This window comes from Elephas maximus, chromosome 2, assembly GCF_024166365.1.
Source record: "Elephas maximus indicus isolate mEleMax1 chromosome 2, mEleMax1 primary haplotype, whole genome shotgun sequence".
Lineage (NCBI taxonomy): Eukaryota > Metazoa > Chordata > Mammalia > Proboscidea > Elephantidae > Elephas > Elephas maximus.
In genome coordinates this window covers 197421937-197698353 of record NC_064820.1, presented here as the reverse complement: position 1 = coordinate 197698353, position 276417 = coordinate 197421937, and the positions used below count along the sequence as shown (strand labels likewise).

The 276417-nt window shown below is 40.5% G+C and overlaps 4 protein-coding genes across 10 annotated transcripts; 2 read left to right on the top strand and 2 right to left on the bottom strand.

Annotated features, from left to right (window-relative positions):
• Positions 1 to 49872: 49872 nt before the first annotated feature.
• Positions 49873 to 54755, top strand: MXD3 (MAX dimerization protein 3). Of its 2 annotated transcripts, XM_049874401.1 has the most exons (7): positions 49873 to 49924; positions 50083 to 50188; positions 50427 to 50532; positions 51148 to 51177; positions 51302 to 51416; positions 53773 to 53956; positions 54032 to 54755. In XM_049874401.1, the coding sequence occupies exons 2-7, from the start codon at positions 50119 to 50121 to the stop codon at positions 54157 to 54159; spliced, it is 633 nt and encodes a 210-aa protein (XP_049730358.1). In that variant the 5' UTR covers positions 49873 to 49924; positions 50083 to 50118; the 3' UTR covers positions 54160 to 54755. The 2 variants fall into 2 exon arrangements, with proteins under 2 accessions (XP_049730358.1, XP_049730357.1); XM_049874400.1 differs by lacking the exon at positions 49873 to 49924 and having other exon boundaries at positions 50050 to 50188.
• A 17-nt stretch (positions 54756 to 54772) lies between these two features.
• PRELID1 (PRELI domain containing 1) lies at positions 54773 to 58465 on the bottom strand. Its single transcript, XM_049874399.1, has 5 exons — positions 58218 to 58465; positions 57403 to 57628; positions 55755 to 55868; positions 55573 to 55651; positions 54773 to 55338 (listed from the first exon to the last, which is right to left on the bottom strand). The coding sequence occupies exons 1-5, from the start codon at positions 58307 to 58309 to the stop codon at positions 55190 to 55192; spliced, it is 660 nt and encodes a 219-aa protein (XP_049730356.1). The 5' UTR covers positions 58310 to 58465; the 3' UTR covers positions 54773 to 55189.
• Positions 58466 to 58476: 11 nt separating this feature from the next.
• Positions 58477 to 60797, top strand: RAB24 (RAB24, member RAS oncogene family). The gene is made up of 8 exons (XM_049874402.1): positions 58477 to 59080; positions 59164 to 59232; positions 59450 to 59528; positions 59636 to 59703; positions 59789 to 59888; positions 60072 to 60122; positions 60262 to 60324; positions 60423 to 60797. The coding sequence occupies exons 1-8, from the start codon at positions 58964 to 58966 to the stop codon at positions 60485 to 60487; spliced, it is 612 nt and encodes a 203-aa protein (XP_049730359.1). The 5' UTR covers positions 58477 to 58963; the 3' UTR covers positions 60488 to 60797.
• A 3795-nt stretch (positions 60798 to 64592) lies between these two features.
• Positions 64593 to 273442, bottom strand: NSD1 (nuclear receptor binding SET domain protein 1). 6 transcript variants are annotated; one of them, XM_049874394.1, is made up of 23 exons: positions 273137 to 273442; positions 270258 to 271201; positions 184076 to 184211; positions 162378 to 162550; positions 157852 to 160423; positions 140242 to 140366; positions 136878 to 137148; positions 135067 to 135176; positions 130167 to 130242; positions 127958 to 128076; positions 126878 to 127021; positions 123890 to 124013; positions 118114 to 118314; positions 116303 to 116482; positions 92104 to 92260; positions 85804 to 86009; positions 82694 to 82806; positions 79046 to 79315; positions 77137 to 77253; positions 76303 to 76444; positions 72454 to 72560; positions 69980 to 70184; positions 64593 to 68443 (listed from the first exon to the last, which is right to left on the bottom strand). In XM_049874394.1, exons 2-23 carry the CDS (start codon positions 271182 to 271184, stop codon positions 66810 to 66812), a joined length of 8109 nt encoding a protein of 2702 aa, XP_049730351.1. In that variant the 5' UTR covers positions 271185 to 271201; positions 273137 to 273442; the 3' UTR covers positions 64593 to 66809. The 6 variants fall into 6 exon arrangements, with proteins under 6 accessions (XP_049730351.1, XP_049730350.1, XP_049730354.1 ...); XM_049874393.1 differs by lacking the exon at positions 273137 to 273442 and adding an exon at positions 272340 to 272561; XM_049874397.1 differs by lacking the exon at positions 273137 to 273442 and adding an exon at positions 272251 to 272267.
• Positions 273443 to 276417: the final 2975 nt, after the last annotated feature.

Below are 276417 nucleotides of genomic sequence, written 5' to 3'. Positions count from 1 at the left end.
GCCAGCCTGCCTACTTTTTCTTGGCAGATTTTTGAAGCCCCAAATTTGTGGGTTGAAGCTCATTATTAAAGTCAGCCATATATATATTCTATATATATATTCTTCCCCTTTGCAGCGTCAAACTAGGTTTCTCTTTATACCTGCACATCATTTAAGAACAGATTTAATATCACCCAGAGTCAGCACGGGGGTCCTGGTGGAGCAGTGGTTAAGCGTTTGGTTGCTAACCAAAAGGCCTGCAGTTCAAACCCACCAGCCACTCCTTGGAAACCCTATGGGGCAGCTCTACTCCATTCTATAGGGCCGCTATGAGTCAGAATTGACAGCAACGGGTTTGGTTTGGTTTAGAGTCTGCACAGCAATCAGAGTTACCTTAAATAAACCAGCTCACTATTTAAGGGAGAGGGTACTATCCCTGTATTATGCCCTGGAAATGTTTATGACTGAAAAAGGATGAGATTCTGTGTCAAAGTAGAAACTTATCATCACATTGGGAGCTTAAGTTTTTATCAAGGAAAGAAAAAACTTTGCCCCAAACAAATAATTGTATAGGTTAATTGAAGTAATTTACAGCTAGCATTGGTAAGGGTCCCTGGGTGGTGCACACAGTTTGTGCTCAACTACTATAGCCTAAAGGTTGACAGTTTGAACCCATCCAGCTGTTCCATGGAAGAAAGACCTAGCGATCTGCTTCTGTAAAGATTACAGTCAAGAAAACTTATAGAAGCAGTCATACTCTAACACATGGGGTCACCATGAGTCATCATCAACTTGATGGCAATGAGTTTGTTTTTTTCTCTTATTGGTAGAGGGTCAGTGAAAATGAAGGAAACCCTCAATGAGATGGAATGACACAGCACCCTCAACAGTGGGCTCAAACATATCCAAGATCATGGAGATGGCTCAGGACCTGGTGTGATGGTTAATGTGTGTCAACCTGGCTGGGCCATGATTCTCAGTGGTTTGGCAGCTATGTAATGATGTAATCACTTCCATAATGAGATCTGATATAATGTAATCGCCTCCATGATGAGATCTGTTATGAGTAGCCAATCAGCTGAAAGGGAGTTTCCTTGGGGGTATGGCCTGCATTCAATATATGTGGACTTTCTGGTAAAGCTCCCTGGCTTTTGCTTGCTTGGATCCTGCACCTGGCTCCTGTTCACCTGACCTCCGGTTCTTGGGACTTGAGCTAGCAGCTTACCTGCCATCTTACCTGCCTATCTTGGGATTTGTCAGCCTCTGTAGCCCATGAACCAGAGGCCTGCTGTCTGACCTGCCAATCTTGGGTTCACTAGTCCTTCCAGCTATGTGAGTCAGGAGAAACTTGCAGCCTGACCCATGACTTGAGACTTCCCAGCCTCTATAACCATGTGAACTATTTCCTTGATAGAAATCTCTCTCTGCATACACTTACACACTTCCCTGGTTTTGCTTCTCTAGAGAACTCAGACTAAAACACACGGCAACTTTTTGTTCTGTTATACTTGGGATCACCATGAGTTGGAGCCCACTTGATGGCAGTTAACAAGTATCAGTTCTGTTTTTGTTTTAAAATATATCAAATAATATATGCAATAACTTTTAAATCAAATATACCAAAGGGCCCATAGCAACAACAGCCACAACTACCCTGATCCCCCTTTCTACCCTCGAGGAACAATGATTTTTAACTCTTTTAAGCTATTTCTTCTCGTATTGACTTTTATATTTCTAAAGTACATGCCTGTTGCCTCTCTCTTAATTTATCAGTTTTCAATATTATACATTTACTTTCTTTTATGATACTTTAGGTTTTTGCTCTTTTACACCACACCTTCTTGATCTCCAACCTCCCAGTATAATTATATCTCTATTTTTAACGAAATAATCATTATCATTATGCAAAGATGTTCCATCTGGAGCCAAGTAGAGCACCATATGTGCCCTAACTGTGCAGCTTTTGACTTTTCTTTGGATTAACACTTGCCTCATTTTAAACTTGGATTAGTTCCTATAAACATACCCTTAAATCTTTCTTTCATGATAGCAACAAGCAAGGCTCCACTGACAGACAGAAAGGTGGCTGTGCGCAAGGTATATTGGCCAGAAACTGAACCTGAGTCTCCCACATGGGAGGCAAGAATTCTACCACTGAGTCTCCACCAGCGTAAGCCCAGAAGAGCTAGATGGTGCCTGGCTACCACCACCAACTGCTCTGACAGGGATCACAATAGAAGGTCCTGGGCAGAGTGGGAGAAAAATGTAGAACAAAACTCAAATTCACACAAAAAAGACCAGACTTACTGATCTGATGGTAACTGGAGGAGCCCCTGAGATTATGGCCCTCAGATGCCCTGCTAACTCAGAATTGAAGCCACTCCCAAAGTCCACCTTTCAACCAAAGATTAGACAGGCCTATAAAACAATAACGCATGTGAGGAATGTGCTTCTTAGTTCAATCGAGCATACGAGACGAAATGGGCAACACCTGCCCAAAAGCAAAGTTGAGAAGGCAGAAAGGGACAGGAAAACTGGATGAATGGACACTGAGAACTCAGGGTGGAAAGGGAAAGGGGGAGAGTGCTGACACATTGCTGGGACTACAGCTAATGTCAGAGAACAATTTGTGTATAAATTTTTTGAATGAAAAACTAATTTACACTGTAAACTTTCACCAAAAACACAATTAAAGAAAAACAAGCAGACAGAAAAAAAAAAAAAATTCTACCACTGAACCACCAATGCCCCCATCATGTTGTTAGTTGCTTTGAGTTGGCAGACTCATGGCAACCTTATGTATAACAGAACAAAACGTTGCCTCATCCTTTGCCATCTTCATGATCATAGGTATGTTTGAGTCCATTGTGGCTATTGTGTCAATCCATCTCATTGTTCCCTCATTTTCACTGACCTACCAAACACGATGTCCTTTTCCAGAGATTGGTCTTTCCTGATGATGTGTCCAAATTAAGTGATCCAAAGTCTTTCTATCCTTGCTTCGAAGGAGCATTCTGGTTGTATTCTTTTAAGTCTGGTTTGTTCATTTTTCTGGCAGTCCACCATTGTCATGGATTGAATTGTGTCCCCTCAAAATATCTGTCAACTTGGCTAGGTCGTGATTCCCAGTATTGGTTGATTGTCTACCATTTCATCATCTGATGCTACTTCCCTATGTGTTGTAAATCCTATCACTATGATGGCTTAGCAGCAGTTGTATTGATGAGATCTACAAGACAAGATAGTGTCTTAAGCCAATCTCTTGTGAGATATAAAAGAAGGGAGCAGAGAGACATGGGGTCCTCCTACCACCAAGAATGAAGAGCAGGAATGCACATCCTTTGGACCCGGGGTACCTGCACTAAGAAGCTCCTGGACCAGGAAAAGGCTGATGACAAGGACCTTCCTCCAGAGCGAAGAAGAGAAAGCCTTCCCCTGAAGCCGATGCCCTGAATTTGGACTTGTAACCTAGTAGACTATGAGAGAATATGTTTCTCTTTGTTGAAGCCGTCCACTTGTGGTATTTCTGTTATAGATAACAAAGACAGAATTTGGTACGAGGAGTGGGGTGCCTCTGGGTGCTTATCAGTGGAGCTAGTCTTGCCGACCCATGGAGCAAGACAGCTGAGTGCCTTCTGGCTGAAGTTTACTGGCAGAGTGGGGTGCCTCTAGGCACTTATTGGTGGAGCAACAGACAGAAAGACTTCCTCCGGAGCTGACACCCTGAATTTGGACTTCTAGACTACTAGACTGTGAGAGAATAAGTTTCTCTTTGTTAAAGCCATCCGCTTGTGGTATTTCTGTTATAGCACCACTAGATGACTAAAACAACCATATATGCACATTCTTTGCCAATGCCACAATTCAAACACATCAGTTCTTTTTCACTGTCCATCTTCTGCATGTATATGAGGCGATTTAAAAGATCATGGCTTGGATCAGGTGCACGTTAGTCATCAAAGTGACATCTTTGCTTTTTAAACTTTAAAGAGGTCTCTTGCAGCAGAATTCTTTTTGCGGCAAGTTTCTCGACTGCTTTTTCTGCGGATGTAGATTGTTGATCCAAGAAGAATGAAATAGTGTTTAACTTCAGTTATTTCACCTTTTATCGTGATGTTGTTTATTGGTCGAGTTGTGGGGATTTTCTTCACATTCAGGCATAAACCATGCTGAAGACCGTCATCTCTGACCTTCATCTGTAAGTGCTTCAAGTTGTCTTTGTTTTTGGCAAGCAAGGTTGTGTCATCTGCATATCAGAGGTTATTAATGAGTCTTCCTACAAATCTGATGCCATGTTCTTCTTCATATAGTCCAGCTTCTCAGATTATTTGCTCAGGATACAGATTAAATAAGTAAGGTGAATGAATACAGTCCTGCTGCACGCCTTTTCCAATTCTGAACCACACAGCATCCCCGTGTTCTACTCAAACAACTGCCTCTTGATCCACATACAGGACAACCAACTGAAGAGGAACAGTGTTGCATTCATTGTTAAAAAGAACATTTGATATCTATCCTGAAATACAATGTGGTCACTGATAAGTTAATATCCATATGCCTACAAGGAAGACCAGTTAATTTGACTATTATTAAAATTTATGCACCAACCACTAATGTCAAAGATTAATTGAAAATTTTTACAACCTGCTGCAGTCTGAAATTGATCAAATGTGCAATCAAGGTGCATTTATAGTTACTGGTGATTGGAATGAGAAAGATGGAAACAAAGATGATGGATTAGTAGTTGGAAAATATGGCCTTAGTGATAGAAGCAATACTGGAGATCACATGATAGAATTTTGCAAGACCAGTGACTTATTCATTGGAGGTACTGTTTTTCAACAACACAATTGATGGCTATATGTACGTTAACCTCCCCAGATGAATTTCACAGGAATCAAATCGACTAAATCTGTAGAAAGAGATGATGGGGAAGTTCAATATCATCAGTCAAGACAAAGCAAGGGGACCACTGTGGAACAGACCATCAATTGCTTATGTGCAAGTTCAAGTTCAAGCTGAAGAAAATCAATGCAAGTCCATGAGAGCAAAAGTATACCTGCCCCTGGTAACCACTAATAAACTTTGGTCTCTATACATTTGCCTAATCTAGATATTTATTTGTCCTTTTGTGTCAAACTTGGAGGAATGCTTTTGATTTTTGGAAATTGATCTTGTATCTGGCAACTCTCTTTTTAATTCTATGACTGTATTTTATGTTTTCTGTATTGTTGATCATATCATTTGCAAATAATGACAGTTTTGTCTTTCCTCTTCCCCTCTTTTTATGTGTTCCTTTCTCTTGTCTTATTATGTTGGCCAGAACTTCTATTACCATGATGAACTGTATTGGTATAGCTGACACCCTTGTCTTATCGTAAGCCTTACAAAGAATGAGTCATGCTTCTTTAAGCATGATGTTTGCTGTAAATTTTTATTACATGGCCTTCATAACGTTAAGGATGTTCCCCTCCATTCCTTCTTCTTCTTTGTTTTAAACCTTTTTTTGTAACCCAAGAAGAAAAAGTTAGTTTTTCCCTTTAGTTTACTAGCGTAGTGAGTCACATTGATACATTTCTGTTCAGGAGGTATTCTTATTTTTAATATACTAAATGATTTGTATAATGTGTCAGAGACTAGTAGCCGGGCTCTCTGTATCTATTTTCTCTTGCTTCTGTAGGAATAAAACCAAAAAACCAAACATATTGCTGTCAATATGTTGGGTCAATTCCAACTCATAGCGACCCTATCGGACAGAGTAGAAATACCCCATCTGGTTTCCAAGGAGCAGCTGGTGGGTTCCGACTGCCAACCTTTTGCTTAGCAGCTGACCGCTTGATCCATGTACAGGTTCCACATATAGCCTACTATGCTGGGAACAATCGCTGTGTCACCAGGGCTCCTCTATAGGAATATGACCCCCAAATTTTTGCTGGATACATGGATGCCCAGAAGGAAAGCTACATTTCCCACTCTTCCTTACAACTAGATATGGTCATGTGATTAAACTGTGGCCAATGGGGTGTGAGTGGAGATGATGTGTGCAATCTATCAATCCAGCCTTTCAAGGGAAACTGTAACTTCCCTTTGCTCCCTTACTCTTTTCTGCTGACTGGAATGTGGATATAGTGGGCAAGGGGACACACTAGAGATCCCAGAGCAAAAATATGGGAAGAACCTGGATGGTAATTCTGAGGAATCACCGTACCAGCCCTGGGCTGTTATGCAAGAGAGAAATAAATTCCCGTTTTGTTTAGAGCATTGGGAGGAAGGGAAAGGGAATGTTTCAGCAGCTAAACCTGTCTTCTAAATAAAACAGAGCCAAAACAGTTACCTAATATCTTGCTTGGGATTTTCCATCCGTACTCACGCGTCAAATGGACTTAGACTTTTTGTCTGTTCCTTATCTGGTTTGGAGGAGTCCCTGGGTGGTGCACATGGTTATGTACTTGGCTACTAACTGAAAGATTGGCAGTTCGAATCCACTCAGAGGTGCCTCGGAAGAAAGGCCCAGTGAGAACCTTCTGGAGTGCGGTTTTACTCTGAAACACATGGAGTTGCTGTGAGCCAGAATTGATTTAGTGGCAACCAGTTGATTATCTGGTTTATCTTCAGGTTCTATTAGCCTCCTAAAACGGATTGAGAAGCAGTCCCTTTTTGGAAGTTGCTGTTGAAGCTACTCAACATCTATTTCACCTCCCTTTCCGGGGAGGTGTGCTGTCAACATAGAAGCCTAAAGGCTCTCTTGCAGCTAGAGTTCTGTCTGTGATGTAGGTTTGCCAGTGAGATATACGAGGGGTCGAGGCCCTACTTCTGCTATTCATGCTGCTCTTACTGGTAAATATTCCAGTACCCAATAACTAGTTTTATGGATATTGAGAGCAGGCATGGGACATCAAGTTTTTGCAGGTGCCTATCTAGAAGCCACATGACTCTGGCATCAATGAATTGCAGCAAAATGCTCGATTATTTGCTTCTTTCTGGATTACTTGGGTTTACTCTGTTGTCCTTTTTCTAGTTTTTTAATTTGATTTGGTTTGAACCTGTTCCTTTCTCCATCTTTTGTTTTCTTGTAATTTTATTCAAGACAAAAATTTCCCCTAAGTTCTTCTTTAGTCGTGTCTCACAACTTTTCTTTTTTTAGCATAGTGTTTCTTTAGCCCAAATATTATTTAGTAGTGTATTTTTTAGTTTCTAGATAAAAAGGATTTTTAAAGCTTTTTGTTGTTTATTTCTATTTCTATTTGCCATATTTCTTAATTTATCTTCATAAATGTTCATCTCTTTTTCTCCTCCTGATATCTTCTGGAATGGTTCTTTGACCTGATCTTTCAATTTACTAACTTCTAGTATTCATTTTATTGCAATTCAACCTATCTACTGAGTTCTTTGTCAACTATTACATTTCATACCGCATATCTGCAACTGATACTTCTTTCTAACTGCTTTTTTTTTTTTTTTTTTTCATGTTTCCAATATCCTCCTTTATCCCTCAGAAAATTCTTACTCTGTCAGACCTATCATTTGGGCTTCAACTGGTTTAAGTTGTTCAGCTTTTCCTCTTCTATAGTTCTTGTATACTTCAGAAGTCTCATCATTTTTCCTCGTGGACGCATCATGCCCAGGGGTACCAGATGCTTTGGCCAGTTCTACATACCTGGTAAAAGGGGCAACAAAACCTAGCTTCAGCTTTGCCCTGACAGTGCACCTGGGACTATGGGAAACATACTTCAGGACAGAGGGTCTGTCAGGGTACATTTGGACCCTTCCACTCTCCATTTTCCGACACTTCCGTCCACTTCTCAGGCAGAAGCCTTTTTTTTTTTTTTTTCTAGAGACCCAATATGTCTGTTCACTCCTACTTTCCTCTCCAGTTCTCCTTTCTGCATCTTCTTTGGAGAAACCTTATTTAGACTTCAGTGTGGGGAAGCTTTGTTTTGATCTATCATTTGTTCTGTAGGACCTGAGATCACTCAAGGTCAAGACGTTTGAAATTCAAATGCATAACAACAACAACAAAAAAGCATTCTTCTGTTTTTGTGTTGGAATTTCTTACTTTTCTATCTTGACAAAAAGTCAAGCCTACTGAAAAATTGAAAGAATAACACCCATTTACTCTTCACACAGATTCAACGATTATTAAAATTTTCTATACTTGATCTATTTATCTTTTTTCTCTCTGTCTTACACAAAAGAAAGTTTAGTATATACTTGCTTTTGTACCTTTCTTTATTTGAATGAACATATCTTGGAAACCACCCCATATCTTATAGAGATCTTCCTTAGTCTTTTATATATACATATAAATCATTTATTTTTTGTTTAATGAGTTCAATCCACTTACATTTATTGATGTAACTGATGTGCTTGGCCTCAGCTCTTGTATTAGTAGTGTTTGTTCTGTATTATTTTATTTTTACAGTGTTTCATTTTCTATGTGATCGGTTTCATTTTTGTGATTCTTTTGGAATTGATGGTTTGTATTTCTGTTTTGATTTGATTTGATTTTTTACTTCTAACATTTCCATTTGACTCATTCTTAAAGATTCTATTTTTCTTCTGAAATTCTCCCATCTGTCCAGGCACATGTATACCTTTCCCACTATATTTTTAACACATTAATTATTATATTAATTACAGCTGTTTTTAAACCCTGTCCTCTCTAGTCTAGATCTGCTTATCACTTTATCTCTTGACAACAGGTTGTTTTTTCTTGATTTTTTTTTCTTTTTTACTGAATACCAAGACATCAAGTATAGAACAGAATAGACTGTGGTAAGTAGTCCAAGTAAGCCTGGAGATGAGCATACCTCTTCTGTTCGACTGTTAATATAGTGGTTTAAGTCCAAGTAGGCAGAAGCTGAGCTGGGATTGAGCTTTGTAGCTGCTATTGTTACCTTAAGTGTACCACATTTCTTATGCTTAGGGTAATGGCTGAAGTGCTGAAGAGTTTTTCTTAGTATTCCTGGTTCCTTCTGAGATTTCAGGAGTCCTTGCACACTGGTGCAACATAGAAAGTTTCTCTGCATCCTCTTGCCTCCTCCCAAGTGATAGACCACTGTTTCTCTTACTTGATTCCATGACCGGGTGAAGGAGGGGGGAGGTTCTCTGTTCTCCTGGTCTACCTTCACACTTAGCCAGAACTTATCTACCTGGGTATTGGGAATGGAGCTTCTAATGTTTCCTGGCCCTTCTGCCTGTGGTGCCCAAAAGTCTGCCTACTATCTGTGGTTCTTTTTGGTGGGATTTCCTTCCCCCTCCCCCAGGGATAGCAGACCTCTGCTTGCTTTAGGTGTAGGATCCTGATTCCACCTGTTTCAGTCAGGATCTAGTCAGGAGGCAGAAACCACACAGGGAAATTTGAACAGAGAAAGCTTAATAAAGGGAATTATTAACTATTCACAAGGGATTAAGTACTAATAAAGGAGCCCTTGTGGCACAGTGATAAAAGCTCTTGGCTCCTAACTGAAAGGTCAGCAGTTCGAACCCACCATGGGAGAAAGATGTGGCAGTCTGCACCTGTAAAGATTACAGCCTTAGAGACCCTATGGGGCAGTTCTACTCTGTCCTACAGGGTCACCATGAGTCGGAATCAACTCGACAGGAATGGGTTTGGCTTTTTGCTTTAGGTACTAATAAGGTCCCTGGGTGGTGCAAATGATTTGTAGTAGACTACTAATTGAAAGGTTGGTGGTTGAAACTCACCCAGCAGCATTGTGGAAGAAAGGCCTGGTGATCTGTTTCCACAAAGATTACACCCAAGAAAACCTTATGGAGTTCAGTTCTACTTTGTAACACATGGGGTTGCCATGAGTTACTATCAACTAATGGTTTTAGCTACTAATAGCAGATGAAAGATAATTCTAAAGAATACCCTAGGACTGAGGGAGAATACCCAAGGAAAGAACAAACTTAGAAGGAGATCCCCTCTCCAAGGCCATTCAGACCTCATTGGAGAGGGTGTGGCTGCAACCCACTGGATGGTGGAGAATTCCACTAGGGTTGTCTTAGGCCAGAGCTGGTCTACAGTTGCTGGACCAAGGGTGACAGACAGGTAACCACTGGCCAAGAGTCACAAGCTGGAGCCCATGCTGGGATACTGGTGGACCACAAATGACGGACAGAGAACTGTGAGCTGGAACTGGCCACAGAATTTATTGAAGGCTGACCACTGCTGGAAGTCTTGTGTAGACACTGCTGGAAGCTGCTTTGTAGGAGCAAGAAGAAAAAAGACACTTCATCGCAAGGAAGAGAGGCTCCTTCCTCCTGTAGTATCTGTCCAGCGCCCTCTACTGACAAGACTTACTATCATGCCAGCTAGCAAAGGAAAAATATTTATAGGGTTCAGATAGAAAATCTCAAGCAGGACAATGAAGGTTGGATTTGGAGATGAAAGACAATGAATTGCCAGTTGACACAGCCCACCTTTTGACTACTAGCTTTCATATGCAGAGTACTACACAGATTGAACTTCCATATGACAACAAATAAACTCTATATTCCACCAGAAAAAATACAGCTCTTCTTTCTACAAGGGAAGAAGTTATTATCCTTTTTTCCTCAAAATGAGGTGAAGCACAGTCCCAACATTCATTATATCTATTACTGGCTATAATAATCACTCCTCAAATTCAGTCACAGCGTCATGGAATATTATGTTAAGGTTGTGTGTCAACTTGGCTGAGCCATAATTCTCTGTGGTTTGGCAGTTGTGATGTGTTTTGGCAGTCGTATGATGATGTGATCATTTATATGATGAGATTTGTTATAATGTGATCACCTCCTGCTGTGAGTAGCCAATCAGTTGAAAGGGAGTTTCCTTGGAGGTGTGGCCTGCACCAAATATGAGCAGACTTCTGTGTAAGGCTCATGGGCTTTTTGCTTGCTCTGGCTCCTGCAGCTGGCTCCTGCTCATCTGACCTCCGGTTCTTGGGACTTGAGCTAGCAGCTTACCTGCCGTCTTGCCTGCAGATCTTTGGATTCATTGATCTTTGCAGCCTGGGAGCAAGAGCCCTGGTGTTTGACCTCCTGATCTTGGGATCACCAGCCCCTACAGCTACATGAATCAGGAGAAACCTCTAACTTGACCTTCAGACTTGGTACTAATTCCAGGAGACTCAAAACATCACTGTGGTCCACCAGTCAGAGTAGGGGCATATGGAGGTCAAGTTATTAATGCAGTCTTAGCTCATATCCTTCTCACAGTAGGTCCAGTGTGTCCCTGAACCCATCTTGTAGTGATTTCCCCAGTTCCAGAATGCATAATTGGAGTAGATATATTCAGCAACTGGCAAAGCCCCCACATTGAATTCCTGACAAATGAAATAAGGTCCAGTTTGGTAGGAAATGCCAAGTGGAAACCATTAGAACTGCCCCTACCTAAGAAAATAGTAAACCAAAAGCAATACTGCACTTCTGGAGAGACTGCAGAGATCAAGACCATCAAGGACTTGAAGGATGCAGGGGTGGTTACTCCCACTACATCCTCACTCAACTTGCCTATTTGGCTTGTGCAAAAACCAGATGGTTCTTGGAGAATGACAGTGGGTTATCAAAAACTTAACGAGGTGGTAACTCCAATTGCAGCTGCTATTCCTGATCTGGTTTCATTGCTTGAGTAAATTAATACATCTCCTGGTACCTGGTATGCAGCTATTGATCTGGTTAATGCCTTCTTCTCCATACCTGTTTCAAAGGACCACCAGAAGCAGTTTGCCTTCAGCTGGCAAGGCCAGCAATACACTTTCAGTTTCCTACCTCAGAGCTACATGAACTCTCCAGATCTATGTCATAATATAGTCCACAAAGACCTTGATCACCTTTCCCCTCCATGAGATGTCACACTGGGTCCATTACATTGATGACATTATGCTGATTGAACCTAGTACGGTAGAAGTGTCAGTAACTCTGGACTTACTGGTAAAATATTTGCATGCTAGAGGGTGGGAAATTAATCCCACAAAAATTCAGTTGCCTTGCACCTCAGCAAAATGTCTAGGGGTCCAGTGGTGTGGGCCATGTTGAGATATTCCTTCTAAAGTGAAGAATAAGTTATTATATTTGGCCCCTCCCACAACTAAAAAAGAGGCACAATGCCTAGTAGGCCTCTTTGGATTTTGGAAGCAAAATTTGGGTGTTCTACTCCAGCCTATTTATCAAGTGACTCAAAAAGATGCTAGTTTTGAGTGGGGCCCAGAACAAGAGAAGGCTCTGCAACAGGTTCAGTCTGCTGTGCAAGCCACTTTGTCACTTGGGCCATATGATCTGACTGATCCAATGGTGCTTGAAGTGTCAGTGGCAGGTAGAGATGCTGTTTGGAGTCTTTGGCAGGGCCCTATTGGTGAATCACAGTGCAGACTCTTAGGATTTTGGAGCAAAGCCCTGCCATTCTCTGCAGATAACTACTCTCCTTTTGAGAAACAGCTTTTGGCTTGTTACTGGGCCTTAGTAGAGACTGAATTCTTAACCATGGGCCACCACATCACCATGAGGCCTGAGCTGCCCATCATGAACTGACCCACAGAGCTATAAAGTTGGACATGCACAGCAGCACTTCATCATTAAATGGAAGTGGTATATACGAGATTGGGCCTGAGCAGGGCCTGAAAGGCAAAAGTGAGTTGCATGAGGAAGTGATCCAAATGCCCATGATTTCAACTCCTGTCACATTACCTTCCATCTCCCAGTCTGCACCTATGGCCTTATGGGGAGTTCCTTATGAGCAGTTGACTGAAGAAGAGAAGACTCGTGCCTGGTTTCCAGATGGTTCTGCATGATATTGAGGCACCACTCAAAAGTGGAGAATGGCAGCACTGCAGCCCCTTTCTGAGGCCTCCCTGAAGGGCAGTGGTGAAGGGAAATTCTCCCAATGGGCAGAATTTCTAGCAGTGTGCCTGTTTTTTCACTTTGCTTGGAAGGAGAAATGGCCAGATGTGTGATTGTATAGTGATTCATGGGCTGTGATCCATGGTTTGGGTGGATGGTCAGGGACTTGGAAGGAACATGATTGGAGAATTGGAGACAAGGAGGTATGGCGAAGAGGTATGTGCATAGACCTCTCTGAATGGACCAAAGAAGTGAAGATATTTGTGTCCCATGTGAATACTCACCAAAGGGTGACCTCAGCAGAGGAGGATTTTAACAATCAAGTGGATAGGATGGCACATTCTGTGGAAACTAGTCATCCTCTTCCCAACCTACTCCTGTCATTGCTCAATGGGCTCATGAACAAAGTGGCCATGGTGGCAGGGATGGAGGTTATGCATGGGCTCAGCAACATGGACTTCCTCTCACCAAGGCCAACTTGGCTTACAGCCACTGCTGAGTGCCCAATTTGCCAGCAGCAGAGACAACACTGAATCCCCGCTATGGCACCATCCCTTGAGGTGATCAGCCAGCAACTTGGTGGGAAGTTGATTACATTGGACCACTTCCATTATGGAAAGGGCAGCATTTTGTTCTTACTGGAATAGACACTTACTCTAGATATGAGTTTTTCTTCCCTGCATGCAATGCTTCTGCCAAAACTACCATCTGTGGACTTATAGAATGCCTTATTCATTGTCATGGTATACTGCACAGCATCACCTAAGATCAAGGGACTCACTCCATAGCAAATGAAGTGCAGCAATGGGCCCATGCTCGTGGAATTCACTGGTCTTACCATATTCCCCAACATTCTGAAGCAGTTGGCTTGATAGAATGATGGAATGGCCTTCTAAAGACAATTAAAGCACCACCTAGGTGGCAATACCTTGCAGGGTTGGGACAGTGTTCTCCAGGAGGCTGTTTATGCTGTAAACCAGCATCTAATATACGGTGCTGCTTCTCCCCATAGCCAGAATTTGTGGGTCCAGGAATCAAGAGGTGGAAATGGGAGTGGCATCACTCACTGTTATCCCTAGTGACCCTCTTGAAAAAATTTTGCTTCTCGTCTGTGTGACCTTATGCTATGTGGGTCAAGAGGTCTTAGTTCCAAAGGGAGAAAACCTCCTGCCTAGAAACACATCACTGATTACATTGAAGTGGAAGCTAAGACTGCCACCTGCCCGCTTTGGGCTCCTTATGCCTCTGGATAAACAGGCAAAGAAGGGAGTTACCATATTGGCTGGTGTGATTGATCCTGATTACCAAGAGGAAATTGGATTGCTATTACATAAGGGAGGTAAAGAAGAGTACGTCTGGAATACAGGAGACCCTTAGGGCGCCTCTTAGTATTACCATGCCCTGTGATTAAAGTCAATGGAAAACTACAGCAACCTAATTCTGACATGACTACTAATGGCCTAGACCCTTCAGGAATGAGGTTTTGGGGCACCCCACCAGGGAAACAACCACGACCAGCTGAGGTGCTTGCTGAGGACAAAGGGAATATGGAACAGGTGGTGGAAGAAAGTAGTTCTAAATACCAGTTACGACCATGTGACCGACTGCAGAAACAAGGACTGTAATCATTATGAGGATTTCTGCCTTGTGTGTGTGTTTATTGTATCATGTTAGGTGCAAGTTCAACTTTATATTTGTCTTTATTCAAAGATTATGTATGGTTTAAGGAGATGGATACAGGTGCCAGGTTGACAAACGGTGGACTGTGATGGTTATGGTTGTGTGTCAAATTGGCTAGGCCATAATTCTGAGTGGTTTGGCAGTTATGATGTAGTTTGGCAGTCGTATGATGATGTGATCACTTCCATGATGAGATCTGCTCTGAGTAGCCAAGCAGTTGAAAAGGAGTTTCCTTGGAAGTGTGGCCTGCACCGAATATGAGTGGACTTCTGGTAAGTCTTGTGGGCCTTTTTCTTGCTCTGGATCCTACAGCTGGCTTCTGCTCATCTGACCTCTAGTTCTTGGGACTTGAGCTAGCAGCTTACCTGCCGTCTTGCCTGCAGATCTTTGGATTCATTGATTTTCACAGCCTGTGAGCAAAAGCCCTGCTGATCTTGGGTTTACCAGCCCCTGTGTCCACAGTGAATCAAGAGAAGCTTCTGTCCTGACCCACGGACTTGGGACGTTCCAGCCCCTACAATCGCATGAGCCATTTCCTTAATATAAATCTCTCTCTAATATGGTCATAAGCTTTACAGGTTTTGCTTCCCTAGAGAGCCCTACCTAAGACAGTTACCAAAAGAGTAAATTGTATTGTACATGTAGAAATTGTTGAAGGTTTTGTAGTATATATTTTCAATGCGATAAAAGAGTAAATGATAAAATTAACTTCCAACCATTTGAATGTAAAATAATAATTGAAAGTGAAATAAGAAAATCATTAGCATATACAAAAATAATACATATAAAAATTGAAAAGAAGATATGCAAACCCTCATTACTGGGTATAATAGTGCAATGAGCCACTCCTCTTTCCCACCTTAATTTTCAAACTCATGGGTATGGAAGGAACATATAATGCTTTCTTATTTAAAACATCTACTGCGTTCTGTAAGAAAGAACCCATCCTTTCATAGTGTTGTGTCCAGCTGGTGCCATAATTGACTCTTCAGAAAGCCATTGCACATTTTGATCAGGCCAGGAACTTCTGGGTGATGGGGTATAAGATAAGACCTGTTGATGCCATGGGAACTGGCCCATTGCTGTTCCTTTGCTGGGAAAGGAAGCAATGGAACCAAGTTGCTTGGTAAGAAGGAATGCTATGTGGAATGCTGTGTCAGTGGGTAAAACATTCTGTAAGTCCATGAATGTTGGAGCTGCTGGATGCATATGGGCAAGGAAGATAAATCCAGATTCATATCCAGATCCAAATTTTTTATCTGTTCCGGTGAGAGTGAATCTCTGTCCCCTGCATTATAATCAACTTAAAACCAGGCAGATGGTTAGTCCTCCCAAGGACTGGTGCCTTATCAGGGGCTCAGTGTTCTCTGCTGTTGTCATATTAGTCAGCAGTAGTGTTAGCCAGGTCAGACTTGGTAAGGGGAAGTCAATGTTATTGAGCCTATGCACAGCCTCCATCCTTGCCACTGTGGCCACTTTGATCATGAGTCCATTAAGCCTGTTGTGGCTGGAAAAAAAGGTTGAGTGACATCCATAGAGTGTGTCATTTTATCCACCTGATTATGAAGAGCCCCCTCTGCATGGATGTCCTTTGGTGGACATGCACACAGAACAAAAAAATCTTCACAGTCTGTGCCCATTCTAAGAAGTCCATACATATACTTCTTCTCCAGACTTCCCCATGAATTTTCCAATCCTGTTCCTTTCAAGGCTCTGACCATCCAACCAAACGATTACCCATTGCCCATAAATGGGTAGAAATTCACCATTCTGGCTATTTCTCACTCCAAACAAAGTACACAACCAAATGTACTGCTCAAAGGATTTCTCTTCACCATTGTGCTTCAGGGTCATACCTGAGCAGGGCTGTAGTGCCACAGCTGCCCTCTTTTTGTTGCCAACAGCATATTATGCAGACCCATCTGTAAACCAGACACAAGTTTTTTTATTCCTCAGTCAACTGGTCATAAAGAACTCCCGATGAGGTCATAGACATAAATTGAAGGAGAGGAGGCAATGCAACAGGATTTGCTATCAAAGGAATCTGAGCTACCTGCTCATGCAACTTACTAGTACCTTCTGGACCTACCCACGCTTGGCCACTAATATACCATTTCCATTTGATAACAGATTGTTGCTGTTTGTAACCAACTTTATGGATAAGGAAAACAATGCCCATTTCATCATAGAAAACTCAGGTTGTGTGGTCACTGGATGTCCCATGTTATGCCTTCTGACTCTACCAAGGCCCAGTATCAAGACAGAAGATGTTTCTCAAAAGGAAAATGGTTATATGAAAAAGAGGGCAAAATTCCAGAGGCCTGTGCTGCAATTCCCTTATTGCTGCTTTCCAGAGACTCCATAGAACATCCCTATTTGCAACATGCATTTAAAGTACCACTGGATCTGCTAGATCCTAAGGCTCAAGTGGTAGAGCAGCTAACACTGCAATTGGACTTGCTACAGAGCCTTCTCTTGCTCTGGTCCTACTCAAAACTAATAGCTTGACTCTTAGGTGGTTAAAGTATCACACTCAAACATGGTACGTGTTACCTCCCCCCACAAAAAAAAAAAAAAAAGCATTGTGTCTCCTTTTAGTGGTACGTTGTGTGAGATACAACTATTTGTCTTTTAACTGGGAGGAGATATATCAACATGATCTATACCATAAAACCCCTAAAATCTTCACTTAAGTAACGGGGCCTGAAATTCTGTTGGGTTTATTGCCCACCATCTGGTATTATTGTATGTGTTATTAACATAAATGTATTTTTTTTTTTAAATCAGATTTTCACCAGGCTTTTATTAAGCAATACTGGGCATAGTAAACATTGCAATAAGGTTCTCAAAATTCTGAGGGAAAATTATTTAAATACAGAATTCAATACCCAGCCAAAATAACATTTAAGAGTGTAGATTAAGGATATTTTTGCACATGCCAAAACTTTCAAAGTTTTCCACTCACTGACTTCATTAGAAAGAATTATTGAGGTTGTATTCTAGTAAAAATAAAAAAAGTAAAAGAGGAAGGCAAGGGATGCAAGTAACACTTAACAGCAAAGACATCAGTAAGACTAATAGATAGGTCAAAGTAATGGTGCATATGTAAAAAGATAATAATTGGAATTTAAGAACACAGAGGATTCTAATGTGGATGTTGGCAGAGAGTGGACCAGTGTGGGTAGAGTAGAAGTGAAATAAACTAAATTTTTTTGTCTTGCTGGGGGTGGAAAAATATCTGAATGTGGTTTTAATTTGTATTTTCTTGATGAAAATTAAAAAAATAAACTAAAATGTTAAATCGATGATATCCGGTGTGCTTATATTCTGAAAGAGATTCTCCTAACTGTTGGAAGCTGTGTGTATTTAGTTATTTTTTTTTTAATTTTTATTGTGCTTTAAGTCAAAGTTTACAAATCAAGTCAGCATCTCATACAAAAATTTATATACACCTTGCTATATACTCTTAATTGCTCTCCCCCTAATAAGACAGCACACTCCTTCCCTCTACTCTCTATTTTCGTGTCCCTCTGGGCAGCTTCTGACCTCCTCTGCCGTCTCATCTCCCCTCCAGACAGGAGATGTCAACATAGTCTCAAGTGTCTACTTGATCCAAGAAGCTCACTCTTCACCACCGTCATTTTCTATCCCATAGTCCAGTCCAATCCCTGTCTAAAGAGTTGGCTTTGGGAATGGTTCCTGTCTTGGGCTAACAGAACATCTGGGGACCATGACCTCTGGGTTCCTTCTAGTCTCAGTCAGACCATTAAGTCTGGTCTTTTTATGAGAATTTGAGGTCTGCATCCCATTGCTCTCCTGCTCCCTCAGGGGTTCTCTCTTGTGTGTGCTGTCAAGACAGACATCTGTTGTAGCCAGGCACCATCTAGTTCTTCTTGGTCTCAGGCTGATGTAGTCTCTGGTTTATGTGGTCCTTTCTGTCTCTTGGGCTCACAATTACCTTGTGTCTTTTATTCTTCATTCTCCTTTGCTCCAGGTGGGATGCAGAATGTTTTCTTAGTAGATTTTATTATGCCAGTTGACTTAGATGTCCCCTGAAACCATGGTCCCCAAACCCCCACCCCTGCTACGCCAGCCTTCAAAGCATTCATTTTATTCAGGAAACTTCTTTGCTTTTAGTTTAGTCCAGTTGTGCTAACCTTGCCTGCACTGTGTTGTCTTTCCCTTCACCTAAAATAATTCTTATCTACTATCTAATTGTGAAAACTCCTCTCCATCCCTCCCTCCCTCCCCGCTTTCATAACCATTAAAGAATATTTTTTCTCTGTTTAAATTATTTTTCCAGTTATTATAATAGTGGTCTCATACAGTATTTGTTCATTTGCAACTGACTAATTTCACTCAGCATAATGCCTTCCTCCATGTTATGAAAGGTTTCACGGATTGATCATTGTTCTTGATCGATGTGTAGTATTCCATTGTGTGAATATACCATAATTTATTTATCCATTCATCCCTTGACGGGCACCTTGGTTGCTTCCATCTTTTTGCTATTGTAGACACTGCTGCAATGAACATGGTTGTGCATATATCTGTTCATGTAAAGGCTCTTATTTCTCTAGGACATATTCCGAGGAGTGGGATGCCTGGATCATGTAGTAGTTCTATTTCTAGCTTTTTAAGGAAGCGCCAATCGATTTCCAAAGTGGTTGTACCATTTGACATTCCCACCAGCAGTGTATAAATGTTCCAATCGCTCCACAGCCTCTCCAACATTTATTATTTTGTGTTTTTTGGATTAATGCCAGCCTTGTTGGAGTGAGATGGAATTTCATTGTAGTTTTGATCTGCATTTCTCTAATGGCTAATGATCGTGAGCATTTCCTCATGTATTTGTCAGCTACCCAAATGTCTTCTTCAGTGAAGTGTCTGTTCATATCCTTAGCCCATTTTTTAATTGGGTTATTTGTCTTTTTGTAGTTCAGTTTTTGCAGTATCATGTAGATTTTAGAGATCAGACGCTGATCGGAAATGTCATAGCGAAAAACTTTCCCAGTCTGTAGGTAATCTTTTTACTCTTTTGGTGAAGTCTGTGGATGAGCATATGTGTTTGATTTTTAGGAGCTCCCAGTTATTTACTCTTCTGGCATTTGTGCATTGTTAGTAATGTTTTGTATAGTGTTTATGCCATGTATTAGGGCTTCTAGCGTTGTCCCTATTTTTTCTTCCATGATCTTTATTGTTTTAGATTTTATATTTAGAGTTTTTGTGCATGGTGTGAGGTATGGGTCCTGTTTCATTTTTTTGCAGGTGGATATCCAGTTATGCCAGCACCATTTGTTAAAGAGACTGTCTTTTCCCCATTTAACTGACTTTGGGCCTTTCTCAAATATCAGCTGCTCATATGTGGATGGATTTATGTCTGGATTCTCAATTCTGTTCTGTTGCTCTCTGTGTCTGTTGTTGTACCAGTGCCAGGCTGTTTTGACTACTGTGCCGGTATAATAAGTTCTAAAATTAGGTAGAGTGAGGCCTCCCACTTTGTTCTTTTTCAGTAATGCTTTACTTATCCGGGGTCACTTTCCCTTCCATATGAAGTTGGTGATTTGTTTCTCCATCTCATTAAAAAATGTCATTGGAATTTGGATTGGCATTGCATTGTATCTATAGATTGCTTTTGGTAGAATAGACATTTTTACAGTGTTAAGTCTTCCTACCCATGAGTAAGGTATGTTTTTCCACTTACGTAGGTCTGTTTTGATTTCTTGCAGTACTGTCTTGTAATTTTCTTCGTATAGGTCTTTTTTGTCTCTGGTAAGATTTATTCCGAAGTATTTTATCTTCTTGGGGGCTATCGTAAATGGTATTGATTTGATTATTTCCTCTTCGATGTTCTTTTTGTTGTTGTAGAGAAATTCAACTGATTTTTGTATGTTTATCTTGTATCCCAATACTCTGCTGAACTCTTCTGTTTCAGTAGTTTTCTTGAGGATTCTTTAGGGTTTTCTGTGTATAAGATCATTGTCATCTGCAAATAGAGATACTTTTCCTTCTTCCTTATCAATCTGTATGTCCTTTATTTCTTTATCTAGCCTAATTGCTATGGCTAGGACCTCCAGCACAATGTTGAATAAGAGTGGTGATAAAGGACATTCTTGTTGGTTCCCAATCTCAAGGGGAATGTTTTCAGGTTCTCCATTAGGATGATGTTGGCTGTTGACTTTGTATAAATGGTCTTTATTATGTTGAGGAATTTTCCTTCTATTCCTATCTTGCTGAGAGGTTTTTTTTTTTTCTATCATGAATGGGTGTTGAATTTTGTCTAATGCGTTTTCTGCATCAATTGATAAAATCATGTGGTTCTTGTCTTTTGTTTTATTTATATGATGGATTACATTAATTGTATTTCTAATGTTGAACCATCCCTGCATAACTGGTATGAATCCCACTTGGTCATGGTGAATTTTTTTTTTTTTTTTGATATGTTGTTGAATTCTGTTGGGTAGAATTTTGTTGAGGGTTTTTGCATCTAAATTCATGAGGGATATAGATTTGTAATTTTTTTTTTTTTTTTTTGTGGTGTCGTTACCTGGTTTTTGTATCAGGGATATGCTGGCTTCATAGAATGAGTTTGGGAGTATTCCATCATTTTCTATGCTCTGAAATACCTTTAGTAGTAGTGGTGTTAACCATTCTCTGAAAGTTTGGTAGAACTCTGCAGTGATGCCCTCCTGGCCAGGGCTTTCTTTTGTTGGGAATTTTTCGATTACCTTTTCAATCTCTTCTTGTTATGGGTCTATTTAGTTGTTTTACCTCTGTTTGTGGTAGTTTAGGTAGGTAGTGTGTTTCTAGGAATTCATCCATTTCTTCTAGGTTTTCAAATTTGTTAGAGTATAATTTTTCATAGTAATCTGATATGATTCTTTTAATTTCAGTTGGGTCTGTTGTAATATCACCCATCTCATTTCTTATTCAGATTGTTTGCTTCCTCACCTGTTTTTCTTTTCTGGTTTGGCCAGTGGTTTATCAATTTTGTTAATTTTTTCAAAGAACCAGCTTTTGGTCTTGTTAACTCAATTGTTTTTCTGTTTTCTATTTCATTTAATTCTGCTCTAATTTTTATTTTTTGCTTTCTTCTGGTGCCTGAGGGTTTCTTTTGTTGCTGTCTATTTGTTCAAGTTGCAGTGATAATTCTTTGATTTTGGCCCTTTCTTCTTTTTGGATGTGTGCATTTATTGATATTAATTGACCTCTGAGCACTGCTTTCGCTGTGTCCCAAAGGTTCTGATAGGAAGTGTTTTCATTCTCATTGGCTTCTCTGAATTTCTTTATTCCATCCTTAATGTCTTCTATGACCTGGTCGTTTTTGAGCTAGTTATTGTTCAGTTTCCAAGTGTTTGATTTCTCTTCCCTGCTTTTTCCGTTATTGATTTCTACTTTTATGGCGTTATGGTCAGAGAAGATGCTTTGTAATGTTTCAGTGTTTTGGATTCTATTAACGCTTGCTTTATGAACTAATATGTGGTCTATTCTAGAGAATGTTCCATGTGCACCAGAAAAGAAAGTATACTTGGTTGCTGTTGGGTGGAGTGTTCTGTATACGTCTGTGTGGTCCAGTTGGTTGATTGCGACATTTAGATCTTCCGTGTCTTTATTGAGTTTCTTTTTGGGTGTTCTGTCCTTCACCAAAAGTGGTGTGTTGAAGTCTCCTACTATAATTGTGGAGCTGTCTATCTCACTTTTCAATGCTTTTAGAGTTTCTTTTATGTATCTTGCAATCTTGTCATTGGGTGCATAAATAATATGGTTGTGTCCTCCTGGCATATTTTCCCTTTAATCACTATATAGTGTCCTTCCTTGTCCGTTGTTGTGGCTTTATCTTTAAAGTCTACTTTGTTGGAAATTAATACCACCACTCCTGCTCTTTTTTGATTGTTGTTTGCTTGATATATTTTTTTCCATCCTTTGAGTTTTAGTTCATTTTTGTCTCTAAGATGTGTCTCTTGTAGGCAGCATATAGATGGATCGTATTTTTTTAATCCATTCTGCCACTCTTTGTCTCTTTATGGATGCATTTAGTCCATTTACATTCAGCGTAATTATAGATAAGTATATATATTTTTTATGAGTTTAGTGCTGTCATTTTGATGTCTTTTTTTGTGTGTCGTTGACGGTTTCTTTTTCCCACTTAATTTTTTGTGCTGAGTAGTTTATCTTTATATATTGTCTTTTTCTCTTATTCATTGTTGTTGATTTTGTTTCTGCTAAGTCTCTATTTTTTTCTTCTATTTTATTTTGATGAGTAGGATAGTCTCCTTTGTGGTTACCTTAATATTTACTCCTATTTTTTAAGTTTAAACATAACTTTTATTTCTTTATATCGCCTTGTCTTCCTCTCCATATGAAAGATCTATGACTACATTTTTTAGTCACTCTTATTTTAATGTTGTCTTCTTTTACGTAATGACATAGCTGTTTCCCCGTTTTAAGTGTTTTTTTTAAATCTTGATTTATTTTTGTGATTTCCCTGTCTGGGCTGACATCTGATTCCTCTGTCCAGTGCTCTAGTCTTGGGTTGATACCTGATATTATTGATCTTCTAACCAAAGAACTCCCTTTAGTATTTCTTGTAGTTTTGATTTGGTTTCTACGAATTCCCTAAACTTCTGTTTATCTGGAAATGTCCTAATTTCACCTTCATATTTGAGAGACAGTTTTGCTGGACATATGATTCTTGGCTGGCAATTTTTTTTCCTTCAATGCTTTATATAAATCATCCCACTGCCTTCTTGCCTGCATGGTTTCTGCCGAGTAGTCCGAGCTTATTCTTATTGACTCTCCTTTGCAGGTGACTTTTCATTTATCCCTAACTGCTCTTGAAATTCTCTCTTGATCTTTGGTTTTGGCAAGTTTGATTATAATATGTCTTGGTGACTTTCTTTTAGAATCTACCTTATGTGGAGTTCGATGAGCATCTTGGATAGATGTCTTCTTATCTTTCACAACACCAGGGAAGTTTTCTGCCAACAAATCTTCAACAATTCTCTCTGTATTTTCTGTTGTCCCTCCCTGTTCTGTTATTCCAATCACTCATAGGTTATTTCTCTTGAGAGAGTCCCACATGATTCTTAAGGTTTCTTCATTTTTAAAAAATTCTTTTATCTGATTTTTCTTCAGATATATTGGTGCCAAGTGCTTTATCTTCAAGGTTACCAATTTTGACTTCCACTCACTCAATTCTCCTCCTCTAACTTTCAATTGAGTTGTCTAGTTCTGTAATTTTATTGTAAATCTTCTGAATTTCTGATTGCTGTCTCTTTATGCATTTTTGCAGCTTATTAAATTTTTCATTATGTTCTTGAATAACTTTTTTAATTCTTCAACTACTTTATCTGTGTGTTCCTAGGCTTGTTCTGTGTATTGCTTGATCTGTTTCCTAATTTCATTCCTGATATTTGAAGAGTTCTGCATATTAATCTTTTGAATTCTGCATCTGGTAATTCCAGGAATGCACCTTCATTCAGAAGATCCATTGATTCTTTGTTTTGAGAGCTTGTTGAGGCAATCATGGTCTGTTTCTTTATGTGAGTGATATTGACTGTTATCTCCAAGCCATCTATTAGTTATTGTATTAGTTTATTATATGTGTGCTTACTGTATCCTAGCTTCTTGCTTTTTTTTGTTTTGATATGCCCAAATGGGTTGCTTGAGTGAGCTAGCTTATTTTCACCTTTGAAACTCTGATGCCCTGCCACCAGATGGCTAGAGCTGTTATCAGGTATATCAGTCTAGGAGTCCATTCACTTTTTTTTTTTTCACTTCATTTTTTGATTTTATTTTATTAACTTTTATTAAGCTTCAAGTGAACGTTTACAAATCCAGTCAGTCTGTTACATATAAGTTTACATACATCTCACTCCCTACTCCCACTTGCTCTCCCCCTCTTGAGTCAGCCCTTTCAGTCTCTCCTTTCTTGACAATTTTGCCAGCTTCCCTCTCTCTCTATCCTCCCATCCCCCCTCCAGACAAGAGTTGCCAACACAATCTCAAGTGTCCACCTGATATAATTAGCTCAGTCTTCATCAGCGTCTCTCTCCCACCCGCTGACCAGTCCCTTTCATGTCTGATGAGTTGTCTTCGGGGATGGTTCCTGTCCTGTGCCAACAGAAGGTCTGGGGAGCATGGCCGCCGGGATTCCTCTAGTCTCAGCCAGACCATTAAGTTTGGTCTTTTTATGAGAATTTGGGGTCTGTATCCCACTGATCTCCTGCTCCCTCAGGGGTCCTCTGCTGTGCTCCCTGTCAGGGAAGTCATCGATTGTGGCCGGGCACCAACTAGTTCTTCTGGTCTCAGGATGATGTAGGTCTCTGGTTCATGTGGCCCTTTCTGTCTCTTGGGCTCTTAGTTGTCGTGTGGCCTTGGTGTTCTTCATTTTCCTTTGCTCCAGGTGGGTTGAGACCAATTGCTGCATCTTAGATGGCCGCTTGTTAGCATTTAAGACCCCAGACGCCACATTTCAAAGTGGGATGCAGAATGATTTCATAATAGAATTATATTGCCAATTGACTTAGAAGTCCCCGCAAACCATGTTCCCCAGACCCCCGCCCTTGCTCCGCTGACCTTTGAAGCATTCATTTTATCCCGGAAACTTCTTTGCTTTTGGTCCAGTCCAATTGAGCTGACCTTCCATGTATTGAGTATTGTCTTTCCCTTCACCTAAAGCAGTTCTTATCTACTGATTAATCAATAAAAAACCCTCTCCCACCCTCCCTCCCTCCCCCCCTCGTAACCACAAAAGTATGTGTTTTTCTCAGGTTTACTATTTCTCAAGATCTTATAATAGTGGTCTTATACAATATTTGTCCTTTTGCCTCTGACTAATTTCGCTCAGCATAATGCCTTCCAGGTTCCTCCATGTTATGAAATGTTTCACAGATTCGTCACTGTTCTTTATCGATGCGTAGTATTCCATTGTGTAAATATACCACAATTTATTTACCCATTCATCCGTTGATGGACACCTTGGTTGCTTCCAACTTTTTGCTATTGTAAACAGAGCTGCAATAAACATGGGTGTGCATGTATCTGTTTGTATGAAGGCTCTTGTATCTCTAGGGTATATTCCGAGGAGTGGGATTTCTGGGTTGTATGGTAGTTCTATTTCTAACTTTTTAAGATAACGCCAGATAGATTTCCAAAGTGGTTGTACCATTTGACATTCCCACCAGCAGTGTATAAGAGTTCCAATCTCTCCGCAGCCTCTCCAGCATTTATTATTTTGTGTTTTTTGGATTAATGCCAACCTTGCTGGTGTGAGATGGAATCTCATCGTAGTTTTAATTTGCATTTCTCTAATGGCTAATGATCGAGAGCATTTTCTCATGTATCTGTTGGCTGCCTGAATATCTTCTTTAGTGAAATGTGTGTTCATATCCTTTGCCCACTTTTTGATTAGGTTGTTTGTCTTTTTGTGGTTGAGTTTTAACAGAATCATATAGATTTTAGAGATCAGGCGCTGGTCGGAGATGTCATAGCTGAAAATTCTTTCCCAGTCTGTAGGTGGTCTTTTTACTCTTTTGGTGAAGTCTTTAGACGAGCATAGGTGTTTGATTTTTAGGAGCCCCCAGTTATCGGGTTTCTCTTCATCATTTTTGGTAATGTTTTGTATTCTGTTTATGCCTTGTATTAGGGCTCCTAGGGTTGTCCTTTTTTTTTCTTCTATGATCTTTATCGTTTTAGACTTTATGTTTAGGTCTTTGATCCACTTGGGGTTAGTTTTTGTGCATGGTGTAAGGTATGGGTCCTGTTTCATTTTTTTGCAAATGAATATCCAGTTATGCCAGCACCATTTGTTAAAAAGGCTATCTTTTCCCCAATTAATTGACACTGGTCCTTTGTCAAATATCAGCTGCTCATACGTGGATGGATCTATGTCTGGGTTCTCAATTCTGTTCCATCCATTCACTTTTATTGTATGAATTCAGCTCAGGTGTCCAGGTAGCTGATCATCAAGTGTGTGGTACAGGCTCTGTCCTACAGTCTTAGAGGGGCAGGGGTGATTGGTGTAGGTACAGGCATCTGGTTGCAGCAGGGGGTCACAGTCTGAACAAGGCAGGGGGCTGACAACTGTCCCCCGAATATCTGTGAGGAAAGCACGTCTGTGTTCTGTAAAGCATACAGGTGGGTGGGTTCTTTATATGGACCATGGGCAGGCACCCAGTGCTTTTGTTTGTAAGGAGTGGGATATACCAGTTATCCTTGGACCACTGTCATGGGTGGCTGGGTGACCTGAGTGAGCCACCAGTCCTAATGTCTCTGATGTGGGTAGGTAAAGACCCTATTTAATATGCAAAGCGGTGTCAAATATCACCACACAGCTGAAACAGTTGCAATCTGCCAACAGTGGCCTTTTCTCCTGAAATAGGTCCACAAAGGTCCATGCAGGGGGGAAAGGTATTCAAAGTCCATGGACCGTTCATGTCTGGGCAGGAGCTGCTTCTGTCCTGAGCTCCCCCTGTTAGTGGAGCTGGCAAATTATCTCTTCCCCTAATTGTGAATTTATTCCTCCTCCGAGGCTGAGAGGATGGCTCAGGGCAGGTCAACACGGCCTACTTTAGGCCCCAGGAAATCAACAGCCACTGAAGCCAGCTTGGGGGCTAGGGAGTGTGGTAAAATATACACAAGTACTTAGCTTTTGCCGAGATCGCCGTTCTTCTCTGTTTCTGGAGGTGTGAGTAGGCTCTGAGGCTGGCTGCTTCTCTCTTAGGAAACTGCGGCCAAACGCTACCACCAGCCCACCACAGCTGCTCCTGGGAATGATGCCTGAGGGATCCAGGCAATTCAGGTCCGGTAACTCCTCTCTGCTTCTGAACCGTCTCTCCCTCTCCCTGCTGCTCAGTTTGTTTTCTAACTTTGCCTTTGATGTTCAGGGCTCCTAGCTTGCCATAAATATAATCATTTTCTTTTTTTTTCCAGTCTTTGTTGCAAGAGGGATCGTGGGAAGCATCTGGCTATTCTGCCATCTTGGCCCCGCTTCCTACTTCTATATACGTATTATTAAGGTCTTTAAAGTATTCCTTCCTGCTCATCAGATCTAATCAGTATAATGTCAATGTAGAAGATCAGTGTGATGTTTTATTGGACATCAAGGTGGCAAAGATCTCTACAGATCTTATTATGGTGGAGAGCAAGAGAGTTGACACAGACCTGAGGTAAGAATGTGAAGGTATGCTGTTGGCACTGCGAAGCGAAAATCTGCTTCTGTTGGTCCTTGCAAACGAGTATGGAGAAAAAGGTATTAGAGAGATTAATAGCTGCATACCAAGTGCATACCAGGGGATTGTAAAGATACTGTGCAAAGATACTACATCTAGAACAGAAACTGCAATTTGAGTGACCACTTGAATATGCTTATGATAGGGCAGAGTCATTCTCCAAGTTACAACTGATTTCTGCACAGTCCAAAGAGGTGAGTTAAATACATATATGATGGATTTTACTACCCCACCTTTTTAAAGTCTTGGATGGTGGCATTAATCTCTGAAATCTCCACTGGGATGTGGTATTTTTCCTTATTTTCTGTCTTGATACAGAGAAATTCCTAGAACTTATACTTAGTTCTATCTACCACAATGGATTTCACGCATAAGTCAGAGAATCTATGTGAGCATTTGTCCAGTTGCCAAGTATATCTATTCTAATTATATATTCAAGCACTGAAGAAATATCAATTGATTTTCCACAAGGGTACCAAGACAGATGGGGCCGAGATGGGGCCGAGATGGGGCCAAGATGGCGGAGAAGTCAGACACTTCTAGTGATCTCTCTTAACAACAAAGACCTGAAAAAACAAATGAAATGATTATATACGTGACAAGCTAGGAGCTCTGAACATCAAAGTTAGAAAATGGACTGAATGGCAGGGGGAGGGACAGATGGCTTAGAAGCAGTGAGGCGTTGGCAGAATTGAATCGCCAGGAACCCTCAGGCACAAACCCCTGGAGCAACTGTGGCATGGCTGGCAGCAGCATTCCAGACGTGGTTTCCTCAGGGAGAGGTAGCAAGCCGCACAGCCTGCTTACATGTCTGGAACCAGAGATAAACAGTACTCTTGGCAAACACTAAGTACTTGCATTTATTTTACCATGCCCCCAGCCCCCAAGCTGGCTTCAGTGGCTATTGATTTCCATGGCCCTGACATAGATCCTGCTGCATGCCGTGAGCCTTTCTCCCGGCCTTGGAGAAGGAATCAATCCACAACTGAGGGAAAAGATAATCTGCCACCTCCACTAAGCTGGGGACTCAGGAGAGAAATGGCTCCTGTCCAGGCACAAACAGTCTATGAACATTGAATACCTTTCACCCCTGCATGGACCTGCATGGGCCCATTTCAGGAGAATACGGCCTGTTCGCAGACTGCAACTATTTCAGCTGTGTGGTGGAGAGGTGGGTGTTTGATGTTTAACACTGCTTTGCCTACTAAACAGGGTCCTCACCTACCCACATCAGGCACCTAAGGACTGGTGGCTCCACCCATGTCACCTAGTCACCCACAACAGGGTTCCAAAGTTACGTGTTACTTCTCAGTCCTTACAACCAAAAGCATCAGGTGCCCCTGGTCCAGCTGCAGAACCCACCCACCTGTGCACTGTAAGGACCAGGGACATGCTTTCCCTACAGACACTTGGGGGACAGTGTCAGCCCCCTGCCTTGTTCAGACCGTGACCCCCTGCTGCAACCAGATACCTGTACCTACACCAATCACCCTTGCCCCTCTAAGACTGTAGGACACAGCCTGTACCACACGCTTGATGATCAGCTACCTGGACACATGAGCTGAGTCCATACAAAAAAAGTGAATGGACTCCTAGGCTCATATACCTGGTAACAGCTCTAGCCACCTGATGAGAGGACGTTAGAGCTTCAAAGGTGAAAATAATCAAGCTAGCTCACTCAAGCAGCCTATTTGGGCATATCAAAACAAAACAAAGCTAGGATACAGTAAGCAAACATAAAATAAATTAATACAATAACTTATAGATAGCTCAGAGACAACAGTCAACATCAAATCACATAAAGAAGCAGACCACGATTGCTTTGACAAGCTCTCAAAACAAAGAATCAAGGAATCTTCTGCATAAGGGTGTCTGCCTGGAATTACAAGCCGTAGCATACAAAAGATTAATATATAGAACTCTTCAAATATCAGGAACGAGATCAGGCAAAATGCAGTAGAAGCCAAGGAACACACAGATAAAGTAGTTGAAGAAATTAAAAAGGTTATTCAAGAACATAATGAAAAATTTAATAAGCTGCAAAATCCATAGAGAGACAGCAATCAGAAATTCAGAAGATTAACAATAAAATTACAGAACTAGACAACTCAATAGAAAGTTAGAGGAGGAGAATTGAGTGAGTGGAAGTCAGAATTGGTGAGCTTGAAGATAAAGCATTTGGCACCAATATGTCTGAAGAAAAATCAGATAAAAGAATTTTTTAAAAATGAAGAAACCTTAAGAATCATGTGGGACTCTCTCAAGAGAAATAACCTATGAGTGATTGGAATAACAGAACAGGGAGGGACAACAGAAAATACAGAGAGAATTGTTGAAGATTTGTTGGCAGAAAACTTCCCTGGTGTTGTGAAAGATAAGAAGACATCTATCCAAGATGCTCATCGAACTCCACATAAGGTAGATTCTAAAAGAAAGTCACCAAGACATATTATAATCAAACTTGCCAAAACCAAAGATCAAGAGAGAATTTCAAGAGCAGTTAGGGATAAACGAAAAGTCACCTACAAAGGAGAGTCAATAAGAATAAGCTCGGACTACTCGGCAGAAACCATGCAGGCAAGAAGGCAGTGGGATGATTTATATAAAGCATTGAAGGAAAAAAAATTGCCAGCCAAGAATCATATGTCCAGCAAAACTGTCTCTCAAATATGAAGGTGAAATTAGGATATTCCCAGATAAACAGAAGTTTAGGGAATTGGTAAAAACCAAACCAAAACTACAAGAAATATTAAAGGGAGTTCACTAGGTGGAAAATCAATAATATCAGATATCAACCAAAGACTAGAACAGAGGATACTCCAACCAGATGTCAACCCAGACAGGGAAATCAGAAAAATAAATCAACATAAAAAAACACTTAAAACAGTGAAAAAGCTATGTCATTATGTAAAAGAAGACAACATTAAAACAATAAAGAGGGTCTAAAAAATGTAATCATAGACCTTTCATATAGAGAGGGAGTCAAGGCAATATAAAGAAATAAAAAGTATCTTTAAAGTTAGAAAAATAGGGAGAAATATTAAGGTAACCACAAAAAAGAGTAACAATCCTACTCATCAAAATAAAATAGAAGAAAAAAGCAGTCAGTGAAAAGAAAATCAACAACAACAAATAAGAGGAAAAGACAATATATAAAGATAAACTACTCAGCACAAAAAATTAAGTGGGAAAAAGAAGCTGTCAACAATACACACACAAAAAAAGGCATCAAAATGACAGCACTAAACTCATACCTTTCCATAATTACACTGCATGTAAATGGACTAAATGCACCAATAAAGAGACAGTGGCAGAATGGATAATAAAAATACGATCCACCTATCTGCTGCCTACAAGAGACACATCTTAGACTTAGAGACACAAAAAAAACTAAAACTCAAAGGATGGAAAAAATATATCAAGCAAACAACAATCAAAAAAGAGCAGGAGTGGTAATATTAGTTCCTGACAAAATAGACTGTAAAGTTAAATCCACCACGAAGGATATGGAAGAACACTTGATAATGATTAAAGGGACAGCATACCAGGAGGATATAACAATATCAAATATTTATGCACCCAATTACAGAGGTTCAAGATACATAAAAGAAACTGTAACAGCACTGAAAATGATATAAACAGCTTTACAATAATAGGAGAGTTCAACACACCACTTTTGGTGAAGGACAGGACATCCAGAGAGAAGCTCAATAAAGACACGGAAGGTCTAAATGCCACAGTCAACCAACTGGAGCTCATAGACATATATAGAACACTCCAACCAATAGCAGCCAAGTATACTTTCTTTTCCAGTGCACATGGAACATTTTCTAGAATAGACCACATAGTAGGTCATAAAGCAAGCCTTAACGGAATTCAAAACATCAAAATATTACAAAGGATCTTCTCTGACCATAGGTCATAAAAGTAGGAATCAATAACAGAAAAAGCAGGGAAAAGAAATCAAACACTTGGAAACTGAACAATACCCTGCTCCAAAATGACTGGGTTACATTAAGAATGGAATAAAGAAATTCATAGACTCCAATGAGAACGAAAACATTTCCTATCAGAACCTTTGGGACACAGCTAAAGCAGTGCTCAGAGGTCAATTTATATCAATAAATGCACATTAAAAAAGAAGAAAGAGCCAAAATCAAAATTATCTCTATAACTTGAACAAATAGAAAGAGAGCAACAAAGAGAACCTCATGCACCAGAAGAAAGCAAATAATAAAAATTAGAGCAGAATTAAATGAAATGGAGAACAGAAAAACAGTTGCAAGAGTTAACAAGATGGAATACTATGTATTGATGAAGAACAGTGACCAATCTGTGAAACATTTCATAACATGGAGGAACCTGAAAGGCATTATGCTGAGTGAAATTAGAGGCAAAAGGACAAATATTGTATAAGGCCACTATTATAAGATCTTGAGAAATAGTATAAACTGAGAAGAACACATACTTTTGTGGTTACGAGGGGGGAGGGAAGGAGGGTGGGAGAGGGTTATTTACTGATTAGTTAGTAGATAAGAACTACTTTAGGTGAAGGGAAGGACAATATTCAATACACGGAAGGTCAGCTGAACTGGACTGGACCAAAGCAAAGAAGTTTCTGGGATAAACTGAATGCTTCAAAGGTCAGTGGAGCAAGGGCGGGGGCTTGGGGACTATGGCTTAAGGGGACTTCTAAGTCAATTGGCAAAATAATTCTATTATGAAAACATTCTGCATCCCACTTTGAAGTGTGGCGTCTGGGGTCTTAAATGCTAACAAGCAGCCATCTAAGATGCATCAATTGGCCTCAACCCACCTGGATCCAAGGAGAATGAAGAACACCAAAGTCACACGATAACTATGAGCCCAAGAGACAGAAAGGGCCACATGAAACAGAGACTTACATCATCCTGAGACCAGAAGAACTAGATGGTGCCCAGCCACAACCGATGACTGCCCTGACAGGGAGCGCAACAGAGAACCCCCGAGGGAGTAGGAGAACAGTGGGATGCAGACCCTAAATTCCCATAAAAAGACCAGACTTTTTTTTAATGGTCTGATTGAGACTAGAAGAATCCTGGCGGTCATGGTCCCCAAACCTTCTGTTGGCCCACGACAGGAACCACTCCTGAAGACAACTCATCAGACATGGAAGGGACTGGACAATGGGTTGGAAAGAGATGCTGAGGAAGAGTGAGCTACTTGTATCAGGTGGACACTTGAGACTGTGTTGGCATCTCCTGTCTGGAGGGGAGATGGGAGGGTAGAGAGGGTTAGAAACTGGCAAAACCATCATGAAAGGGGAGACTGGAAGGAGGGAGCAGGCTGACTCATTAGGGGGAGAGTAAGTGGGAGTATGGAGTAAGGTATATATAAGCTTATATGTGACAGTCTGACGTGACTTGTAAACTTTCACTTAAAGCACAATAAAAATTATTAAAAAAAAAAAAAAAAAAGAGTTAACAAGACCAAAAGCTGGTTCTTTGAAAAAAGTAACAAAATTGATAAACCATTGGCCAAAATGACAAAAGAAAGACTGGAGAGGAAGCAAATAACCTGAATAAGAAATGAGGTGGGCGATACTACAACGGACCCAACTGAAATTAAAAGAATCATATCAGATTACTACTAAAAATTGTACTCTAACAAATTTGAAAACCTAGAAGAAATGGATGAATTCCTAGAAATACACTACCTACCTAAACTAATACGAACAGAGGTAGAACTAAATAAACCCAGAACAAAAGAAGAGATTGAAAAGATAATTAAAAAACTCCCAACCAAAAAAGCCCTGGCCCGGATGGCTGAGCCAAGATGGCATAATAGACAGATGTTTCCGGCAAGCCGTCTTTACAACAAAGACCTGAAAAAACAAGTGAAACTAGTATATTTGTGACAAGCTGGGAGCCCTGAGTTTCAAAGGCAATCTTAGAAAATGAACTGAGGGGCAGGAGGAGGAAGAGACCGTTCAGAAGCGGAGAGGAGTTACTGGACGTGAATCACGTGGAGCCCTCAGGCACCATTCCTGGAGTGACGGCAACAGCGGCATCAGTGCGCTGGTACTAGCGTTTGGCTGCAGTTTTCCTCAGGGAGAAGGAGCCAGCCACACAGCCCACTCACACCTCCGGAACCTGAGTAGAACGGCGGTCTCAGCAAAAGCTAAGTAGTTGCGTATATTTTAACGTGCCCCCCAACCCGCAAACTGGCTTCAGCGGCTGAATTTCCTGGGCCTGAGATAGGCCCTGTTGAGCACCTAGAGCCATCCTCCCGGCCTTGTGGAAGGAAAAAATTTGCATTTGGGGAAAACATAATTTGCTAGCTTCACTAACCGGGGGACCTCAGGACAGAAGCAGCTCCTGTCCAGGCATAAACCGTCTGTGGACTTTGAGCACCTTTCCCTTCTGCATGGACCTGTGTGCACCTATTTTGGGAGAATAGGCCCTTGTTGGCGAACTCCAACCATTTCCGTTGTGTGGTGGTGAGGGGGGTGTTCGATGTTTGACATTGCTTTGCCTATTAAACAAGGTCCCCACCTACCCACATCAGGGACCTAAGGACTGGTAGCTTCACTCAGGTCCCCCAGACACCTGCGACAGGGGTCCAAAGATAACTGGTACCTCCCAGTCCTTACAACCAAAAACTTTGGGTGCCCATGGTCCGTCTGCAGAACCCACCCACCTGCATGCTCTAGGGAACAGGGACGTACTTTCCTCAGAGACACTCGGGGGTTGGTTCTCAGCCCCCTGCCTTGTTCACAGCATGACCCCCTGCTGCAATCAGATACCGGTATATACGCCAATCACCCCTGCCCCTCTAAGACTGTAGGACAGAGCCTGTACCACACACCTGATGATCAGCTACCTGGAAACATGAGCTGAATTCATACAAGAAAACTGAATGGATTCCTAGACTGATATACTTGAGAACAGCTCTAGCCATCTGGGGACAGGATGTCACAGCTCCAAAGGTGAAAATAATCAAGCTAGCTCACTCAGGCAACCCATAGGGGTATACCAAAACAAAATAAAGTGAGAAGCTGCGACAGAGTAAGCAAGCATAAACTAATACAATAACTTCTAGATGGCTCGGAGACAACAGTCAATATCAAGTCACATAAAGAAACAGACTATGATCACCTCAACAGCCTCTCAAAACAAAGAATCCAGGGATCTCCTAGATGAAAGTGCATTCCTGGAATTACCAGACGCAGAATACGAAAGTTTAATATACAGAAGCCTTCAAGACATCAGGAAGGAAATGAGACAATATGCAGAACAAGCCAAGGAACACACAGATAAAGCAATTGAAGAAATTAGAAAGATTATTCAGGAACATAATGATAAGTTTAATAAGCTGGAAAAATCCATAAACAGGCAGCAATCAGAAATTCAGAAGATTAACAATAAAATTACAGAACTAGACAACTCAATAGAAAGTGAGAAGAGCAGAATTGAGCAAGTAGAAGCTAGAATTTCGGAACTCGAAGATAAATCACTTGCCACTAATATATTTGAAGAAAATCAGATAAAAGAATTAAAAAAAAAATGAAGAAACCTTAAGAAGCATGTGGGGCTCTAGCAAGAGAAATAACCTACAAGTGATTGGAGTACCAGAACAGGGAGGGATAACAGAAAAGACAGAGAGAATTGTTGAAGATTTGTTGGCGGAAAACTTCCCTGATATTGTGAAAGATGAGAAGATATCTATCCAAGATGCTCCTCGAACTCCACATAAGGTAGATCTTAAAAGAAAGTCACCAAGACATATTATAAGCAAACTTGCCAAAAAAAGAGATAGAGAATTACAAGAGCAGCGAGGGATAAATGAAAAGTCACCTACAAAGGAGAGCCAATAAGAATAAGCTCAGACTACTCGGCAGAAACCATGCAGGCAAGAAGGCAATTGGAATGACATATTTAAAAAATTGAAGGAAAAAAATTGCAAGTCTAGAATCATATATCCAGCAAAACTGTCTCTTAAATATGAAGGTGAAATTAAGACATTTCCAGATAAACACAAGTTTAGGGAATTTATAAAAACCAAACCAAAACTACAAGAAATACTGAAGGGAGTTCTTTGGTTAGAAAATCAATATCAGGTATCAACCCAAGACTAGAACACTGGGCAGAGCAACCAGAAGTCAGCCCAGCACAGGGAAATAAAAAAAAAACAAAGCAAGATTATTAAAAAAAAAAAAAAAGCTCAAAACAGAGTAACAGCGATGTTATTACATAAAAGAAGACAACATTAGAATAATAAAGAGGGACTAAGAGATGTAATCATACACCTTCCATATGGGGAGGAAGATACGGTGATACAAAGAAATAAAAGTTAGGTTTAAATTTAGAAAAATAGGGGTAAGTAATAAGGTAACCACAAAGGAGACAAACTATCCTACTTATCAAAATAAAATACAAGAAAAAAATACAGACTCAGTAGAAACAAAATCAACAACAAATATGAGGAAAGGAGAATATGTAACCTACTCAGCACATAAAATTAAGTGGGAAAAAGAAACTGTCAACAACACACAAAAAAAGACATCAAAATGATAGCACTAAATTTATACCTACCCATAATTACGCTGAATGTAAGTGGACTAAATGCACCAATAAAGAGACAGAGAGTAGCAGAATGGATTAAAAACCAAGATCTGTCTATGTGCTGCCTACAAGAGACACACCTTAGACTTAGAGACACAAACAAACTAAAACTCAAAGGATGGAAAAAAATGTATCAAGCAAAAAAGCCCTGGCCCAGACAGCTTCACTGGAGAGTTCTACCAAACTTTCAGAGCATAGAAAATGATGGAATACTCCCAAACTCATTCTATGAAGCCAGCATATCCCTGATACTAAAACCAGGTAAAGACACCACAGGAAAAAAAAAAAAAAATTACAGACCTATACTCCTCATGAATTTATATGCAAAAATCCTCAACAAAATTCTAGCCAATAGAATTCAACAACATATCAAAAAAACAATTCACCATGACCAAGTAGGGTTCATACCAGGTATGCAGGGATGGTTCAACACTAGAAAAACAATTAATGTAATCCATCATATAAATAAAAGACAAGAAACATATGATTTTATCAATTGATGCAGAAAAGGCATTGGACAAAGTTCAACACACATTCATGATAAAAACACTTAACAAAATAGGAATAGAAGGAAAATCCCTCGCATTACAAAGGGCATTTATAGAAAGCCAACAGGCAACATAATCCTAAATGGAGAGTCTGAAAGCATTCACCTTGAGATCGAGAACCAGACTAGGATGCCCTTTATCACTGCTCTTATTCAACATTGTGCTGGAGGTCCTAGCCAGAGCAAATAGGCTAGATAAAGAAATAAAGGGCTTCCAGATTGGTAAGGAATAAGTAAAAATATCTCTATTTGCAGAGGACATGATCTTATACACAGAAAACCCTAAAGAATCCTCAGGAAAACACTGAAACTAAGAGTTCAGCAGAGAATCAGGATACACGATAAACATACAAAAATCAGTTGGATTCCTCTACACCAGCAAAAAGGTCATTGAAGAGGAAATCACCAAATCCATATCATTTACAGCTGCACCCAAGAAGATAAAATACTTAGGAGTAAATCTTACCAGAGATGTAAAAGACCTTTACAAAGAAAATTATAAGACACTACTGCAAGAAACCAAAAGAGACCTACATAAGGGGGAAAACGTACCTTGCTCATGGATAGGAAGACTCAACATTGCAAAAATGTCTCTTCTACCAAAAGCGATCTATAGATACAATGCAATTCCGATCCAAATTCCAATGGGTTTTTTTTTTTTTTTAACGATATGGAGAAACAAATCATCAACTTCATATGGAAGGGAAAGAGGCCCTGGAAAAGTAAAAAAAAAGTAAAGCATTACTGAAAAAGAAGAACAAAGTGGGAGGCCTCACATACCTGATTTTAGAACTTGTTATACCACCACAGTAGTCAAAACAGCCTGGTACTGGTACAACAACAGACACAGAGAGCAACAGAACAGAATTGAGAATCCAGACATAAATCCATCCACATATGAGCAGCTGATATTTGACAAAGGCCCAAAGTCAGTTAAACGGGGAAAAGACAGTCTTTTTAACAAATGGTGCTGGCATAACTGGATATCCATCAGCAAAAAAATGAAACAAGACCCATACCTCACACCATGCACAAAAACTAACTCAAAATGGATCAAGATCTAAATATAAAATCTAAAATGATAAAAATCATGGAAGAAAAAATAGGGACAATACTAAGAGCCCTAGTCCATGGCATAAATAGTATACAAAAGATTACTAACAATGCACAAATGTCAGAAGAGAAACTAGATAACTGGGAGCTCCCAAAAATCAAACACGTATGCTCATCCAAAGACTTCATCAAAAGAGTAAAAAGATTACCTACAGACTGGGAAAAAGTTTTTAGCTATGACATTTCCGATCAGTGTCTGATCTCTAAAATCTACATGATACTGCAAAAACTTAACTACAAAAAGACAAATAACCCAATTAAAAAATGGGCTAAGGATATGTATGAACAGGCACTTCACTGAATGGTAGGTAACAGCTACATGAGGAAATGATCACTGTCATTAGCCGTTAGAGAGACGCAAATCAAAACTACAATGAGTTTCCATCTCACTCAAACAAGGTTGGCATTAATCCAAAAAACACAAAATAATAAATGTTGGAGAGGTTGTGGAGAGACTGGAACACTTATACACTGCTGGTGGGAATGTAAAATGTTACAACCACTTTGGAAATCGATTTGGCGCTTCCTTAAAAAACTAGAAATAGAATTACCATAAAAAAAAAAAACTATCTAGCAATTCTACTCCTTGGAATATATTCTAGAGAAGTAAGAGCCTTTATACGAACAGATATATGCACACCCACTTTCATTACATCACTGTCTACAATAGCAAAAAGATGGAAGCAACCAAGGTGCCTGTCAAGGGATGAATGGATAAATAAATTATGGTATATTCACACAATGGAATACTAGGCATCGATAAAGAACAGTGATGAATCCGTGAAACATTGCATAATACGGAGGAATCTGGAAGGAATTATGCTGAGTGAAATTAGTCAGTTGCAAAAGAACAAATATTGTATGAGACCACTGTTATAAGAAGCCAAGAAATAGTTTAAACAGAGAAGAAAATATTCTTTGATGGTTACGAGAGTGAGGAGGGAGGGAGGGAGGGGCATTCACTGATTAGATGGTAGACAAGAACTATTCTGGATGAAGAGAAAGACAACACACAATACAGGAGAGGTCAGCACAACTGGACTAAACCAAAAGCAGTTTCCTGAATAAACCAAATACTTTCAAGGCCAGCATGGCAGGGGCAGGGGTTTGGGGACCATGGTTTCAGGGGACATCTAGGTCAATTGGCATAATAAATCTATTAAGAAAACATTCTGCATCCCACTTTGGAGAGTCACGGTGTCTGGGGTCTTAAATGCTAGCAAGCGGCCATCTAAAATGCATCAATGTATCTCAACCTACCTGGAGCAAAGGAGAGTGAAGAACACCAAAGACACAAGGTAATTATGAGCTCAAGAGACAGAAAGGGCCACATAAACCAGAGACTTCATCAGCTTGAGACCAGAAGAACTAGATGATGCCTGGGTAGAACTGATGACTGCCCTGACAAGGAACAGAGCAGAGAACCCCTGAGGGAGCAGGAGAGCAGTGGGATGCAGACCTCAAATTCTTGTGCAAAGACCAGACTTAATGGTCTGACTGAGACTAGAGGGACCCCGGAGGTCATGGTCCCCAGACCTTCTGTTAGCCCAAGACAGGAACCATTGCCAAAACCAACTCTGCAGACAGGGATTGGACTGGAGTATAAGATAGAATATGATACTGGTGTTGAGTGAGTTTCTTGGATCAAGTAGACAAATGCGACTATGTGGGTAGATCCTGTCTGGAGGGGAGATGAGAAGGCAGAGGGGGACAGAAGCTGGCTGGATGGACATGGAAATGCAGGGTAGAGAGAAGTAGTGTGCTGTCTCATTAAGAGGAGAACTAGGAGTGTATATAAATTTTTGTATGAGAGACTGACTTGATTTGCAAGCTTTCACTTAAAGCACAATAAAAATTAAAAAAAAAAAAAAGAGCACCAAGAAAATCCAGTGGGGGAAAGAACAATCTTTTCAAAAAATGGTGATGGGACAACTGATAGCCACATGCAAAAGAATGAAGTTAGACCCCTTCCTCACACCATATAGAGACGTTAACTCAAAATGGATCACAGACCTAAATGAATGAGCTAAAACTGTGATACTATTAGAAGAAAACATAGGAGTAAACCTTCATGACTTTGTGTTAGGCAAAGGCTTCCTGAATAAGACACCAAAAGCACAAATTGCAAAATAAAAAATTGATGAATTGGACTTCATCAAAATTGAAATCTTTGATCACACTTAACATCCAGATCTTGAAGATCAAAACACCCAAGTAAGACAGACACAAAGAAAATCACATCCAGGTACAACATAGTCAACAACTAAAAAAGAAATGTAAGGAAAAGTATTAAAAGTGGAGAAAAAAGACACATAATATACAGGGGGAAAATGATAAGCATGTCAGCTCTCTTAGAAAATAAAAGCAAGTCAGAGGTCAAAGGAGTGACATCATTATAGAGCTGAAAGACCATCAACCTAGAATCTTATCTCTAGTATAAATATGCCTCAAAAATAAAGGTGAAATGGAACAACCATAACACAAAGAGAATGTTGACACATCGTGAAAAATGTAACTAATGTCACTGAATGATTTGTATAGAAATTGTTAAATGGGAACCTAATTCACTGTGTAAACTTCCACCAAAAACACAATATTATTATTATTTTTAAAAAGGCAAAATAAATACATTTTCAGATAAAAGCTGGGAGAATTTGTTGGTTGAAGACCCACACTACAAGAAATGCCACAGGCAGTTCCACAGGCTGAAGGGGGATGTTACCAGATTAAAAGTCAGATCTACAAGAGGGAACAAAGAATGCTGAAAATGTTAAATATGTGGTGAAATATGTGGTGAAATATAAAAGAGTATCCTCTCCTCTTAATTTTTAAAATGTCATTTGGCTCTTTAAAGCAAAAACATAACAATGTGTATTAGGATTTATAATATGTGTAGGAGTGAAATATACGACAACAGTAGCAAAAACGACGGTAGAGAGTCAATGCAAATATAATGGTTTATGTTTCTTACATTATATATAAATGGTATAATAGTAATTTGAGTTAGACTGTGATAATTTAAATATATATATTATAATTTTAAAGTAATACTGAATACATCAAACAAAGAGGTGATAAGAAGTCAGTTGTGAATATAAAATGGAATGCTAATGAAGAAATAACCCTAAAGAAGGCAAAAGGAGGAAAAAGGGAAAAGGACAGATAGGACAAATACAAACAAAAATCAAGATGATAGACTTAAACCTAATCATATTAATAATTTCATTAAATGGAATTGAAAGGCAGAGATTATCAGACCACCTTAAAAAAATAAAAACTATATGTTATTTGCAAAAAAACATGATAAACTTTAAGACACAGATAGGTTAAAGTGAAAAGATGGGGAAAAACACCACACAAACACTAATCCAAACTAAGCTGTTGTCATTAAAATAATATCAAAGTAGTCTTCAAGAACAGATTACCAAAGACGAAGAGGAATATTTCATAATGATAAAAGGATAAAGTCCTCAAAAAGATACAACAATCATGAATGTATATGCACCTAATAATAGAGCTTCAAATATATGAAGTAAAATGTGACAGAACTAAAGACAAAAATAGACAAAGCCTCAATTATAGTGGGAGATTATAAAACTATTTTCTCAGTAATTGATAGACGTAAACATAAAAAAAGCAATAATGATATAATTTTTTTGCAACACAATCAGCTAATGTAATCTCACTGGACATTTTTTAGAACATTACACAATAGCTGCGAACATCCATTAATAATTGGAATGTAGAATGTACGAAGTACGAATGAAGGAAAATTGGAACTTGTCAAAAATGAAATGGAACACTTGAAGATCAATATTGTAGGCATTAATGAGCTGAAATGGACTGGTATTGGCCATTTTGAGTAGGACAATCCTACAGCTACTATGCTGGGAATGACAACTTGAAGAGGAACGGCTTCCCATTCATCCTCAAAAATAACATTTCACGATCTATCCTGAAATACAATGCTACCAGTGATGGGATAATATTCATACGCCTATTAAAAAAAAAAATTTTTTTTTTTATAAGGAAGGCTAGTTAATAAGACTATTATTCAAAAGTACACACCCACCACTAATGCCAAAGATGAAGACATTGAAGATTTTTACCAACTTCTGCAGTCTGAAATTGATAAAACATGTGATCAAAATGCACTGATAATTACCAGTGATTGGAATGTGAAAGTTGGAAACAAAGAAGGATCAGTAGTTGGGAAATACGGCCTTGGTGATGGAAATGACATGGAAGATCACATGATCGAATTTTGCAAGGACAACAACTTAGTCATTCACAACTGTTTCAACAACATAAATGGGACTATACACAGGAACCTTCCTGGATGGAATAACAGGAATTAAATCAACTATATCTGCGGGAAGAGATGATGGAAAACTCAATATCATCAATATCATCAGTTAGAACAAGGCCAGGGGCTGACTGTGGAACAGACCATCAATTGCTCTTATGTGAGTTCAAGTTGAAACTGAAGAAAATTAGAACAAGTCCATTAGAAATGATGAAGTAAAAAAGCTGAATAGAAGATTTCAAAGGGTGGCTCAAGAATACAAAGTAAAGTATTATAATAAAATGTGCAAAGAGCTGGAGTTAGAAAACCAAAAGGGAAAAACATGCTCAGCATTTCTCAAGCTGAAAGAACCGAAGAAAAAATTCAAGAAAAATATTCCTGCAATATGGAAGAATTCTATGGGCAAAACATTGAATGACACAGGAAGCATCAAAAGAAGATGGAAGGAATACACAGAGTCACTGTACCAAAAAGAATTGGTTGATATTCACCCTTTTTAGGAAATAGCATATGATCAAGAATCGATGGTACTGAAGGAAGAAGTCCAAGCTGCACTGAAGGCATTGAAGGAAAAACAAGGCCCTGGGAATTCACGGAATACCAGTTAAAATGTTTTGACAAGTGGGTGCAATGCTGGAAGCGCTCCCTTATCTTGCCAAGAAATTTGGAAGACAGCCACCCGGCCAACTGACTGGAGGTGATCCATATTTGTGCCCATTCCAAAGAAAAGTGATTCAACAAGAATGTGGAAATCATCGAACAATATCATTAATACCACAAGCAAGTAAAATTATGCTGAAGATAATTCAAAAACAGTTGCAGCAGTAGTCGACAGGGAACTGCCAGAAACTCAAGCCGGCTTCAGAAGATGATGTGGAACGAGGGATATCATTGCTGATGTGAGATATGTGAGATGGATCTTGGCTGAAAGCAGAGAATACCGGAAAGATGTTTACCTGTGTTTTATTGACTATGTAAAGGCATTCGACTGTGTGGATCATACATAACAAATGATGGTTAACATTGCAAAGAATGGGAATTCCAGAACACTTAATTGTGCTCATGTAGAATCTGTACAAGGAAAACCCTGGTGGTGTAGTGGCTAAGTGCTACAGCTGCTAAACAAAGGGTTGGCAGTTTGAATCCAGCAGGTGCTCGATGGAAACTCTATGGGGCAGTTCTACCCTTTTCTTTAGGGTCACTATGAGTCAGAACAGACTTGACAGCACCTAACAAGAACAACACCACCCAACAATTGGAGGATGCATGCAATTTTCATGTACATATGGAACAGATATATATGCTGGAGTAAATTTTAAATGATCAAAATCATAAGAGTATGTTTTCTGACCACAGTGAAATTAAAAACCAGTAAGAAAAAGATATCTAGAAATTTCCCAGTATTTGGAAATTGAAAAATACACTTCGAATTATCCATGGGTCATAACTCAAAGAAATTCCAAAGGGAATTAGGAAAATATCTGAATGAAAAAGGAAGAAAAACAAAACAAAACCCCACATCACATCAAAATTTGTGGATGCAGTTAAAGCAGTGCTTAGATGGAAACTTATAGCTTTAAATGCTTTTATCTGAAAAGAAGGAAAGAATAAATGAATTATCTACTTTTTACCTTAAGAAGCTAGGAACAAAGCAAATTAACACCAAAGTTGGTTTTTGAAAATATTGGTAAAGTCTTAACAATAAACTTTTAGCAAGACTTCTCAAGAAAAAAAGAGAGGAAGCAAACTACATATATCTGGAATAAATAAAGTGAACCTACTATAGATCCTACAGGGGCCTCACATTAGTGGCCCCACTTAGGACAACTGGAACTCTCAGCCACTTCTGAGACTTGGTCTAGCCAGGCTAGGGTCACAGCCTATTGCCCTGCAATTTCTAGTGATGGACCAGTCCCCCCTCCCCCACCACCGCCCCAGTGCCCCTTAGTCATGATTCTGCCCTGCCCCTGACAGTCTGGGAGTGGTATCCCAGTGGTGGCCTGTAAGTTGAGGTCTGCTGACCGCTGTACCATCAGCCTCCAGTGGGCATGAACACTCAGGCCTAAGGCCACCCTGCTCCTCTGACCCCACAGCTCAAGTAGTTAATCCACCAAGCACCTTTCTTAGGGTCTTCTCTACCACTGAGGTCACAGTCTATGGAAGAGGCAGACCTTTGAAGGACACAGGACCATAGCTGCTTTGGAAGGATGCACTGGAGGAGGGAAGTCTGGGGACTTCCTGGAGGAAGTGATATGTGAGCCGAGGTGGCAGAGGCAGGGAGATGGGCAAGGGCATGGCATGTGGCCTGACACGGCAGGAGGAGGCACCGCCCAGCTTCAACTTTGTCCTGAGGGCCATGGGGAGCCCTGGTTAGCGTCCTAAGAAATACTACTTTCTGGAAAGAGCAGAGGATTGGTGGAGAAGGGTAGACTGGGTAAGGGGGGGAGGTGGGGCCCCAGCGTCTGAGTCAGGCCTCCTACCCTTAGTTCAGTCTTCCCCTAGCTCCCCCCACCTCTACCCTCTGGCTGCTCTCACCTGTAGGGATGAAGGTGAAAGGGTTCTAGGTGGCCAGCAGGACCCATCTACCCTGCACCCTGTCTGTACCATGGTCTGGGGTCCTGCAGGCTGCCCTGGAGGGGGGCTCTTCAGGGTTCCTGCTTAGTGCATGGAAGCAGGATGGGGTCCCTTTATCCCCTCCTACCCAGGGCACAGGTTTGTGCTCTGTCCCTTAGAGTCCCCAGCAGGACCTGCACTGTCTTGGCTGGAGCCCTCCCTGAAGCGTAGGCAGCCCACCAAAACTACTATGGGCAGTCCAGGCCAAGGGGAAGGGAGGCCAGCAGGGAACCCAGGCTTGTTATGGGCTGAATTGTGTCCTCCAAAAAGATATTTGAAGTCCTAACCTCCAGTACCTGTGAAGGTAACCTCCAGTACCTGTGAATGTGACCTTATTCAGAAATAACATCTTTGCAGATGTAATTAGTTAACATGAGGTCATAGTGGAATAGGGTGGCTTCTAATCCAATATGACTGGTGTCTTTATAAGAAGAGACAAGGAGAGACAGACAGATGCATAGTGAAGACAGCTACATGAAGACAGAGGCAGAAATTGGAGTGATGCTGCCACAAGCCAAGGAATGCCTGGGACCACCAGAAACTGGAAGAGGCAAGGAACAGTCCTCTCCTAGAGATTCTGGTGGAAGTGTGGCCCTGCTGATACCATGAATTTGGGCTTCTGGCCCCCAGAACTATGAGAGAATAAATTTCTGTGAGACACTAAATCAAAGCCACCCAGTTTGTGCTATTTTGCTACAGGAGCCACAGGAAACTAACTCAGGCCTGGACCATGGCATCCCCATCAGCAGTGTAGGTCCCAGGACGAGGGGGCCCCAGGACAGAGGTTCTAAGGCAGGTCACTGCTGAAGGGGCAGGAGCACCAGTCCTGGACCCTGCTGGCACTAAGATCTGCTCCAGCAGCCTGGAGCAAGGGTACAGGGCCAGGTTGGCTGTCCTTCTCTGAAGCCCTCTCCTTGAATCCCCTCCTTCATACATGGTCTCTGTCCCCTTCCTAACTCCTGTGGGGCCACCAATCCTGACCTCAGATCCAGTCTCTGTTGACAGGCCCTCTTATATATCCTTTTCCTGTCTATGGCCACTCAGACTTCTCTCAAGCCAAGGAGGATGAATTCTGTTGTCCCAAATCCACTTCTGGGTTCACTTCTTGGTCCCTGTTTTACATACAGACTGGAGCAGGCCTGGCTTCAGATCCCAGCTCCAACGCCCTTGCCAGGGTCATACATTGGCTTCGTTGGCTTCAGTTTGCTCATCTGTAGAATGGAGATGGGGGCAGTGGTGGTTCAGTGGTAGAACTGCGGGAGACCATGAAGGCTTGTGTGTTGCTATCATGCTGAACAGGTTTCAGTGGAGCTTCCAGGCTAAGACAGACTAGGAAGAAAGGTCTGGTCTACTTCCCGAAAATCAGCCAATGAAAACCCTATGGATCACAAAGTTTCGATGTGCAACTGATCCTGGCGATGGCGCAGGCCCAGGCAATGTTTTGTTCCGTCTTGCACGGGGTTGCCATGAGTTGGGGGCCAACTCAACAGCAGCTAGCAACAAAATGGAGATCACGACCATGCCCGCCCCGGTGGTGGTGAGCGTAAAGTGCTGAGTGGCTGAGGCTGGCCTGCTCCGTGGGTGCTCAGGAAAGACCTCTCCTCTTTCCCCTCTCACTCCAGGTTTTCTGTGCACGTTGGCACTTGTTCTGGATACCACTGCCCCAGTGTGGACTAGTGAAACAGGCCTGTATGCTCTAGAATATCCATTTCTGGCTAAAATGGTCCCTCAGAGGTATTTGGGGTGGGGGTATATCTGTTCTGGGGAAGCTTTCTGGTCTGCAGGTGCCTGAGGACAGGGTGTCTGAGAGAAGGAACCCTGGGACAAACTCCAGAGCATGGTCTGGCGCCTGGAGAGACCTGGGGTGGTGTCAGATCTTATAAAGGGAGCCTAGACCCTGAGCCTTTAGGCCTCCCTGCCATTCTTGCCTGGGCCCAGAGCAGCACCCAGGGATTGGTGCAGAAGCCCTGCTGGCCTAGAGCTCTGGGTGAAAGTCCTGTCCTTCCCATCTGCCCTGCTCCCCAGGAAGTACTGCCTCCTATGGCCCCTTTGCCCACAGCCACGGCCCACATGCACAGAGGGAGGCCTGAGGCCAGGCTGATTTTTGCCTCCATCTTGTTCCCTAGCTGGAATCCTCTCCATGGCTCCTAGGATGCAGTCCAAACTCCTTGATGTGGTCATCAGGAAACACCTCAGCCACCTCTCTAGCTCCCCTTACAGCCCCTGCCTCACCTCCATACTCCCTGTCTGCAAACCTGCCTCGCTCCCTCTCACCTGGGGTCCACCACTCTTGCAGTCCCTTTGCCTGAAACTCTCCTTCAGGTCTCAACTGAAAGCTTACCTCCTCTAGTAATGTCCCTCCCTAACCCACTTTACTCCAAGATTGGGCTCCCTGGGTCCCCAGCGTCTGACTAGAAGGTTTGTGCCTGCACTATGTAGCTGCTGACTTTAGTGAAATAAGATTGGAAATTCTTCCACAAGCCTTGTGACTCCTTTCTGCCTGTTTTGGGCCCTGCTAGCCCCTCCAGCATCAGCTTGCACCACATACTCTGCTCTCCCTGTGCTAGATACACTGGCTGCCTTTCAGTCTACATAGTGCCACATTCCTTTTAGCCTCAGGGCCTTGGCACATGCTGCTCCTTTTGTCTGGATTTCTTTTACATCCCCTTGTACACAAAATTGATGCCTGTTCATCCATGTGATAGGATGTGAATGCATTTTGGATGAATTTGCGGGGGCTGAAGGGTGGAATGTTACAGATTGAATTTTGTCTTCCCAAAATGTGTGCTGGAATCCTAGCCCTTATTTCTGTGGATGTAATCCTGCTGGGAAATAGGGTTTTTTTTTTTTTTAATGTTAATGGCGCCATACCAATGTAGGGTGGGTCCTAAACCTAACCACTTCTGAGTTATAAAAAGAGCAGATTAGACACAGATGCAGGCAGAAGACAGTTGCTATCTGACAGAGGCAGATAAATCCACAAGCCCAAGAACTCCAAGGATTGCCAGCAGCTAGAAGTTGAAGTAGGCAAAGAAGGACCTTCCCCTACAGCCATACCCTGAATTTGGACTTCTAGCCTCTTGAACTGTGAGAAAATAAATGTCTGTTCTTTAAAGCCACCCACTTGTGGTATTTCTGTTACAGAAGCACTAGATAAACTACGACAATTCACTTCCCCAGAAAAATCTTCTCTGACCTCCTGGTCAGGTCAGACGTTCCTTAGGATGTCCCCTCAGAATTGTCTTTTCCTGTGAGGGACCTGTCAAAACTGTATGTCTAAGTTTGTGTGATTACGATATTGGTCTCTCTCCCCCTGGAGCCTGTGAATTCTGCTAAAGCAGCGACTCTGTTTTTGCCCATCATTGCATTCCCCACTTTTGGGGACTATACTGGACACAGAGCCTGGTGTCCCCTCAGTGCTCAGAAAATGTTTAGTGAGTGGATGGATGGATGGATGGGTAGATGGTCCCAGCAGCAGTTAGTGGCTGAACATGTCAATGACTCCTCTGGGAGTGCCCTTAGAAAAACTCCAAGGTTTCTGCCTAGCAACTGACAACTGACTGCCTCATGCCCTGTGTTTACAGGCACAGTGGTTAAGAGCTACAGCTCCTAATCAAAAGGTCAGCAGTTCGAATCTACCAGGCGGTCCTTGGAAACCCTATGGGGCAGTTCTACTCTGTCACGTAGGGTTGCTATGAGTGGGAATGGACTGGAAGGCAATGGGTTTGGTTTGGTCTCTATAAATAATCTAGTCCCCTCCCCCTCCCTCCCCACACCTTCTCCATTTTCTGGTTAACTCCAGTCAGGCCTCAGCCCAGCCTTGGCAGTAAATGCTCCACCCTGTTACAGCTGCTTTCATCTTCCTGCCTCCACCCTTAAATTAACTGTCACTGCGCATGCAGGTGTGGTCACACTTGATGGTCCTGCCTCTCTAACGCAGGTTAGGGAAAGTCACGTTAAAGAAGGGCTCTGAGTAAGGCAACCAGGGGCTCCCTGGAAGAGGAAAGCCTGCCTCATGCGGCACTGCCTTCTTGGAAATCGGCAGCAGCTAGTACCTACTCGGGCGTGACAAGGACCCTCCGACGACCCCAGAATACAAAGCGCCCTGGAAAGCCAGTTCGAGTGCATCCTGGGAAGTTGCTATCCCACTAACATTCTGGTAGCAACAACAGCTTCCCTGAAGATGACAGGAGGAGCCCAAGCAGGGCCGCCAACCGGTTAGTTCTGGTTCGATCCCCTGCTGAGAATTTGCATTTCCACCCCAGATATACTGAATCAAAATCTACATTTTAACAAGATCCCCAGGTGAGTCTTATGTATAATAAATTTTGAGAACCTCTGGTTTACCGGTGGTTCTCAGACGTGATCCCTAACCAACACCATTAGCATCGCCTGGAAACTTGTTAGAAATGCAAATTTCCAGCAGGGGGTAGAACCAGAACCAACCGATTGGAAGTCCTGGTCCCAAACACAGGGGTTACTCTCACTGGACACAACGGAAAGCTGAACCCCAGCAGAGGCCTACTCAAAAAGGGGTAAATGGCAGGCCGGAGCGGGGACACACCCACAAGCACAGGCGCCGGATCCGCACCCCGCCCCCGCGCCTGCGCACTGCGGCTCACTCCCTGCTCCGCCCCGCCCACGTTGCCCTGGTTTTCAAATTTGAAACCTGCTTCTTTTCCCGCCCGAACTTGCTGACCAGCAGCGGGAGAGGGCGGGGCCGCACACCAGCCAATCGTGCCGCAGAACGAGCCACAGGCCAATGGGCGCACGGCGCGAGGTCTGCCCCGCCCCCACAGCGCCCACGTGCACGGCCGAGCCGCGGCTCCGGTGAGGAGCCGGCCTTTAAGTCCGGCTCCCAGCGCGGGGCCTACGGACACCAGCCCAGGGACCCCGAGTCAGTGGCGCGGGGTGGCTTAGTGAAGGGGGCCTGACGCAGCTCTTCCGGCCCGGGGTTCGCCCAAAGGCAGGCTCGGGGCCGGCGGCTGGACCAGCCCGGGCTAGAGCCCGGTGCCGCTGGGGGTTGGTGAGTGGGCGGGCTAGCGAAGGGTGGGCGGTGGGGCGGGCGCGCCACGGGGGCGGGGCCGGGCCGGGGCGGGGCTTCCCGGGGGCGGGGCCGGGCCCTGTGTTTGTTGCTCCGTGTCAGTTACATTGTAACAAAAGTGCTGCCCCGCTGCCCCGCAGGCACCCTAGGCCCGCCCGCCGCCAGCTGTCGCCGACATGGAACCGGTGGCCAGCAACATCCAGGTCCTCCTGCAGGCGGCCGAGTACCTGGAGCGCCGCGAGAGAGGTGAGGAAGAGCCCCTGACCGGACTCCGGGCCGGCGGCCTCGCAGACACGGGCCTGGACCCGACTTGGCTTCCAACTCAAAGGATGCCTGGCCCGAGCGCAGTCGCCCCAAGGCGCCCCCGCCCTCAGCTCGCATCCCGAGAGAGGTCCGTGGGCAGTCGGGCAGGGAAGGATTGGGGAAACGGCCCTGGCGCCAAAAGCCCTTCCCGGACCTGACGCGGGCGGGCTCTCTCTGGCAGAGGCCGAGCACGGCTACGCGTCCCTGTGCCCGCACCGCAGCCCAGGCCCTGTCCACAGGAGGAAGAAGCGGGCCCTCCAAGCTTCTGGCGCGCTGGACAGTGGGCGGTGAGGAGGGCCGGGGGCGGCGGGGCGGGGATGGGCGCTGTGCTGATTGGTACCCCTCCTCGACCCTCTCTTCCTTCCTTCCTCTGGCTTGCACATTCTGGGCCAGGTACTTTGCTCGGGACACATTCAGACCCTTACTCGCTGACTCCCCCTTTCCATCACCCTCTAGAATTCAGACCCCTCGCTTGCTGACTCCCCTCTTTCCATTACCTTCTAAACACACACCCATCAGTTCATTCAAGGACTATTTCTTGAGCACCTCTGATGTGCCAGGAACTGTGAACAAGATCTTTCTGGGCCTGTGTCCACTCACACTTCTCCACTCCACACAGCAAACTACAGAGACCCTTGCACATGCTATTCCCCCCTGTTTGAATGTCTCCCTCTCCCCTCCCCCTTTGGGAAATTTATTTCTGGGCTCAGCAGCACAAATGTCCCCTCTCCGAGGAAGCCCTTGCTGACTGGTTGGACTCCCACAGCTGCCCTGGGCAGACCTCTCAGCGTCTGACTCCCTGTGTGTGTTACTAACTCCCTTGCCCTTGCCTGGGGGCTCTGGGCCCCAGGCCATTACCAGGTGGCTGACGTCCCCTCTCCCCTCCTCCCTGGCCTTGGCAGGTCTGTGCACAATGAGCTGGAGAAGCGCAGGTGAGTCTCAGGCCTGCCCTGATGCATGAGGCCCTGGAACCGCTTGCTCTGGCCTCCCCGCCCCTGCCATCTCTGGGGCCAGCAACAAGGGCTGGCACTGCCCTCCAGACTCCTTCCCCTGCAGGAGGGCCCAGCTGAAGCGGTGCCTGGAGCAGCTGAAGCAGCAGATGCCCCTGGGGGCTGACTGTGCCCGATATACCACCCTGAGCCTCCTGCGCAGAGCCAGGGTACACATCCAGGTAAGGGCCATCCCTGTGCCCGGGGCCAGCTTGCCAGGATGCCTGGAAGGGTGCAGTATGGAGGGGTTGGACAGAACTGAGGAAAGAGGCCTGAGGTCATAACCCAACTGTGTGATTGCGGACAGGTCTCTGGGCTTTTGGTTTCCATACTTGTTAAGTGGGAAGAAAAGCAGAAAGTAACTCTGCGGGTTGAAGTTTAAACATGTTCAAGCAGTAAATGTTGTTGTTACTACGGTGATTGATACTTAAGATCCCAGCTGTGAGACCTTGGGCCTGTCAGCCTTTCCGGACTTCCTGCTCCTCTGTGTGGCCTGCTACTGAAAAGCTTCTGCAATAGGCTGTATGTAAGGGTCCCTTGGACTGTGGAGGGTTGGTCCTTGTCTTACCCCACCCTATCCTTCGAAGGCCTTCTGCTCTGGGCATTCTTTCCTGATGCCACTCAGGGAGGCTGCTCCAGAGACCAGGAGGGGAAAGGACAGAGAAGGTGACAGCCACCTGTCCTCCCAGGGCCCTACTGCTGCTTGGGCTGGGCTCAGCGCCCCCTGGGAGACAGGAGCAGGTGTGCTGACTCAGGGTCCAAGTCAGCCCTAGACATGTCAGGAGCAGGGGTCCTGACATGAAGGCCCTGCTGCTGGTCGCACAGCCAATGAAAGGAAGATTTAGTGCCCAGATGCAGGTCCTCTGACTTTGTATTCTTCAACAAGTATCTCCTTAGCATCTCCTGTACCAGGCACTGTTCTAGGCACAGGGATCCATGACAGAGGGATTGATGTAGCATCAAACAAATAAATCACCAATGTGTGAGCCATTTGCACTGTGCCATGGGTGCCTGCTGTCACCCTCATTGTGGCTGAGTCACACCCTGGTAGGACCTGGGGAGGGGCTAAAGGGCTGATGATCTACTTTTGTCCCAAGCACTAGTTGCCCCTCCTGTGTGTTCCAGACCTTATCTCAACATGTCTGTGACACACCATTGAGCTTAAGAACTGCTGAGAGCTCCTTGTTGTAGTGGTCATCACCTCTTGGTGCTCAGTGTCTCCATCATACAACCCCAGCTTGCCCCTAGTGGCCCCCATAGTTGACTGTCAGCCCCGTACACCCCTCCTGGAGTGCCCTGTTCTGCGTTCCATCTACCAACTCCCCCAATCCTGACTGCTCCAGGGCCAGGGGCGCCTTTCCCCTTTGTAGGCAGCGAGACCCACCTGCCTGGCCTGGTTCTCTGCTGGGCTGCCCCTGGGAGGGTCTGGGGATCTGTCCTTCCTTAAAGCTCATCACCCCCCTCCCAGACTCATTTACACCTGCCTCCTCTCCAGGCTCCCTGCTTCCTGTCTTGCCTCCACCAGCCTGTCCTACACCTACCCTAGAATGATCTTTGCAGCACACAGACCTGCCCAGACTGTCTCCTACCGAGAACCCTCCAATGGCTCCTGACAGGACCAACTGTCAGTTGGTTCCTTACTTCCTGTGAAATTCAAGGCCCTTCACAATCCAGGCCTTGCCATAAACAGCTGAATTCTCCATGATCTTTCAAGTCACCCTGTGCCTGGATTGTTCTTCCTTCCCCATCTTTGCCTAGCGAACTCTTATCATTCCTCCATACCCAGTCCAAGTGCCCCCTTGACCCAATTCGCCAGTGTTGTTGAATGACTGAAGGCAGGCTTCTGCCCACTGAGGGCTCTGCATAAGCTTGGCACCTGGGCTTCTGCTGGTGGAGTAGGCAAACCCCTCTGGCCTTCCAGGCCCTGGGACTTCAGGGCTGGCAGAGCTCGGGTACTGGTGTGGGCAGGGGAGATGTGAATGCTGAAAGCTCAGCGCTCTTGGATTTATCAAGGATCTCGCCAGGAGTTACAAACCGATAGTCTTTGTTTGGCATGTGGTTTATCTAAAAATTTGCAATGAGTTGGCAGCACTTAAGATTTGACATGAAAGAAATCTGGCTTTCTAGCTTCTTAAATTGGGAGACTTGGCAGCACTGGCCTGTTTCCATGTTACAATTGGCTAGAACCTGCAAGTAGCTGCCTCCTTGAGCCACAGCATGTACTTGCCAGTCTCCCCCAGTCCTTATTGCTTTATACCAGAGTACTCCTCACCTTTACATCACTTGACTAGCCCTTTAAAGCCTTTGAGATTGTGGTATACTCTATCCCATCGAGACAAAACTCACAGGCCATCTAAGTTGTGAATGGGGCCTGGAGGGGCCGGCTCCCTGGAGGATGTGGGGCCTGGATTTAGCCACCTTGTCTATCTGGAGTAGGTGGAGGGCATCCCATGGTCATGGCCTGCTGCTGAGGGGTGCTGGAGTGAGGCCAAGCCCCTGGCTGGTGGCTCCAGCCCCTTGCTCCTTTGGGTTCTGCAGAAGCTGGAGGAGCAAGAGCGACGGGCCCGGCGGCTAAAGGAGAAGCTTCGCAACAGGCAGCAGAGCCTGCAGCAGCAGCTGGAGCAGCTCCAGGCGCCGGCCGGGCCAGGTGAGCGGGAGCGGCTACGGGCAGACAGCTTGGACTCCTCAGGCCTTTCTTCTGAGCGCTGGGACTCAGACCAAGGTGAGTACCCTGAAGTTGTGGGTAAAGGGGCCTGGCAGGGTGGCCAGATCTTATGACAGGACCCTCCCCGTGCAGAGGAGCTGGAGGTGGACGTGGAGAGCCTGGTGTTTGGGGGCAAGGCAGAGCTGCTGCGGGGCTTCAGCGCCGGCCAGGAGCACAGCTACTCACACAACTTCTCACGTGGCAACGGTGCCTGGCTATGACCCTTGTAGCACCAGAGTGGCCTCTGCCCTCTGTTCACAGCAGGCTGACCTAGCCAGGCAGTCCTCCCCAGGCTTCAAGGGCCATCTGGAGTCACCTGTTAGAATGAACTAAAAGGACCTATGTGCACAGGCACGCCCTACTACCCCTGGGCTGGCAGCCAGGCAGTCCCTGAGGCGGGGCTGTACTCGGACCACCCCTGAGCCCTGCAGGGCAGGCAGCTTGGGCCTGGGTTGCCCTTCCAGGTGTTTTCTGTAGCACTTGGCTCTCCTGCCCCCAAGGGGGCAGGAAGCCTCTTGGACCCTTGTTTTCTACCAGGACAAGGCCTCCTGGCCTCTGCCCCACAGATACTGTATTTTCATTAAAAACCTCTTTTTTAAACTTCCTCTGTCCATGGTCTTGCCTGATGAAAAAGGGGAACTCCCAGTCACAGACCAAACTGGAAAAGAGGAAATAAGAGCAGCCACCACCAGGAACACTTAATCCTTCCAGCTCTGAGGCAGTTCTGCCCACCCACTGGCAGAGGCTGAGGGGTGTGACTTGCCTGAGGTCCAAAGCCAGAATACAGTGGAATCAGGACTCGAACCAGTGCTTGGACTCCAGAGCTGGGACTAATTGAATTCAACAAATATTTATTGAATGCCTGTTATGTGCTAGATATTGTTCCAGGTACTTGGGACACATCAGAGAGCAGACAAAGATCCCTGCCCTTGCAGAGCTTACAGTCTAGTGTCTATGACCACTTCACCTGCACGCTGTGACCCTGGGCAAGTCTGCACGTCTCTGTGCCTCAGTGTCCTCAGCTGCCCAATGAGGGAATAAGCAGGCACTGCACAGACATGGGTAATGTGCTTGGTGTCCTGTAGATGCCAAACAACCCCTGCCCCCACCCGCCCTACCCCCAGACAGTGGATAGGACTGGAAGGTGATTTTTAATAAGAAAAGCACACTGGGCATAGGGCAGAGGGATTGGAGCTAGATCATCTGGTGTGTGGTGGTGGGAAGGGCCTGGCTGTGCAGGGCCTGGCCTGGCTACACAAACTGTTGCTGCTGCTGCTGTTTCTTCGTGGCTGCCTTGTTGGCAAGGTCCTTGGCCTTCTCTGTAGCTGCCAATGCCGTCTCCTTTGCTTTTTCCTTGGCTTCCTTGGCGGATTCAACAAGTGTTTTGGAAGGGGCCTCACCTGTAGCAAAGGGCCAGGGGCTGGCTTCAGATGACCCCAACACCTGTCTAGATACCCCCTTTCCTATAGGCCAGGTCCCACTGGAAAGGTGGCATCAGGCCCACAGTACAGCTTGGTCTCAGGCTTAAAGTGGGATAGTGACTAACCCAGGCTCCACACCTGCCAAGAGTGGAGCTGAGACTTGGCTGCAGCTTCTCCCTGTGAGGTTCCTCCCACAAGACCCGGGGCTCTCACCTTGCAGCTTAGCCAAGATGTATTCAAAACCCTTCATAGTCTTGGTCACATTGCTTTTAAACCGGGCCAGACCAAATTCCTGGCAAAAGATGAGAAGGGGGAAGGTGCTGAGCTGCCACTGAGCCCCAGCCCAGCCTCTAGGCCAAACGCCCCGGCCCCATAGCCCCCACAACACTCCCCACCTGGACAGCTCTGGAGACACCAAACAAGCTCGAGGAGACCCAGGCTTCCCGGCGGATTTCGGTCCAGCCGCTGTTATCAGAGTTCACACAGTAAACACAGCGTTCCTCCACCACCTGTGCAGGGAGTCAGGCCAGCCACAATCGCTTGGGAATCTTTTCCTTTTGCCAATCTGCATGTAAATTTGACCCCCTGCCTCTTTTCATGAGGAAGAGCAATAAATGAAAATCTGTTCCTTCCCCTTCTGTACCCCCAAGGAGCTGCATTTACAGACAGAAAGCAAGATGTCCATAAAAAAGCGTATCTTGTTCTCTAAACCGTCTCCCTAGACTCATCAAACTAGAAGACACATTGGCTTTTTTTTGGTCTTCTTATGAAAATATCTTTAACTCTGTATTTTTTTTTATTACGGTGGAAACATACCTAACAAAACACGTGCCAGCTCAGTAACGTCTATGTGTAACAGCACAGCTGAGTACCTTCCAGTTCCATCCTGATCCTGGATTTTGTTTTGTACTTTTTTATTGTGCTTTAGATGAAAGTTCACAGAGCAAATTGTTTCATGACATTGGTTACAATACCTGCAATGCAGCCCTCTCCTCCTTCCCACCCTGTGATCCCTGTTTCCATTCATCCAGTTTTTCTGTCCCATCCTGCCTTCTCGTCTTTGCTTTTGGGCAGGTGTTGCCTATTTGGTCTTACATACTAAACTAAGAAGCACATTCCTCATTTGTATTATTGTTCTATAGGCCTGGGCCTTTCATCTAATCTTTGGCTGAAAGATGGACTTCAGGAGTGGCTTCAGTTGAGTTAACAGGGTGTCTGTGGACCATAGTCTCGGGGCTTCCTATAGTCTCCGCCAGACCAGTAAGTCTGGTCTTTTTTGTGAATTTGAATTTTCTTCTACATTTTTCTCCTCCTCTGTCCAGGACCCTTTACTGTGATCCACTTCTTACATGGAGATAGTGCTCTCATTTGTGATGATTTCAGATAACTCTGGGGCAGAACAGTACTGTCAGTGGAGTAAGGTACCTACTCCTTCTGTCACCTTGTAGGACACTTCCCCTCTCTGAACCTCACTTCCTTTTTTGCACAACAGAGAGCAATGTTTGCCTCCCAGGGTTATGAGTATTAGCTGAGAATACAAGTTCTCTGAAAGCTTTTGGGGTATTCATATGTGAAAAGATACCTGAAATGTTCTTTAAACTATGAGTTTTCAAATTTTTCTCCAAAAATCTTAGGCAGAAATCCATTACATAACACAAAAGTGAATTCCTCCAATCAAAGTGGGACAAAAGGGACAGAGGGTCTCCTTCCCAAGTGTATTCAAGGCATACTTATGGCTCGATGGACTCATGTTTGAAAACCCCTGCCTTATTCCCTCAATACCACTCCTGTGGGTTACACCCTGTGTGTGTGCCAGGCACAGTGCTGAGTGCTTTGTATTTAGTACTTGGAACAACTCTGTTAAACAGGTATCCTGCCTGTTTTAAGTCCAGAGAAACTAACCAGCTGAAAAGATAATCTGAGGCTGTACTCTAGAACCATCAAGCTTCAGTAACCCAGACCTGCCTCAAACCACAAGTGCTCCCTAAGGGCTCTCCAGCCACACCCAAGGATTGCTCTACTTGTAGGGGGAGGAGAGCTCACCATCAGCCGGGCGTGGTTAATGTTCCAGGTGAAGGTGGTCATGGTCTGATTCTGTGGGTCCACAATAGAGTCCTCCAGGATGTATACCGAGTGAGCAACATTGGCAGGAAACAGTCGCTCAGCCCAGCGAGGCATCCTGTTGGTCTTGGTCAGGAGTCGCCGGGACAGGAGCTTCTGGTCAGGGGTCACCTCCCGGTGTACTATGTCTTCCGTCAAGACATGTTTGCTGCAGGTGGCAGAGAGAAGGTGATACTTAGAAGCATTCCTCAGGTGTACTGCCTGTTGGGGCTCCCACTTGAAGTGTCCTGGCCCCAACTGGCCATGCCTTCCTGCAATCTCGCAAAGTAATCTGTGCTGTGGCCCAGATCAGAACTGGAGTCCATTGAGCCTATCCTCAGGGCAAATTCCAACTCCCGCCTCCTCGCTGACCTGGATTCCTGGGCCTGTTATCAGGGCTGGACCTTAGGATTTACTGCACCACTAGAGAGAGGACGAGGATAGGAAAAACTCTGGATTTCCAACCCTAAGATCTTGCCCAACTCCTGTGCCACCGCCTCTTCCTGTCTCCCCACCCTACGAGGGCCTTCGAAGAGGGACTCACATAAAACTGCCCAGGCCCCAGTCTCCTCTCTGGACCTTGCAGGCCTGGCCTGGCTGCTTTCCCGATAAGATCCTCGTGCTCTAAACACAGCCACGGTTCAAGGATTTCCCCATCTCAGACTTGGTGTCGAGTTCTTCCCAGCCTCATTTGGGGGTCGCCCACGCTTCGATCTCCAAGCAGCGAGGGGAGGGTTGCTCTTTCCAGAGTCACGTACCTGTAGGGATTCGGGTACCGCTGCCAAAAAGCAGCGAACACTTGGTCCCAGGAACTCCGGAGCACGCTCTGGCCCAGAAAATACTTCACCATCGTCCCGGCCGGGGCGGGCTCAGCACCCGCGCAGCATCAGGGGTGCGGAGCCCGGGGGGCACGCGGAGGCCGGGCCGTGGCTCGGCGCACGCCCGCCAGGCTCGCAGCTCAGTCACCACCACACCGCGCCCAAACCTCCGCCGCCGCCGCCATGAGGAGTGGTCAGGAAGCGCGCCACTTCCGGCGCAGCACCCATCGTTTCCGGCGTCCGCACCACGTGACCTCGGTGTCCTGCCGCCCGCCCCCCCCCAACCTGGCTTTCTAGCCCCCTCCCGCGGGATTCGCGGGTTTCGCGGCGCTGCTGGTCGGACCGGGGTCTTCGCAGAGCCGGGCTCGGCTGGGAGTCCAAGCCTCAGTGGGACCTCAGCGAGGCGGACGAGGGAGTGGGCTGGGCAGCGGCGTGCAGCGCCGTTGAGGGCGCTGCCCCGCGCGCTCTCAGGACGCCCTGGGTCTTGCTCTCTTCGAGTCTCAGTACCCGGGGCCGAAGAGCCGGGACGGGCGGGGGCGCCGTCGAGGTGTGAGGCCGCTGCCGGAGCTCGAGCCCGCCTTGGTGTCTCGAGTCGTAGGTTGGCGCCGGCGGTCGGGGCCGGAGGCTTGGGCACTGCCTCCCGTCCCCGCTCCGGACCTCGACGTGGGTGAGGCGTCCCCGGGAGCATGAGCGGACAGCGCGTGGACGTGAAGGTGGTGATGCTGGGCAAGGAGTACGTGGGCAAGACGAGCCTGGTGGAGCGATACGTGCACGACCGCTTCCTGGTGGGGCCCTATCAGAACGTGAGTGCGCCCCGCGGGGCCGGGCACGAGTGGGAGGGGGCCAGCTCGCACCCGCGGCCCTTATTTCTTTCCCCTCGTTGCAGACCATCGGGGCCGCCTTCGTGGCCAAGGTGATGTCCGTCGGAGACCGGACAGTGACTTTGGGTATTTGGGTAAGTCACCTGGGCAAGATGTCCTGGGGAAACCCATTCCTGAGAGGGCTTAGGTCCTGCCCATCACTGGCTGACTTGGGGGCCCAGAGTTTTTCTTTTCTATAGACCGTAGTTTCTTTATCTGGAAAATGGGGTCCTTGGAGGATGCAGGTGTAGTTTGCAGTTTTGGAAGTAGCTTAGCAACTCAGGCTAGACTGAGCCTCCTCTTGCCCTTCAGGACACAGCAGGCTCTGAGCGCTATGAGGCCATGAGCCGAATCTACTATCGGGGTGCCAAGGCTGCCATCGTGTGCTATGGTAAGGGGCGGGGGTTCTGGCCTGTTCCTCCAGCAGCAGGGGTGGGTGCCAGGATAGCCTCAGCTCCTGACCCTTGATTGTGTCTCCTACGCAACCAACCCACCAAGACCTCACAGACAGCAGCAGCTTTGAGAGAGCAAAGTTCTGGGTGAAGGAATTGCGCAACCTAGAAGAGGTAGGTGGCCACACCTAGCCAGGGGACCAGAGGCTGCCGCTCTAGTGGTCCATGAGGGTGACCCTGACCTTGCTTTTTGCCCCAGGGTTGTCAGATCTATCTGTGTGGCACCAAGAGTGACCTGCTGGAGGAGGATCGGCGGCGGCGACGTGTGGACTTCCATGACGTTCAGGACTATGCAGACAGTATTGCTCCTCAGTCCCCAGGGGTTGGGGGAGGAGAGTGACTGCTTGGCTGCCTCAGCAAGATCCCTAAGGCTCTCTGGGCTCCATGGACTGAGGGGTCCAGATTTCCTCAACTGTTAGCCTTCCCCTTTTGTTCTGTACCCACATTCTCGGGTATGAGGGTTTAGTCACTTTTCTTTACAGATATTAAAGCTCAACTCTTTGAAACATCTAGCAAGACGGGCCAGAGTGTGGGTGAGTGTCGTCCTGGGGCCTCACAGTAGGGCAGGCAGGGGCATCGAAGGAAGCAGAGACGGGCTTAGAGGGCTGGGTCACTGGATGATTCCCTGGCTGCTGGCATTGGGCCCTCACCGATCATCCTTTTTCCTGCCAGACGAGCTCTTCCAGAAAGTGGCAGAGGATTACGTCAGTGTGGCTGCCTTCCAGGTGATGACAGGTGTGTGCTTCCTCAAGCCTCTGTGGAGACTTCCTCTAGACCCTTGGCACCTGATCCCTCCAGCAGAATGGTACTGAGCTGCCATCTCTCTTTGACAGAGGACAAGGGCGTGGACCTGGGCCAGAAGGCAAATCCCTACTTCTACAGCTGTTGTCATCACTGAGTCACCACCCACCTAGCCTGGGGGAATTAAATGAATTCCCACGGGGCTGGACCCAACTTATCTGGGCTTGGGTGGTCAAATGTCTGAGCTACCCCAGGTCCCTGTGGCAGCAGAGGTGGCACCTGTCTGTGCTGGCCCATGGAACGGAGGCAGCATTGGGCTGACTGATGGGAACAAGGAGGGCTGAGGGCTGACTTGGACCCCAGGCTTCTGCCCTGGACAGCACATGTGTCTGCAGATTATTTAAGTGGCTTCTGATTTGTAAATAAAATCAATGCACTGTGAATCACATTCAGCCCCTTTCCCTGCTGTGTGGGTATCAAGACACCTAGCTCTTTCTGGGACCATCTGGCTATCGTCACTTCCTATATTAAGGTTCCTCCCATCTTCCATCTTCCTTTGGAAAGCAAGTACTTTTACCTCAAGGCTATGGCTGAGATTGTGGAGAGACAAAGGACCATTTTCTTTAGTGGGCCAAAGATAGGATAAGAGGCTGGGGTTGGGGCAGTGCAGAGCTATTACTTCTGGGTACTCAGAAAAGGATTGCACTTAAGTGGTGTCTGGAGGAAAAAGGTGAAGCACTCCTACCTCAAGACAGGTTGGCCTGGCTGGCTCTACTGCATCTCAGTCATGTCTGGACCGAATCAGTCCCTGAGCTTCCCAGGAACATCCTACAGTGTGGCTTAATGGTGGAAAAAGTCATAGGTTCTGCAAGACAGGAAGGTTTTAAAGATCTAGATTCTGATCCAATTCAGTTACTTAGACAAGGGATTTAAACCCTCAAGCGGAGCTTTGTTTTTCTGGTAAATGAGATGACTACTACCTAGTTTACAATTGTGAAGACTAAGTAACTATAGTACTAAATGCTCACCTTCCCACTGTCCCTTAATGGCTTTTTGCTGGATGAAGTTCAGACTTGGTCAGAAAGGGGGTCAAACTCCCAATTCCCAAACCGTATTTTTGGGGCTTGGAGGTTCAAGCATTTCTGAAGGATCAGGTGTTACTGTAAACAGAGTTGAAGCTTCCTGTACAATCAAGAAGAAATGTATTGCAGCCCGTTCCGTTCTGGAAGGTCTGGCCCCGGGGTGGGGCCTCACCTGCCTGTTCATGCTTGGCCCCGGCTTTCCTGCATTCAGGCCTGGGCTGGGTCCTCTGTTGTACCCAACACCTGCCTCTGAAGAATGAAAAACCTGACCAAGATGGTGAAATTCTCGCTCAGAAAGTGCTTTGGTTACACTTCCTTTTTTAAAACCAATTCCTCAAAATACTCTTCCTTTATGGGTGATGGAGGCTTCCTGTGGAGGGACTGAAACTGAAACTGTCCACTCTCAACAGGAAAGAAAGACCCTCAGACAGCCAGTAGCTACTGGGAGGAAACCCACACCACTCCCCGTGGGGCGCTTGGAGAAAGGGCTCAGCTCTACGGTATTCACACCTCAGGAACTAACGGGCTGGCTTCTGCTCTCACCCCCATCAATCCACCCTCCTGTTAGGCTATGACTCCCCACGGACAAGAAAACAAAACACAGGGCAAGGGCCATACGAGTAAAGTTAAACTTTACTTTACAGTAATTTTTTGTATATACAAAGAATTACAGTACATGTTTATGGGGACTCCTAGTACAGGGCTCCCCTCTTTTTCGCTAGGAGTTTCACTTACAGCTGACAATCTATGGGGGAGGGGGCAAAAAAACAGTGATGGATCTTGGCTACCCCCCCCAACCCCTTTCTTAAAAATATAAAGACAAATCTCTATTGCCAGCTTGTTTCTTTGTCAAGATCTAGAAAGCTGCTATTCCGGGAGCTCCTGTGTGCTGCACTCAACCATGTCCGGCACACTCTCACCCTACATGCACACACAGGCAGACCCCCATAGACCTGGAGAGCCTCCACTCTGCCCTGCCCTGGAAGTCTACAGCACCAGAGCCCTTGGTTTCTATTCCTACTCCCCATGCTCACCTGTCCTCAAAGCTCCGTTTGACTTCCAGGTGTTACTTCCAAAGCCCCCCAGTAGCCTGATGTTTTCCAAGTCATGGGAAAGCAAAGGGACCACATAAAATTTAACATGTGCTGTTTTTGCTTATGTTGGTGGGAAACATTTCTTCCCAGGTTGTGGATTTCTAATTAAAATAAACTCTTTCCACTTCCTTAAGAAATATTACCCTTAATCTTCATAAGCAATAGAGGTGCTCCCATGAGCATAAGAGGTAGAGAGATGAGGCAGAAGGTTACCAAGAGACCCCACCCCCAGAGCTCTCTACCAACCTGTTCAGGCAGTGTGGATGGAGGCTAAGGGCATGGTGACCCCGGCTCTGAGGAACTTGATGGCCACCTTTGTGTGGACTTGGGTTCTCGCCCACCTCTGGATTCCGCTGGGCCATTCCAGGACTGGGTGCGGGCTTCACTGAGGCTCTGCCTACTCTCACCTCTAAGAGAGCCTCAAAGAAACCTTCTACTCAAAGCCTCTTACTCTCAAACAGGAACCCAGGTTTCTCAAGTTGCCAGTCCCTCATCCCTTGGCAGTGCTTATTTATACCAGGAAATTAGCACCATTACATTTTTTGTGTACAAAGCAATTTTCTATTATTTCAGTTTATACTACAGCAACCTCTGGCCCTGCTGCACAGGCCCTCAGAAGCTCAGCTGAGCGTTAACTGGCCACCGCCAATGAAAGTCTCCTGCAGCAGCTACCTAGCTCTAAATCATCTGGAATGTCTAACACATGGAGCAGCTCATTGTACTGAGCAGGAAAGGGGGCTTGAGGGAGCTCCTTTCCTCCCATCATCTCAGAGAAGTTCGGACACTGGGCCACTTCTGACCTGGTTGACAATAACCCAAGAAAAGCCTTAGGAGAAAACCCGCTTTGTAGGAGCTGAGGACAGAACCTGTCCAGGTGTAGTACTTTCTGGATTACTCTCCACAGGTGAAGCTGCCCGGATCAGACTTCCTTCCCACCCTCCATTCTCACAAGGCAACTTCACAATATACCACCTGGGAGTCCAGCTCCAATGACAGACGTGTTGAGCCTGGGAAAGGATCTCCGAGGCACTCCATGCCCTGACCCTAGTGTGGCGTGGAGGATATGAAGGGTAAAACAGTTACTTTCATCAATGCTAGGGATGTGGGTGTGGTCATCATTCAGAAGGGAACCTATACAGAATGATTTAAATCATCTCAAACTCTGTAAATTTAGGGGAAAGGAAATGTTTAAAACTGTGGGTGCTTTCGTAACAATGACGGCTAGTTTGCTACTAGAATGGGTTTCGCTCCAACCCAGGAGAAGCCAATAAGTCTTTGAATACAAATTTCAGCAGTCTCCATTTTTTCCTGACCTGACAGCGCCAGGAGAGGCACTCTAGGTACCTCTGGAACGTTTCCATCTTGGCTCCCCCTTCAAAAAAGCTCCCTGGGGAGCTGGCTCGGAAGCAGACTCTGTTGAGATCCCATGATTTCCAAGCACTTGACCGAACACCAAAATACCACCCTGCACAAGATCAGAAATTTCTATGGAAGAGATTTCCTTTCATTCCCATTTCACGTCCCCTTGGAGGAAAGGTCTCATTACAAGCTTCCAGGGGGCATCTACCAGGGCCCAAGTGGCCACTCCCTCCCCATCTTCACATAAGGGCTCAATTTCCCAACACTTGCCCTGATTTGCTGTTAATTTTACAGGGACTGTTTTCCTAACCTTAACAATCTAGGATCAGGTGCTGCTACCAGTGGGCCTGACCTGATAGCTCAACTTTCTAGTTTCCATTCAACAACCTGAGAGTCTTTCAATGGCCCTGGACAGAAGCCTGGTTATCCATCCATTTAGATAAGGTACTACCCCCCAAAGCCAAGCTTGACTCAGATGTTGTTTTCCCAGGCAGGTTTGGAATGAAGTCTGCAGTGAATGGTGGAGAGCAGAAAGAAGAAAAACAAAACCACAAAGTGGCCAGTCATGGCCCCACCTTCCCTTCAATCCTTCCTGTCCTGTAGACATTTCCAGAGTGGCTGGCTGTCAAGTCAAGTACCAACCAAAGCCGATGTCAGAGAAGCTACTTCAAGGTAACTTTTCCACTGAAAAAGTTTATAAAGCCTGCACCCTCCCCCCCACCCCCAAATTCACAGTTTATTTCATGAAACAAAGAGCTACGGTAATTTAACACACAACATAGTGGAAGGAGATTCTGACAGTGCAGTGCAGATTATCTTGTTCTGATCACAACTACAGGTGACAGGAGAGAAAAGGGCACAGGACTGGCACCAAGCAAACCCTACTCGTACAACCTATGAGATCAGGGAGAAGGACCTATTAGCTGAAGTTATATACTTATTATTCTCACACATGATAAATACTTAATATAATGAACTTTAATGTTCTGGGTGGATTTCTTTAAAAATATCTTTTTCATGGTTTAAAATTCTTTTAAAAGAAAATAAGATGCTTTATGCTTTCTCTTCCTTTTGAACAAAGAGCTTTTCCCTCTCTGATGGTGTGGGAAGAGAGAATGTAAGGGGAGAACCAGGCAAGTGGAATTCAGAAGCAATTCCGAGGTCTAAGTGAGATGCAGGGATGGGCCTACCCTGCCTCGTCCCTCTGCCTGAGTTCAAGTGTCTCATCCCCAGGGACAGACTTTGGGAAATAAAAGCAGATTCTTTCTAAAATCTTTATATAAAGCGCAAATGCTTCTATAACTATTCCCTCCTGGGAAGTGATGGGAGTAACCTCTCTAGGAATTTAGGAGGAAACTGGGACAAAATACAGAATCCTGTTGAGGGTATAAAAGCCGTAACTGAGGCAGAATGGCCAGGAGATGTTTGGGCCGGGAGATGGCCTGTTGGCTAAAGCTGCTGGCTAAGTTGGCAAAGCAAGAGAGGTAAACATTTTTGGTCTAGGGACAAAAGAGAGATGGGTAAGTGGGAGGGAACTGGCCAAACAGCACTTCCTGTTGGCAGTCAGTGAGCTGGGTGAATGGCAGGGCAGGGTAGCACCAATACATTTCCCAGCCCTTGGGCCCCAGCTCAGGGCAGCAGTAACAGATCATCAGCAGTTATGAGAAGTCATCTCTTAGACTGAACATTGCTCTGAACACGACAGAACCAGTCTCGCCAGTCTTAGGGGAAGGTTTCTGGCTTGACTTTGAGCTAAGTCAGCAGGCAGGTGCTCTCAATAGAGAGCACAGCAATTCTCAGGGAGAGATGGTGAAGACAAGGACTCCCTCTACTCAGTTAGGAGGGCAAAGATCAGGGAAAAGCAAGTAATTTCCCATCAGGATCTGGCAATCTCCCTGAAGCTGGGATGTCTAGTTCAGAGATTGCACAGGTTCCCTGTGTCCACTGCTGAAGATTCTTAAATCTGAAAGCACCTGGGTGTTTGGGGCACAGGGGTGGGGTAGGTTCATGTAAAATGAGAATCGGTAGAAAAAAAGGTAAGCTTGCCAATTGCCTTTTCTGCTGCTGGAAAGTGCTGGAAAGCTACTTTCTCATAGAGCCCAGCTCCTCCTAACCAGATGCTCCGCCAAAGACAGATCTTGACTCCGCATAGCCTAGAAGGAGTCAGCAGTGGCTGCCCCAACAACAGCCCCACTCGGCCTCGATGCAGGACCTCTCATCTACAGAGACCTCTGTGAGCATGCTTGCAGGTACATACCCTCATGCACGCCCCAACTAGGAGACATCAACACAATCACTTCTTGGGCCACAAAGAGCATTTCAGAAAGAGCCTGGAGCTCCAGGGCCCCTCAGCACTCCCTGTTTCTTTCCTGGTCAAAGGTTCTTGAAGATAGCCTAGGAACCCAGGCAGACATTTTAGGCTCACAAGAATTAGGCCTTATTTATTTCTGTGTCATGGACTAGCACTGGCCTAGCACACGTGGGCCACACCGATTTGAATGAACATCAGTTCCTCCCAGGGTTCATCAGGTGCCCTCAAAAGGGCTCTGTATGGCTGGGGAAGTAACTTCGTGAGCCCCCTACCTTCCAACCTGACCAGCGGAATTGACTTTCCAACCTGACCAGCGGAATTGAATTCCATGCTTGACTCCAGAGTGGACTTTTATTCAAGTTTACCATGTGTAAAGGTCATGGGAAAGTGACCCAAGTCTGTCTGTCCCCTCGGGCGGGGCCCACTTGGGATTTCCATACATGGTTCACACAACCATAAGCCCCCACTGGCTAATGTCACAAGAGTTTCCGAGTGTTGGGATATAAGGAAAGAATAACAGTGGAAAAGTGTTGGGGTATGTCTGTTTTTTAAGGGGGGAAAAGAAAGAAAAGATTTCCCTCCCCAAATGGTATACCCTGGGGGCAGTTTTTCTGGTCATGATATTTACTATCATTATTTCTGTTCTGACTCTGCACCCTTGTGACAGGAAGGAGCCTGGTTAAGAGCTGGAACTGTATTTTGCTCTGATTTAGGGTCTTGCCCTCGTCCAAGAGACCAGCAAGTCTGTGCCAATGTCTGTGTGCTCCCAGAGGACCAGCACGGTGGCATCAGTGTCTGTCCGGCCACCATGGGCCAGAGTCCTGGCCCCAGGGAGGCCTTTCCCAGGACCCAGGGACTCTGCTCTGTGGTGGCCAACTTCTTCTCCTCAGCAGGATGGGAGGCTGGGGCATTCCCAAGAGGCCTGAAGGACTGCCCACTCAGTGTTGTCCCTTTGGCAGCAAGTCCAGGTAGTTGTTGGCCTCCAGCCATCTGCTTCACCAGGCCTGGGGCTTGGCTGGGAAGCCCAGGGGTCTGTTCAGCCTCTGCAGGTGCTCTTCCTGAGGCCTGAGTTGCTGGCTCATATAAAAAACCCTTGGCAGGGGGCTGAGAAAGAAGTCTGGCCTGGGTAAGTGATTTAACAGCTTGCCAGGGATGCTCTGAAGGGACCGCTGCTTTCCCAGGTGGCGGGATGACAGGGTCTGACACGCTACCTCTCTCACTAGCTCGAGGCATCTGCCCCAGACATTTACTCGCAGGCCATGAGCTTGACTCCAACACTGGCATCTTCTCATCGGCCTGTGGCGTGCCCTCCTGAGGAGAAGGTCCTCGCTCCTTCTGGCGAGGAGTTAGGTCTATGAGATCCATAACCAAAGCAGCTCTATTTTTTGACTGAGTATTCTGGTCCACGGGCCTCAGCGCTTTTTCTTTAGCTACAAGTGTCTGGACCACAGCTGATAGTACTTTCTCAGGAGGTGGGAGTCTCTGGGATAAAGAGGCATGGGATTTGTCAGGGGGCCGGTCTGAAGTCTGGGGCCTGGGACCACTGGTAATTAGCAGTCTGTCTGGCGGCGGAAGTCTCAGGCCAGTGGGGATTGGGGCTTTCTCCACTGGCTGATGCCTTGGGCTGGCAGCACCTATGGATTTATCCAGCCTTGAGCCGGCCATCCCCAGAGGTCTTTCCAGTGGTTGGGACCTAACTGAAGGTGAAGAACTTGGGCTGGTTACTGGAGAGGGTTTGTCAGAGAGCTGGGGTCTTGGTCCTGCCATTGCAGGAGGCCTGTCCAATGGCCTCTGGCTGGATCCCAAGGATTGGGGTTTGGTCCCTGGCCCAGCAAGGTCCCTGACCCGGTCTAAAGGCTGGGGCCTGCAGTCAGTTCTTTCAAGAGGTCTTTCAGGCAGCAGTGGCCTCTGACAAGTTCCTGCCAGAGCTTTCTTGGACAGCGACAGTGTCTGGTTGGTGTCAGCAGGCGGCTTTTCCGACATCTTGGGCCCCTGAGCAGCCAATCCTGATGATTGCTCTACTGGGTGAGAGCTTGGGCCTGGAGGCAGTGGTACTGGGGGAGGCACATACTCACGGATCTCCCCGGGTTCCAGAGGGTTGGGCCCACAGGGATCATGCTCAGTACAAGACAGACGCCCATCCAGTTTGGAGATGAAGAGCATTCCTTCCCTATGCTGCTTGCAAAACGAGCTGGGGCACATCTCACAGAAGGAGGCTGCTTCTTTTCCACAGATGTCACACTGATGCCAAGGACACTCCCATTTCCCTGAAAATACAGGAGTAAAACAAAAGCTTAGGAAAATAAGAAATGCACACCAGATAGCCATGGCTCTGGGACTGGCCCAAAGAAGGGATTTCAAAGCCTTCCTTCAAATTGCTGCCTTCTTCAGATAGCTTATGCCACTCACCTGACACCTCCTCCCCAAGAATTCCAGTTTCCTCTTCTGTACAAGACAACACATAAAAATAGCAAAGTATCAAATAGCAGCTAAGTATTAACTAAATATAGCTGAGAACTAAATCTGTATTTCTATGATTATTTGAACTGAAGAAAAAGAGAAAAGAACAAAGCTCCCCCTTAATATTACTTCAATATTTTTGCAAACTCCATTTGTCTTACTCAGCCTTTAATGGAAGTGGGTTTACCCTTGCTCACTTTTAAATCTTGAAACTATCACAAAACTCTACCTGCACTGTCCACACAGAATCGTGGACCAGACCCAAAGCTGACCTGATCTGGTATTTACTCTCCACTGTTTCATAGAACCTGAGGGTCTCTGCTATGGACAGTGTTTCCACACCCAACTCCCTACAAAAGATCTATGCTAGACCAGGCTCTTGACTTATGGGCAAGATGGGTTCCATCACAACTTGTGTCAGCTGTGGTCCTGAGTAACCGATTCTGAAACGATTCCCCATTTCACTTCCTGGCACTATCAGGTCAATGCTATGGCCTTGCCCTTACACTACCCCATTTTTGTGATTTCATTACTCTGGCAAAGACACACTGAGGGAAAGTCAATTCAGGGACAAACTCTTCTCACTCCAACCTGAAAGTTCTTCCTTCTACAATTCTTAGAAGCAGGCTACTTATGTATAATCTCTTCACCCTGGAATGGTTCCCTGCTGATTTTTTTTCTTTGTCCTTTCAAATAGATAGCATATTCAAATCCCTGGAATTTTCTAACCCCAAATCACCACTCCAAGGTCAGCAACTTCTCCAACCACAAGTTACTGAGTACCATTTCTGCTCAGCAACTGTCTCAGGTGTGAACAGATACAATCACATCTTCTTCAGAGAAAAGAGCCTATTTTACAATGGGAGAGGCTCGTGGCAGGGGTAGGAAGACAAATGGGGTATCAATCCAGCTCTCACTGAGTGGAAGGACCTGAAGGCTCCACCGTGCCCTACCTTCTTTCTCCAGAAAGGCCATGGAACCAGAAAACCTGGCTTTCAATCTAGTGCCTCCATCTATCTAATATGACCAACCACTCATCTCACCACTCTTGACTTTTGTTCTCTCATCTGCATCATGAGAAGACCTACCTCAATGGGTTGCTGGGAGGATGATGTGACATAAATGTCACTGACACAGCAGTGGGTTCCTGTCTCCTTTTCTGTAACCTAGGATTTCAAACCTTTATTGTCATTTATTTCTAGACTGAGAACATAGACCATACTCCTTCAACACTATGCACACGAAGACCAAAGGGCACTTTCTTCTAGACTGAAGCAAATGGTGTGAGGCCTTGAGAATTTTGACAGAAAATGAGGAGCGCTTAAAGGAATTTTGGCACCAACCTGCTGGGCGCTTGGTTAGATTGAGACAGTCTGCGTGGTAGACTTTTGGGCAGCCTGGCTTCTTGCAAGAGACAAGCTGCCCGGCATCCCCACAGCTGAAGCACTCATCCTCTCGCTCCTTTGTGACTTCACCCTGGGTTCTGCGCTTGCCCTGTTGCTTCTTCTTGAATTTCTTGGACTTTTCTTCTGTGGCAATGGGCTGATTCTAGAAGCCAGATATTGAGCAGTAAGCATTTCGTTTATTTCTGTCCACATATTGTACCATCTTGGCCAGGTTAACTACCCCCTCTTAGCTATCTCTGGAAAGATAGTCCTCATAGGACTGTAGTAAAGAAGAGAAAATGCAGACAATGCACCTAGAACATTACTGGTATCAATAACTGGTAGCATTAATCACTACTTTTATGTCAACTGCTCCTGCCACCTGAACTAAACAATAAAAAAGTGTTTTTATTTATTTATTTTTTTGGTTGACACAACGGCTGGTGTTAAAGGTCAGCCCTTTCATAAGTTTTGTCTTCGTCTAATTTCAAAGCTAATGAAGACTTCTTTGGGGGTGTTTGTGTGTGTGCATACATATACATTTCTTAATTTATTCAAAAAACCTTTACTGAGCACTTACTATGAGCCACTTGCTAGGAAGATCAGAAACTAAATCATGGTCCTTCCCCTCAGCAAAGCTATGTAACTTATCTAAGTCATATTAATGTCCACCACTCCCCAGGACAGCCCCTGGTACAACCAGCAGGCTTCCTCAATGTTCTCCGCAGCCCACACTTGGTCACCAAACCCTGTGGCTTTCATCACATTATCCCTCTTATCCTAGAAACATCTAGGACCAATCTCCAAGACTAAGGTCTCTTCTATTCTAAAAGGCCAGTGTTACTCCTAGCCCACCATGATCTCCTTGCATTTCTAAACTTCTGCTCCAGTCTCTCTCTTGCTGATTCATGCATAAAATGCTGCCCTAAAAAGGCTTCAAGGAGGCAGAAGTGACCCCCCAAGCACACTCAGCACTGTTAACAACTTTTAATTTATAGGAAACAAGTTAGCTGGGAACAGTATCATTTAGCCAATCAAACAAGCACCACCACCAACAAAAAAACCAATACAATATAATGAATGATGACTTTACTTATTTAAAGGAGCCCTGGTGGCACAGTAGTTAAGTGCTCGGCTACTAACCAAAAGGTTAGCAGTTGAAACCTACCAGCCACTCTGCAGAAGAAAATGTGGCAGTCTGCTTCCATAAAGATTAACAGCCTTGGAAACACTATGGGGCAGTTCTCTGTCTCACAGGGTCGATGAGAGTCAGAGTCTACGTGATAGCAGTTGGTTTGGGTGGGTTTTTCTTATTTGAGAAAATAGAAGAGTAATTAGTGCATGTTCTTTTTTAACTTTATTTTTGTTGAGAATTTACACAGTAGAACATACACCAATTAATTTCTACATGTACAATTAATTCAAAGACACTGATTACATTCAAGTTGAGCAACCATTCTCACCCTCTTTTTCTAAACTGTTCCTCCCCCATTAACATAAACTCACTGCCCCCTAAGTTTTCTTAGTGCATGTTCTTCATCGTTACGTGTTATTGCTTAAAATGAGGAATTCTCTTTTCTTATTGTTTCTATACTAATTTGCATTCGTCAGTTCTTAGTGTAGAGCTTCATAATCAAAAAAGTATAATGGGAAATACCCAGTTGGGGTCATTGAGCAGTCTACTTTGCATCAAAATTAAACTTCAATTTTTCAGTGTGCTGTTAACTTATGATAGTGAAATATGGAATCATCTGATGTTCATCTATTATGGTCCCATCCGTTATATGGAAAATTAAACAGTCACTAAAAATGATAGTTAAAAAAGACTACGTAACAGCAAGGACAAATTGTTATGATATTTAAGAAAAGCAGGATACAGACTTGTATATGATTCTTAATAGTTATAGAATTATAATTCGGTTAAAGTACACATACAAAAAAAGAAAGTCAGATACAGCAATGTCTATACTGTGTTACAATGGTGAGATTAAGGGTCCTGCAGTGTTATACTACATTTAGAATCTCAAATTCAACTGCAAATTCTTTGGTATTCTTCTCTTCTTTAAATGAGACAGACACCCAAGGAGAGAGACAGATATACCGAACACCTGAGCAGCTTATTAGGCAACGTGAGTGAGTGAGATCAGTTACAACCAATAAGGAGGGAAGTAACACAGATTCCTATTTTCACTTTATAGCTTTTTTAAGGTTGAATGCTAATTAAAGTCAAATCGCTCAAAACACTTCAACGGTACCCAAAGATCTTCACCTGTGTAACCAAATTGATCACCAGAATGCTTAATTGCCAACGGCCCTATTAATGTCATTATTTCAAAGACACATCTTCTAAAGATGAAGACCCAGCCTTGACACTGGTACGGACAGGAGGACTGCACCAATATTCCCAACGCAGAAGTTTGGAAGGACAGTACCTTTGGCCTTACACCCAGGAAGCCACTGCAATTCGGGGCTCCACATTTGCAAACAGTCTTTCCATTCCCAAGACATTCCAGGTTGTAGTTGAAGGTAAGTTCTGTGCCTGCATAAGAAATTGAAAATGTTAATGCCCACGGCTTTAAATACATTACTTTTGTAATAATCACAAAAGATACTGACTTACAAGAGAACAGATTAAATTTAAAAAGAGGATAAAAAAGGATTTATTAACTCTAATCCTATTATATTAATGAATTCTAATCCTGAAAATTATTAATCAGCTAATACAATTTAATAACAGAAAAATTTTAATGATTTAACAAGTAGTATTTAAAAGAACTTTTACCATAGAGGTGCTACTTATCAAGTTGTTTTTGTTTTCTAATTTAGATATATATTCAGATTCAAAATATATTAAATCATTACAAAAAATAAATGTGCCAGGCACTGGGTTGCAAGTATCAAGAAAACCTGCCAATCTGTACCAAGGTGAGCATATCTTCCCTGGCAGCACTAAAGGGAAGAAGCGTCTCAGTACTAAGAACAGACAGCTCTGGGCCAGGTGTTAGTCCTGGCTTCACATCCCAGTTACACCAAAACCTAGCTGGGTGATCTTGGTCAGGACATTTCACTACCCCAAGTCCTGAGTAGCCCATTTTTTAAATGAAGAAATAAATGCCTGCTCTATCAATCTCACAAGCCTATTGAGAAAATACGCCCTAATGCATGCAGAAGTAATCTGTGAAGTTTAAAACCAAACCAAAACCTACTGCTGTCAAGTTGATTCCGACTCATAGCGACCCTATAGGATGGAGTAGAACTGCCCCGGAGGGTTTCCAAGGAGTGCCTGGTGGATTCGAACTGCCGATCTTTTGGTTAGCAGCAATAGCTCTTAACCACTATGCCACCAGGGTTTCCATGAAGTTTAAAAAGAGATGTACTAATTTTAGGTTAAAAATGTCTCCTTCCTGTCAAAGGTATACTTCATCAATACTGTGAGAGCAAATGAAACACACAAACATTCAAACTCAAAGCATACAAAATCAACATGGGAAGGGGAGGCCTAAAAGATAGAAGAATTCTACATGTATATACAGAGACTTCCTCTGTATAAAGTGTCAAATCATTCAAAATCAAAACTGTCAAATCTTAGATTTCCCATTGCAGACAGACATAAATGAGACTACAGTTTTTCATCCAATATTAGAAACAGAGCATTATTTCTTGATCCAGTTAAGCAAAATATAAAGTTACTGGTTAATATTTAAGGGTCATGCTGTATGAATAGAAGAATTGTTTGTGGCCAGGTGGAGCGCCTCACACTGTGAGGTACTTGTCAACAGCAAGGTAACAGCTGGGCCATGTCTCCCATCTATTGCCTCCTGTGAGCTTACTGCATTAAATACTGTAGTGGGTAACTCTACTCACAGTATTCTTTTCTCAATTTTTTTTCGTGAGAATATAACTGAAGTTTTATAAATTCGATATGTTTATAATACAACTCCACTGTATACACAAATACAAGATAGCAGGGTACATGGCATAACTTGCTGCTCACTGACCATCTACTATGTAGATATAAACACACAAGGGCTAAATCAGAAGGGCATTAGTGTTCACAAAGGAGTGCCTGATCCCATTCTAGAAAAGAGTCCAATACTCAGTAATCCTTGAGGGGTCTGCAGCAACTGGGGGTAGCAAAGGGCACTGAAAAAGAGATAAACTAGGAGCAAGCATGGCACACATGAAAGACAGTAAGTGACAGGTGCATGAAGAGCACAGGAGGTTGGATGAGTAAGGAGGACAGCAGGCTGCCAAGGCCTCAGGTTCTGCAGGCACTCATTCTCTCTTATTCCCCCCCCCACTCATGTGGACTGAAAACCAAGTAAGGATAGTAAAAAGGCCCTTGAACTTCCACATCATACTACCTGAGCTGAGTGAGCCTGGGAAAAAGAGAGAAAAGAAATTTGTGTGCAGATATGGGAGCAGGCACACCCCCAGTAAAATGTGGCACTGAAGGAGCTCAGGAGAGAAATAAGAACTGAAGTCATATGAATGAATTACATTTAAGTCATCAACAAAGAGTAAAACGTCCCTCATTCCATAGGGATAATTAGAAAAAGAGAAAAGAATAACAAAAACAAAACAAAACCCACTGCTGTCAAGTCAATTTGGACTCATAGCTACCCTACATGACAGAACTGTCCCAATAGGGTTTCCAAGGTTGTAAATCTTTACAGAAGCAGATTGCCACATCTTTCTCCCATGGAGTGGCTGGTGGGTTCGAACTGCCAACCTTTTGGTTAGCAGCTGAGCACTTTAACCACTGCACTACCAGTACTCCTGGAGAAAAGAACAGAGGTGTCAAATCTAAGAATCCAAGTAATGCAGGCATCATATAACCTACTTTATAGCACTTTTGCAAGGGTTAAATGAGGTAATTGCTTGGGACAGTACCTGTCACCTGATAAATGGTTGCTTTTATAGAATTTACATGGTATGTAGCTTTTTTTTAACGTGATTTTATAGCTTTTATGTGATAATTCCTACTACAAAACAGAAACCTATCCAATTCTTTCAAGCCATCCACTCTAAAACCTTGATAGAATCTATCATTTTTAGAATCAATGTCACCTAGGCCAGCAGTGTACGGTAATTTCTCAGATGTTGGTACCTTCATACTTTAGATGAAGAAAATGCAAAACAGGAGAAAGGAACTAGTGTCTCAATTTTTAATATCTCAAAATTGTTAAAATCTGAAAAACCTAACGGACTTCTGGGGAATATATTAAAATTACAGGAAAAAAATACTTGAGGGGGGAGGGATGAGGAAAGGAGTTCCACAGATAAAAAAAACAAAACAAAACAAGAACTGACCAAATTGCTCTTTAATTATTTTATCTTCACTAGGCACAGGACTGGGTAACATTTTATTCTGTTATATGTAAGGTTGCCATGAGTCAGAGCTGACTCCATGGCAACTAATGCTAAGGTCAACAACACTGACTGAGCAAAGAACTTTGGTCTTCTTCCAAAATGCTCAGATGGGATTTCTGCTTCAACAGTAACTGGACTACACTGTTACCAATTATAAACTACTGAGGCCAGACCCATCTCAGTTTGAGTGTAGAACAGTGATCTTCAAAAGTTTTGCTAGCGTCTAAACAATTCATTTTGAAAAATTATGTATATTCCTTGTACATTTTAAAATTTGCAAACTTGAGAAAATATTTTGAAAATATACAGAGGGTATTGTGTATATACATATGCTTAAAACAGTCATCAAAACACTGAAACTACACATTTAGTTATCAGTACATGAGAAATAACTTTGCTGTCATACCACTCCACCATATTAGACTTTGAATTCAAGTAAACATCTTAACACTTGTCCTGGTTACAACCATCTCACTGCTGCATTCTAATTCTTAGAGACATAAGCAGGCCATGGTAGAACCTGTGCATTCTCCAAATGTCAGGTTCTCTGGTGCTCAAGAGGTGAGCGCCCACAGCCTCTAAGAAGATTCGAATGGGTCAGAGTCGAGTCTTTGGTTTGTAGAGTGGAAGAAAGGCAACTGTGAAAAGGAAGGTGAGAAAGGAGACCTGGAAATCCGGTGCTTCCTAAGGCAGACCAATTTCTGGAGAGTTGACACTAAAGTGAAAAGTCTGGAAATGTATTCCCTTAAAGCCATCCATGCCCAAATATCACCTGGAAAATATATATTCTCAGAAATTTGCATACCTGATTTTAGAGTACAGGACATATGGGATTTTTAAATGACAAAACCTGAGATTTAATTTATTCAGCTCCAGATTTTACACAAACATCCTTGATTGATTCTTACCTGCTTTGATGTCACTCAGGGCAAAAAGGCCAACACGGGTGTCTCCATTCACAGACCACTTCTGTGTTTCACAGTTGGGCTGGCAGCAATGATTCATGAACCGGGCATAGTTTCCTTTGGGACCAGCATCAATGATCCGGTCCTAGAACCCCAAGAGAGGCTACTCATCAGACTTCCTGAGAGCTCTGCTATTGTTGCTTAAAATTAAGACTATGCTCTCTAGTAAGGTAAAGTTCCTCTTTGTTAAGTGTGAATCCCCTAGAGAAGTAGTTCTCCAAGTGTGGTCATTGGACCAGCAGCAGCATCACCTTTGGGAAACTTGTTAGAAATGCGAATTCTTGGGTTTCATTCCAGATATACTGAAGCAGAAACTCTGGGGTAAAACCCATCGATGTGTGGTGTAACAAGCCCACCAGGTGATTCTGAATGCTAATGTTTCAGAACCACTGCCCTAGGAGCAGCAGCTTGTCCCATCCTCTTAATTACAGTTCTCAACCTTGGTCGCACATTAGAAATTACCTAAGGAGACTTAAATACTGAATCCCAGGCCACATCTCAGACCAAGTGAATCATAATATCTGGAGGTGAGGACCTCACTATTTGTAAGTGTACAACCTGATAAATGTTATACACAAAGCTATATATCAGAAAAGTGTTGTGTTATAAAAGCTAATGGAATATAATATTCAGGTACAAAGTGGAAATCTCAGATACAGAGAAAATACATGCACTAGGATGCTAAAATTAGGAATAGGTCCCAAATATAATCCTAGGCACCAACAAAATAAAACTCATCATAAAATTCCTACAACTGGCACACTTTCCATTACTTACTTTGTCTAGGGTGAGCATATAGAAATTAGTGATATCGTGTTCTTGGGCATAACGAATTCGAGCTCTGCACTCTTCTTCATCTATTAGCTCACCCACATACTCATTCACAAATTCACCCTAGAACAAGAAGTAGCTTTTGACTTAACGGCAAAAAACGCAACTGTGTTTACACGTACATCTTTTTTTTTTTTTTTTTTTTTTAAATTCACAAAAATATCAGATTCTCCAAAAAAGATTTTGCATGTAGTTAAAGAAAGGTTTATTCAGAAACAACATTAAACATCATGCCTCAACTGTCTGACAATGAAATCCACTTTCCCACTCTCATCATCAGAAAGATTAGGATACACTAGACACTAAAGATCAATTAGAATGGAAGATTAGCAAGCAAATTAAGGCTCCATTAAAACTGAGATATCAACAGTTGATCCCTTTACCAGCCCAAGAGCTTGAAAGTCAGTTTCCTTGAATCCAGTTCTTCTTTGGAGCTTGCCCTGCCTCCCTCCTGTCCTTCTTATGCACAATACTATAGTCACACTGGCTTTCAACATGCTATCCCTCTACCTGTGATGCTTTTGCCTTGCCTGAGCCAAGAACCACCCATCTTTCAAGTCTCAACTTTTAATATCCTCAGAGACAAACTAGTTTCGGTCCCATTGCCACATGCTTCCAAAGCACTTTGTGCTTCCACATTGGGTAATTACTTGTTTGATGTCTGTTTCCTCCCTCTAGGATGTAAGCTTTATGGAAGAGTGGACCATGTCTCTTGTACTGATTGCTGCATCCCCAGCACTATGTCTGGCTCATAATAAATATAAAGTTAACTATTTAGTAAATGACTAAGGGACCAAACCATATTCATTGCCTTTCCTAAAAACAATGAAACTCTTCAATATGAAACTCAAAACAAATTTCAATAAAACTTCAGAAAATTTAACAGGAGTAAGGTTTATTTTACTAGAATGCCAAATACAATTTATTTTATACAAAGAGTATACATTATTGTCAATTAGCAACTTACAGGTCCTTCCAAATTTCAAGTTGAAGATGTTACCATACTTTTATCAGAGAAGGTCTAACCCTCTTCTCCTTCGTGTTCCACGAACACAAACCTATTTTTTCCTATTAAAATTAGATTTCACTTTATTAATAGGTGATTAACACCTCTGTATGTATGTGCTCATTATCCTACTGGTTCTAGGATTGTCACAAAAGAGCAAAAAAGGACATAGCATCAGTGGCGGATATCCAACAGGCAGGATAAGGACAGTGCTTACCATGCCTAAGATCATCTGTAGTGAACAATTTCACATAGGTTTCACCACATGTAATATGGTTTCACTACATCTTTGAATTTGTTCACTACATGTGAAACTGTTCATTACAGGTTAGTGCGTAAGCACAAATAAGATCGTGTTTACCTTGCTTGCTGAGTCATTCACCCCTGTCAAAAAAACTGTAAATTTGAAAAAAAGCTTTGTTTCTGGAGGAAGGTGCTGTGGGGTTGGGAGACAGACAGATGCCAACCACAACTAGAAGCAGAGTCTCTGATAAAATAATGGTGTAAAAATGTGAAAATGATCTGGTCACCAAAGTGAGCACTGTGCTTACCTTACCTGTTGGATAATCTGCCCTTGCATTACATTTCTATGAATTTCCCTCTTTTTATTTTTAATCCTCATACATAGTGAATATGATCAATATCAAGAACTTAAGAGACAAAGGAGACCATCCACTCCGATGCTTCCAAGTTTAGGAAGGACATAATGAGACACAAAAATGTCCATCCCAAATCTATGTTATTTCCTTCTGTGGTGGATTTTCTCACATGCATCAAGAAGAATTAATCATGCTAAAGAACTGCAAAGAATAAAAAAATATCCTAGTAATCAAGAAAAGTTTCCCTCACCTTTTTAATATCTGTTTTTGTTCGGAGGCCCCAGCCCCTCTGCAACGTGCGGAAAATTTCAACCTCTGGATACTGGCGCTTGGTGAAGCACTGGTTTTGGCAGCGTCCCCCGGCAGGACATACTGTAGGATGGCACTCATAGAGCAGCATGCGGTTGATGCATTCGGAGTCTATCCCACAGGGGTTCTCATCAGTAGCCTTACAGTTGCAACGGGGAATTTCAGACAAGTCTGCGGTAAAGATCTGGACCCTGCCAATAGGACGGTTCACCTGGAGAAGCAGCACACGGTATAGCATACCAGGCAAGTCAACAAAAGACCACTTAGGACATGTAAAAGACAGATTTCTTTTTCTTGAATTTACATGCCACATCTTACTTGATTTTGAACTATCAAGATTTCGGCATTTGGTATAAAAACCTCATTTGATACACAAAATGTGAATCCCACAAAAAATTTTAAATTCATTAAAAAAAAATTTTTTTTTTTTTTGAAGCTGATGGGTAAACTGGGTTTCTAGTATTGCCACATGGTGGCGCCACTTTAGCGGCTATATGAAAACTTCCATAATTTCTTGAAAGCTGGAAATTGTTGGCATGAAAACTTTTTGAGGAATTTGAGTTCCAATACATGAGGATATATTATTACTTATTTTTTATTGTGCTTTAAGTGAAAGTTCACAGTTCAAGTTACTTTCTCATAAAAATTTATACACACATTGTTACGTGGCCCCAGTTGCTCTTCCTATAATGTGACAGCACACTCCTCCTTTCCACCCTGTATTTCCCATGACCATTTGACCAGCCTTTTTGCCTTCTCATCTGGCCTCTGGAAAGAAGCTGCCCATTTAGTCTCACATATCTACTTCAGCTATGAAGCACACTCTTCACAAGCATCATTTTATGTCTTAATAGTTCAATCTAATCTTTGTCTGAAGAGTTGGCTTGGGGAATGGTTTTAGTTTTGGGCTAACAGAGAGTCTGGGGGCCATGTCTCAGTCAGACCATTAAGTCTGGTCTTTTTACTAGAATTTGAATTCTGCACCCCACTTTTCTCCTGCTCCATCAGAGGCTCTCTGTTGTGTTCCCTGTCAGGGCTGACATTGGTGGTAGGCCGGCACCATCTAGTTCTTCTGGTCTCAGGGTCATGGAGTCTCTGGTTTAATTGGCCGTTTCTGTTTCCCGGGCTAATATCTTCCTTCTGTCTTGGTATTCTTCATTCTTCTTCCTTCTGTCTTGGTATTCTTCATTCTTCTTTGCTCCAGATGGGTTGGGATCAGTTGATGCATCTTAGATGGCCACTTGCTAGTGTTTAAGACCCCAGATGCCACTCACCAAAGTGGGATGCAGAACATTTTAATATACTTTGTTATGCCACATGACCTAGATGTCTCCTGAAACCATGGTCCTCAGACCCCCCACCCCTGCTACTCTGTCCCTCAAAGTGTTTGGTTGTATTCAGGAAACCTCTTAGCTTTTGGTTTAGTCCAGTTGTGCTGACTTCCCCTGTATTGTGTGTTGTCCTTCCCTTCGCTTAAGGTAATTCTTGTCTACTATCTAGCTAGTGAATGCCCCTCTCTCCCTCCCCGTCCTCATAACCATCAAAGAGTGCTTTCTTCTGTGTTTAAACCTTTTCTTGAGTTCCTATAACAGTGGTCTCATACAATATTTGTCCTTTTGCAACTGACTAATTTCACTCAGCATTAATGCCTTCCAGATTTCTCCATGTTCTGAGATCTTTCTCGGATTCATCGTTTTTCTTTATTGTCGTGTAGTATTCCACTGTGTGAATATACGATACCTAATTTATCCATTCATCCGCGGATGGGCACCTAGATTGTTTCCATCTTTTTGCTATCGTGAACAGTGCTGCAGTGAACATGGCTATGCATATATCTATTTGTGTGAGGGCTCTTATTTCTCTAGGATATATTCCAAGGAGTAGGACTGCTGGATTGTATGGTACTTCTATTTTCAGCTTTTTAAGGAGGCGCCAAATCGATTTCCAAAGTGGTTGTACCATTTTACATTCCCACCAGCAGTGTATAAGAGTTCCAGTCTCTCCACAACCTCACCAACATTTATTATTTTGTGTTTTTTGGATTAATGCTAGCGGAAATTTTTTTTTTTCTTTTTTTTTGTTGGGGTGAGATGGTACCTCACTGTGGTTTTGATTTGCATTTCTCTAATGGCCAATAAGCGTGAGCATTTCCTCATGCATTTGTTAGCCACCTAAATGTCTTCTTTGGGGAAGTTATCTGTTCATATTGTAAGGATATATTTTAATAATTACTAATATAATTTGAAATCTTTTTAGTAGACTATAACAACATCACTCATGCATAAACGGTTAAGTGCTCAACTATTAGCTGAAAGGTTGGCAGCTCAAAAGGCACCCAGAGGCACCTTGGAAGATAGGCCTGGCAATCTGCTTCCGAAAAGTCACAGCCTTGATCCTATGGAGGAGTTTTACTCTGCACACATGGGGTTACCATGAGACAGAATTAACCGGATGGCAACTAAAAATACAACTGCTGAAAACTACAGTGAAAATCTGGGGTGTTAAAACCAGAGAGCTGCTCTGACATCCAAGCTTTAAGTGTAGGACAAAGTTTCTACAAATACTAGGAACAATGCTGAGAAAAAAAGAGATATTCCATAATAGAGATGGATTTGTGTACTATGAGAATGAGGCCCCTCCTACTTGATGTTATTCAAGTGGGAATAGGCAAACTGCGAGTCTTCAAATACACAGCCCAATATAAAATTTGACTGTTCAGGAATTGTGTGATCTTGATAAACTACTTTATTGCAAGATTTACCTTGCCAGATTGTTATGAAAATAGGAAATATATGTAAAGGGTCCAATACAAAGCCCGGCAGATGGCAGCTTCGTAAACATGGTAGCTATAATTCTTTCTTTTTTTCTTTTAACGTCCCTTAAAGTTGTTTCTGTCATATCACTATTCTAGATTTCCAATTCCAGTCAATCTAAAATCATTACAATTAGTTAGAAATATATGGTCTTCAAACCATTGCTCTGTAACAAAAGGACATTAGTCTCACTGCCAGCTCTCTTCCCAATTCTTCAAAATACTGGTAAAAACTGTGAACTTCTTGTTAATGTAGGAATACTCTAACAACTATTTTTACTTCTGTAAATCATTCTTAAAAATTTAAGTGAGAAATGGTGATGACTACTTTACCAGGTAGACTACGCATAAATAAAGCTTGCGCACCTCACATTAATTCTCCTGTCCTTGGGAACCCTAGCCATAATCACCTAACATATCTTAATATTAGTTATTACCAAGAAGACTAACCATGTGTATTATTCAAACTAACTCAGGGTCATTTATCATTTTTCTTCATGGCTCTTAGAAATGAACAGAACGTAATAAACTTGTATGAGAAGACATTTCAAGGCAGCAGAAAAAAGACTGTATCAAAGCACGACTGATTTTTTAAAAGTGCATGCAAGGTGCTAGGAACGGTGCTCTAGTCCTTTTTTCTGATCTTCTTTTAAACTCATATCTCTGCCTAAAATCATCCGTGCTTGTACATCTAAATCTCATTGGGAATAAAGTGGGAAAAGGGCAAGGTGTAAGATGTCTCCCGTGGAGACAGAGTCTCCTGAGGCCTTTTCTCACCTTTATATGTTTATAAGGTGGTGGCTTCTTGTCATTCTTACGGTCTTCCTGCAGCTGTCTCAGCTCTTTTTGGGCCTTTAACTCCTCAAACCTTGCTGCAGCTTCCTGAAGAGCTAAGAAAACACACAGCACAAGTCACCTAAAAACCTCTGGATGGAGCTGTTTATTGGGCCCCTCCACCCTCTTTTAAGTTGGGTAAAATTTGTTTTAGACAAAAATCAATAAACAGTATATGAAAAACTAAGTATACATAACTACAATTTCAAGTAGGTTACAGTTCCCAGGGATATTCAGATAAAGCATTAAGACAAAATATAATCGATTACTAAATGACATAATACAGAGTACCAGCTTCAGAAAAAAAAAAACCCAGCTAAATGACCCAAAAATGTCCACATATATAGGCTTCTAACAACAACTAGAAGGAACCTGGTGGTGCAAGCAGTTTGCAACTGGCTGCTAACCTAAAGGCCGGAGGTCTGAAACCACCCACTAGAGCTCCACAGAAGAAAGGCCTCGTGTTCTGCTTTTGTAAAGACTGTTGTTGGGTTCCATTGAGTCAATTCCAACTCATAGCGACCCCATGTGACAGAGCAGAACTGCCACATAGGACTTTCTTTGCTGTAATCGTTATGGAAGCAGATTGCCAGGTCTTTCTCCCACAGAACTGCTGGGTGGGTTTGAACTGCCAACCTTTTGGTTAGCAGCTGAACACTTAACCATTGCGCAACCACGACTCCTTCTGTAAAGATTATAGCCCTGGTTTCCAGAAAGATTCTCTTTTCTAGGTGCCCCGGGTAACATGCTCATCTTCTGGAAGAAATAAGAGCTGAAGTGTTCCAATCCATCTTGACCTATTTTCTAGGGTACCTGAAGTACTCTTCTCCTAAGACATTCTCTAAGTATCAATGATTAGCTCTAATAATACACAGATCTTATCTAATTGGCATTCAAGTGAAGTAATTTTAAGTGCTTAAAAGATTGTAGTATTTGAATAGCCAAACAAAACCTTAAGAGTTTCAGTTTTATCCACTTACAACAAAGTGTTAATTCATTATTCTTAACCCGGTCTAAAAATCCTAAAAAACAAAAAACACTGCAATTCTTCCCTCTTTCCTCCTTGTGGCTTTCTCCCATGCTCTATTAATTCTTTAAAGAACATCTCCTCTCTGGTCCATCCCTTTCTATCTGTTTCCCTGCCACCATCTAGTAGAGGTTATGTGCATGGAGTCTTCTAAACTGTCATAAAGTCCCTCCTCCCCTCATCCAATTACTCAGCAGGTCCTGCTGAGTCTCTCTCTTTAATGTCTATTTAATACACATCATCCTCTCCACCCCCCTGGACAATTTCCTGTTACAGTTTTGTCATCTCTGCAGAGGACTCTGTAACAGCTAACTCAGTAATCTTCCTGGCTGTGACCTCTCATATTCTAATCATCCTGACACTCTAACCCAGACTGAAATTTCTAAAACTCAGATCTTAACATGTAACCCACTTACTTAAAAACACTCATTCCATGATTCGCTTAGTACACAAGAAAGGCCCTGCACAACTTGAGCTTCCATCTACCTTTTTAAGCAAATAGTCCAGTGTTCCCTCAAACTATAACAAATACTCAGAATTCTCCAACTCATCATGCTGGATACATGGACTGTCTTTTACGACATTTTAAGTACTTTCCCTTCTTCAGTCAGTGTAGCAATTAAGAGTATGGGCTCTAGAGGCCAACTACCAGACTTCAAAACCTTACTCTGTCACTTACTACCACTGGGACCTTGGGTAAGTAATTGAACTTATATGTGCCTCTGTTTCTTCCTTTGTAAAGGAAGGTTGAAGCGTAAGAGCAGCGAAGCCCAGAGCTTAGGCAGACTGAGACTTGTGGTATTCCCTGTACTCACATTCTCCCCAGCCTTGGTGATGGCCAGCTTTGTTCACATCAGGGTACTGGTCCCTGACCATCTGAGACTATAAGACCTAAGGCCCAAGTTCCTCCGGTAAGCACCAGTGCTGACAGCCCAGGTCTATGCACAGAAACCACAGGGCCTACAGGTAAGTGTGCAGCTACTGAAATAACATGAGGCAACTGGAACTTTTGTTAACCTTGTTCCCTATGGACATCACTCCCATTCCCCACCCAGGAAGTTCTACCTGCTTAGAATCCACTTTCACCTCGCGTTGCAGACAAAGCCTTATATAAGTACCCCTCAAGATCCAAAAACATTCAAAAAGTTAGAGAGACATGTATTGTCTTTCAAAGGACAGATAAAAAAAAAGAAGGTAATTACTGCTGAAGGGATACCAAGTACGTGCCCTACAGGTTCACTTTTATTACCTCGCTGAATTCTCAGAGTAACCTTTCCCCATTACACAATAAGAGAAAACTGAGGTTTATAGTGGATTGGAGTCCTGGTGGCACAATGGTTAAGAGCCTGGCTGCTAACCAAAAGGTCAGCAGTTTGAGTCCACAGATGCTCCTTGGAAACCCCATAGTGCAGTTCTACTCGGTCCTGTAGGGTCACTATGAGTCGGAACTGACTCAACAGCAATAGGTTATAGCGGATTCAACTAGCTGGTAAGTGGTAAAACTAGTTCTGTTGACACTAAAAAACCCTCTCTGGGCCCCCAATTGTCCTCACTGCCTTCATTGCTAGGTCAACTTAAGAAAATCTCTTTTGACTCAGAGCACTTACACTTTGACCTTCACTATCTTATTTTACTCTGTAATATTTGGTGAATTTTATTTCTTTCCAACAAGCTAATAAAAGACTCCTTCGGACAAATGTGGTTCTGCTTGAGATTACAGCCCTTGTTCAGCAAAGTGAAGTGTTACTCTACTAAAAAGTTCCAGAACTCCAATACTGGATGAGATACTGAGAAACAAAACTGATAAAACAAAAACCTTGCTTAAGGAAACTTTAGTAAAGATTAGGCTCAAAAATAATGAGTTCTGTAGGTCAACTTGCTTGTAAAATCTGTAGGTACATCCACATACTGCCCCCAGAGGACAGAACCCAGCTGATAAATGGAGTAAATGTAAATTCTAACACAGAGAAACCACTCCAGCAACAGATACCTGTGTTGGCCTGAGAAACAAAAGGAATAACATTACCTTTTTTATACGTCCCATCCACTCCTTTGCCCATCTTATCCTTGCTGCTAACATCCCCTTCCATGTAGGGGAAGACTCTGGCCTGGTGGGTCCACAGATAGTCATTAGACCCAAAGAAGAGTACAGGGAACTCGCCCACATCATGTCTCATCTTATCGATGTTGGAAGGTACAGCGCGAGGATGGCAGATCTCAGCTGGCCACCACCTAGGAAAAAGGTAAAAACAAGGGACAAAACTTCTAGAAGGCTGCAAGACATCAGGAAAATAACATACAAACACGAATAAGCAATAGCAATGTTTGTCAATAGTGAAGTCCAACCTGGGGCATTCTTACAATCCAAGTAGAGAACAGACAAGTAGAATGTGCTAAAAGCCTGAAAACACCACAAATACATGCACACATTCCCTCTGACTCAGATATTCTATTTCACAGAATCTATTAAAAGAAAATAATTAGAGATACAAAGATTTATTACTAGAATATTCAATGAAGCATTACCTGTAATAATGAAAAACTGGCAACAATCTAAACGCCCAGGAATAATCACAGTAACTATATAGTACTCTATACAATAAAATATAATTCAGCCTTGAAAAAAATAAAACTTTCAGTAACTTAATAGTACTGAATACACCAAGAAATGTCAAAATAAAAAGCATTATTAGTATAACCACTTCTGGAAGACCATTTGGCAATAGTTAAGAAGCTCCTCTGCATGTACACCAAGAAACATTTACAAAATGCTCATAGCCTAAACAGGAGAATGGATAAATAGACTATACAACCCTGTGTGACTACATAAAGGAGTACTATGGAACAGTGAACTCCCAATGACCTGGAGCACTGCACTAACTACAACGACCCTCGGGAACATGACACTGAATGAAAAAAGCAATTTGGAGAAAAAGGTATCAACTATAATTTCTTTATATAAAGTTCTAAAACATGCAGAAAAGATAAACCTATACAGCAAGGCAAAGGAATGATAAATAAAAAATCCAGTACACTGTTTACCTCTAGGGGTGAGGAGAGAATGGAATCAGACAGGGGCATGGAAGGAGCTTCAAAAGTACCAGAGATGCTTCACATCTTTAACAGGACAGTACAAACATAAACATTCTTTTTTTTTTTTTATTAACTTTTATTGAGCTTCAAGTGAACGTTTACAAATCAAGTCAGACTGTCACATACAAGTTTATATACACCTTACTCCGTACTCCCACTTGCACTCCCCCTAATGAGTCAGCCCTTCCAGTCTCTCCTTTCGTGACAATTTTGCCAGCTTCCAACTCTCTCTATCCTCCCATCCCCCCTCCAGACAGGAGATGCCAATACAGTCTCAAGTGTCTACCTGATATAATTAGATCACTCTTCATCACCATCTCTCTCCTACCTACTCTCCACTCCCTTTCATGTCTGATGAGTTCTCTTCGGGGATGGTTCCTGTCCTGTGCCAACAGAAGGTTTGGGGACCATGACTGCCGGGATTTCTCTAGTCTCACTCAGACCTTTAAGTACGGTCTTTTTATGAGAATTTGGGGTCTGCATCCCACTGATCTCCTGCTCCCTCAGGGGTTCTCTGTTGCGCTCCCTGTCAGGGCAGTTGTCGATTGTGGCCGGGCACCAACTAGTTCTTCTGGTCTCAGGATGATGTAGGTCTCTGGTTCATGGGGCCCTTTCTGTCTCTTGGGCTCTTAGTTGTCATGTGATCTTGGTGTTCTTCATTCTCCTTTGCTCCAGGTGGGCTGAGACCAATTGATGCATCTTAGATGGCTGCTTGTTAGCATTTAAGACCCCAGACGCCACATTTCAAAGTGGGATGCAGAATGTTTTCATAATAGAATTATTTTGCCAATTGACTTAGAAGTCCCCTTAAACCATGGTCCCCAAACCCCCGCCCTTGCTCTGCTGACCTTTGAAGCATTCATTTTATCCCAGAAACTTCTTTGCTTTTGGTCCAGTCCAGTTGAGCTGACCTTCCATGTATTCAGTATTGTCCTTCCCTTCACCTAAAGCAGTTCTTATCTACTAATTGATCAGTAAAAAACCTTCTCCCACCCTCCCTCCCTCCCCCCTCCCGTAACCACAAAAGTAGGTGTTCTTCTCAGTTTATACTATTTCTCAAGATCTTATAATAGTGGTCTTATACAATATTTGTTCTTTTGCCTCTGACTAATTTCATTCAGCATAATGCCTTCCAGGTTCCTCCATGTTATGAAATGTTTCATAGATTCATCACTGTTCTTTATCGATGCGTAGTATTCCATTGTGTGAATATACCACAATTTATTTAACCATTCATCCGTTGATGGACACCTTGGTTGCTTCCAGCTTTTTGCTATTGTAAACAGAGCTGCAATAAACATAGGTGTGCATATATCTGTTTGTGTGAAGGCTCTTATTTCTCTAGGGTATATTCCGAGGAGTGGGATTTCTGGGTTGTATGGTAGTTCTATTTCTAACTGTTTAAGATATCGCCAGATAGATTTCCAAAGTGGTTGTACCATTTTACATTCCCACCAGCAGTGTATGAGAGTTCCAATCTCTCCGCAGCCTCTCCAACATTTATTATTTTGTGTTTTTTGGATTAATGCCAGCCTTGTTGGAGTGAGATGGAATCTCATCGTAGTTTTAATTTGCATTTCTCTAATGGCTAATGATCCAGAGCATTTTCTCATGTATCTGTTAGCTGCCTGAATATCTTCTTTAGTGAAGTGTGTGTTCATATCCTTTGCCCACTTCTCGATTGGGTTGTTTGTCTTTTTGTGGTTGAGTTTTGACAGAATCATATAGATTTTAGAGATCAGGCGCAGGTCGGAGATGTCATGGCTGAAAATTCTTTCCCAGTCTGTAGGTGGTCTTTTTACTCTTTTGGTGAAGTCTTTAGATGAGCATAGGTGTTTGATTTTTAGGAGCTGCCAGTTATCGGGTTTCTCTTCGTCGTTTTTGGTAATGTTTTGTATTCTGTTTATGCCTTGTATTAGGGCTCCTAAGATTGTCCCTATTTTTTCTTCCATGATCTTTATCGTTTTAGTCTTTATGTTTAGGTCTTTGATCCACTTGGAGTTAGTTTTTGTGCTTAGTGTGAGGTATGGGTCCTGTTTCATTTTTTTGCAAATGGATATCCAGTTATGCCAGCACCATTTGTTAAAAAGACTATCTTTTCCCCAATTAACTGACACTGGTCCTTTGTCAAATATCAGCTGCTCATATGTGGATGGATTTATATCTGGGTTCTCAATTCTGTTCCATTGGTCTATGTGCCTGTTGTTGTACCAATACTGGGCTGTTTTGACTACTGTGGCTGTATAATAGGTTCTGAAATCACGTAGAGTGAGGCCTCTCACTTTCTTCTTCTTTTTCAGTAATGCTTTGCTTATCCGAGGCTTCTTTCCCTTCCATATGAAGTTGGTGATTTGTTTCTCTATCACCTTAAAAAATGACATTGGAATTTGGATCGGAAGTGCATTGTATGTATAGATGCCTTTTGGTAGAATAGACATTTTTACTATGTTAAGTCTTCCTATCCATGAGCAAGGGATGTTTTTCCACTTAAGTAGGTCCTTTTTAATTTCTTGTAGTAGAGCTTTGTAGTTTTCTTTGTATAGGTCTTTTACATCCTTGGTAAGATTTATTCCTAAGTATTTTATCTTCTTGGGGGCTACTGTGAATGGTATTGATTTGGTGATTTCCTCTTCAATGTTCTTTTTGTTGATGTAGAGGAATCCAAGTGATTTTTGTATGTTTATCCTATAACCTGAGACTCTGCCAAACTCTTCTATTAGTTTCAGTAGTTTTCTGGTGGATTCGTTGGGGTTTTCTGTGTATAAGATCATGTCATCTGCAAATAGAGATAATTTTATTTCCTCTTTGCCAATCCGGATGCCCTTTATTTCTTTGTCTAGCCTAATTGCTCTGGCTAGGACTTCTAGCACAATGTTGAATAAGAGTGGTGATAAAGGGCATCCTTGTCTGGTTCCCGTTCTCAACGGAAAGGCTTTCAGGTTCTCTCCATTTAGGATGATGTTGGCTGTTGGCTTTGCATAGATGCCCTTTATTATGTTGAGGAATTCTCCTTCAATTCCTATTTTGGTGAGAGTTTTTATCATAAATGGGTGTTAGACTTTGTCAAATGCCTTTTCTGCATCAATTGATAAGATCATGTGGTTTTTGTCTTTTGTTTTATTTATGTGGTGGATAACATTAATGGTTTTTCTAATATTAAACCAGCCTTGCATACCTGGTATAAATCCCACTTGGTCATGGTGAATTATTTTTTTGATATGTTGTTGAATTCTATTGGCTAGAATTTTGTTGAGGATTTTTGCATCTATGTTCATGAGGGATATAGGTCTGTAATTTTCTTTTTTTGTAATGTCTTTACCTGGTCTTGGTATCAGGGAGATGGTGGCTTCATAGAATGAGTTAGGTAGTATTCCGTCATTTTCTATGCTTTGAAGTACCTTTAGTAGTTGTGGTGTTAACTCTTCTCTGAAAGTTTGGTAGAACTCTGCAGTGAAGCAGTCCAGGCCAGGGCTTTTTTTTGTTGGGAGTTTTTTGATTACCGTTTCAATCTCTTTTTTTGTTATGGGTCTATTTAGTTGTTCTACTTCTGATTGTGTTAGTTTAGGTAGGTAGTGTTTTTCTAGGAATTCATCCATTTCTTCTAGGTTTGCAAATTTGTTAGAGTACAATTTTTCATAATAATCTGATATAATTCTTTTAATTTCAGTTGGGTCTGTTGTGATGTGGCCCATCTTGCTTCTTATTCGGGTTATTTCCTTTCCTGTATTTCTTTAGTCAGTCTAGCCAACGGTTTATCAATTTTGCTAATTTTTTCAAAGAACCAGCTTTTGGCTTTGTTAATTCTTTCAATTGTTTTTCTCTTCTCTAATTCATTTAGTTCAGCTCTAATTTTTATTATTTGTTTTCTCTTGGTGCCTGATGGATTCTTTTGTTGCTCACTTTCTATCTGTTCAAGTTGTAGGGACAGTTCTCTGATTTTGGCTCTTTCTTCTTTTTGTATGTGTGCATTTATCGATATAAATTGGCCTCTGAGCACTGCTTTTGCTGTGTCCCAGAGGTTTTGATAGGAAGTATTTTCATTCTTGTTGCATTCTATGAATTTCCTTATTCCCTCCTTGATGTCTTCTATAACCCAGTCTTTTTTCAGGAGGGTATTGTTCATTTTCCAAGTATTTGATTTCTTTTCCCTAGTTTTTCTGTTATTGATTTCTACTTTTATTGCCTTGTGGTCTGAGAAGATGCTTTGTAATATTTCGATGTTTTGGATTCTGCAAAGGTTTGTTTTATGACTTAATATGTGGTTTATTCTAGAGAATGTTCCATGTGCGCTAGAAAAAAAAAGTATACTTTGCAGCAGTTGGGTGGAGAGTTCTGTATAAGTCAATGAGGTCAAGTTGGTTGACTGCTGTAATTAGGTCTTCCGTGTCTCTATTGAGCTTCTTACTGGATGTCCTGTCCTTCTCAGAAAGTGGTGTGTTGAAGTCTCCTACTATAATTGTGGAGGTGTCTATCTCACTCTTCAGTTCTGTTAAAATTTGATTTATGTATCTTGCAGCCCCTGTCACTAGGCGCATAAATATTTAATATGGTTATATCTTCCTGACCAATTGTCCCTTTTATCATTATGTAGTGTCCTTCTTTATCCTTTGTGGTGGATTTAAGTCTAGAGTCTATTTTGTCAGAAATTAATATTGCTAATCCTCTTCTTTTTTGCTTATTGTTTGCTTGATATATTTTTTTCCATCCTTCGAGTTTTAGTTTGTTTGTGTCTCTAAGTCTAAGGTGTGTCTCTTGTAGGCAGCATATAGATGGATCGTGCATAAACGTTCTTTTAGTTATTCTTTAAAACTATGCAAGCTATAAATATTCTTTTGTGTACTTTATATTCAATGAATACAATTTTTTAAAAAGAAAAAGCAAGATACAAAACTGGGTATAAACTATGAGGCCAATTATTTCGGAGGCTTGTGTATTGACATGTCTATATTTGCAAGTAAATATGCCAAAATATTAACAACATACCTTCTTGAATCCTGAGATTTTGGGTTTAATTGGTTTTCTGCAGTGAACAAGTATTAGTTCTATAATCAGAAACTATAAACTTAGTTTTTCTTTCATAAGGAAAAATAAATTGGGGTGGGGGGGATGAAGGGGAAGACCTTGCCTAACTGGAAAGAGCACTGAAAATAAATAAAATTAAGTACTATATTTAAGAGATGTCAAGAAACAGACGATGGTAAATTGAATGAACACCATTCTCCATCTTACTCACCTGTATCGCCCAACTTTTACCCAGACAATCTCCCTGTAGTGTGGCTTTTTGCCTGCTTTACAGTCATTGCAATACCAGTTTCCTTCAGGGATATCAATGTTCAGGCATTCACGATGAAAAGCAGCAGGGCAAGAATCACAGCACAGAAGGCTGCCTCCTGTGGGAATCAAAAAGTCTGGCACTCAGAACCACAAGGCTGCATATAAGGACCCAGTTGAAATTGCTTTTGTTCAGCTCCTAACCAATTTATTCATCTCCTGGCTAAGGGCTTAGTCATTTAATTAGTTATCCAGAAGACTTTTCTACAAGAGTATTCCTTCTCTAATACTCCTGAAAACCCCAAGGGTAGTGCTGTGTGTGTCTGGTGGGAGGGAGGGGTTTCTACAGGGATTCCGGTTAATAAACATGAGCTTTTATTGGCAAAATTAGGTTAGGGGAATGAGGTCAGACATAAAGCTATAGAAGTCATGTATGCGTATACACACACTTATACATTTTCTTTCCTTCACTAAGACAACACACTAAATATAACCACAATTTTTGGAGGACTAAAGTAGCTAATAAATGACCTAGTAGTGTCTGACGCAGAAGACAGACACATCTTTAAAGAAATGGAAAAGCTGATCACTTTTATACGCAAAGGAAAGAGGCCCCGGATAAGTAAAGCACCATTAAAGAAGAAGAATAAAGTAGGGGGATTCACACTACCTGACCTCAAAACCTACTATAAAGCTACGGTAGTCAAAACAGCCTAGTACTGGTATAACAGTTATATTGACCAATCGAACAGTGTTGAGAACCCAGATGTAAATCCATCCACCTATGGTGACCTGAACTTTGACAATGACCCAAAGTCCATCAAACAGGGGAAAACACAGTCTTTTTAAAAAATAGTGTGGGCAAAACCGGATGTCCACCTGCAAAAAAAAAGAAACAGGACCCATACCTCATACCATACAAAAAAACTAATTCAAAATGGATCAGAGACCTAAATATAACACCAAAAACTATAAAGATCATAGAAGAAAAAATAGGATCAACAGTAGAGGCCCTAATACACGGCATTAACAGGGAACAAACCATAACTAACAACACACAAACTCCAGAAGATAAGCTAGATTAAGTGGGATCCTCTAAAAATTAAACACTTACGCTCATCAAGAGACTTTACCAAAAGAGTTAAAAAAGAACCTACAGAATAGGAACAAATTTTTGTTGGCTAAGACAAATCCGACAAAGGTCTAATCTCTAAAATCTGTAAGAAAATCCAATACCTCTGCAACAAAAAGACAATCGAATTAGAAAAGAGGCAAAGGAACAGACACTTCACCAAAGAAGACATCCAAGCGGCTAACGGACACACAAGGAAAAGCCTGCGATCACTAACCATTAGAGAAATACAAATCAAAACCACAATGAGATACCATCTCACCCTGGCATTACTAGCACGAATCAAAAATAAATAAATAAATAAAATAACAAATATTGGAGAGGCTGTGGGGAGATTAGAACTCTTATGCACTGCTGGTGGGAATGCAAAATGATACAACCATTTTGGAAAATGATATGGCGCTTCCTTAAAAGCTATAAATAGAAATACTATATGATCCGACAATCCCACTCCTAGGAATATATCCTAGAGAAATAAGAGCCATCACACAAACAGACATATGCACACCCATGTTCACTGCAGCATTGTTCACGACAGCAGAAAGACAGAAACAACCTAGATGCCCATCAACAGATGAATAGATAAACTATGCCACATATACATAATGGAGTACCACACAATAATAAAGAACAATGATGAATCTGTGAAGCATCTAACAATATGGATGAATCTGGAGGGCATTATGCTGAGTGAAATAAGTCAATCACAAAATGACAAATACTGTATGAGACCACTACTATAAAAACTCATGAAAAGGTTTATACACAAAGATAAACAAACTTTTATGGTTATGAGGGAGGGGAGAGGTAGGGATGAAAAAACACTAAATAGACAATAGATTTTTTTTTTTTTAACAAAAAAAAAAAAAGGAAGAGAGACACAAATGTTTCCATAAGATTAGTTCTTTCCCTCTTATAGACACTAACATTTGAGGACTCTTCTGCAGTTTCAGCAAGATAGTTTTGCATGTTTTACTTTGTTGCCAAAAAGGAAAGAAAAATAAAAATCACAATCCAGCACTTGTTTATGTAACTAACTGTTCATCCACCAGTCAGAGGTTTTTCATCCATTCTGTCTGGCACCCTCCTGACACCTATGGACCCTTCTCAGACTAAGGTTTATGAATGCATAAACTGAATACACACACACACAAATCAGTTATATTAAAATACAGTTACCAAAATGTTAGAAAAAAATGAGATGTACTGTTTCTTACATGTGCTTCCTTGGTAATACATAAAAAAGATCTAGCAGTAGTAATGTTTGCAAATGCTATTTCAAGTACCTGCAACAACTGTAATATCTGTAATATTTTAATATCTGTAAAAAAAATCACAAGTACAGTCATGTACCACATACATCTGTCTGCGTGTACCTCTGTGGTCCCTAATAGAGTTCAAAAATCCTTATCGGTAAACAAGACACAGCAGACGTAACTGGACATAGTGAATGTTACATCAGCTTCCCGCACACAACATGTGTACCTCGTGTCTCTTGTGCACAGGTAGTCCCTGGGTTACGAACGAGATTCTTTCCTAATGAGACAGATAGGGTTAACTGTGCTGGCCTGCGATGGCCGAAAAAAAGAACTGTTACAAGATTACCATCTAGAAGTTGGGTGAACAGGAACCACACCCTGTCAACATAAGATAAGGCTGAAACAACCCACAAATTACTATCTCCTTCTTAGTGTTTTTCTAGTCCCTTTCCCCTTTATAGGCTCCCGCATGCTCAGAAGAACAAGGTGTCACCACCGTTTAACCTTCCTTAGCTCTCCGAAGATGGTAATGTAGTGCCAAAGATCAGTGCACTTACGCTATATCCCATAGTAAGCGATGCCAAGGGCTGCCCAGACGGCTCCACCTGGAATATCATCTTGGAGGGCGGAGCCAAGATGGCGGACTAGGCAGACGCTACCTCGGATCCCTCTTACAACAAAGACACGGAAAAACAAGTGAATCGATCACATACATAACAATCTACGAACCCTGAACAACAAACACAGATTTAGAGACGGAGAACGAACTAATACGGGGAAGCAGCGATTGTTTCCAGAGCCTGGAGCCAGCGTACCAGTCAGGTACGGCACAAGCACAGAGACCTGCTCCACCCCCCTGAACTAACCCCGGGAGGGGGACTAGCCGGTTCCACGGGCGGCGTGGGACGCAGCCGTTAGGAGAAGTCCCCGGGAGGCAGTGACTGATCTTGGAGCAGAAAGAGCAGCATCCGAGCCGGGGAACCGTCCCACAGGGATTTGGACTGCACGCAGGTACGCCATAAACACGGAGAGTTGCTCCACCCCCTGAACTAACCCCGGGAAGGTGACCATCCGGGTCGCGCGGGCGGCGTGGGACGCAGCCGGTAGGAGAAGTCCCCGGGAGGCAGCGACTGGTATTGGAGCGGGGAGAACAGCGTTCCAGCCGGGACACTCGGTCGCGGCACAAGCACGGGGAGCTACTCCACCCATCTGAACTAACCCCGGGAGGGGGCCCACCTGGTTCACGGGGGCGGCACGGCCACGCGGCTGGAGGGACGAGAAGTCCCCGGGAGGCAGCGACTGATTTTGGAGTCGAGAGTGCACCGTCCCAGTAGGGGAGCCTTGACGCTGGGCGTGGGGCTGGAAGCGGAGGATCTGACCGTGACTCCAGCGGGCCAGACCCCCCGGGGGCAATCTCCACACAGACAGCACACATAGGCGACGCGCCCGCGGGAATCTCAGATATAATAGTCATTCCAAGCAAGACAAGCAACTCTGGCTATATTCTGAGGTGCTACTCTCCTATCTCTCTGTTCCCTCCCCCACCCTCCCCAGGCGGCTTCATTAACATCTGAATAGCCTGAGCCAGAGGGAGAACTCTGATAGGGATCTGACTGCAGTTTTTTTTTTAGCGGATTTTCTGGAAAAACTAGTTTCCCAGTGATGGCTCGGAGACAACAATCCATATCAAACCACTTAAAGAAGCAGACCGTGACAGCTTCTCCAACTCCCCAAACAAAAGAATCAAAATCTTTCCCAAATGAAGATACAATTTTGGAATTATCAGATACAGAATATAAAAAACTAATTTACAGAATGCTTAATGATATCACAAATGAAATTAGGATATCTGCAGAAAAAGCCAAGGAACACACTGATAAAACTGTTGAAGAACTCAAAAAGATTATTCAAGAACATACTGGAAAAATTAATAAGTTGCAAGAATCCATAGAGAGACAACATGTAGAAATCCAAAAGATTAACAATAAAATAACAGAATTAGACAACACACTAGGAAGTCAGAGGAGCAGACTCGAGCAATTAGAATGCAGACTGGGACATCTGGAGGACCAGGGAATCAACACCAACATAGCTGAAAAAAAATCAGATAAAAGAATTAAAAAAAATGAAGAAACCCTAAGAATTATGTGGGACTCTATCAAGAAGGATAACCTGCGGGTGATTGGAGTCCCAGAACAGGGAGGGGGGACAGAAAACACAGAGAAAATAGTTGAAGAACTTCTGACAGAAAACTTCCCTGACATCATGAAAGACGAAAGGATATCTATCCAAGATGCTCATCGAACCCCATTTAAGATTGATCCAAAAAGAAAAACACCAAGACATATTATCATCAAACTCACCAAAACCAAAGATAAACAGAAAATTTTAAAAGCAGCCAGGGAGAAAAGAAAGGTTTCCTTCAAGGGAGAATCAATAAGAATATGTTCTGACTACTCAGCAGAAACCATGCAGGCAAGAAGGGAATGGGACGACATATACAGAACACTGAAGGAGAAAAACTGCCAACCAAGGATCATATATCCAGCAAAACTCTCTCTGAAATATGAAGGCGAAATTAAGATATTTACAGACAAACACAAGTTTAGAGAATTTGCAAAAACCAAACCAAAGCTACAAGAAATACTAAAGGATATTGTTTGGTCAGAGAACCAATAATATCAGATATCAGCACAACACAAGGTCACAAAACAGAACGTCCTGATATCAACTCAAATAGGGAAATCACAAAAACAAACAAATTAAGATTAATTAAAAAAAAAAATACACATAACAGGGAATCATGGAAGTCAATAGGTAAAAGATCACAATAATCAAAAAGAGGGACTAAACACAGGAGGCATTGAACTGCCATATGGAGAGTGATACAAGGCGATATAGAACAATACAAGTTAGGTTTTTACTTAGAAAAATAGGGGTATATAATGAGGTAACCACAAAAAGGTATAACAACTCTATAACTCAAGACAAAAACCAAGAAAAACGTAACGACTCAACTAACATAAAGTCAAACACTATGAAAGTGAGGATCTCACAATTTACTAAGAAAAACGCCTCAGCACAAAAAAGTATGTGGAAAAATGAAATTGTCAACAACACACATAAAAAGGCATCAAAATGACAGCACTAAAAACTTATTTATCTATAATTACCCTGAATGTAAATGGACTAAATGCACCAATAAAGAGACAGAGAGTCACAGACTGGATAAAGAAACACGATCCATCTATATGCTGCCTACAAGAGACACACCTTAGACTTAGAGACACAAACAAACTAAAACTCAAAGGATGGAAAAAAGTATATCAAGCAAACAATAAGCAAAAAAGAAGAGGAGTAGCAATATTAATTTCTGACAAAATAGACTTTAGACTTAAATCCACCACAAAGGATAAAGAAGGACACTATATAATGATAAAAGGTACAATTGATCAGGAAGACATAACCATATTAAATATTTACGCACCCAATGACAGGGCTGCAAGATATATAAATCAAATTTTAACAGAACTGAAAAGCGAGATAGATACCTCCACAATTATAGTAGGAGACTTCAACACACCCCTTTCGGAGAAGGACAGGACATCCAGTAAGAAGCTCAACAGAGACACGGAAGATCTAATTACAACAATCAACCAACTTGACCTCATTGACTTATACAGAACTCTCCACCCAACTGCTGCAAAATATACTTTTTTTTCTAGCGCACATGGAACATTCTCTAGAATAGACCACATATTAGGTCATAAAACAAACCTTTGCAGAGTCCAAAACATCGAAATATTACAAAGCATCTTCTCAGATCACAAGGCAATAAAACTAGAGATCAATAACAGAAAAACGAGGGAAAAGAAATCAAATACTTGGAAAATGAACAATACCCTCCTGAAAAAAGACTGGGTTATAGAAGACATCAAGGAGGGAATAAGGAAATTCATAGAAAGCAACGAGAATGAAAATACTTCCTATCAAAACCTCTGGGACACAGCAAAAGCAGTGCTCAGAGGCCAATTTATATCAATAAATGCACACATACAAAAAGAAGAAAGAGCCAAAATCAGAGAACTGTCCCTACAACTTGAACAAATAGAAAGTGAGCAACAAAAGAATCCATCAGGCACCAGAAGAAAACAAATAATAAAAATTAGAGCTGAACTAAATGAATTAGAGAACAGAAAAACAATTGGAAGAATTAACAAAGCCAAAAGCTGGTTCTTTGAAAAAATTAACAAAATTGATAAACCATTGGCTAGACTGACTAAAGAAATACAGGAAAGGAAACAAATAACCCGAATAAGAAATGAGAAGGACCACATCACAACAGAACCAAATGAAATTAAAAGAATCATTTCAGATTATTATGAAAAATTGTACTCTAACAAATTTGAAAACCTAGAAGAAATGGATGAATTCCTTGAAAAACACTACCTACCTAAACTAACACATTCAGAAGCAGAACAACTAAATAGACCCATAACAAAAAAAGAGATTGAAACGGTAATCAAAAAACTCCCAACAAAAAAAAAGTCCTGGCCCGGACGGCTTCACTGCAGAGTTCTACCAAATTTTCAGAGAAGAGTTAACACCACTACTACTAAAGGTATTCCAAAGCATAGAAAATGACGGAATACTACCCAACTCATTCTATGAAGCCACCATCTCCCTGATACCAAAACCAGGTAAAGACATTACAAAAAAAGAAAATTATAGACCTATATCCCTCATGAACATTGATGCAAAAATCCTCAACAAAATTCTAGCCAATAGAATCCAACAACACATCAAAAAAATAATTCACCCTGATCAAGTGGGATTTATACCAGGTATGCAAGGCTGGTTTAATATCAGAAAAACCATTAATGTAATCCATCACATAAATAAAATAAAAGACAAAAACCACATGATCTTATCAATTGATGCAGAAAAGGCATTTGACAAAGTCCAACACCCATTTATGATAAAAACTCTTACCAAAATAGGAATTGAAGGAAAATTCCTCAACATAATAAAGGGCATCTATGCAAAGCCAACGGCCAATATCACTCTAAATGGAATATCATCTTAAGAGTCCAGATGCACATGCAACCTAATTAACATGCACCGCCATTCTGAGAAGTTCCTGCCCCTTAAAAGAAGCCCACTAAATATTCACTACTCTATTGTCTCCACCAAACCCATGTAAGCCCTAGCCTTGCTTCCCTTTTTTGAGTCAGTCTTTTGGGGAGGCTTAGATCCCCGCTGACTCCTTTTGCCTGACTCAAGCAAAATAAAGTTTGCTGAACATAAAGTTTGTCTTTCACATGTATTCTTAACTCGGGAGAAGACAAGAACCCTTTGTATCAGATTGGCAATTGGTAACAAAATTTGGTGAGCCAGCCAGGAGACTAGTGGCTCAAATTGGCCCACGGTTAGGGGACATAGACCAAAGGGACTGAGCCTCTACAACAGACCTCTACTCAGAGACAAGCAGCCGCCAGGACCTTTTTGTCTGGTGTCTCTTTGAAGAGGTAAGTTCAGGCGACACTCCCCCTTCAGTCCTCCTTCCCCCTTAAGCAACCTTTATTATCTTTTTTTTTTCCTGCATACCTTGTCTCCATTTCTTTTTCTCTCATTCTTGTCTTCTTCGTTCCTCTTTACACCGAATGACTTGCGAGCCCCAACGAAGGGGGCTTTCCAGTCGTTTGGCTTTCGAGAAAGGAGAACTGGGGACAAGGAGTGAGCCCTTGTTAGGGGCTGATCACCCCATATTGCAAGAGCACCCACTGCGTGGGTCGCGAACCCCATCAGAGGGTCACGGGGAGCATTCGGTAAATTGAGTGGGTGGTGAGCCTCCAATAAGAGGTGGAGGAGACTGCTCTAGAGCAGATTGCGTACCCCCAGTGGGAGGTCATGGAGAGCGCTCCAATAGTCTACTTCCTCGACTTTTTTCTTTCCTTTCATTTTTAAACTGCCCTCTCAGGAGGCCCTTCTATTGGTCTGTGGTACTCCAATTTTTTCCTCTCTTCTTTCCTGTTTCCACTGAATGGGTCACAAGCCCCGAAACGGGGGTTCATGGAGAGCGTTCCAGTTGTTTGGCTCTCTCGAAAGAGTTTGGAGAAAAGGAGTGAGTCCTTGTTAGGGGCTGATCACCCCATATCTCAAGGGTGGGTCACGGACCTCGGACAGAGCCGTGGAGAGCGCCTGCTGAGTAGGACACAAACCCCATCAGAGGGTCGTGGAGAGCACTCGGTAAATCGAGGTCGCAAGCCTCCGATAAGAGGAGGCCGCGGAGAGCGCTTTGGAGTGGGTCATGAATCCCCAGCAGGAGGTCACAGAAAGTACTCTGGCAGTCTACTTCCTTGACCTTTTTTTTTTTCTTCTCTCGTTTTTAAACTATTCTTTGTCTTGGTGACTCTAGAGTTTTGGCAGGCATATGTGTGTGTGGCAGCCATTGTTTTTGTGTCTGGATGTTGTCTGGTTGGTACACCCTGCTTCTGGGGAATGGATGTAGAGGTCTCTGGATTGAGAGATTGAAACCCCTCCGTTTGGTACTGGAGATAAGAGGTATCACGAAAAGTGAAGTGGGGATTCAGATATTCCTAGTAATGTGTTAGACCTCACTAAGCCCTTTCTGACTTGTCCGGTCTGAGCGCTCTCTGTTTGTCTGATGTGTGACTGCGAGAGCTGTCTGGGAAGGTTGAGACTGCGAGATTATCTCAGTTGCCTCCGTCTGTGTCTTATTTTTTGTAAAGTGTGTCTTGCAGAGAAACTAACTGGTGAAGAGAAATTCAGGTTGAACTAGAATATGCTTGTTGAGACTCCTCAGAATTTATTGATTGGGCTGTTTACTGGACAATTGGTCATCTTTTGCTCTAGATGGTTTAAAAAAAAAAGATAATTTTGTCTTAAAAGAAAAGTAACAGTTCTAGAGCAGGAGAAGAGAAATAAATTGTTATCTTTTGCGTTTCAAAATGTCTGGAATTGGGATGAATCCCTCCAGCCTCTAGTCTCCCTAGCTAAGAATTAGATTCATTTACAAAATTGCTGAAGGACTTTGGTATTTACTGGGTAGATAGCCTTTCAAAATGCCTCTGCATGTAAATGAATCAGAATGGGCTAATCTTGTCTTCTACCTTGAGTTAAAAGGTAGGTAGGGTGAGGCAAAATCAGGCCTCCTTAGCCACCAGACCTCAGCTGCCAAGGTCAAACAGAAATCACAATGAGATGGCCTGGAGAAATGTTTAATTAGTCAGTTGAATAGAAACCTTGAGGTTTCCAAAGCTGGTTGATAAAATTAGATTGGAAAAATATGAGAAATAGTAAAAGTTGAATGAAAATTTGGACTACTTAAAAAAAACTTTATTTCAACTAGTTATATTTTATGGTATACAGGCTTAAAATAATTTCTAAGATCTTTTAGGTAACTTACTGATGTAAAATTAAATCTGCTTCAAAGACAAAGGTTCAGTCTGTCATTAGAATAAGATTCCTGAGTCGAAAACCAAGCCACAGGGCTTTAAGAAAAAAGCTAAGGTTTTTATTTTAAGATCTTTGTGTTAAATAACTAAAGTATTGTTTCTTGGTAACTTAAGATAAACTCCTGACAAGTCTGAAAGCCAGGAAAATTTTTGTAAAGAAAAAGTGCTAGAAAGCTTTATTTAACATGTTGTAAATTACATAAGACATGTTGTTAAAATCATGAGCAGCGCCTGATTCTTTCTCTTTGGGTTAAAATTTATATGTTAGTATTTCCTCTTGTGTTTTTGCCTAATATTAGACAACAAACGCATAATACCATGTCATCTGAATTGCTAACTTGGTTGGAAATGTATTTATTTATTTTTTGAATCTAGCATCATTAAAGCCAATAATTTCATTGGAGAATTCACATCATTTACACCTATGAAGTCATTTTGGTTGCTGTTTAGGTATTTGGAGACTTGATGGTATTGGTATGTTCTTGATATATCCTGACTATATGCTATCATATCTCAAGATTATTATATGTTACATCTGAAGTTCTTTAAAAACATGGTTCTAAACCTTTTTTTTTTTAACTGATTTTATTTGGCCTTTGCGTTGCACTCGTAATTAATTTCTATCAGGTCTTTCACCATTAAGAATTATGTTTATAAATTAATCATGACCATATTAAGTTCTGTCATCTACAGATAAGTATTTACTTTCTGAAAACATTTGACCAGAATATCTCAACAAAAAAAGATGGACTATACTAGACCTATGAAAAGGACTGTGGCCAGACTCTATCAAAATTTCCAAAATTCTTATGCAAATGCTGATGGGTTCACAGACTGCAGTTGATCTGGTATCACATGGAACAGAAGTTAACTACATAAGGCTGAGTAAAGGATATGACAGTATGGGTTTTATGTGGGAATATTACTGAAGCCACTCTGAGGTAAACAATTGCCCAGATAAACTAACACGGCTATTTTTGCTCTGGGCATTGTGCTTTTTTTTCTTAAAGAACTCAGTCTGTTTTGAGAAACTGATTCCCAAGATCTGTAAATAGATTTATGTTTAGGGTAAATCAGTAATCAGTTTTATCAGTCTTCAAGACAATGTTACATAAAATACCTGTCTAATGTTTATAATCAAACTCTTACCCTCTTGCTATACAGAAAATTATGTATCTTAAGAAAACCAGGTTCTCAGAAGGGACTGATCTCACGAGTCAGACTCCATTTTGTCTTAGATAACACTTCTGTTTCTGAGAAAGTGACCCATGACTGTTAGCAAGTGAACCAAGGAGGGGCAGCTTGCCTGCAGGGAAAACACTTAGTATATTTTAGACAGATTAACTGGAGACCTCCAACATGAGAAGTCCATCCTGTATTACGTCGCTAATCGTGAATTCTCTGATGAAAACTTAGTTGTTGTATGTAAGTTTTTCTATATTTTCTGTTCTCTCTAGACAAACTTTGTGCGTTCCTTTTAGATATGTTTTTTATGTGACACATTCACCTATACTAGTTTAGGTGATCCCTTTCCAACTGATAGTGAATTTATGTGGACAATTTCTTGTTTAAATTCCTGATAAATGCATAGATAGTATACCTTGGGAACTTTAAGATTATCTTTAGATATCCATAGTAAATATTAGAAAGGTAATGTTAAATTTGTTACCCATTGTAAAACTAGACCTAGGGGGAAAAAAAAAAGCCCACTGGTCCAATATTCAGGGTATGGTGGATAATTTTAATTCCTATTTAGAGTATATTTGAATTAGAAAAATCTTTTAAAAATTTATCAATCACTATGGGACAAATAACAGACTAGTTGCTAGTGGGATAGAAACACAACAGTGATCTCTGGCCTAATTAAGCCAAGGTGACATGACATAACAGAATAGCCTTAGATTTTTATTTATTGGTCCAAGAAAAGTGTAGTCTGTGCTATAATAAATACCTCTTCTTAAATAACACAAGAAAAGTAGAACACGTAGAATTGAACAAGCTACTTGGTTACACACTGTAACACCCTTAAAAACACCAGGTTCATTGGGTTGGTTACTATCAAGAATAAGTACATGAGCTAGGTCACTATTGCAAGGGATAGTCCTGCTACTATTAGACATAATCAAACGTATCCTCTACTGTCTTACACATCTAAAGGGCAAAAGAAAAGCCTCGGGCTAAAATATATCTAAAATGTTGATGTCCACTGAGTCTGTGATTGATGAAAACTTTGCTCTTACTTAAGTTCCTGATGAAGAACCAAATGGTATCCGGTAGAAAGCCAGCACCGTGAGTTTAAAGAGCCTGCAGTGGCTGCGATCTAGGAGCTCAACTAAGTCCAGGTATTAATCATCAATGTGTTCCCTGTCCTTGAGCATAAGGAATATAACCCAGCTGGAGCTGGGCTCACATGGACTCACAAAGACACATCAACTGAGCCCTGAAATAAAGACAATAGATGAGACAATTCTGAAAATCACCTTTTAGAGAACTTTGCATATAAAGCCAATCAAACAGAACACAAAAGACCTTCCACTCTTACCTTTTTTCTATTAGCATTTAGTAAACAGAAAAATTTGTTGGACCAATAAAACCCCCCAAATCCTAACAAACTGCCAGTCCCTAGAATTGATCCAGAGTGGGACTACTGTTCAAAAGAGGACATGAGTAGGCTGACGCATTATAGAAAGTGCTTACTACAAGGCCTTAAAACTGAGATACAAAAACAGAAAAACCTCTAAAAAAATTTATGAAGTAGTTCAGGGACCTAAAGAGAACCCCTCGGACTTTCTCGAAAAAAAATTTTCAGGCCTTCTGGAGACACAGTGACATAGATCCTGAAGTCACTGAAAATCAGCGAATGGTTAATATCATCTTCATAGGACAAAGCTCTATAAATATCCAAAAAAAACTTCCATAAATTGGATAGAAGGGCAGACTGCAGCTGTGAAGATCGCCACACCTCCAGTCTCGGGGATGGGTGGTAACCAAAGAAAAATACAGGGGCCTGGCTTGCTGGTCAAGTATTTGAGTGTTATCTGGTCGGGTAAGACAAGAGTGATGCCTGAAGCTGTGATAAGGTCCACACCTACCTCCACCCAGAAACTGTGAAACAACCACAGGCATTTGTTGGGCTCCTAGGATATTGGTGCCTGTTCATACCCCATGTAGCCCACAGCCTACGGCCCCTATACAGGTTAATGAAGAAAAAGTGAGACTAAAGTAAACAAAAAGATAGGGTGATAAAGTGATACCTGAGGATAAAGGAGAAAAAAATGAGTGAGAGTGACAAAAACAGGCAAAGATTAGAGAGAAAGTGAGACTGGGGAGAGTTCTAGAAAGTGAGGGTGTGAGAAAGAGAGAGCCCATAAAAAAACAGAGACAGAAACAGACAGAATGTTAAGGAAAAAAAAAAAAAGAAGAGTGTGAGATTGAGAAACAAAAGACAGGGAGGCCAAGGTATTTGGTAGATAGTGTGGAAGACACTCCCGTCTATTACTTGGTTTCTACTCTTTTTGGGCCCTGTAGTTACTATACTTCTATTTCTGATTTTTGGGCCTTGTCTCCTCAAGCTTCTGATAAAGTCTGTGTCCTCTAGATTACAACACTTCCAAGATGATGCACGGTTTCCTGCCCATTCCTGAAAGTGAGACTGCCAGACCTTACAAAACTTTAGACCAGACAGGGAGAGATTTCTACTCTGCCAAGCAGGCCAACAACCTGGTGTCAGCTTGAAGAAGTTACAGAAGAGACCTCTGCCCCAACACCCTCATAAAGAATCCTGAGTATGAAATCTCTCAGGGGGGATTGAGACAGATAGGGTTAACTGTGCTGGCCTGTGATGGCCAAAAAAAAGAACTGTTAAAAGATTACCATCTAGAAGATGGGTAACAGGAACCACACCCTGTCAACATGAGATAAGGCTGAAACAACCCATGAATTACTATCTCCTTCTTAGTGTTTTTCTAGTCCATTCCTTCTTTACAGGCTCCCGCATGCTCAGAAAGACAAAGTGTGGCCTCTGCTTAACCTTCCTTAGCCCTCTGAAGATGGTGATGTAGTACCAAAGATCAGTGTGCTTGGACTGTATCCCATAGTAAGTGATGCCAAGGGCTGCCGAGACGACTCCATCTTGAATATCAGCGAGTTCCAGCTTAGATTCCAGATGCCTGCACAACCTAGCAACCTAATTAGCACACACCTCCATTCTGAGAAATACCTGCCCTTGAAAGAAGCCCACTAAAATATTCATTACTCTATTGTCTCCACCAAACCCATATAAGCCCTAGCCTTGCTTCCCTTTTCCAGTCAGTCTTTTGGAGAAGCTTAGATCCCCACTGACTTCTTTTGCTTGGCTCAAGCCAAATAAAGCTTGCTGAAGATAAAGTTTGTCTTTAATGTGTATTCTTACTCGGGAAAAGACAAGGGCCCTTTGTGTCAGATTGGCAATTGGTAACACTAAGTCTGTCTTTATGTTGAATTTGTAGGTAAGTCTGAACAGGTACACATGGTTCTTATTTAATGTCTGTTAGTCGAATATTTGTCTTAGCATGTAGTATATATTTTACCTTTCTATGCATATAAAACACTTAAGAAACACTTCAAAACCACGCAATGTTTTCATGCGCATCACAAAGTAGTACATGCCATTATTACGAGCCATTGTATTTAACTTGGATTTTTTTTTATGGCAGTCCCTTCTTAAGTACAAGTTGTCTGTAAGTCAGCCATTCGTAAGCCAAGAACTGCCTGTGAACAACCAGATCACATAAAGTTCTATTTTGCAGACTGTATTATAGACATTAAACAATGCATGACTGTACTAATAAATTACATAAAACAAAAAACAATAAATTACATAGAGAATATGAAAACATGAGAGAAAAATCAACAAAACCAGAAGTTCTTTGAAAATTTCATTAAAATTGACAAAACTTTAGCTAGGCAGACAAAATAAAAAGAGATACAAATAATATCTGAAATGAAAGTGGAAACATCACAACCGACCCTAAAAAATAAAGATCATAAGAGTATACTGTGAACAATTATACAACGACAAATTAGATAACTTAGATGAAACAGACAAATTCCTAGAAACACATAAGCCACCTACATCAGTTCAAGAAAAAATATTAACAGACCCATAACAAGTGAAGAGATTGAGTCAGTAAATTTCCCAACAACAAAAAAGTCCTAGGCCATATAACTTCACTGGGGAGTTCTACCAAACATTTCAAGAAAAAGTGACACCAATTCTTCTTAAACTCTTCCAAAGAGGGAATACTTTCAGACATATGAGGACAGCATTTCCCTGATACAAAAGCCAAAGACATCACACACACACACACACACAAAAAAAAAAAACTACAGATCAATATCTCTGCCAAGTAGGGGCAAAAAATTCTCAAGAAAACACTACCAAAGCAAATTTAACATCATATTAAAGGAATTATACACCATGATCAATCGGGATTTATTCCAGGCATGCAGCGGTAGTTCAACATTAGAAAATCAATGTAATTAAAAAAAAAAAAAACCCACATTAATAGAACAAAGGAAAAGAACCACATGATCATCTCAACTGACACCAAAAAGGCATCTGACAAAATTCAACACTCGACAAAGTAGGAGTAGAAGGGAAATTACTCAGTACGGTAAAGGTCACTTATTGAAAACAGAGCCTACATCATACTCAGTGGAGAAAGGCTGAAAACGTTAAAATCTTAAAATCAAGAACCATATAATGATGCCCACTCTTGCCGCTGCTATTCAATACGTACTGGAAGTTCCAGCCAGAATTAGGCAAGATAAAGAAAAAACGTATTCAAATAGGGAAAGAAGAAGTAAAGCTATCCCTATTTGCGGATGACACAATCCTATACATAGAAAATTCCAAAGAATCCACAAGAAATTACTAGCCCTAATAAATAAATTCACGTAGTTGCAAGGTACCCGGTCAACACATAAAAATCAGCTGGGGTTTCTACACAGAAGCAGTGAGCAATTTGAAAAGGAAATTAAGAAAACAATTCCACTTACAATAGCATCTAAAACAATAAGATACACCTAGGAATAAATTATAAAGAGAGGTAAAAGACTTGTACAGTGAAAACTATAAAACGTTGCTGAAAGAAATGAAAGACAACTTAAATAAATGCAAAAACATTCTGTGTTAATGGATTAGAAGACTTAATATTGTTAAGATGTCAATACTACCCAAAGTGATCTACAGATTCAATGTTTTCCTTATCCAAATTCCACCAGCCTTCTTTTCAGAAATGAAAAAGCCAGTTCTCAAATTCATATTTTTGCAAGGGGCTTTGAATAGCCAAAGTAATCTTAAAAAGACTAAATGGCAAGACTCATACTTCATGATTTCAAAGCATACTATCACATTTTTACCCAAATAACACGCAACGTCTACATTTGTCAATCGTGTAGAAGGCATGCATTATTTGTATAAAAATATGGTACGTAGGCTCTGGTAATCAAAACAGTCTGGGTACTGGTATAATAATAAACACACAGACCAATGGGATACAATTGAGAGTCCAGAAATAAACCCATGCATGTATGGCCAATTTATTTTCAACAAGGGTGCTAAGTCCATCCAATGGGAAAAAAATAGTCTTTCAACAAATAGTGCTGAGACGACTGAATATCCACATACAAGAACAATGAAGTTGGACCTTTACCGCATATGAAATTAAAAATGGATTAAAGAGCTAAAACTATAAAACTCTGGGAAGAAACACAGAGGTAAATCTTCATGACCTTGTTTTTGGCAATGGATTTTTAGATATGACACTAAAAGCATGAGCAATAAAGACAAAATAGAAAAATTGGACTTTAACAAAACTAAAAACTTTTGTGCATCAAAGGACTTTATCAACAAAGTGAAGACACAACCTACAGAATGGGAGAAAATATTTGGGAATCATAAATCTGATAAAGGCTGAAATATCTAGAATAAATAAAGAACTCCTACAACTCAGCAATAAAAAGACAAAAAATAAAACAGGCAAAGGACTTGAATAATTTCACCAAAGAATATACACAAATGGCCAATAACCAAAAAACAAAAACAAAAAACCAAACCTGTTGCCACCGAGCTGATTCCGACTCACAGTGACTCTATAGGACAGAACAGAACTGCCCCACAGGGTTTCCAAGGCTGTAAATCTTTATGGAAGCAGACTGCCACATCTTTCTCCTGCAGAGTGCTTGTGGGATCAAACTATGAGCCTACTGGTTAGCAACCAAGCACTTTAACCACTGCACTACCAGGGCTCCTTTCATTGGTCATCGGGGAAATGCAAAACAAAACCATGAGATACCACTTCATATCTACTGATGACTATGATTAGAAAAACAGAAAATAACAAGTGTTGACAACGATGTGGAGAAATTGGAACCCTTATCTATTGTTAGTGGGACCATATAATGTGTGACTGCTGTGGAAAACAGAATGGCAGCTCCTCAAAATGACAAAGAATTACCATATAACAGCAATTCCATTCCTAGGTATATACCCAAAAAAACTGAAAGCAGGGACTCAGATTATTACACACCACTGTTCATTGTAGCATTATTCACAATAGCCAAAAGGTGGAAACAATGAAATGCCCATCAACAGGTGAATGGGTAAACAAAATGTGGTATATACATACAATGGAATATTATTCAGCCATAGAGAGAGATGAAGTCCTGATACTTGCTATGACATGGATGAAAACATGAATGAAATGAGCCAGACACAAAATGACAAACATTACATGATTCCACTTATATGGAGTATCTCGACTAGGCAAATACACAGTGACCAAAGTTTATTTGTGGTTACCGTGGGAGAGTGAGAGGGGAAAATGGGAGAGTTATTGCTTAATTAAGAGGTGCTGACTTTCTGTTAAGGGTGATGAGGAACTAATATCCCTTACAGTGAGAAAAGTTTTTATTTAATCACTTCATCAATTCTTCTCTCTCTTTGTTTTCTCCTTTTACATTAATATTGATTTTTTTAAAAAAAGCAATTCCAGATCTACTTCCAGCATGACAGCATGAGGAGCTCTGCAAACCTGCTCCTCAATGAAACTAGTGAAAGTGCTAGAACCACAACCATTTTAAGTCTCTAGAAATGGTCTTAAGGACGAACAGCCAATGCAGTACCATCTATTCAAGAACACCTATGAAAATTCAGACAAAAAGACTAGCCTCTGTTGTATTTGAATAAAAACTGGTCCCTCTTTTCCCCTCCTGGCTCAGCAAAACAGACAATCCACTCCATATAGCTTTAGCCAAGAACAGAGGGCTCCCTCTCCCACCAGCTCCCAGCAGGAGGGCTTTCTTCCCTGGAGGTACAGGACAGCAGCTTTTCTCATCCAGCCTCCAGCTGCCAGTTGTTGGGACTGAGTCTTAGGCCAGTGTGCTTGAGAGGTGGGGGCTCCCTTCTCCCACCCAGCTGCGACTCATGGAATTTAGGCTTTACCTTGGGCGCAACATGCTGAGAAGACTGAGGCCCTGATCATCCTAGCCTCAGTTCCTTGGGGACTGGGGGGATTCCATTTTGGGAGAAGAGAGAGGACCTCAGGCTACTACCGCCCCTACTTCCACCCTCAACTTCCCCTAGAGCTCAGCTCCTAAAGCAGGGATGTCACTCAGAGAAAAACTTGGTATTGTTCCCACCTCCACAGCTCTGGATTAGAGAATTCTTCCCAGGGGGAGAAGCAGGTTTTAAAACAATAGCTCCTAATCTCTTCCCTGACTTCATTTGTAATAGAGTATGGATAAAATCAAACCTAAGGGAGTCCTCAACAACAATGGAGGTTGTAGTAAAAGGAAACTGGGAGAAGATTCAAGATACACGATAAATTGTTGGTGCAGTGGTTAAAGTGCCTGGTTGTTAACTAAAAAGTTGGTGGTTCAAACCCGCCAGCTACTCTGTGGGAGAAAGATGTGGCAGCGTGCTTCCATAAAGATTCCCAAACCCAACCCAGTGCCGCTGAGTCGATTTTAACTCACAGCTACCCTATAGGACAGCGTAGAACTGCCCCAAAGAGTTTCCAAGGAGCGCCTGGTGGATTCAAACTGCCAACCCTTTGGTTAGCAGCTGTAGCAATTAACCACTATGCCACCAAGGTTTCCTCCATAGAGATTACAGCCTTGAAAACCCAATGAAGCAGTTCTACTAGGTCCTATAGGATGCTATGAGTTGGAATCACTGGAAGGCAGTGGGTGGGTTAGTTTCCAGGAGAGAACTGGGAAACAAGTAAACTGGAAAGAGGCCTCTGGGGTCAGATAACAAACACTGACCTCAGAAACAATTTCTTCCAAGAACACAAAATTTGATTGGTTTAGTTGGCCAAGCAGTTTATACCCCAGGACACTGTTGAAAACAAATGCGTAATCAGGCAATTGGAGGTCCTTGGCAGCTGAGTGTGGGTAGGGAAGGAGGGGAATAGAGCCCTACCAAACCACTGCCATCCCAGGGTAAATGTGGACATACTCAAGGCTGCCCTCCTTGAGGAACAACAGTGGCTTAAGACAATGAGAGGGGAAAGAGACTTCACTAAAATAATCTTGCCAGTCACTAAACAAAATAACAAGCCCCGAAAAGCAGAGGAGGACCAGTACTCAGAGTTATATTATCTAAAATGTCCAGTTTCCAAAAAAAAAAAAAAAAAAAAAATGAGGCAAACAAAGAATATGGAAAGTAGGATCCATACACAGGAGGAAAAAGTAGGCAACAGAAACTGCCCGTGAGGCAAATCATATATTCAATTTAAGAGACAAAGATTGCAAAATAGACATTACAAATATAACTGAACTAAAGAATATCATGACTAAAGAAGGGAGATATGATGACAATGTCACATCAAACAGAACATCAATACAGAGACAGGAATTATTAAAAGAACCAAATGGATATTTGAGTTCAAAAGCACTATAACTGAAAGAAAAAAAATTCACTAGAGGGCCTCAACAGATTTGAACTAGCTGAAGACAGACTAAGGAAACTTAATGATAGATTGGTAAAGATTATGCATGCTGAAGAACACAGAGAAAACAGAATGAAAAAAGTGAAGAGTCTCAGAAATGTGGGACATATTAAGTGCACCAACATTCAATAGAAGTACTACAAGTAGGAGAAAGAGAAAGAAGCAGAAACGATATTAGAAGAAACAATGGCTGTAAACTTGACAAATTTATTTGGGGGTGGAATAATAGCCCTACACATCCAGGAAGCTCAATGAACTTCCAATAGGATAAATATAAAGAGATTCACAAACAGACCCATCATAGTAAAAATGCTGAACTCAAAGACAAGAACAGAATCTTGAAAGCAACAAAAGAAAAACGATTCTTTCCATAAAAGAGAACCCCAATAAGATTAACAGTTGCCTTCTCAGCAGAAACAATGGAGACCAATAAGCAAGTGGAAAAACATATTGTTATCTGTCATCCCACCGTATGTCATGTAAGAATCCTATGTCCAGCCAAGCTATCTTTTAAAAATGAAGGAAGAATAAGCACTTTCCCAGATGAAGTGCAGACTTACAAAAAGTATTTTTTAAAGTTTTTCAGGCTGAAAACACGAGTGCAGATAGTAACTCTAATCCAGAAGCAAAAAAAAACACTGATGAAGATAATTACAAAAAATTTTTAAATGCATATTTTTCCCCCTTTCTTCCCTTAACTGATTTAAAAACACTTGTATAAAATATTGTGTCAAAACTTAACAGAGAAGTGAAAAGTGGGGATTATGGATTCTGATTTGATTATATATCAGGAAATTTGTTATCAGGAAAAAAATGAATTAAAATGTTATACTAAAAACATTCAATTAAAACAAAGAAAGGTAGTTTGGACAAATAGACGGCAAAACAACATGTGATATATAGAAAGCAAAAAGTAAAATGGCAAGTGTAAATCCAACTATATTAATAACAGCATTGAATGGGAATAGATTGAACAATCTAATCAAAACACAAGGATAATTTTCCAAATAAAAGAACATGATCCAACTAGATATTGTCCACAGGAGACACAGTTTAGATTCAAAGCTACAAGTAGATTGAAGGTAAAAGAATAGAAAAAAGATATATCAAGCAAATAGCAACTACAAGAAACCAGAAGCGGCTATACTAAGATCAGACAAAATACTTTAAAACGAGAAAAAATTACTAAAAATAAAACAAACCTCATAAGTTTAAAAGGATAGAAGAAATAAAAGTATATTCTCTGACCACAATGGAATGACATTAGAAATCAACAGCAGAAAATTTTTAAAAAACTCATAAATACGTAGAAATTAAACACACTCCTAAATAACTGAGGGGTTAACAAGAAATCACAAGAGATTTTAGAAAATATCTGGAGATAGATAAAAATAAGGGATGTAGTGAAAGCAGTGCTTAGGAAGAAATTTACAGCTGTAAACATCTATTTAAACAAGAAGATCTCAAATCAATAGCCTAATTTTCTACCTGGAGACAGTGGTAAAAGAAGAGCCAATTAAATCTAAAGCAACGAAAAGGAAAAATTACATACAGTGGAGATTAATGAAGTAGAGAATAGAAAAACACAGAAAAGAACTGACAAAATTCAAGTTTAGACTGAGCAAAATAAAGAGAAAAGACTGAAGTTACTGGATTCAGAAATGACCAAAAGAAAAAAGGTGGGGAGCGGGGTGGAGAGACAGAAATAACTAAAATCAGAAATGAAAGCAGGAACATTACTATCATCCTTACACAAATAAAAAGGAATACTGTGAACAACTGCATGCAAACAAACTAAATAACTCAGATGAAACAGACAAATTCATAGAAAGACATAAACTACTGAAATGGACTCTAGAAGAAAAAGAAATTCTTACAAATCTCATTCTACAGAACAATATCCCCTATTATAGATGCAAAAAAATCATCGACAATCTAGCAAACCAAATGCCAACAGTATAAAAATGGACTATATACCATGTCAAGTAAAACTGACCCCAGGAAGGCAAAAGCAGTTGAACAAAAGAAATCAATGTAATATGTAACATTAACACAACTGTCTTAGTCATCTACTGCTGCTATATAGAAGCACCACAAGTAGGTGGTTTTAACAAACAGAAGTTTGTTCTCTCACAGCCTAGTAGACTAGAAGTCCAAGTTCAGGGCATCAGCTCCAGGAGAAGGCATTCTCTCTGTCAGCTCTGGAGGAAGGTCCCTGTCATCAATCTTCCCCTGGTTGAGGAGTCTCTCAGCACAGGGACCCTGGGTCCAAAGGATTTGCTATTCTCCTGGCTCTTGTTTCGTACTGGTATGAGGTCCCCATTCTCTCTTTTATATCTCCAAAGAGATCAGCTCAAGACAAAATCCAATCTTGTAGATTGAGTCCTGCCTCTTTAACATTAACTGCTCCTATCCCGCCGCATTAACATCACAGAGGGTAGGATTTACAACACATAGGAAAATCTCATTAGATGACAAAATGATGGACAATCACACTACAGTGGAAATCACAGCCTAGCCAAAATGATACACATATTTTTGGATGACACAATTCAACCCATGAGAACAACATACCAAAAGAACCACAGGATCATCTCAATTGATTCAGAAAAGGTATCTGACAAAATCCAAGGCCTTTTCATAAAACAAAACTTAACAAATCAGGAAGAGAAGAGACCATCTACGTGATAAACGGCATGTATGAAAAACTCACTGGTAATATCATACTCAATGGTGAAAGACTGAAAGATTTCTTCTTACGAAAAGGAACAAGACAAGGATCCCTGATTTCACGACTGCAATTCAACACCGTACCAGAGGTTCCAGCCAGAGCAATTAGACAAGAAAAAGAAATGAGACATCCAAATCAGAATAAACCAAACCTGTTGCGAGGCAATTCCGAAACATAGTGAACCTATAGGACAGAGTAGGGCTGCCCCATGGGGTTTCCAAGGCTGTAATCTTTTTGGAAGCAGAGCGCCACGTCTTCCTCCCACACAGTGGCTGGTGGGTTCAAACTGCTAACCTTTTGGTTAGCAGCCAAGCACTTAACCACTATGCCACCAGGGCACCTTAAAAGAATAAAATATCTAGGAATAAATTTAATAAGGGAGATGAAAGACCTGTACACTGAAAACTATGAAACTGGAAAGAAATTAAAAATGGACTGGAAGACTTAATATTGTTAAGATGTCAATATTAGCCAAAGCAATCTACATGTTTAACACAATCCCTATCAAAATTTCAACAGTCTCTTTTGCAGAAATGGAAATGCCAATCTTCATATTTATATGGAATTGCAAGGGGCCCTGATTAGCCAAAGCAATCTTGAAAAAGAACAACAAAGTAGGAGGACTCACAGGGCTACAGTAATCTAGTGGTACTGGTATGAGGGGAAACATATACCAATGGAATAGAACTGAGAATCTAGAAATAAACCCATACATTTATGTCCTAACTGATTTTCAACAAGGATGCTAAGTCCACTCAGTAGGAAAAGAAAATGTAATCTCTTCAATAAATGGTGCTGGGACAACTGAATTTCTAAATGCAAATGAATAAAGCTGGATATACATCTCACCAAAAAAAAAAAAAAAATCAACTCAAAAATGGATCAACAACGTAAATGTAAGGATTAAAACCTTGAAATTCTTAGAGCAACACATAGGGATAATGCTGAGATACCTAGTTTTTGACAACAGATTCTTAGATATGACACCAAAAGCATGAACAACAAAAGACAAAATAAATAAAATGGACTTCATCAAATTTATTATCTGTGAATACCTATGAATATTCTAAAAACCTTTGTATTTTACATTTTAAGTAGATGAATTATATGCTATGTGAATTATTTCTGAATAAAGTTGTTTAAAAATATATTAATTGTGCTTTGATCCCATTTTCTAGAGTTGTCAACATCCAGATATCTATTTTTACATCCGCTTTTATACAAAGATTTCTAGAGTAATACCACTTAATATTAGCAATGATTGTTTCTGACAGTGGGATTTAGGGTGATTTCTTTCTTTCTTTCTCTGCCCTTTTCTGTATTGCTCAACTGTTTATCATTTTAATAAAAATAAAGTCATTATTCAAAATAACAAAAATAAAACCTCTCCCTACTGGAGAGCTTAAAAAGCAAACTAAAAAACTCTCGCTGTGTTGTCATTAATTCAGGAGATCACTTCCTAATATTTCTTCTACTGGCAATGTGAAGAAAAATATGTTTGTTGCAATTAAAATATTGTACTAATTCCTTTTTAGCCTACTCATATAGTAAGAAATGATGTCTTACCTTCTGAGCACACAAAACACCAGCTAACATTAACATGCTCATGATTTCGACAACCCCGCCTAGGGGTAAAGTGATTAGGGCAGATGATACTATTAGATGCAAGGATCTTTGACCCAGCAGCCAAGCAAAAGTCATTGGCATGGTATGCCACAGGGCAGCGAACACAGCGCATCAGGCGACCTGAAAATATGAAAAACGGTAAAACCAGGGAGGAGCAAAAACAAATAAACACCAAAGGGATTAAATATAAAAACGTGAATGGTCATTCAAGTCTATTTGCTAACATAGAGAAAATGTCACAACTAGCAGGGAGCATCACTGGCACCATGATTTTGAACACCCAGCCTACCATGGAAACTTCATACGGGAACTATGGGATAAATATCCAGAAGGAGTCAGATCCCATAATTGTATGCAGCTGTCTTCACCAAGGAAAGCCCTACTCAAACCACTGCCCTGATTCCTAGGTAACCTGGAATTAGTTCCAGACTAAATGAGTGGCGAGGAGGAGGGTTACAGGCATCACAACAAAAGACCAGCTGGGGGGAACACTAGTGCCTGTTTTTCCTGCCTGGTACAGATTTAAGATTCTTGAAACCTCTTTCAGGTGAATGAGCCTCTCTACCCTTTTAAAACAAAATAATCCTTGTCATATACCTCACCAACTAAAAACTATTACCAAACCATGTAAATACCATCTAGAAACTCAATCAAAAAAGAGAAGGTAGGTGATGGGTTAAATTGCAATTTCAATAAAGCATATTGAAATTATTATACTCAGAACTGATGTGACCTATTAAAAACAAATAAACCCATTACTATCAAGTCAATTCTGACTCATAGTGACTCCACAGAACAGAGTAGAACTGCCCCATAGGGTTTCCAAGGCGGTAATCTTTATGGACGCAGACTGCCACATCTTTCTCCTGAAGAGTGACTGGTGGGTTTGAACTGCCGACCCTTTGGTTAGCAGCCAAGAGCTTAATCGATAAGTCACCAGGACTCCCTGATGAGACCTGTAGGGCCAAGAAATCACCTTACAAAAGGTAGTGCCAATCAGATTAAGAGAAAAGTCAACACTGCTAAATTTTGTCTGCTCAACCCCCTACTGGCGAGGTAGAGGCTCTCTTGCACACAAATAGTATAGGCACAGTATTTGGCTTTTAGGAAAATCAGTAATGGGCCCGCTATCATGGAACAGAAAAAAAAAAAAAAACAAAACTGATTATGTACCTAATGAGAAGAGATTTCAAAATTTGAGTTTATCTATACCTACAGCCAGTTTTGGAAACCTCCACTCTCAATCTAACTATGAGCAGAAAAAAGTTTCCAGGACAGGAACTTCCATTTTAAAATATAACATAAATCAACACAAAACAAAAATGTCAGTTCTGTACTGACAGGCATTTCTGAATGGCATCACATCTAACAACAATAGATTTAAGGGCCCACAGAAGAATACACTTTGGTCTTCTAATTTAGAGGTTTTCTATCTCCATCTTTTCTCTCCCTCCCCTCAAAAAGGTAGAGGAAGTAGGGAGGAGAGGCCGTGCAGTAGAACACTTCTGCAAACCAAATCTCATATGAAATCCAAATTTATAATTACCACATAACCTCAGGACTCCAAAGAACACAATGCAGTGACTGCTGAGCTAGACATTAAACTCCTCCTCTCTCCTACACACAATGTTGGTACCTTAACTAACAAAAGCTACAGAAAAACCTTGAGGATACATGCCAGACTGCATATGAATATATCTACTGCCAATGAAACCGAGGTAACTAAGACAGGTCTAAATAGAAACCCATACCTTTAGATGCAGTAACACTGGCTGGATTAGCAGCATGGCAGGTTATACAGATGTGAAGGGAGCACCGGAAGCCCTTGTTTTGCATGACAGTGGGTGGGTATTTCTGGACACACTCTTCATGATAAAATTTTCCACACAAGGGCAGAAGGCACCTTTTAACATCTTCCCCACTCTGTTTACATACAAAACAGGTATGGATTCCTGAGAAACAAACAAAGTAACAAATTAATACCAATTCAAAAATTAACCCTATGTTAAGCCATTATGTGAAAAGTTAGTGAGGAACTTTATAATGGATTATTAGGCTGAGAAAATCCAATTCCAAAGAACAATGTTAGTATCGCTGTAAGAAGGACAATCTGAGGTTACATACTTGGTGATGTGAAGCAACAGGAAGTACACACATCACCTACAAAGCACTCTCATCAAAAGAAAAAACTGTACCTAAATTTAATTCATCCTCTTAACTTAAGTACAAGTTTACAGAAAAAAATGGAGGATAGGGGAACGGGGTCATACAGTCACTCTAAGGATACAGTCAATCGAATCTAGAATGTGGAAAATTAAACGGAACAAGTAAACCTAACAACAATGTGGGTTGTCACTCCAGTCTATTTGCTAACATAGAGAAAATGTCACAAATAGAGGGAAGCACCACCGGGACCATGATCTTACACCCAACCCACCAAATCCACTGCCATAGAGTCAATTCCAACTCACAGAGATCCCACAGGGTTTCCAAGGCTGTAAATCTCTACGAAAGCAGACTGCCACATCTTTATTCCACAGAGCAGCTGATGGTTTTGACCTTTCGATTAGCAATCGATCGCTTTAACTACTGCACCACCAAAGCTCATTTTATTTTTTTATTGTGCTTTAAGTGAAAGTTTACAGATCAAGTCAGTCTCTCATATAAAAATTTATATACACCTTGCTATATACTCTTAGTTGCTCTCCCCCTAATGGGACAGCACACTCCTTCTCTCTACCCTGTATTCCTGTATCCATTCAGCCAGCTTCTGTCCCCCTCTTCTTTCTTATCTCCTCTCTAGAAAGAAGCTGCCCACATAGTCTCATGTGCCTACTTGGGCCAAGAAGCTCACTCCTCACCGATATCATTTTCTATCTTATATAGTCCAGTCCAATCCCTGTCTAAAGAGTTGCTTTGGGAATGGTTCCCGTCTTGAGCTAATATAGAAGGTCTGGAGACCATGACCTCCGGGGTCCTTCTAGTCTCAGTCAGACCATTAAGTCTGGTCTTTGTACAAGAATTTGAGGTCTGCATCCAACTGCTCTCCTGCTCCAGCAGGTATTCTCTGTTATGTTCCCTGTCAGGACAGTCTTCGATTGTAGCTGGGCACCATCTAGTTCTTCTGGTCTCAGGCTGATGTAGTCTCTGATTTATGTAGCCCTTTCTGTCTCTTGGGCTCATAATTACCTTGTGTCTTTGATGTTCTTCATTCTCCTTTGCTCCAGGTGGGTTGAGACCAATTGATGCATCTTAGATGGCTGCCTGCTAGGATTTGAGACTCCAGACACAGGGCTCCTTTTAAATACTGAACCCACCATGAATGCTTCATAAGGGAACTATGTGATAAATCTCCAAAGCAGGAAGGGGACAAGGGGGAAGAGTGTTTTTGTATATTAAGAGAAATATAAAAAAATAATAATGCATATATCTTAATTAGATCTTGATTCAAAACGACTGTAAACAGGCATCTTTGAGACAAATGAGAAAATCTGAAAATGCTCTGGGTAACAGATGGCACATAGGAGCTAATGTAAAATTTTGCTACATGTTAGATACGTTTCATAAAAGTATATCTGTTAGAGAGGACTTTTGAAATATATGAATAAAATGATACGATGTCAGAGGCAAAAAGTTAATAACTACTGAAGCTAAGTAATGGCTGCACGGGGTTTCTTTACACTTTTTCCTCAAGTTCTGAGTGTCTGAGGATTTCAGTAATAATAATAATAAAGAAATTCACCTCTCTGAGAGGCAGTACAGGTAAGGGAAAGAACCCAGAGTGAGAGGCAGAGGGACCTGGTCCTCTATCTTGCCTCTTGTATTTGTTGGAAACTGGAGTTTATTCAAATCACCTCACCTCATCTTCAAACACTGAGATCATCCAACTGATAAAAATTTTGGAAAAAAATTAAAAAATATTATTTGTACAGAAGCAAACCATTGCTGAATAGCTGGCAGCTATTACTAAACTTGAGCGACCTAAATTTTTTTTTTTTTGGGTTTGATCATGGACGCTAAGTGACGCATGACTCTCTCTCTCTATGTGTGTGTATGTTGTTGTTGTTGTTTGGTGCCAAGTGAGTTGGTTCCAACTCATAGCGACCTCAAGTACAATAGAACAAAACACTGACCAGTCCTGTGCCATCCTCAAACAATCGTTGTTATGCTTAAGCCCACTGTTGCAGCCACTGTGTTAATCCTTCTCACTGAGGGTCTTCCCCTTTTTCGCTGACCCCCTACTTTAGCAAACATGATGTCCTTCTCCAGGGACTGATCCCTCCAGACAACATGTCCAAAGTATGTGAGACATAGTATTGCCATCATTGCTTCTAAGGAGCATTCTGGTTGTACTTCTTACAAGTCAGATTTGTTTGTTCTTTTGGCAGACATGGTATATTCAATATTCCTCTCCAACACAATTCACAGGCAACAATTTTTCGGTCTTTCTTATTCATCGTCCAACTTTCACATGCATAAGAGGCAACTGAAAACACCATGGCTTGGGTCAGGCACACCTTGGTTTTCAAGGTGACATTTTTGCTTTTCAACACTTTAAAGAGGTCTTTTGCAGCAGATTTGCCCAATGCAATGTATCTTTTGACTTCCTGACTGCTGCTTCCATAGGTGTTGACTGTGGATCCAAATAAAATGAAATCCTTGACAACTTCAATCTTTTCTCCATTTATCATGATGTTGCTTATTGGTCTGGTTGTGAGGATTTTTGTTTTCTTTACGTTGAGATGTAATTCATACCGAAGGCTGTGGTCTTTGATTTTCATCAGTAAGTGCTTCAAGTCCTTTTCACTTTCAGCAAGGCAAGTTGTATCAGCTGCATAACATAAGTTGTTAATGAGTCTTCGTACAATCTTGATGCCCCATTTTTCTTCATATGGTCCAGATTCTCGGATTATTTGCTCACCATATAGACTGAATAGTTATTGTGAAGGATACAACCTTGACAAACACCCCTATTGACTTTAAACCACTCAGTATCCCCCTGTTCTGTTTAAGCAACTGCCTCTTGATCTATGTAGAGGTTCCTCATGAGCATGATTAAGTGTTCTGGAATTCCCATTCTTTGCAATGTTACCCATAATTTGTTATGATTCACACAGTCAAATGCCTCTGCATAGTCAATAAAACACAGGTAAGCATCTTTCTGGTATTCCCTGCTTTCAGCCAGGGTCCATCTGACATCAGCAATGACATTCCTGGTTCTGAGTCCTCTTCTGAATCCGACTTGAATTCTGGCAGTTCCCTGTCAATATACTGCTTTGTGTGTGTGTGTGTGTGTATGTCAAAACTTATCAAAGTGTACACTTTAAACAAGTGCAGTTCACTGCCTGTCAATTACACAACAAAGCTTGTTTGAAAAAGGAATGAACTACTGATACACACATCGACGTGATGAATATCGAAAACATTATGCTAAGTGAAAGAAGTCAAACACAAAAGACTATATGCTGTTAGAGTCCATTTCTATAAAACTCTAGAAAAGATAAATCTAATCTCTTGTAACAGAAAGCAGATAGATCAGTGTTTGCCTGGAACTGGGGATGGGGGTGGTGAGGGCTGACTGAGATGCGAAGCACAAGGGAACTTTTGGATGATGGTAAAGTTCTATATGTTCATTGGTTGTAGTTATTTGGTTGTCTAAATTTATCAAAAGCCATCAAAATGTACGCTTAAAATGGGTATATTACACTTCAATAAAGTTGATTAAAAAAGGAGAACAGCCTCACCTTACATTAACCCGTCTTAAGAGCATTACATCATAATAAAAATAACAAACAAGACTGGCAAAACTGGAACACTGGCACAAAAGGCAAGGAAACCTTTTTAACATTGAGATAGTGGAGTCATGCACTTACCTGGAAGTTTTTTTCTAAATTTCATATTCAGGGGTACATGGCACTATTTCCCATAATGATCAAAAAGCCCAACTGGGCAGAAGGCAAAATAACCTCACAACTATCTTTTTCCAGCTGTTGTTCCCACACTGTTGAAATGGCTGCATAAAAATGAAATAACTGTCCCAACAGATTGGGGTTCTCAGTATGACCCAGTGCAGATTTCACATGTATTTACAGACATGAGTTAATAGTCTCTTGTTTACCACAGGGGCTACTAAAAGCCTATATACTCTTCCCATCATTTTCACCAATCCAAGAAAAAACATCCTCAACTTCCTTACTCTACCTCCCAATTCAACGATACAGTCCACTGTCATGGCTAGCTTTGCTTCTCTTCTGAGACTATCCTCTCTAATCCTCTGTGACTGTGTACTCTATTTATTATTCCCTCTTCTACTGCAGAAATGTATTACTCTACACTGGTTCTTAACTTTCATCCTACGAACACTCAAGATCTTTTTCCCCCGACCCTATAATATCCCCCATTAACTATTGCCCTCCTTTCCTTTGTAGTCAACCTTCTTTGAGTAGTATACACTGCTGGGCATTCACCCTCAAGACTGGTCTATTTTGTCTCTAATATACCAAACACTGCTGGCAAACAGTCCAGCATTTTCTCAATGTTAAATACAACAGCCTCTTTTCACTCCAGAATCTCCTTAGTCCTTTGACACACCTGCCCCTGCTGAGGATACTCGACTCCATGACTTCATGGATATTCTTTGACTAGCCCCTTCTCCCTCTCCAGTAGTTAGTTGCAAGTGGGTATCCCTCGGTACCGTCCTTGGCCTGCATAAGATCTATACTGTCAGCCCTGCATTCTTCACTGTTTACACACTATGACTCCCACACATTACGCTGAAAAAAGGAACACTCTCCTCAGCACACCTTGTGAGGTGCTTCACGGCCTGGTCTCAGCTGGCCATTCCCAGTGTCAGGCCCAATCTGTACACTGTAACTCTCCCCAAATGTATTTTTTTTATAGTAAATATTTTTATTGAAATATGATATACATATAGAAAAGTGCACAAATTCTAAGTGTACAGCTTCATGAATAATCATGACTGAACACACTCGTGTTATCACCACCCAGATCAAGAAATATAAAACATCGGCAGGAAGCCAGAAGTCCTCACCTTGTACTCTTCTCAGTTGCTACCTATGCCTCTTCCCCAAAATAACATAAATTCTAACCACACTGATCTATACTCTCTAGTCCCCAAATACTTCATACACTTTCATTACTGGTCCTTCTGTCCTTCTCACCACACCAATTTGTTTCTCTCTTAAACCTAAACTCAAATATCTTCCCCTGTAACATAAGCTCATCTCTGTTCACTCGCTACTTTAAATGTATCTCCGTTACAATGCTTTTCACACTACATTATGCTATCCACTTACTATTCACTTGGTATGATTTTTCAGGACAGGAGCCACACCACTCCATTTTTGTGTCCATAGCAACTAGCTGGGTGTTGCCATAAAATAACACCTCCAATAAACATTTAGTTTTTTTTGTCCCCCGCAAGAAACTTAAAACTCAAACCTCCTTTGGAAACGTAGCAGCCAAGCTCTTAACTACTGCACCACCAGGGCTCCATATCTACTTTACCTGTGCGACATTCATTGCAGATAAATTTTCCTCTTGGCATCTCAGTTAACCCAAGGCACTCCAGGTGGAACGCCCCACAGCACTGAGCCTCACACAACAGCAGCTCGCCCAGTTTCTCACAGTTCTGTTAAGAGAAAGAAAACATCTGGGTATAGAAAAGGTTTTTTAAAAAACCCCAAGCAGAAGGCCCTCACGAGGACAAAGATTAAGCAGCAGCTTGCCAGAAATAAGAAATCCCACCCATTCACTCAACCAATAGTTAATGATTATCTCCTGTATGCCAGGTACCACACAGTCCCTGGCTCTGTTAGTTCTTATATTCTAGGGGTAGAATATACAATCAAGCAAATAAGCAAACAGGAAAGATATTAGATAGCGGTAAGTACTAGGTAGAGAGTTCAAATAGCTACTTTGGATTGGGTGATTGGCGATGGCCTCTCAAACTGTGCTCTGAGCTGAGCTCTGAGTAACAAACCAGCCATGGGGAGATCTGAGGGAAGGAGAAGGAAGACAGCAAATACAAAAGCCCAGAGCCAGAAACAACCATGGCATACTTGAGAATCACCAAGACAGCCAGTTATCACTGGAGTAAAGTGAACAAAGGTTAAAAGTGATAGAAGATGAGGTGAGAGACAGGCAGGCAAGGGGTGGACTTACAGTGTAACAAATTATGGCAGAATTTTAGATTTCATCCTAATTGCAAAGCGGTACCATTAGAGGGCTTTATCAAGGGAAGGCTCAAATCAGGTGACCGTTTTTTAAAAAAGATCCCTCTGACAGAGTCACAGGCAAGAACAGAAGAGACAAAACAGGAGGATACTGCAGTGGTTCAAGCCACTGGACTTGGGTCATAACAATCCCCCAAAGAACTCCTACTAAGGTCTCAGCAACCCCTTAAAATATGAAACCTTTCCTAGATGATCTCTCCTAGGACACGTCATCACCCAAGACACATCAAACCAAAAACCAAACCCGTTGCCGCAGAGTCAATTCCAACTCACAGCGCCCTACAGAACAGAACAGAACTGCCCCATAAGATTTCCAAAGAATGAATGATGGATTCGAACTGCTGACCTTCTGGTTAGCAGCCGAGCTCTTAACCACTGCACCATAGGGCTCCCACCTAAACAGGGACTTAGAAAATAAGGATCTGGGTCTGTTACTCTGAAGAAATTATTAGAATTACAAAAATTCTATAAATTCAGAACGCATGTTTCTTTTCACCACTCTAACACCCTGCCTTGTTGACCTATGGTGATTTGCAGAAAAATGCTTTAAAAAAATGAAAGGAAGGAAGGAAAAAAAACTTTATACTTATTCTGGAATACATGAAAGGGTAAGGACACCAGGCAAGTTCTACTATCTTTAGGAACCCAAAGAAAGAGAACAGATCTAGACTACTTAAAAACATCAAAGCTGAAATAAACAAATGAGTAGGAGAGCTGTGGGTAGAAAGGCCAGTGAGGCAGCCTGGGATTTAGAGGGAACCTCAGAGCCTTAATCAACCTGTAGTCGTCTTGCTCCCTGCTGCCCCATTATCCACTACTCACACATAAAAACTGACAAAAGACATTAATGTTATTATGTACTTTGCTTTGTATATTCAGAGTGCCAGAGATATCAGTTTTCATGTGTAATAAACAAATTCACTGTTATCACTTAAATAGGAAAACTTCAATGATAGTAAATTGAGAATAAGTTTTTCAAATTAACCAAATGCTATGAGATACTTGAATTTAAGAAGGTGCTATTAATAATTATACCAGCACAAGCAGCTTTAAACAAAGACTTGCCCAGTCAAGCCAGGACCATAAGGTTATAAGGTTACCCGACTTCGTGTTTTATTCATAATCCTTTTAAAACATACCATACCCTGACTTGTCTCACTCAGTAAATAATAAGCATAAGTTTCTGAAGCCCCCACTGTGTTTGGGGGCTGGTGTGAATATCATCAGCCTTCTTTATCTAACAATGAAAATGAATATACAAAGAGATGGGGCTGAAATTGTATTGACCATAAGAACATATTCTGGACTTAGTTTCATTTCAGTTGTTTCAATTAAAAAAAAAAAAGCTAATATTGTCTACTTTTTATACCCCAGGTTTTAAGAATTTACATAGGTAAATAAAGACCATAAAAAGAGAACACAGATGAAATTGTACTGACCATAACAACATATTCTGGACTTAGTTTACTTTAATTTCAGTTGTTTCAATTAAAAAAAAAAAAAAAAAAGAGCTAATATTCTCTATTTTTTATACGCCGGGTTTTAAGAATTTACATAGGTAAATAAAGACCATAAAAAGAGAACACACCCTAAGCATTCATTTAATTGACTTTACTCCCAAAGTCAGATAAATGCTTTTTAACAATAAAGTGGAGTCACATCTCACAGAGAGGCAATGGTTAAGATTCTAAGCCCAGACTGCCTGGGTTTGAATCCTGGCTTTACTATGTGACTTAAAGGCAAGTTTTTTTTAACCTCTTTCTGACTTAGTCTCCTCATATGTAAAATGGGAATAATAACGGCATTCTACCTTATGAGGTTTTATGATGATTAAATGATGAAACGTTAATAAAGTTTGAACAATACTTAACACAGTAAACAATATATAAATATATTAAATAAATGGGAAAATATAGTGATGTTCTCTAATGTCATTACTTTAAAGCAGGAAAAAAAAATCTCAAAGCTAAATTTATTCTTGAAAATATCCTTAGAAACCCAAAGATTTTCAAACTATAGAGGTACAGGAGACTGTATTTGACTGAGTGACAACAGATTCACATCTCCTATCTCAGACCTACTTCAGAGCATATACTCATTGGCTACAAAGGCAGGTAGTTCACAAACACTAAACTACTTCTCTTCGTTTCTCTGTCTTTTTGTGGGAAGGGGAAAGAGTGAAATATTTGAAATATGTGACTCCATTGAAACCACGATATTAAACATGCAGACAAAATGCAACTGAGAGAATATTCTCTACCTGACAAACATTCTCCTTGAGTGCAGCTCCTCCACCGCGTTCGCCTTGCATTCTTTTAGACACAGGCATTCCATGGTCATGCTCTACGCCCTCCTCAATGGCCTCTTTGGGGCTTGCCGCCGTCCTGTGTGTCATCAGTTCTCCCTTGCAGAGAAAAAATAATGTCCCACATCTGCATTATTGATGTCTCCTCCATCTGACCCCCTCCCTCTGGGCTGCTATTTGTCTAGCCATTAAGCACTTACAGATGTTCAGCCAATCACGCGGGCGGACTGCATGCAATGTTAGTTCTAACCCTGCTGTGATTGGGCGGGTAGTGGGCGCCTCATGCCCTGCCACTAACTGCTCTGAGGCTGTTCCACTGGAACTTTTTGAGCTGTTCCATTTTAAGGTTTCACTAAGGGAGAGAAAACATTCTTAAGTTTATTTGATTACTTATTTGTCCTTCCAAGATCAGTGTTTCCTAAATAATGCCCCCCCTTGGGCATTCTATTCAAATTATCCTGGAAAGAAACACTCTGTATCATAATGCGTGATGCTGACCTAACTTGTTCTAACTCTCCTTTAACCTGTATTGGAAAGCCAGAGATAACAGCATCAATGACTGCACTGATGCTCTGCAAGGAAATGGTTTTAAGTCAATCTTTGCTTCTTGAAGGTCAATGTTTGCAAACATTATCCTAAAATTAAGCAGCTGATGATCTCAAGAAATAAGCAAATTATTTTTTCCCATTAATCATAGCAGGCTCAAGTTTTAAAGGGTAATATGTTCATTCAGATCATATGGTTACTTCATAGTCTGGCTCTGTGGTTTGAGGAACAAGTTTACTTAATGATGAACTACTGACACCTACAGCATTGGATGTGATCTTTTTAAAAGGCCATATCCACACTTCCCACGTGTTCCTTGATTTATTTTCACTAAATCAAGCTCTCCCTTCTCTCCAGGATTCCTTAGCGCTATTAGCTACTACAAAAGAACACTGTTCTTAAGTAAACTCAAGGGAAAGAAAGATGTGGCCTCTCCTATGAAAAGTAGCTTCTCTTTGGAAGATCAAAAGATCAGGAACTGAGTAATACCTCTGAGCTTGCAGTCTCCTTTGATCGGTCATCATTTTTCACTTTTTTACACTGCACCTTGGCTGTAGCGTGCCTCTGACGTTTTCGCTTCCTTGGTTTATCAAACATCTTGGTAGTACCTAAGACAGGAAAACAGGTGTTACTCACTGGCTAATTACTCACATGTCTTTACCATCCTCAAATAAAGGGATATCACAGAATTATGAAATGTTAGAGTAAAAACCAACTTTAACAACTATTTAATTCTCCTACTTCATAGAAGAAGAAAAAACTTACCCATAACTACATAGTTAGTTGGAGAAATCACCACATATAAACTCTGACTCATAATAATTAAAAAGAATGTGTACAGGTTATTAAAGCAATTTCATTTTATATGACAGAAATGACAGACCTTCTAGTTCCCCAAAGTGCTTTAATATTCTTTGGATGGAGAGGAAAGGCATTTACCAGTCAGGAAAAGATACTAATTCCTAGCATCCAAGATTAAAGACAGAAAGTTGTGCCACTACATGGCTTAAGGATTAATATGAAGGGTTGAAATATTTAAGACCTGGCTTACAGGAGGGGAGAAAAATACATCCCTCACCAGATAGTAGCTTAAAGAATATTTATGCAGTAGTAGCGTATCATTGGGGCAGTTCTAGTCTGACCTACAGGGTCGCTATGAGTCGGAACTGACTCAACGGCAGTGGGTTTTTGGGTTAGTGTATCATTAAATAGTCAACAATATAAAATGAATGCTTGGTCTCCTCTAGCATGCTTAGAAAAATCAATTTCAGTCCCTCTCTATTATTATCCACATTTCATCTCTTTTGTATAAAAACAAGAGGAATCTAAAGAGGTATTTCATGAAATGGTCCAGGATATTTTTGCTAGTTATCAGACTGCTCAGTGCTCCTTTGGGTCCGTCTGACCCAGATGGAAAGCTCTGCTATCAAAGGGAGAGTTAATGTGATGGCAAGTGAAGGTTCAAATTTCTTATGAGCTGGAACACTCAGACAAAATTTAAAAAGGATAAAGTTCAGGTTGTTGGTTTTACAAAAAAACGAAGTACAGAAGTATAGGAAAGAGATGACATTATTCTGAAAGCAGTTTATTTTAAAAGCAAGCAAATAAACCAGCCTATGGAATTATAATTGTCCACAAGGTTAAAATAAGCTAATATATTGCTAGACAGTTTAATTAGCTTGGGTTACTGTAAGTGTGACATCTCAACATAGTAAATGTAGTAAATATCACTGAACTGTACACATAAAAATGGATGCAATGACTTGTTACATATATTTCACCATATACACATACACACACATACAAAGTGTGCCATCTAAAACCACATGAAATATAATCTGCCCATGATATTCTTCACTGGCAGACCACATCTGATCGAAGTGGTAGAAATAACTGATGAGAAAATCTGGGGTGGATAACAACACGATACTGTGGCAATTAATTTGGTCAGGCAGGATGCAGTTCCCCAACCTTGCCACCTGTTTCATCTTCATATTTCTTCTATAAAACAGGGATACTACCCTACCTTTGTCATTCTTTAGATGGACCAGAGATAATGGCTGTTAAACAAAGGACCTGGTAGACAGTAAGTGCTCAAACTACTATTTTATCTGTTCTTGAGTGAAGGGCTGCCCATCCTTCCTGTGGGCAAAATCAAATCACCAAGATTCCCAAGCTTTTAAGCAGGAACCACAATGGAATAGTCTCAAATATAAGCTCTCTTTTTTAAGCAGATGTTCACTGATTAAGGGTGACAGAAGAAACTAAGACTGTTAGTGAAAGGCTGTCTCATGATTTATAATTTCTCTCTTAACGCAGACTCCATACTTTCTGTTCTACAGGGGATGGGGGGGTGGCGGGGGAGAGGACTCAAAGCCAAGAAATTAATGATGTAGTCTGGAGAATTAGATTAATAGGAAAATCAGGAAGCTGATTTTGCTATATTGTTCCAAGTATTTCCTTACTCCAATATAACTCTAATTCTAATCAACTGATTCCAGCATAAAGCCTAAAAATAACAATATAATTTTCTACTGTCATGCATAGTTTCAGGAATCATATTTTGAGCAAAGAAGTCTTAGAACCTGCAAACTTACTGGTCTTGTTTATATGCTTAACAACAATTTTTTTAGCTGACTGACAAGGTGCTTCATTCTTTATTTCTACGTTGCATTTTTTAAATCTCAAAAATACTCACCTTCACCAAACTGTTTAGAATGAGTTGCGCCACATGATTCAGTAATGTCATTCTCCAAGTGGCCAGTTTCATAACACTACAAATAAGTAAAGTGCAACATGTTTTACAGAGGAATGGTAAATAAAACCTTTGCCTTATATGCCAAAAACTGAACTATCTAATGCCACAGATACAGGGTCCTGACTGCTTTTCACAATTAAAAGAATAGTAGTACACTAACAGCTTACCCAGAGATTCCCAATATATAAAGCACGCAGATACAGAGTACTGCTCTGATTGAAGTGGGAGAAGAAGAAGAAGGGTATATACTCAGAGGACTACCAACTCAGTTCTATCCTATCCCACCCTGTATTTAAAAATCACCTTCCTAAAATCTTGTTTACAACCATTAGATTTTAGATGGACTTATTTATTCGATGAAATCTGAATATTAAACAGCCATGAAACATGGAATGTCTTTCCAACTTAAGTAACTTCAAATTCATCTAAAGTAACATTAAAATTCAAAACAAAACCCTTATACATCAAGAATAATTGCCTACACATTTTAGTCATCCACTACTGATGCTTATATGAATTAGATCCATTCCAAGAAAATGTCTTCTCCTATGGGAATGATAATATTAATCATCATGACTATAAAACAAAATTTAGTGGCCACAAAAGGCAATATAATGGATGCTATTCTTGCTGTAAAGTTCCCAAAGTATGAGACCAAAACAAGACAAAATATAACTACGAGTTTCAGAATGTTCATTATATATACTAATAAACCACAAGAATACAACTTTGTTCACATTCAGTGTAGATCACGGTCTTAACGAGTCAAATGAAGAGGCAAATGCTAGCCATCCAGTGAAATGAAAAAAAGACTCCTAGCCAAGCTCTCAAAATAGATTTGAAAATTTTTTTTAAAAGCAGCATCTACATTATTTAGGTAACCAATTTATACTTCATTGCTTAATAGTCACCCAAAAGATGTGGAGCACAATAATTAGAATGTTCTGAAACTACTGTCAAGAGAATGATGCAGGAAATATTCCTCATTTCTAACCTCATTGAATTTGTAAATTAAAACAGAAATAACAGCACAAAATTCATACTACATGAAAATAATCCATCCACTCTGCTTAAGACTGAAAAAGACTGTAGAACTTTGTTTTTAAGAGCCTCAGAGGACGTGATTAAGATGCCAGCAACTTACTTTACATATATGGTCTGCTATGAACATGCATTAAGCCAGTGTACTCTTAAGGCACCACAGCCTCAGCAGATAACCCTTCTCTTTCTAACCCACTGATTGACCCATCCACAGAATGGGTGACCTGCCTAGTAATCCATGGTTTAGTGCCAAGATGGGCTTCAAACTTCTGACAAAATGTATCTCAGAGTAATGAGGACTTCAACAGTAAAGCTGACAAAGTAAGATGGCAGGATTGACTCCTAAAACAGACAAGAGCCCAGTGTTTTGGCCCATATTCATTCCCTTTTCCACTGTCTGGTTTTCTCTTGTTCTATTGCCAGATCTGCCACCTCTCTCCCCCCAAAAAGCTAAAATTCAACAGTGACAGTTATTAATTATGTCCAATAATTAATAACAGACAAGAAACATTAAAAAAGGAGAAGGGAGATCAGAGAATATTTTAACAAGTGGTACCAGAACAATCAGACACCCACATGGGGAGGGGACTTCGAAACTCCATCTTACTCCACAAGCATTAATTCAAGACAGAACAAAGATCTAAACATGAAACCCAGAAACATAAAGCTCCTAAAAGCATCTCTGTGTTCATGGGGTAGACAGAAATTTCTCACATAAGACAAATCAATAAATTTAAAATTTTCTTCTCATAACAGGTACTATTAAGAAAATAAATAGGCAAGCCTCGGACTGAGAAAAATATTCACAGTACATATCTGACAAAGGATTTATACCCCAAATATATAAATCACTCCTAAAAATGAACCATAAGATAAATAGCCCAATGAAGAATATGAGTGTATGTGAAGTCACTTCACAAAAATGCAGAATAGTCTTAACAAAGCACAATCTAAGGGGCTCAACAGCATTAAGGAAATACAAATTAAAACCATAACGAGTGAACACTTGACACCAAACTGAATCTGACAATACCAAATGCTAACAAGGACATGGAACAAATGAAACGCTCATATATTGCCAGAGGGAGTGTAGAGTTGCACACCATTTTTGAAAATTGGTTAAGACGGGTTCTTAAAAAGTTAAACACGCATGAGCCAGCAATTCCACTCCTAAATATTTACACCAAGAGAAATTACAACATTATGTCCACAAAAAGACTTGGAAAGAATATTCAGACCCTTATTCATAATAGCCTCAAAAACGGGGGGGGGGGGGGGGGGGGAGATATGACCCAAATGTGCATTGACCATAGATGGGAGAATGAATTAGAAAACTATAATATAATCATATAATGGAATATTATTCAGCAATAGAAAGAACTACTGACATAAGCATCATTGTGGATGTATCTCAAAAACATGTTGCATAAAAGTAGCCAGGTTAAAAAAATACATATCCATCCCTGGGTGGCACAAATGGTTAATATACGGGGCTCCTAACCAAAAGGCTGGAGGTTTGAGTACACCCAAAGGCACCTCAGAAGAAGGCCTGGAGATCTATTCTGAAAAATCAGCCACTGAAAACCCTATGGAACACAGTTCTATTCTGACCCACATGGCGGTGCCGTAAGTTGAAATTGGAATTGACTCAACAGGCAACGGGGTATGTGTGTATGGTTCCATATACAGTGAAACCTGTCAGATCCGGAACTCACTGGGACTGTCATGTTTTTCCAGGTCTCCCAAGTTTTCCCCGCCTTTGACAGGGTGCAGTCCTACCACTTTTCTATTGCTCTCTATTAGTGGAAAACATGTGAGTTTTCCTTCTCTGACAGGTTTCTGCTTTACACAGGTTCCAACTTTCGCAGGCTTTACTGTATGTATGTGTATACATGTGTATATGTTTAATTCCATGGAAACCCTGGTGGCATACTGGTTAAGAGATACAGCTGCTAACCAAAAGGTCGTCAGTTCAAATCAACCAGGTGCTCCTTGGAAATTCTAGGGGTAGTTCTACTCTGTCCTATAGGGTTGCTATCAGTCAGAATCGACTCGACAGCAACAGGTTTGGTTTTTTGGTATGTATGATTCCATATATATATGTGTGTGTGTGTGTGTGTCGTCCAAGAACAAAACTTATTTATGGTGACAGAAATAAAAAAGTATTGCCTCTGACAGAGTGGGGAATTGACTGAAAGGGTGCACATGAGAATTTGCAAGGTTAATAAACATATACAGTACTTTGTTTTGGGTAGTAGTTACATAGGTATAGACAATTGTCTAAAGCCATCAAACAGAACAATGAAGATCTGTACATTTTACTGCTGGAAACTGTATCTTCAGTTTTTTAAAAAGCACTATGGGGTACATTTGCCTATATATATATATTAAATATAAGTATATAAGCTAAATCATAATTTTCCAAAACTTTAACTGCTTAGGAAAAAAAATTAACCCACAAATATAACGAGTCACATTTTAGATAGGAAAACTGCGACTGAAAGAAGTTTAGACAGATGAGCACAATTTTTAAGTAAACCAGTCTCGAAACCATCGAGAATTCATCTTATCCTTTCAATTTATTCACTTACCTGGCCCTAATTTCTACTTTCTTTGAAGTTTCTCGTCACCTCACTTCCAGCAGTATTGCAACATCCTCCCATGACTCATCTTATACAATATTACTGAATTTATCATCTAATTGCAAATGTCACTTCCATGCTCAAAAATAACCAACTGAATCCTTGTTTCCCTTGCCCTTCCCATCTATCTCTTCAACAATCTTGCAATATGGTTAAAATTTGAAAAAGGTAAAGCCAGGAAAAAAAGCACTGCACAGGAGGATAACAGCCTTACAAGAATATAAGATACAATGAGAGAATGGCGAATTGTAGATGAGATTGTTCCTGAAGACTGTGCAAACTGCAAAGAAAGTCTGGAGGGTAGGAAACAAGCCTAAGAATAATTAAAACTCTCATGTCATAAGCCTGCTTTGAGAGGAAAAATGGAATTGTGAGACATAATGCTACTTTTTTTTAAAGTATGAAGCACAAATAATTAAATTTTACGGTTTCATGCTAACCCAGATGGATGGATACCTAACGAAAACAAAACTCGGAGTCTTATTATAAAATTACAGGACAAAAGTCTGCTATAATTAACAACAGAAGTCAAAAACCTCAAATTATTTATGGTTTGATTACAATCTGTATTTTTTCCTCTAAGGAAAATAATTTCAAGTAATTTTTGATAAAGGAAATCTGTGCATTCTATACCTGAATTTCTGACTTTTACCCTGATTACTCTTCACACATTAAGGGCAGCAAGGTATTCTGTAAGGAATCAATATTCAGACATTATCCATTCTATTTCCAGCTATGACCCTTTCTTGGCTACTGAAGAGCAGGTTAGCAAACTCAGAAACTTAATTCAAAATATTTCTGCCTGGATTATAGCTAATCTGGGCCTTTTTTGAGCTGTTATAAGGTCAGTGGCTGGTAGAGACAGAAGTGAAGTCAGGTAAGAAGAGACCAGAGCAGTAATGAAAACAAGCTTAAAAGCTTGTTTCATTTTCATTTTAAGAGAATATCTGAAACCAATTCATACAAATGCCCATGCAGGTACAAAATTAATCTTTTTAATATAAGATCTCTCAGACAAATCATCTGTACTGACATTCTGGAACTTCTAAGTACACGTGCGGGAATGTTATAAATATTAATGAAAGTATTGTTTTTTTAATCCTGTATTTCCCAGGACAGTATTTAATCCTATTTTAAAATTGACTAAAACAACATACCTTTTTAGAATAGCCCAGATCCCCCTTCTTGGGCATAAATCCAGGGTCTAAATCATTGGATTCAAGAAGTTTCTTGGTTGGTTTTCTCTGACGCTTACCTTCATAGTTTCCTAAAACACATTTATCTTTCATTAGATGATTTAGAATCTGGGCACAAGTTAATTTGAAATATACATATACACACACACTCCACACACACACACCCCACAAAATAAGTCAAAATATTGTTGATGTGTTCTCATCAGAGGGGCAGGGTAGAAATTTATTTATTTAAAATATTAGTTAATATAAAATAATCAAAACAAGCAGAGTTCTCAATGGAGATACAATCTAATGTGAGGCTATAGTTATGACACTATTTCCTTATTCATTTTTAATCACAAAAGAACTAAGGAAGAAATTCAAAGGGCAGAACTGCCTTTATAGCAATTAATCTGTGTTAAGGGCAATTACAAGAAGGAAAAGTGAGGTGAAGTAAAGCCTGGATTCTCAGCACAAATGGACTCAGATTAAAATTTTTGCTCTTCCCCTAAATAAATAAAAGGCACTTATGTACTTTGGAGGATGGTGGCACAACAACTGTTTGGCTAACTGAAAAGTTAGCAATTCAAACCCACTCAGAGGCTCTGTAGGTGAAAGACCTCATGATCTGCTCCCATAAAGATTACAGACTAAAAAATCCTATTTGGCAATTCTTCTCTGTCACATGAGGTCGCCATAAGTTAGAATCAACTAGATGGCACCAGGTAACAAGGACTGCTATAAGAAATTATATAAAAGGGCACTCTTTTCAGAAATTACATAAAAGAGCCTCATACCAGGGTCTGACACATAATAGGTGCTGAAATAGTCACTATCTTTACTATTCTTTTCAAAGTCTCGTGATTTTTGCCTTGATTGATTAAGCACAATTGGGATGCTGTTTTAAAGGAGGAACATCAAAAACTACTGTTAGGAACATAAAAAAAAGTTATACCCCAATTTTAAAGGGGTACAGGGGCGAATTCTTCACATTCCTTAGCTGACTACAATATTAAAATATTAAATAGTCAAAAGTTGCATTAGAGACTGTATGTTTAGATTCTAACCCTCACCATGTAACACGTTATATAAAGCAAGATAAAGTGAGAAGCAACTGGTAATTAACTTCGAGGGAATATTAACACAGCTGCTGTGTGTCAGGTAAATTACATTACACATTGTTTCATTATGATCTCAATTTTACAGATGGGAACCCTGGTGACACAGTAGTTAAGTGCCTGGCTGCTAACCAAAAGGTGAGCAATCTCAATCCACCAGCTGCTCCTTGGAAACCCTATATGGCAGTTCTGCTCTGTCCTATAGGATCACTATGAATTGGAATTGACTCGACGGCAATGGGTCAATAGGTTATTTTATAGATTAGGAAAGAAGGTCAAAGGTTAAGTACCTCCCTAAGTAACACAAGGATTGGTGGAGCCAATACCCGAAGCACAGGTTTCACGTGCTTGCTCCACTAGTGTGCAGTATCCCTCACAAGACCCCCATTTCCCTAGGTGTTGATTCACACGGTGGCTCAACAACAATCATGAAGAGCAACAACGGAACAAGGATAGGAGTTTTAAAACCTGTTTCCTTGAGAGTGTGCCACTAATTCACAGTCAGTAACTATATCCAATCAGTTAGTACTTTAGAGATTTCCCAGGGCAAAAGTGGGTAGTTTGTTATATAGAGATATGGGTACACTACTGGCTTTCCATCAAAATATACTAAAATCTTCTGCTTCCTCTCAGCTCACCCACGTATATCCAGAGATCCCATCCCCACCTTACCTGATGGTTTAACTAGCAATTCCTCAGACTCAAGGGCAGGCCGTGGAGAGATTTCCGGAGCCACAGGCACAGACAAGGTCAGCTGTGGCAACTCAGCATGTCCACCTCCAAGTTCCGACTGAGCCAAGGGCCCTTCCAAAAACGGAGCCTCTCTTTCAAGAACTGGAGGCTCTTCTTTGGTTGAAATCAAAGAATTCTCATCCACTTGTTTGTTTTGAGCACTAGGTCGACATCGGGCTAGAAGGCTTTCCTCTTCACAGCGGGAACTTACCTGAGAGCAAAAAATAAAAATAGAATCTACAAGCCCAAAGTGAGTGCAGTTTGTCAAAAGGAATAATGCAATTGACTGATATATACTGAACCTATAAAAATTATTAAGTCCATAACGATAATCCAAAAACAAAAAAAGCTCCTTTAAATTCGTCACCAATTAAAACAGCTAATAACGAGCTCCTTAATGTTAAAACTGGTCATGAATGAGAAAGAAATAAGCACTTGTTCTGCCTTTCGAGTATTTCAGGACAAAAAAAGAGTTCAGTAAATGAGGGGGGATGCCAATTAATAAAAGTAAAAGAAATAACAAAATGTGAAAGTCTTCATTTTGTAACCCCTAATGAAATTACTGATATAGGCAAGGATCTTCAATTGATGTTAAAACTCTCTAGGAATAGTTGATGGGGAATAGGATGTCCTTTTGGAGCCAAAGTAATTACACACATACTGCTTCCTGCTCAAGGGGTAAAACTAACTTAAAAATGAGAAGAAATCAGGTAGTCACCACAATGGCCAACTAGATACTATGTATCTTCTAAGGTTATGCAGTATGTTGATACAGCAGTCGACCTAAAAATGTTTAACTTCAATCTATTGAACTATTAGCTCTAACTTCAACTTAACAGGGAATATAGGGGATAGAAAAGCAAGTTAAGTGACACTCGTAAGGAAGCAATCACAGAAATTCAGAAGGCATACAGTCCACGTGAACATCCCACTCTCTGTGGTAAGACACACAGGGTCATGAAAAAAGAGGACTGTCAGAATCGCCTTGAAGGTAATGGATTTGGTGTTGGGGTTTTTTTTTTTTTTTTTTTTTGGTTCTAGATTTAAAAAGATTTAAGAGACATAATAACCAGATAACCCAGTACCGTTGAGTCAATTCTGACATAACCAGATATTACATGGTATTACAGAATAACTTGTAGTCCTATACTGACTGGATCCTGGTTTGGATAAACCAAAGGTAAAGGTTGAGGAACGAGAGAGAGTATTTGAATACGGACTGGTATTACATAAATTGGTCTTATTACATGTGATAATGTTGAATTGGTTATTCAGGAAAACGTTCTCTATTTTAGAGGTACATATTAAAGCATTTAGGGGTAGAATGTCAATATGTCTCTAATTTACTTTAAGGTACTTCAGATAAATACTTCAGTTCAAAATACAGTCATGAGTTGCTTAATGTCCATGATACATTCTGTGAAACAGAACATTATGTGATGCGGTAATATATGTATTATTGGCAGTCTCTGGGTCACAAACGTCCAACTTACGGGAAACTCGTACTTAAGAATGGACTGCCATAAAGCCTATTATATTAAAAATTGGAGTTAAATACAACGGTTCGTGATAACAAACACATGCACTACTTTGTGACACTCATGAAAACACTGCACGGTTTCTCCTGCTCCCTTCATATCAGCACTCGCAGACTCACCACTCACTATCACTTTATGCAGTGGAAAACGCTGTTTGAAGCGCTTGAACCACCCAGAGCTAGCAATAAACTCAATATTGTAGTTTGGTCCTGTTTCTTCTTTAAGCATCTCGAACAAGCTTCATGCCTTGGTGGTAATCGTCAACATGCTGAGAGGGATTTGCCTTTGTTTGGTCCTCAATCACGTCATTAGCAATTTCTCCATATCTGATATAGGTCCCTCTCATATTTTCATTAGCCTTGTGGTTTTCAGTGGAATTTTTTCTTTGTTTTTGAGGATCGTCATGATAGTTGAGTGAGACGTGCCCAAAGCGTGAGCAATAGCATTCACTGACTTTCCACCTTCGTGTTGTTTAATAACCTTTTCTTTCACTTCCAAATAGATACTTCTCCTTTGCCTCTTGCTGCTGCTATCACTAGCAGTGGTTTTGCATATTTGGGAGCCATGATACACTTCATGGTAGTATTTTTGAAAGAAAATTAAACAGAGAGATAACGCTACCAAACTCAAGAGACGCGCGATACACAAGATTGGATGCTGCCGCCTACAAGTTGAAGCATATACTGTCATATGGTAAACTTTTTATTTCTAAGCAGGGAAGTTCACATTAAAGTAACGATAGAAAGTACAGTACAGTACATACATAAGCCAGTAACACAGGTGTTTATCAGGACTGTTAAGACTTATGTGTGTATATAGGTTATATATGTACTATACCATTACACACCTGGCAGCACAATCACTTTATATACAACAGACATGAGGTACATATGTTGTGTGCAGGAAGCTGCTGTGTTCACTACGTCCTCTTCTCCAGTCAGGATTTCTGAACTCTACTATAACCTTGGAAAACTCTGATGGCATAGTGCTTAAATGCTACAGCTGCTAAGCAAAGGGTCGACAGTTTGAATCCACCAGGCGCTCCTTGGAAACTCTTTGGGGCAGTTCTACTCTGTCCAACTATGGTTGCTATGAGTCGGAATTGACTCCACAGAACTGGGTTTTGTTTTGTTTTTATCATAACCTTATGGGACTACCAACGCATACACGTGGTCAGACGTTGCCCAAACGGACGTTATGCGGCACATGGCTGTACTTCAGTTTAGAACCTGAACTTACAAATAAAGCAACTAAGCTATTATAACAACAGAAATATTCTAAAACTGGTTTATACTGATGGTTCCACAACTTAGAAGTTTATTAAAAATCACTGAATTGTATACTTAAAGTGGGTGAATTTTATGGTATGTAAATTATAACTTGAATAAAACTGTTTAAAACAAAATTCCCTCTCATCAAGGCTAAATTACAAATTTTTAAAAATTGTTTTAAAAATTAGGATGAGTCATACTGTATATTTTATATCCTGTGTTAATCACTTAATATTATATCATGACAATATTCCTAAATCATTAAATATTCTTTCAAAGAAACACACACACATAATACGTTGACTCACTTAACTTATTCCCTGAATAATTAATTATATGCTATGTACTGTGCTAGAAGCTGAGGATAAAAAACTGAAAAAGCAAGATCCCCAGTTAAGGAAATTATTGCCTGGTGGAGACAAAATATGACACTGAAGGCAAAACGGCAGTATTCTAAAAGGACCACTGAAAGCTTGCTGAAATGATGAAACATACCTTGTGCGTGTGTTCCTGAACTCTCTTTTGTTTTTTCTTAGGAGCAAATATCTGATCATATTCTTCAGTATATTCCAGAAGCCACTTGCTTGGCTTCCTAAGGCGTTTCTTCTCTGACCGCACAGCTAAAAGAAGAGTTCAGTGTTAAGCAACAAGCTACAGAAACACCGACTGTTGCCATGGATCTATCCCTATACCCCCAAAGGTACAGAGGTGGGAAAGCACATAGAAAAAAAACCAAAAAACTGTGGCTTAAGCTCTAAGAAACTCAAAACTGATTTTGCTATGGGTTCTCATACAAAAAGGGGGATGGGTAGAGAAATTGCACTCGTCTATACACACACACATCACCCAATCTTAAGGAAAGTGTTAAATTAAAACTAGTGTCCTAACAGTTACTGATACTTGTACAAATAAAACTAACACATACCTAACATAAAAAATATAAATTCTAAATCAAGTAAACTGACATAAAAAATATAAATTCTAAATCAAGTAAACTGATATAATATACCATGGGTTATTTTAAGTAACATCTCCTTGAATCATTTTAGAGAAAATATTTACCAAATCAGCACTACCTGCATGAATTTCAAAAGCATGTTACGAACATTTCATCAATTTAGTATCATACGTTGTAGAATGAGTTTCACACTAGAAAATTGAAAAATATATTTCTAAACAGAATCGTCAAAAAATATATACACAATTAATGACAATGTACACCATCATCACAATGACATTAAAAAATGCCATGTATGTCAAAGACAGGAGAATATGATAAAATTATAGAACTTGGGGCCTTTTTTTTTTTAAGTGGCATGTTTTATGGTCAAAGTATCAAAACACCATTTTTCTTTGAATTAATGGTGAAACAACATCTATTATAACTTCCCTATAAAACTTTGTACAAGTTTTAATGCACTTAACATGCTACTTTACTAAACTTTAAGCTCTCCGAGAGCAGAGGCTAGTGCCTGTTAGAATATAGTATACGGTCTACTTAAAAGGTACGAGGCATTCAATGATATGACGACTTGGAACAAGGTGCTCCTACCTCGCTGAATGTGACAACACTGATATTCTCTTCAATAAAACAAAATAAGGAACCAAAAGTTGGGACGAAAGAGAAAAGGTCACATGGACTGAAAGCTTCACAAATGCTTTGATAACACATATGGAAAGGAAACAAGTCATAAAATCTTCCTTAGGACAAGACGTGGAAAATAAATTTCTTTTTACTAATTCTAACTGCTGTAATATCATAGAAGTAATATACCTTTTGGAATCCTGGTAGCCTGGTGGTTAAGAGCTTGTCTGCTAACTAAAAGGTCAGCAGTTCAAATCTACTTGGAAACCCTAGGGAACAGTTCTACTCTGTCCTATAAGGTCGTGATGAGTCAGAATCAACACGATAGCAATAGGGCTTTTTTTTTTTTTAATATAGCTTTTAGTTTCATTATTAAAAGTTAATGTTAGAAAAAAAAATTTACGTTAATGTTAGAAGCTGAAATGGTTATCAAAATCACATCCCTACAGATCTCCCAAAATAATTATGGGGCTAGTTAACACCTGGCAATTGTTGGAAATTTTTCTTACTTTTCTATGTTAGACAGATAACCTAAAAATGCCCCAAACTGGAGGGTCTTCCCCAAGCCAACTATTTCAAAAGAGATTAAAACAACAACCACATAATTATTTTAAATACTTTCCCCAAATAAAAATGTCTCTGAAGAAAACAAATAAGCCAAAACATATCTTGGAAAAAATACATAACTATCTATGATTAACAAAAAAAAAAAAAAAATTTTTTTTTGTTAGTCAATGGTAATTACCTTCTGCTCTTGGGCAAACAGATTATGTCTTTAATATACTCACACTAGACATGCCATCTAAGCTTTCAAACACCAAAAACAAAAATAAGATCAAAGAAATGACAGGGAATAAAAGGAGTTTACAATGTGCAAGATACTGTTCAGACATGTAACATGCATGAATCTCAAATTCTCACTTCAACCCTCCAGGTAGCTAAGCACTAGCCAAAAGGTTGGTGGTTCGAACCCACCCAGTGGCTCTGCAGAAGAAAGACCTGGTGATTTGTTCCTTTAAAGATTACAGCCTAAAAAACCCTATGGGGCAGTTCTCCTCTGTTACATGGGGACATACGAGTCAGACAGAATCACCTGGACAGTACCTAACAACAACAGAAATATTCTAAAACTTGTTTACAGTGCTGGTTCCACAACTTAGTAAATTTACTGAAATTCACTGAATTGTACATGTCAAGTGGGTGAATTTTAGGGCATGTAAATTATACACTGAATGAAGTTGTTTAGAAAAAAAAAGGTCCCCCCCTCGTCAAGGAGGAATTACAAAGTTTTCTCCTTTTTCATCAAAATGGTGAATTCTCCCAAAGGACTTGAGTACTAACAGGAACATCATTCCTACTATACAGACTTTTAACCCTTGTTCATACTTCTACTTGCCTGGTTCTGGAATTTCGGGGGCAAAAGAGTTTTTCATTTTAAAGCAAAAATTCAAACAACCCTTCCTTATAATGGCAAGTTTAGTTACTCTGCCCAAACCTCCTTTTGAAAACAACTAAAAAATACTGTATAGAATGTTTTAAAACCTCCTTAAAAGACTCAAAGCACAGACAAGGTGGTAATGGAAAAGAGCTACAATCCAAAAGGTAGCAGAAATAGAGCACTGAAACTGATTTTGTCCTGAGGATTTCTTGGTGGTCCTATTGGTATGAGGAGTCCCTGGATGCTGGTAAATGGTTAATGTACTCAGCTCAACCGAAAGGCTGGAGGTTCAAGTCTACCCGGGGTGCCTCGGAAGAAAGCCCTGGCGATCTACTTCTGAAAAATTAGCCATTGAAAACCCAATGGAATACAGTTCTATTCATCCATGTGGGGTCGCCATGAGTTGGATTCAACTCGAGAGTAACTGGTTTTTGGATTTGTTGTTGCGAAGATGACAGAAATTTAAAGATGACTAAACTGAGGGCCCCAAAGGGCTGTATTCTCAGGTATTCTCAGAAGCGAACATCCCCAGCATCACCATTTCTACCTCCAGGAGACCAAAGGGAAAGCTGCCTTCGCACAAAGTGAAATAACAAGTCCTTGAGAAGTTGTGGGCACTGGCTGGGCTCTCCTGTGGATTCGCAGCTTTATGGACCAGGAACTTCAAGCTCCCAGGCACCTGACATGAGCAAAATCAAATTTTCTTTGGAGGAAGGAACTAAGTTCACATACAGAATAAAAACCTTACAATAGTATAAAAGAGTCCCCATATACAATTTTTGAGGAACAGCTATCAGTAAACATAGCCAAGCACAAACAAAAACAGCACCGTTGAGTGAAAACCAGCAGCTACCCAGATAGACACATGGCTCACTCTCTCAGGTATGTGCTCAAATGCTCCCACCTTGGTGAGATCTACTGTGATCACTCTATTTAAACCCAGAACCCCCCAACATTCCCCATCTCCTTAACCCTGCTTTATTTTCTCCAAAGCGTTTATTACCTTCATTATTTAACAATGCTAATGTCAAGAAAAGTCAAAAGTAGGCATTTTGGGCCTCCACCTAAAAGAAAATAAGACCACCTATGCACTCCTAGGAAACTCTGTGGGGCAGTTCTCTGTCCTATAGGGTTGCTATGAGTCGGAATCGACTCGAAAGCACTGGGTTTGGTTTGGTTTTTTTTATGTCCTATAGGGTTGCTCAGAATCGACTCAACAGCACTGGGTTTGGTTTTTTTTTTGTTTTGTTTATGAAGTAGTACTGAAGGGCTGGGGAGCAGAATCAAACCTGAATCTAATTAAGCCTTTAGCTCCAACTAGAAGAGCCTCTGAAGAAAGGCTTGACAATCGACTTCTGAAAAATCAGCCATTGAAAACCCTATGGAGCACAGTTCTACCCTGACATACATGGGGCATGACCAGTCAGAATCGACTTGACAGCATGGGTTTTTACCAATTAAGAGGAAATACAGAGGTTAGAGGAACATATTAAACCATACCACAGAGAGAATCAGCAAAATGCAGACTGTGGGAAAATCGAAAACACAAATCTTCAAGAAATAAATTGCAAGGGAGCTTTTTGTCTTCTATTAATACTGCCTGTTCTATGTTTTACATTATTTTAAAAATATGAACTCATAACTTATTAAAATCCAAAGGTAATTAATATCTTTGTCAACCTCCCAGACAGTAAAAGGAAATAACTTTCATCTACCTCCATCCGAAGTAATATTTTATTGTTGTTGTATAATTTAATTTAATGGAAGTATTTAATTCCATACGGCATTGTTACCATTATATTTAAAGTCATTGTTCATTTAGATTTACCCACATATTTATCATTCTCTTTGTTCCTCACTCCTATTTTATTATAGGGAATTTCAACCTTACACAAAAACAGTATAATGAACCCCCATGTGCCTATCATCCAGCTCATGGCCAATCTTGTTTCATCTATCCCTCCATCCTTTGCCCTATTTCCATGTAATTTTAAAACATCTCCCAGACAGCATATCATTCCCACCATTACATGTTTCAATATGGATCTCCAAAAAGATAGGGACATTTAAAATATAACACAAAACACTATTTATTCAGTAAAAATGTCCCTCTCAACTCTATCCCTCCCGTGTGCTACAATTATAAATTTGATAGTACTCCGAAATCTAGAAAAATGCATTGCAAGTTCCACATAATCAAGCTAAAATTCACCTTTTGAAACACAGTTTTATTTATGTTAAGGGACTATCTATATTTTCTTCCTAGAGTCAAAATTAATTCATACAGAAATTCATACTTTACTCCCATTATTTTTTTTAAAATGACTACATTCTGAGTGGTGATACACACTTGCAACATGGAGGTTACAGTAGGTATTCCACTGTAAAATAAATACTAAGGAAATTCCGAGCCTTTTCTATGTCTGCTATTAATAGTATATTAGTATAATAACTATCAAGTACAAATTAAAATTTTGAAAGATACTGCAATATAAACACCCGTACTTCTAAAAGTCTATCTTTCAGATTCTCAGAGAGACAAAATGACATCTTAAAGTTATTAATTACAGTAAAGTTTGAGTTAGCAAAAAGTGAAAAAAATTGAAACGTCAATTAATTGGGGACTGGTTTAATTAATTACGACTTGTTATAAGAACAACATCCTGCAGCTTTAAAAAAATAAATTCATTACGTATTATATGGGATGAGAGTAGAAAAAAAATCCAGAAGAAAACAATGTGTACACTGAGTTATCATCTGCTTAGAAATATAAACATACATTCCTTTGCTTTTTATACACTGAATATGTCTGGAGAGGAGATCTGGTCCACTGAGGAATAAGGTTAAGAGAGATATTTTTCAGTAACGATTTGCACCTTTTGCACTCTATGAACTCCATGACTATACTGTATATTCAAAACCAAACAAATCAAGAATTAAAGTAAATAAAAAAATCATATCTAACAATTTTGGAAAATGATATGGCACTTCTTAGGAAAGCTAGAAATACAAATACCGTATGATCCAGTAATCCCACTCCTAGGAATATATCCTAAAGATATAAAGAGTCGTCACACAAATAGATATATGCACACCCATGTTCACTGCAGCATTATTCACAATAGCAAAAAGATGGAAACAACCTAGATACTCATCAACAGGTGAATGGATAAATTGCTATATACACACAATGGAGTACTTCGCAACGATAAAGAACAATGATGAATCTACAAAGCATCTCACAACATGGATAAATCTCAAGGGCATCATGCTGAGTGAAATGAGTCAATCGCAAAAGGACAAACATTGTATGAGACCATTACTATAAAAACTCATGAAAAGGTTTACACACAAAAAGAAACAATCTTTGATGGTTACAAAGGAGGGAAGGGATGGGGATGGAAAAGCACTAAATAGACAACAGATAAGTGGCATCTTTGAAGGGTAAGACAGTACACAATACTGGAGAAGTTGGCACAACTTCTACAAGGCAAATCATGGAAGCTCCACAGACACATCCAAACTCCCTGAGGTACCAAACTGCTGAGCTAAAGGCTTTGGGGACCACATCTGGGGAACATCTACCTCAACTGGCATAGCATAGTTTATAAAGAAAATATTCTAAATTCTACTTTGGTGAGTAGCATCTGGGGTCTTAAAAGCCTGTGAATGGGCATCTAAGATACTCCACTGGTCTCACCCCTTCGGGAGCAAGGGAGAATGAAGAAAACTAAAGATACAAGGAAAAGATTAGTCCCAAGGACTAATAGACCACAACTACCATACTGAGTCCAGTACAACTAGATGGTAACCAGCTACCCTACCACCACTGACTGATCTAACAGATCACAACAGAGGGTCCCAGACCATACTGAGTCCAGTACAACTAGATGGTAACCAGCTACCACCACTGACTGATCTAACACAGATCACAACAGAGGGTCCCAGACAGAGCTGGAGGAAAATGTAGAACAAAATTCTAACTCACAAAAAAACACCATGACTAAATAGGCTTTAAAGTTAAATACACCACAAAGGATAAGGAAGGACACTATACAATGACTAACGGGACAATATACCAGAAGGATATAACCATATTAAATATTTATGCACCCAATGACAGGGCTGCAAGATACATAAAATAAACTTTAACAGCATTGAAAAGTGAGATAGACAGCTCCACAATTATAGCAGGAGACTTCAACACACCACTTTCAGTGAAGGACAGGACATCCAGAAAGGAGCTCAATGAACACACAGAAGATCTAAACGCCACAATCAACCAACTTGACCTCACAGACATATACAGAAAACTCCACCCAAAAGCAGCCAAGTATACTTTCTTTTCTGATGTGTGTGAAGCATTCTCTAGAATAGACCACGTATCAGATAATAAAACAAGCCTTAGCAGAATCCAAAACACAGAAATATTACAAAACATCTTCTTTGACCACAGGGCCATAAAAGTACAAATCAATAACAGAAAAAGCAGGCAAAAGAAATCAAACACTTGGAAACTGAACAATAGCCAGCTCAAAAATGACTGGGTTATAGAAGACATTAAGAATGGAATACAGAAATTCACAAAATCCAGTGAGAATGAAAACACTTCCTACCAGAACCCTTGGGACACAGCTAAAGCAGTGCTCACAGGTCAATTTATAGCAATAAATGCACACATCCAAAAAGAAGAAAGGGCCAAAATCCAAGAATTATCCCTACAACTTAAACAAACACAAAGAGAGCAACCAAAGAAATCCTCAGGCACCAGAAGAAAGCAAATAATAAAAATTAGAGAATTAAATGAAATAGAGAACAGAAAAACCAATGAAAGAGTTAAAAAGACCAAAAGCTGGTTCTTTGAAAAAAAAAACTGATAACCACTGGACAAAGTGACAAAAGAAAAACAGGAGAGAAAGCAAATAACCCAAATTAAGAAATAAGATGGGCAATATTACAACAGACCCAACTAAAACTGAAACGAGCATATCAGATTACTACGAAAAATTGTACTCTAACAAATTTGAAAACCTAGAAGAAACGGATGAATTTCTAGAAAAACACCACCAACCTAAACTAACACAAACAAAGGTAGAACAACTAAATAAACCTATAACAAGAGAAGAGATTGAAAAGGTAATTAAAAAACTCCCAACAACAACAAAAAAAAGCCCTGGCCTGAATGGCTTCACTGCACAGTTCTACAAAACTTTCAGAGAACAGTTAATACCACTATTAAAGATATTTCAGAGCATAGAAAAGGACGGAACACTCATTCTGTGAAGCCAGCATATCCCTGATACAAAATCAAGGTAAAGACACTATAAAAAAAGAAAATTACAGACCAATATCCCTCATGAACTTAGATGCAAAAATCCTCAACAAAATTCTAGCGAATAGAATTCATCAACATATTAAAAAAATAATTCACAATGACCAAGTGGGATTCATAGCATGTATGCAGGGATGGTTCAACATTAGAAAACAATTAATGTAATCCATCACATACTTAAAAGACAAGAACGACATGATATTATCAATTGATGCAGAAAAGGCATTGGACAAAGTTCAACACTCATTCATGATAAAAACACTCAGCAAAACAGGAATAGAAGGAAAATTCCTACACATAATAAAGGGCATTTATACAAAGCCCACAGCCAACATCATCCTAAATGGAGAGAGTCTGAAAGCATTCCCCTTGAGATCGGAAACCAGACAAGGATGCCCTTATCACCACTCTTATTACATTGTGCTGGAGGTCCTAGCCAGAGCAATTAGGCTAGATAAAGAAATAAAGGGCAGCCAGATTGGAGAGAAGAAGTCGAAGTATCTCTATTTGCAGATGACATGATTTTATACACAGAAAACCCTAAGGAATCCTCAAGAAGACTACTGAAACCGATAGAAGAGTTCAGCAGAGTATCAGGATACAAGATAAACATACAAAAATCTGTTGGATTCCCCTACACCAACGAAAAGAACATCGAAGAGGAAATCACCAAATCAATAACATTTACAGTAGCCACCAAGAAGATAAAATACTTAGGAATAAATCTTACCAGAGATGTAAAAGACCTATACAAAGAAAACTACAAAATACTACTGCAGTAAACCAAAAGGGACCTACATAAGTGGAAAAACATACCTTGCTTATGGGTAGGAAGACTTAACATTGTAAAAATGTCTTCTCCAAAAGTGATCGATCTATAGATACAACGCAATTCCAATGCAAATTCCAATGACATTTTTCAATGAGATGGAGAAATAAATCACCAACTTCATAAGGAAGGGAAAGGGGCCCTGGATAAGTAAAGCATTACTGAAAAGGAACAAAGTGGGAGGGCTCACTGTACCTAATTTTAGAACCTATTAAACCAGCACAGTAGTCCAAACAGCCTCGTACTGGTACAACAACAGACACAGACAGTAAAGGAACAGAACTGAGAATCCAGACATAAATTCATCCACATATGGGAAGCTGATATTTGACAAAGGCCCAAAGCCAGTTAAATGTGGAAAAGACAGTCTCTTTAACAAATGGTGCTGGCATAACTGGATATCTATCTGCAAAAAAAAAAAAGAAACAAGATCCATACCTCACACCATGCACAAAAACTAACTTGACATGGATCAAAGACCTAAATATAAAATCAAAAACAATAAAGGTCAAGGAAGAAAAAATAGGGACAATGCTAGGAGCCCTAATACATGGCATAAATAGTATATGAAACATTACTAAAAATGCAGAAACGCCAGAAGACAAACTAGATAACTGGGAGCTCCTAAAAATCAAACACCTATGCTCATCCAAAGACTTCACCAAAACAGTAAAAAGATTACCTACAGACTGGGAAAACATTTTTAGCTATGACATTTCTGATCAGCATCTGATCTCTAAAATCTACATGATCTTGCAAAAACTCAACTACAAAAAGACAAATAACCCAATTAAGAAATAGGCAAAGGATATGAACAGGCACTTCACTGAAGAAGACATTCAGGTAGCTAACAGACACATGAGGAAATGCTCATGATCATTAGCCATTAGAGAAATGCAAATCAAAAGTATAATGAGATTCTACCTCACTCCAACAAGGCTGGCATTAATCCAAAAAACACAAAATAATAAATGTTGGAGAGGATGTAGAGTGGCTGGAACACTTATACACTGCTGGTGGGGATGTAAAATGGTACAACCACTTTGGAAATTGATTTGGTGCTTCCTTAAAAAACTAGAAATAGAACTACCATACCACCCAGCAATCCCACTCTTTGGAATATACCCCAGAGAAATAAGAGACTTTACATAAACAGATATATGCACACCCATGTTCACTGCAGCACTGTTTACAATTGCTAAAAGACGGAAGCAACCAAGGTGCCCATCAACGGATGAATGGATAAATTAGGGTATATTCACACAATGGAATACTATCAATTGATAAAGAATGATGAATCCATGAAACATTTCACAACATGGAGGAATCCAAAGGAATTATGCTGGGTAAAATTAGTCAGTTGCAAAAGGACAAATATTACATGAGACCACTATTAAAAGAACTCAAGAAACAGTTTAAACAGAGAAGAAAATATTCTTTGACTGTTAAGAAGGTGGGCGGGAAGGGGTTTTCACTAATTAAATCGTAGATAAGAACTATTTTAGTTGAAGGGAAAGACAACACACTGTACAGGAGAGGTAAGCACACTGCATTAAACTAAAAGCAAAGAAGTTTCCTGAATAAACTGAACACTTCGAAGGCCAGCGTAGCAGGGGTGGTGGTTTGGGGACCATAGTTTCAGGGGACTTCTAAGTCAATTGGCATAATAAAATCTATTAAGAAAACATTCTGCATCCCACTTTGGAGAGTAGCTTCTGGGGTCTTAAATGCTAGCAAGCAGCCATCTAAGATGCATCAATGGGTCTCAACCCACCTGGAGCAAAGAAGAATGAAGAACACCAAAGATACAAGGTAATTATGAGCCCAAGAGACAGAAAGGGCCACATAAACCACAGACTACATCAGCCTGAGACCAAGAAGAACTAGATGGTGCTTGGCTACAACCGATGACTGCCTTGACAGGGAACACAACAGAGAACCCCTGAGGGAGCAGGAAAGCAGTGCAATGCAGACCTCAAATTCTTGTAAAAAGACCAGACTTAATGGTCTGAGACTAGAAGGATCCCAGTGATCATGGCCCCGAGATCTTCCGTTAGTCCAAGACCTGAGCCATTCCCAAAGCCAACTCTTCATACAGGGATTGGACTGGACTATGGGATACAAAATCATACTGGTAAGGAATGAGCTTCTTGGATCAAGTAGACACATGACACTATGTGGGAATCTCCTTTCTGGAGGGGAGATGAGAGGGCAGAGGGGGTCAGAAGCTAGGCAAATGGACACGAAAATAGACAGTGGGGAACAGGGTGCTGTCTCATTATGTGGAGAGCAACTAGGAGTATATAGTAAGGTGTATATATATTTTTTTGTATGAGAGACTGACTTGATTTGTAAACTTTCACTTAAAGCACACACACACAAAAAAAGACCAGACTTACTGTCCTGACAGAGACTGGAGAAACCCTGAGAATACGGCCCCTGGACACCCTTTTAGCTCAGTAATGAAGTCACTCCTGAGGTTAACCCTGTAGCCAAAGATGAGTCACAGGCCCATAGAACAAAATGAGAGTAAAGGTGCACACCAGCTCGGGGGCAAGGACTAGAAGGCAAGAGGGGACAGGAAAGCTGGTAACAGGGAACTGAAGGTTGAGAAACGAGCATACTGACATGTCATAGGATTGTTAACCAGTGTCATAAAACAATGTATGTACTGTTTAATGAGAAACTAGTTTGTTCTGTAAACCTTCATCTAAAACACAATTAAAAATACATAAAAATTATATCTAAAATATTTGAAATATTATAATATCATCAGACTGGGGGATCAATATGGAAATTCACAAACATTCAACTGTGGCCTGAGTCTAAAAGAAATCTGTAAGATATACCTAAAGAAAAACAGTACCTTTTTCACAGTACACTCACGAGTATTAGTAACAGAACAACATGAAGGGAGGATGATTTCTGGCAATCACCTGACCATATTTGCTAGCTATAGAGCAGGTCTATAAAGGCACTGCAGAAGGGAAAGGATGCCAAAGAAAAAGGACCTGGATGAAAAGTCGGCCCAGTATGGACAGGAGAGTGGGCTAGGTAAGAAATCTGATACCAGAAGCTTCAAATAAGGACTTCTAGAGCCATAAGTAGGGGAATCTAGGCTAAACCAAACATGGAATTAGGCTAACTAGAAAGCAGTTCCAACCCAAAGCCAGAAGATATAAGATTCACACCAAAAAAAAGCCATAAAATCCAGAAAGAAAAACCTCTTCTCCTTGGCACTGAAAAAAGAGAAAACTAAGATTCTGACTGAAGGTGGGAGCTAAGTGTCCCAAACAACTGCTTCTCGAATCATGTTTGAATTACTAGAAGAATAAAATAAAACATACAAAATACAAGCCCAGTTTTGTTTTTTTTTAATTAGTGAACTCAAAGACAGAATTATTTTGCCATGAAAGTTTAAAAAGGGCTGTTCACAATATACAAACTTATCTCCTCTCAATAGGGACTGTTTACAGGCAACCCTAATTTGAGCAGAAGCCCTGGTGGCACAGTGCTTAAGAGCTATGGCCGCTAAGCAAAAGGTTGGCAGTCTTAATCCACCAGGCGCTCCTTGGAAACTCTATGGGGCAGTTCTTCTCTGTCCTATAGGATTGCTATGAGTCAAAATGGCAATGAGTTTTTGGTTTCTACTTTGAATAGCAATGCCCTGGGCAAAGAATAAACATTACCCCGGGTCTGACATCTACTACAGAAAACTAGAACCAGAAGGAATAAAGTAATACCACAGAGAAAAAGAAAGGGATAAATTCTTTGAACCTCAGCAAAACTGAGAAATGAGATGCAAACCCCTACACTTTAGAGCAAAAGCACAAACATCATGTCGAAAGAATTCTCTCCTAGTCTGGCATAAATTTGACACTTGAACTGAAAGCCACCTATATAGCCCTGAACAGTGACAGGGAAAAATAAAAGTCAGTAAATTAGGAAAGGGCCATAATCAAGTTGTGGGAAAGTGTTACTTAAGAATCTACTTGTGTCACAACTCATACCATGAAAACGGTATTACCCTGTTACCAAAAATAGCACACAAAAATTACAGACCAATATGAATACAGACAAGACAAACTTCAACAAAATACAGGAAGTTGAATCCAGTAACATACAAAAGTAGGATTATACATCGTGACCAAGTAGGAATTTTCCCAGGAGTACAAGGTACGTTCAGCATACCCACTCCTCACTTACCAACATAGTTAGGTTCCACAGACCAGGTCATTACGTGAAAATCAGTATCATGCAAAAACAGGGGATCACAAAATGTAGTCATCATTACGTAACTGCCAAATTACATCATCACATAATTGCCAAACCGCTCAGATTCACAGTCTAGCCAAGGTGACACATAACCTTAACCATCGCCGCCAGAGTTACTCTTGCCTCGCACCTCAGCGTTCGTTACTGCCAGACGTACACTGTTAATGTGCAAGATAGAAAGATAGATTTTTTTACTATTGTCATAAATGTGAAATGTCAGAGAATGAGCTAGTCCATAATGAGGTGTACAGGGGGGTATGAAAATCAATCAAGGTAATACATGATATTAATAAACAGACAGGGCAACATTTTGTTCTGTTACACGTAAGGTTGCTAATAAGTTGGAACCAACTCAACAGCACCTAACAACAAACAACAAAAACCACATGCTAGTATCAACTGATACAGAAAAACCATTTCACAAATTAAACTAGCAGTAGAAAGGTACTTTCTCAACCTAACAGGTCATCCTTGAAACCCACAGTTAAACATCAATACTGTAAGATCGACTGCTTTCCACTTAGTATTAAGAACCAGACAAGGATGCTGCCCTCTTGCTGTTTATACTCAGTACTGTACTGGAGGCTCTAGCCAGAAAATCTAGGGGAAAGAAAAAACAGCCAGATTAGAAAGGAAGAAGTAAAACTATATTTGCAGATGACACGATCTTGTGTGTAGAAAATCCTAAGGAATCCAAGAAAAAACTATTAGAGCTAATAAAAAGTTCAGCAAGATTTCAGGATACAAGATCAATATATAAAAGTCATCTGTATTTCCATATACGTGTAATGAACAATCTGAGAATTGCATTTAAAAAACAATTACAAATAATAGCATCAAAAACAATAAAATTAGGGATAAATTTAACACAAGAAGTGTAAGACTTGTACACTGAAAACTATACAATGTTATTGTAAGAAATTAAAGAAGACCTATATAAATGGAAAGAAATCTGTGTTCATAGACAGAAGGCTTAATATTGTTAAAATGGCAAGGCTGCCCAAATTGACCTACAGATTAGACATAATCCCTTATCAAATTAAAATCTTATCACAGATCAGAAATATGATCCTATATATAGAAAATCCCAAAGAATCCACAAGAAAGCTACTAGAAATTATAAGTGAATTCAGCAAGTTGCAAGGTCAACACACAAAAATCACTTCGGTTTCTATATAGCAGCAATGCACGATCTAAAAAGGAAAGTAAAAAAGCAATTCCACTTACAATAGCATGCAGAAGAATAAAGTATCTAGGAATAAATTTAATCAAGGAAGTGAAAGATTTGTACAATATAAACTATAAAACGTTGCTGAAAGAAATTTAAAAAGACCTAAATACAGTCAGCCCTCCGCATCCACGGATTCAACCAACTGTGGATTGAAAATATTCGGGGGGGGGGGGGTGTGGTTCTAAAAAGCAAAACCTGAATTCTCCTTGCACCAAGCACTATGCTGAATACATGAGAATGAAGTGATGTGTAGGCATCTCCTGCTGTAGCCTCCCGCCATTTTACAGATCCTCGGTCTCTCTCCAGCACTTGTTGTTTGAGCATTGTTCACCTAGTGTCCCGTAAGTTCGCTACTTATGTTGTGTGCACCCTTTGTTTCTGTGAAAAATTGGCTCCTAAGAAGTAATTCAGTGGTCAAAGTAATCCTTCAAAGGTAAAGTGTGAGGGGGTTGAGGAAGCGAGAGGAAGGAGTTCAAGGCTAGGAAAGGATGGCTGGCTAGCTATGTAAAGCACTACAGCCTCCAGAACTTCAAGATCATGGGCCAATCGGCACTGGCTGATGCCCAGGAAGCATCAGCATTCCCAACGAACTCAAGAAACTCACAGAAGAGAAAGACTACCTTTCTGGGCAAGTCTTCAATTGTGATAAAACAACTTTTTCCATTGCATTTAGACTACCTTTCTGGGCAAGTCTTCGATTGTGATAAAACAACTTTTTCCATTGCATTTACACTGTATTAGGTATTATAAGTAATCTACAGATAATTTAACGTATACATGAGAAAGTGCATAGGTTGTATGAAAATACTATGCAATTTTATATGAGACTTGAGTACCCACGGATTTTGCTATCTGCGGGGACCCTGGAACCAAGCCCCCTGCAGATACCAAGGGATGATGGCAAATGGGAAAACATTATGTGTTCATGGACTAGAAGACTTAATATTGTTAAGGTGTCAATGCTACCCAAAGCGACCTATGGATTCAACGCAAAACCTAACAAAATCCCAACAGGCTTCTTTGCAAAAACGGAAAAGCCAATTCTCACATTTATATGAAACTGCAAGTGGCTTTGAAAAAAAAAAGGACAAAGTAGGAGGACTCATACTTCCTGATTTCAAAACATACATAAAACTACAGTAATCAAACTAGTGTGCCACTGACATAATAACAGGCACACAGACCACGGAATAAAATTAAGAGGCCAGAAATAAACCCAAACATCTATATGTGCAAATGATTTTCAACTACGGTGCTATGTCCATTCAATGGGGGAAATAAAGTCTCTTCAATAAATGGTGCTGAGACAACTAGATCTCCAGATGCAAAAGAACAAAACTGGACCCATACTTCACACCATATACGAAGATTAACTCAAAATGAATCAATGGCCAAATGTTAGAACTAAAACCATAAAACTCTTAGAGCAAAACACAGGAGTAATGTTTCGAGACCTAGTTTTTGACAACAGATTCCTTGACATGACCAAATGAATGAGCAACAAAGGACAAAAATGACAAACTGAACTTTATCAAAAGTAAAAAGTTTTGGGCATCAAAGGACTTTTTCAACAAAAAGACAACTACAGAATGGGAGAAAATATTTGGGAACCATGTATCTGATAAAGACTTAATATTCAGAATATATAAAGAAGTCCTACAACTCAACAAAAAAGACAATCAAAAAATGGGCAAAGGACTTGAATAGGGATTTTACCAAAAAAGATATATAAATGGCCAACAAACACATGAAAAGATGGTTAACGTCATTACTCATCCGGGAAATGCAAATCAAAACCACAGCGAGATACCACTTCATGTACACTAAAAAAAAAAACTAGAACAGCTATAATCAAAAAGTCAGATAAATAACAAGTATTGGTGAGGATATGGAGAAACTGGAACCCTCACACCCTGCTGGTAGGAATGTGGAATAGTACAGCTACTCTGGAAATCAATCTTGCAGTTCCTTGAACAGTTTAACAGTTACCAAACATTAAAAAAAAAACCAAAAAACCCAGTGCCATTGAGTCTATTCTGACTCATAGAGACCCTATAGGACAGAGTAGAACTGCCCCACAGAGTTTCCAAGGAGCACCTGGCAGATTCGAACTGCCAACCCTTTGGTTAGCAGCCTTAGCACTTAACCACTACGCCAACCATATGACCCAGCAATTCCACTCTTATGTAAGTACCTAAGAAATGAAAACAACTGTCCATACAAAAAGTTATACACAAATCTTCATAGATTATTCATAACAGCAAAAACTGAAAACAACCCAAATGTCCATCAACTAATGAAGACAGAAATAAAACGTGATACATCCACACAATGGAAAATTATTCAGCACTAAAAAGGAATGAAGTCCGATACATGCTACAACATGGACAGGCCTTGTAAACGTTACAGTAAGTGAAAGAAGCCAGTCACAAAAGCCCATATACTACATGTATGATTCCATTTATATAAAATGTACACAATAGGCAAATCTATAAACTGAAGGAAAGGAGAAGGAGACTGGTAAAGGGTACTCGGTTCCTTTCTGGGGTGATGAAAATGTTCTAAAATTGATCACGCTGACTGATGCACATCTCTGTAAATATACTTAAAAAAACACTGAATTGTAAACTTTAAATTTTATGAATTTTATGTTACGTGAATGATAACTCAAAAAAAAAACTGTTAGAAAAAAATGAATCTAATATAGTAAATAACTTCAGAAATCTTACGTTTAAGGACACTCAGTTTTATCCTCAGTAATCACAGTGTTAAACAGGAATATCTTCAAAGACTTTTGCTATTTCCCTTCTGCTGCTAAGGTAGGACACCCTGGTGCTTCGAGCATTTTTATTTATTATCAAACCTCATTCCAGAGGGGATTTAAGACATATAAGATATTCAAATAAGTATTATAGAATACTTTCATTTTTTAAAAAAGCACATTCACTTTTTCTATGTAACACATAGACCTCTCAAAAGTTGTGGTCAAAGGAAGGCTAGCATCCAATAAAATTTGCTTTCTGCTGTTTACTTTCAGTATATAACAACTGGATTAAAATTTCTCAAGCAGTGGACTCAAGTGACAGTACAGAGCCACTCAATTACCTGCAGCAACAGATTAAGTCCCCAAAATTTCATAGATTATGGGGGGAACAGGAGCAAAAATGTTCTTGGGACAAACTAAAAGGAGAAAAAAAAAAAAAAGGAGCTCTGGTGAAATTTAATTTCTGAGAGTATACAGATACCCAGTCCTCAAAATTCATATCCTTCTACATAAAGCCCTTTCTTCATGTCATAGGATAATCCTTCCATCCCAACTCACACTTAACCCTTCCATTAAAACAGACCAACTTCAGAAGGGCAACATTATCATCATCTTCACTGCTCCCCTTCTATCATAGGTGGAAGTCCTTACCTGGTTCCGGGAGCTCAGACTGGGGGGTCAAACTGGGAATTCCTGGTTCCTTTTCCATCTCCTCAGTGCTAGCACTGGTCTTATCACAAACATTCAACCGTGGCCCAGCTGAATCTAAGCGGCCTGCACAATTCGGATCTGTCAGTGCATCTTCCAGTACGTTTGTCGAAGTAGGAGGTCTATGCTCAGAGAAGTCACCCCCCTTCTGCACAGGGTCACCAGGAAGCAAGACCCCAAAGGCACCCTCAGAGTTTTCTTTCTCCCTAAATCTGTTAGTGCGCTTACGAGGTTTAGTGCGCCTTTGGTTTAAACGCTGCCACCGCTTTTTAGGCACCACTTGATGTACACCATTGTGTCCATCATTCTCACTGTTCATTTCGGAGTCCAGTTCTGGGCCTTTTCTGTTTTCAAAAGAGGGGGCTTTCTCAGGAATTTTATCAAGGTCAGACTGTTTGACCTTGTTACCAAAATGAACATCAGAAAAATGGTCACAATCTTCACTTGTTAAATGGCCCTTTAATTGAAGGGGCTCTTCTTTACCATGGTCTTCTCCCCCACCCCTTGAAGAGACACTCACTGAGGCTCCATTTTCTCTGTCTCCTTGCAGCGCAGCCTGAAGAGTCACACCTGGAATCCGGTTCAATTTTCTTTTGCGCTCTGTTTTTAAGGCCTTCCGGTTCACTGTGTTCTTTCCCAACTGGGCTGAAAAACCATCTTGCAATCTGGATGACAGCTTTGATCGCCCACAGTTGCGCCTAGTAACACAGTTTGAACGACTTTTCCCAGAAGCAGGAAGATCTCTTCTGTCAGACACTAAGCCAGGTAAGGAGGTAGACAACTCCCCAGACAGTACAGCGTCGCCCCCACTAGGGCGGGGATGGGCTGAGTCCTGAGTGCCATCTCCATTTTTTTCTGAATTGTGGTTGGAGCCTCCTGAAACCAAGATCCTAGAAACCCCTGCAGGACTACTAGTAGAACAATCCCCAGGACCAGGACTCCGATAGGAGACCAGGTTTTGAGCAGTCATCAACCGTTGCTCCTTGGTCTTACTATCATGCATATCTTTCAACATCATTAGTAATGTGCTGAATTTGTAGTCTGGTTCAATCGGTATATGATTCTGGCCAGAGGCAGAAGTAAAAAGTAATGGTTTTGATGGCTTTGATGTTCCAGAATCACTGACATCCTCACTTAAGGATCTATAGGAGAGTTCCTTCAACTCAGACAGAACGTGTTTCACCACTGCTGTTTCTATGTCACTCGAATCCCTGGTTTTCTCATGCATGTTGCTCAGTAGTTTCAGCCCATCCACTTTCCCACTTTTGGAAATGCTGGCCAAAGGAGAGCCTTTGGTATCAGAAGAGCAGCATTTCAAACTACAGTCCTCATTTGTAGCTGGGGGTTCTACCACAACTGGATTTTCTTTGTGTTTGCATTTTATACTTCGGATCTTGGGCTGTTTACTTTTTGAATGTAACAGAGCTTGATTTGTATTTGCACCCTTTATTAGTGAGTTCTCACTGGAAATGCTTGGTGATGTGTTGAATTTTGGAGGGAGACTGTCATTTCTAAAGTCCGAGGAGGGTTTACAGACAAGGGTGGATGCCTTAAGATCAGAGAGATTAACCTGAGATGTCTCAGTTCCGGGCTCTGCCGTCTTAGTACAATCCATTAAGTGGTCTGTATGTGAGTTGGTAATGAGGGACTTTTGCTTTGCTTTTACCCTAGTGTTTGTGGCAGGAAACCGAGAATGCTTTATCTTTTCATTTTTCTGCATGGATAACATGTTCTCAGTTCTATCAAAAGCATCCGTAATTTCAAGGACACTGTTATCAGACTCTGAGCTCTGATCTACAGGATCCAGATCACTGCTTCCATCATCAGAAGTGGTACAGATGCTAATGGAATCACTTCGCTTTTCCTCATCACCCGCTCCAATATAGCAGAGCTGCACCTTTGAACTGCAAACCAGACCTCTTTGGGGTTTCTTCTTTTCCCCAGAACGTTTAGAGATCAAGGCACCCTCAGGCAAGCCCAGTAAAGAGTCACAATTTGAACTCTCAAATTCTTTCTTTGCAGTGTTTTTTCCACAAGAAGAAAACAGGAAACTTCTTGGGGCAGTGTTGGACCCTGTGAGGCTGTTTGCTATCCTGGAAAGTTCATTAGAGGCCTGCTTATCAGATACATCCCCAGAAATAAAGTTTAGGCCAAGGTTCTCTGGAATCTTTCCCCTCCGTTCTTCCTTATGTGCTTCAAATTGCATGTGGCTCTTTTTCACACTAGTCCTTTTTGGATTATCAGAGCTCTTTCTGACTCGAGACTTAGCACATGGCTTTTCCTTCTCATCTGCAGAATGTTCAGAGTCAAAAGCCAGAGAATTCAAACAGCCATTAAGCAAAAGATCATGTTCTGATTCAGGGTCATTTGTACAGTCCTCAAAAGGCATATCCTCCTCACTGTCCAACTTGATCGAACTTCTGACACATTTTCGGTTCTTTGGCCCTTTGGGAACATCATACTGTTCAGCAAGACCAACACTGGCTTCCCATTTACTCAAAATTTTCTGAGGAACCTAGAATTTAAAGGAAGAAAAAAAAAAAAGAGTATCACTTATCAACAGAATGGGAGAGAAAACAAAGAGATGATCAGTAAACATCTCTCAAATCAAAAAGCTTTTTTCCCAAACCTTGCTGCACCTCTCCAAGGCTTCTTAAATGGAACTGGCCAGGTGGTTAGCAACCACAGTTCACCTAGAACTTACCCAGTAGGGATTCCCAAACACTACTGTTACCACTATGATCTATCATTAGAGAAAGGGTTGATCCCACAAACCCTCCATCCTTCCTGCCTCTATAAGCACAAAGGAATAGACCATTACATAGATTAAAACTGAAAACACCACCATTTCTAAATCAAGGAATACTCAGACCCTTCCTGCCTACCCCTTAAGCACCTTAGAATTAGGATTTATTTTCTTCCCAATTTAAGAAGGACAAGCACACGATCAGTTGCACAAATGGGAAAGCAAAAGGCTAAAGAAAAGGAATATGGAAAAAACAGAGCAGGAGAAATAACCAGGTCAGAACTACTCCTACCCATACATACCATACCCGTTGCCATGGAGTCGATTCCGACTCACAGCGACCCTACAGGACAGAACAGAACTGCCCCTAGGGAACAAGAAACTCGAACCTCTGGTTATCACTGGACTCCTGGCTAATCAAGATTCTTATACACGATACATACAGCTTGGATTATAAAACTATCTCCTGGGCTTAATCATATATTTCAGGCAGGTATAACAAATCGGATATGCTCTTTTTTTGTTGTTTCCTCACAGCATGAGGACACTGAGGCTCTGTGAAATATACCTAATTTTCCAGGCTCTTATTTCCTTCCCTGACTTCATATAATATATGCTAATCAAGGCTGTAACTACCAGTTAGTGTTCATAAATACTTTAATATTTGTGAAGGGATGTTCAGCACAGTATATAAAAATTCAGGTCACTGGGTAAGTGGACTCCTCTTAATAAGGCAATAAACTGACCACTCGGTTCATTTTACACGCAAACACACTCTTTCTCACTCACTAATTCTCATGACTGTGACCAGAGTAAATCAATTTCCCAAAATTTGAAAGCCCTAGTGAATTCCTCTGAAAAGCAAGTTGGTAAATTTACATAGCTAAAGGCTTGACACAAAAGCACTTCAGATACCTCCCCACCAACAACCAGCCAAACTATAAGAAAGGATGCAGTTAGCATCCTTCATCCTAACAGCAGCAGATACTAATTTTTTGGAGCATCAACCTTATGACATATTGTATTTATTTCTAATCCTCACAGCAGTTCTACAAGATAGATGCTATTATACTGGTTTTAAAGAAGTTAAAAGTGGCAGGGCCCATATACTGCCTCTTAATTATCCTAATTATGATTTACTAAAAACAATTTACAAGTATGTAATCACAGAGGAGCATGAAACTGCAACTACTTCCCCTCCTAGAACTGACTATAAAGGAGTATTAAAAGAAAATAAGTCATAATTTTACTAGGCCAACTTTAACACAAAATATCAAACAAAAGAAAGAAAAACACACTGTTCTTGATTAAACTATAACCAGATAAGAAACTGCAAGTTTAAAGATTGAAAAAAAGATGAAACAACACAACAAGAAAAAGTCTTATCTTTCTCATTTTTAAGAAAAATAATTAATCCAGACAATGAGAAATAGAATATTTCATTGTGCTGATTACTTTCTTCTTATATAAGATAGAGCCAGAGAAGACTGGTCATGCCATGTTGTACTACTACTTCTCTAAAAGACATGGCAAAGGTAGCCAAAATTTGAATATAAATACAAACAACAACAACCAAATAACTGCTTCTCAGTTATTTTTCACAGATATCCTACTACCAAAGGAAAGAGCTTATGTCCCAAAAACCTAATACTTTCTCCCTGCTTCCTCCTTGCCCTCTCACCCCCAAGTAGATAATTTAAAAGAGGATTTTTTTATTTTTTACCTTATGCCTATATCCTTTTTCTTTCTGCTTCCCTCTTCTCCTAAGGACAGGTAGCTCTTCGAATTGATGTCTGCCTTCAAACATGACGATTGCTTTTCCAGCCACCCAGGCTCTCTCAGAAGGGTCTCCAAAAGCCTCCACGTAGTACTGCCGATAGGGCCTCCGATTGGAAACTAGATAAGGATAAGAACCAGTTCTATTACTTTAAAGAGATGAATGTTCATCATCAACAGAATAGCCACGCCACTGGTGCCATAGAAGCCTCTGATTACAAAGAATCAGCATGTTAAAATGCCTAGAGAACGAGAAACCCTGAAGCTGATCAGGTACAAGGACCCGAAAATTTAAAATATTCAATTCATAGGGCAAGAAAATGCTTAAAGTTTATGAAAGAATTCAATGTTGAGTCTTCTGACATGCTATATATTCCAATACAGTTAGAGGCTCATTAGCTAATCACAAAGCAAATTAACGTAGCAGCCAACTTACCATCAGTCTATAAAGTGCTACAGCCTCATTGCCAGAAAATACAAATATATTAAGTTGCGGCAACATAAATATAATAATCAACCAAGAAAAATCTAAAAACATTAGGCTAAACTATAGGGAGGAAGAAATGTTTCAACACAGTACCATTTATGGAGTAGCTATGCTAGGCCAGGCATTATGTTAGATGCTATACATGAATTCCTCACAACAACCCTAAGAAATAAGTAGTTATTATCCTCAGTAAAATACAGTGACTTCAGAGAAGGCAAATTCAGGGACAGATAGTAAAACACTGACTTCCTTGAAAAAGTGCAATTTGATAGTTTCAATATAGAGAAATTAAGGGGGAAAAAAAAAGAAAAAGAAATCTCAATAGTAGTACAAACAGGAAGAAATCAGTCTACAGTTCCTCGGTTGTCCAAAGTTCTAAGAATGCAATTACCAAAAAAAAAAAAAAAAAAGGCAGCACAAATCCCACCCAGAAAAGATTTCAATCAGATTTATCTGTTTTATGTTCCTTGCATACACTCAACACTTAGTGATCAAAGACGTATAGTCAGGGCTACACACAAGCTTTACTGATTTGTTTCTTTTTAAAAAAGAAAATGAAGATAAAATCTTATATAAAAATTCACATCTAATTTCCTTAGAACTATATCCTGTTTCAAACACCTCCCCTCTGAAAAGAGAATCCAAACACCTCTTTGAAAAAACAGGAAAAGCCTACTTCCTTCACAATGATAAAAAACAAAGAAGAAAGGGAAGAATGTTTATAAACTGATCTTCAGTACAGGTATAAAGAGCTATAAGTATTTTCAAAACTTCCATATCCACAGCAATTGGAACATAGCCAAAATGTTAAGTAAATGTCAATGGTAGCTTCTCTTATAAATTGCTATTTTCAAAAATGCACAATAAGTACTTTATGAGTAGCTGAAATAGTTGTTTTTTCTATAAAAATACATCTTAATACACTTAAAAGCAGGTTAAATTTTCTAATTTTAGTCCATTTAAAAAGCTAGCTCTATTAAAAAAAAAAAAAAAACTAGACTAATTCCTTAGTCCCCACCTACTAAATTAAATCCTTCAGAACAAACCACCTTCTAAAGAGGATCAAATTTGCTATATATGTACCTATATAAAGGTTCAGAGCCCTGGTGGCACAGTGGTTAAGAGCTATAGCTGCTAACCAAAAGGTCCACAGTTCGAATCTACCAGGTGCTCCTTGGAAACCCTATGAGGCAGTTCTACTCTGTCCTACAGGGTCACTATGAGTTGAAACCGACTCAACAGCATATAACAACAATAAACAAGCTCAATTTGACAACCAAATGATTTTCTCATGAATAAATAAACTCAACTAACACAGACTGAGCACTTATGATATGCCAGCACTACAGATACGCCACACCCTACAGAAGAGTGACAGGAATTCACTGCCTAGTGGGTACAGATTATAAGAGAGCATGATAACTGCAGTAACATAAATACTCACTTTTTTAAGATAACAATAAAAAGTACAAGTCATTGACTGGATTAAGACTGAGACACAGGGGCAGAACTTTTAAAGGTAAATAGGTATTTGTTAGGGACAGAAATCCTCAAAAGCATGAATAAAAGAAAATGGAACAGCTGTGAACTACAAACACTATGTCATATGGTAGAAGGAAAGAGAAACAAAGTAAGGTAAATAGGGGCCAGGCCTGAAAGCTTGGAAGCTACATTAAGAGCTTGGCCATTTTCCTGGCTGGCAATGAGGAACCTCACTTAAACTGGGGAGCCATAGGCTTTTTTGTTTGTTTTTAATTTTATTAGGGTGAAATATATATAACAAAAATTTGCCATTTAAACCATTTTTAGGTATACAATTCAGTGATGGTCATTACATTCAACGTGTTGTGCGACCATCACTACTATTTCCAATAGCTTTTTGTCACCGCAAACAGAAACTTAGTACTTCTTCAGTAGTAACTCCCCGTTTCCTAAAAAAAACATTTAAAGGCAAGGTAAAAGAGCAGAATTCAGCAAAGGATAATGAAAAGAAATAGAGGCAAAAAAGGATTATACTACAAGAGAACCATGAAAGTCAGGGAAGAGATGGCTACCATGGGGAAGAGGGAATAGAGGTTTATCTTTAACAAATGCCACAGAAAATTAAAAATTAAAAACTAAAAACTAGTATCCACTGCATCACCAGGTCATTAATGGTTAAAGTTAGTAGAAAAAAAAAGTAGAGAATGCCAGTTTTCAGTGAGTTCATAAATGAGTGGTAGAGGCGGGGCCAAGACAGTGGAGCAGTCAGACGCTTCTGGTGTTCCCTCTTACAAAAAAGTCCCCCCAAAAAAACAAGTGAATCGATTTTATGTGACAATCCAGGAGTGCTGAACATCAAAGGCAAAGTTGAGGATTCAGACTGAGTGGCAGGAGGAGGGAGAAAAAGTTCAGGAGCAGGTTCAGAAGCAGCAAGGAGTTGCCAGACCTGACCCAATGGGAACCCGCACCTGCAGGCCAGATGGATTGATGAGCCTGGTAAGGGACGCAGTGGTGCTCAGGACGTGTTTTCCACGTCGGGAGAGACTGAGCAGTGGAGAGTGGCTCAACCCTCCAGAACGAGTGAGAAGCGGCCCTCAATCAGCAACAGATAAGTACACGCGTCTAACATTATCATGTGGATGAAAAAACATCCTCATTTGAGAAGAACCGCTCTCCCTGCTCCCTCCCCGCTCTGCAAAGGGTCCTGGGTCCGCTCCAGTGACTGCCTGGCCGCATCCCCTGGGCTGGAAGTAGGGCTCCTCATGTGCCCTGAGTCATTCTTCTGGCCTGGGAGAGGGAGTGAATTAACAAACAGGAAAAAATAATCTACCAGCTGCCCTAAGCCAGGAACTCAGGACAGATACAGCTCGTTTGCCTAGGCACAGGCATAAGGGGTCCATGGACTCTGAATGCCTTTCACCCATGCACAGACTTATGTGGGACCATTTCAACAGTGTAGGCCCTCATTAGCCCAGTACAACAGGGTATGTACACTTGATGCCTAACTTCATTATAACAGCTATATGGTAGACTGGCAGGTTTGTGACATCTGACACCGTTCAGCCCATTAGGCAGGGTCCTCACATACCCACATCAGGGGCCTGAGGACTGGTGGCTCCACCCATACCACCTACCCATCTGCCACAGGGGTCCAAGAATAAGTGGTGCCTCCTGGTCCTTACGGCCAACAGCACTGGGTGCTCACAGTCCCACTGCAAAACCCATCTGTGTACACTCTCTCAGGAACAAGGACACGCTTTCCTCCCAGACACTCAAGAGCACCCATCAGCCCCCTGCCTTACTCAGCACATGACCTCCTTACTACAATCAGATACCTGTGCCTATTCCAATCACCCCTGCTTGTCTAGGACTGTAGGTAAGATCCTGCACCACAAACATGGTGACTATCTAGACACCTGAGCTTAATCCATACAAGAAAAGTCAATGGACTCCTGGGCTCACATACTTAGTAACAGCTCTAACCACCTGCTGACAAGACATTACAGCTTCAAAGGCGCCAATAATCAAACTAGCTCACTCAAGCAGCCTATTTGCGCATAAAAAAAAAAAAAAAAAAGCTAGGACACAGTAAGAAAACATGAATAAATATAATAACTTATTGATGGCTCGGAGACAACAGTCAATATCAAATCACATAAAGAGGCAGACCATCACGGCTTCATCAAGCTCCCAAAACAAAGAATCAAGAAATCTTCCAGAGGAAGGAAACTCCTTGGAATTACCAGAGGTAGAATGCAAAAAATTAATATACAGAACTCTTCAGGAGATCAGGTAAAATATAAAACAAGCCAAGGAACATACAGATAAAGGAACAGAAGAACTTAAGATTATAGAAAAGCACAATGACAAATTCAACAGGCTGCAAGAATCCATAGAGAGATAGCAAACAGAAATTCTGAAGATTAACAATAAAATTTCAGAATTAGATAACTCAATAGAAAGTCACAGGAGCAAAACTGAGGCAATGGAAGTCAGAATTAGTAAGACTGAAGATAAAGCACTTGCCACCAATGTATTTGTGAAAAAATAAAAGAACTAAAAAAAAATGAAGAAACCCCAAGAATTATGCAGGACTCTATCAAGAGGAATATCCTACAAGTGACTGGAGTACCAGAACAGTGAGGGATAACAGAAAATACAGAGAGAATTATTGAAGATTTGTTGGCAGAAAACTTCCCTGATATTGTGAAAGATGAGAAGATAGCTATCCAAGATATTCTTTGAACCCCACATAAGGTAGGACCCAAAAGAAAGTCACCAAGAAATATTATAATCAAACTAGCCAAAACAAAAATAAAGAGAGAACATGACCAGTGGCTAGGGATAAACAAAAAGTCATCTACAAAGGAGAGTCAATAAGATTTAAGCTAGCTAGGACTACTCAGCAGAAACCATGCAGGCAAGAAGGCAATGGGATGACATATATAAAGCCTTGAAGGAAAAAAATTGCCAGTCAAGAATAATACATTCAGTAAAACTGTCTCACAAATATGATGGTGAAATTAAGGCATTTCCAGATGAACAGAAGTTTTGGTAATTTGCAAAAACCAAACCAAAATTACAAGAAATTCTAAAGGGAGTCCTCTGGTTAGAAATCAATAACATCAGGTAACAACCCCAGGCTAGAACACAGGACAGAGCAACCACGTATCAACCCAGATAGGGAAGTCACAAAAATAAATCAAAGCTAAATGAAAATAGGGACCGAGAGACGTCCATATGTAAAAGATGACATCATTAAAACAAAATATGGGGACTAAAAAAATGTAGTCATAGATCTTTCAAATGGAGAGGAAGTCAAGGCAATATAAAGAAATAAAAGACTGGTTTAAACTTAGAAAAATAGGGTAAATACTAAGGTAACCACAAAAGAAACAATCCCACACATCAAAAGAAAAACACAAAGACTCTGCAAATACAAAATGAGCAAAAATGAAAAAGCCGAAAAGAAAATACATAAAGAAAAATGACTCAGCACAGAAAATTAAGTGGAACAACCAAACTGTAAACAACACACAAAAGAAAGACATCAAAATGACAGCACTGAACTCATACTTATCAATAATTATACTGAATATAAACAGACAAAATGCACCAATAAAGAGACAGAGATTGGCAGAATGGATTAACAAAACACGATCCATCTACCTGCTGCGACAAGAGACATACCTCAGACTTAAAGACACAAACTAAGACTCAAAGGATGGAAAAAAATATATCAAGCAAACAACAATCAAAGAAGAGCAGGAGTGGCAACATTAATCTGTGACAAAATAGACTTTAAAACCCATCACAAAAGATAATGAAGGATACAATATAATAACTAAAGGGTCAATACACCAAGGGGGCATAACCATAGTAAATATTTACGCACCCAACAACAGGGTTCCAAAGAACGTAAAACAAACTCATTGGGCCAATCGAGTTGATTCCGACTCACAGAGATTCTATGTACCACAGAAACAAACGTTGCCTGGTCCTGCGCCATCCTTACAATAGCTGTTATGCTTGAGCCCATTGTTGCAGCCACTGTGTCAACCCATCTCGTTGAGGATCTTCCTCTTTTCTACTGACCCTGTACTTTACCAAGCAGGATGCCCTTCTCCAGGGACTGATCCCTCCTGACAACATGTCCAAAGTATGTGAGACAAAGTCTCACCATTCTTGCTTTGAAAGAGCATTATATAGCTGTACTTCCTCCAAGACAAATCTGTCCGTTATTTTGGCAGTCTACAGTATATTCAATATTCTTTGCCAACACCACAATTCAAAGGTGTCAATTCTTCTTCAGTCTTCCTTATTCATCGTCCAGCTTTCACATGCATATAATGTGACAGAAAATACCAGCGCTTGGGTCACGCACACCTTAGTCTTCAAGGTGACATCTCTGTTTTCCAACACTTTAAAGAGGTCCTTTGCAGCAGATCTGTCCATTGCAAAGCGTCTTTTAATTTTCTGACTGCTACTTCCACGGGTATTGATTGTGGATCCAAGTAAAATGAAATCCTTGCAACTTCAATCTTTTCTGGGTTTATCACGATGTGGCTTATTGGTCCAGTTGTGACAATTTTTGTTTTCTTTATATTGAGTTGTAATACATACTGAATGCTACAGTCTTTGATCTTCATTAGTAAGTGCTTCAAGTCCTCTTCACCTTCAGCAAGAATGGTTACATCAGCTGCATAAAGCACGTTGTTAATGAGTCTTCCTCCAATCCTGATGCCCCGTTCTTTTTCATATAGTCCAGCTTCTCTGACTATTTGCTCAGCATATACACTAAATATGTATGATGAAAGAATACAACCTTGATGTGCACCCTTCCTGACTTTAAACCACTCAGTAACTGTGATGGTTAAGACTGTGTGTCAACTTGGCTGGGCCATGATTCTCAGTGTTTTGGCAGTTGTATAATGTTGTGATCACTTCCCTGTTGAAATGTGATACTTGATCACCTCCATGATGGAATCTGCTGAGTGGTATCGGTGGGGGTGGGGCCTGTGGAGGCTCACCACCCCCTCAGCCTTCATCTCTCTACCTTCTGCCGCCTACTTCCTTCCTGCTAGCCTTGCAAAGGTCATTGGCTTGTTCTGGATCCAGCAGCTGTCTCTTGTCTGACCTCTGGTTCTTTGGACTTGAGCTAGCAGCTTACCTGTCTATCCCGGAATTCACCAATCTTCACGGCCTGCAAGCAAGAGTCCTGCTCCCTGATCTGCCTATCTTGGGCACACCAGCCCCTGCAGCTAAGTGACTCAAGAGAAGCCTTGCAATCTTGCCCACTGACCTTGAGGATTCCTCGACCATGACAACCTGTGAGCGGCATCCCTGCTCTCCAACCTGCTCATCTTGGGTTCACCAGCTTCTGCTGCTCCGTGGATTGGGAAAAGAGTTTATCCTGATCCGAGGACTTGGGACATTCCAAATTCTACAATCGCATGAACTGTTTCCTTAATATAAATCTCTCTCTGTATATTAATATGCATTACTGGTTTTGCTTCTCTATAGAACCCAGCCTAAGACAGTATCCCCTTGTCCTGTCCCAACAACTGCCTTGGTCTATGTACAGGTTCCTTATGAACATAATCAAGTGCTCTGGAATTCCCATACTTTGAAATGTTATCAATAATTTCTTCTGATCCATACAGTTGAATGGCTTTGCATAGTTAATAGAACATAGGTGAACATCCTTCTGGTATTCTCAGTTTTCAGCCAGGATCCATCAAACAAACTCTAACAGCATTGCAAAGAGAGACAGACAGCTCCACAATAATAGTAGGAGACTTCAACACACCACTTTCGGTGAAGGACAGAACATCCAGGAAGAAGCTCAATAAAGACACAGAAGATCTAAATGCCACAATCAACCAACCTGATCTCATAGACATACAGAACACTTCACCCAACAGCAGTCAAATATACTTTCCTTTCCAACGCACAGGGAACAGTCTCCAAAACAGACCACATATTAGGCCATAAAGCAAGCCTTAACAGAATCCAAAGCATCAAAATGTCACAAAGCATCTTTTCTGACCATAAAGCCATAAAAGCAGAAATCAGTAACAAAAAAAGCAAGGAAAAAAAAATCAAACATATGGAAACTGAACAGCACCTTGCTCAAAAACTACCAGGCTAGAGAAGAAATTAAGGGCAGATAAAGAAATTCACAGAATCAAATGAGAATGAAAACACAACCTACCAGAACCTTTGAGACACGGCAAAAGCAGTGCTCAGAGGTCAACTTATTATCAATAAACGCACACATCCAAAAAGACAACAGGCTAAGATCGAAACATTAACCCTACAACTCGAACAAGTAAAAAGAAAGCAGCAAGAGAAGGCCTTGGGCACCAAAAGAAACCAAATAATAAAAATTAGAGCAGAATTAAATGAAGCAGAAAAACAATTCAAAGAATTAACAAGACCAAAACCTGGTTCTCTGAAAAAAATCAACAAAATCGATAAACCATTGGCCAAACTGACAGAAGAGAAACAGGACAGGAAGCAAATAACCCCAATAAGAAATGAAATGGGCAATATCACTACGGACCCAACGAAACGAAAAGAATCATAAGAGAATACTAAGAAAACCTGTACTCTAACAAATTTGAAAATCTAGAGGAAATGGACAAAATTCTAGAAACACACTACCTACCTAAACTAACACAAAGGTAGAACAACTAAATAAACCTATAATAAAAGAAAAGATTAAAAGGGTAATTTTAAAACTCCCAACAAAAAAAAAGCCCAGGCCCTGACAGTTTCACTGGAGAATTCTACCAAACATTCAGAGAAGTGTTAACACCACTACTAGTAAAGGTATTTCAGAGCACAGAAAAGGATGAAATATTCCCAAACTCATTCTATGAAGCCAGCATATCCCTGATACAAAAACCAGGTAAGGACACCACAAAAAAAGAAAATTACAGACCAACATCCCCCATGAACACAGATGCAAAAATCCTCAACAAAATTCTAGCCAATAGAATTCAACATATCGAAAAAACAATTCACCATGACCAAGTGGAATTCATAACAGGTATGCAGGAATGGTTCAACAGTAGGAAAACCGTCAATGTAATCCATCACATAAACAAAACAAAATACAAGAACCACATGATCTTATCAGCGGATGCAGAAAAGGCGTCTGACAAAGTTCAACATACATTCATGATTAAAAAAAAAAACTCTCAGCAAAATACAAACAGAAGGGAAATTCCTCAACATAATAAATGACATTTATACAAAGCCAACAGCCAACATCATCCTAAATGGTGAGACTGAAAGCATTCCGTTTGAGAACGGGAACCAGACAAGGATGCCCTTTTTCAGCACTGAGCAATTAGGCTAGAAAAAAAGAAAAAGAAAAAATGGGCATCCAAATTGGTAACGAAGAGGTTAAAGTATCTCAATTTGCACATAATACGATCTTATACACAGAAAACCCTAAAGAATCCTCAAGAAAACTAACGGAACTAACAGAAGAATACGGCAAAGCAACAGGATACGAGATAAATATGCAAAAATCAGTTGATTCCTCTACACCAACAAAGAAAACTTTGAAGAGGAAATCACCAAATCAATACCATTTACAATAGCCCCCAAGAAGATAAAATTCTTAGGAATAAATCTTACCAGAGACATAAAAGACCTATACAAAGAAAACTACAAGACACTACTGCAAGAAACCAAAAGAGAGCTACACAAGTGGAGAAACATACCTTGGTTGTGGATAGGAAGACTCAACATTGTGAAAATGTCTATTCTACCCAAAGTGATCTACAGATACAATGCAATCCCGATCCAAATTCCAACGGCTTTTTTAATGAGATGGAGAAACAAATCACCAACTTCATATAAAAAGGGAAGACGCCCCAGATAAGCAAAGATTACTGAAGAACAAAGTGGGAAGCCTCACACTACCTGATTTTGGAATCTATTATACTGCCACAATAGTCAGAACACCCTGGTACTGGTAAAATGACATATACATTGACCATTGGAGGAGAATTGGGAATCAAAACATAAATTCATCCACCTATGAGCAGCTGATATTGACAAAGGCCCAAAGTCCATTAATTGGGGAAAAGACGGTCTCTTTAACAAATGATGCTGGCATAACTGGATATCCATCTACAAAAAAAATGAAACAAGACCCAGGCCTCACACCACGTACAAAAGGTTAACTCGAAATGGATCAAAGGCCTAAATATAAAATCTAAAATGATAAAGATCATGGAAGAAAAAATAGAACCAACGCTAGGAGCCCTGATACATGGCATAAACAGAATACAAAACATCACTAACAATGTACGAACAACAGAAGGAAACTAGACAACTGGGAGCTCCTAAAAATCAAATACTTATGCTCATCAAAAGGCTTCATCAAAAGAGTAAAATGACAACCTACACACTGGGAAAAAAACCTTTGGCTACAACAAATTCGATCAGCGTCTAATCTCTAAAAATCTACAAGATACTGCAAAACCTCAGCAACAAAAAGACAAATAACCCAATTAAAAAATGGGCAAAGGATATGAACGGGCACGTCACTGAAGAGGACAGATACATGAGGAAATGCTCACGGCCATTAGCCATTAGAGAAATGCAAATCAAAACTATGAGATTCCATCTCATTCCAACAAGGCTGGCATTAATCCAACAAAATAATAAATGTGGGAGAGGTTGTAGAGAGACTGGAACACTTACATACTGCTGGTGGGGATGTAAAATGGTACAACCACTTTGGAAATTGATTTGGTACTTCCTTTAAAGACCAGAAATAGAACTACCATACGATCCAGCAGTCCCACTCCTTGGAATATATCCCAGAGAAATAAGAGACTTTACACAAACAGATACAGCCACACCATGCTCACTGCAGCACTGTCTACAATAGCAAAAAGATGGAAGCAACCATGGTGCCCATCAACGGATGAACTGATAAATAAATTATGGTGTATTCACACAATGGAATAAATACTACGTATTGATAAAGAACAATGATGAATCCATGAAAGATTTCGTAACATGGAGGAATCTGGAAGGCATTATCCTGAGTGAAATTAGTCACCAAAGGACAAATATTGTATGAGACCACTATTACAAAAACTCAAGAAAAGAATTAAACACAGAAGAAAACATTCTTTGATGGTTACGAGGGTGGAGAGGGAGAGGGGGGCATTCACTATCTAGATAGTAGCCAAGAATTATCTTAAGTGAAGGGAAGGACAATACAGGGGAAGTCAACACAACTGGACTAAACCAAAAGCTAAGAAGTTTCCTGAATACAACCAAACATTTCGAGGGACAGAGCAGTATGGGCGGGGGTCTGGAGACCATGGTTTCAGGGGACTTCTAGGTCATGTGGCATAACAAAGTGTATTAAGAAAATATTCTGCATCCCACTTTGCTGAGTGGTGTCTGGGGCCTTAAAAGATATCACACGGCCATCTAAGATGCATCAATTGGTCCCAATCCACCTGGAGCAAAGGAGAACGAAGAACACCAAAGACACAAGGAAAATAGGAGCCTAAGAGAAAGAATGGACCACATATGCCAGAGATTCCATCAGCCTGAGACAGGAAGTACCAGACGTTGCCTGGCTACCACCAAGCATCGCTGTGACAGGGACCACAACAGAGAGTCCCTGAAGGAGCAGGAGAAAAATGAGGTACAGGATTCAAATTCTAGTAAAAAGAACACAGTTAATGGTCTGACTGAGACTGGAGGGGCCCCAGAAGACATGGCTCCCAGATTCTCTGTTAGCCCAGAACTGAAACCATTCCTAAAGCCAACTCTTCGAAGATGAGACTTGACTATAAGACATAAAATGATACTCAAGAAGAGACTAAATGGGCAGCTCATTTCCAGGAGCAAGATGAGAAGGCAAAAAGGGACAGGAGCTGGTTGGATGAACATGGGAAATTCAGGGTGGAAAGGAGTGTGCTGTCACATTTTAGGGAGAGCAACTAGGGTCACATAACAATGTGTGCATAAATCTTTGTATGAGAAATTAACTTGAGCTGTAAACTTTAACTTAAAGAACAATTAAAAAAAAATAAATAAATGAGTGGAACATCTGAAAGTGGAGAATATGACTCCTGGTTATGAAGGAAAGATAACAGGTGCCACAGAAGAGAAAAAGTTATAGGTAGGGTTCTTAGGACAATGCTGTTATTGTGTACCAACAAGTCGATTCTGCTCATAGCGACCCTATAGGACAAGGCAGGACTGTCCTATTGAGTTTCCAAGGCTTTGCAGAAGCAGACCACATCTTTCTCCGACTGAGTCGCTGGTGGGTTCAAACCACTGACCTTTCAGTTAGCAGCTGAGTACTTAACCACTGTGTCCCTAGGACCCTTCTCATGGCAATAAAATATTAAGTATACTGAGGTATTAGTTCCTTTTAGACCTACAGATGTCCCCGGGTGATGCAAATAGTTAAGGGAGAGGCTGGTAACAGAAACATTTGCGGTTCGAGTCCACCCAGAGGCAGCTCAGAAGAACAGCCTGATGATCTACTTCAGAAAACTCAGCCACGGAAAACCCTATGGAGCACAATTCTATTCTGACACACATGAGGTCCCCATAAGTCCAAATCGACTCAAGGACGACTGGTTTTAAGTGTTTTTTTTGTCCTATAGAGAGCCACACTAACTCCTTGCTCTAATAAACCAGGTTAAGAAGAATCTTTTTAAAAACTATTACTGAATAATGCTGAAGTAGACTTAATACACAAATTTAGTTTTGCTCTCCTCTGTAACCCCACTAAAACAACAGTAAAGGCATTTTTTAAAAAGGAAAAAGCAAAAAGGACAAAAAGTACAGGATAAGAAACAACAATAAAAATTTGAGCAGACTGAGAGATACAGTGATAAGAGCCAAACCCAAGAGAGTTGAATCATAAGCCAGCAAGAAAAAGCTGAGAAGAAACATGACTTACACCCCAGACTGTTTTGTGCCACATACCCCAGCAGGAGAAGTATATGAAAGCAAGTCTAAAAGCAAGATAGGCTAAAAGTCTGTTGAAGATGAATTTATAGCACTTCTAGGTAAAGATGGAGAACTGAGCAAACATGTTGAAATTCACTCCCTCTCCTAATCCACTAAGGCTTTAAAAACAAGTTAAAGAGATTTTAAACCCATAAAAACGGGGAAAACAATAGAGAAGGGCTAAGCATGAATTACATAGCTAAACAGGTATGCTGCAAAATTTTGGAAAGTGGAAAGCAAATGGGTAAGTGTTATGGTAACTAATTAGAGCCAAGAATGCCAAATTCTAAGTCATCAGTGAGCAAATCCAAGAACCAACCATATCTGCACACCACAGCATCTGCAAAAGGCTCAGGAGTTGGCAGCACCCGGTACCTTCAGAGTTTGGAAGGATAAAATAGGGAGGATCAACTGAAAGCTGTCAAGCAGCACTGAAAACTTAAATTTCCTCCTCCTTGCCATACCCCAAACCACCAAATTATTGTCTCCACTCCTCCTCCACTGTTAAGTTGACTAGAGATTTGTCTACTACAGGGTGTAGAACAGAAGTCTCTAGACTGAGCAACATGGTGCAGTCAAGGAATGTAACAGTATCAAAAGCAGAGGGAATTCATGTGTCAATTTTTTAAATTAACTAATTGATTTAGAATAAAGAAAATCTATTGAACAGGTTTAAAAAAAAAAAAGAACAAAGGGAGTGAATGAACCGATTACTAAAACCACCTAATCACCTTCCTGCACTGAATTTCCCAAACATTGACAGCCAATCTCTTAATCTCTAGGCAGGAGACTAAGACTCTTCTCTCAGAAATCTCATCAAGTGAAGAAAAAAAAAAAAAAAAAAATGGAGAAGATACTAACAAGGGGGTGGGGGAAGGAGGACACCTCACTGTTCAAAGAAATTAAAGGTGGGTAAGTTCCACACATTCAGAAGTGCCAATATGCTTTTTAGTCCCTCTCTCATCTTGAACAAACATCTGAGGAAAGCCTCAAACACAAAAGATAGAGAACAAGTGTGAAGAAAAAAAGAACATGGAACAAACTATGTAGAGAACATTTCAAAAAAGCTGTCATCGATATCCTCAGAAACGAGAGGATATTGCATTCATAAAACAAGATGCGAGGAACAAAAAGAAAGTCATGAAAATTAAAAACATAACAACAGAAATGCAGAACTGAAAAAAGACTCAAAAGACAAAACTGAGAAAACTTCATACGAAGTAGAGCAAAACAACAAAAATGCAGCAAAAGAACAAAGAAAATGAAAAATGACGAAGTACAGTGCAGAAAGGTCAATTTCTGAAAATAAGAACAGTGGAAAGAAAATAACCAATGAAATAATTCAAGAAAATACTCCCAAACTGAAGAAACTAAATTTGTAGATCAAAAGAGCCCACTTTAAGTACCCAACACAATAATGAAAACAGACTAACAGCAAAGTATATCCTTGTGAACTCTAGGGACAAAAAGAAAAATCTGCAAGATCTCAGAGAAAGAAGGAAAAAAAACCCACAAAGGATCAGGAACCAGAACGATTTCAGGCTTAACAGCAACTCTGGAAACTAGAAGACAATAGAGCAATACCCTCAAAATTCTGAGCAACAATGATTTCTAGCCTAGCATTTTATACCAACCAAAACATCAAACAAGTATGGGAAGAGAATAAAGATATTTTCATATAATGCAGCCAAACTACTAAACCAGTATGGGAAGAGAATAAATATAGTTTCAGACAACGCAAGGTGTCAAAAAATTACCTCCCATACTTTCTTTCTCAGAAAACTATTGAAGGATTTGCTCTACATTCAAAACGTATGAGTAAAACAGAAACAAGAAGGACACAGAATCTAATACAAGAGAAAGCTGAAGGGAAGTCCCAAGATGACAGTTGTTCACTAGGCAGAGAAAGCAACTAGGGCAGATTAGCGGAGAATATAAGAGTGGTGATACAAACAGTTTGCTATCAACTACTAACCTAAAGCTTGGTGGTTCAAACTCGCCCAGTGGTGCTGCGAAGTAAAGGCCTGATGATCTGCTTCCATTAAGATTACAGACCAAAAAAACCCCATGAAGCCGTTCTACTCTGTAAAAGATGTCACCATGAGTCAGAATCAACTCAATGGCACAAGGTTTGGATTTGGGTTAGGTTAGATTTCTTCGAAATGATGAAAATGACAAAATATCAGCTATATCAGACCATGTGGAGAAGAATAGAGAATATGAAAAATGAACTGGCATACTTTGAATTAGTAAGACAAACTAAGAATCTTCCCTCTTTACTTACACACACACACACACACATAAAATTAAAGAAAAAAGAGAAGGTTGTGAAAGGCAAAGTAAGCAGTAGGACACTAGAGGGTTCAGCTGTGTACAGCGTTAACATAATAATATACACACTGAATTCCTAATCAAAATTACAATTATAACTCTAATAGGGAAGAGAGAAGGGTACCGGGGGCAGGGTGGGAGGCAGGACCCAATGAAGGGAAGAAAAATGACTAAACCCCAAATTTCAATGTGTCAAATAATCTAGAAGGATGGAATTTTGAGATACAGAAATATATTTTAAAAAATCCAGCTAAGAGCTGAAGGTTTTTGCAGGGAGGGGTGCAGCAATGTACTGTTTTTCCTAACAAGATTTGCAGAATTAACCACTTAATTTTTTAAACTATATGTACTGTATCTGATAAAAGTAAATGACTTTAAAAGAAAATCTGAAATATGTGGCTTAGCTAACAATAAACATGATCATCACAATAATATGAACATTGCACTGTAATTCTGGATGTTTACACTGTTATCAATTAATAATTAGTGAAAAATAATAACTGGGGAAAATTTAAGTATATATGGGTGCTGACTGTACTACTCTGTAACTTTTGTGTAGTTTCAAAACATTCAAAATAAAAAGCTGGACGGGAGAGATTACACTGCTATGAAGGAGCCAGGCATTAACAGTGGTCAGAGTTTCAGCATGGCGGGGAACAGGAGCACTCTGACAACAGTCATTCAACATTTCCTATGGACAAGTGGGCAATGTCAATAGCAAGACTGGTGATGCCATCAGGTTATGGCCTATGATGGGGCAGAAAAAGGAAAACAGAAAACTGGAGAGTAACTACTGAGAGTGACTACTAAGACCATTTTTCCAGAACTCGGCTGACTGCAACTTGCCACAAACCACAGTGAAAAGAAAACAAAAATAAATCATGCATAACACACAGAGAAAATGAAAAAAAGTTAAGTAATATGAAATAACTAGCTATAAGGTAAAACAGATCCATTTTAATGTGTTTTATCATTTCTCCAGTAAGGAGCTCATCCTTTCTGGGCAGCTCTCTTGAATTTTATAGTTTTAACCTTTTATAGCAGGAAAAAACATGGTATCTTCCTGCCAGTAATGGCACTTGCTATCTGGTGTGACTCGGAACAAACTGGCCAGATAGGAATTCCAAGTATCCATACAAGTAATGAGTATCCTCACCAATTTCCTTTGTTCACTAGAGGGGTGTTCCTACTCCCATGGAGGTCAATTCCTCTACCTGTGATGTGAATCCCATCCACACATTCCCTTATCAGAAATCACATATTATGATCCCATCTTTCATCCCATATTACCCCTGTCTTCAGCCTTTCCCTATCTCCAGGGTTCTTGCCATCAGCACTAACTGCATGATCATTCTCACTTTTTTTTTTGGCTTTAACAAAGAGAAATCTATTCTCTCACAGTCTAGGAGGCTAGAAGTCTGAATGCAGGATGCCAGCTCCAGAGGGAAGCTTTCTCTCTCTGTGGGCTCTGGGGGAAGGTCCTTGTCACCAATCTTCCCCAGCTGAGGGGCTCCTCAGCTCTGGGACCTGGGGTCCAAAGGATGCACTATTCTCCTGGCTCTTGTTTCTTGGTGGTATGAGGTTCCCCTTTCTGCTTGCTTCTCTCGTTTATATCTCAAAAGAGACTGACTCAAGACAAAACCTAATCTTGTAGACTGAGTCCTGCCTCATTAACGTAACTAACTGCTGCTAATCCCAGGTCATTAACATCACAGAGGTATGATTTACAACATAAAGGAAAATCACATCAGATGACAAAATAGCGGACAATCACATAATACTGGGAATCATAGCCTAGCCAATTTAATCCATGACAGGTGGTGTCTCTGTTTCTCTTAGTTGTTTGTGTCTTGGAGGAGTTTCATTGCCGCTTTTCTAAAACTTAAAAAGGAGCCACGGTTCTCTCAATGGTATCTGCCTTCCACTCAGGAGAAAAGAACTAGCTTTCTGAATGCTTAGTACGTGCTGGTGAATTATCTATACTGTCTCCTTCAATCCTTCCCATGGTTATTTGAGGTAAGCATTATAATTCCTATGTTTCTGATGAGGAAACTGAATTTAGAAGCCTTAAATAACTTGCTCACAGTATGGCAGCAAGTAAGTGGCAGTTCCTGATTTGAACCCAGGTGGCATCTCATGCCAAAGTTCACCTCTCGTCTTTTTTTTCTTTTTTATTGTGCTTTAAGTTAAAGTTTACATATCAAGTCAGTCTCTCATACAAAAATTTATATACACCTTGCTAGGAAACCCTGGTGGCGTAGTGGTTAAGAGCTACAGCTGCTAACCAAAGGGTCAGCAGTTTGAATCTGCCAGGCGTTCCTTGGAAACAGGCAGTTCTACTCTGTCCTATAGGGTCACTATGAGTCGGTATCAACTCAACAGCACTAGGTTCTGGTTATGTACTCCTAGTTGATCTCCCCCTAATGAGACCACACACGCCTTCTCTCCACACTGTATTCCCCGTGTCCATTCAGGCAGCTTCTGCCCACTCTGCCTTCTCTCATTCCCACTTTTAAAAATCCTTCTGATACATGAGGAAATGGCTCAAGATCATTAGCCATTAGAGAAATGCAAATCAAAACTACATTGAGATACTATCTCATCTGAACAATGCAGGCATTAATCCAAAAAACACAAAATAATAAATGTTGGAGAGGTTGTGGAAAGACTGGAACACTTATACTCTGCTGGTGGGAATGTAAAATGGTACAACCACTTTGGAAATCGATTTGGCACTTCCTTAAAAAGCTAAAAATAGAACTACCATACAATCCAGCAATCCCACTCCTTGGAATATATCCTAGAGATGTGAGAGCTCTCACACGAACAAGATATATGCACACCCATGTTCATCACTGCACTGCTTACAATAGCAAAAAGATGGAAGCAACCAGGGTGCACATCAACGGATGAATAAACAATAATGAATAAACAAACTATGGTATTTTCACACAATGGAATACTACTCAATGATAAAAAATAACAATGAATCTGTGAAATATCTCATAAACTTGGAGGAATCTGGAAGGCATTATGCTGAGTGAAATTAGTCACAAAAGGACAAATATTGTATGAGACCACTGTTGTAAGAACTCAAGAAAAGTTTTAAACACAGAACATTCTTTGATGGTTATGAGGGTGAGAAGGGAGGTAGAGGGGTATTCACTAGATAGTAGACAAGAATTATTTTAGGTGAAGGGAAGAACAACACACAATACAGGGGAAGTCAGCAAAACTGGACTAAATCAAAAGCTAAGAAGTTTCCTGAATATAACCAAACACTCTGAGGGACAGAGTAGCAGGGGCGGGGGTCTGAGGACCATGGTTTCAGGAGACATCTAGGTCATGTGGCATAACAAAGTGTATTAAGAAAATGTTCTGCATCCCACTCTGGTGAGCGGCATCTGGGGTCTTAAACACTAGCAAGTGGCCATCTAATGTGCATCACTTGGTCTCAACCCACCTGGGGCAAAGAAGAATGAAGAACATCAAAGACACAAGGAAAATAGGAGCCCAAGAGACAGAAAGGGCCACCTAAGCCTGAGACTCCATCAGCCTGAGACTGGAAGAACTAGACGGTGCCCAGCTACCACCAATGACTGCCGTGACAGGGAAAACAACAGAGAATCCCTGATGCAGCAGGAGAAAAGTGGGATGCAAACCTCAAATTCTAGTAAAAAGACCAGACTTAATGGTCTGACTGAGACGGGAGGGATTCCAGAGGTCACGGCCCTGGAACTCTGATAGCCCAAAACTAAAACCATTCCCGAAGCCAACTCTTCAGGCAACGATTAGACTGGACTATAAGACATAAAATGATTCTGGCAAGGAGTGTGCTTGTTACCTCAAGTAGACACATGAGACTATGTGGGCCTCTCCTGTCTGGAACTGAGATGAGAAGGCAGAGGGGGACAGAAGCTGGTTGAATAGACAGTGGAAATAAGGGTGGAGAGGAGGAGTGTGCTTAGGAAAAGCAACTAGGGTCACATAACAATGCGTATATAAGTTTTTGTATAAGAAACTGACTTGAATTGTAAGCTTTCACACAAAGCACAATTAAAAAAATATACATATATGTACACACTTCTCTTACATGGGATTTTATGCACATCCATTCATAAAGAACAATTTATGTTAAAAAAAAAAAATCCTTCTGAACCCCATAACCTCTTTATCTGTGGCATTCCCTTTTATCCACCTGTCTCCATTTCCTCAACTCACTCTTATCCAACTTCTGCCACAACAATACCACAAAAAAAGGTCACCATGATTGCCATTTCTCATACCTGATGGACCATATTATTTGGTCTGTCATCAGTAGCACTCAACCAACTGGATCACATCTTCCCTAGTCACTAGATACACTACATTCCCCTGGTGCAAGGGCGGCCCCTCTGCACCCACTGGCTCCCAGCACCCTGGTTTTTCTTTTCCATTTCTACCTGATTCTTCTCCATCTCTTTAGCAAGCTCAGTCTCCTTCATACAGACCTCAGATGTTGGCTTTCTCAAAGGCACTTTTTTTCTCACTATATATTTTGCACCAAGGCCATCTCATCCATGTCATACTCAAGGTTCCAATTAATATCAATGAGCAGATGGCACCTCCAGGTTACAGATGTTCCAGTGTTCACCTAGTAAATGGCAACACTATCCAGCCAGTGGTGAAAGTAAAAAGATAGGAGCCATTCATAGATCTACAAACCTGGGCGTTAAACAACCTCAGAACTTCCTTCTTTACACCCCATTTTCTAATCCATTACCAAGCAATACTGATTTTATGTCCTCTGAGACTGTTCTCAGAAATCACATTTTCTGATTCCATCTTTCATCAGTCTCCCCTTATTTATTTGTGCCAATCCCCAATGCATTTTCCACAGTGCAGCCAGCGTGAACTTTTTTACGAGCACGTATCAGATCACGTCACTCCCTGCTCACAACGCTTTAATAGTATCCCATTTTTCTTATGATAAAATACAACATTTTTAATGAAATCCATAAAGCACTGCATAATTTGGCCCATATCTTCTTCCCCAGACTCATAGTGTGACATTCTCTATACCACTGTATGGGCTGCAGACCTCTCAGGGTCGGACCACATATTATTTTCTGTGCCTGGAACCATCTTCTCCTCCTTTCCCTAATTAACTCCTAACTCATACTCTGAAGTTTCAGATCAATGATAACTTGATTAGAGAAGCCACCCCTGGACACTTTCCTCCCAAAGTCCAGGTTAGGCACCTCTGTTACACACACTTGTTGTTGTCAGGTGGCGTCGAGTCAGTTCCAATACTCAGAGCGGCCCTACGCCCAAGAGAACGAAAAACTGCCCAGTCCTGCACCATCCTCACAATTGTTGCTAAGCTTCAGCCCACTGCCGCAGCCACTGTGTCAATCCATCTCGTTGAGGGTACGGTCTTTGCAACACAAGATTAGAAACAGCCTAAATGTCCATCAACAGGGGACTGGTTATATAAAGCATAGCACATTTAAAAAGTGAAAAATTATGCAGCTGTAAAAATAAGGAAGTTTTCAACGCACATACATGGAAAAGCCTCCAAGAAGTGAAAAAACAAAGTCACAGAACAGTATCTATAGTATGCTACTTTCATTTTAAAATAATTAGGGAAAGGAGGGTGAGAATATGTATTTGGACTTACATAAAGAAAATCTGGAAAAACACATTAATAACAATTGGTTACTTATTACAAAGAAGGGTAGAGAGTGGAGCAGAACAGAGGAATGGAGGGAGCATTTTAATTTTTTTGAATCTTGTAAATATATAACCTATTCAGAAACTGAATTACATATTTTAAAACTAGAATAAAATCACAAAACCATTTTAATAGAAAAAAGGGAGTGCAATATCAAATTTCAGCCCCTACTTTTACAGCTATTTTAAAGATAAAAAAAAAAAAATAAGGTATCTGAAATTCAAATGGAAGAATTAAATAAGAAACAAACTACAGTAATTAAAGGAAAAACTCTAAATCAACACTTTAAAATTCAAAATAACTCATAAGCATTTAGTTATTTTAGCTTTAAAACTATCAAAAATTATATAAACCTAAAGATGTAAGGAGAAACATAATTGTACTAAGCCTAACATTTTTCTGGAGTCTACAGCTAGAATACTTGACATTTTTTTAATCATAAAGTAAAACAAATTCTTAAAAATAAAAACATAAAATGTTTATAACAATTCATTCATGAAATGCTGGAAAGATAAAATGGATTATTACTAAAGGCAACAAAAATTGGGCTATAGTAAAGGCAGCTGCAAGTTAATGTTTCAATACTGTATTTTATCATGTATAAATTAGGTGGAAGTATTACCTTTCATTTTTGAGTGTGTGTTAATCAACGGATCAGAACAAATCCTGCAGGGCCACCACGGACGTCTCTTGAATTTTGCCCAAATGAGATCTCCAACTTCATACTTCAGTGGCGTAGACTTTTTCTTGGGTTGACACTTTAGGCAGACAAAACAAGGGAAAATCAATGAGAATCAAAACCACTTGAAACAGTGTTATCATCTTTCTACTAGCCTTCTGAAAAAGCAGTGCCTTAAAAAATCTAGATGAAAACAGTCTGGCCTAACAACTACCAAAAAAACTAAGTTACCTTTCCTGTATACAGTAGTAGCCTTGCATATAGTACCAAAACAAAACAAAAAAACGAACTCGTTGCTGTCGAGTCAATTCTGACTCATAGCGACTCTGACTCATAGCGACCCTAACGGGACTGCCCCATAGAGTTTCCAAAGAGCCCTTGTAGATTTGAACTGCCAACTTTTCGGTTAGCAGCCATAGCACTTAGCCACGGATACAGTCCCAGTGCCAGTGCCGTCGACAGTAGTAGCTCTTAATTTCTACTCATATTACAGAAGCAGTTTATCTAATTTGGGGGGAAAAATATTAAGCCATTTTGATTTATGAAGAGCTAGAGAATAAAATCACGGATAAACAGATTCATCGCAGGAAAATGACATCATTGCCCTAGTACCTGGATCACATCATAAGAATAAAAGGAAAAAAAAAAGACAAGAATGAGGAAGCTACATAAAGAATTTTTAACAATGTCAACACACTGTGGTCTCTTCTGCTTGTGATATTCTACATACTTCTCAAAAAAAGATACAGAATGTAATATGAATGAAGATTCTTAGAACCGAATCTTTTTCCAAAAGTAATACGCCTAATTGATTTGTGATGGAAATGCTTCCATCTCAGGTCTAAACTCCTGTGCATGCCTTTAGGGCCCACACTCAATAAATGGTATAATCTCCTGGCTTGAGTAGGCCTGAGGTGCTCACCTGGTATGCCACGAATGAGTTGCTAGTGTGCTGAGGTAGGGATTCCCTCAATTTTCTGGGCAACCAAAAGAAACAGCTAGAGACTTGACTTAAAAGCAACCTCCTCTAATTACACTTTCGTTGTTGTTAGGTGCCGACAAGTCAATTCTAACTCATGGCAACCCCATGTGTTACAAAGTAGAACTGCCCCACAGGGTTTTCTTGACTGCGGAACCACTGGGTGGATTATTAACCTTTCTTGTTAACAGCCTGATTCTTAACCATTGTATCACCAGGGCTTACCCTAGAAGGCCATATAAATATTTTCATTTTCTGTAAGCACCATGTCTTGAAAAAGGCATATGAACTCCTTCTTAGGCTCAATCTTCCTTTCTTAGTGCCTAAAAAAGTAGCCACCTGGAACAGAGCTAGCGTTCAATGAAGAATTTGCTGAACTAACTCACTGAAATCATTCAAATAAATGATGAATGATATCCTATCTCAAGAATACTAAAGAAGGACAGAGCTCAATTAGATGATTAGTAAGTTACCATTCGTCTTTAAGACACCTCTTTCAGATGAAAGTAAGCTAAGTATCACAGAATGCCCACTGAAAACATTATGATTAGTTCTTCATTTATATAGAGTTGTCTAGGAGCAAGACACAAACTACAGCTTATTAAATAAAAGCCCCAAAGAGCTAGTTTTGCCTGTTGTCAGTTAGTAAATTATCAGAAAGAATGATTCCAAAGCCAGATGGCTTTGAAACTTTAAAAGCAAGATACTAAGGCCCAAAGGGAAAACAAATCTTTTATTGGCCTGTATTAAAAAGTCCAATCTGAGTAGGTTCTCGTAAACTTCTGATATAATTTGATTTGCGATCATTTAAATATAAAGTATTTGGCAATCACTGTTAAATATGAAGCTTGCTTGTTTATTCAAGCCCTAAATGACTTTAAATACAGTAACTAACATTTACTTGATGGCTATTACGTGCCAGGCAGTGTCTCTTTTAATCCTATTAAGGTAAATACTGTATTATTATCCCTACTTTACTATATGCTACCATCATATGAGTTCCTGGGTAGCACAAATAATTAAAAGGTGGGCTATTAACTGAAAGGTTGGCAGTTGGAACCCACCCAGAGGTGTCTTAAAAGAAAGACCTGGCAAGCTACTTCCAAAGATCACAGCCAATGAAAACCCTATGGAGCACAATTCTACTCTGAAACACATGGGGTTACAGTAAGTCAAAACTGACTCCACGGCAACTGGTTTGGTTTTTTGGTTACAATCATATAGTTAGTAAGTGGCAGACCCAAGACTGAAACTGGGGCATCCCAACTCCAGAATGCAAACTCTTAACTACTACCTTACAATACCAATAACAATAAAACCCCAGGATTATTACATGCTTTATGACAAATTCAGCCATAATCAATCTATGACACAGTGTTGGTTCTATCTTTCCCTCATATTGCCTCCGAAAAGAACCACACTGCATTATCAGGAAGTATAGCCATAAAACAATAGAGGAGAAAGAACATGAGTGGTAGCAGGAAAGAAAAAAGCCAAGATTCACACAACCAAGGAAAACAGTAATATGAATTCTATCTTCTGATTCCATTACTAATTGTGTCATCTTAAACAAATCTGTTAATTCAGCCTCGGTTTCCAAAGCCATGAGACAGGAAAAGTAACACCTGCTCTACCATGAACCAGCAAGGTGAAAATAACTACTAATCCATTCCCATATTTTAACCTGAAGAAAATAATTCAAATAACAACCGTAGAAAAAGACATTTAACCCAGTTATTAAAATAAAAAGTTAATATCCAATAACAGAACTGCTAAACAAATTATGCTAGAATAATTAAATATGCAAAGTGCATGTACAGCCATGTGATACTGAAAATGCAATACACAGTGACACATACAATATAACAACTATTTAGAAACTGTGCCAAAACTGTAATAATGATTCTAAAAAAAAAGTCATTGAGAAACACAAATAAAAGTTTAATAAGTTGATAATACTATAGGTGAAGATTTTTAAAAACTTAAAACATTTATTTTCTCCTTACTACCTTGATATTTACATCACAATGACCGAATAATATATGCAAACCTATTGAGAAAAAAATGTCTGTACAAACATATATTGTTAGTGCTATTATTTATGGACAATATCCAAATCCCATTGACCTGGATATATAGTTAGACACACACCAGAATTCCAGAACAAAGACAGGTCTCCAAACATGAAAATAGGTAAAATAAGAGCAAAGCTTCTCTTCAGGACAGCTAGAAAAATTCACCTTGGAAAGAAAGAAAACCAAAAAAAAAAACAAACCCGTTGCCAATGAGTTGATTCTGACTCATACCGATCCTATAAGACAGAGTAGAACTGCCTCCTAGTTAATCTTTATGGAAGCAGACTGCCACATGTTTCTCCTGTAGAGTCCCACGTGGGTTTGAACCACTGAAAGGTTAGTAACTGCGCACTTAACCATTACGCCACCAGGGCTCCTTTAGAAACTAATAAGACTACCAAATAACTTCCATTTTTAAATCCGTAATTCAGCTATACATAAACTTAGTAAACATCAAGTTACAAAGCTCAGCAAGAGACCCAAAAATTAAGTAACAGTTCCTGACCAAAGACACTTAGGATATCCGGGAAGACTTGACTGATGAAGTGGCACCTGAGCTCAGTCTGGCATGAGGATGACTTCCAAACGTTTTTCCTAGTCTCTATACATCCCATAAGAAGTACTAAATATACTGGTGCCAAGCATTTTTACATACGTTATCATGTTTAAAATTCACAGCGCTATAATGTAGCGTTATCTTCACTTTATAAATATAGAAATACAGGCTCAGAGAGGTTAAGTCTCAATTAGAAAGACTGGGATTTAAGCCACATCTTATTACAGGTAGTCCTCGACTAACAATGTATTTGAGTTAACAACGAACTGCACTTACAACCGTCTATCTTTTTGGTACATCTTATCGTTAGTAGCATACTGCTAACCAAAAGGTTGGCAGTTCCAATCCACCGGCTGCTCCTTGGAAACCCTGTGGGGCAGTTCTACTCTGTCCTGTAGGGTTGCTATGAGTCGGAACCAACTCGACAGAAACAGGTTTGGTTTTTGGGTTTAGGGGCTGCTGGAGACGGGATTATTGGGAGTTATTGCTGAAGGGTACTGAGATTCTGTTTGGAGTGATGTAAAACTTTTGGAAATGGATGGTGATAACAGCACACATGGTAAATAGTTAATGTCACTAAATTGTACACTTAAAATGATTAATGGCAGACTTTTATATGTATATTTTACCACAATAAACTAAAAACAGGGAAGTCATCTCAGGTCTGAGATATGAAAAGCAAAGAAAGTAGCAAATGTTCAAAATGAATACTGTGTTCAAAATAATAATGATACCTAATAATACCCCATTTCAGAAAGGGGTAAATGAGGTTAAAATGGTTCTAAGTTCTATGTATTGTCAGGAAGGAAGGTAGAGGTAATTTTAAATCCTGAAAAGTTAGGCAGGTCTAATGTAATTTCCAAGGTAGCCTTTAAATGAATAGAAATCAAATATGTAACTTCCAAACAAGAATGGGAAGGGAGAGGAATAAAAGAAACAAAAAAAATTTTTTTTAAGTTCAAAAGACAACAGTAAAGGAGAAAAAAGAAATAAACAAGACAAACACCATAAATTAACATGGTAAATGTAAACCCAAATATATCAATACTTAAATATAAATGGTCTAAACATTACAGCTCATTTCACCAAGAAGAAAATTTTTATAAATTTCTACCTCTAATAGCCTCAAAGTATAAAAATAAAAAAGTGATAGAGCTACAAGGAGAAATAAAATTATAATAATGGTGGGAGATAATACCTCTCAGTAACTGAGAATAAACAAAGAAAAAAAAATCACTAAGGGTTTAAAAATTTTGGACATCATAAATAACAAACCTGGCCTAATGGATAATATACATAAACTACTATACTCTGTTATCTGTGGGGTACACATACTTTTAATTTTAAACACAGGGAATATTTACAAAAATTGGCCACATACTGGGCCATAAAGTGCATCGCAAGCAATGTGAAAGTACTGAAATCATTTGGAACATATTCTCTAAACACAATGTAACTATACTAGCAATTAATTACAAAAGCATAACTAAGTTATCTCCGTATGTTTAGAAACTAACAAGTATATACTTACAAATAATCCTTAGTTCAAAGAGAAAATCATAATGAAAATCAAATACTTTCAACTGAATGATAACATACTACATCAAAGATCATAAGGAAGGAATATATCCTGGCATTTTTCAAGGAATAGAAAGAAAGTATAGCTAAAACTGAGCAAGTAAGAGGACAAGAGGAAAGGAGGTCACAGAGACGATTCAGGGAAAAGGGGATGCCAAGTAAAGTCTTATATGCCCTTTTACACTAAGTGAGAAGACTGTGAAAGGTTTATGTCTCGAACAACCCTGTTTGCCAAAAACAAAGACGACTTGAAGCACTTACTGATGAAGGTCAGAGACTACAATCTTCAGTATGCATTATGCCTGAATGTGAAGAAAATGAAAATCCTCACAGCTAGACCAATAAACATCATCATGATAAATGAAGAAATATTTGAAGTCGTCAACTATTTCATCAATGTCCATGAAATTGGCAGTCCAAAAAAAAAAAAAAAAAATCAAACAATATTACCTTGGGCAAATTTACTGCAAAAGATCTCTTTAAAGTCTTGAAATCAAAGGTGTCACCTTGATGACTAAGGTGCACCTGACTCAAGCCATATAATCTTTTCAATCACCTCATAAGCATGCGAAAGCTGGACAATGACAAAGGAAGACCAAAAAATGATGCATCTGAATTGTGGTGTTGGTGAAAAACAAATAAGTCTTTGAAGAAAGAGAACCAAAATGGTCCTTAGAAGCAAGGAGGATGGCAAGATTTTGGCTCACTTACTATGGACACATCATCAGGGAAGTCCAATCACTAGAAAAGGGAACCAAGCTTGTTAAAGAAGATGGTCATCGACAATGAGGGAAATTCTCAATGAGATGATAGACCAACAATCATGAAGATGGCACAAGACCGAGCAGTATTTCATTCTATTAAACATAAGCTTGTCATATGTCAACATGACTCAATGAAAACTAACAATAACAAACATGTTTTAAAAGGATCACTCTTGGCACAATACTGAAAACAGCCTTAGGGGAGACAGGTGGATGTGGGGAAACCAGTTAGAAAGTTATTGCAATAATAATCCAGGTAAGATGTAACAATTACATGGGCCAGCCTGCAATTGATGAAGAGGGTGAGAAGTAGGTGGAACCAATGAGATTTGCTGAAAGATTGGATATGAGTTCTACAGAAAGAGAAATCAAGGACCACTCCGAGGTTTTATACCTTAGCTACTGGGAGGATGGGGGCTGTAATTTATGAAAAAGCAGCAGCAGGTTTTAGGAAGAAATACCTAGAATTTGGTTTTGAATATAAAATTCCTATTTCACAACCTAGTGAAAATGCCAAGAAAGCCATTGTATACGATTCTGGAGTTTTGGGAAGAGATCCAGGCTGGAGGTAAGAATTTGAGAGTCACCAGTGAACAGATCATCAAGAGAGTGGATAAAGAAGTCTGAGGGCTAAGCCTTGGCGCATAAAAACATGTAAAGATTCTTTTGAAACTCTGCTGGAATTATTCGATCAAAAGACTCCTCAGTTCTCTTCACAGTCTCTATAGAAGAAGAAAAAAAAGCTTAACTCTTGAAAATGACTTACCACTATGGTTTAATCAATTTTAGTACAGTCTTTTGGAAGCAATGTGGCAATACCTTTTGACGCAATACTCACACTCCTGGGATTCTATCCAAAGAAATAATCCAAAAGACAGAAAGACTAAAGGCTATAAGCATTTGTGCCGCATCTTTAAATGTAATAACAAAACTGGAAGAAAAAACTAATTGGAAGTACAGGAAGATGGTTAAGCAGTTATTAAACAGTCATTAAAAACTACAATGAGAAGCCAAAAGAATATGTTACAAAGAAGAAGAAAATAAACCCACCTTAAACGATGCTATGACTACCATTAAAAAAAAAAAAAAAGTGTATAGAAAAAAACATGCAAATTTTAATTGTTAGGGACAGAACTCTGGGGATATTTTTTTTCTTTTTAAACTTTCTTTAATGGTGCGATTATTTTATGCAATTGGGTAAAAAAGACATAAGGAAGTAAAACCTGCCAAACAGCGTTTTAAACTTCCCCTATTGCTCCTCTAGTCACCTTAGAATATAACGTTTTAGTAACACTAAAAAACCTTGGAAAGTGGTAAGCAGTGATTATTGTTAAAGTGTGAAAACTACGTAAGGTTCCCTTTCCCTAAATTATTTTTTTACGGTAAGCACTTATTTCAAGAAAAAAATGTATTCTATTTAAGGACTTATAAATGTGCTGAGTGGCATATAACTGTGCCAGGCTCAACAGAATAGACCGCTGGAACAACATGCCTTCAGAGAGCTGACAGTCTATTTAGAAGAGAGAAAAGAGCAAAGTAAAATACTACAGCCACTAAGGTGCAGCAGTGGAAGTGTTGGGGAAAGAAAGTCATTAGCTTTATATCATTAGTAACAAATTTCTCAGAACAAACTTCAAGAAATAATGACAGGTAAGAATAGCTGGATCATTTTCATGAAATAAAAAAGGATATAACCTAGTTGGAGTCCTGGTGGCACAGTGGTTAAGAACATGGCTACTAACCAAAAAGTCAGCAGTTCGAATCCACCAGCCAGCCACTCCTTGGAAACCATATAGGGCAGTTCTACTACGTCCTATAGGGTCACTATGAGCCGGAACTGACACAACACCAATGACTTCGGTTTTTTTTGGTTTTACAACCTACTTATAAAACCTCGTATTTCATTACTCTCCACCTCAAAGTTCACACCCTGTTGCCCGTAAATTTCCCCTTATACCTCAGGCTATTTATCCTTCCATCCTCCCCCTCTCTCTCTGGAATGCCCTTCTTTATCCCTGGCCCCTTCAAGAAGCCTTCCTTCTATGTCTTGGCTGCACCAAGTGCCCATCCACTATACTCAAAAACTCTATGCCTATCTCTAGCTCACCGTAATGTTGTATTCACAATTTATGTTTACCTACTCCACCAGTCTCTAAATTTCATGAGGATGGGGTATCATTCATTTTTGTATCCCTAGATATGGAGTATCTGGAACAAAATACATGTTTAATAATTTTGTTGTTGCTTTTTCAATTGAACTGAAATAGGTTACAATGAGCCATTTCCTTAGCAACGAAGTAATCTGCCTATTTCACCATCTGTCAAAACTTACAGGCCCTTAACCCAGAAAACCCTCATTTGTCTTCAAAAGGTAAGTGATTTATTTTAAACACACTTGTATTTAATTAAATGTCTTTACTTTAAAGTTGGGCAGCTATCAGTCTCTATTCCCAGACTTTCTGGTTTGGGAATTGGCAGTACCACTAAACCAGGCAGATCTATTACTCTGGGATAGGGCTAGCACATTAGAATTTAGTTGCAGGTTATTAAATTTTAAAACTGGAACTCTCTAAAAAATCTTCAGATTACCAGTTAGTCTCCCAGATACCAGATTTTGGAAAGAGAGTGTGCTCTGGCTAGTCAAAACAAATATACCAGGACAATGGAAGTCTCTCTCCTCATGGGGGCATGAGTTGTAGTTAGTCTAGGCAGACATTGAGTATACAAAAAATTTGTTTTTTTTTTTTTTTTGAAAAGCTAGGGAGTAACCCTAGATTATGGTAAGGGTTACAGACCAATCTTCCTGTCTGAAACCTCTCTCAGCTCTAACATCAACCTTTTCCAGCACAAGTGAAAATGGAAACCCACTTCTAATGTTTTACTCCTGTAGCCTGTATTTGAGAAACACCCCCAGCTATTTTCAATCTAAGCACTCATTAATCAAGCACTAAATGTGCAAAATCATTCTAGGGTCCCCAACCCTCCTCAAAGACAGACCAAAAGGGTGGGAACGGGAGACCCTGTAAACCCAGTCTCACGACGTTTCACTAATGTAGGGATTGAAGAGGAATTAAAGTGCATTTCAACCAAATCACACACTGAGCAAAAAATCGTTAAGTAAATGGACTGAAGAAAGTATACAGCAGCGACATTTGGACACAAAATGCTGAACACTTAACATGCGTTAATTATCTAAGGACCACAGAGCACCCTTCAAGAATATGGCCAGGAAGTTATTTTTCTCCATACTATGGATGAGAAAATTAAGGCAAAAATTAAGTCATTTGCCCAGGTTCATAAAACTCATATCTAAATAGCAATGCAGTGATTCAAACGAGGTCTGACTCCAGTGAAAACGCTTTTTTCATTATACCAATCTAATTCCCAACAGGTTACAGATTTTTCAGATCTGATAAAACAATTTTCTTTACATAAGAATTCTATACAAACGGATTTTCCACAGTATTATTTAAATATAACTCACATTTCCCAAACTTTTTGGAAATCCAAATATTCCCCAGGTTAAGGACAACTAAGTTAAAAGGTCTGTTCATACAAGCAGAGCCAATGAAACTATCCTCCTGCAGCTGCCAACACATTTTCTAGTTTGTCAGCAGTCTTTATATGAGCCAAGGAAGGCACTGACTAAAACACAGCACAGTTTAAGTGATACTTCAAATGAGCCTCAGTCTTATCAGTTTTAAAATGGCCACAAAATGGAGATACTCTAAATGTTAGACAGGGACTTGTTTAAATAAACTATAGAACATTTATACACTGCAATGGTATACAGAAATGTTATACACACATGTAAATATTAAGTGAAAAACGCAGGTTACAAAAAATATTGTATAGTAGGTGGAAACAGCCATAAAGAGAAATGAGGTCCTGATATATACCACAACATGGATGAACCTCAAAAGCATTATGCTGAGTGAAATAAATCAGTAACAAAGGTAGATATTGTATGATACCACTTCTAAGGAATAGAATAGGCAAGGATATGGAGACCAAAGTTTACTAGTGGTTACCAGAGGTGGGCAGGAGAGAGGAGGAAAAGCGGGACTCGTTGCTTAGGGGACAATGAGCTTCTGTTAAGGATGATGCAAAAATCTGCAAACAGATTCTGATGATGGTTGGACAACATGATGAATGTAATTAATACCACTAAACAGTACATATAAAAAATGTTAAAATGGCAAATATTTTGTTACATATATTTACCAAAACAGAAAAACCCACAAATACAGGATTGAAGCTATAATTACTATTAATATTTTTATGAAACTGAATGCAATTGTTTACATTTACTCAAGAGAAAATTCATAATGCAAGAAAATTAAGTCTAAAATTCTCAAATATAGCAATAAAAAAATCTTACATTAAAAACTTGTGTAATGGCATAACATAAGTGGATCCTTAGGTGAACATTTTTCAAGTTTCTTAAAAAGAAAAATGAGTCTAGCTAAAAGCAAAAAAAAAAAACCCAAAGAATGTATGAGCCCAAATTTTATAAAGATATACATTTTCATATGCAAATATGCAGAGGGGAAAATACGGAAGGTTAGAGGTCACAATGATAATAGCTGGATCTCTGGGTACTGCCAAGTGATTTTTTGGTTTATAAAATGATCATGTATTACTTGCATAATTTCTAGGTAGGTTTTTTTAAACTGACAAAAAATTCACCATGTTAACAATTTTAAAGTGTACCATTTAGTGGTTTTTAGAACCTCTTGCACAATGTTTTTAGGTAAATTTTAACATACATTTTCTTCACAGGGCAAAATAAAACATACATAGAGAAACACAACTAGCGATCATGAGAAGTTCCCTAGGAATAGTGAAAAAAGTGCACCAAAGAAAGCAGCACTATCATCCTCTGAATTATCTTCCAAGAATCTGAAAACGCCTTGTTTCTGTGCCTCACTTTCCTCATCTGTAAATGAGGGTAGTAACAACACCTACTTCATAGGGCTGTTGGAAGCACTGAGTAAGTTATAAAACACGAGTAGCTGAGGATATGTAAGCACTGTAGTGTGGTTAGCTTGTATTTTTTCAAAACCTTGAAATTAGAAGTCTGCTCTTCCTCCTCTATTCAAGCCTGAATCGACCCCAAGCAGCAACTTTCAAAGTTTCTATTTATTTTTTATCTTAATTAGTACTGCGAGGCAATACAGCATAAAAAGAATAGACTTACAAGTACAGTGTAAAAAGCATCCGGTTAAAAGCATAGGCTCTCTGAGGTCACGCCTCATGAAGTTATTATAAAGTGCCTGACACGTAGTAACAACTCAAAAAACAGCTGCTGTAAACATTACTCACTACATTTCTTTGTAAATGTACATTATTTCAATTACATTAAGAATTAATATGACACTATGGACACTTTATCCCCATTTAACACTATGTTTACCAAAAAAAGTTTCAAATTACAACAATCAACCTAAAAATAATTTTTAAATAAAAACAATTTAAATGAATGCTTCCCTGTCCATCCACTTTATGAAGCAAGAAACACTTGTGATATCCTGGTAGATCATCACAGAAAACTAGACCAGCTGTGAAACATCTGCTTCTAGCAGGGAAGATTCTCCAAGAATAACTCATTTCTTATTTCTACCATGAAATAGTTTAACAGTCCTAATTAGTTCTCCCCTCTACTTCCCACCCCCTGCTTACACCCCATACACACACTCTAAGGTCTCTCGATCCGTCCAAAAGCTAGCACAACTGCAATGCTGTTACTATCCCTCTTATAAGCCTCTGATGCCTTCCTCTTAGTCAATCAATCAAGTACATACCACTTATCCAAGCAGTATTCAAGGCCCTCCAGAAACAGATCTCAATCTGCCTACTCTGCCTTATTTCCAACATACTCTTTTCTATACCTTAAACTCTAACCAGGGTATACTTTTCATTACACACCTCCTCCTACACATTCCTCCTGCCCTAGGGAGGAGTCAATTTCCATTCACAGTGATCTTATCTGACAGAATAGAACTGCCCCATAGGGTTTCCCAGGCTATAATCTTTACAGCAACAGATAACTACCAGGTCTTTGCTCCTGAGGAGCCACTGGTGGATTCGAACTTTCGGTTAGCAGCCAAGCACTTAACCATTGTGCCACCAGGGCTCCTTCAGGGTGCTCTACACCTTCGTTAAACCATGTCTGCCTTTCCATCCTTCCTTTAAGACCCAGGTTAAACAAACCCTTCCCATCTCAATTAACCTACTTCCACAGCATCTTGCCCTTTTAACACTGCTGACTGCTATCCTGCATGCTAATCACTTCAGAGATGCACCTATTATTGCTACCATGGACTTGGTTTGGATCATTTTTATTAAGGAACCTATAACAACTCACAATAAGAATACAGACACAGAGTCAAAACAACAGTATGAAACCCAAAAATCGTTTAGAGATCATTTCCTTTTATTTTAGGCCAGCTGAAGTCTAACAACAAGACTTACAATTTATTATAACTTATTAAAAAATGAATTTCTTCTCTGAGGGACAAACTATTCCCAAACATGGCATATGAAAGGCAAAGGGGCTAAATAACTTTATCCAAGACTACAGGACAAGCGGAGTCCCTGGATAGTGCAAAGGGTTAACACGCTCAGTTGCTAACTGAAAGGTTGATGGTTCAAGTCCACTCAGTGGCACCTCTGAAGAAAAGCCTGGTAATCCACTTTCAAAATGCCATTGAAAACCCTATGAAGGTGGGGGCGGGGCCAAGATGGCGGACTAGGTGGACGCTACCGCGGATCCCTCTTGCAACAAAGACTCGGAAAAACAAGTGAATCGATCACATACATAACAATCTATGAACCCTGAACAACAAACACAGATTTAGAGATGGAGAACGAACAAATACGGAGAGGCAGCGATTGTTTTCAGAGCCTGGAGCCAGCGTACCAGTCAGCGGATTTTCTGGAAAAACTAGTTTCCCAGTGATGGCTCGGAGACAGCAGTCCATATCAAACCACATAAAGAAGCAGACCATGACAGCTTCTCCAACCCCACAAACAAAAGAATCAAAATCTTTCCCAAATGAAGATACAATCCTGGAATTATCAGATACAGAATATAAAAAACTAATTTACGGAATGCTTCAAGGCATCACAAACGAAACAAGGCAAACTGCAAAAAAAGCCAAGGAACACACTGATAAAACTGTTGAAGAACCCAAAAAGATTATTCAAGAACATAGTGGAAAAATTAATAAGTTGCAAGAATCCATAGAGAGACAGCATGTAGAAATCCAAAAGATTAACAATAAAATTACAGAATTAGACAACGCAATAGGAAGTCAGAGGAGCAGACTCGAGCAATTAGAATGTAGACTGGGACATCTGGAGGACCAGGGAATCAACACCAACATAGCTGAAAAAAAATCAGATAAAAGAATTAAAAAAAATGAAGAAACCCTAAGAATCATGTGGGACTCTATCAAGAAGGATAACTTGCAGGTAATTGGAGTCCCAGAACAGGGAGGAGGGACAGAAAACACAGAGAAAATAGTTGAAGAACTCCTGACACAAAACTTCCCTGACATCATGAAAGACGAAAGGATATCTATCCAAGATGCTCATCGAACCCCATTTAAGATTGATCCAAAAAGAAAAAACCAAGACATATTATCATCAAACTCGTCAAAACCAAAGATAAACAGAAAATTTTGAAAGCAGCCAGGGAGAAAAGAAAGGTTTCCTTCAAGGGAGAATCAGTAAGAATAAGTTCAGACTACTCAGCAGAAACCAGGCAGGCAAGAAGGGAATGGGACGACATATACAGAGCACTGAAGGAGAAAAACTGCCAGCCAAGGATCATATATCCAGCAAAACTCTCTGAAATATGAAGGCGAAATTAAGATATTTACAGATAAATACAAGTTTAGAGAATTTGCAAAAACGAAACCAAAGCTACAAGAAATACTAAAGGGTATTGTTTGGTCAGAAAACCAATAATATCAGATACCAGCACAATACAAGGTCACAAAACAGAATGTCCTGATATCAACTCAAATAGGGAAATCACAAAAACAAACAAATTAAGATTAATTAAAAAAATAAAATAAAATAACAATACACATAACAGGGAATCATGGAAGTCAATAGGTAAAAGATCACAATAATCAAAAAGAGGGACTAAATACAGGAGGCATTGAACTGCCAGATGGAGAGTGATACAAGGCGATATAGAACGATACAAGTTAGGTTTGTACTTAGAAAAATAGGGGTAAATAATAAGGTAACCACAAAAAGGTATAACAACTCCATAACTCAAGAAAAACGTAACGACTCAACTAACATAAAGTCAAACACTATGAAAATGAGGATCTCACAATTTACTAAGAAAAACGTCTCAGCACAAAAAAGTATGTGGAAAAATGAAATGGCCAACAACTCACATGAAAAGGCATCAAAATGACAACACTAAAAACTTATTTATCTATAATTACACTGATTGTAAATGGACTAAATGCACCAATAAAGAGACAAAGAGTCACGGACTGGATAGAGACACACGATCCATCTATATGCTGCCTACAAGAGACACACATTAGACGTAGAGACACAAACAAACTAAAACTCAAAGGATGGAAAAAAATATACCAAGCAAACAATAAGCAAAAAAGAAGAGGAGTAGCAATATTAATTTCTGACAAAATAGACTCTAGACTTAAATCCACCATGAACGATAAAGAAGGACACTATATAATGATAAAAGGGACAATTGATCAGGAAGACATAACCATATTAAATATTTATGCACCCAATGACAGGGCTGCAAGATACTTAAATCAAATTTTAACAGAACTGAAAAGTGAGATAGACACCTCCACAATTATAGTAGGAGACTTCAACACACCACTATCGGAGAAGAACAGGACATCCAGTAAGAAGCTCAATAGAGACACGGAAGACCTACTTACAACAATCACCCAACTTGACCTCATTGACTTTTACAGAACTCTCCACCCAACTGCTGCAAAGTATACTTTTTTCTCTAGTGCACATGGAACATTCTCTAGAATAGACCACATATTAGGTCATAAAACAAACCTTTGCAGAGTCCAAAACATCGAAATATTACAAAGCATCTTCTCAGACCACAAGGCAATAAAACTAGAAATCAGTAACAGAAAAACTAGGGAAAAGAAATCAAATACTTGGAAAATGAACAATACCCTCCTGAAAAAAGACTGGGTTATAGAAGACATCAAGGAGGCAATAAGGAAATTCATAGAATGCAACAAGAATGAAAATACTTACTATCAAAACCACTGGGACACAGCAAAAGCAGTGCTCAGAGGCCAGTTTATATCAATAAATGCACACATACAAAAAGAAGAAAGAGCCAAAATCAGAGAACTGTCCCGACAACTTGAACAAATAGAAAGTGAGCGACAAAAGAACCCATTAAGGACCAGAAGAAAACAAATAATAAAAATTAGAGCTGAACTAAATGAATTAGAGAAGAGAAAAACAATTGATAGAATTAACAAAGCCAAAAGCTGGTTCTTCGAAAAAATTAACACAATGGATAAACCATTGGCTAGACTGACTAAAGGAATAGAGGAAAGGAAACAAATAACCCGAATAAGAAACGAGAAGGACCACATCACAACAGAACCAAATGAAATTAAAAGAATCATTTCAGATTACTATGAAAAATTGTACTCTAACAAATTTGAAAACCTAGAAGAAATGGGTGAATTCTTGGAAAAACACTACCTACCTAAACTAACACATTCAGAAGTAGAACAACTAAATAGACCCATAACAAAAAAAGAGATTGAAATGGTGATCAAAAAACTTCCAACAAAAAAAAGTCCTGGCCCGGACGGCTTCACTGCAGAGTTCTACCAAACTTTCAGAGAAGAGTTAACACCACTACTACTGAAGGTATTTCAAAGCATAGAAAAGGATGGAATACTACCCAACTCATTCTATGAAGCCACCATCTCCCTGATACCAAAACCAGGTAAAGACATTATAAAAAAAGAAAATTATAGACCTATATCCCTCATGAACACTGATGCAAAAATCCTCAACAAAATTCTAGCCAATAGAATCCAACAACACATCAAAAAAATAATTCACCACGATCAAGTGGGATTTATACCGGGTATGCAAGGCTTGTTTAATATCAGAAAAACCATTAATGTAATCCATCACATAAATAAAACAAAAGATAAAACCCACATGATCTTATCAATTGATGCAGAAAAGGCATTTGACAAAGTCCAACACCCATTTATGACAAAAACTCTTACCAAAATGGGAATTGAAGGAAAATTCCTCAACATAATAAAGGGCATCTATGCAAAGCCAACAGCCAATATCACTCTAAATGGAGAGAACCTGAAAGCATTTCCCTTGAGAATGGGAACCAGACAAGGATGCCCTTTATCACCGCTCTTATTCAACATCGTACTTGAAGTCCTAGCCAGGGCAATTAGGCTAGACAAAGAAATAAAGGGTATTCAGATTGGCAAGGAGCAAGTAAAGCTATCACTATTTGCAGATGACATGATCGTATACACAGAAAACCCTAAGGAATCCTCCAGAAAACTACTGAAACTAATAGAAGAGTTTGGCAGAGTCTCAGGTTATAAAATAAACATACAAAAATCACTTGGATTCCTCTACATCAACAAAAAGAACACCGAAGAGGAAATAACCAAATCAATACCATTCACAGTAGTCCCCAAGAAGATAAAATACTTAGGAATAAATCTTACCAAGGATGTAAAAGACCTATACAAAGAAAACTACAAAGCTCTACGACAAGAAATTCAAAAGGACATACTTAAGTGGAAAAACATACCTTGCTCATGGATAGGAAGACTTAACATAGTAAAAATGTCTGTTCTACCAAAAGCCATCTATACATATAACGCACTTCCGATCCAAATCCCAATGTCATATTTTAAGGGGATAGAGAAACAAATCACCAATTTCATATAGAAGGGAAAGAAGCCCCGGATAAGCAAAGCATTACTGAAAAAGAAGAAGAAAGTGGGAGGCCTCACTCTACCTGATTTCAGAACCTATTATACAGCCACAGTAATCAAAACAGCCTGGTACTGATACAACAACAGGCACATAGACCAATGGAACAGAATTCAGAACCCAGATATAAATCCATCCATGTATGAGCAGCTGATATTTGACAAAGGACCAGTGTCAGTTAATTGGGGAAAAGATAGTCTTTTTAACAAATGGTGCTGGCATAACGGGATATCCATTTGCAAAAGAATGAAACAGGACCCATACCTCACACCATGCACAAAAACTAACTCCAAGTGGATCAAAGACCTAAACATAAAGACTAAAACGATAAAGATCATGGAAGAAAAAATAGGGACAACGTTAGGAGCCCTAATACAAGGCATAAACAGAATACAAAACATTACCAAAAATGATGAAGAGAAACCAGATAACTGGGAGCTCCTAAAAATCAAACACCTATGCTCATCTAAAGACTTCACCAAAAGAGTAAAAAGACCACCTACAGACTGGGAAAGAATATTCAGCTATGACATCTCAGACCAGCGCCTGATCTCTAAAATCTACATGATTCTGTCAAAACTCAACCACAAAAAGACAAACAACCCAATCAAGAAGTGAGCAAAGGATAGGAACACACATTTCACTAAAGAAGATATTCAGGCAGCCAACAGACACATGAGAAAATGCTCTCGATGATTAGCCATTAGAGAAATGCAAATTAAAACTACGATGAGATTTCATCTCACACCAACAAGGCTGGTGTTAATCCAAAAAACACAAAATAATAAATGTTGGAGAGGCTGCGGAGAGATTCGAACTCTTATATACTGCTGGTGGGAATGTAAAATGGTACAACCACTTTGGAAATCTACCTGGCGTTATCTTAAACAGTTAGAAATAGAACTACCATACAACCCAGAAATCCCACTCCTTGGAATATACCCTAGAGAGACAAGAGCCTTCACACAAACAGATATATGCACACCTATGTTTATTGCAGCTCTGTTTACAATAGCAAAAAGCTGGAAGCAACCAAGGTGTCCATCAATGGATGAATGGGTAAATAAATTGTGGTATATTCACACAATGGAATACTACGCATCGATAAAGAACAGTGACGAATCTGTGAAACATTTCATAACATGGAGGAACCTGGAAGGCATTATGCTGAGTGAAATTAGTCAGAGGCAAAAGGACAAATATTGTATAAGACCACTATTATAAGATCTTGAGAAATAGTAAAAACTGAGAAGAACACATACTTTTGTGGTTACGAAGAGCGGAGGGAGGGAGGGAGGGAAAGGGTTTTTTATTGATTAATCAGTAGATAAGAACTGCTTTGGATGAAGGGAAAGACAACACTCAATACATGGAAGGTCAGCTCAATTGGACTGGACCAAAAGCAAAGAAGTTTCCGGGATAAAATGAATGCTTCAAAGGTCAGCGGAGCAGGGGCAGGCGTCTGGGGAAAATGGTTTGAGGGGACCTGTATGTCAATTGGCAAAATAATTCTATTATGAAAACATTCTGCATCCCACTTTGAAATGTGCCGTCTGGGGTCTTAAAGGCTAACAAGCGGCCATCTAAGATGCATCAATTGGTCTCAACCCACCTGGAGCAAAGGAAAATGAAGAACACCAAGGTCACACGACAACTAGGAGCCCAAGAGACAGAAAGGGCCACATGAACCAGAGACCTACATTATCCTGAGACCAGAAGATCTAGTTGGTGCCTGGCCACAACTGATGACTGCCCTGACAGGGAGCACAACAGAGAACTCCAGAGGGAACAAGAAATCAGTGGGATGCAGACCCCAAATTCTCATAAAAAGACCATACTTAATGGTCTGACTGAGACTAGAGGAATCCCAGCGGCCATGCTCCCCAGACCTTCTGTCGGCACAGGACAGGAACCATCCCCGAAGACAACTCATCAGACATGAAAGGGACTGGTCAGCGGGTGGGAGAGAGATGCTGAAGAGTGAGCTATTATATCAGGTGGACACTTGAGAGTGTGTTGGCAGCTCTTGTCTGGAGGAGGGTGGGAGGATAGATAGAGAGGGAAGCTGGCAAAATTGTCACGAAAGGAGAGACTGAAAGGGCTGACTCAATAGGGGAAGAGGAGGTGGGAGTACGGAGTAAGATGTATGTAAACTTATATGTGACAGACTGATTGGATTTGTAAATGTTCACTTGAAGCTTAATAAAAGTTAATAAAAAAAAAGAAAAAAAACCCTATGAAATCAGAAAACAACAAAAGTTGGCAAGGATGTGAGGATACTGAAACCCTCATCCATTTCTGGTGGGAACGTAAAATGGTACAACTGCTATAGAAAACAATATGGTGATTCCTCAAAAAATCAGACATAGAGCTACCTTAACCACTGCCATTGAGTCCACTAGATTCCAACTCATAGCGACCCAGTAAGACAGAGTAGAACTGCCCTGTAGGATTTCCGAGGCTGTAACCTTTACAAAAGCAGACTCCCACATCTCTCTTCCATGGAATAGCTGGTGGGTTCAAACTGCCAACCTTTCAGTTAGCAGCAGGCACTTAAGCACTATGCCACCAGGGCTCCTATGATCCAGCAATTCTACTTCTTAGTATATACCCTAGAGATCTGACAGAAGAGACACTAACAAACATATCCACACCCATGTTCACTGCAGCACTATTCACAATAGCCAAAAGATGGAAACAATCCAAGTGTCCATCAACAGATAAATGGATAAACAAAATGTGGTACATATATAAAATGGAATACTATGCAGCCATAAAGAACGGTGAGTTCCTGAAACATCTTGGAATATGAACCTCCAAAATGACAAATACTGTACAAAATGACAAGAACAACTATATATATACAGAGACCAATATTCCTTGGTAGTTACCAGGGATGGGAGGATGGTGGCAGAGGAGAATTTATTCTATAGAGAATAGTGATAGAACTTACAGTGATAGAAAAGGTAGCACCGAATATGGGAGAAGTGTGCACGGCTTATCCAAGATAACTGATGCTACTAGGTTGTATATAAACACAAATAGATGTTTAGGTAAATGCTAAGTTATATATAATTTTGCAACCACCACCAAAATACATGTGTGTGCTTGTATGTACACACATATATGTGTAAAAATATACATACTCATGTATATGTGTATGTATATCTACATATAAATCTATATATAAAATAGAGGTCTCAGAAAGTAATACTTCTTAGACATAACCAGTCACCTCAAATGATTAATTAGTCTTCTTGGTTTGAAGACTCAGGGTCATAGTCTCAAGGGACAACTTAGTCAACTGGCATAATACAATCCATAAAGTTTATGCTCTACTTCCTAGTCCAGTGAGCCGCATCTGGGGTCTTAAAAGCTTGCACGTGGCCATCTAAGATACAACTACTGGTCTCTATTCCTCTGGGGCAAAAGAGAAAAAAGGAAACCCAAGACTCAGAAAAGGAGCCAGTCTACAGGACTGTCTAGTAGTAAAAGAGCTAGACGGTGCCCAGCCATGACTTACATTCTGATCAGGGCCACAATAGATGGATCCCAACATAAAAGGAGAAAAATGTGGAACAGAACTTCCAATTTTCAAAACATCCAGACTTAATGGACCCCTGAGACAGGAGGAATCCCTGCAACTATTTCCTGGAGATATTCTTTAAGCCTTGAACCAAATCTATTCCCTCAAATCACCTTTTAGTTAAATAGCAGGTTAGCTCATAAAGTAATGAATATCACCCTTGAGTACTCAGCTCTTTTAAAAACCATCTATATGAGTCCAAATGGTGAGCAAATACTCTAAAACATAGATGAGAAGGTGGGAGGCTGTGAGACTAGGTCAAGGAGAATGGAACAGCTAGAATGGAAATAATGAGAATGCTGATACAATGTAAAGAATGTAAGCAATATCACTGAACATGTGGAGAAATTGTTGAACGAGAACAACAATTTGTTTTGCTATATGCACACTTCCTCCAAAAATAAAATATTATTAAAAAAAAAGATAACCCTATGGAGCATAGTTCTAGTTTGGCACACATGGGGTCCTCCTGAGTCAGAATCAACTTGATGGTAACTGATTTTGGTTTATGGCACAAGCAGAGTAAGAAAAATACAGACTATTTTGTGTATTTGTAAACTATTAAACTTAAAATTTAAATCCCTTACAGTATCTTAAATTTGCTTCTAACTATACACAGGGGTCACACTTCCTATGCCAGCATAACAGATAAGCTCTGCGTCATACTGGAAAGGCATGGACTTACTCCTGCACTGCCCTTAACCACCTGTGAGATTTTGCAAAATTATTTCATTTCTCTGAGCTAGTTTCTTTACCTGTAAAAGCAGGATAATGTGGCCTCCTATTCTGTGTGAGACTGTTCCAATTTTCACAAATATTAACCAAGCATCCACTATCTGATTATTCGTTACCTAGTACAGGGCATCAATAAGAAGTGTCCATTTTTAGTTGGCAACTACAGTTCTTCTACCCTACAAGAATTGTGATTTCCCTTCCCAGCCTCAACTAAAAATTGCAAAGGGAAATTTCAAGCCTAGAACGGTACAAAACTACTATAAGCATATGCATTAGTCCCATCTCACTTAGAGCCATATAATCAGATAAATACATATGGGTACTTCTAGTCTTCAAAGCTCCTTAACATCTCAGTTCCCAAAACAACCAGGTGAGGTAGAAAGCACAGATTTTATAATCTCCATATTTAAGGAGGAAAAAGAGCTCAGAGTGACTTTACCAGAGGTCTAGAGCCCTTAGCAAAAAGCAGGGATTAGAGGTCAGCACTTTCTGACTCCTGCTCTACCATATCAACCAAAACAAAGGAGTAAACTAACATACTTTAAGTTTCCTCCCACCAATCCTCTCTACCTGGTAAATTTGTCAGGCTGAAAAGGAGCTAGACCTGGGATCCAGCTAGGTAAAAATTTAGTAAGAGTAGATTAAATAGAGGATCTCTCTGGCCATATTGTAATTTTAGCTTAAAGCAATCTAAGGCAAAAGACTAAAGATAACTGAGTAAAGAGGTTCATTGTTACTATGTAAGTAAAAATGCCCCTTGCTTACTGGGTGGATCCCAGAAACAACAGATCAAAGAGAAAGCCTGAATAATAGACCAAAGGGAATCACCAGAGTCTTGGAAGAAGGCAGAGTAAAAGCAGAGAATTGGTCCAGTGAAAGCTGGAAAGCAGAGCAGCTGCTGTCCTGCTCACAGAAATTGGTTGAGGAGCATGTGGTGGTGAAGAATGCCACCAGGACAGTATCAGCAGAAGCTGGACCTGGAGCATGAAGAGTAGGAGAGAAGCTGCATGCTCAAGAGGTAGAACAAAAACATCCAGACCAAGGCAGTCCTACTAGCACAGGCCTTTGGCTTACTGAGTCACAGACCCACAATAAAACAGGTTTGGTGAACTGTCACCAAACACATAACAGGACAGGCCTGGACTGGTACAGCTCTCTGTAACCCTGGGAGGTTTTAAGGGGGGAGGAGAGCTATACACGCTGGCCTGAGACAACAAAAGAAACTGCTGTATGCAGTTGTGTAATATGTTGTATGTTACACTGGAACTGAATGATTCAAAACATTAATTCAGAGCCTTCCTTGGGCTCTCAATCCTGGGGAATTTCATAACACTGACCACATGGGATAACCAAGTGCCAAAACCACTCAGGATAAATCAATTTTATTATTTTGCATAGTCTTTCTGCCCATAAATTTTTCTTTCTATGTCTGAGAACCTACTATGCACCCAGTAATTCTCATTTATCATTATATCATATCATGTAACTGTTGAGTATGTCCTGGCACTCATTTTTCCTTTGACTTCTGCTCTAGTCTATGCCTTTTAGGGTTTGTCCTGTGTGCTAAAGTAAGTAGATCAATGGTTCCCAACCCCAGCTGTACATCAGAATCACCTGAGGAGTTTTAGCAAAATAATACATGATCAATCCTCCCAAACACCTACCTCCACTCCCAGGCCTGAAGATTCTGATTCAGTACATCTGGGGTGGGGCTTTTGAGACTTTTTTTTAATTCCATGGGTGATTCTGACGAATAGCGAAGATTGAAAACAAACATATAATATAGCTAGTTAACTCTTGGTTGGATTGTTTGTTTGTTTGGGGGAGGGGAGGGACAGACAGGACAGTCTCGGAAGTATGATCCTAACCCACGCAAGCTGTGACTGACTGTACAGTTCCAATGTTGGCTGATGCACATGGAGAAATAACGGAAGTATTTACCAGGCCATGTTTTGTTCTGTTGTACATGGGGGTCACTATGAGTCCACGGCATCTAACGAGTGCCAGAAACTGCTAAAAATGTTCATACAGTTTGTATCTCCTTTAAACTTCAGAGTGACGGTGAGGGACAATTAAGCAAGTATTAATTACTACCCTTTGTTCTAGGTATAGAATCTGAGCTCAGAAATGGAAAGTGAGCTGCCCAAATACCAAAAGAGAGAACTATGTCTGTTCAACTAATCTCTCCACTAACTCACGATACAGAAAGACAAAAACAGCAGTCTGTTTCTTCCTTTAGTATCAGTAAATGCAGTCACAATGTCCTTACCCTCTCATTCATGAGGGAATTCTCCTTATAAGTTCTCACCAAGCAAATGTTCCCCTCAATACCTTTACACTCCAACTCAACTAACAGAAGATGCCCCTGGTCCCTTCAAAACAGACACATCATACACTCTATGCACTTTATTGTATTTCTTTATCTGGATAACAACCAATCAAAGTTGTTAAATGGCCAAGCTGCCAATAGGTAACACTGAACTTGAGTTTAGAGTTAGCTTCTACTTGAAACAAAGAAGACCTTGGAGGACATAATAAAACAATTGGTATGTAGTCTTTCGCAATTAAAAAAAAGACAATTTTTACTGTTTTTCAATCCTAAACTTTACATCCACCTTAAACAATAAAACGAGGCTCTCTGATACACCTAAGAGATTTCCTTAAGACAAAAGAAAAAGACTAGAATATCTAGTCTTCTAGTGCCTTTTCCCTAAAGCCGTGCTGTCTCTTCAATCTTAGGGTCACACATCCCTCTCAAACAATGGAGAGGCTCAGGTAGCGAGTTTTTTGTTTTTTTTTTTTTGTTTTTAATTTTTATTGTGCTTTAACTGAAATCAAGTCAGTCTCTCACACAACTTATCTCACACAAAAACTTATATACACCTTGCTACATACTCCCAACTGCTCTCCCCCGAGACAGCCCGCTCCCTCCCTCCACTCTCTTTTCGTATCCATTTCACCAGCTTCTTACCCCCTCTACCCTCCCTCCCATCTCCCCTCCAGGGAGGAAGTGCCAACATAGTCTCAAGTGTCTACCTGATCCGAGAAGCTCATTCCTCACCAGCATACCTCTCCAACCCACTGTCCAGTCCAATCCCTGTCTTAAGAGTTGGCTTTGGGAAGGGTTCCTGTCCTGGGCCAACAGAAGGTCTGGGGGCCATGACCACCGGGGTCCTTCTAGTCTCAGTCAGACCATTAAGTTTGGTTTTCTTACGAGAATTTGGGGTCTGCATCCCTAGGCAGCAAGAATTTTGACACAGGCTGCTGTAACAGCACTCTACAAAACTGGGTATGAAAGATGACTGTAAATTCAGACTAGTAACTTAACTTTTCTGAACCTTGAGTCCTTTTTTGTAAAATGGGGATAAGGTGGTAATTAGAAATACATGTCTGTAATGGGTTTGACACAGTTCCACCACAAAGTAGGCACTCAATAAATAATGGATACATATTGCACAATCCTTAGCCTTAGAATAATATCAAAAATTAGTAGGTACTTTTGAAATTCACCTACAGCTCATGATTCAAATTACTGATATTTAACCTTAAGTCAAAGATAAGCTTTGGTCATGGAGCCAATAATGTCACTTCTAGGTATGAACTGAAACTCCTCAAGGGCCACATAAAGCTCAGACCAGGGCTTGGTGACTCACCTCTGCCAGACCTCTGAAGTGCCTCCAGGGCTGTTCCAAATCAGTTACTGCCTCAGCAAGGAGCAAACAGGAGAAAATGATTCACTCACAAAGACAAGACAGTGAGTTTGCTTTTTGGGTTTTGTTTTGTTTTAAGGAGGGAGTCCTTTTATAAAACTAAACTGCAATAAACCTGTGAAATATCACACATTCATCCACTCAGTATTTACTGACCACCAGGCTACGCTAAGGAGCCCTAGTAATGCTAACTGTTAAGCACTTGGCTGTTAACTGAAAGGCTGGCGATTCAAACCCACTCAAGGGTTCCACAGGAGAAAAACCTGATGATCTGCTTCCATGAAGACTACAGTCAAGAAAACCCGATGGGGTAGTTCTACTCTGTCACATGGGGTCACGATGAGTCAAAAACGACTGGGTGCTACCTGTCAGCCCCGGGATACTAGGCCCAGGGGCTACAGAAATGATTAAGACACTTTCTCCCTCAAAAAAAAACTCAGTCTAGCTCAAAGTTTGAATATGTTCTCCAAATACACAGTAACAGACGAGGCTTAATTCTAGTGTGCTACTCAGTTCTGCAGCCTGACCTTCAAATAAACAGGGATGCTAGTCCAAGTCTTGCAAAGTCCCTATAGCAGCATTCAATTCCCTAGAACCACAGAATGTGTGATGTAGTGCAGCTCACCTATAAAATGATATAATACCAACCTGATATTAGTTCCTGAGTTCCTGATTAGTTATTGTCAAAAGTGCTATAAGTTACAGCAACCACAAAAAAAAAAAAAAAAAGTGAGCTAGAGAAGCTGCTTAGGCTGCTTATGCACAACCAGCACCTCATGGGATTTCATTCCTTGGTTTGGAGGTTTAGGTTCACGGGTTTCATGAGACATCCCAGTTAACTGGCCTAATAACATGTTTAGTGCTTCTGCTCTACCTGCTAGTTCAGTGCATAGCACCTGGGGTCTTAAAAGCTTGCAAGGGGCCATCCAACTTAAAACAATCAGTCTCTATTTGCCTGGAGCAAGACAGGAAGAATTAGAGTCAGGAACAGGAGGAGGATATGGAATGTGTGGCTAATTGCCTCCATGAACAATTGCCTCCTCTGCCAGGAGACCAGAAGAACTGGATGGTCCCCAGGTACCTACTAAACATTTTGATCAAAGAGTTTCTGGAGCCATAGAGGCTGGATGAACCCCTGAAACTATTGCCCTAAAACAGTATTTAAACCAAAAAATATACTCTGAAGTCTTCTTAAGACCAAAAAATAGTTTAACTTAACTAGTAAAGAATGTCTGCTTTGTGCATTATGCTCTTTGAAGAACTAGCTATATGGGATCAAATTTAAACAGCGACTCAAAAGATTAAACAGGAAACTTAGGGGGCAACAAGTTCATGTTAATGAGGAAGGAACTTGAAAAAGGAGAGTGAAAATGGTTGCATAACTCAAAAATGTACATGTTAAAACAGTTGAATTGGCATATGTTTTGTTGTGTATATTCTGAACAGCAACAGAATACTTAATTTTTTTAACTGCTGTAAGTATTCAAATATATAGAGATTACAGCTCTTTAATCAAATTGCCAGTCATATTAAGCCACTATCAGGATACGAGCTTCACAAGGGTTTAAAATCAATCCCAAAGCAACCTACTTAAACTTAAGTAAAACAATTTATTTGCCCTTGATTACAAATACAGCTTGCAATTGACAACAGAAATTAACTTGTCAATCATATGAAAATTTTTTTTTAAATATAATTACTTATATCCTTCCTAATAATGGCTTAGTTTAAAAGGTATAATCGGGTATAACACTGTATTTTGATATTCCAATAAGTTTCCGTCCAAAAAAACACTAGGAAAATGATAGAGCATTTTCATACATGGTTTGAAATTAGTTTTTAAATACATTATGAACACATTTCTCAGGATAAGCACTATATTATAATTATCCATCAGTAAAAAAGCAACTTTCCACTTCCTCTAAAAAAAAATTATCCACAGAACTTTCAGTCTTTCTTTTCATTTAAAATTTTTATTATGGAAAACATCAAATATACACAAAAGTAGAAAAACAGTACAATGAATTCCTATGCAAGCACTACCTAGCATCATGGCCAACTTTGTTCATTTATAATCCCATCTACTTCCTACCTACCACTTCTACCCTACAACACCCTCTGCCTGGATTACTCTGAAGCAACTTCCCCAATATCATTGCATTTCACTCATAAATTTCAGTATGTATGTCTAAAAGATAAAAATTGTTTTTATAATTAATGTTAATTATCTCTTAATAGACAACGCTGAAAAAGAAAAGTAACACAATTACAGAACAGCAGACACAGCTGACTGGATTCCCTCTCCCTCTCCCTCCTACAACCTCACACCAAGTTAACTGCACCTAATTTTACATTTATTGGTTTGGGTGGGTGATCTCTCCCTCTGAACTTCAAACTACTTGAAGACAAAGGCCATTTCTTACTCATCTTTGTACCCGTCTCAGAGAATACCATTAGCTCCTTAACTTTTGAGAGGTCCAATTTAACCTCCCCGGATACCCTGGCTGCGTGGTGGTTAAGTACTACAACTGCTAACCAAAAGGTAAGCAGTTCGAATCCACCAGGTTGCTCCTTGGAAACACTATGGGGCAGTTCTACTCTGTCCTACAGGGCCCCTATGAGTCAGAATCGACTCAATGGCAACGGGTCTGGCTTCGTTTTATTTAACCTTCCAACGAAACCTGTTGCTGTCAGGTCGAGTCCAACTCACAGTAACCTTATCAGACAGAGGAGCCCCACACGGTTTCTAAGAAATAGTTGGCAGATGCAAAATGCTGACCTTTTGGTCAGCAGCCGAGCTCTTTAAATACTGTGCTACCAGAGCTCCACCTATTTAACCTTAGAAGCTGCAAATTTTCCCTGTACAAAATGTTAATTACCTCTGCAATGTGGATTTTTTTTTTTTTAACAATAAGTATTTTTAACTACTACTTGGAAACATACACAGTGATGGTTGTACAACATGACAAACATACTGGTAAGCATCACTGAGTGGTATATACATACAAAATGTTGAGATACCAAATATTTTGCTATATATATAAACTTACTACAATAAAAAACAAATCAAAAAGATGTTTATAGCTTCTAAAAATTTCAAAACACTGCAGGATAAATTTCCAATTTTAAAACTATTTCCTACTTAAAATATTGTTTTACATATGAAAATATAAATCCTCATTCTTAAATGTGTTAATATTGCTAAAAGAATACAGGAAACAGGTTGTCCCTAAAAAAAAAAAGAAGTGAAATGGGGGCACTGAAGGAAATGAGGCGTGGGATGGAGCATAGCTTTTCACCTTTTTTACTGTCTGAATTTGTTTCCACGAGCATGTGTCACCTTTAAAAAAAATCAAAAACAAAAACAAAACACCAAATTCAGAGAAAGCTGGTTGTTATTTCATAAAAAAACAACTGCTCAAACAAAGGAGTTAATAAATTATGAGGTCAGGGGCATAGATGAGGTTCCTAAACTTGTCTGCATACTGGAATCACCTTAGGATCCTTCAAACCATACTCATGTCCAGAGACAACGTCTTATTCTTTTATTCATCGTTTTTTTGTCTTACTCATTTTGGAACCTCCAGCACTACTGTTGTTGTTTTGTTGTTAGCTGCCATCAAGTTCACCTGTGACTCATGGCAACCCTGTGCATTCAGAATGAAACGGTGCCTGGTCCTGTGCCATCCCCATGACCAGCTGCAGATTAGACTACTGTGATCCATAGGATTTTCACTGGCTGATTTTGGGGGGCAGATCGTCAGGCCTTTCTATCTAATCCCTCTTAGTCTGGAAAGTCAGCTAAAACTTGTCCGGCAACACACCAATGACAGAGGGATAGTGGCTGCGCATGAGGTGTACTGGCCAGAAGCTGAACACAGATCTCCTGCACGGAAAGCGAGAATTCTACCACCAGACCAGCACTACTAATTACTCAAAAATAATCTGCTGAAGTAAACACTATCATCAACAAAACATAAGAAAATGCAGGTGTTCAGCAAATACTTGTTAAATTAATAATTATGCTGGATTACAAATATGGAATGAGATACATTACAAGGTTAATTAATTGCTACAGTACTATTTGTAGTAGCAAAAGATTAGAAAACAAACTAAACATTCAGCACTAAACAACTAGTTAAATTAAGGACATCCATAAAATGGTCTACTCTGCAGCACCATAAAAATGAATAAAGCAGTTCTTCTTTATGTACAGATAAAGAATGATCTACTAGATAATAACAGGTGGAATAAAGCAAAGGGCAGAAGTAGTATAGTGTGCTACCATTCTAAAGAAAAAATAAGGACAGATCAAACTCATACGGAATTGCAAGTCAAGGTCAAAGCAATCTCAGAAACAAGAACAAAGTAGGAGAACTCGTATTTCCTGATTCAAAATGTACTACAAACCACAGTATATCAAAAAATAGTCTGGTACCATGTGTCCCTGGTATCCTAAGTAATGGTGGGGCAGTTAATCACAGGTCAGGTTATGCAGTTTGTTGAGCCAAGTGGGCAGTTTGCGAAGGACTCAATTCAGCTGATTAAAAGACACACCAAAAAATAAATAAATAAATATTTTTAAAAAGACACACCAAATCTGACAGAAGAGAATTCCAGAAGATTGTCATGGCAACAGCAACAGGATTTGCTACAATGGGATTCACTGGCTTCTTTGTGAAATTCATTGATGTGCTTATTAATAATATCGTTGTTGGTGGCTGAACACCTTTTTAGAAGAATCTGTAGTTCATCTTGGGGACTGATGAACAAGCGAGGGTTTAAGAAACTCATTGAATAAAAATCTGCCTACATATTTTTTTTCCAGGATGTTTATTTCTAAATTAAAATAATTCTGAAATTAAAAAAAAAGTCTGGTATTGGTATAACTAGAACATAGAGCAGAACTAACAGGCCAGAAGTACAGCCTAAAGCCGTATATCTATGGTCAACTGATTTTCGACAAGGGTGACACACCCATCAAATGGGGAAAGAATATTCTCTCTCTTCAATAAACAGTGCTGGGACAAGCAGATGTCCACATGCAAAAGAATGAAGCTGGACCCATCCTTCATACCACATACAAAAATCAACTCAAAATGGATCAGCAATCTAAATATAAGAACTAAAGCCATAAAATTCTTAGAACAAAACATAAGGGTAACGCTTAGGGACCTAATTTTCCATAATAGATTCTTAAGATATGATACCAAAAGCACAAGCAATAGAAGACAAGATAGATATATTGGACTTCTTCGCAAAATATAAAAGCAAGTTGTTACTGAAAGTCCTTGCAACAGAATTGTATATTACAGGAACGAGCTCAACTAAATTTTTACTGCAATAATCAAGAAAGCAGTGACAACAGCAGATTTTAAATCGTTTTGGTACATGTACACTATAGACTGCATAACCTTAAAATTTTATACAATAATACTTAGTTTTTAATTCCTCAATTTAAAACAATGAGCCTGAAAAACATCAATTAAAAGCAACTTGATTTAACAAAGACTCCGGAAAAAAAGGCAGAATTTTCTCACTTGAATGTTCATATCAGAAATACGCTTTGTCATGAAATATCGCGTGCCATTCTGGAGATTATTATTTTAAAAAATTAACCTGCAAGTTACTAATTTAATTTAAGTGACACACAAAGTGGCTTAACTGATATATCTCACATATTATACTAAGAACTGTATTATTTGCCCTTATAAGAATAAACTCTAGTTAAGACTTTCAAAATGCTGTTACCTTCTGTAACTTAGATATGCATTCAAATTATATTAATACTCACTATAGAAATTACACAAATTTACTGTTTTGTTACATTTCTGATGACATAGCCTCCCCCACCCCCCCCAAAAAAAATCGATGAAAGAATACGCACGAGCTGTACTCTGATGGCAAAGGTGAACAGTGGTGTCTTGATTACATAATAATTTCCCCCAACTGACTCAGTCTTGGACAAGTCCGTACTTTTTTTTTTTTTTACAGTTCTAAAAAGCAAATACAGCTTTCTTCTCTGCAGGACAACCAAGATGAGAAATGAGGTAGGTATTTGTTTATCTCACAGAATATTCATGCACTCCTTCTGAAACTATTATTGCTTACCTACTTACCAGGAACTGTGCTAGGCCCTGAGGATACAAAATAAACACCATCCCAGGCTTGGAAGGGCTGGAAGTTTAGGTGGAGATACAGAACACAAAAATAATCATACCCAGAATAATCATAGCATGTTATAAAAAATGCGATCACAGTACTGCTGGAGCATAAAAAACTTTTTACCTTCTTTTCTGAAAACCAAGGGAAGAGTATTAAAAGAAAAACACTGGATGGAAGAACACTAAATAAAACCCACCCACTACCACTGAGTCGAATGCAGCTCATAGCGACCCTACAGGACAGAACAGAACTGCCCCAGAGTTTCCAAGGAGCACCGGTGGATTCGAACTGGCGACCCCTCAGTTAGGAGCCGTAGCACTTAACCACTACGCCACCAGGATTTCCAAACACTAAATAGACAATAGATAAGTGGTAACTTTGGTAAAGGTTAACACTTTCCACAATACTGAGGAAACCAACACATCTTGTACATGGCAATGTCAGGGAAGCTCCATGGACACATCCAAACTCCTTGAGGGACCGAATTGCTGGGGTGAGGGCTGTGGAGACCATGGTCTCAGGAAACATCTAGCTCAACTGGCATAACACACTCTATAAAGAAAATGTTCTACATTCTACTTTGGTGAGTAGTGTCTGGGGTCTTAAAAGCCTGTGAGTGGCCATCGAAGATACTCCACTGGTCTTACTGTTCAGGAGCAAGGAAGAATGAAGAAAACTAAACATACAAGGAAAAGATTAGTCCAAAGGACTAATGGACCACATCTACCATGGCTTCCACCAAACTGAGTCCAATACAGCTAGATGGTGCCCGGCTACCACCACTGACAGCTCTGACGGGATCACAATAGAGGGTCCCAGAGAGAGCTAAGAAGAAAATTCTAACTCACACACAAAAAAAAGCCAGACTTACTGGCCTGACAGAGACTGAAGAAACCCCAACAGCATGGCCCCTGGATACCTTTTTAGCTCAGTAATGAAGTCACTCCTGAGGTTCACCCTTCAGCCAAAGGTTACACAGGCCCATAAAACAAAACAAGACTACAGGGGCTCACCAGCCCAGATTCAAGGACTAGAAGGCAGGAGGGGACAGGAAAGCTGGTAATAGGGAACCCAAGATCAAGAAGGGAGAGTGTTAACAACCAATGTCATAAAACAATAAGTATACTAACAGTTTAATGAGAAACTAGTTTGTTCTGTAAACCTTCATCTTAAATACAAATACATATACACATGTGTATGTGTATATATGCATATATATATATAAATAAACATATATGTGTACATATATATATATAATCCCCTGGTAAATATTGAAAAAAGATTAAAAGTAAAAAAAAAGAAAAAACACTGACCAAATGATGATGTGAATATCAGACTACCAATAAATACAACTGCCCACTAGCCAGAAAAGCTGTTAACTATCAAATTATTGTTTCCATTTATTAAAACTTAAAATACCAAATGTGCTTATGCACAAGGTAAGACTTTCACATGCACACCAAAGTCAGTATAAACAAGTATTGTCCTTAGGAGAGCATTCAGTAATTCTAGGGAAACCATACAAAAGGCATTGTTAAGTATTTTCTGTTAAAGATCAGATAGTAAATAGTCTAGGCTCTAAGAGACATATGGTCTCTTTGGGAAATATTCAAGTCTGCCATCAAAGGACAAAAGCAGTCATAAGCAACACATAAAAGAATGAGTGGCTATATTCCAACATGACTTTACATATAGAAACTGAAATCTGAATTTCATATAATTATAATGTGTTACAAAATATTTTTCTTTTGATTTTGTTTGAACCACTGGAAGATATATAAACTATTCTTAGCTTAGGGGCTGTACAAAAAACAGATGGTGGCTATGGGCCATATTTGCCAACCCCTGCCACACACTAACACTCAGACACCACCTAAGAAGCTTGTTCTATACAACACGTAAGAAGAACCACTCATGTTACTTCTGGGTCACGCTTAGAACCTAAAATGTTACTGACTAGTTTGACTTCTTCACCAGATTTAGTCCTTACTTGATTTTACCTGATAAAAGCAACATCTGAAGACAATTTCAAAAGAGAAACTCCAGAAATATTTTGAGGAAAGGCTTTGAGTCAAAACTAAGTATCTAAATTGGTGTCAGCAAAAATGGCATTCCAGAAATTTAAGGGTCCATTCCTCCACAAAAACAACAAATATAAAGGAAACAACTGTCACAATCAATGTTATCTGACCTCACGAAATTAGGGAAAGATTTACAGCAACAAGGCTGTAACAGTTTAATCAGGAAAAGAGTGGCTGATGATCCCAAAAGCACAAGCAAAAAAGAAAAATAAGTAAATTGGACTTCATCAAAATTAACAATTTTTGTTATTCAAAAGACACCAATGAGAAAAGTGAAAAGACAAAAGATGCATACAATGAAAATTACAAAACTGCTAAAATAAATTAAAGGCCTAGGAGGACCTCATACCACCAAGAAAGCAGTGCTGGGAGCAGAGCACGTCCTTTGGACCTGAAGTTCCTCTGCTGAGATGCTCCCAGACCAAGGGATGACTGATGCATCACAAGGACCTTCCTTCAGAGCCGACAGGGACAGAAGGCCTTCCCCCGGAGCTGGCATCCTGAATTCGGACTTCTAGCATATTGGACCGTGAGAGAATAGACTTCTCTTTGTGAAAGCTATCCACTTTTGGTATTTGTTACAGCAGCACTAGGTGACTAAGACAGAATTTGGTACTAAGAAGAGTGGGGTGCTGTTCTAACACAGATACCTAAAATATGGAAGCAGTTTTGAAACTGTGAATGGATGGAGGAGCAGCAGCGACAGAGGGCCAGCAGCAGCAGCGAACCTGCAGCGGCAGGGAACAAGCAGCAACAGAACCAGGAGACCAGTGCCAGACAGCTCTCCAGGGAGTGAGAGAGCTGAATGCCTGTGAGCAGGAGGATTCCTGGTGGAGTGGGGAGCCTCGGGCACTTATTGGTGGAACTAGCCTTGTGGACCCACGGAACAAGAAAGCTGACTGCCGGTGTGCAGGAGCCTTCCTGGCAGAGTGGGATGCCTCCAGGCACTTATCGGTGGGCTACTGAGTCTTGGAACACTTTCCCAAGCAGGGCAGATGCAGGCATGAGGCCTGTGGAGGTGAGGGGCCAAGAAACCAGGAAGCAGAAGCTGAAGAGACAAAGCACACAAAAAGCCAAGCTGCCACAGTCTCAAAAGGTATGGCCATGACCTCAGGGCTTTCAAAGGGTAGAGCCACGGCCTCCAGTGTTTCTAAGGGTGGAGTTGCGACACAGATGGACTAGGAAAATGCTGTACCTAAAGCCTAGGGAGCAGAGTTACTGTTCCGGTGGGCCTGGAAGGCAGAACTGAAGCCCAGGGCCCAAGTGCCTCCACTCAGAATGTGGGGAGTGTGGCCAATACCTAGAGTCTAGAGGGCAGGGCTGTTGTGTAAATAGTCACAGGGAACAGAGGATTATTGTCAAAGCCATGAGGGCTAACAGTAATGTGTTCTGCTGACTTGCTTGGTGCCTGTTATCCTTTCCCTTGTTTCTCCCACTTGTAATGGAAATGTCTACCTTGTGTCTGTTCTGCCACTGTACATTTGGAAGCAGATAACTTACATTCTAGATTTCACAGATTAAGAGGAATTTTTGAATTTTGGACTTGGAGTTAAGACTTTTGCTAAGATATGATGGGGTGAATATTGTTTGCATGCTGTAATGATGTGATGGGGGGCCAAAGAGTGGAATATCATGGACTGAATTATGTCCCCCCCAAAATGTTATCAGTTTGGCTGGGCCATGATTTCCAGCATTGTGTGGTTGTCCTCCATTGTGTGATTGTAATTTTATGTTAAAAGGATTATGGTGGGCTTATAACCCCACCCTTACTCAGGTCACATCCCTGATCCAGTGTAAATGGAGTTTCCTTGGGGTGTGCCCTGTACCACCTTTTATCTCTCAAGAGATAAAAATGAAAGGGAAGCAAGCAGAGAGAATTGGGGACCTCATACCACCAAGAAAGCAGCGCTGGGAGCAGAGCAGGTCCTTTGGACCTGAGGTTCCTGCGCTGAGATGCTCCCAGACCAAGGTTAGACTGATGCATTACAAGAAACTTGCTGCAGGGCCAACAGAGAGAGACAGCCTTCCCTTGGAGCTGGCACTCTGAATCTGGACTTCTAGCCTACTGGGTTGTGAAAGAATAAACTTCTCTTTGTTAAAGCACCATTCCCCCTCCCCCCAAATCAAAGTCCTAAACAAACGGAAAAATATTCTGTGTTTGTGAATTGAAAGACTTAATACTGTTAAGATGTCAATACTACCCAAAGCAATCTATAGCTTCAACATAATCCTGATCAAAATTCCCAAAGCCTTCTTATACAGAAATGGAAAAACCAACCCTCAGTTTTATATGAAATTGCAAGAGGCCTCGAATAACTAAAGCAGTTTTGAAAATGAAGAGCGAAGCAGGACTCACACCTCCTGACTCCAAAACATACTATATAGCTACAGTAATCAAAACATCCTGGTACTGGTATTAATAACAGACACATAGACCAATGGAATAGAATTGAGAGTACAGAAATAAACCTATACATCTATGGTCAAGTGATTTTTGGCAAGGTTGCTAAGAACATTCAGTGAGGAAAAAAGGGTCTCTTCAATAAATGGCACTGGAGAAACTGGATTTCCACATGCAGAAGAATGAATCAGGATCCATGCCTCACACCATACACAAAATCAATTCAAAATGGATTAAGGACCTAAATGTGAAAACTATAATCATAAAATTCTTAGAAAACATAGGGGTGTAGCTGTTGGGTACAGCCTTTTAACAACAGATAATTTTGGTTTTTTAATGTGATATAATAATAAAACCACAAAAAGCAAGACAAAATAAGTAAATGGGTAGGAATGCAAAATGGTAAAGCCACTGTAGAAAACAGGGTAGCGGTTCCATAAAAAATTAAACATAGAACTCAGCAGTTCCACTCCCAGGTACATACCCAAGGGACCTGAGGTCAGTGATGGGAACATATTATGTTTACTGCAGCATTATCCACAAGAGCCAAAAGATGGGAACAACCTAAATGTCCATCAATGGAAAATGGATAAACAAAATGTGGCACATACATACAATGGAACACTACTCAGCCAGTAAAGGAAATGAAGTCTTGATACATGCCACAATATGGATGGAGCTCAAAAACATGTTGAGTGAAATAAGTCAATCACAAAAGGACAAATATTGTATGATCTCACTTACATGAAATGACAGGAAAAGGCAAATATATAGAGACCAAAGTTTAATAGTGGTTACCAGGGGTGGGAGGGAGGAGGAGAGGTAGAGCCATTGTTTGGGCAACAATGAGTTTTTGTTAACGGTGACAGGAAATTTGGCATTGATTAAGGTAATGGTTGCACAACATGATTAATGTAATTGATATCACCAAGTTGTATACCTGAAAAAGGTTGAAGTGGCAAATATTGCACTATATACATTTTATAACAATTAAAAAAAAGTGAAAAGTTAACCCACAGAATGGGAAAAAATATTTGCAAATCATTTAATACGGGGCCTCTATTTAAAATATGTAAAGAACTCTTTCAAATCAACAATAAAAAGACCAATACCTCAATTAGAAAATGGTCAATGAATCTGAACAGACATTTCTCCAAATGGCCAATAAGCACATGAAAAAAAATGGCCAGAGTCATCAGTCATCAGAGAAATGCAAATAAAACCCTAAGAAAAGGCTACTTCACACCCACAAGGATGGCTAAAATGATAATAACAAGAGTTGAGGAGGACGTGGAGAAAGTGGAATCCTCACAGTGCTGGTAGGAATACAGAACAGTGCAGCTGCTTTAGAGAAGTCTGGCAGTTACCATATGACCCAGCATTTCCACTCCTAGGTATATAACCAAGAAAAATTAAAAAATATATATAACCACATAAAAACTTCTACACAAATATTTATGAGCATTATTCACAACAGGCAAAAGATGAAAACAACTCAAAGATCCATCATACGATGATGAATGGATAAAACAAATGTGGTGTATCTTTACAATGGAATATCATTCAGCAATAAAAAGAAATGAAATACTAACAACCTAAGTGCCCATCAACAGATGAATGGATAAACAAACTATGGTACATACATATACACAACCGAATACTATACAACAATAAAGAACGATGATCTGCAAAGCATCTGCAACATGCATGAATCTGGACGGCATTATGCTGAGTGAAGAAGTCAATCACAAAAGGAAAAATATTGTATGAGACCACCATCATAAAAATCCATGACAAGGTTTACACACAGAAAGAAACAATCTTTGATGGTTACATAGAAGGGGTGGAGAGGGGAGGGGAAAACACTAACTAGACAATGGGTATGTGGTAACTTTGGTGAAGGGTAAGTTAGTACACAATATGGGGGAAGTCAGCACAACTTAACCATAAGAAAGTCATGGAAGCTTCCTAGATACATCCAAACTATCTGAGAGACCAAGTTACTGGGCTGAGGGCTGAGGACCATGGTCTCAGGGGACCTCTAGCTCAACTGCCATAACATAGTTCATAAAGAACATAATCTACATGTTCTACTTTGGTGTAGCCTCTGGGGTCTAAAAGCTTATGAGTGGTCATCTAAGATACATCTACTGGTCTCACCCTGTCTGGAGCAAAGGGTAATGAAGAAAACCAAGGACACAAGTGAAGAGTAGTCCAAAGGACTAATGGACTACAACTACCACAGCCTCCAGACTGAGTCCAGCACAACTAGATGGTGCCTGGCTACCATCACCAACTGCTCTGACAGGGATCACAATAGAGGATGCCAGACAGAGTGGGAGAAAAATGTAGAACAAAATTCAAAATCAGATTAAAAACGACCAGACTTACTGGTACGACAGACACTGGAGGAACCCCAAGAGTATGGCTCTCAAATACTTTTTTTTTTTTTAACGCAGTACTGAATTTACCCTTCAGCCAAAGATTACACAGGACTATAAAACAATAATACACATAGTTCAATCATGTATAAGAGACTAAATGGGCACACCAGCCCAAAAGCCAAGATGAGAAGGCAGAAAGGGATGGGAACACTGGATGAATAGAAATGAGGAACTCAAAATCGAGAAGGAGAGTGTTGACACATCGTGGGGTTGGCAACCAATGTCATAAAACAATATGTGTATTATTACTTTTTTAATGAGGAACTAATTTCACCTAAAGCACACACACCAAAAAAAACTTAGAAGACAAAATAAATTGAAGTACTGATACAGGTGACAATATAAAAGAACTTTGAAAACATTATATTAAAGAAGCCGATCACAAAAGACTACATACTGTATGAATTTATATTAAAGTCCAAAATAGGGAGATCTATATACAAAAAGTAGATTACTGGCTGCTGCATCTGGGGGGGAGGCGAGAACAATAACTAAAGTGTACAAGGTTTCATATTTTGAGGTGATGGAAAAGCTCTAAAATTGACTGCGGTGATATCTGCACATAGCTATTAGTAAAACCCACCAAATTGTACACTTTAAACAAGTGAATTATATGCTATGTGAATTCTCTCTCAATAAAGCTGGTTTTAAAAAGACAAAAGGATAGCTGAATCTCAGTACACACACTCCTCACTTACTGACCAGGTCCTTATGGGAAAACAGCCATCATGCGAAAATGGAAGATGAACACATCAGATCAAGGAGGGTGAATGTACCATTACGCAACTGCCAAAGCACACAAAATCATGGCCCAGCCAAGGTGACGCATAACTGAGACCATCAGAGCCAGGCGTTATTCTCACCTGGCCATTCATTACAGCCAGAAAGACACTGTTAACGTGCAAAACAGTAGGATAGCAAATTTTTTCTATGGTCATAAATGCAAAATGTCAGATAATGACATAGCCAATAAACGAAGAGTAGGTGTTTAAGAGCTTTATGGCTTTTTTACTCGCCCTGTACCCATCTTAGAAACCCTGGTGGCATAGTGGTTAAGAGTCACGGCTGCTAACCAAAAGTTTAGCAGTTCAAATCGACCAGGCGCTCCTTGGAAACCATATGGGGCAGTTCTACTCTGTCCTATAGGGTCGCTATGAGTCAGAATCAACTGGACGGCAATGGGCTTGGTTTGTTTTGGTTTTGGTCCCCACCTTACCCACCAGCCACTCCTCGGAAACTCTATGGAGCACTTCTACCCTGTCCTGTAGGGTTGCTATGAGTTGGAATCAACTCCACAGCAACAAGCTTTTTTTTTTTTTTAGAGGCCCTCATCTTCCCCATCTCAGTTCAGAGGCAGTCTTGAAGACAACAGCCCCAGTCCCTGGTGTGGATTCCTGGTCTTGGAGATAGAGAGCAACCTGGTTCTCAAACAAGTGTGGTTTTCATTTTTGACCTGTCTAGAATCCCTGAAAAATTGATGCAAAGGGCTTCACTTTATTTCACCTAACCTAGAACTCCCCCTGAAAAGAGATGTCACTACCTGGGGTGGGTGTCTGTCAAAAAAAATGTAAAGGCATGTATTGATGTTAACTGTAGCACTGTCTGCAATAGCCAAAGGTAGAAACAACCCAAGTGTTTACCAACAGATGAATGATTAAACAAATGTGGTATATCCATATACTGGAATGCTATCAGTCATAAAGAGAAATGAAGTTCTTATCAGAACAAGCTACAACATGGGTGAACCTTTAAAATATGCTGAGTAAAATAAGTCAGACATGAAGTATCTAGAAATAGGCAAACGCATACAGAGCAAAGTTTATTAGTGGTTATCATGGGCGGGTGAGAGGGGAAAAGGAAGAATTATTGCTTAAGGGCACTGATTTTCTGTTAAGAGTGATGAAAAACTTGGAAACACACAGTGCTAACAGTTCTACAACATGCTGAATGTAACTAATGTCACTGAAAAGTACAAGTAATAATGGTTAAAATGGCAAATGTTTTGTTACATATGTATTTACCACACACAAAAAAATTAAAGACAAATTGTACTAGACACTGCCACCTACAGCAAGAGATGACAGTTGGGGCAAACTATAGACATACCTATAAGCTTAGAAGGAAAGGCATGGGAATGACATGCTTTGGGGAATAAGCACTTTGAACAGCTCCCACTTATTCCAGGGAATCTAGGGATACACAGGCATGCCCACAGTAGGGTAACTCAGAAAATGCCTGAAAAGACTTTAAGCTCTCACCTCTAGCTGACCATCAGGCACTGCACAAACAGGAACTGAAAGCTAGGGCAAGGTTATAAAATGTCCGAGTGTTGAAGGTGCTACACAAAAACATACTACACAGAACTTCTCAGCAAAGACGGATTTATTGTTGTTCCATGCATTTAGGAAATCTCTGTTGAATCACTAACTAATCGACTCAATGGCAGCAGGTATTACGAACTGAATTATGTTTCCTGAAAATATGTGTTTGAATCCTATCCCCTATACCTGTGGGTGTAATCCTTCCTGTCTGGAAATAAAATTTCCTTTATTATGGTAATGAGGTCCTATCAGTGGAGGGTACATCCCAAACCTAATCTCTTCTGAGTTATAAACCTCTTGCCGTCAAGTCAATTCCAACTCATAGCAACCCTACAGGACAGGGGAGAACTGCCCCACAGGGTTTCCAAGGAGCGCCTGGTGGATTCAAACTGTTGACCTTTTGGTTAACAGCCTTAGCTCTTAACCAATTCGCCACCAGGTTTCCTCTGAGTTATAAGGAGCAACATAAACACTGCAGGAAGAAGTACAAATGGGGATAGATAGTTGCAGTGTGAAGATCACCCAAGGAATCAAAGACAAGCTCAAAGAGATAAAAATCTTCCCCCAGAGCTGACACAGACAGAGAGAGAGCCTTCCCGTAGAGGAGATGCCCTGAATTCGGACTTCTACCCTCCTAAACGATGAGAAAATAAATGTTGTTCTTTACTCATATTACTCTTACAGGAGCACTAAGAAACTGAGACAGCAGCTGTCCTTGAGGAAGCCCAAACACTGTGTTTACAAGAGACAGACTTTAGATCAACTATTACGGATCTACTCAAAGACCTAAAAGGAACCCCTTGCAAAAATTTTAAACCAGGAGAATGATGTGTCAGTAGTTAGAGAATATCAATAGATAAAAGCTATTAAAAAGAAGAAAGTCTAGAATTTATAAGCACAAAAACAAATAAAATTCACTACAGAGGGTTCAACAGCAGATTTTACAAACTTTAAAATAGATCAATTGAGATTATCCAATTTGATGAGCAAAAAGAACAACAACAAAAAAAAACTGAGCAGTGCCTGAAAGACCTGTGGTATACCATCAAGTGCACCAATATACAGTGGGCCCTCTGTATCCACAGGTTCCGCGTTCTGCAGATTCAACCAACTGTGACCTAAAATATAGGAGAGGTGGGGAGTTCTATAAGAAAAACTTCAACTTGCCGGCACCAAGCACTACAAAAATCCACATGAATGAAGTAATGTGTAGGTATCCCCTGCTATAGCCTCCCACCATTTCACAGATCTTCAGGCTCTCCCCAGCACTCCTTTGAGCATTGTTTGCTTGGAGTCTTGTCATTATTCCCTAGACAATACAGTACCATAGAACAACTATTTCCATAGCATTTACATTGCAATAGGTATTATAAGCAATCGAGAGGTGATTTAAAGTACAGGGGAGGATGTGTGTAGGTTATATGCAAATACTACGCCATCTTATATAAGGGACTTGAGCATTCGCGGATTTTGGTATGCACAGGGGTCCTGGAACCAATCCCCCATGGATACCAAGGGACAATTGTATGCATATTGAGAATGCCAAAAACAAAGGAGTCAGAAAGAATATATAAAGAAAAATGGCTGAAAGATTGTCCAAATTTGATGAAAGACACGAATCCATACACTCACAAAGTTAAGGATAAACTAAAAGAGGTTCACACCAGGACATATTATAATCCAAATGTCAAAAGCCAAAGGAAAAAAAGAAAATCTTGAAAGCATCAAGACATGGAGCAGACTGAAGAAAATCAAAGTCTCAAGGAAATAATTAGTCCAAAGGACTAATGAACCACAAGAACCACAGTTCCCACTATCCTAAGACCAGAAGAAGTAGATGGTGCTCGGCTACCACTACTGACCACTCTGACCAGGATCACAATAAAAGGTCCAGGACAGAGTGGGAGAAAAATGTAGAACAAAATCCAAATTCATAAAAAAAGACCAGGCTTACTCGTCTGATAGAGACTGCTGGAACCCCTAGGACTAAGGTCCTTAGTGTTCCTCAAACCTAGAACTGAACCCACTCCTACAGACTACCTTTCAGCCAAAAAATAGGCCTATAAAGTGAACAGTAACACCTTGAGGTACGTGCTCCTCAAAACAATCAACCATACCAGACCAAAAGGGAAGCACTTGCCCTAAAACAAAATTCAAAAGGCAGGAAGGGGCAGAAAAGATGGCAGAATGGAAACAGGGAACCCAGGGAGTAAGTGGGTAGAGTGCTGGTTACAACTAATGTCATGAAACAAAATGTGTATAAATTGTTGAACGGGAAACTAATTTCCTCTGTAAACTTTCAACCAAGCCACAATAAAATTCTCAAAAAAAAAAGCATCAATACAGAAGCAACTCATTATGTACAAAGTATCCTCAGTAAGTTAACAGCTGACTTCTCATCAGAAACTAAGAAGTCCAGAAATCAGGAGGATGACATATTCAAACTGCTAAAAGAAAAAAACTCTGAAACGAGAATTCTATAAATAAAAGGTCACTATTTTTTTTATACAGTAACTCAAATCCACATAAAGAAATAAAGAACACCACTAAAAATAACTATATTTGTAAATATAAGGTCAGTATTAATATATTTATTAGAAACTCCAGTTTTCCTTCTATATGATTTAAAAGACAACTAAATAATTATAAATCTATGCTCATGGGCACACAATGTACAAAGATATAATCTGTGACAACAACAACATAAAGGGGGTGGGGCTTTAAAGGAGCAAACCTTTTATACACTGAAACTGAATTGGTATTAATTTGAACTAGATTGGTGTAACTAAACATGCTAACTGTAATCCCCAGGGCAATCAATAAGAAAGCAGCTAAAAAATATATAACAAAGAATAAAAAGAGAGGGCCCAAAGTCCATTAAATGGGGAAAAGACAGTCTTTTTAACAAATGGTGCTGGCAAACCTGGATGTCCATATGCAAAAAAAATGAAACAGAACCCATACTTCACACCATATACAAAAACTAATTCAAAATAGAACAAAGACCTAAATATAAAGCCAAAAATGATGACATTTAGAGAAGGAAAAACAGGATCAACGCTAGAGTCCCTAATACTCGCATTAACAGGATACAAACCACAACCAACAACACACAAACTCCAGAAAATAAGCTAGATAACTGGGATCTTCTAAAAATTAAACATTTACACTCATCAAAAGACTTCACCAAAAGAGCCTGGGAAAAAATGTTTGGCTATTACTAATCAGACAAAGGTCTAATCCCTAAAATCTACAAGAAAATCCAACACCTCTACAATCCAATTAAAAAATGGGCAAAGGAAATGAACAGACATTTCATCAAAGAAGACATTCAAGCAGCCTAGAGACACATGAGGAAATGCTAGTGATCACTAGCCATTAGAGAAAAGAAAATCAAAACATAATGAGATACCATCTCACCCTGGCATTACTGCCACAAATCAAAAAACAGGAAATAACAAATGTTGGACAGGCTGCTGGGAGATCTGCACTACTGGTGGGAATGCAAATGATACAACCATTTTGGAAGACGATACGGCGCTTCCTTATTAGAAAGCTAGAAAAAGAAATATCATATGATCCAGCAATCCCACTCCTAGGAATATAACCTAGAGAAATAAGAATCATCACATGAATAGACAAAGTGCACAACCATGTTCACTGCAGCATTGTTCATAATAGTAAAAAGATGGAAACAACCTAGATGCCCATCAACAGATGAATGGATAAACGAACTGTGGTATATTCACACAATGGAGTATTATGCAACAGTACAGAACAACGATGAATCTGTGAAACATCTCATAACATGGATGAATCTGGAGGGCATCATGCTAAGTGAAACAAGTCAACCACAAAAGGACAAATATTGCATGAGACCACTACTGTAAAACTCATGAAAAGGTTTACACACAAAAAGGAACCATCTTTGATGGTTACAAGGGTGGAGAGGAGTGTGGATGGAAAAACACTAAATAGATAAGTGGTAACTTTGGTGAAAAGTAAGACAGTACACAATACTGCGGAAGCCAATACAACTTATACAAGATCATGGAAGCTCCACAGATACATCCAAACTCCCTGAGGGACTGGGCTGTGGGCTGTGGGGACCATGGTCCCAGGAAACATCTAGCTCAATTGGCATAACGTATTTTATGAAGAAAATGTTTTACATTCTACTCTGTTGAGTAGCATTTGGGGTCTTAAAAGCTTGTGAGTGGCCATCTAGGATACTCCACTGGTCTCAGCCCTTTGGGAAAAAGAAGAATGAAGAAAACTAAAGATACAAGGGAATGATTAGTCCAAAGGACTAACTGACCACATCTACGGCAGCCTCCACCAGGCTGAGTCCAGTACAACTAGATGGTGCCCGGCTACCACCACTGACTGCTCTGACAGGGATCACAAAAGAGGGTCCCAGAGAGAGATGGAGAAAAATGTAGAACAAAATCCTAACTCAAAAGAAAGACCAGAATCGCTGGTCTGACAGACTGGAGAAACCCTGAGAACATGGCCCCTTGACAGCCTTTCAGCTCAGTAATCAAGTCACTCCTGAGGCTCCCCCCTCAGCCAAAGAACTGGACAAGCCCATGAAACAAAATGAGACCAAAGGGGCACACCAGCCCTGAGGCAAGTACCAGAAAGCAGGAGGGGACAGGAAAGCTGGTAATAGGGAAGCTAAGGTTGAGAAGGGAGAGTGTTGACATGTTATGGGGTGGTTAACCAACATCATAAAATGTAAACTAAATGTTTAATGATAAACTAGTTTGTTCTGTAAGCCTTCATTTAAAGTACAATAAAAATAACTTAGAAAAAAGAATAAAAAGAGAACAAAAACAGTAAACTAGAAAATAGCTAACACAAACGAAGGCAGTAATGAGAAATCAAGAAACAGAAAGCTTATATAACATATAGAAAATAGAAAATGGCATAAGTCCTATCTTATCACTGATATCACATTAAATATAATGGTTTAAACTATCCAATTAAAAGATAGAGATAAGCGAAATGAATTTTAAAAAAGATCCTACTATATGCTGTCTAAAAGAGACTCATTTTAGAATCAGAGGCACAAATAGGTTGAAAGTAAAACAATGGAAAAACAGTTCATGGAAACAAAAACCAAAAGAGAGTAGGAATAACTATACTAACGTCAGACAAAATAGACTTCAAGTCAAAAATTGATACAAGGTTTTAAAAAGGAATTCAGGAGGCGGGGCCAAGATGGCAGACTAGGTGGACGCTACCGCGGATCCCTCTTGCAACAAAGACTCGGAAAAACAAGTGAATCGATCACATACATAACAATCTACGAACTCTGAACAACAAACAGACTTAGAGACGGAGAACGAACAAATACAGGCAGACAGCAATCGTTTTCAGAACCAGGAGCCAGCGTACCAGCTGATTACCTGGAAAAACTGGTTTCCCAGTGATAGCTCGGAGACAGCAGTCCATATCAAACCACATAGAGAAACAGACCATGACAGCTTCTCCAACCCCACAAACAAAAGAATCAAAATCTTTCCCAAATGAAGATACAATCCTGGAATTATCAGATACAGAATATAAAAAACTAATTTACAGAATGCTTAAAGACATCACAAATGAAATTAGGCTAACTGCAGAAAAAGCCAAGGAACACACTGATAAAACTGTTGAAGAACTCAAAAAGATTATTCAAGAACATAGTGGAAAAATTAATAAGTTGCAAGAATCCATAGAGAGACAGCATGTAGAAATCCAAAAGATTAACAATAAAATTACAGAATTAGACAACGTAATACGAAGTCAGAGGAGCAGACTCGAGCAATTAGAATGTAGATTGGGACTTCTGGAGGACCAGGGAATCAACACCAACATAGCTGAAAAAAAATCAGATAAAAGAATTAAAAAAAATGAAGAAACCCTAAGAATCATGTGGGACTCTATCAAGAAGGATAACTTGCGAGTGATCGGAGTCCCAGAACAGGGAGGGGGGACAGAAAACACAGAGAAAATAGTTGAAGAACTCCTGACACAAAACTTCCCTGACATCATGAAAGACGAAAGGATATCTATCCAAGATGCTCATCGAACCCCATTTAAGATTGATCCAAAAAGAAAAACACCAAGACATATTATCATCAAACTTGCCCAAACCAAACACAAACACAAAATTTTAAAAGCAGCCAGGGAGAAAAGAAAGGTTTCCTTCAAGGGAGAATCAATAAGAATAATAAGTTCAGACTACTCAGCAGAAACCATGCAGGCAAGAAGGGAATGGGACGACGTATACAGAACACTGAAGGAGAAAAACTGCCAGCCAAGGATCATATATCCAGCAAAACTCTCTCTGAAATATGAAGGAGCAATTAAGATATTTACAGATAAATACAAGTTTAGAGAATTTGCAAAAACTAAACCAAGACTGCAAGAAATGCTGAAGGAGATTGTTTGGCCTGATGACCAATAACATCAGGTACCAGGACAATACAAGGTCACAAAATAGAACGTCCTGATATCAACGCAACTCAAATAGGGAAAGCACAAAAACAAACAAATTAAGATTAATTCTAATAAATAAATAAATAAACAAAATAATACACATAACAGGGAATCATGGAAATCAATAGATAAACGATCACAATAATCAAAAAGAGGGACTAAATATAGGAGGCATTGAACTGCCAGATGGAGAGTGATACAAGGCCATATAGAACGATACAAGTTAGGTTTTTACTTAGAAAAATAGGGGTAAATAATAAGGTAACCACAAAAAGGAGTATCAATTCCATAACTCAAGAAAAAAGCCAAGAAAAACGTAACGATTCAACTAACATAAAGTTAAACATTATGAAAATGAGGATCTCACAATCTACTAAGAAAAACGTCTCAGCACAAAAAAGTATGTGGAAAAATGAAATGGCCAACAACTCACATGAAAAGGCATCAAAATGACAACACTAAAAACTTATTTATCTATAATTACACTGATTGTAAATGGACTAAATGCACCAATAAAGAGACAGAGAGTCACAGACTGGATAAAGAAACACAATCCATCTATATGCTGCCTACAAGAGACACACCTTAGACTTAGAGACACAAACAAACTAAAACTCAAAGGATGGAAAAAAATATATCAAGCAAACAATAAGAAAAAAGAAGAGGAGTAGAAATATTAATTTCTGACAAAATAGACTTTAGACTTAAAGCCGCCACAAAGGATAAAGAAGGACACTATATAATGATAAAAGAGACAATTGATCAGGAAGACATAACCATATTAAATATTTATGCACCCAATGACAGGGCTGCAAGATACATAAATCAAATTTTAACAGCATTGAAAAGTGAGATAGACACCTCCACATTTAGAGTAGGAGACTTCAACACACCACTTTCGGAGAAGGACAGGACATCCAGTAAGAAGCTCAATAGAGACATGGAAGACCTACTTACAACAATCAACCAACTTGACTTCATTGACTTATACAGAACTCTCCACCCAACTGCTGCAAAATATACTTTTTTTTCTAGTACACATGGAACATTCTCTAGAATAGACCACATATTAGGTCATAAAACAAATCTTTGCAGAATCCAAAACATCGAAATATTACAAAGCATCTTCTCAGACCACAAGGCAATGAAGCTAGAAATCAATAACCGAAAAACTAGGGAAAAGAAATCAAATACTTGGAAAATGAACAATACCCTCCTGAAAAAAGACTGGGTTATAGAAGACATCAAGGAGGCAATAAGGAAATTCTTAGAAAGCAACAAGAATGAAAATACTTCCTATCAAAACCTCTGGGACACAGCAAAAGCAGTGCTCAGAGGCCAATTTATATCGATAAATGCACACATACAAAAAGAAGAAAGAGCCAAAATCAGAGAAGTGTCCCGACAACTTGAACAAATAGAAAGTGAGCAACAAAAGAACCCATCAGGCACCGGAAGAAAACGAATAATAAAAATTAGAGCTGAACTAAATGAATTAAAAATGAATTAGAGAACAGAAAAACAATTCAAAGAATTAACAAAGCCAAAAGCTGGTTCCTTGAAAAAATTAACAAAATGGATAAACCATTGGATAAAGAAATACAGGAAAGGAAACAAATAACCCGAATAAGAAACGAGAAGGACCACATCACAACAGAGCCAAATGAAATTAAAAGAATCATTTCAGATTACTATGAAAAATTGTACTCTAACAAATTTGAAAACCTAGAAGAAATGGATAAATTCTTGGAAACATACTACCTACCTAAACTAACACATTCAGAAGTAGAACAACTAAATAGACCCATAACAAAAAAAGAGATTGAAATGGTGATCAAAAAACTTCCAACAAAAAAAAGTCCTGGCCCGGACGGCTTCACTGCAGAGTTCTACCAAACCTTCAGAGAAGACTTAACACCACTACTACTGAAGGTATTTCAAAGCATAGAAAAAGACGGAATACTACCCAACTCATTCTATGAAGCTACCATCTCCCTGATACCAAAACCAGGTAAAGACATTATAAAAAAAGAAAATTATAGACCTATATCCCTCATGAACACTGATGCAAAAATCCTCAACAAAATTCTAGCCAATAGAATCCAACAACACATCAAAAAAATAATTCACCCTGATCAAGTGGGATTTATACCAGGTATGCAAGGCTGGTTTAATATCAGAAAAACCATTAATGTAATCCATCACATAAATAAAAGATAAAACCCACATGATCTTATCAATAGATGCAGAAAAGGCATTTGACAAAGTCCAACACCCATTTATGATAAAAACTCTTACCAAAATAGGAATTGAAGGAAAATTCCTCAACATAATAAAGGGCATCTATGCAAAGCCAACAGCCAATATCACTCTAAATGGAGAGAACCTGAAAGCATTTCCCTTGAGAATGGGAACCAGACAAGGATGCCCTTTATCACCGCTCTTATTCAACATCATACTTGAAGTCCTAACCAGGGCAATTAGGCTAGACAAAGAAATAAAGGGTATTCAGATTGGCAAGGAGCAAGTAAAGCTATCACTATTTGCAGATGACATGATCGTATACACGGAAAACCCTAAGGAATCCTCCAGAAAACTACTGAAACTAATAGAAGAGTTTGGCAGAGTCTCAGGTTATAAAATAAACATACAAAAATCACTTGGATTCCTCTACATCAACAAAAAGAACACCGAAGAGGAAATAACCAAATCAATACCATTCACAGTAGTCCCCAAGAAGATAAAATACTTAGGAATAAATCTTACCAAGGATGTAAAAGACCTATACAAAGAAAACTACAAAGCTCTATGACAAGAAATTCAAAAGGACATACTTAAGTGGAAAAACATACCTTGCTCATGGATAGGAACACTTAACATAGTAAAAATGTCTATTCTACCAAAAGCCATCTATACATATAACGCACTTCTGATCCAAATTCCAATGTCATATTTTAAGGGGATAGAGAAACAAATCACCAATTTCATATGGAAGGGAAAGAAGCCCCGGATAAGCAAAGCATTACTGAAAAAGAAGAAGAAAGTGGGAGGCCTCACTCTACCTGATTTCAGAACCTATTATACAGCTACAGTAGTCAAAACAGCCTGGTACTGGTACAACAACATGCACATAGACCAATGGAACAGAATTGAGAACCTAGATATAAATCCATCCATGTATGAGCAGCTGATATTTGACAAAGGACCAGTGTCAGTTAACCGGGGAAAAGATAGTCTTTTTAACAAATGGTGCTGGCATAACGGGATATCCATTTGCAAAAGAATGAAACAGGACCCATACCTCACACCATGCACAAAAACTAACTCCAAGTGGATCAAAGACCTAAACATAAAGACTAAAACGATAAAGATCATGGAAGAAAAAATAGGGACAACCCTAGGAGCCCTAATACAGGGCACAAACAGAATACAAAACATTACCAAAAATGATGAAGACAAACCAGATAACTGGGAGCTCCTGAAAAATCAAACACCTATGCTCATCTAAAGACTTCACCAAAAGAGTAAAAAGACCACCTACAGACTGGGAAAGAATATTCAGCTATGACATCTCAGACCAGCGCCTGATCTCTAAAATCTACATGATTCTGTCAAAACTCAACCACAAAAAGACAAACAACCCAATCGAGAAGTGGGCAAAGGATATGAACACACATTTCACTAAAGAAGATATTCAGGCAGCCAACAGACACATGAGAAAATGCTCCCGATCATTAGCCATTAGAGAAATGCAAATTGAAACTACGATGAGATTCCATCTCACACCAACTAGACTGGCATTAATCCAAAAAACACAAAATAATAAATGTTGGAGAGGCTGCGGAGAGATTGGAACTCTCATACACTGCTGGTGGGAATGTAAAATGGTACAACCACTTTGGAAATCCATCTGGCGTTACCTTAAACAGTTAGAAATAGAACTACCATACAACCCAGAAATCCCACTCCTCGGAATATACCCTAGAGATACAAGAGCCTTCACACAAACAGATATATGCACACCCATGCTTATTGCAGCTCTGTTTACAATAGCAAAAAGCTGGAAGCAACCAAGATGTCTGTCAACGGATGAATGGGTAAATAAATTGTGGTATATTCACACAATGCAATACTACGCATCGATAAAGAACAGTGACAAATCTCTGAAACATTTCATAACATGGAGGAATCTGGAAGGCATCATGCTGAGCAAAATGAGTCAGAGGCAAAAGGACAAATATTGTATAAGACCACTATTATAAGATCTTGAGAAATAGTATAAACTGAGAAGAACACATACTTTTGTGGTTACGAAGGGGGGAGGGAGGGAGGGAGGGAGAGGGTTTTTTATTGATCAATCAGTAGATAAGAACTGCTTTGGGTGAAGGGAAAGACAACACTCAATGAAAGGCAGGTCAGCCTAAATGGACTGGACTAAAAGCAAAGAGGTTTCCGGGATAAAATGAAAGCTTCAAAGGTCAGCGGAGCAGGGGCTGGGGTCTGGGGAACATGGTTAGAGGTGACTTCTAAGTCAATGGGCAAAATAATTCTATTATGAAAACATTCTGCATCCCACTTTGAAATGTGCCGTCTGGGGTCCTAAATGCCAACGAGCGGCCATCTAAGATACATCAATTGGTCTCAACCCACCTGGAGCAAAGGCAAAGGAAGAACACCAAGGTCACACGACAACTAAGAACCCAAGAGACAGAAAGGGCCACATGAACCAGAGACCTACATTATCCTGACTCCAGAAGAACGAGTCAGTGCCCGGCCACAATCGATGTCTGCCCTGTCAGGGAGCACAACAGACAACTCCTGAGGGAGCAGGAGACCAATGGGATACAGACCCCAAATTCTCATAAAAAGACCATACTTAATGGTATGACTGCGACTAGAGGAATCCCGGAGGCAATGCTCCCCAGACCTTCTGATGGCACAGGACAGGAACCATCCCCGAAGACAACTCATCAGGCATGAAAAGGACTGGTCAGGGGGGGCGGGGGGGGGAGATGCTGACGAAGAGTGAGCTAATTAAATCAGGTGGACACTGGAGAGTGTGTTGTCAACTCTTGACTGGAGGGGGGATGGGAAGATAGAGAGAGAGGGAAGACGGCAAAATTGGCATGAAACGAGAGATTGAAAGGGCTGACTCAATAGGGGGAGAGCAAGTGGGAGAAGGGAGTAAGATGTATGTAAACTTACATGTGACAGACTGATTGGAATGGTAAATGTTCACTTGAAGCTTAATAAAAATTAATTAAAAAAAATAAATAAGTAAAGGAATTAAAAAAATTGATACAAGAAAAAAAGGTCATTTTATACTAAGTCAATCCACCAACACAATTATGACTTATATAAACTTAAAAACATAACCCCAAAGTATATGAAGCAAAAACAAACAGAATTTGAGATGTTAAATACCCCTCTTCAGTAACAGAGAGAAAGACTGGACAAAAAATAAAGAAGGAAACAAAAGACTTGAAACACTATTAACTAACTAGACCTAACAGACATATATAGAATTCTCCACGTAACAACAGCAAGATACGCATCTTCCTCCAGTGCACATGGAGTAGTATCCAGGATAGATCACGTGATACAAAACAAGTATAAATAAATTTTAAAAGACTGAAACCATATACAAAGTACCTTATCAAAACACAATAAAGTTAGAAAACAATTAACAAAAAATATTTGGGAAATTCACAAATATGAATATAAACAACACACTATTAAGCAACTAATGGGTCAAAGAAGAAATCATAAGGTAAATACTGAGATGACTGAAAATGAAAACGAACATAGCAAAACTTCTCGGATGCAGTGAAAGTAGCGCTCAGACTGAAATTTATAATTATAAATGCCTATCTTAAAAAAAAACAACTCAAATGGATAATGTAAACTTCCACCTTATAGAACTAGAAACGAGCAAATTAAGCTGAAAGAAAGAGGAAGGAAAAAACAAAGATTAAGGCAGAGATAAAATTAGAAAGTAGAAAAATGGAGAGATTCAAGGAAACTAGAAATCGGTGTTTGAAAAGAGGAATGAAATGAACAATTATAAAATTACATTGACAATTAATAAACCTTTAGCTAGGCCAACCCAGAAAATGAGAAAGGGCTCAACTCACTAAAACCAGAAATCAAAATAGGGATATTATTACCAACCTTATAGAAATAAAAGGATTATAAGAGAATACTATGGAAAACTGTCTATTCACAAGTTAGTCAACAAATTTCACAACCTAGATGAAATAGAGGTCCGTAGACAATACAAGAGCTTTTCACAACTAATCAAAAGGTTATCAGATCAAACCCACCCAGCAGCACCACAAACAAAGGTATGGCTACCTGCTTCCATAATGATCACAGCCACAAAAACTCTATGGAGCCCAGTTCTACGCTGCAGAACATGAGGTTGCCATGAGTCAGGATCAATTCAACAGAAATGAGTTAGATGAAATACACAAATTCCTAGAAAGAGACAACCTATCAAAACTGACTCAAGAAGAAATAGAAAACCTGAATACAACTATAACGAAGAGATTAAATCAGCAATCAAAGAACTGCTAACAACCCAGCAGGATGCTTATAAATAAAAAACACTATTAGCAAGGATATGGAGTAACTGGAACACTCGTACATTGCTGCTGGGAATATAAAACAGTGCAGTTGCTGTGAAAAACAGATTGGTAGTTCTTCAAAAATTTAAACAGGGAAGTGCGGCCAAGACGGTAGAGTAGTCAGACTCTTCCGGTGATCCCTCTTATAACAAAGACCCGAAAAAACAAGTGCAACAATAATACGTATGACAAGCTAGAAGCCTTGAACGTCAAAGCCAAAGTTAGGAAATCGGACTGAGCAGCTGGGGCGAGAGAGACGCAGCTCGGAGTTGCCGGACCTGACTCGGAGGGAACTGGCGCCCCTCAGGCACATTCCCCTGGAGTGACCGCAGCAGGGCTGGCAGTAGCATTCAGGATGCGGTTTCCTCAGGGAGTGATGGCGAGCGGCACAGTCTATTGAGACCTCTGGAACCAGAGAATAACGGCGCTCTAGGCAAAAGCTAAGTACTTGCATTTATTATACTGCACCCCAGCCGCCAAGCCAGCTTCAGTGGCTGTCGATTTCCCTGGGTCTGAGATAGGTCCCACTGCGTGTCCGGAGCCATTCTCTCAGCCTTGCAAAATGAATAAATTAACAATTGGGGGAAAAGATAATCTGCCAGCTCCACTAAGCTGGGGAGCTCAGGACAGAATCAACTCCTATGCGGGTGCAAATGGTCTGCAGACTTTGAATACCTTTCACATCTGCATGGACCTGTGTGGGTGTGGCTAAGGATATTAGGCCCTTGTTACTGCAAAGGTGTATGTGTTCGAGGTCTGACTTCAACTGTTCCAGCTGTGCGGTAGCGAGGTGGGTGTTTGATATTTGACACCGCTTTGCCTATTAAACAGGGTCCTTACCTAACCACATCAGGGGGCTAGGAACTGGTGGGTTCACTCACAACACCAAGCCACCCACAACAGGGGTCCAAGGATAAGTGGTACCTCCCAGTCCTTACAACCAAAACCACTGGGTGCCCATGCTCTGGCTGCAAAATGCACCCACCTCTGTGTTCTAGGGAACAGGGACACACTTTCCTCACAGATATTCAGGGGACGGCTGTCAGCCCCCTGCCTTGTTCAGAGCATGATACCCTGCTGCAAGCAGATACCTGTACCTATGCCAATCACCCCGCCCCTCTAAGACTGAAGGACAGAGCCTGTACCACATACTTGATGACCAACTACCTGGAAACCTGAGCTGAATTCATACGAAAAAAGTGAATGGACTCCTAGGCTCATACACCTGGTAATAGCCCTAGCCATCTGGTAACAGGACATTAGAGCTTCAAAGGCGATAATAAAATCAGGCCAGCTCACTCAAGCAGCCTATTTGGGTATACAAAAAAAACAAAGCAAGAAGCTAGGATACAGTAAGCAAACATAAAACAAATTAATACAATAACTTATAGATGGCTCAGAGACAACAGTCAATATCAAGTCACATAAAGAAACAGACCATGATCGCCTCAACAAGCTCTCAAAACAAAGAATCAAGGAATCTTCTGGATGAAGGTATATTCCTGGAATTACCAGATGCAGAATATAAGATTAATATACAGAACTCTTCAAGACATCAGGCAAAATGCAGAAACAAGCCACAGAACACACACATAAAGCAGTAAAAGAAACTAAAAAGGTTATTCAAGAACATAATGAAAAGTTTAATACACTGGAAGAATCCATAGAGAGACAGCAATCAGAAAATCATAATATTAACAATTAAATTACAGAATTAAACAACTGAACAAAAAGTCAAGAGGAGCAGAAGTGAGGAAATGGAAGGCAGAATTAGTAAAACTGAAGATAAAACACTTGGCAACAATATATTCGAAAAGAAAATCAGATAAAAGAATTAAAAAAAATGAAGAAACCCTAAGAATCATGGGGGACTCTATTAGGAGAAATAACCTACAAGAGATTGGAGTACCAGAACAGGGTGGGATAACAGAATTGTTGAAGATTTCTTGGCAGAAAACTTCCCTGATACCGTGAAAGATAAGAAGACACCTATCCAAGATGTTCATCAAACCCCACATAAGTTACACCTCCAAAAACTCACCAAGACATATTATAATCAAACTTGCCAAAACCAAAGATAAAGAATTTTAAGAGCAGCCCCCTAGGGATAAACAAAAAGTCACCTACAAAGGAGTCAATAAAAATAAGCTTGGACTACTTGGCAGAAACCATACATACAAGAAGGCAATGGGATGACTTACATAAAGCATTGAAGGAAAAAAATTGCCAGCCAAGACTCGTATGTTCAGCAAAACTGTGTCGCAAATATAAAGGCAAAATTAGGACATTTCCAGATAAAGAGAAGTTTCGAGAATTTGGAAAAACCAAACCAAAACTACAAGCAATATTAAAGAGAGTTCTCTGGTTAGAAAATCAATAATATCAGATGTCAACCCAAGACGAGAACACAGGACAGAGCAACTAGTTACCAACCCATATAGGGAAATCACAAAATTAACTCAGGATAACAAAATGGACAAAACAGGGGAACAGTGATGTCATTATGTAAATGATAACAAAATTAAACCAATAAAACCAAAACCAACTCAGTGCCATCAAGTCGATTCCGACTCGTAGCGACCCTATAGGACAGAGTAGAACTGCTCCATAGATTTTCCAAGGAGCACCTGGCAGATTTGAACTGCTGACCCTTTGGTTAGCAGCCATACCACTTAACCACTACGCCACCAAGGTTTCCAAACGAATAAAGAGAGACTAAAAAATGCAGTCATAGTTCTTTCCTATGGAGAAAAAGTCAATGCAATACAAAGAAATAAAAGTTTGGTTTAAACTGAGAAAAACGGGTAAATATCAAGGTAACGAAAAACATAAAGACTCATCAAATACAGAATCAATACCAACACAGCTAAAGGTGGGGCCAAGATAGGTAACTAGTCAGACGCTCCCGCTGAACCCTCTTGCAACAAAGACCCAAAAAAACAAGTGACTCAATTACATATATGACAACCTACAAACCCTGAGTATCCAACTCAGAACTAAGCAATTGATATGAGTGACAGGGGAGCAAGAGTTGCTGAGCCCATGCCATGCCTCAGCTCCGATTCCTTGGCGCCATTCTATAGGACGAATGCGGGGAAGCTCATGGTAGTTTCCTGAGACACAGCAGATTCAGCAAAAGAAGGCAAGCAAAGCAGTGCGCCCCTGACCCTGAGGCTTATCCACAGCATGGCTGCCTGCGGAGTTTAGGAAGCGGCTGCTTCAGTGAAAAAAGGCAAATGAAACACCAGCACCCTGACCCCCTGGTGTGGCGGCCAGGAGTCTGGCTTTCAGGTTTAGGCCAAAGCTGCTTCAGCTAAAGAAGGCAAGTACCGGATGGAACCCCAATCCCCTGGGGCAATGGCAGCAGGACCCACCCACCTGCAGGTCTAATAGCTCCTTCTTCTGAAAGTACTCTCTCCTATCTGTGTGATCCCTCCCCCCCTCTACCTACCACAGCTGTCTTCATTAGCAGTTGAATTCCCTGGGCCTGGGATAGAAAGAGTTGTGCCCTCTCTGACCCATTCTCCAAGCCTGGTAGGAGGAGCAAATTAACAAATGGGGGCAAGACACTTTCCCAACTCCACTTATGGAAGCTCAGAGCAGAAGTGGCTCTAGTCTAGCCATAAGCAATCCAGAGACTTTAGCTTTCACCCCTACATGGAACCAGGTGGCTATCAAAATGCAAGGGCAAATCTGTTAGAGGTCTGACTATAATTGTTTCAGCAGTTCGGTGGAGAGGCAGGTTTTGGAGGTCTGATACCGATCTGCCTATTAAACAGAGCCCTCACCTACCAACAGCAAGGACATGAGGGCTGAGGCTCCATCCACGCTACCTAGCCACCGCGAATGTAGTCTGAGGATAGTGGTGCCTATCAGTCTTTACAGGTATAAGCATTGTGTGCCTAAGGTACAGTTACAGAGCCCACCCACCAAAGCACTCTACAGAACAGAAATGCTGCTTCCTCCCTGACACTTGGGGGAAGGCTGTCAAGCACCCTGCCCTCCTCAGACTGTGACCCCTTGCCCCTACCAGGAACCAGTGCGTACAACCATCACCACTACTCCTCTAAGACAGTAGGTGAGAGCTTATATACCACACAATAGGTACCCGTCTATCAGGGCACCTGAGCTCAATCTATACAAGAATAGTGAATGGACTCCTAGGCTCATATACCTGATAACAGCTCTAACCATCTGCTAACAGGACATTAGTGCTTCAAAGGCTCCAATAATCAAGACAGCACACTCTAGTAGCCTATTTCCATGTACTGAAACAAAACAAAGCAAAAAGATAGGACACAGTGAGCAAACATAAAATAAATTGTTACAATAACTTATAGATGGCTCGGAAACAGCAGTTGATATCAAGTCACATGAAGAAGCAGATCATGATTGCTTCAACAAACTTCCAAAACAGAGAATCAAGACTCTCCCAGATGATGATGTATTCCTGGAACTGCCAGATGCAGAATACAAAATGCTTAGAACACTTAGAGATATCAGGAACGAGGTCAGGCAATATACAGAAAAAGCCAAGGAACGCACAGACAAAGGAGTTGAAGAAACTAAAAAGATTATTCAAGAACATAATGAAAAATTTAATAAGCTGCAAGAAATCCATAGATAGCATTCAGAAATTCAAAAGGTTAACAATAAAATTACAGAATTAGACAACTCAATAGGAAGTCAGAAGAGCAGAATTGAGGAACTGAAATGCAAAATTGGGGAGATGGAAGACAAGGCACTTGGCATCAACATATTTGAAAGAAACATCAAATAAAAGAATTTAAAAAAATGAAGAAACCCTAAGAATCATGTGGCATTCTATCAAGAAGAGTAACTTGTGAGTGACTGGAATACCAGAACAGGGAGGGATAACACAAAACACAGAGAGAACAGTTGAAGATTTGCTGGCAGGAAACTTCCCAGACATTGTGAAAGATGGAAGGATATCTATCCAAGATGCTCATCGAACCCCATATAAGGCAGATCCCAAAAGAAAGTCACCAAGACATATTATCATCAAACTTGCCAAAACCAAAGACAAAGAGAAAATTTTAAAAGCAACCAGGGATAGGCAAAAAATCACCTACAAAGCAGAATCAATGAGAATAAGTTCAGACTCCTAAGCAGAAACCATGCAAGCAAGAAGGCAATGGGATGATATACAGAAAGCACTGAAGGAGGAAAATTGCCAGCCAAAAATCATACATCCAGCAAAACTATATCTCAAATATGAAGGCAAAATTAAGTCATTTACACATAAACACAAGCTTAGGGAATTTACGAAAACTGTAAGAAACACTAAAGGGAATTCTCTGGTTACAAAATCAATAATATCAGATGTCAACACAACACTAGGACACAGAACAGAGCATCCAGATATCAACTCAGGGAAATCACAAAAATAAGATTGAAAAAAAATGCTCAAACAAGGAATCAGTGATGTCATCATGTAAAAGATGACAATAATCAATAAAGAGGGACTAAATAAAGTAGGCATAGATCTTTTATATGGAGAGGAAATCAAGGCGATACGGGAAACACAAGTTAGGTTTATACTTTAGAAAAATAGGGGTAAATATTAAGGTAACAACAAAAAAGACTGACAATCCCACACATTAAAATAAAAACCAAGATAAACATAAAGGCTCAGCAAAAACAAATTCAACTACAATGAAAAAGAGGAACACACAATTTACTAAGAAAAACTTAGTGCAAAAAACTAAGTGGAAAAATGGAACTGTCAACAACGCACAAAAAAAGGCATCAAAATGACAGCACTAAACTCATACCTATGCATAATTTCGCTGGATGTAAATAGCCTAATGCACCAATAAAGAAACAGTGAGTTGCAGAATGGATTAAAAAAACATGACCCAACTATATGCTGCCTACAAGAGACACAAGTTAGACTTACAGACACAAAAAAACTAAAACACGAAGGATGGAAAAAAATGTATCCAGCAAACATCAATCAAAAAAGAGCAGGAATGGCAATGTTGATTTCTGACGAAACAGACTTTAAATTTAAATCCACCATAAATGACAAGGAAGAACACTATATAACGATTAAAGGGACAATTTACCAGGGAGAAATAGCCATATTAAATATTTATGCACCCAATGACAGGGCTGCAAGGTACATAAAACAAACTCTAACAGCACTGAAAAGTAAGACAGACAGCTCCACAATTATAGTAGGACACGTCAACACACCACTTTCGGTGACTACCTACAGACTGGGAAAAAGTTTTTAGCTACGACATTTCCAATCAGTGCCTGACGTCTAAAGTCTACATGATACCGTAAAAACTCAACTACAAAAAAGACAAATAACCCAATTAAAAAATGGGCAAAGGATATACACAGGAACTTCACTAAAGACGACACTCAGGTTGCTTACAGATACATGAGGAAATGCTCACAATCATCAGCCATTACCCAGTTACCCATTGGAGAAATGCAAATCAAAACTACAATGAGATTCCATCTCACTCCAACAAGGCTGGCATTAACCCAAAAAACACAACACAATAAATGTTGGAAACGTTGTGGAGAGACTGGAATGCTTATACACTGCTGGTAGAAATGCAAAATGGTACAATCACTTTGGAAATCAATTTGGCACTTCCTTAAAAGACTAGAAATAAAACTACCATATGGTCCAGCAATCCCACTCCTTGGAATACATCCTAGAGAAATAAGGGCCTTTACACGAACAGATATATGCACACCCATGTTCACTGCAGCACTGTTAACATTAAAAAGTGTGAAGCAACCAAGGTGCCCATCAATGGATAAATGGATAAATAAATTATGGTATATTCACAAAATGAAATAGTAACCATCAATAAAGAACAATGATGAATCCATGAAACATTGTTAACACGGAGAAATCTGGAAGATGTTACGCTGAGTGAAATTAGTCAATTTCAAAAGGACAAATATTGTATAAGGCCACTATTATAAAAACTGGAGAAATAGTTGAAACAGAGAAGAAAATATTCTTAGATAGTTACAAGAGGAGAGAGGGAGGGAGGGAGAGAGGGGGGCTTTCACTAATTAGACAGCAGTTAAGTTTTATTTTAGGTGAAGGGAAAGTCAACAAAACTGGACTAAACCAAAAGCAAAGAAGTTTCCTGAATAAACCGAAAGCTTCGAAGGCCAGCGAAGCAGGGGCGGTCTTCTTGGATCAAGTAGATACATGAGACTGTGCTGGCATCCCCTGTCTGGAGGGCAGATGAGAGGGCAGAGGGGGCCAGAAGCTGCCTGAATGAACACGAGGAGAGAGAGTGGAGGAAGGGAGTGTGCTCTCTTATTAGCAGGACCGCAATTACAACTATATAGCAAGGTGTTTCAGAGGACATCTACGTCAACTGGCATAGTAAAATCTATTAAGAAAACATTCTGCATCCCACTTTGGAGAATGGCATCTGGGGTCTTAAACGCTAGCAACCTTCCATCTAAGATGCATCAATTCGTCTCACCTACCTGGAGCAAGGAAGAATGAAGAACACCAAAGACACAAGGTAACTATGAGCCTAAGAGACAGAAAGGACCACATAAAACAGAGACTACACCAGCCTGAGACCAGAAGAACTAGATGGTGCCCGGCCACAACCAATGACTGCCCTGATAGGCAACACAACAGAGAACCCCTGAGGGAGCAGGAGAGCAGTAGGACGCAGACCCCAAATTCTCATAAAAAGACCGGATTTAACAGTCTAAGACTAGAAGGATCCTGGTGGTCATGGCCTCCAGACCTTCTGTTGGCCCAGGACAGAACCATTCCCAAAGCCAACTCTTCAGACACTGATTAGACTGGACAGTGGGTTGGAGAGGGATGCTGGGGAGGAGTGAGCTTCTTGGATCAGGTGGACACTTCAGACTATGTAGGCATCTCTGCCTGGAAGGTAGATGAGAGGATAGAGGGGGTTAGAAGCTGGCGAAATAGACATGGAAAGAGAGAGTGGAGGGAGAGAGCAGGCTGTCTCATTGGGGGAGAGTAATTGGGAGTATGTAGCAAGGTGTATATAAGTTTTTATGTGAGAGACTGACTTGATTTGTAAACTTTCACTTGAAGCACAATAAAAATTATATTAAAAAAAAATCTATTAAGAAAACATTCTGCATCCCACTTTGGAGAGTGGCTTCTGGGGTCTTAAACACTAGCAAGCGGCCATCTAAGATGCATCAATCGGTCTCAACCTACCTGGATCAAAGGAGAATGAAGAATACCAAGGACACAAGGTAATTACAAGCCCAAGAGACAGAAAGGGCCACATAAAACAGAGACTACAGCAGCCTGAGATCAGAAGAGCTAGATGATGCCCGGGTACAACCGATGACTGCCCTGACAGAGAACACAACAGAGAACCCCTGAAGGAGCAGGAGAGCAGTAGGATGCAAACCCCAAATTCTCATAAAAAGACCAGATTTAACAGTCAGACTAAGACTAGAAGGACCCTGGTAGTCATGGCCCCCAGACCTTCTGTTGGCCCAGGACAGAACCATTCCCAAAGCCAACTCTTCAGACATGGATTGGACTGGATAATGGGTTGGGGAGGGGTGCTGGTGAGGAGTGAGCTTCTTGGATCAGGTGGACACTTGAGACTATGCTGGCACCTCCTCCCTGGAGGGGAGATGAGAGGGTAGAGGGGGTTAGAAGCTGGTGAAATGGACACAAAGAGAGAGAGTGGAGGGAGGTGCAGTCTGTCTCATTAGGGGGAGAGCAATTAGGAGTATGTAGCAAGGTGTATGTAAGTCTTTGGGTAAGAGACTGACTTGATTTGTAAACTTTCACTTAAAGCACAATAAAAACTAAAAAAAAAAAAAAAAAGGCTACATATTGTATGGTTCTATTTATATGAAATGTCCAGAGTGGGAAAATCCATGTAGGCAAAAAGTAGATCAGTGGCTGCCTAGGACTGAGGGGACAGTAAATGGGGAGTAACTAATAATGGGTGATGAAAATGTTGTGGTGATGGCTACATAACGCTGTGAATACAGTAAAAGCCACTGACATGTACGCTTTAAATGTGTGTACTGTTGTTGTTGTTAGGTGCCACCAATGAGTCGATTTTGACTTATAGAAACCCCATGTGACAGGGCAGAACTCTCCCATAGGGTTTTCTAGGCTGTAATCTTTACAAGGGCAGATTGCCAGTTCTTTAGATGGCTTCGAACAGCCAACCTTTTGGTTAGTAGGCGATTACTTAGTTGCCAATCACTTAACTGTCGCACCACTAGTCCAAATTAAGTCGGACTCTGATACCACACACAAAAATTAACACAAAGTGGATCAAAGAACCTAAATGTAAGAGCTAAAGCTATATAACTCTTAGAAGAAAAAATAAGGGTAAATCTCATGACCTTAGATTTGGCGATGGATTCGTAGATACGGCACCAAAGGCACAAGCAACAAAAGATGAAAACAGATAAACTGGACTTCATCAAAATTAAAATTTTTCATGCATAAGAGAACACATTGGCATCAAGAGAGTGAAAAGACAACCCACAGAATGAGAGAAAATATTTGCAAATCTTATCTGATAAGGGTCTAGTATCCAGAATATGTAAGAATTCTGAGAAGTCAACAACAACAAAAAAACCCAATTAAAAAATTGACAAAGAACTTGAATGGACATACCTCCAAAGAAGATATGCAAATGACCAGCAAGCACATGAAAAAACACTCAACATCATTAGTCATTAACTCACTGCCATGGAGTTGATTTCGACTCACCGCGAACCTACAGGACAGAGTGTAACTGCCCCATAGGCTTTCCAAGGAGCGGCTGGAGGATTCGATCTGCCAATCTTTTGGTCAGCAGTGGAACTCAACCACTGTGCCACCATGGCTCAGATTAGCCATTAGAAAAAAACAAATCAAAATCACAATAATTTGGAAAAAAATAGTGGTAATGATAGCACATCAAGAAAAATATAATCAATATCACTGAATTAAACATGTAGAAATTGGGAGAGAAAAAAATCACGATAGGATACCACGTAACGCCCGTTAAATAAGTTGCCATGGAGTCAATTCCAACTCATGGCGAATCCATGCATATCACAGTACAACTGTGCTCCACAGTAACACCCACTAGGATGGTCATAATAAAGACAAGTAACAAGCACTGGCAAGGATGTGGAGAAACTAGAACCCCTGTTCATTACTGGTAAAAATGTAAAACACCACAGCCACTGTGCAAAACAGTTTGTTGGTACTTCAAGACAGCTAAAACATAAAATCACCATATAACCCAGCAAATCTACTCCAGGGTAAACTGAGAACAGGTGTTCAAAGAAATACTTGTACACGAATGTTCACAGCATTAATCATTACGGCCAAAAGGTGGAAACAATCCAAATTGTGTCCATCAACTGATGAACAGATAAATAAAACACTGTAGTCATACAACGGAGTACTATTCAGCCAAAAAAGAAATGAAATACTGTTAAAGCTACAACATAAGTGAACCTTGAAAATATGCTGGATGTAAGAAGTCAAACACAAAAAAACAAATATTTTATGATTCCATTTACATGAAATGTCCAGAAGAGAGTCAAATCCATAGAAAGATAGAAAGCAGTTTAGTGGATGCCAGGGGCTGGTGAGACTGGAGAATAGGAAGTTTCTTTCTGGGGTGATGAAAATGTTCTGCAATTAGACAGTGGTAATGGTTGCAAAACATTGTGAATGTACTAGAAAGCAATGAGTTGTACAATCTGAAATGCTGAATTTTAAATTATTTCAATTTTCTCTAAACTAGAAAAAAAGGAAGTATCTGGCCTCCCAAGATAACCATGTTGAATGAAATATCATTTCTGGTATGATAAACTGAAAGAACATTTCATTACTTTGTAGTCACGCTTACAGTGTGGTTATTTGTAATTAATTAGATAGTAATAAAAAAGTCAAAGGGAGAAATGAATCTTAACACTAGAAAGAAATTATATTTCGGTTTGGGGTACAGGATAGGGCAGATTTGAAGATATGTCTTTCCATTTATGTTTTTAGGCCAAATTTACATGCAGCCCTGAGAAAAGTAATCAAATGTCTGTCTTTGTTTTAGCCTCCCGTTTACAACCAGAATCCACTAAAAATATATAATGAACAGTAGTGTCCTTAGTCCTTTACAACAGGGGAAATCACAGAGCAGACAACAAATGCTCTGAAACCGGACGGCCTTGGTCCTAATACCAGCACCATCACTTGCGCAACCATTTAATCTCTTAGCTTTAATTTTGTAATCTGTAAACTGAAATAATGGTCAGTGCCTAGCAGCTTGTGGCATTGTTCTGAGGATTAAATAATACTTATTAAATGCTTAGTACAGAGCATGGCTGCCTAGCATATGACAATATATATTAACTATGATATTTAACAACAGCAGCAAATACTCATCATGTGCCATGCATTGTGGTAGGAATTAATTTTTAAAACATTTTATGAATTAAGAAACTAAGGTTGATGGGGTCTGAAAAGCTTGTGAGCGGCCATTTTAGATACTCCACAGTCCCACACCATCTGGAGCAAAAGAAGATAAAGAAAACCAAAGACATAAGGGAAAGATTAGTCCAAAGGACAAATGGACCACAACTACCACAGCCTCCACTAAACTGAGTCCAGCACAACTAGATGCTGCCTGGTTACATGACCTACTTCTCTGACAGGGATCACAACAGAGGATCCCGGACAGAGCTGGAGAAAAATGTAGAACAAAATTCTAACTCACAAAGAAAGACCAGACTTACTGGTCTGACACATATTGGAGAAACCTCGAGAGTATGGCCTCCGGATGCCCTTTTAACTCAGTACTGAAGTCATTCATGAGGTTCACCCTTCAGCCAAAGATTAGACAGGCCCATAAAACAAAACGAGACTAAAGGGGCACACCAGCCCAGGGGCAACGACAAGAAAGTAGGTGGGGACAGGAAAGCTGGAAATGGGGAGCCCAAGGTAGAGAAGGGGAGAGTGTTAACACGCCATGGGGTTGGCAAACAATGTCACAAAACGAATGTATATTAATTGTTTAACGAGAAACTAATTTGCTCTGTAAACCTTCATTTATAGTACAATAAAAAAAAAAAGAAAGAAGGAAACTAAGGTTGAGAGGTCACTTGTCTAAGACAAACACAGGAATCCAGCTTAGACTCAAATAGAGGCCTAATTCCAAAACCACATTCTTTCTACAATGTCAAACAGCCTTTCTATTATATAAGACACTTCCTTCATCTTTATCACTTCTGCCACTATTTATCACCTGTGAGAAAAGTTAACTAAATTCTCAGTTGTTATAGAAAAGTATGAAGACGATAAGGTTAAATACCATTCCTGGCCAATTTTAACAAATTCTAAGTAACACTTCAGAGTCTTATGACTTTTTTAAATGTGATTTAATCTATGTTCTTTTCCTAGTGAGTGCAGCTAAAATTGAGAAATAGAAACAGGTTAATACTAAATACAAAAATCAAAGTACACAATAAGAATAAAAGTAAAAAATGTATTTTTTTCAATCATTTAAACAGGAAATAAGAAAATATATGGAAAAACCTAGACATTGCCTACCCCTCCCATCCTAATTAGGAGCTTAATCACAGCCATATTACACTTCTTTTTCTTCCAAAGCAGCAGCTACTTCCCACCTCGCTATCCTACATCACGCTTCTCTCAGTCCAGCACATACTGCCGACTCAACTATCATCATATTGCTGCTTTACCAGTGCTGGGCACACAGTGGGCAACTCAAAAAATAACTGAATAATGAATGAATGCACTGTCCCAGTTAATGTTAGCCATTTTCAAGACACAAAATTACTATAAAATGCACTTGCCACCATCACTTTTAATTGAAAATTTCAAGAGTAACTCCTATTGTAAAATTATCACATAAAAAACAAAGCAAAACTGATTTTATGAGGGCAATATTACGCCGATACCAAAACCAAAGCCATGACAAGAAAAGAAAACTAGGGACCAATAATTCCCTTATGAATAAATACACATTCTCAAGAAGATACTAGCAAACTAAATCCAGCAACGTATTAAAAATATTTCACACCATGACTGGTGGAATTTATTCCAGGAATGCAAGCCTGTTTTAACGCATGAAAACCAATCAATGTAATACACCATATTAGTAAAAAAGATTGGAAATGAAGAAATAAAGCCAGCTCATTTTTTTTAGTCACAAATAACATAACCTTATATACAGAAAATCCTAAAGAATCCATATAAAAAGCTATTAGAATAAACAAGCTTAGTAAGATTACAGGATACAAGATCAACATACAGAACTCATTTATATTTATACATACTAGCAATGAACAATCCAAAAATGAAATTAAGAAAACAATTCTATTTATAATAGCATCAAAAAATTGAAGTATTCAGAAATATTTTTTAAAAGGAGTGCAAGACTTGCACGTTGCAGACTATAAAACATTGCTGAAAGACATTAAGACCTAAAAAATGGAAATATATTCTATGTTCATGGATCAGAAGACAATACTGTTAAATGGTGATAATCCCAAATTAATCTATAAGAATTAACACAATTACCATCAATATTCCAGCTGCCAACTTTGCAAAAATTGATAAGGTGATTCTAAAATTCATATGGAAATGCAAGAACCCAGAAGAATCCAAACAGTGTTGAAAATGAAAAGCAAAGTTGAAGTACTCACATTTCGCAATTACTACGGAGCTACCGTAATCAAGACTGTGGTAGTAGCATAGAACACATACGTTAAAAAAAACCAAGCCCACTGCCGTCAAGTTAGATTCTGACTCATAGCGACCCTACAGGACAGAGTAGAATTGCCCCAAAGGGTTTCCAAGGAGCGCCTGGTGGATTCAAACTGCCGACCTTTTGGTTAGCAGCCGTAGCTCTTAACCACTATGCCACCAGGGTTTCCAACAGATACACAGAACAAAATAGAACTGACAGTTCAAAAACAAAGCAATACACCTGTAGGCAACTGAGTTTTGAAAAGGGTGCCAAGACAATTCAATGGGGAAAGAATAGTCTTTTCAACAAACAGTACTAGGACAACTGGATTAAAAAAAAACAAACCCACTGTCGAGTTGATTCCGACTCCTAGAGACACTGCAGGACAGAGCAGAACTGCTCCATAAGGTTTCCAAAACTATAATATTTATGGAAGCAAAAATGCCCCGTCTCTCTCTCATGGAGTGGCTGGGGAGTTCGAACCCCCAACCTTCTGCTTAGCAGCCAAGCCCTTATCCATTGTGCCACCAGGGCTCCTGACAACTGGACATCACCTACAGAAGTTGGGGCCCCACCTCGTACCATATATAAAAATTAACCCAAAATGGATCAAAGTCCCAAGTGTAAGAGCTAAAACTACAAAATTTTTACAAGAAAACTAGGAGTAATTCTTCATGACTTTGGATTAGGCAATGGTTTCTTAGATATGACACCAAAAGCACAAGCAACAACAAAAAATAAATTTATCGTTAGACTTGATTAAAATTTTGTGCAAAGAACATTAGGAAAGTGAAAACTCACAGAATGGGTAAAATATTTGCAAACTATGTATCTGATAAGGGAATTATATCCAGGACATATAAGAAACTCCTACAACTCTACATTTAAAGATACCTTTTGAATATTGAGCTGTAGGAGTTCTGAAGTGTTAAAATGCGAAGATGTCACCTTTGAGGTGTGCCTGACCCAAGCTTCATCACCTCACATGCATGCAAAAGCTGGACAATGACTAACGAAGACTGAAGAAGAATTTATGCCTCTGAGTTATGGTGCTGAAGAAGAATAATGAACATACCACAGACTGCCAGAAGAACGAACAAATCTGTCTTCCAAGAAATACAGCCAGAATGCTCCTTAGAAGCAAGGATGGTGAAATTTCGTCTCACTTACTTTGGACGTGTTATTAGGAGGGACCAATCCCTGAAGAAGGACATCATGCTTGGCAAAGCAGAGGATCACTGAAAGGAGGAATGCCCTCAACAAGATGGACTGACACATGGCTGTAACAATGGGCTCAAATGTAGCAATGATTCTGAGGATGGGTCAGGAACCGCCAGTGTTTTGTTCTGTTCTACAAAGGGTCGCTATGAGTCAGAACTGACTGGACAACACCTAACAACAATAGCTCAACAATAAAAAAAAAAAAGTTGCCATCCAGTTATTTGCAACTCATGGCAATCCCATGTGTTAACAGAGTAGAACTGCTCCATAAGGTTTTCCTGGTGTAATCTTTATACAAGCGGATAGCCAGACCTTTCTTCCATGGCACCGCTGAATAGGTTTGAACTGTCAATCTTTTGGTTAGAAGCTGAGAGCAAACTGTGCCACCCAAGGACCTTCATTAGTCATTACTCAAACCATCCACTGCTGTTGAGTGAATTTCACTTCATAGGGGCCCTACAGGACAGAGGAGGACTGCCCCATACAGTTTCCAAGGCTGTAACTCTTTACAGAAAACCCTGGTGACATAGTGGTTAAGTGCTACAGCCGCTAACCAAAGGGTCGGCAGTTTGAATCCTCCAGGCGCTCCTTGGAAACTCTATGGGGCAGTTCCACCCTGTCCTGTAGGGTCGCTATGAGTCAGCATCAACTTGACAGCACTGGGTTTTTTTAACTCTTTACAGAAACTGACTGCCATATCTTTTTCCCACAGAGCGGCTGGTGGGTTTAAACTGCCGACCTTTTGGTCAGCAGCCAAGTGCTTTAAGCACTGTGCCACCAGGGCTCCTTCATTAGTCATTAAAAAAAAAACCCCAAACCAAACCCACTGCTACGGAACTGATTCCAATTCACAGCGACCCCACAGGACAGAGCAGAACTGCCCCATAGTTTCCAAGGAGCAGCTGGTAGATTCAAACTACAGACCTTTTGGTTAGCAACAGAGAGCTTAACCACTGTACCACCAGGGCTCCCATTACTCACTGGGGAGATGCAAATCAAAACCACAGTGAAATACCATTTCATACCTACTAGGTTGGCTAAAATAAAAAAAGACAAACAACAAATACTGTTGTGGTTGTTCAGAACCTGAAACCCTTATGCATTATTGGTGGGATTATAAAATGGTAGAGCCACTATGCAAAACAGTCTGGCAGTTTAGTAAGTTAAACATAAAGTTACCGTATGACCCAGCAATTCCACTGCTAGGTATACACCCCAGAGAACTGACAACATATATTCACACAAAAAACCTAAACGCAAATAGCAGCATTATTCATAGTAGCCAAAAAGTGGAAATAACTATAAGCCCATCAATTGATGGATAAACAAAATATGGTATATCCATGAAACAGATTATTTGGCAATAAAATGGAATGAAGTACTTATACAGGCTACAACATGGATGAACCCTGGGAACATTATGCTAAGCGAACGCAGGCACAAAAGGCCACATATTGTATGATTCCATTTATATAAAATATCCAGAATAGGCAAACCAGTGACAGGAAGTAGATTCATGGCTGCCAGGGGCTGGGGCGGGGGGCATATAGGGCTTCTTTTTGGGGTGATAAAAATGTTCTTGAATTTAACAGTGGTGAATGCTGTACAAATCTGTAACTACACTAAAAGCCACTATGTTGTACACTTAGTAAAGGGTAAATTTTGATATACGACTTATACCTTGATTTAAAAACTGCATCTACCACTAATTATAAAAATACATGCTTTTTAAATTCATGATTATAGAAATTATATTCAACAAAGTTGAAATAATGAGGAAATTCTCATGTAAAATGATATAAACATAGGATGTTTAATTTTTATAAGTCCATGCTTTAATAACATCAAAAATAAATACCTTAGGTAGCAAAAAAAAAAGTACAAATATCAAAATTCTAGGTTATTTAGAGACCAAATAAATGTTTATTATTCCTTTTCCCCCTCAGGTCTAAGAATTATCTTTATTAAGAATTCCCAATGGGGGAGATCTCAATGAAACAGGCTCAGTCATATATTGTTGGCTAGAAGTATAAATATTACTCCTTTACTGGAAAATCTGGCAACATCCTTCAAAATTATAAATGCATGTAACTTTGATCCAATAATTCCAGTTCTAGAGATTTATCCTACAGATTTACATACATGCACAATGGCATACAAGTATGGTTATTCACTTTCAGTAAAAAACTGAAAATGTCCATACATTAATACAACAGAATACTATCCAGGTGCAAAAAAGAATGAGAAAGCTATGTTTTAAAATGTAAAGATTTCAACAACAGGAAAAAGAGCAAGAAAAAGTGTATACAATCTGTTATCTTTGCCATAAAACAGGTGTGGGCCCAGAACTGGAAGAGTTAACTGACAGGGTTCAGAATGCCTCACTGATTATTTTTCTGTATTTTCATATTTTTGAATCACATAATTATAATACCGATTCAAAAATTCAATTTGAAAAAACAAGGTCCATTAGCTCAGTGTAATGTGTAAACTGGTTAGTCATATCTATTTTGTATACTTAACAATTTTTCTCCTTTGACAAACTATTAATTTCTTGTTGGGTGGGTACGGTAACCAGCCCCCTGAAAAACCCCCAATGATCCCCACCTCACGGTATTCATGCCCTGATGTAGTCTCCTCCCACACAGTATCAGGGTTGGTCTGTTTAACTTATAGAATACTTCATAAAAAGGCACTTCATTTCCTGCATGGTCTCTCCCTCTCTCTTGGATCACTCACTCTGGGGGAAGCCAGCTCTCATACTGTGAGAAGCCCTATGGAGAGGTATATATGGCAGGGAACTGAGGCTGTTGCAAACGCCCGGCAGCCATGTAAGTGAGCAATCACTTCAGCTGACTGCAACTCTGACGGATATCTTAACTACAATCTCTGGATAGACTCTTGAGCCAGAACCACCCAGCTAAGCCATTCCCGGATTCCTTACCCTATCTAAAATGATTACGTGCTGTTTTAAACTACTGTATTTTGGGGTAATTTGTTAAGCAGAATAGATGATACAATGAGAAACATTCCTTCCACAGCTCTAAGAAATTACATTACATTCTTGTAAATATCATTTATTAAAGATACTATAAAAATTATCATCAAGGTGCTACCGGATATTAAAAGAAAATCCTCATGAAATCAGTAAGGTTGTAGTAGAATTTCTTCAATTCTTTACAAGTGTCTGCAAGGTTGAATTATCAAACGTCTAGAAGCACAAGCTTTCAATCAATAAAGAAATCATCCAAAAATATCGATCTAACTATATAAAACATGAAATTTCTGCTGTACAACTAGAGAAAATCATTAATTAAAATGAAAACCAGATTGGGAAAAAATATGCATGTCCAATGAAATAAAAGGTTAATAGCTATAAAACATTAAAATACAAATAGATAAATCAGCAAAGCATATAGGTACAAAGGTTATAGGAATACAAACGGTAAACAAAAAGCAGAAATCATTTCCAACAATAAAGTTGTACTAATTAAAACAAGTCTACATTACACACCCATTTAATCAAGAAAAAAACTTAAAAAAAAAAAAAACACCCAAATGCTATCATAATTATGGGGCAAATGATTGACTCATACACTATTAAAATGAAAAACCAAATCCGTTGCCGTCGCGTCAATTCCTACTCATAGTGACCCTATAGGACAAAGTACAACTGCCCCATAGGATTTCGAAGGAGCAGCTGGTAGATTCAAACTGCCAGTCTTCTGGTTAGCAGCCGAGCTCTGAATCACTGCGACACCAGGCATCCACACACTATTTATAATTGTGTAAATGGTACAACTCTTTTGGAAAGACACAGAGAAGTAGGTACATCAAGAGCTACAAAAATTTATAAACTTTGCCCTGATAATTCCACTATCAGCACTTATCCTTAGGAAAGACATTACTATGAAATTGATAAGGTACTTATCAAGACTTCACTTACAGATCTAATACCCACTCCTCCCCCAAAGAACTAATTTCAGTGGTTTAATTACCTGCACTGTAACATCCTGCCCCAAAGCTCTACTGTTTTTTGTTTGTTTGTTTGTTTGTTTTAAAGCACTTAAATGCAGAACTTTATTACCTATCAACAACTGTTCTGCAATTCTTTACAGATCATGGCACGGTGGGTGTGCTGCTCCTAGATACAGCAATTACAAAAACAGATTCAACGTGTTTCAACTGAATCAACTGCGATATTAAAGAAATGCCTTTGGATGTAAAATTCCAGTGACAAAAAACATGGTGTTGATGTCTGTTATTTTCATTGGATATAGACATAACCCGCATATTGCCTACTTTCACCAGGGAGCCCCAACAGCTCCAATTACAGCATCAAGAGAAATTAGAGATGACACGGGGAATATACTCTCATAACTTACAAAGAAACATTACCTTCAGACTCTTCCTAGTATACGAGGGGATATCACATAACCACTAATTATTTCTAATTTCACCTAATGTGTAAATATAATTGTTCATCCTCCAGAACGGATTTTATCCTTCTGGTGGTATTATATTTTACGTAAGGCCACTGGAGATGTAAAAATAATTTCATAAGTTTTAATAAAGTAATCTCACCTAATACAGTCACAAATTCTAAAATCTCTTCCCATTTATTAAGGGCAAATCACAAGTATATATGATTTTATTGGTTCTCCAACAGACTACCCAAAAATGAAAGCATTATTTAAAAATTATGATTTGTATAAAATGCAGATCATCTAGAATATATAAAGAACTCTCAAAATTCAACGGTAAAATATCAAATAATTCAATTGGAAAATGGGCAAAAGATATGAATACATTTCACCAAAGATGATATACAAATGGCAAATAAGCACAAGAAGAAATGTTCAACATCATTAGCCATCAGAAAAATGCAAATTAAAACCACAATGAGGTATCACTATATACCTATCAAGATGGCTGAAACAAAAACTGTGACAACACCAAACGCTGATGAGGATGCAAAGAAACTAATCACTCATACATTGCTGGTCAGACTGCAAAATGGTACAGTCACTCTGGAAAACAGCTTGGCAGTTTCTTATAAAACTAAATAAGAAATTACCACATAATCCAACAATTGTACTCTTAAGACATTTATTCCAGAGACATGAAAACTTATGTTCACACAAAAATATATACACTAATGTTCATAGCAGTTTTATTTGTTAATAATCAAAAGCTAGAACCAATCCAGATGTCCTTCACCAAGTGAATGGTTAAACAAACTGACACATACATACCATGGAACACTGTTGTCAGGTGCCAACGAGTGGATTTTCAACTCATACAGAAATGCCTCATGGGGTTTTCTTGACTGTAATTTTTACGGAAGCAGATCACCACATCTTTCTCCCACGAAGCCGCTAGGTGGGTTCAAATTACCAACCTTTCAGATGGCAGGTGACTGCTTAACCACTGCACCACCAGGCTCCTTATACATCATATAATATCATTATTATAATACTGTATTATTGAAATATAATATTATTACTATTACAATGTAATATATATTATCCAATATCTTTACTATATTAAGGATATCCCTTCATATGAACACGTAGGTAAGTCTACATTCTTTTATTTTTTTATTATCAAAATTTTTACTGACATCATTATAGACTCATGTGCAGTAGGAAGTAATACAGAAAGATCCCTTGTATACTTTGTCTGGTTTCCCAGAATAACATTTTGCAAAAACATCTAATATCACAACCAGTCTTACTCAGATGTTTCCAGCTTTACTTGTACTCATGTATGTGCACGTGCACCTACACACACGTTTACGTTAAGTTCTATACATTTTTATCACCTGTATAGGTTTGTATATCCACCACAGTAAAGATAATAATTCTAACACCAAAATGATCATTCCTGTTCCCCTTTTATAATCACACCCATCCCTCTCTCAGCAATTAAACATCCCAATTTGTCCTGTTTCTAAAATTCTGTCATTTCAAAAAGCATTACATGAAAGGAATCATACACATTCCTTTAGTGACTGACTTTTTCACTCAGCATAATTCCTTGAGATTTATCAAAGTTGTCAAGTGTATCAGCAATTCCTTTACAATTAGTGAGTAGTGTTCCAGGATAGCTGGTGACACAATGGGTAAGCACTCAGCTGTTAACAGAAAGGTTGGCAGCTTGAACTCACTCAGCAGCTCCGCGGGAGAAAGACCTGGGGGTCTGCTTCCTAAAGATTACAGCCAAGAAAACCCTGTGAAGTGGTTCTACTGTCACATAGGGTCACTATGAGTCGATAATCAACTTGAAGGCACCTAACAACAGTAACAGATATGTATTAGGCCACTCTATTACCAAAAGTAACAAAAATGTATATACACATACAGAAAACTTCTAATATGAGCAATTAAGAGTACGAATGAGGGAGTATATAAAGGGTATAAGGAGACTTTTACATTCCGTTTTTAGGATTTTTTAAATCATTAATATATATTTACTTTTCTAAGTAAAAAAAAATTACATCAATTTCTTCAAAAGCCTACACTTGAGATTATTTTTAAAAGTTTCAAAATGGACTGTTCAATTAAAACCAAACTCACCTCCAGAAAAGAGGTAGGGTACCCTTTTCAATGGGCTCCCCTGAAAACCAGGGGGTAGAAATGAAACATTTATATCCATGACAAAGGACAATCAGCCAAAAGCAACAACATAATGAAGTTACATCACTTAATAGTTGAGGTACAGAAAGGTATGGACCCTTACTGCATGAATTAAAATTCTAATTCCCAAACAAAAATGGATCAAATCTCCTGATTATTAAACAAAAATAGGAAATGTCAATGGTAGTCATCAACGTCCCTATCTTACCAATTAAGAGAGCTTGGAAGAATAAAGAAAAAAGCAAAAGCACAAAGATATGTTTTCAAAATTCACAACTCTTCCAAATGTGCATTTGGTTCTTGACATATAATAATAGTAACAGTAATAAAAAAAAGAAAGAAAACCAAACCCATTGCTATCAAGTCAATTCTGACTCACAGCGGCCCTACAGGACAGGGTAGAACTGCCCCACAGAGTTTCCAAGGAGTGCCTGGTGGATTTGAACTGTTGACCTTTTGGTTAACAGCCACAGCACTTAACCATTATGCCACCAGGATTTCCATAATAGCAGTAGGTATCACTTACTGAGCACCTACTTCGGAACTATTGGTGCACTAGTTGCTTCGTATAAATTATCTCGTTGCAGCCTCTCAATAACCCTGCAAGGAAAGTATTAGCCCCAATTTACAGATGAGTATCTCAGAGAGATTAAAAGGCTTTCCCAGCTAAACAGGCAGTATAGTACAGACTCAGAGATCTGCCCAACTCTAAAGTCATCCTGATTTAATATTCTTAATTTGGAAAATGAAAGTGAGAATGGAGAGAAAGGTAAATGCTTGAGATGTTATTGCTCAAATTCAAAGGACTTAGAAATTGACTATATAAGTACATGAAGTAAAAAAAAACTTCTGAAGTTTTGAAATCTGCTACATAAAGATGAGAGCTGACAGTCCACTATCATCTTCCTACCTAAAATGTACCCCCCCAAGTTGTACCTCTGTAATAACACCATTCACTCACTTTACTCAATAAATATTTAAATGCTACACAGTTAAAGATGAGATGATGAATCAGACCAGGAGAGTGAAGGCATGAGCTAAGGGTAAGTGTGAAGCAGGAACCACTAACAGTTCATTTAGCTGAACCCAGAGCACACGATGTGTACAGTATATGAGATTTGGACAGATCAGGATATGGCCCTGTTAGAGATAACACTGAATTTGGGCTTTATTTATTAGACAAAGGCGAAGAAGAGGAGGGAGAGGCTGAATGTAAAGCTTTAAACAGAGATCCAATATTTCCCATTGTGGAGGTATGGGGTAACTGTATAAAGAATGAGCTGGAGAGAAAGATGGTATGGAGAAGATCAGTGATAAATAAAGACCTCATAGCAGAATGGGAATGAAGAAAGGAAAAGACTGATAGAATCTGTATAATTTAGCAATAAGATAAAATTTTAACTCCATAGCATGGCAAACAAAGCCTAACTTCATACCTTTATCTCCTGACAACTCCACTTGTGCCAGATTCCTATCAAAGAATTTCTTGCCACTTGCCTAAGCTATTTCCTCTTACCTGCTGGTATGTTTGTGCTCAGATTAAATATAACCCTCTGTGAAGTCCTTCCTGATTACTCCAGGCATGCCTTCCTCCACAGTACCACAGCACACCTACCAGACCAGTTACTATTCTGCATTGTGATTGCTTACAGCAGTTTCCCTACATAGTTCCTAAAAAGCCGACTACGTCCGTGTCTCTTTCTTTTTATACTAACAGTACCTGACAAAGAGGAGGCACTCAAATATTTTTTCATCAGATAAATGAATAAGTAACTCCAAGGTTTCCAGCCTTGAGATGAACAGGAGGATGATGTCATCAGTAACACAGAAGGAAAAGCATGTTTAGAAATAAGAGAGGTGAGTTTGAAATGGAAGTATTACATTTTAAGTGAATACAACACAAGGTCGAAAAGACGCTCAGGTGGCTATTAGATTTTCTTGTCTGAAGCCCGAAGTTGAGTCAGATAGTTTTCACACAGCAGAGTAGGAATGAAGTCAATCAATGGGAGTAGATAAGGCTGCAGAGAGAAGAAAAGAGAGCAAGCAGTAAAACAAGGACTTTTTATAAAGGAGTAGTGGTCAAAATGCTGCAAATCTAGTAGAATAAGTACGGAGAAGTTGTCACTTGTGACTTATGAAAGAATAATTTCAGCAGAGTGGAGGGTACAGAAGCCAAATCACAGAGCACTGAGGAATAAGGAGGTAAACAAAGAGGACAACTCAAGAAATTCAGCAGTTACAGGACAAAAAGAACGTTCCTCTAGAATAGGAAGATGTCAGCCTGTTTTTAGGCAGAAAAAATAATGCAGTAGAGGTAGAGAATGAAGATCTCAGAGACAAAGTGGAAGAAATAATTAATAAAACAAGATCCCCCAGGAAGAGAAGGGGGTCAGAGACGTGTGGAGACCGAATAAATTTTTTTCTCAAAGAGGGAGGAAGAAAACAGAGAATTGGTGGGATGAAGAAAAGGAAGGAATACTCAAAGAATCATCTTCCTCTCAGGCACCAACACTATAAGGCTTAGGTATCATCTACACTCATCTCCAATGTCTGGATTCCTCAAATCCAGTTTCCAATTATTTGCCTACAATTCAGGCAACTCCAAAAGGGCTGGCAATTTTCTCGCAATGAAATAATCTTTTGGATTTACCCCCTTTCTTTGCAGTACTGACTCTGCTCTAGTCTAAGCTTTAGTCACAACAGGCTCTTATCTCTAGCCTCCCCCGGTCAAACTTTTCCAAATACTGATTTCATCATCAACACTTCTCAGCTAAAATCCCTCACTGGCTCCCAGTTCCTATCACATCAATACCAAAGGCTCTATTACCTGACTACACCCTTCCTACCCAACCAATCCCCAAGTACCCACTGAAAACACCATGCTCATTTAATTCTCCACATCTAAACACTGTACCCTCCTATACCTAACCAAACACAACCCAAACCAAACCAAATCCGTTGCTGTTGAGTCGATTCTGACTCAAAGTAACCCTACAGGACAGAGTAGAAGTGCCCCATAGGGTTTCCAAGGAGCGGCTGGTGGAGTCAAACTGCCAACCTTAACCACTGCACTAACCAGGACTCGAAACACAAACCAGGCAAGACCAATTCAAGTCCCACATCCTTAAAGCCTTGACTACTCTAGATTTCATTCATCTCTCCACTCAACTTCTTAACCACTTAAACATTCATAGCACAGAACTTAGCACAGGGGGTGGCTTATATTTTCTGAATCCCCAAGATTGTAAAGGGAAACGAGTAATGTCACAATGCCAAAAAATCTGTTTTTAAAGGACCAATTTAAAAAATAATCTATTCAAACATCCATGCCATGGACATCCCATTCTTCACCTAATGAAACAGCATCTATTATTACAATGCAAATCATTTATAAGGTAAAACTGCAAACAAATTTGGCAAAAAGATGCAGTATTTCTTAAAGTCAATATAAATTACAAAGAATCACTTCAGTTACACTCAAGGAAAGGAAGATGTAGGTCAAACCAGTAAACAAGAGAAAATGACAGGGATCGTACTAGGACACAAGCTTAAAGAGTAATTTGATAAACATCAAAGGATCAAGAGATGGTAGTGAGTGGCATAATGGGGGAGGATAAAACAAAACTGGTAAAATACTCATAAGCGGGTGAGGAGTACACGGGGATTGCTACTATTCTCTCTTCTTTGGGGTATGTTTAAAATTTTCCATAGTAAACATTTTTAAAGAGAACCTTACTAAAGCTGATTAAGCCTTCAAGTATTTTTTATAAAAACTTACCCTTTTCATGAGCATGAGAAAGTGAAACAAACGTATGTTATCTCCCCACTGTACAATTTCACTGAACATTTTTGAAAATTCACTTCTTCCCTTATTCTAACAAATGGGCAGCCATCATAGCCAAAAATTTTTATAAAGGATAAAGAAAGCCTTATTTTCATAATTCTTAATTTCATTTTTCAATATAAAATCTAAATAAACCTTTTTCCCCTACTTATTTGTGAAAAGTTTAGTCCCTGCCACAAGTGAACTAATTTTTAGTGCTTTTTGTTTGTTTGTTTGTTTTCTTTAGATTAAAAAAGACCACTAGCATCAGACCATCCTGGAGCTGGCTTCCTCCTAAGAACTTTGAGAATCTCTGTTATGGGTTGAATTGTGTCCCCAAAAATAAATCCTAACCTCTATGCCTGTGTGTACATTTGGGAATGGGTTGTCTTCCTTATGTTAATAACGCAAGATTAGTACACAGTATATTCTGAGTCAATCTCTTTTTAAGCAAGTAAGCAGAGCAGAGATGGTGGAAGAGAAATGCCAAACCACATGAAGACCACTCAGGAGCAGAAGCTCAGAGAGACTAGGACCTTCCTCTAGAGCTGACAAAGAAAGCTTTCCCCTAAGGCCAGTACCCGGAATTTGAACTTCTAAAGTCCTAAACCATGAGAAAATAAATTCGTTTCTTAAAGCCACCCATCTGTGGTATTTCTGTCATAGCAGCACTAGATTAACTAAGACAAAATCTGGTACCAGAAGAGTGGAGTGCTGCTCTAACAGATACCTAAGATGTGGAAGAAGTTTTGGAATTTAGTAATGGGTAGAGGCTGAAATAGTTTTAAGGTGCCTAAGGAAAAAAAAAATTTTTTTTTTCTTAATAGCAAAAGCTTAGATGGCCTCGAAGAAACTTGTGGTAGAATTATGGATGTCAAAGGCAATTCTGGTGAGAGCTCAGAAGAAAATAAGGAAAGCTACAGAGAATCTCTATCATCTTAGAGAATACATACAACCCAAGCAACAGAATGTTGCTAGAAATGTGGCCATTAAATGTGCTTCTAGTGAAGCTTTAAAAGGAAATGATGAACATGTGAATGTAAGAAGGGCAATACTTCTTATTCAGTGGCAAAGAACCTGTCTGAATTGTGTTCAAATGTTTGGTGGAAGGTAGAACTTGGTAAGTGATGAACCTGGACATTTGACTGAGAAGATGTCTAAGCAAGATCTTAAAGGGGCCACGTGGTTTCCCTTGCCGCTTTCAGTAAGATGGGAGACGAAAGACAGACTTTAAAACGAACTGTGTAAAATGAAAGAACTTAAAAGATTTGATAAACTCTGTTGTACAAACTAAGGACATGTGTCCGAAAATGTTCGCCAAGGACATGGCTACACAATCTTTGTTAAGGAAATTAAGCCTGTGAGTGATGGATCTAATTACCACAGCAGAACACCCATCAGTTTACACTGAAGTGGACAGAAAAAGAACAAAAAGAACACTACCTGCCTCTTGGAAACAGGCCAAAGTAGCTACATCTGTTGTCCTCCAAGAAAGGACCACCCTTGGAGAAGCTCGGAGATCAGCAGAACTGTTGGAAGGACATGGGAAGCAGGGTCCTCTTGGTTTCTAAGGGTAGAGCCACGGGTCTCCTGAATCTCAAAGGGTGGAGCTACAGCCTCCTAGGTTTCAAGGAGTTGGATCCTCAACTTGGTTCCAGAGTAGAGAGCTGCTGTTAAGGTGTGCCAGTGGGATGGGACCTCTGCCTAAAGCTGAGGGGGTGAGGCTTCCATGCCCAAGGAACAGAAGAACAGGGCCTGCCAGGGCCATGGGGGCGGGGCTGCCACTCAGATGTACTAGGAGAATGGGGCCACCCAAAGCCAAGAGAGCAGAGTTGCCATCCCAGTGGGCCTGGAAGGCAGAGCTGAGGCCCAGGACTGAGGAGCCTTCACCCAGAATCCAGACGGCATGGCCAACACCCAGAGTCTGGAGGGCAGGGTCATTGCCCAGATGGTCTCAGAGAAGAAAGGATTATTTTCAAGCCTTGAGACGGAATATAAATTATGCTGCTGGGTTTTGGACTTACTTGGTGTCTGTTATCCCTTCTTTCCCTCCAATTTCTCCCATTTGTAATGGAAATGTCTACCTTGTGCCTGCTCCATCACTGTACTTTGGAAACAGATAACTTGTAATCTAGATTTCACAGGTTCACACATGAAGAGGAATTTTGCCCCAGGATGGAATACTCCTAAAGTCTCAGCCATATTCGATTTAGATGATTCAGAAGATGAAATTTTGCACTTGGAGCGGGTTTAAGACTTTTAGGATGATGTGATGGGGTGATTGCGTTTTACACGTGGTAAGAACATGAATTTTGGGAGACCAAAGGGTGTAATATTATGGGTTGAACTGTATCCTCAAAAAATATGCATTTTAAATCCTCACCTATAAGCCTGTGGTTATAATCACATTTGGGAATGGATTGTCTTTCTTATGTTAATAGGGTATATCTTGAGTCAATCCCTTTTAAGATATGAAAGAGATTAAACAATTGAACAGAGCAGAGGTGGGGGAAGAGAGATGAGAAGCTACATGAAGATCACCCAGGAGAAGAAGCTTGAAGAGACTAGGACCTTCCCTCAGAGCCAACAGAGAGAAAGCCTTCCCCTAGAGCCAGCACTGTGAATTCGGACTTCTAGCCTCCTAAACTATGAGAAAATAAATTTGTTTGTTAAAGCCACCTACCTATGGTATCTGTTACAGCAGCACTAGATAACCAAGAAAATCTTCAAATTCATGAATACCACCATAGTATAAATTCTCCATAAAATAGCTAAGTGATAAAGAGTAGAGAACAAAACAACTACTACAAATCAGCCCAGTGAGAACACAAGGAGTTACTTCAGGCCTAGGAAAGTGTCAGAGACCTTCAGTGGTCACTAAAAGCCAAGGGTTCTAAGATAATTCTATGATTTCCAGAGCTTCAGTTTTGTCTCCAACAACTTCAAAGCACCTTCAAGGTTGGCCTATGTCTTCCAACATCATTTTACTACAAGGCTATGAAGACCCCATGATGTAATACAGACTCAAGCACTTAATAAACTGTAAATTACTGTCTGCTTGAAACTTCCGGCTCTGGGGGCCAATCTTCAAGATTTTATCAACCCCCAGACCTTCTGTTGGCCCAGGACAGGAACCATTCCCAAAGCCAACTCTTCAGACATGGATTGGACTGGACAATGAGTTGGAGAGGGCTGCTGGGGAGGAGTGAGCTTCTTGGATCAGCTGGACACTTGAGACTATGTTGGCATCTCCTGCCTGGAGGGGAGATGAGAGGGTAGAGGGGGTTAGAAGCTGGTGAAATGGACACGAAAAGAATGTGGAGGGAGAGAGCGGGCTGTCTCATTAGGGGGAGAGTAATTGGGAGTATGTAGCAAGGTGTATGCAAGTTTTTGTGTGAGAGACGGACTTGATTTGTAAACTTTCACTTAAAGCACAATTATAAAAAAAAAAGGATTTTATCAAGCACCTACTCTGTAGAAAGCACGAAGGCTTTGTACACTGGGAGAAATTAGAAGGCATCAACCCTGTTAAACACAAAAGCACCAAGTCAGGATTATAAACTACAAGGGCAATGTGTTCGCATTACTATACAGAGAAAAAAATTAAAGAGCACATGAGGATAAGCTGAAGAAGCTGTTTATTCATGACAAAAGGCAAACAGCCTGCTTATAGCTAGATACACAAAACAACAGCCAATATAATCTTGAATCACTTGTCTTTCTCTATTCTAGACAGAGGGCTCAAAAAAAAAAAAAAACCAAACCCAGTGTTGTCGAGTTGACTCTGACTCATAGCGACCCTATAGGACAGGGAAGAACTGCCCCATTGAGTTTCCAAGGAGTGCCTGGCGAATTTGAACTGCTGACCCTTTGGTTAGCAGCCGTAGCACTTAACCACTAGACCATCAGGGTTTCCAGACAGAGGGTTAACAACCCTAAATACTCTTACCCCCAATAGAATCTTATTCTATCACAACATTACAGACAAAATAAAAGACATTTGCTAAAGTCTTTCTAAAATTTCCAGCCCTGAACATAGGATCCAATATAGATTAAGTGCTCTGTACCTGCTCCACTGATGAAAAAATGAACTTGTTTATCAACTGTGAAGTCTGAGTATGTCGATATTGTGACTACACAGAATTTTTTTATTGTGCTTTAAGTGAAAGTTTACAGTTCGTTTCTCATACAAAAATTTACACACACATCATTATATGACCCTATTTGCTCTCCCTATGACAACACACTCCCCCTTTCCACCCCAGATCTCCCACATCCATTCAACCAGTTTCTGTCCCTTTTTGCCTTCTCATCTCACCTTCAGACAGGAGCTGCCCAGTTAGTCTAATGTATCTACTCGAACTAAGTAGCACTCTCTTCACGAGTATCATTTTATGTCTTACAGTCCAGTCTAATCTTTGTCTGAAGAGCTGGCTTACACAGAAATTATTTTTAATTACATCTTTCCCAAGCTATGCTGTTCAGTTAAATTTGCATTCCACTGAGACTGATTTCACATTTTTAAGTCCTCAGTTAAAAAATATCAAAGGCTACTAGGGAATCCAACACAACTTGTACAAGGCAGGGTCATGCAAGCTCCATGGGCACAACCAAAATCCCCAAGGGATCGAATTGCTGGGCTGAGGGCTGTGGGGACCATGGTCTCATGGAACACTAGCTCAATTGGCATAACATAGTTTACAAAGAAAATGTTCTACATTCTATTTTGGTGAGTAGCATCTGGGGTCTTAAAAGCCTATGAGAGGCCATCTAAGATACTCCACTGGTCTCACCCCTTCAGGAGCAAGGAAGAATGAAAACAACTTAAGACACAAGGGAAAGATTAGTCCTAAGGACTAATGGACCAAAACTACCACAGCCTTTTCTAGACTGAGTTCAGTACAACTAGATGGTGCCCAGCTACCATCACTGACTAGTCTGACACAGACCACAATAGAGGGTCCTGGACAGAGCTGGAAAAAAATGTAGAATAATCAAACTCATAAAAAAAAGACCAACTTACTGGCCTGACAGAGACTGGAGAAACCCTGAGAGCATGGCCCCCGGACACCCTTTTAATTCAGTAACGAAGTCACTCCTGAGATTCACCCTTTAGCCAAAGATTAGACAGGCCATAAAACAAAACGAGACTAAAGGGGCACATCAGCCCAGGTGCAAGGACTAGAAGGCAGGAGGGGACAGGAAAGCTGGTAATAGGGAACCCGGGGTCAAGGGAGAGTGTTGACATGTCATGGGGTTGTTAACCAATGTAATAAAAAAAATCTGTACTAAATTTCAATGAAAAGTTAGTTTGTCTTGTAAACTTTCATCTAAAGTACAATTAAAAAAAAAAAAAAGACTAAATGGACACATCAGCGTAGGAGCAAGGACAAGAAGGCAAAAAGAGACAGGAAAACTTGTAACGGGGAATCCAAGGTCAAGAAGGGAAGAGGCTTGACACGTTGTGGGATTGGTAGCCAATGTCACAAAACAATATGTATATTAATTGCTTAATGAAAAACTAATTTGCTCTGTAAACCTTCATCTAAAGCACAATAATTTTTTAAAAATACCAGGGGCAAAAATAAAAGCAATGGTTTTCAAACACAACCTTGAACAACTGAACCAAAGGCCTAAAAGGATAAATTAAAGACACTTGCTTCCTGAAGCCCATAAAGTCTTTGAGCGATTTAGATTTCTCCCTGAAAAATTTTTTTTCCTGCATTTAAAGTTTGCTAACTCTCATTTTAGAGGAATAACACACTGTCTATAAGCACCAATATTTTCAATTTTAAATAGAATACTGACATTTCTTTGATGAGAACCAAAATATTTACATTTCTATTTGTATGCTTCTAGAGAAACATCTGTTTCCATCCTCAGATCTAGATTTTTATGTGACAACAAAGACAAAACTATGTAAAATAAGTTTCAATGTGAACCCAAGAAAAAAGATTTGTCTGAACTGCCAAAAGATTTTCAAAACAGCCTATCCACCCTAATAAATATCACCGGCTTGTAGTTCAACGGAAGCTCAAGATAACCACCAAAATAAATTTTTCAAATCTGCAACCTCCAAGCTAAGAAACCGAGGAGTGCTAAAGCATATTTAAGATATGAATCAACAGAAACAAAAGCGACACACCCACATTCTCCCGAGTAACTTTAAAGAACAGCAGGTCTACACGGTAACGTGAACATTTAATGCATTCACAACAATTGCCACAAACCATAAAAGGTTTTTCTGGTAAAGCCTTGACATAGTGCTTCAGAAGTATTTGTTGACAAAAAAATTATCTTTGGTGACATTACTGTCAACCATGAAAATGTGTTTGGGCAGAAACAAAAACAGAATCAAATACTTAAAAAGTTGAAAAGAACATTTCAGCAATCAAGTCGTTTCAGATTTGAGAGGTTGAGAAGCTGCTAAGAGAAATACTACATAAGTTCAAAGAAAAAAGAACTTTACACCCTCTCACGCTATTACCCAACACTATTGAAAACTACAAATCCGATGTTCTCCCTTTCTATACGCAGATACACACACGTATCATACACTTCAAAATTAAAAACTAAAAAAGGTTCAAGAGCCAGTTCTGATGGTGTCAGTTATCAAAAGCACAGGTTGCTGTACCTTCACAATAGGTCATTCAGAAAAATTAGCCTAATTTAAATTTTGACTGACATTCAAGAAAGCAAGCTTTCTCATCTTAAACCCAGCCCAGTTCTCCTCTTAGCCACTTTTAATTTGTGTCCAAAATGCACCTCCACCTTCAGCAAGAGGTCACCCCAACAACTAAAAAACTAAGCCATGCTTAATGCAGAAACAGGACTCCAGGTAATAAGCCGGTTCATTTGCACTCAAGATACTGCCAGGCCAAACCTCACATTTTTTAAGCCAAACAAACGTATACCTTCATCTTGAAAATTTAAATCTGAACTCTTAAAAGTTTAACACTTAGCCAGTCCTCAAGGGAATGTTATTTGAGAAAAGCTGAAAAGACCCAAACTCATAAAATAGAAATAAATTTAAAAATCAAAGCAAAATTTCCCCAAGATGCTTTTAGCTGTAAACTGATAAGAAACCAAAAACCAATTAGTTATGTTTCCCTTTAAGTTGCCTGTATATATACATTCATGTATATATTTAAGTTGTACCAAAAACTGCTTACAAATGGCAACTCCTGTGAAGTAGATGATGATGAAGTTCCAGGTAATTCTAGCATGTTTCCTAATGTACTGGTACTGGAGTCTGGATCATCCTGAAAAGATAAATTTATTGAGTTTAATTGCTCTTCTATGGTAACGTTTGTATCTCCTAGTGAAAAAGGGGCTGGGAGAAGGGCTGCTTTTTCACTGCTGCCGTCCACTTCATTTCTTTGCTTATTTTTCTGTGTTTCAGTTTGAGGAGCTAATGGCAAGAATGGCGATTTGACTGCACCGTGTCTACTCTCTGATGTGCTGTCTTGTTCATTTCCCATGGCCACTTCTACACCATTCTCTGATATAGGCTCATAATTGCAGGTGGCATTGGTCTGAGTTTCCTCAAAGATCTCCTCTATACTCTCATCCTCTGTGACTGGCTGTTCTGGGTCCATTTCAGAATCTACATCTGCATCGTCCACACAAGTAAAATTCTCAAAGTGCAGAAAGCCATTCTTGATAGTCTTTGTTACTTTTACCTGGAGTTCAGGGGAGTTATTACAAGAGGGTTCCTGTTTCATAGCAAGTGCTGTTGGACCACCAGGACTCAAAGAAGTGCAAACAACTGGCGACTGAGCTCTTGAATCACTTTTTTCAGGGTCTTGAAAGGATTCTGATCCATCAGCAGACCCATTTAAATATTCTACATTGATCATGGAGGCCAAATCCTGTAGTCTCCGCAGTGGAATGTAACAAGATGGAGAATCTTGTCCATAAGCATTTTGGGATGTTCCACTGGCAGTCGGTAACTGCATAGTACACCCATTAAGTGGCTCAGAAAAATTGGATTGACCATTACCGAAAGGGCTGTCCTTGTCTTCTGGGGCATCTAAATTCACTGGATTGGAAAAGGGCAGCAGGCAATTTCTTCTGGGTAGTTCACAGGTCTGATCCATCCTTGGCCAGCATCAACCTGGAATCCAAAAACACAGCAATTAATCTGAGTTAATAGGCCGTTTGGCTCTTCTCTTCAAAATGGCAGCCACTTCTCAAGGACTAGTGGCCTCGATGCCTTTCTGCTGCACTTCCATGGGCGGAAAAAGTTCCCCCGGCTGACGATGGAAAAATGGCCTCGGTGAGCCTCCGCAAACTCCATCTTCCCAGAGCTGGGCAGATCCTGCCACATGGAAACAGCCGTCCCTTTTTTCTGCACTGCAGACTGGTGGACAGTTTGGCTTAAGTAAAATTAAAAGCCCTTTGGCAGTCGAAATTCCCAAATCTTAAACAGGAAGAGTCAGCGTCCCCCCTTCTCCCGCCCCGGGTCCAGCAGCCGGATCTCCGGAAGGGAGGAGGCTATGGGATTCGAGGGGGGCTCCCGGACGCTGCACAAAAAGGCACCCGCTCTCCCCCGCCTTCCTGGCTCGCTCGGGCGCAGCGGTCACAATAGCGCTGCACCCTGCGCCCGGCCGGCGCCGGAGCCTTTGCAGCGGCCGTGTCCAGGCCGCAGGCGAGTCTGCCGAAGCGGCTGCAACCCCGAAGCTCGCCTTCCAGACTTGTGGCCTGTTCGGTCCGCAGCTGGAGGGCCCAGAGGCCGGGATGCGGCAGGGGGAGAAACAGAGGTAGCCGGCGAAGCCGAGTCAGGGCAGCAGCAGCTGCTACAGCTTGACAAACATGGCTGCTGCCGACGCCGCCGCCGCCTGCCCGGGCTGCGTTCCCTCCCTCGGCCGCGGCAGCACCTCCAGGCCGACACGATCGCACTCATCAATATTCAGCAGCAAGCAAAGTTTGCTGCAGGAGGGCAGCCGGCCCCACGCCCCTCACTCGGCTACCTGAGGGGAGGCGGAGGCCGAGGTGCGCGCGGTCGCCCGGCGGGGCATGGGCCGCGCCGGGAGGAAGTTCGCGGCGGTCGGGCCGGCTAGGCCAGAGCCCGGCTGGTAGTGATGGAGGGGGAGGGGGCCCGCGGCTGCAGCGCCGCTGGCCACCTACCCCGCGCCGCGCCAGGCCCTCCCCCGCGCCCCTCACCTTACGGCCACCACCATCTTCCCCGCCCGGCCGCCTCCTCCCTAGTCCTCCTCGCGCCTGCCCGCCACCCACCCCAGCGCACTAGTTACCGTGCCCCGCGCCCCCTCCCGGGCCGGCTGGGGGGAGGGGGTGACCCTCATTACACTGGGGCGCGAGCGGAGCGGTGGGGAGAGAGAGGAGCCGCTCGCCGCACCCCCCTCCCCCCGCGTCTCTCTTCAGGGGAGAAGGCAGCGAGTGCGACCTGCCCCGGCCTATTCCGCTGCCGCCGCCTCCTCCTCACACCCCCACCGCGCGCGCCCCCGCCGCGGCGCGTGCGACCGAGCGCCTCGCGCCGGCCCGCGTGCGGCTAGGGCCTGGAGTGCGCGCGCACCCCTTCCCCCACCGCGCGCGCGCTCCCTCGCCTCACTCTTCGGGGTTCAGGGCGGGTGAAGTCGGGCTCGCAAGCGCGCCACCCAATCAGCGGAGCCGCCGCCGCGGCCCCCTCCCCTCCCCCCGCGCGCCCGCTTGCGGCCCGGGCCTACGGGCCGGCCTGACTGTCCGGGCGGGGCCTGAGGCGGGCTCCCCTGGGGCTTCGCGCGCCTCCCCGGAGTGTCTGGGCCTGCGGGCGTCGTGGGTGGCACTCAGATCCCCTCACCTACTTCGGGGCGCTGTGCCGGCCCCGGGCTGCACTCGACTCCTGCACCCTACCCGTCTCGAGCCCCCACCCCGGCGGCACCTGGCCCGGCTAAGGCCTGTCCAACCGCCCCGCCAGCCCCGCTCGGGCCCGCGTCAGTCCCGGCCTCCATCTTAGGTTACAGGCCGGGCTCCCCATCTACTGGGCACCTGCCCTCAGCCGGCTCGTTTCGGCCCGAGGCCAAGGCAACCCCCCTCCTGCCACGGGGCTCACCTGGGGGCTTGGGCTGGGGTCTTCGAGGCCTCAGGCCCCGAGCAGGCGCAGCCGCAGGTGAACCCCCAGCCCGGCCGCACCCCAAACCCACAACACCACCACAGACCAAGCTGAGCAGGAAACAAAATGGAGGCAGCAGCTCGGGTCTGCCTCCCCGAGCCAAGCCTGTGCAACCCCAGGGCTCCCTCCTGCCGCAGGCCCGAGGCCCGCGAGGCAGGAGGCTGGCTTGTCCGGGGCGCCGCCGACAGCCGCCTTAAAGCAGCGCAGGCCGGGCTGGGGACTCGGCCCTACGGTCCTCACAGCCCCTCACCCACCGCCCCTTCCTCCCCCCCTCCCGCCCATTCCCCTCCCTCCCGCTGCCCGGCCGTGCGGGGTGAGCGGCTCCGGGGAGCCGGGTCGGGTTACCCGCCCTGGCACTGCCCGCCGGGCCGCGCCCTCGGCTGGGGTATGTGGCCGGGCGACCCCCGCGCTGAGCCCACCCCCTGCAACCAAGCCGGGCTGCCGCCTGACAGCACACCCACACCTTGGCCTGCCGCTGTGCGGCCCCAGCCCCGCGAAGCTGAGCCCCAAGCCCAGACACTGCCGGGACGAAGCTCCCTCACCACCCCCGGGCCCAAGGGTCCTCGCTGCCTCGGGCGGGGCGAGGAGAGCCCTGGGGGAGGGGTCCACTAGTCCCTGCACCGCCTCCCCCGCCTAGTCTGGGTTTGGGCCTGGCACCCGGGCTCGGGCCGCGGGCGCAGGCGGGCGCGGGTAGGTGCGTGCGCGCTGGGCAGGGGACCGCGGGCTGGGGGCCGGGAGGAGCCGCGTCTCGCACCGCGGACGCTGCAGTTCTCGGCGCCCAGGCAGATGGCCCTCTCGTGCCACCGCCGCCCCACGCAGGCCGCGGCTCCGCATCCCGGCTCCCCGGGGAGATCGCGCCTCGCCCTTGCGGGCCCGGTGTAGGGACCCGGCCGGAACTGCGCTGGGAGGGCGGACCGCCGGGCTGGCCGGGCCAAAGCCTGTGGGCGTACACCCCGACCAGGGGCTCTCTGCTCTCCCGCGCCCGGCACCTCGCGGCCTGCACCCAGCACACTGGGCCCCGCGGCACAGGCCTGGCGCGGCCAAGGCGCGTCCATTCCGCAAAGGGCGGATCGGGAAACCTAACCCCGGCCTAACCTCGCGACTGCAGTCCCCTAGGCCCTTACCTCATCCCGACCCGACCGCGCTGTCCCCTGCCTTGTTCCCCAGCAAGAAGGTCACCTCGGAGAGTGTTGGATCTAGGGCATCCTCGTCGTTGAGAGAAAGCCACAATCGGCCGTCACAAAAATACCACCTCCTCCAGAAAGCCTTCTGTGATTAGATTTAGGGTTAACGCCATCTCAAAACTGAGGGCACCGCCCTCGAGGGCCACGTGACTACCATTCCTCCCTGGGCTTAGTAATGTGCGTAATTATTGCTCTAGCGGAGTATTTACCCATAGGTCTACTGTTAACCTTGAGCCCATCTCGGAGAAAGGCCACCTTTGGCATTTCCCTGGGCCGGCATCAGCGCTAAGCTCCCTAAACTGGGTCCTTCAGCCTTCCCCGGCTTTCACCCCATGGCTGGCCTGAGCAGACAAGGAGTTCTGGATGCCCTGTGCTTCCTGCTCTCCGAGGCCCACAGTGGAGCGATGTAAAGTAAGACACAAATAAACAGGCCCTTAGCACACCATGGGTAAGTGCTAGAATGGAGATCCTGCTAAGACAGCAAGTAGATTTGTTAGAGGGAAAGCACCTTCTGGAACCAGCGTGAGGAAACCAGAGTGATGAAGACTCTGAGGGCTCTTTTTTCTCGGGACAAGAAACAGGTAGCCAGAGGATTCCCAGGTGCAAAGTTAAGGTGTCAGTGTTCTGTGGGCCAGGACCAGCCAGAGCAGAACTGGGTTTACAACCAGGGGCCCGCCCTTCAGGAGCCAGCTCTTTGTTCTGCTAAGGAGTCACTCTGGCTAACCCTACACTGAGCAATTCAGTGGGGAAATTCTGACTGGTTCTTTCTTCACACCTAACACTTTGAGCAATAATTTCTGACTAACGATTAAACCAAAAAAACCAAACCAGTTGCCTTTGAGTCAAGGAAGCAGACTGCCACCTCTTTCTCCCGCAGAGCGGCTGGTGGATTCAAACTGCTGACCTTTTGGTTAGCAGCCCAGCACTTTAACCACTGTGCAACTAGGGCTTCTGACTGACATTTACTTCTCGTCAATTGCCTAATTCATCCTGCCAGTCCTTTACTTTCCCAGCAGTCATTCTGAAGTCCTGCCTAGAGCAAGTCACTTGGGGCACTAAGCCTCAGTTTCCTCACCTGTAAAATGCGGTGGTGGCTTCTAATAATGCACAGAGTGGCTGTGAGGCTTCCGTCAGGTAAAGTTTAAGTGTTGGCAGCCTGTATGGATGAATGCTGAAACACAGTTCATTGTTTTATTCAGCAGCCATTTCATAAGTGCCAGACAGTGTATTGGGTCCTGGGGAAAAGAAAGGATGAAATACTTACTATGGAGAACCCCAGGCCTCAGGAGAAAACTGTTAAATAAAGTTGTTATGGTGTGAAGAGGGGCTGGACCAGCATCTTCTCCCAGAGCAGATCTCTGAGTATTCCTGCCCTGCAAGAACCCCTCTCTGTGAACGTTCAGCCCCTGTCAAAGAGGAAACCAATTGCCATCTAATCAGTTTCGACTCTTGGCACCCCCATGTGTGTCAGAGTAGAACCGTGATCATACTGTTTCAATGGCTGGTTTTTCCAAAGTAGATCACCAGGCCTTTCTTCCCAGGTGCCTCTGGGTGGACTTGAACCTCCAACATTTTAGTTAGCAGCCAAACGTGTTAACCTTTCGCATCACCCAGGGACTCCATGGGAGAGAACTGGTAGCTAAAGAGGGATTCACAGCTGGAGAGGAACAGGTTACTGGCAGGTGTGGGTGAGGAGACTAGATCCTTGGGAAAAACCTCATGCACTTCCCTGGTGTGAGAAAGAAAGGATGAAATACCTGCCTCGGAGAGCCCCAGGCCTCAGGAGAAGACTACTATAATAGAACCTGGCCACAGAGAGGCGTCAATCCCAGCAGCGCCTTTTTGAGCCTCCGCATCCAGTATTCCCTGGCCAGGCCCTCACGTGTGCCCACACTGGGCTGAGGGTATCCACATGGCTTTATTTCCACAAGGACACTGACTCCTGAAGTGAGGGAAAAAGGTGTAGGGCTGTGTCTCAGCTCAGGTACCTTTTCTGGGCCTCTGCCTCCCTTCCTTAAAACAGATTAAAAACCCAAA

Coding starts and splice junctions, on each gene's coding strand:
- MXD3 (XM_049874401.1), top strand. CDS start 50,119: ATGGAACCGGTGGCCAGCAACATCCAGGTCCTCCTGCAGGCGGCCGAG. Junction 50,189..50,426: donor CCTGGAGCGCCGCGAGAGAG/GTGAGGAAGAGC, acceptor TCTCTCTGGCAG/AGGCCGAGCACGGCTACGCG. Junction 51,178..51,301: donor AATGAGCTGGAGAAGCGCAG/GTGAGTCTCAGG, acceptor CTTCCCCTGCAG/GAGGGCCCAGCTGAAGCGGT.
- RAB24 (XM_049874402.1), top strand. CDS start 58,964: ATGAGCGGACAGCGCGTGGACGTGAAGGTGGTGATGCTGGGCAAGGAG. Junction 59,529..59,635: donor GGCTGCCATCGTGTGCTATG/GTAAGGGGCGGG, acceptor CAACCCACCAAG/ACCTCACAGACAGCAGCAGC. Junction 60,325..60,422: donor TGCCTTCCAGGTGATGACAG/GTGTGTGCTTCC, acceptor TCTCTTTGACAG/AGGACAAGGGCGTGGACCTG.
- PRELID1 (XM_049874399.1), bottom strand. CDS start 58,309: ATGGTGAAGTATTTTCTGGGCCAGAGCGTGCTCCGGAGTTCCTGGGAC. Junction 57,629..58,217: donor CGGTACCCGAATCCCTACAG/GTACGTGACTCT, acceptor TGCCACCTGCAG/CAAACATGTCTTGACGGAAG. Junction 55,339..55,572: donor CATCTTGGCTAAGCTGCAAG/GTGAGAGCCCCG, acceptor CCTTTGCTACAG/GTGAGGCCCCTTCCAAAACA.
- NSD1 (XM_049874394.1), bottom strand. CDS start 271,184: ATGGATCAGACCTGTGAACTACCCAGAAGAAATTGCCTGCTGCCCTTT. Junction 82,807..85,803: donor GGATGGGACGTATAAAAAAG/GTAATGTTATTC, acceptor GTGTTTTCTTAG/CTCTTCAGGAAGCTGCAGCA. Junction 79,316..82,693: donor CACCTTATAAACATATAAAG/GTGAGAAAAGGC, acceptor CTGCTTCTCCAG/GTGAACCGTCCTATTGGCAG.